General features: G+C 55.8%; 2 protein-coding genes, 2 long non-coding RNA genes, 3 other non-coding genes and 2 pseudogenes across 12 annotated transcripts; 7 read left to right on the top strand and 2 right to left on the bottom strand.

Annotated features, from left to right (window-relative positions):
• Nucleotides 1-2282: 2282 nt before the first annotated feature.
• On the top strand, nt 2283-16216 carry LOC127484503 (uncharacterized). The gene is made up of 4 exons (XM_070060886.1): nt 2283-2389; nt 2856-3596; nt 7297-7445; nt 14237-16216. Exons 1-3 carry the CDS (start codon nt 2283-2285, stop codon nt 7406-7408), a joined length of 960 nt encoding a protein of 319 aa, XP_069916987.1. The 3' UTR covers nt 7409-7445; nt 14237-16216.
• A 25426-nt stretch (nt 16217-41642) lies between these two features.
• Nucleotides 41643-61948, bottom strand: LOC103351503 (uncharacterized). 4 transcript variants are annotated; one of them, XR_011383600.1, is made up of 5 exons: nt 57089-61948; nt 51754-51999; nt 51309-51588; nt 47273-48225; nt 41643-43893 (listed from the first exon to the last, which is right to left on the bottom strand). It is a non-coding gene; the product is annotated as an uncharacterized lncRNA (long non-coding RNA). The 4 variants fall into 4 exon arrangements; XR_011383599.1 differs by having other exon boundaries at nt 51309-51999; XR_011383601.1 differs by having other exon boundaries at nt 47273-47454; nt 51309-51999.
• Nucleotides 61949-65571: 3623 nt separating this feature from the next.
• Nucleotides 65572-181016, top strand: RAB11FIP4 (RAB11 family interacting protein 4). 3 transcript variants are annotated; one of them, XM_008271054.4, is made up of 15 exons: nt 65572-65767; nt 99960-100047; nt 101183-101271; nt 164805-165037; nt 166694-166888; nt 167360-167494; nt 167732-167767; nt 167997-168096; nt 168317-168420; nt 169265-169405; nt 173257-173338; nt 174468-174605; nt 174682-174840; nt 175697-175840; nt 176061-181016. In XM_008271054.4, the coding sequence occupies exons 1-15, from the start codon at nt 65609-65611 to the stop codon at nt 176175-176177; spliced, it is 1920 nt and encodes a 639-aa protein (XP_008269276.2). In that variant the 5' UTR covers nt 65572-65608; the 3' UTR covers nt 176178-181016. The 3 variants fall into 3 exon arrangements, with proteins under 3 accessions (XP_008269276.2, XP_069917197.1, XP_051681406.2); XM_070061096.1 differs by lacking the exon at nt 65572-65767 and adding an exon at nt 89027-89398; XM_051825446.2 differs by lacking the exons at nt 65572-65767; nt 99960-100047; nt 101183-101271 and adding an exon at nt 144385-144569.
• Nucleotides 181017-188656: 7640 nt separating this feature from the next.
• On the top strand, nt 188657-188728 carry TRNAT-CGU (transfer RNA threonine (anticodon CGU)). The gene has a single exon. It is a non-coding gene; the product is annotated as a tRNA-Thr (tRNA).
• A 7340-nt stretch (nt 188729-196068) lies between these two features.
• On the top strand, nt 196069-222321 carry LOC103351504 (collagen alpha-1(I) chain). Its single transcript, XR_011383263.1, has 5 exons — nt 196069-197339; nt 209366-209694; nt 210599-210673; nt 211814-214263; nt 214815-222321. It is a non-coding gene; the product is annotated as a collagen alpha-1(I) chain (long non-coding RNA).
• Nucleotides 197660-197715, top strand: MIR193A (microRNA mir-193a). Its single transcript, NR_162566.1, has one exon. It is a non-coding gene; the product is annotated as a microRNA mir-193a (primary transcript).
• MIR365-2 (microRNA mir-365-2) lies at nt 208597-208657 on the top strand. Its single transcript, NR_162617.1, has one exon. It is a non-coding gene; the product is annotated as a microRNA mir-365-2 (primary transcript).
• Nucleotides 222322-235738: 13417 nt separating the features above from the next.
• On the bottom strand, nt 235739-235814 carry LOC127484582 (U4 spliceosomal RNA; annotated as a pseudogene).
• Nucleotides 235815-240767: 4953 nt separating this feature from the next.
• Nucleotides 240768-241779, top strand: LOC127484504 (interferon-related developmental regulator 2-like; annotated as a pseudogene).
• The last annotated feature ends 2014 nt before the right edge of the window (nt 241780-243793 follow it).

Raw genomic sequence — 243793 nt, 5'->3', positions numbered from 1 at the left:
CCCCGGCACCTCCCGGGGACACCGCTCCAGGACCCCAAACTCCGCGTGTCCAAAACTGAACACGAGCTGCACGGACCCTTGCTCAGACTCAAACCCCGGCAGTCTCTCGGCTCCCTCTTCCTCCCTTGTCCCTGTAGCCAAGCCTGTCGCCGGGAGCCCCCCACCCAGTCAGGTCTGCGTGCTCCTGTATCCCGCGACCCCACTGGGAACAGGGACAAGAACGTGGCCGTCGTCGGGGAGGTGGGGAGCGCGTGTTGGGTCACGCACAGGAAGAACTGAGCTGGTGCCCGCGGCCCAGGAGGTTTCTCTTCTTCGTGTGTTTGCACGCAGCAGGAGGAGCATCTGTCCGGCCCGGTGCCACACACGCAGCAGAGCCGCGCGGGCCTGCATGGGGGCTGGGCATTCCCCTCCGGAGAAGAGGCCGCCGCGATCCCTGCCCGGGCGAGCGCACACGCAGTCATGCACGGCGCTGCCACGGGAGGAATTCGGCCACTGGGTCCTGGGTCCTTCGGCCCGGGAAAGCCCGGAGTGGGGTGGCCGAGCCACGTTCTGCGTCTTCCTGCAAAGGCAGCGGGCAGGTTCTGACGGTTGTCTGGACTTCTCTACCACGGAGAAAGATGCTTTAATTAGTTCTTCACGTTGGGCGGGCGGTGCCGCAAACCGTGCGAACGTTGAGCAGACCGCCCGGGCCGCCTGCGGCGGAGACACACTGCCCCCTGGCGGCCGGCCGGGCCCTCGCAGCGGTGGCCGCGGCTGCTCCAGGCGCTCCCGGCGAGCTCCGTGCGGCCTGCGGGGCGGACGCGCTCACGCGCACGCACCCGGGACATCGCGTCCACTTTTCTCTTGCACCCGGGAGAGGCAGCTCCTCCTGTCCTTTCCCACGTCCAGGCAGCGCAGGCTCCGGGAAGCTTCGCCGTGCGGCCCTGGGCTGCAAACAGGCCGTGCGGCGCGGCTCCTGGGGGTCAGGGGAAGGGTAGCCGGACCGGGCGACGCGCAGAGGGAGGGCGCGAGGAGGCGCTGGTGGAGCCAGCCCGAGGGCCAGGCACGGTGCACGGAAACGCCACAACAGCCCCGAGGCACGGGACTGGGAAAGAGACCGACTGTCCAGTGACTGGCCTGGCTCAGACACAAAACCATCTTTTTTTGCTTTTAATAAATATCGACAGAGCGCTCATCTGCCAGGCCTGCTTGTTGAAGTTACTCATGTGGCCTCTGCATAATCCGGTGAGGGAGGAACTGCACTGAGCCCGTTTCACGGACCGAAAGCCGGGCGTAGAGTGAGTGACGAGCGGCTGGAAGCGCCCTGGATTCTGCTCCGCACGCGCAGACCCCAGACCCGCGCTCTTCTCCCCGCGCCGCCTCTCTTGCCGGGGCTGAAGTGCAGGAAGAGGGGCCAGGGGCTGGCGGCCCCCTGGAGCTCCGTGCCCGGCGCCAAGAGGTGCTCAGCTGGCCGGGCTTCCACGGAAGCTCAAGAGCAGCCGGGAAGGCGGAGGGAGGCGGCCGCGTGAGCCGCTCACCCAGGCAGAAACACGGGGGGGGGGGGGGCTCTCCACGGCCACCCCCGGGAGAGGAGCCTCACTCCAGGGCGGCCTTTGCTTGCGGGGGTGGGGGCGTCCAGGGCACCAGCTGAGCAGCCCCCTCCCCACAAGGTGCGCCCCACTCTCCTGTGAGTTTCGCAGGAGCCCCTCGAAGCGCTCCTAGTCACCTGGGTTCCAAGGAGGAAGCAGACAGGTGGCCTGAGGAACTCAGCCCCAGGCTCCTAAAGAGGCCAAGGCCCCCACACCCTGGCCTCCTGGCTCCCAGCGGATGCCTTCTCGCTGGACACTGCCAGCCAGGCCCCCTGCCCAGGGAAAGCCATGTTCCTCCACCCCCAGCCAGACATGATTTTCAACTCATTTGGGTAAATATCCTCTAATTTTCAAAATTCGTGCTTGCTTTCATTTATTTTCAAGACAGAGACAGATCTCCCGTCTGCTGGGTTACTCCCCAGATAACGCCCTCGGAGGGCTGGGCCGGAGGGCTGGGCTGGGCTGGAGCTAGGAGCTGGGAATCTGGTCCCGGACTCCCACAAGAGTAGCAGGGACCTAACCACTCGGGCCATCACCTGCTGCCTCCCAAGTGTGCAATGCAGAAGCCAGAGCCGGGAATTGAACCCAGGTGCTAGCAGGTGTTCAACCACAAAGCCAACAGCCTGCCCTGTCCTTTGGATGACCTTGAGCTGATGAGACGCGTGCTCACGATGTCTGTATCTACTGCATGACACAGCGTGCCCGCGGGCGAGCATGGGGCCCAGCGGATACACCAATCCGGCTGTCTCAGAGGCCTGGGCCCGTGGGGGCAGCCGCGGGCTGGCGGGACCGGGCCTGGGCACAGAGCGGGTGTTCAGCCCGTACGTGCATGGTAAATACAAGCGCACTTCAGGAAGCCGGAAAACCCGGATTGAGAGATTTTTCACCTTCCTGGAAAAGTTTTAAAGCCCCAAGCACAGCTTTGTCATAATACGCATTTTCCGTGAACTTCTGCAGACACCCCAGGGATGCGTGCATTCCAGTAACCTTTGCACCAAAACAAACGCATCTTTCGGCTCCGTTTTCCACGGAACGTGTCGAAGGACGCTCGGAGCTAGCAACCGGGCAAACGACTTTCGTCCGTTTTTGCCTTGGGCCATCCCAAAACCGCCAGTTTCCCGCATCCCGGGGTTCAAAGCCGCGCCTGCGCCCACCCCCATCGGGGCGGGGCGGCGAGTCCCGGGAAGCCTCCCTCGTGCCGTCAATCACCCGCAGGAGATGGTTCAACTCCGACTCCAGGGCGAACCACCGCCCTCCCCTCTAACGACCCCGCCGCGCCCCGCCCAGGCACGGGGCTCGCAGCCGCGGGTCCCCCCACCCCGATGCGCGGATTCGCCGGCCTTGGGCCCAGTGTTCTGCCCTGCGGCGGTCCGGGCCCGTGGGGCTGGGGGTCAGAGAGCCGGTGGGCGGGGCGCGGGTCTCCCGGGGCTCGGCGAGCCGCGCGGTGGGATGTGTGCGGGTCCAGCCGGCGGTGCCGGGCGCTGGGCGCGGCGGCCCTGATGCTGGGCCTGCCCCGCGGAGGGCGGCCTGCGAGGCTGTGGCGCGCCCTCGCAGGGCCGGGCGGGCGGCGGAGCGCGGTGGGCGGCCCCCGCGACCCTCGGCTCGGCCGTGCGAGGCGGTGGGGGAACGGAGCCGCCCGGACGGACGGCGCCCGCGGTGGCGCTGGGAGGCGGGAAGGAGGCGGCGCGCAGGCGAGCCCGGGTGGACTCGTCCTGGAAGAGAAGATGGAAGTGGAGAGGCGGCCGGCGCCTGGCCCTGTGGACGCTGTGCGCCGTGCAGCTGCCCGTGGCCGTCGCCTTGCGAATCCGCCAGCTGCGCCCAGGGACGTCTCCCGCACGCCGGGCGCGACATCGACTTGTTCGGCCTGCGCACCTGCTGCGAGTGCGCGCGGCACACCCTGCGGGGCGCCTTCTGCGACCGCTGCGGGCTGCGCGCGGACCAGGAGAGCCTCAGGGAGGCCGAGGGCGTGCAGGGAGGCGCTGCTCCCCCGGCGGCCGCGCGGCCGCAGCCCGGGCTCTGCGATCGCAGGTGGGCGGCGCGTGGGCGGCGGGCTTCGCTGCAGCGGCTGTGGGTCCCTGCGCTGCTCACCTGTGACCACTCCTCTGACCCTTCAGGCCGAGAACTTTCGTCCCCAGCGTCCTAGCTAACAGGGCACCTGGCCGGGCGGCGCTGTGGGTTCCTTCTGTTCGCGCGGTTGCTGTCACCAGACAAGCGTACACGGGTCTCAGGGAGGCGACCGTGAGTAAGCCCAGGGTGCCTTCCAGGCTTTTACATACCCGGCGGACAACACGAGTGTGTTCTTAGCTGTCGTCTGAAATAGAAGATGCCGCCGTAGGGGTCTGGACGCCTCGTTGTGATGGGCTGCGTTTGTGACACCTAGGAAGGCCCGTAAACTTGTTCAAGAACTGCATGGAGGCCGGCGCCGCGGCTCACTAGGCTAATCTCCCGGCACCGGCACCCCGGGTTCTAGTCCCAGTTGGGGCGCCAGATTCTGTCCCGGTTGCTCCTCTTCCAGTCCAGCTCTCTGCTGTGGCCCGGGAAGGCAGTGGAGGATGGCCCAAGTGCTTGGGCCCTGCACTCGCATGGGAGACCAGGAGGAAGCACCTGGCTCCTGGCTTCGGATCAGCGCAGTGCCGGCCGTAGCAGCCATTTGGGGGGTGAACCAATGGAAGGAAGACCTTTCTCGCTGTCTCTCTCTAACTCTGGCTGTCAAACAAACAAGCAAGCAAACAAACAAAAAAACCAAAAAACTGCATAGAAAGCTGGCACTAGATGGGGAGCGACCTTTTTTTTTTTTTTTCTAGAAAACTTTTTGTTTAGCATGAGCTCTGTTATGTCCAAATGTTCTTAAATCTTGTTTTTTATTATTTTTAAGATTTGCTCATTTGAAAGACACAGTGACAGGGAAGGAGAGACAGGCAGAATGAGATCTGTTTGCTGGCTCACTCCCCAAGGGCCACAATGGCTAGGGCTGGGCGCCTGGAATTCCACCCTGGTCTCCCACGTGGGTGGCCGGGTCCCCAGCACTAGAGCTATCCTGTGCTGCAGGGAGCTGGTGCGGGGGCAGAGCAGCTGGGACTGGCACTAGCGCTCCCGGATGGGTGCGGGCCTCACGCGCAGCGGGCTTAACCCACTGCACCACAGCACAGCAGCTCCCCTCAAACCTGGTTTTAAATAATTTTACAGATGATCAGATTTAGACTTCAGAATGAAGTTTCAAAATGATATGTTGGACAACGGCAGTGTTGTAGCCATTTTTATTTGATATCTTTAACATTTAGATTGTCTTCCTTCTGTTTTTATTGGTGAGAGCTGCATTGCTAGTGATCTTAATTAAGTTTTGTAATGGATTGACTATTAGATCTCCTTCCGCTCTCTGTGTGTGTGCAGAGTTAGATAAAGATGACTTCACAGATACCCTAAGAGTGACCCTAGCGCCTTGGTCCTCCACCCTCCACCCCAGTGATGTAAAGCCCCTCTGGGCACGCGCCTGCTCTCAGTTGCTCCCTGTGACTTACAGGGCTGGCCGACAGAGGAGACTCCCAAGCCAGCCTCCTGCCGGCTCTCTGGCCTCTGCCCCACCCATGCTTCGTGAATTGGCATCACTAAACCGGCTGTTGTTTTGTGAAAGCGTCCTGCTTCCTCTTACTGCCCCTCCTTTTCTCTGACAGCGCTGTCATGGCGTCGGGTGCCCGTTCCCCCAGGGACCCTGCCCTGCCCTCTGCAGGGTGAGAGCGTATCCTGTGCCTCGGCTTCTCAGAGGAGGGGCCCTAGATCGGCAGCATCAGCACCACTTCAGATCTGTCAGGAAAAGCAATGTAGGGCTGCAGACAGTCAGTGAACAAACATCAAATATCTGTAATACTTGGGATATACATATACCAAAAAAAGGATTTGTTTATGTGAAATTCCGTTATCTGGGCATTCTCTGCTGCTTTTCTGGCCACCTAGACATACTGAATCAGAAGCTTGCACTAGGACCCAACAGTCTTTATTTGAAAGGCAGAGTTACAGAGACAGAGAGAGGTCTTCCATCTGCTGGTTCCCTCCCCAAATGGCTGCGATGGCCAGGCTGAGGCCAGGAGCTTCTTCCGGGTCTCCCATGTCAGTGGCAGGGGCCCAAGTGCGTGGGTCATCTTCCGCTGCTTTTCCAGGTGCGTTAGCAGGGAGCTGGATCAGAAATGGAGCAGCCGGGACTCCCCTCGGGTGCCCATCTTTACCTGCTATGCCACAGCACCAGCCCCCAGCAGCTGTTGTTGTAACACACCCTGCCGGAGAAGCACTGCTGTATTTTTGTGTCTTATAAAAAGAAGGCTTTGCTGCTTGTTTTAGCATTAAGAAAAAACTGTTTTATTTATAAGACCTTTTCATTTAACTCTAGAAACACTCACGCACACTCACTCACAGGTTAAATAAAGCCTCTGCCTCTTAGAAGACACTTGTACCAGCTGCTTTATTTTGTTTCTGTATTTTTGGTGTGTGTTCATTCATTTAATTAATCACCTTAAACAATGAAAGATATCAAATTACCTTCTAAAGGAGACATGCGAACTTATCGTTGAGAGCCAAAAGTAAATATTTTATGTCTTGAGGGCCGCTGGATCTGGTGTAATCTCTCTGCCAGTTACAGTACGAATCCAGCCATAGCCAACACACAAATGAACGGGCTAGCCGTGTTCCAGTGCGTCTTCACTAAATCAGATGGCAGGCCTATTTGTAGTTTGCTACCCTGTTCTAGTGAGTCCCAACTTTACATGTAGTTCAGCAGAGCGCTGTTGTGAGCAGGTCATTGGCTTTAGAGAAAATCATACGCCTGTAAACTGCAAAAGGAAGTGGAGGTCTGTATGTGAGACAAATAAGCTTCAGTAGATTAAGAAGTAAGTTTAAAAGGAAACGGAAGCATATTTACGATGAATGTGACTGAAAGGGTGATATCCTCGGTAAGTAAAAGTACACGCAGTTGTAGGCCAGAAATGAATTCATAATAGAAGGGCGGAAAAATGTAGTTTCACCTACTGGTTAAAGGCCTCCAAATTGAAGCAAGAATGATACCTTTTCCCCAGGTTATCAAGGGAAAAGCTGGAAGTGCAAACCAGCAGGATTAGCAGGCAGCAGGTGTGCTGGTCACCGAGCACATCCGACAGACGTCAAGAACCTTCGGAAAATACACGCTCTTAGGTTCAGTCCTTTTAGAGAAGACGTATTTATTTATTTGAATGTCAGAATTAGAGGGGAGGCAGAGATATCTTCTGTTCACTGTTTCACTCCCCAGGTGGCCCCAACAGCCAGGGCTGGGCCAGGCCACAACCAGGGACGTCAGCTGGGTCTTCTGCATGGGTGCAGGGGCCCAGGGACTTGAACCACTTTCGGCTGCTTTCCTAGCTGCATTGGCAGAGAGCCTGCCCCGGTACGCCACAATGCCTGCCCCCAAAACTTTTTAGCTCTGTGTAAACAGCAGCAATTAGTTGATAAATCTGAACACGCAAAGGAGGAAACCGTCAAATGGATGCCCAAGAGGGCTGACTGCCACAGGAGAGGGTCCTCTTGGTTTTGTAATTCATTTAATTAAAGCCATTCCTCCCTGCTGCCATGCCCTCTTCCAGCCCCGGGATGATTGTCCTTTTTTTTTTTTTTTTTTTTTTTTTTTTTTTTGACAAAAATGGTTGGTTTGTGGATCAGTAAAACTAGTTTAAAATTAGTGAAGGTGTTTGTTCCTTCCTTTTCTCAGGTGCACTTGGTGTCAGAAAACAGTCCGCACTGAACGCATGAAAACCAGCGTAAGGAACGGAACCGGCGTCGTGGAGAGCTTGGAAACCCCATCACCCCACCGCGTTACTTAGCCTGCACTGATGTGCAAAGACGAAAGATTATGAGGCGGTAACTGGGGTTTAGAATCGATTTTTAAAAATTGTTTTAACTTGGCTGGCGCCGCGGCTCACTAGGCTAATCCTCCACCTTGTGGCGCCGGCACACCGGGTTCTAGTCCCGGTCGGGGCGCCGGATTCTGTCCCGGTTGCCCCTCTTCCAGGCCAGCTCTCTGCTGTGGCCCGGGAGTGCAGTGGAGGATGGCCCAGGTGCTTGGGCCCTGCACCCCATGGGAGACCAGGAAAAGCACCTGGCTCCTGGCTCCTGCCATCGGATCAGCGCGGTGCGCCGGCCGCAGCGCACTGGCCGCGGCGGCCATTGGAGGGTGAACCAACGGCAAAGGAAGACCTTTCTCTCGGTCTCTCTCTCTCACTGTCCACTCTGCCTGTCAAAAAAAAAAAAAAAAAAATTGTTTTAACTCTATTAAGGCTGTATAAGAAGAATTAGGCCCAGAGATAAAATAAAATTAAATGAAGATTTTGAGGTGGGGTGTGGGGGAGATAACATGCCATAAATTGTGCAGAGCCGGAAACCCCTGCTGCTGGTTCCCAGTGACTGGGCCCCGACTTGGGCTCCCGAGAGCTTTCCTGTCTGTAGGGAAACGGCAGGTATGGCACTGGCGGTCCTGACGAACCGTGTCTGGGTCCCACAGAGCTTTCTAAAAACAGGTTCATGAGCCTACCTCCATAGCCATGGTTAGGTCCCAGGAATCTGTATTATTTTTAAGGTCTTCAGCTGATTCTGCTGAACAGCCAGTTTTGGGGTTTATAATTATCAGTATAAAAAATTGGATTTCCTTCTTGTTCTAAAACGCGTTTTCCATTTGCGACTTTACATAGGGTCCCTTTAAATATGTTTACATTGAACATTAGATGCTGCCAAAAATAATGTTGGACATCAAAGTGCATTGTGTATGTATGTTATCAAAAATTGGCATAACTATAGTGCACTGTCTTTATGTAGCTCTCAAGGAATGACTATGAAAAAGTACAGATTTAAATCAAGATATTTTAACTTTTAAAATTAAATACCTTTCTTTTTTTTTTTCTTTTTGACAGGCAGAGTGGATAGTGAAAGAGAGAGACAGAGAGAAAGGTCTTCCTTTGCTGTTGGTTCACCCTCCAATGGCCGCCGCGGCCTGAGCGCTGCGGCCGGCACACCACGCTGATCCGATGGCAGGAGCCAGGTACTTATCCTGGTCTTCCATGGGGTGCAGGGCCCAAGCACTTGGGCCATCCTCCACTGCACTCCCTGGCCACAGCAGAGAGCTGGCGTGGAAGAGGGGCAACCAGGACAGAATCTGGCTCCCCGACCGGGACTAGAACCCCGTGTGCCGGCGCCGCAAGGCGGAGGATTAGCCTAGTGAGCCGCAGCGCTGGCTAAAATTAAATACCTTTTTCAGAATGAGATTTTAATCTGTTCGATGTCAAGCATTCATGTCAATGCATACAAGTATTTTTCCACTGTAAAAGTCCTTATTGAATTAAATCTGAAATCACTAAGTACAACTATGGTATAGCTTAGTTAATGGTTTTATCTGTAAGAAGAGGGGAAGAGGGAAGAAAAGATTAGATTGTGACAATCAGGAGCCGATGTTGTGGCACAGCAGATAAAGTTGCCACCTGCAGGACTGGTATCTCATATGGGCGCCAGTTCGAGTCCCAGCTGTACTACTTGTTTTTTTTTTTTTTTTTTTTTTTAAGATTTTATTTATTTATTTGAGAGGTAAAGTTACAGACAGTGAGAGGGAGAGACAGAGAGAAAGGTCTTCCATCCATTGGTTCACTCCCCAATGGCCACAACAGCCAGAGCTGCACCAGGAACCAGGTGCTTCTTCCTGGTCTCCCACGCGGGTGCAGGGGCCCAAGGACTTGGGCCATCTTCTACTGCCTTCCCAGGCCATGGCAGAGAGCTGGATCAGAAGTGGAGCAGCTGGGACTAGAATCAGCGCCCATATGGGATGCCCATTTGGTGCTGCAGGTGAAGGATTAACCTGCGCCAAGGCGCCAGCCCCCCAGCTTCTCCACGTGTGACCCAGTTCCCTGCTAATAGCCTGGGAAGGCAGCAGAGGATGGCCCAAGTGCTTGGGCCCCTGCCACCCATGTGGGAGACCCGGATAAAGCTCCTGGCTCAGACCTGGCCATTGTGGCTACTTGTGAATTAGTGGATGGAAGATCTCTCTCTCCCTCTTTCTTTGTAACTCTTTCAAATAAATTTAAAAAAATTATGATAAGCATTAATTACATTATACTTAAGGCTATTACAAATCAGGATTTTTGAGTCTATTTTTTAAAAATTTGCAAATTAAATATTTCAGAATACATCCAGAAAAGGAAAATCAAGGTAAGAGATCTGAGAAAATTAGTATACAGTCTGAGAAAAGTGCCAAGAACTTGACGAGTATTTCCTAGTGCACAAGACTAGTACAAGGTGAAATACTGGGTATGTGAGCAGAGCAGTTACACGGAAGAACACATCTTCCTAGTTGATTCAGTAAGCAGAATCAGAACAGTGCATGATAGTTAATAAGAGACAAATTTTCAATGCACTTTCAGTCAAAGCTTTCTAATAATCTGATTTAGCAGTGGAATGGGTACCTTCTTAGTGAATTCCTTCTTACCTAGCAGAGTATATGCTGGGCGAATTGACTAGCGTGGTGAACAAGATAATTAGACACTAAGTGGAAGGGCAAATTAACCTCTCAAGTCCCCTGCCATTCGTAGAATTCTTTTTGTTGTGTGGATAGTACCAGCTCCGCTGTTAGCAAGGAATGAAAGGCCGGGCGCTGGCCATGTGGGGTTTTAACCCTTTGCTCTCATTTTTAAGCTAGCTTCTAAGCTCGGAAAGCAGTGGACCCCATTAACGGTCCTAGCCAGCTCGCGCAGTGGAACTAACACGGGGGAAGGAATGTTGGGAGAATTTAGGATCCTGTTAAATCCTGTCCAGGTAAATTGAAGACTTTCCTTGTCCATCTTTTCACTTTTACCTTCTTTGTTTTCCTTAAAAAGGCAGTGGTTAACCCCTAAATCACTGACTACCTGCTCCCAGGAAGGAATAATGATAGACGGACGACTCAAGTGTTGCGATGCGTGCGGGAAGGGGCCCCTGGGGTAGGCAGGAGCAATGGCGCAGCCACTGTGGAGAAGGTGGGCAGCTCCTTAGAGAGTTAAACATAGCTTCACCCTGTCACCCAGCGATCCCTCGTCCAAGACTCTACCCAAAGGAAGTGAGACCACACATCCTGCAGAGACTGGCTAGCTAACATTCAAAGCATTATTCAAAACAGCCAAAGAATAGAACCAGGTCAGCCGTCCATCAGGTGGTGAGCGGATGCTGTTCAGTGATAGAGATGGACTGCCGATACATGCTTCGCACAATGAATGAACTTGAGAAGCATCATGCTACATGAAGAGCCCACACACGAGGGACGGTCGTTACTGTGACCTGGCCAGAAAAGGCAAAACTGTAGACGGTAGATTGCGACCTCCTGAGGCTGGCACAGGGAGTGGGAGTGACGTGGGCACTGAGGGGTCTTAGGGAAGCAGGAAAGGTGGGCATGCAACCCAGTAAGCTTCCAAACAGTGACTTTTTCATTTGAAATGGGTGAATTTTATGATATGTAAATTTTTAAAAGATTTATTTATTTATTTGAAAGTGTTAGAGAGGTCTTCATCTGCTGGTTCACTCCCCAAATGGCTGCAATGGCCGGAGTTAAACCAATCCAAAGCCAGGAGCCAGGAGCTTCTTCCAGGTCTCCCATGTGGGTGCAGGGGCCCAAGGATGTGGGCCATCTTCCACTGCTTTCCCAGGCCACAGCTGAGAGCTGGATCAGAAGTGGAGCAGCCGAGACTCGAACTGGTGCCCATATGGGATGCCAGCACTGTAGGTGGTGGCTTCACTTGCTACGCCACAGCGCCAGCCCCCACCTGCGTTGTTTTTTAATCGTGCTTTTTCACACCTGTCCCTAGCAAGTTCCAGCTTCAAGAGGTTTTGGGTGGAACTAGGGCTGGCATCCCCAAAGCATCCCTCTGGGCCTTTCTCTCCCCAGAATCGAGTCCAGGCTACAGAAGAACAACCCAACCACCAGGTCAGAGAGCTGGGGCCCTTGTGCTGCTTGTCTGCAGGATTTGTTAGATTGTTCTAATAGGATTTTTGCCTGTTTTTCATAGGCTTTTTACTTATTCTAAGGGTCTAAAGATTGTTTAGTGCAAGAATGTAAAGATTTGAATAAAAAAGTTGAGACAAGTTCCTAACACCATCTCTAAAGTTTGAGGCAGTCTCTTATCTAGACAGATTTTTAACAGCAATACTCAATTTTCTATTGGGATATTTGGGTGTCGGGCACATTGCTAAATGCATTATGCACATGATCCTTCTCAGTTCTCACCACAACTTTCCCAGGTGGGTAGTACTGTATTCCATCATTTAGAACACTGTCTGAAATTAAGTTATTTGCCCAAATTCATACATTGTATGCCGAGCCAGGATTTGAACTTGGGTTCCTATAATCCAGAGTCTAATTGCTATGCTGAATTCTCAGATTCAGTGCCTGATACATCATGAATTCTCAGAGGATGTCTAAATGCAAGTTCAATTCAGATTACTTTTGTAAGGTGTGTCTCTCACATGCCATAAAGTATATAAACAGCAAAATAGACTGTAAATGATGCTCGTGCTACAGTACCGCTAACATCATGATATGGTGACGTCTTGTGTATATTCCTTGCTTGCTTCCAGAAAAATCTGCAATGGTTAATAGCAACGTTAGCTCAGGGGCAGGCTTTATGGCGCAGCAGGTTAAGGCTTTGGCCACCTGCATCCCGTGTTGGAGTGTCAGTTTACGTCCCAGCACCTCTGCTTCCAATCCAGCTTCCTGCTGATGCACCCTGGGAGGCAGCAGACGAGGGCTCACGTGCATGGGTTCCTGCCACCCGTGTGGGAGACGTGGGTGGAGTTCTGGGTTCCCGACTTTGGCCTGACCCAGCCCTGGTTGTTGCAGGCATTTGGGAAGAGAACCAGCAGACATAAGCTTGCTCTCTCTGTTGCTCTACCTTCCAAGTAGTTGAAAAGTAACTTTTTTAAAAATACATTCATACATAGAAGTATGTCAGCAAGTCAGAAGAGATGATGAATAGTTTGGGAGGGGGATGAGAAACAATGAGCGAGCAGGGCGCAAGGAGCTGATGGTCCATCAGCCAAGGAAAGCTGCTGCCATCAGTACGACCAAGATTTTCCATTTAAAATGTTTGATGCTACTTTACCAACAGTATCAAAGCCCAGGGAAAAGGAATTAAGAGAGACGTGTAAGACAGCACTTTATTTTACTGTCTGCTATTTAATTCGTACGGACGCTGTTGTGAAGTCGCCCACAGAACGGCAGACACCGTCCTTGGCCCTGGAGGCCGTTCCCAGGTTAGTCTCGGGAGAAGGAAGATGCTTACCTCGCTGCAAGACCACAGGGCAAGTGAGGTGCTCAGGTCTCCCGCGCGTCAGCAGGAGCCAGGCCTGGCTGAGGGCTGCAGGGAAAGGGACAAGCTGGAATCTGAAACTTCCCAGTGGGCTAGGTGGAGGAGGACGGGAGGACTGTGCTAGGCTGAGAACAGCAGCTGCCGAGGGCCCAGAGAGGATGGGGCACGGTCAAGTTCAGGCAGGAGCACACCGCAGGCAGGGGAGTGGCGAGACCGAGGCTGAGGAAGCGGCGGGGGCTAGGTCCCAGCAGGCCCCGTTGGCCCCTTACGACACTTGGATTTCACCGAGAGGGCGCACATTAGTCCAGCCGCTCAGTGAGGGATGCCTGAGAGAGGAGCAAAGCTGGAGGCCGGCAGCCCAGTGAGGAACATCCTGGAGAGAGGTGTGTCCCGAATGATGGGAAAAGAGAAGAGATGGCAGCTGCTTCTAGTGATTCACAGGATGAGGATGGTGGGGGGTGGGGGGGAGGCAGATAACGCCCAGGTTCCAGGGAAGCAGGCAGGGAGGAGCTTCCTCGCTCAGTGGTGTCAGATGGCATCAACAGTACAAGTATTGTGGGCACATGGACCTGGCCACTTTCCTGGGCCAGTGGAATAGGGCCATCAGCGGAGATGGCAGTGAACAGTGTGGAAATGGCTAAGGCTGCCTCTGAGAGTCTGCAGACAAGGAGGAGCTCGGGTCATAGCTGGGAGGAAGCTGTGGACACAAGGCAGGACATGGGGCTGGCCACGTGACTGGAGAAGCCGGGTCCGTGGCTCCGAAGGGGTGGGGGTGGGGAGCTGACAGGTGCCACTGAAACAGAAGTTGGAGAAGGTCTGAAAAAATAATGGACTTCAACAACAAGGAGGTCTTCGATGACCTTGACTAAAACAATTGTGCAAGAGAGTTGGGGGCACCAGGCCTCGGGCACGGGTCAGAAGCCTGCCCCATGGTGTGTGTCTCTCACCTTGTATCCACACGCACAGACAGAAATGGGCAGGAGCTTCGAGGGGTCTTAGCGAAGTGGTGGGCATTGGAGCAACTTCTTACTTGCCTTTCTCTAAAGCTAGAGCTGGATGGTGAGCGAGTCGAGCTGCTGGATTTGGAAGGCACCCTAGTTCTGAGCACTGGCTGCTGTGGCCGTGGCTGGGGGGGGAGGGGCTGAGACCCACCTGCTAGCCAGGTGTGTGCAATGCCACGGCCAGCCGTTCCCTGCATCGCTGAAGCACCTTGTTCGTTGTAGACTTCCACGTTGCTCCTTCAGGTTTCCTTGTTGTATACCTCGTTAGTATCAGTATCAGTGGCACACCTGTATTGCTGCATCAGGGAATCTTACTTCCTTTTCCCAATTTTAGGCATGATGATGCTTTACTGGAAGTGGTTGGAGTATACAGGTCTTTCCACCGTGCCCGGATTCAAGCGAAACTGGTGAACCCTTTCTGAATCAGACAAGCAACACACACAGCAAGTGTGAGTGAAACTCCGCTGTGACAGGCTGTGAGTCCAGTCCACGTGGAGCCCCCGGTCCGTGGAAGCAGGTGTACATGCCGAAGCAGCTGTGGACAGTGGATCACGGCTGCTATTGGTCGCCCTGCAGCAGGATGGGGAAGAAGAGACAGTACACATGACCCTCGGGCCTGCTAAAGAAATCAAATGGTCCCTGAGAAAGAATTCCTTAAACCAGGGGTGGAACACGTCTGGCCCACGAGATCATCCAGTCTGGCCTCACCAAGGCGACCATGCAGAGGACTTGAAGAGGAGTCAGTCTATAGCAGGCTGATTTTTAAGTTGATCGTTGTTACGACCAGTGAATGATGTTATCAATATCCAAATGGCCCTTGGCAGACTCAAGGTTCCCCATCCCTGTTCAACAGCCCATGAATAGAGAGACATTCAGATTACTTTTCTGAAAATGAAATGCAGGAGGGTGAAGAGGCTGTGGGCGGGCGGTACTCAGGAGGAGCACCTTGCTGACGCTTTTCTGTTTGTTCCCTAACGTCAGCTGCAGACCAAAACCACAATGAGGTTTCACTGCACACCTGTTATGGGAATGTAAACTGGTACAACCACTGTAGAAGCCAGTATGGAGATACCTCAGAAATCTGAATATAGGCCTACCATACGACCCAGCCATCCCACTCCTGGGAATCTACCCAAGGGAAATGAAATTAGCAAATGAAAGAGTATCTGCATCTCTGTTTATTGCAGCTCAGTTCACGACAGCTAAGACATGGAATCAATCCGAATGCCCATCAACCGAAGACTGAAGAAACTGTGGGATATGCATACCATGGAAGACTATGCAACAATAAAAAGAAAATTAAATTGGGTCATTTGCAACAAAAATCAGTGAATCTGGAAAACATAGTAAAATAAGCCAGTCCCAAAGAGACAAATACCATATGTTCTCCCTGACCTGTGAAAACTCATAGAGCACCTAAAAGGCAATCTGTAGAAGTGAAATTGATATTTTGAGAAGCAATGACTTGAATAGCCCTTGTCTTGACTGTTCTGAAACAGTTTTTTTTCATATTATTTGTTGAACTCTTAACATAGAGTTAAACGTGTTTATAAACTCAATTGAAAATAGATCTCAGTAAAAAATTAAGAGTAGGAATAAGAGAGGGAGGAGGAAGAGGGGTAGACTGGGTGGGGGTCAGGCATTGTGGGCAGAATCACCATGTTCCTAAGGCTGTGATCATGAAGTGCATGAAGCTTGCAGCTGTAAAGCTGTACAGTGCTGCATGCATTCCTACAACTTACTTCTAAGGGCACAGTTTAAACACTGGCCATAGGACCCCAAGTCCCCTTAAGCTGGGTGGTAAAAATAGCAGCTTAAGTGTCATAGAGAACATATATATAGGATAAGTGGTAAAGTGACCATATAGATAGGATCAAGTATTAAAGTGATCCTAGAAATAGGACTAAGTGTTTGGTAATAATAATAGAATTTAAAAGGCTTGAATGCTTTAACATGAGAAGCAGTCACACAGCAGACTCATAGAATGACAGTTGCTTTAAGTAGCACTCTGACCTCAGAATTAGCCCTTATGGCATTCTGGTCTGGCTGAAAAGCCCAGGGGAGCATTTCAGTCATGGAAGCCAACAAACTGTGCCAAAAAATGTTCTACATAAAGGACCTCTGTTGGCGAAATCCCGGTGGAAAGAAGTAGTCACCAAAGAAGGATGTACTTTTCTCTGAAGGGAGGAGAGAACTTCCACTTTACTTATGGCCTTGCCAAGTTAGTGGATCCAAAAGGCTTCCATAGCCTAGGCAGCTCATGTCAAGAGCCTTGGGTGATCACTGACGTTGTACATAAGAGTGTTAACTGTTAAATAAACAAAAGTCATGGCCAGCGCCGCAGCTCAATAGGCTAATCCTCCGCCTTGCGGCGCCGGCACACCGGGTTCTAGTCCCAGTCGGGGCGCCGGATTCTGTCCCGGTTGCCCCTCTTCCAGGCCAGCTCTCTGCTGTGGCCTGGAAAGGCAGTGGAGGATGGCCCAAGTGCTTGGGCCCTGATCCCATGGGAGACCAGGATAAGCACCTGGCTTCTGCCTTCGGATCAACGTGGTGCGCTGGCTGCAGCGCGCCAGCCATGGCGGCCATTGGAGGGTGAACCAACGGCAAAAGGAAGACCTTTCTCTCTGTCTCTCTCTCTCACTATCCACTCTGCCTGTCCAAAAAAAAAAAAAAAAAAAAAAGAGTCACTGTGCACTAATGTCCCACGCAGGACCTCTGTCCCCAGAGAGTTGTATCATGAGATTTAATCATAAAACTTGTTTTCAAGAATCACTTCTTTTTAGTGTCTTAAGTGGAGGATATTCTTATGTTCATAACTTATAGTCGTGTCCAAGAGCTTGCAAAAGACGCATTATTCTTGGGTTCTTCTTTAAAGATAATTAAGTTTCTAAAGGGAAAGAAGGGGGAGGAAGCAAGGGAAAAGATGAATGGGGAAAAAAAAAAAGCAAAATCACCTTTGAGATGCAATAACTTTGACACCCCTTGTCTGTTGAGGAACAGTTTTTTGTTGTTGCTTTTTTTTTCTTTTTCTCTCTCAAAGCATTGAGCTCTTTACCTAGAATAGAGTTAATCCTCTATATATTAAGTTAAATGAAAATAGATCATGGTGAAAAATAGGACAAGAACAGAAGAGGGAAGAGGAAGAGGGGTGGGAGGGTGGGTATGATGGGAAGAATTACTATGTTCCTAATGTTGTGTTTATGAAATGTATGCAAATATGTATAGAAAGAAACAAAAGATAGAAACAGAAATAAAAAACAAAAGGAAGGAAGGATGGATGGATGTGGGGCATGGCCAAGTGATGGCAGCCCTTCAGGGCCACTCCACCCACTCCAGGTAAACAAAAATGACTCTTAGGGGCCAACGCTGTGGCGCAGCGGGTTAACACCTCGGCCTGAAGCGCCAGCATTCATATGGACACTGGTTCGAGACCCGGCTGCTCCACTTCCAATCCAGCTCTCTGCTATGGCCTGGGAAAGCAGTAGAAGATGGCCCCTGCACCCTCGTGGAAGACCCGGAAGAAGCTCCTGGCTCCTGGCTTCAAATTGGCGCAGCCCCAGCTGTTGCGGCCATCTGGGGAGTGAACCAGCGGAGTGAAGACCTCTCTGCCTCTCCTCTCTCTGTGTAACTCTTTCGAAAAAATAAATAAATAAATCTTTAAAAAAAAATGACTCTAATGTGCCATCTTCTGCTGACCTGGCCACTAGGCAAAACAATGTCCTATCGAAGACAGACCCTCGCCTATCCCCCTCACCCAAGTCTGCCTACTTTCAGTGTAAGTAGATGGGCATTGGGCTGTTGTCTGCTCTCTGTTGAAGGACCCTCAGGCCGGAAGCCATCACCAACACTGGACTTTGTCCAAGACTGAGGAAACCCTCTCCAGGTGGACCCCACGTGAGGTCACATCACTGGACTGGAGCCAGGGGTACAAATGGGTCTAGCAGGACAATGCTATTCCCTTTGCACACTGGGGCCACCTACTCTGTTCTGATTTCGTTTTCTGGACTCTTCTCTCACTTCTGTACGATCTTAGACGTGTCAGGTAAACCTGTCTCTAAACCTTTCCCCCCACCACCCTGCTGTTCCTGGGATGGATAGCTTCACTTGTAGCTTCCTGGTAATGCCGAAATATCCCTACTGGGCAAACACATGCTGTGCAAGCTAGCAACAAAAGTTGTCTTAGGAATCCCTATTGCCCAAGTTTCTCTCAAATTACTTATGTTTGATAGGGATCCAAAGCCTTCCCTAAGTCCTGAAGACTGGGCGCTGCCTTCTGCTCCACAGTATAGGATGAGCTACATTTGCCAGGCTGCCCTTGTTAGTCTCAAGGATCCAACTTGTTTCCCAATTCTAAGCAATATCCCTTAAAGCCCAAGGCCACAATAGGCCTACAACCTCTCATTTCTGAGTTCTTAAAACATGACTCCTTATCCCTACCAGCTCCCCTGGCTACACTGCAATTTTGCCAGTCAGAAGAAAGGGATGGGTCTTCCTGATTGCTTCAAGGTCTGTGAGTAGTCAGACAGTGATAGCTTTACACCAGCCCTTCCATCCTGCAGGGACCATAACCCCACACACGCACTGGTTCAGGACCTCAGAGCTGACGGATGCTTTATTCTGCATCTTCTTTGATCAACAATCTGTTTCCTTTCACTGTCAAATGGGATTCGCAGGACAAATCCACCAGTATCTGAGCTGGACTGTCCTCCCTCAGGGGTTTACACAATCTTCATCTCTCTGTCAAAGCCTTGGCAAATGACCTACAGGACCTACAGTTTGAGGGGAGCGTTATCCTGCAGTATGTGCATGACCTTCTCATTTAGTCCCTTTCTTGGGACAAATCTATTCAACATGTTGTTCAGACCCTAAACTTTCTGGGGGATCAAGGTTATAAGGTGTCTCAGTCCAAAGTTCCATTAGTAAACAAAAGGTGACATACTTGGGAACTGGCCTCATTCCAGAGGCACAAAGTCTTTCCCCGGACAGAATTCAGGGAATCCTCCATCTCCCAGAACTGACCATTTGGAAATAGCTAAAGGCATTCCTGTGACTAACTGGATATTACAGACTATGGATTCCAAATTATGGCCTGATTTCACAGCCTTGTGTGACTGCCTGACAGGGCAAGAGGATTCAATCCCCATTACCTGGAGACCTGCCCGCAGGAAGTCACTGCCCCCTCAAAGGACTACCCACCCAGCCCAGTACTGGGACTACCTAACACCTCTAAGCCATTCCAACTTTACCTCCACACGTTGTTGCCCATAAGGTCCTCCCTCAATGACTCCTTAGCCCATAGGGCACTTTTTTTTTTTTTTTTTTTTTGACAGGCAGAGTGGACAGTGAGAGAGAGAGACAGAGAGAAAGGTCTTCCTTTGCCGTTGGTTCACCCTCCAATGGCCGCCGCGGCTGGTGCACCGCGCTGATCCGATGGCAGGAGTCAGGTACTTATCCTGGTCTCCCATGGGGTGCAGGGCCCAAGCACTTGGGCCATCCTTCACTGCACTCCCTGGCCACAGCAGAGAGCTGGCCTGGAAGAGGGGCAACCGGGACAGAATCCGGTGCCCCGACCAGGACTAGAACCTGGTGTGCTGGCGCCGCAAGGCGGAGGATTAGCCCAGTGAGCCGCGGCGCCAGCCCCAGGGCACATTTTAAAATGGCTGCACCCAATCACAAGGGACTGGCCATCCTGTTGATAGATCCTGGCTGCTCTAACCCTCCTCCTAGACAAGGCCTTTAACTTCACCATGGCGGCTAACCAAGTTTTCACTAACCATCCACTTGCCTCCTCTCCTCCAAGGGAAAGAACAAACTTGGCTGTCTGACAGTCAGCTTCTGAAATATCAGGCCTTACTCACAGGAACCCCTGGTGTTGCTCACTAAAGCTACGCATTACTACAGACGAATCTACACCTTTTCACTCATGCCTGCAGACACTCGTAAGCCCGGGCCTGACCTCACTGATCAACTATTAGAGAACCCTGCTGAGGCCTGCCTCACTCCTGGGAGTAGCCTTGTGCTGGAGGCAAAGTGAAGAGTGGGATATTCAATAGTCCTGCTTCAGGAAGTCATTGAGCCTCTTCTCTCAAGTTCCTTTGCCCACCTGGCAGCACGGATGGCCCTTACTAGGGTCCTGGGACCAAAAGAGGGAAAAAAGGTTACCACTTACACTGGCTCCAAATATGCCTTTCTGGTTTTCCATACTCATGCAGCTATGTGGAAGGAACGAAGGACCCCCCATCTCTAGGGCTATCCCTATAAAGTTACCCTTCACATTCTTCACCTTCTAGAAGCAGTTTAACTGCCCCAACAAGTCAGTCATTTCTTGTAGAGCAAATCAGAGGGAGACTTAGAGACAGCCAGAGGCAGCAGGCTGACTGACGAAGTGACAAGCAGGTGGCTCTACACAGTCCTTCCTTCCAAGGCGCTTTAGTGCCTGTCCCTAGGTTCCTTTCCTCTCCCCCGACCAAGGAGGAGGCATGGACCTCCAAAAGGCGTTTCCAACATGTACCCTCTGCATGGCTACAACAGAAATATGATCTTTACTTTCCCTAAAACCTACAATGGAAGGTCCTAAAAGCTCTCCATGACTCCACCCATCTGGGCCTAGAGGTCCTAAACTCTCTAGTGTCCGGGTTCCTCATGAGGGAAAAAATCCATCCAAAACCATAAACCACATGTGTTCTTCCTGCCCAAGTTGTGCAATTAACAACACTTAGGGGACAGTAAAACCTAATCTGGTTCAACCCATGCAGGAACATGGGAGCTGTCCAGGAGAGGATGGGCCAACTGACTCGACTCAAATGCTCCAATCGCAGGGATTCAAGTACCTCGTGCCTTTTGTCAACACGTTCACCAGGTAGATCAAGGCCTCCTACCAGAGTAGAAGAGGCCATGGAGGTGCAAATAGGCCGTACCAGGTTCAGTCTCCCTCTCTCCCTGCAGGGTGATAATGGTCCTGCTTCACCTCTTCTGTCGACAGCTCAGATAGTCTCAAGCACTGCGGATTGACTGTCACCTCCCATACTCATGGAGACCACCGTCTTCTGGAAAGGTTGAAAGGGCCAATCAGTTCCTCAAGAAAGCTCAGGAAAATCACCCTGGAGACGTCTATAAATTCAGAGAGGACTTACTTATTGCCCTTCTTTGAACCCACATTGCTCCAAAAATAGCTCCAGGGTTTAGCCATTTGAAGCCCTCTATGGGCAACCATTCCTTTACACTGACCTCTTAATGTACGCTGATACAACAGTCTTTAATTCACGTTTCCTCCCTCGACCAGTGCTGGGAGGCTCTGGGGGAGTATGGACTGGCCTATTGCCTTCGGAGGTCTTCAGTTCCCTCTTCCACCCTCCGGGACCCCAGGTCCCCATCTTCTCAACTACAACCTATACAGAAGGGCCCTGTTCTCCTCCCCAGCTGCCGCAGAGGTTCTAGGAGTCTCCAGCGGGACTTGTCATTCTAGGGTCAAACACTGGGAGCCACAACAGATGTTGATTCTGCTCCTGGCACTGATGCCTCACTTTCAACAGGCCCAACTGACTCCACACCTGTGAGGCTCAGGAGAACTTGAGGGGCCTCTTCAAAAGACAGCAATCCAGATATATAACTAAAACATACTCAGAGAGGTCTAAGCCCACACCTCAAAAAGTCCCACTTCCCCCCTTCTACCCTAGCACAAGTGGGCCCACATCTTTGGAATCCTCCTTCTGAATGAGGTGGGAATATTTTGCATTTTATTTTTCCTATGTCCTCATTCAAGGTACTTCAAGATACTACCCTTGACCACACTAAACAAATCTCAAAAATCTTAACCATTCTCCTGTTCTCTCTCCCTGTCTTTCTCATCCACCCCTTACCTCAACACCCACGACACATGCTATTAACAAGCCAGCTTCTGCCATTAACTCAGTGGAATGGTGACTTTCCCCACGTGGACTGTCTTCCGACATAGCTCTACAAGGTCTCCCAATAACTATAAGGGGCTTAGTCAATGTTTCAAGCCTGTACGCCAGCCTCTCATACACTCTATACACAAAGTTCCAATGCAGTGGCATAGCGGGTGGGCCACAACCCACTGACCCCATCTGGAGTAAGGCTGAATCCCTAGGCACAGTGGGCACTGTCAGTTCTCTTATGAGAAAAGCTGCCATTGCTTTAATCACAAAGAAGGTGACAGCCCCTCCTATCTCGGGTAACGCTGCCCTGCCTCCCCCATCCGGGACTCAGGGCCTCTCACTTCTCAGGGCACCGGGCTCCACCAGCTCTGCATCCTGACGAGATGCTGCAGAGACCTGGGGGATGTGGAAGGGGCAGCCCAGCCATTCAAGAAGAGGAAGACTCCTGAGTCCACGTGTGCCTCTCAGACTTCAGCAGACACCAGTTTCCCTCACTCTGCTCTGCCTGTCCCACCCTCATCTTCCTGCTGACCTCCAGCCTTGAGGAAGCCAGAGAACCTCTGCTTCCCCCTGCCCTCCCCGTGGTGCCTCAGTGGTTTATGGAAGAGAGAGCCTTGCTGCAGTGGGTGCCTTTATCTGGGAGACGGACTCGGGGCACCTGGCAGGGAGTTTCCAGGTCAGTGTACACACATGCGCGTGCTGGGAGGGGTGCATCCGGACACTGTGGGAACCCTGTGTGCCTCTCAGCATCTTGCTGCTTATTTGCACACTCACAACAACCCTTCTGATCAACTGGCAAGAGCCAACTGTTGCCGGCGCCGCAGCTCACTAGGCTAATCCTCTGCCTTGCGGCACCGGCACACCGGGTTCTAGTCCCGGTCGGGGCGTCGGATTCTGTCCCGGTTGCCCCTCTTCCAGGCCAGCTCTCTGCTGTGGCCAGGGAGTGCAGTGAAGGATGGCCCAAGTCCTTGGGCCCTGTACCCCATGGGAGACCAGGAGAAGTACCTGGCTCCTGCCATCAGATTAGCGGGATGCGTCGGCAGTAGCGTGCCGGCCGCGGCGGCCATTGGAGAGTGAACCAACGGCAAAGGAAGACCTTTCTCTCTGTCTCTCTCTCTCACTGTCCACTCTGCCTGTCAAAAACAATAAAAAAAAAAAAGTCTACTGTTTAACTGGGTGCTGTGAGCTGTTCTGGCAAATGATTGTACTTAAAGCAGGTGAGGGAAATAGGAACCCGATTTATAGCTCGCTGAGCAGAAGCACGGGGTGAACTGGCTTCTCGATTAGTAGTTGAAGTAGGGTCAGCCTGTGGGACTGCGCCCCTAGCCTGTGGGATTGGACACTTTAACAAACTGAATTATAAGTTCCCTCGTCGGTGCCCACAGAAAATGAGAAGCCTGCTTGGCGTGGGCTCCACCCCCACTCCACACATACAGCACGTGTCAGAAATGAAATACTGCAGAGTGAGAGCAACAGAGAACCTTTTTTTTTTTTTTTTTTTGCCTATGTACAGAAAACCTTAATATATGCTTGCAAATATATTGACCCTTCTTTAAGGGCTGGAGTTGAAATACTCACTATTGAAGGTGGCCTGGGTCTGCGGACTGACTTCTAACTATTCACGCTGTATAGCAGAACCAATGCCCTGTGCTATCCCCTAGGTCCTAACAAGCACCACTAATCTCGCCCCTCAGGCCACTCACCCTAGAGAAGGCCAGCCATGGTGGTGTGAGGACAGCCTGCCAAGTAACATGCGGTCAGGCCCATAGGGGGAGGCACCGAGGCCTCCAACAACCACAACCAGCTCCCACTTGTGAGGGGGACAGCCTCCTGGGAGGGGGAGCTTCCCGATGCCTGCAGCCCGGAGACAGCTTGAGGACCTCGCGAGTGACCTGGAACCAGAACTGCCAAAGCTGCCCGTGAATTCCCGACTTGCAGCCAATCTGAGCAATAAAGGCTTAGTTGTTGTTACTCGTCAGGTAACCAACAACTGTCTGACACAGGGATTGGTGCAGACGGATTTGAGAGCCTGTGAGCTGGTATCAAAATTAACAACGCCCAGGTCAAGGTTGGGGACTTGGCTCTGGGCTCCAAGTCGCCTCACTACCACAATACTTGCCGTGCCTACACACCCACAGATTCTCCTGGGCACCCCATTGCTTGTGCCCTATCACATAGAGCAGACACCAGCACCAGATAGTGAAGAGAGTCTCGGGGACGATGTACAAGCCGAACATAAAAGAGCGCACTCAGTCCCCCAGCTTTCAGAGTAGGAGGATCAGGGGAGACCTAGCCTGACTGTGCCTACCATGTTACAGTCTCTGCAGGAGGGGCCTGGGCTGGGACACACCACCCATCTAAAGGGATCATGAGACAGGGCATGTGTGGGTCACCAATGGACACTCCTGACAGTAGGAATGATGGCACTGGAGAGGGAGAGCCTGGTGTCCATGTGCTCACTGGTGTCTGCTGAGCCAGCACTCTGCCGGGCGACTGGAAGGGAGACCCCGGCCCTGCTGCCTCACCCTGCTGTGTGAGTGTGCACCTGGCCCAGGGAGGACGGCTCATCACACGCTGGCCAGCTCCAGGCTCGGCACAGACTCTGCCCGTGTAGTACAAGCTGGGCAAAGCTGCTCGGGAGTTTAAATTTAGAAATATTATAGGCTTTTTTAAATTATTGAAACATAAGAATTATACAAATTGAAAATTTTGCACAAAAAAAAAAAATCTAAGCCTCACTTTGTGTACCAAATTGGAAACATGGTAAATATGCCAAAATAGGAACCTGGAGCTGACTTGAATCCCTGTCCAGACGCTGGGAAGCCCAGCAAGTACAAGGGTTCCCATTTGTGGTGTCTTCTCCAACACTGTCGACACCCACCCCCCAATTACAGAACGTGACTGGCGTGGGGAGTTTCTTTCTCTGTGACTCAACAGTGTGACCCCTGTGCCCAGTACTGCACCTGGCCCCGGCTGGTGCTCGGTGAGCAGTGGCTGCCACTGCTACTGACTCTTTGATGGCGGCCCTGGTTTGTGCTTCTCTACTTCCCCATGCCCTAGAGCAGGGCGGCGCATGGCTAAGAGGCTTTGGAGTCCAACAGCCCTGGGCTAAACCCTAATTCAAGGTTTTGGTGTATGGCCTTGGGCAGGTCACCCCCATTCCTTGTTTCTTTCTCTCCAGTCATGGCAAGAACTGTGCTTCCATGGATTGCTGGGCTAACTGATATGAGACTAGACAATGTCTGACTCAGGGCTTGGCAAATTGTAAATGGAAGTGGTTGGGGTCAGCGCTGTGGTGCAGTGGGTTAAGTGCCTAATGCATTGCCAGCATCCTATGTAGGTGCCAGTTCGAGTCCCGGCTGCTCCACTTCTGATCCAGCTCCATGCTACTGTGCCTGGGAAAGTAGCAGAAGACGGCCCAAATGCTTGGGCCCTTGCACCCATCTGGGAGACCTGGAAGAAGCTCCTGGATTTGGTCTGGTCCAGCCCCAGCCATTACGACCTTTTGGGGACTGAACCAGCACATGGAAGACCTCTGTCTCTCTGTCTCTGCCTCTAATTCTGCCTTTCAAATAAGTAAATAAATCTTTTAAAAAAAAGATCAGATTCTCAGAGACCAACTCTGTAGGGTAAATGTGGTAAGAGTGTCTGGTCCTGTGCCCAGGCTGCCCCAGGGGAAGGACTGGCTCCCACGGGGGCTTCCAGACGCAGTCCTGCTATTCTTGCTTGTGGCCTTCCCTTGTGTCAAGTATTGAACTATTTACACTCACTGCTTACCCCTCGGCTAGAATTGATTATGGATGTGACATCCATGAATATATGAGTGAGAAATCAAGGATTTTTTGGATCCAAAGCCAAGAAGCCAAGTGATTAGAAAGCGTACCCCACAGGCAGCAGAGGGGAGGGGGGTTGCGCTGCGTGTCCTTTCTCAGGTGCTTCACTCTCCGAGCCTGCAGCAGGCGACCCTCCAGGGCTCATCTTTCAGTCGGGGCCTCTCCGACTCCCTGTGAGGACAGTGCCAAGGCTCGCTCACTCTTGCCCTGCTCACCTGCTCCTCACTTACGGCAAGGAGGTGACGTCACCCAGTGTTTACCCTGCAACCTTCCTGGAAACCTCACCCTTGTCAGACTCCTTGCTGGGGTGTGTCCAGGCCGTGTCTTTCCTGCCTATGGCACGGGAAGGTCTGTGCACATCCCTCAGCCCGAGTGGCCGCTTGTGATGCTACGGGAAGTCCTGGACAATTCATGCACAGTGTTTACTAATTCCAGAGAAACCACCAGAAAGTCTGCCTGTGGTACACTTTGACTTTACTTACAGGAGGGAGCCATGGTGGCCAGTGGGTCAGTAATCCACATGGTCTAGCCAGGGTATCCAGCACCTTATAGAACACGAGTAAACATGCACACTGGCATGGGTCACACAAAGCTACCAACTCAGACCCAAGCTGCAATGGTATTCAGCTGACCTGTTCCCTCCCCACCAGATGTGTACCCTGGAGGGGAGGAAGCCTATGCTAGAGCCCCAGCCCCCAACCCAGGACACAGAACGCTCTTTCTCATGGGGGAAGGGCGGCATGAGCCTTCTGACCTATACTCCACCCCCACAGCGCCCTTCTACCCTCACACTCTTCAGTCTGCTGCATTCCAGTGCCACAGATACAATACACGGTGCATCATCAAGACGCTCCAAAGTGAACTGAGGCCCCGGCCATTGATGGCTACCACAGTGTGCCACCCCAGTCCATCCCAGATGACTAGGCCAAAAAAGGGCTGGTCTTACTCATCCACTCCCCTTCAGGGTGGAACATATATTGTCCAGGGGCCAGCACTGTGGCACAAAGGATTAAGCCACTGCCTGCAGTGCCAGCATCCTTCATGGGCACCAGTTCGTTTCCCAGCTGCTCCGCTTCTGATCCAGCTCCCTGCTAACATGCCTGGGAAGGTAGAGGAATAGGCCCAAGTATCTGTGCCCCTGCCATGAACACAGGAGACCTGAATAAAGCTCCTGGCTCCAGTCTGGCCCAGCTCCAACTATTGCAGGCACCTGTGCAGTGAACCAGCAGACGGAAGATCTGTCTGTCTCTCCCTCTGAGAAACTCTGCTTTTCAAATAAAATAAATAAACCTAAAAAAGAAAGAAAATGGGCTCTCCAGCCTCACGGTATCTAGGCTTCTGCCCTGGGCCATTTGCTTTCGTTCTACTGCCGGAATAGGGTCCAGCTGGAGGCCTTTGCGGTGGCAATCAGTACCAGAGCCGGGTAGAGGCAGAGGACAGAGGGAACCCTTGAGCACACCCAAGACTTATTACTCGCTAAAGCCAGGGTCTTGGCCCATCACAAAAATAAACTGTTGCCCAGCCCATTGTTGTGGCACAGCGGGTCAAGCTGCCACTTGCAATGCTGGCATGCCATGTGAGAGTGCCATGCCAGTTCAGGTCCCATTTATCTCCTTTCCCACACAGCTCTGCTACTGTGCCTGGAAAAGCAGCAGATGATGTTCTGAGTACTCGGCCCCTACCACCCAGGTAAGGGACCTAGATGGGATTCCAGGCTCCAAGCTCGACACGGTCATTGCAACCATTTGGAGAGAACCACCAGATGGAAGATCTACCTGTCACTCTGCCTTTCATATAAATAAATCTTTAAAAACATCGTAGCTAGAATAGGGCTGGGTGATGAGAGATGTTTAATAGGTACTAGTAGAGGCAAATCATGATTATCAGGTAGAATGCATGCAGTAACCCAGTTCTGAGACAGTGTAGTGACACTGGGCGCATCCTGGGCTGATGTGCAAGACTCTTAGGTTACCAAATCTGGACAAGTCTGTTACAGGAAACACTACAGCTAGAGTTGTACACTGCCAGAGGTAATTACAATGGTTCCTCTGGAATCTGTGTGTTACTGGGGTGATGACTATTTATCCCACTCACCTATAATTTGGGCAGTTAACAGGTCATATGGTAGGCCCTCCCCCAAAAATGTCTATGAGCCAAACACCAGGATGGTCCTCCCTGTACCTGCCTTTATTTTTATACATAGTATTCTTACCTGGCCCATTACCTACCAGAGCTGGAAGGAGCAAGTCGTTATCTCTACCCCATGAGGTTGGATGTTGGCTCCTTGGGGTTGAACTTGCAGCCATGTGGGGACTGCTGGCACCCCTCAGCTCCTTTTTGCTAGCGGTCTCCTGCGTTTGTTGTTTCACCCTGTAATCTCTACAGGATATCACGGGAAGGAGGTCTGTCTTCTGCAACTTCCTGCTGTATCAGACCATCCTTGCCTGGCCAGGGAATGAAAATCCCCTGCTAACTGATCTAGAGATTCAGTTTGAGGAGCTAGAGGCCCATGACCCGACACTGGCAATGGACAGAATCTCTCCATGAATATCACTTTTATATAAACCTGTCTGACTCAGAGGTGAGGAAGGGTTTCTCACAAAATGTCTCAAAAAGGCCAAACTATAGGGCAGCCATGAATGCCAACTTCATCCTAAGGAGGGAAGCAGGCAGTAGCTTGCTCTAGAGTAAGGACAGGGAGCCTTTTTTATCTCAAGGGCCATTTGGTTATTTATAACATCATTTGCAGGCCAAACAAAGCTATCAACTTAAAAGTCAGCCTGTTATTGATTTACTAAATTTCAAATCCTGCCTACATTTCAAGTGGTTGCCTTGGCAGTGCCGGACCAAATGATTTGAAGGTCTCACACAGCCTAGGGAGCGGATGTTCCCACCCCCTGCTCTACAGACTGGGATAGAGAGCCATTTCCAGAACTAAGTGCAGCCTTCTTTCTTGCCTATCTGCCAGTGTTGTTTCAGGTTGGCCTGCCACACTGCTTGTAGCTTTTCTCGGCTGTTGTCTATGTCACTGGCACCTCTATTGGGGGTTCCCTTGTTTTACATAAGAGATCCAGTCCTGCAGTGCAATTCTGCCTTGCCTTGCAGGCTCCCTTTTGGAATCTTAGTGGAAGCTGCCACCACCTTCCAGCTGCTGATGCAATACCTCCAAAACCACGACAATGCCAATATCGTCTACCAACAGGGGGCGCCCCTGGAGCTTCTTCATGAAAGCACTGTGCCCTGGAAGGTCTTTTAAAACAAACCTGCGTCTGTACCTCTGCTGCTGCGGTGACCGGAGGTAGGAGGCTTCAGGGTCTCCCTCCCATTGTATTTTTTCTTAAAATATTTATTTGAAAGAATTACAGATAGAGAGGGAGAGACAGAGAGAGATCTTCCATCTGCCGATTCACTCCCCCAAATGGCTACAATGGCCAAGACTGAACCAGGCCAAAGCCAGGAACCAGGAGCTTCATCAGGTGTCCCACAAAAGTGGCAGGAGCCCATGCACTTGGGCCATCTTCTGTTGCTTTTTCCAGGGCATTAGCAGGGAGCTCAATCAAAAGTGGAACTTCTGGGACATGAAGCAGTGCCCATATTGGACACTGGTGTTGCAGGTGATGGGTTTGCCTACTACGTCACAATGCTGATGTCCCACCACCCCACTGCCACTTAAAAAAAAAAAAAGGTTTATTCGAACATCAGAAGTACAGATAGAAGGAAGAGACAGAGGCCATTGTCTTATGCATTGACACTTGGCTACATTTTGCCTTAACTTGTGTCTTTAGCCAGTGGTTTTTTTTTTTTTTTTAAGATTTATTTATTTTATTTGAAAGTCAGTTACACAGAGAGAGGAAAGGCAGAGAGAGAGAGAGGTCTTCCATCCACTGGTTCACTCCCAGTTGGCCACAACGGCAGGAGCTGCGCTGATCTGAAGCCAGGATCTAGGAGCTTTCTCTGGGTCTCTCACGTGGGTGCAGGGGCCCAAGGACTTGGGCCATCTTCTACTGCTTTCCCAAGCCATAGCAAAGAGCTGGATCGGAAGTGGAGCAGCTGAGACTAGAACTGGCGCCCAAATGGGATGCTGGAGCTTCAGGCCAGGGCGTTAACCCACTGCGCCACAGCGCCAGCCCCAGCCAGTGGTTTGTAAATGGCGTTTCCCAGCTTTTCAAGGAGGTAACCTAGTGGTGAGTCCATGGGAATGGACGTAGAGTGACCCATAGCTGAAAAAGACTGTGACTTAGGGAGAGAGCAAATTGGCTTGAACCTGGCCTCCTGGGGTCTCAAACAGGCCCCTCAGCACCCAGGCTCCTTGGATTCCCATGTGGATTGATTTCAATCCTGGCATCACAGATCTCAAATGCGATCCATGAGGTCTGAGAGTGCTCAAGGAGATGTTCAGTGTAGGTGCTGAGATCCCAGGCCTCAGTCCTCATGCCTCTGCAAGGCTGCAGCCTGCCCAAGTGCCCCAGGTCTAGCCAGCAGTTGTCTGATATGACCATTCCTGAAAGTTACCGACTGAAGGGAGGCTTTGAAGACCTGAGCAAATGAGAAGCTAGTAATGGCAACAAAGAGACCCTCCAGGTAAAGAAACTGCTGAAGCAGGTCCATCAAACTGTGGTATTGCCATAAATCAAACCGTACTCAGCACCAGTACCCACTAGCACCAGTATCCACTAGCACCAGGATTCACAGCCTATCTGATGGTCCCCAGTGGATAGTGAGCTCTACACGTGGCTGTCGGTCCACCGAGGCGGCCCACAGGGCCTGTGGAGCCAGGCCTCACCTCTGGTTCTACAGCCAAACCCCGGAGGGAGAGGAGGGAGAGGCTTCTTCCTCCAGGGAGGTGCCATCACGACACCCTTCCCCCCTCCGCCCCTTACTCCCAGGCCTCAGGACATCCTACAACTCCAATGAGGGCTCGGAAGGGGTCAACTGTAACTCGGGCACCTGCTCTGCTTTTTCCTTCTGAGGACTGGTTTGAATCTCTTTACAAGCAGGTATTTCCACAAGCCCATCAGCACCGAGTTGGGCTGGGCTGTCGGGCGCATCAGGGTCAACACCTGCACCTAGTAAAGTTAACCCACACTTGCCTTCTAGATGCCAGCCCCGTCTCCTTTATGGTCTTAATGTTGTTTATCTTTCATGACCCACACCTCCACTTCTGGCTCCACAGGCCTGTTTCTCCTAACACAGCACAACTTGGGGGCAGCCCCCTGTACCATGCTCCTCTCCCCCACCACTGGAGAAAAACAGACAAGCGCCCCATGCCACAGGGTGGCGGTGGGCTACAAATACCCCGTCCTTCACTGCAGCTGTAAAATAGCATGTCGTGTCCTGCAGCGCCATCTGTGAACGTGCACCTCATTCCCAGTTCCGAGTCTGCTCCAATCATTGCAGGGCAAACCATCTTCAGCCTGTGTGGCACAGGCCTCTCACTCCAGCCTCACCTCCTGCCACCTACCTGCTGCACTCAGCCAGGCCATTCCCTGCTCAGTGGCCACCCCCAAACAGTGGCATCCCCTATAGCCCATAGGGTTTCCAACAGAACCCTGGTGTTTGCAGGTGGCCCCATACTCACAGGGTGGCCCCCGACTATCAACTTGAGACCACCTTTCCAGTGGCCCACCCTAGGATTTCCAGAGCTGACAATTGTCCTGATTGTGTCCCAAGAGATTCTGCAATGTGGGAAGTCTTGGGAATATCCTGCCAACTGTGCCAGTTGTCACACTAAGGAAGTCCAAAGTCCAAGGGGGCTCACCCACGACATTCATTAATTCCAAAGAAAACACCCGAAAGTCCGACTAGAGGAGACTTCTACCTTACCTCAGGGAAGGACCCACAGCGGCCCACGGGTCAGTAATCCACACTGCCCAGCTAGCCAAATACACAGCGTCAAATAGTACACAAGTAACAAGCACAATTGGTCTCACAAGGTCACCAACTCAAAGACACGAGCTGCAGCTGTAGTCCTTCGCCCTCCCCACCAGATTCTACTTAAGATGTTCACCCTGGGGAGAGAGGCAGAGAGCCTATGCCACAGCTCACCTCTAGGGCAAAGACTGCTCTTGCACCGAGCCTTGCCTACACAGCCTTAGCCAGAAAAATCCTTCTAGAAGAGAAGAAAGTGTGAATCCCGTGTTCTTCCTGCTTCTTCCAATCACACACACATCCCCCTCAAACTGACCCGAGTCTAATTCTCTGAGCACTTCCCATAAATAGGCTAGAAAAGCCCCCTGGGAGAAACACAGTGCGCTTGGTACCATTTTCTTCAACGTAGCTTTCTGGTCTTACTGGGACAAAAATATGTGCCTTGGTCCCTCAATACAAGGAGCAAAATCACCACAGACCTGGAACTGTGAAACCATTCCGTGTGCTGGCCTTCAGGAGTTCCTGTGTGTTGTCCAAAAGGAACCCCCAGCGTCCCTGGAGAGACGTTTGTCCATTGCTTCGCTTGGAGGACGGGCAGGATTGTCAGCCCCAACTACTCTTGGCCAAGTGTCCTTGTGCAGTAAACAGATGGCACAGCCATACTGGGCAGAAGTTCTTCACTCTCTCCGGAAGCATCTCAACCAGCCGGCCTTGGAGTTGGTCTCACACGCATCATTCACTGCTGGGGGAGGGGGAACAGAAACAGGTGCTCCTGATGTCCTGGCTGCTTCATCCCCTTTAAATTGAACCACACCAAGGAATGCCTGAGTCCAGTAGCAAAGCTGTCTAGCTCACAGATCTTCCCACTGCAGAGTGGCCGTCCCTGAAGGGGGAGTGAGCTGTCAAACCACTTCCAAAGACAGGGCTAGTGTGGGGAGCAAACCGGACTAGACTGTTACTGGAATTAAGACTTATTCTATGCATCTGCTCTCCCACAATATGGCGCTGGGAGAGAAGTAAACAGCTTCCGCACAGCTGCCTCCAGTTCAACCAATTAACTGTAGGACTTGCTCCTGATTGGAGAGCAGCGTACTCGGCGTGTGGGCAGCCGAGTTGGGATTGGCGGAGGAGGACTATAAAGGAGGAGAGAGACGGCATGCACCAGGAACATCTATGGGGGACATCTAAGGGAACCCGTGCAGCCCCCGAGAGAGCCGGCCGGCGGTGTGCCGCTCCCCTGCGGAAGTGGGGAATGCGGCCAGGGGGAACTGCCCTTCCACGGAGGTGGAAGGGATAGTAGCCAACCCGGGAAGAACCAGCAGCAAACCCGGGGAGGGCCGAGCAGACGAAAGAACAGCGCAGGGTCCTGTGTTGCTCCTCCACGAAGAGGGGGAGCGACATAATGGTGCCGTGACTCGGATATGAAGCCTAGGCAGGGCTTAGTGTCGTTCCTCCATGAAGAGGGGGAGCGACATAATGGTGCCGTGACTCGGATATGAAGCCTAGGCAGGGCTTAGTGTCGTTCCTCCATGAAGAGGGGGAGCGACATAATGGTGCCGTGACTCGGATAGGAAACCTAGGACGGATAGAAAACTTAGGAGGGAAGAAACGTGACTCGGATAGGAAACCTAGCTTGGATAGGAAACCTAGGACGGATAGGAAACTTAGGAGGGAAGAAACGGGAAGAAACGGGTAGAATTGGGAAAATATCGGAGAGAGAGACTAGCAAACAGCCTAGGGAAAATACCGGAGAGAGAGACTAGCAAACAGCCTAGGGAAAAGCCGGACGAAAAGGGTGCCGGAAGAAGCTATTGAAAGCCTAGGCATAGACTCGGATACGGACTATGGGGGGAAGCTGGGAGGAATCTCTAAGGTCGAAAGCGAAAGTGAAAGCTAGAACAAACAGACTCGGATGCGGACTGTGGGGAGAGGCCAGGAGAAATGAGGGAGGAATATCGTTGGAGGAAAGCTTGGGGAAACATACCGGGTAGAGAAAAATGTTAGGGAAATTGAAGCCGCGGGGGGCAGGCCAAGGCGGAAACGAAAGCCACTTTGGGGTTCTCAAGTTAGCCCGGGAATAGGGGGCGAAAAGTTGAAGCCAGAAGCTGAAACGTGAGCCTGGTTGGGATCCGTCTGATTAGCCCGGGGAGCAAAGGACGGGAAGCCAAACCGTGGGGCGGAGACGTACGCTGGGTTGAATTCGCCAGGCTAGCCCGGGGAACTTGGATTGAATGCTAGTGGTGGAGACGCAAGCTACGCTGTGTTACTCGCGGAAGCCGCCGCGTGCAGAGAGAGCACGGGGCGTGAATAGATAGGGAACGCTGGCGAGGCCGTGGTTCAGACGCGAAAGGGTTAAGCGTGGAGACCGCGGAGCGCGCGAAGCCGAGCCGCACAAAGCCAGGAAGCTGCGCAGATGAGAGAGGCGCGCGGGCTGAAGCGGCGCAGAGCCGGGAACCCGCCGGCAGGGCGAGGCGCCGGAAAGCCGCAGGGATAAGAGAAACAGAAGTTTTAGAAGTAAAGTGAGAGAAATAGGAATGCTGGAAGATAGAAGTAAAATGGGAGAAATAGGAATGCCCGGAGATAGAGAAATAGAGAAATAAAAAGGCCTCCCTACAACACTGCAATGTGAGAGCTTGGATTCGGTCTGCCTAATCAAGTGAGGCGATGAGCACCTGCGGGCAGCTAGCAGCTTATGCGCCGCAGGTCACCGAAGACAGGCACGAATTAACATCAGTAAAGCTTCCCCACAATGCAACAATGAGAAGGCTTGGATTCGGTTTGCCTGATAGGTTTTGTAAACACCTGCAGGCAGTTCTAGCAGAGCAGAGCATGCGCTGCAGGGCACCGAACACAGGCACGCATCAGCGCCTAAAAACCTCCTCACAATGGCGAAGAGAGGACCCGGATTCGGTTTTCCTGATTGATAGGACTTGTAAGAGCCTGTGGCAACTCTAGCAAGTAGAGCAGAGTGTGTGCCGCGGGACACCGAAGACAGGCGCGTATCAACGCCAAAAAATAAAAAGAAAGGGGGATCTGTGGGGAGCAAACCGGACTAGACTGTTACTGGAATTAAGACTTATTCTATGCATCTGCTCTCCCACAATATGGCGCTGGGAGAGAAGTAAACAGCTTCCGCACAGCTGCCTCCAGTTCAACCAATTAACTGTAGGACTTGCTCCTGATTGGAGAGCAGCGTACTCGGCGTGTGGGCAGCCGAGTTGGGATTGGCGGAGGAGGACTATAAAGGAGGAGAGAGACGGCATGCACCAGGAACATCTATGGGGGACATCTAAGGGAACCCGTGCAGCCCCCGAGAGAGCCGGCCGGCGGTGTGCCGCTCCCCTGCGGAAGTGGGGAATGTGGCCAGGGGGAACTGCCCTTCCACGGAGGTGGAAGGGATAGTAGCCAACCCGGGAAGAACCAGCAGCAAACCCGGGGAGGGCCGAGCAGACGAAAGAACAGCGCAGGGTCCTGTGTTGCTCCTCCACGAAGAGGGGGAGCGACAGGCTAGCACTGCAACACTAGCTACTCTTCGAATGCGAACAGAACGGAGAAAGCGGGCATTGCTTCAGCAACGGCTTAGGCCTGTATAGCACACCTGTACTGACTGGTGGTAAAAATGCAGCTCGGAGCCCAAGTCGGCCTGGTCAGTGGAAGTCCCTGGCTGGGCAGGAGCCACCCTCTTTCTGACACTCACCAGCAGTGCGACTATGGGGGAAGAGATCGCCTCTTTCTCCTCCTTCCTCCTCATCATAAAGAGGGAGAGACTAACGAGTGTTGAAGGTCTCTCCAGTTAAATTTCTTTTCTTTATTCCAGTTAAATTTCTAAGAGGTTTCGGGCCTGCATTGCAGTTAAGCCACTGCTTGAGATGCCAGCATCCCATATGGGTGCCAGTTTAAGTCCTGGTTGCTGTATTTCCAATCTAGCTCCCTGCTAATATGCCTGAGAAAGCAGAAGATGGCCCAAGTACTGGGGCACCTGCATTATGTGGGACCTCTAGATGGAATTCCAAGCTCCTGGCCTTGGCCTGGCCCAGCCCCAGCCGTTGCAGTCATGTGGGGAGTGAACCAGCAGATGGAAGAGCTAGTGCTCTCCCCTCACCCCGCCCCCCTTTCCCTTCTCTCCCCTCTCTCTGTAGCTCTGCTTTTCAAATAAATGAACCTTTAAAATTTTTCTAAGAGGTTTTGATAAAAGGACTATGTGGGGAGCAACTCGGACTAGACTAAGTTACTGGAATTAAGATTTATTCTATGCATCTGCTCTCCCACAATATGGCGCTGAAAGGGAGTAAACAACTTCTACACAGCTGCCTCTTGCCAATTTGACTAATGAGCTACAGGAGCTGATCTTGCTCCTGATTGGAGGAGAGCAGCGTGCTCGGCGTGTGGGTAGCAGAGTTGGGATTGGCGGAGGAGGACTATAAAGGAGGAGAGAGACAACATGCACTAGGAACATCTGGATAACACCTGAGCAGCCCCCGAGAGAGCCGGCCGGCCAGCGGTGTGCCGCTCCCCCGCGGAAGTGGGGAAAGTGGCAGGGGGAACTGCCCCTCCACGGAGGTGGAGGGGTTGCCAGCCAACCCGGGAAGGACCAGCAGCAAACCCGGGAAGGGCCGAGCAGACAAAAGAACAACGCAGGGTCCTGTGTCGTTCCTCCGCGAAGAGGGGGAGAGACAGGACTAAAGAGAGGGGTTCTGCAAACCAGTCAGATGAGAAGGTGAGCGCTCCAGCCAGTTTAGGAAGGACTCCTACACCCTGCTTTCTGGCGGCCTAGGAGGAGACTGGCCCCTCCCCCAGTCCCATGTAGCCTTCCCTAGCCCTCCTCGGAGCCTCCAAGAGGGCCTCTGCACTGGCCAGATGACCACCACCAGCAGGAACAGCACAGCTGAAGCCTCTCCCCTGGCCCCTCCGTCCCGGAAGGAAAAGTGGCAGCAGATGCGCCCACACTAGTGCTGTTTAACTTCACTGTGGCCAGAAATGTGCTCTGCTGAGTCAGGCAAGACATTAGGATACGTGTTCCTCCTGCCTCGGGTAGTTTCTTCACTGTAAAATGAGGGATTGAAAAGATATGAGTTCTAAGTCCTCTAGTTCTAAAATTCCAATTTAAAAAGTTCCAAACTGGGGCCAGCGCTGTGGCGCAGCGGGTTAACACCCTGGCCTGAAGCGCCGGCATCCCATATGGGCCAGTTCGAGTTCAGGCTGTTCCTCTTCCCATCCAGCTCTCTGCTATGGCCTGGGATAGCAGCGGAAGATGGCCCAAGGCCTTGGGCCCCTGCACCTTCGAGGAAGACCTGGAAGGAGCTCCTGGCTCCTGGCTTCAGCTCAGCTCTGGCTGTTGCAGCTATCTGGGGAGTGAACCAGCAGATGGAAGACCTCTCTCTGTCTCTACCTCTCTTTGTAACTCTTTCAAATAAATCTTTAAAAAATTTTTCCAGACTGATACTTGGAGATTTTCTGTATCTTCCCCTATTGCTGTATTTTGAGAACAAATCTGTTTTGAAATAAGACACAATCTTCATTATCTACTGCAATGACCACAATCTCCAAAACATTTACATTCCTTTTGTTTGTTTACATTTAGTCTATCCAGAAGGCAACTTTTTTGAGGACAGGAATTCTATGCTGTGAATAGTTCCTTGAGTCTTTTGCAGTACCTAGCTCAAGGTTTTCCATATAGCTGAGACTTGGTTTAGATAACATTCAGCAGTTAATTCCCAGTAAAACCTCTTAAAAGAGGAAAAGGAAGTATCTTTAACTTGATGAAGATATGGACCAGAAGCCTACAGAATGGTGTTGTTTTAAAGTCAAGAACAAGAGTAGGAAGCCTAGTAGGACTGCTACTATTCATCACTGTTGAGAGGCCCTAAAGAATGCAATAGGAAAAATACTCAGGTATAATAAGTATTGCAGAGGAAGACATCAAACTGTCATCATTTGCATATGAAATGATGGACAACCTAAAAAGCTCAAGAGAATCAACTAAAGTTTTGTTGGAAGTAATAAGTGAGTTCATGAAGGTGTCTAGATACCAAGTCAAGAGACAGGCACACATAGGCCAGCTTACTTTCCGTAAGCCTTGTACATTTTAAAGAAGAACCTATTTGCTAGATGGTACCATTAATTAGCCCAATAAGGATTAATATGTATACATCTCCACACCACTTGGTCATCATTTTATTATACATTTTAAAAAAATATTTAGGCAGAGAGAGAGAGAAAGAGATCTATCCACTGTTTCTCTCCCTAAGTGGCTGCAACAGCCAAGAGTCCAGAACTCCACCCAGGTATCCCATGTGGGTGGCAGTGGCCCAAGCACTTGGGACGTCATCTGTTGCTTTCCCAGGCATATTAGCAGGAGCTGGATTGGAATTGGAGCTTCTGGGACTAGAACCAGTGCTCATATAGAATGCCAGCATCACCGGCAGTAGTTTAACCTGCTAAGCCACACTCCAGCTTCTAATCATTTCAAACATTAATTTTTAGCATGGCTATAACAATTCTTGCATTGAAATCCTTAATATCTACTTGTTCTCCTGGTAACTTGAAATTCTTCACAATATTATTTGTAAAATCCATCTGCTTAACGATTTAATACTTAAAAAGTAATTCAAATTAAGTTATCAAATAATTCTGAATTAATGGCATTCAAATTAATGTTGGTAGTCCATATTTTCTACATATTTCTACATATTTTAGTACAAATCTAAGGTCAACTTTAATTCTCTTCAAATTCTATGGAACCAAGTTTTTTCAAAATTTTGTTAAGATTTTATTTATTTATTTATTTATTTATAGGTAGAGGTAGAGTTACAGACTGAGAGAGGGAGAGACAGAGAGAGGTCTTCCTGGTTCACTCCCCAAATGGCCGCAACAGCCACAGCTGAGTCGATCCCAAGCTAGAAAGCAGGAGCCTCCGCCAGGTCTCCTACGCAGGTAGGCCCTCTTCTTCTGCTTTCCCAGGCCAAGGCAGACAGCTGGATCAGAAGAGAAACAACCATATGGGATTCTGGCACCACAGGCGGAGGCTTAGCCCACTATGCTACTGTGCCGGCCCTTCAAATATTTTTTTGTAAAGGCTAGATGGTAAGTGATTGCAGGTTGGTGGGCCACAATCTCTGTTGCATTTCTTCCTGATTTTTCCTTTTCAGCCCTTTATAGATGTAAAAAGCATTCTTACCTAGGGACTATATGAAAACACATGGGGACTGGTCTTGTGGAACAGGGGGTAAGGCCACCACCTGTGATGCTGGCATCTCATAGGAGTGCTGGTTCAAGACTTAGCTGCTCCACTTCTGATCCAACTCACTGCTTGTCGCTCCCCCTCTTCGTGGAGGAACGACACAGGACCCTGCGCTGTTCTTTCGTCTGCTCGGCCCTCCCCAGGTTTTCTGCTGGTTCTTCCCGGGTTGGCTACTATCCCTTCCACCTCCGTGGAAGGGCAGTTCCCCCTGGCCACATTCCCCACTTCCGCAGGGGAGCGGCACACCGCCGGCCGACTCTTCTCGGGGGCTGCACAGGTGTTCCTTCAGCTAGATGTTCCCCTTAGATGTTCCCCATAGATGTTCCTGGTGCATGCCGTCTCTCTCCTCCTTTATAGTCCTCCTCTGCCAATCCCAACTCGGCTGCCCACACGCCGAGTACGCTGCTCTCCTCCAATCAGGAGCAAGTCCTACAGTTAATTGGTTGAACTGGAGGCAGCTGTGCAGAAGCTGTTTACTTCTCTCCCAGCGCCATATTGTGGGAGAGCAGATGCATAGAATAAGTCTTAATTCCAGTAACTCAGTCCAGTCCGAGCTGCTCCCCACACTGCTAATGTGCTTGGGAAAGAAACTGAAGATGGCCCAAGTGCTTGGGCCCCTGCACCCATGTGGGAGACCCAGATAGAGTTCAGGGACCGGGATTCAACCTGGCCCAGCTCTGGCCATTGTGGTCATCTGGGGAGAGTGAACCAGTGGATGGAAGCTGACTCTCTTGTTCTTGGTTTCTCTTTCTCTCCCTCTCTCTGTAACTCTTCATTTCAAATAAATAAGTAAATATTTAAAAGAGAGAGAGAGACTTGGATTAGATTTAATCTACATGTTATAGTTTTTTTTTTTTTTTTTGACAGGCAGAGTGGACAGTAGGAGAGAGAGAGACAGAGAGAAAGGTCTTCCTTTTGCCGTTGGTTCACCCTCCAATGGCCGCCGCGGCCGGCGCGCTGCGGCCAGCGCACCACGCTGATCCGAAAGCAGGAGCCAGGTACTTATCCCGGTCTCCCATGGGGTGCAGGGCCCAAGCACTTGGGCCATCCTCCACTGCACTCCCTGGCCACAGCAGAGAGCTGGCCTGAAAGAGGGGCAACCGGGACAGAATCCGGCGCCCCAACCGGGACTAGAACCCAGTGTGCTGGCGCCCCAGGTGGAGGATTAGCCTAGTGAGCCACAGCGCCGGCTCTATTTTCATTTATACCTTTTCTTCTGTATTCCTGTCATTCTCTCTCCCTCTACACACCCTTCTCGCCCCTTACCACCAAATTGTATATTTAATTTCAACTCTCCAGATCACAGTGTCCCTGTTAGAACCTAACTCTGGGTGGCACCAAAATAGCAGAACTTCCTGGGTAATTTTGGAGGCTGAATTGTGGTCTCCTGATGGAGTGGAGATAGTTCCATCTAGGGGGGCTCTGGAAGCAGAGACGGGGCCATGTGCTGAACCAGGGAGGGTTGTACCACGGAGGGGGCTCTGCAGGCTCAGCTGGGGCTGCCTGCAGCACTGGAAACGGTCTTATTTCCTCAGGGAGTTCTCCAGGCAGAGATGGAATCATCTGCTGACAAGCAGAATGAACAACTTCCCTGAAAGGTTCTGAATGGGGAGCCACAGCCCCCTGGGGACTGGAGATGGATCTGCATCCTTAGGTGCCTCTGGAGGCTGAGACGGGACTTGTTTCCCTGTTGGAAAAGGACTGGGTTCCATAAGGGCTTTGGAGGGTGGCCTGAGGCTTCCTGCTGAGTAGCAGATGCTTCCTTCTTAGGGGGACATTTATACCATATTTATAACATCATTTGTGGGCCCTACAAAATTATCAACTTAAAAATTGGCCTGCAGATTTACTGAATTTCAAATCCTGCCTGCAGTTGTCTTTTTTTTATTATTATTTGAAAGAGTTACAGAGAGGGAGGGAGGGAGGGAGGGGGAGAAAGAGAGAGAGAAGAGGGGGAGGTCTTCCATCCACTGGTTCATTCCCCAGTTGGCCACAACAGCCAGAGCTGCACCAATCTGAAGCCAGGAATCAGGAGCTTCTTCCAAGTCTCCCACACGGGTACAGGGGCCCGAGGACTTGGGCCTTCTTCTACTGCTTTCTCGGGCCATAGCAGAGAGCTGGATCAGAAGTAGAGCAGCCAGAACTCGAACCAGTGCTCATCTGGGATGCCAGCACTGCAGGCGGCCACTTTACCCACTATGCCACAGCAACAGCCCCGCCTGCAGCTGTCTTGATAGGGCCAGACCACATGACTTATGGGCTTTATATGGCCTGTGAGCTGGGCATTCTCCCACCCTGAGCTAGAGCTTCCTTTTACATTGGAGAAGATCCTCCCTCCCCAGGAGGATCACCTGCGGCCTCTCACTCGCCTGGAAAAGATTCCACCTCTTCTGGAGGTCCTAGAAGCTGAGGAGGAGGATCACGCTGCGCGGAGAAAAGTCGATTTGTTCGATGGGAACTAAGCCGAGCAAGTTCCTCCTGCTTGTGTGGAGGAGTTTCAAGCTCTCGGGTGGGCCCTGGGGTTACAGTAAGCTCCAGATCTGCATGCATCACTGTGGTTTGAGAAAACTTTAATACTGACCTTTGAATTTTGTTTCCAGACCAAGAAGTGAAACCATTATCAAATCCTGCAATGAAAAAAGTCACTGATCTCCACAGAGGATGCTGGAGGCGGAGTTGGGTATTTCTGTAAGAGTGCCAATGGTTGAACACCCACAGGGGGCAGAGGTGAGCCCTCCTACTCACTTGGAGAAGGCTCCTCAAGATGTTTGTCTGGCTGAGTTGGGACTCCTGGTCAACTAAAGATTGCTGACCTGTGACTGCTTGTTGGTCTTTCAGGGCTCAGGCTACACAGGGGACCCTGTGACTGAGCTAGGGGCTCCTGTTGGGTTAAAGTTTTATTGTTGTTGTTGTTTGTTTTTTTAAGATTTACTCATTTATTTGAAAGACAGAATTACAAAGAGAGGGAGAGACAGAGAATCTTCCATCCACTGGTTCATTCCCCAAAAGACAGCAACAGCCGGGGCTGGTCGGAGTTTCGTCCAAGTCTGCCATATGGGTGCAGGAGCCCAAGCACCTGAGCCACCCTCCGTTGCTTTACCAGGTGCATTAACAGTGAGCTGAACCAGAAGTGAAGCCGTCATGATTCAAACCAGCGTCCACATGGGATGCCAGAACTGCAGACAGTGCCTTCACATGCTGTGCCACAGCGCTGGCCTCTGGGTTGAAGTTTCGACCTCATTTGTGAGCTCTGGCACACCAGTGACTGTGTGCTGTCAGATGCTGATACTGCCGTGACACGGAGGGAAGCTGTTGTCTCACGACGCTCCGGAGGTTGAGCTACTTCGTTAGTGATTTCTGAAGGAAGACCTGGGGCTTCCCTCTGGATTGGAGAAAGTCCAACCTCCTCATCTGAGTTCTCAGCCCTGGTCTCCTACTGGATTGAAGAGGGTTATTTATCCTGGAAACCTCTGGAGATTATGCTATAGCCTCTGTTGAGTAGTAACAATCCAAATGTTGCCAGATGAAGAGGAGCTGTGAGACTCACAGGTGCATCCAGGTCGTGGCACACAGGTACCACTGGACACAGGGCCTCGGGCTGGTAGGGCATGAGGTGCACCCTGAGTGGGAGCCGAGGCATTGTGGAAGCCCCTTTGTGGGCCCCTTAGCAACTGTGCACCTGCCCTGCCCCACCCTGTATTTATGACACCATAATTACACATTCTTTAATAGGCTTGGAGCCCATGGCCCCTGTGCCAGGGCCAGCCTATCTCAATTCAGTGGGCTCCAGCCTCAGTAGAGGTGTCTACTGCCTCCTCACCAAACTGTCCGCCCCCTGCCCACACTACAAGGCAGGATTTGGGTCACAGACCCATGTGGCCCTGGGACTTCAGGAGCTCATTGGGGTAGGGGGTAGGCAGAGCTTCCCAAGGAAGTCCCTGGGCTTGGCCTCCTGGGATGTCCACAGGTGCTAGTCTGGTTCTGGCAGCCTGAACTCTTCCCCTCCAAGCTGAAACCCAAGATCCATCCCTCCTCACATGAGGCCAGTGGAACACGTATTATGGTTCTTTATTTCAAAACATGGCTGTTTTCTCTGAACTCTCAGTGTTCCTTGTTCCATGTCTGATCATTAATTCACTCTAGCAGGGAGGGGCCACCACGGCCTCAGCGATGACTCCAGGATTCCTGTGGGAGGGGTGTTGGGTGGTGGGCAGCTCAGCAAGGGGACACGGTGTGACTCTGAATAAAAGCCCTCTGCATGCTTGCAGCCCCATCTCCGGGCTGCTCCCGGCACCGCTGCTTTCTCTATACCTTGCTCACATCAGGTCTCTTGGAACACTGGACTGAGGATCCGATTCTCTCAAGAAAGGTGCTGCCCCATTCCCCTCGAGTTGTGCTTTTCATTTTCCCTCACTCCCCACTGGGCCTGACATCCGTAGCTGTCGTGTCTTGACTGCCTGTTACTCACATACTCTCCATCTTTCAAGGACAAGAAATTTGTCCCTCACAGGTATAATGAGAGCGACTGTGCTGACGCAGCTTCTGTCTGCTCCCAGAAATCCCTTCTCTCACTACCTCAGCCCTGACTTCTTTGAAATACCACAGAGACCTGCCCCGTTTCTTCTCTTTTGATTTCAATTTGCTAAACCATCTTATCCCACCCCTGCACTGAGGGTGCTGTGTTTGTGCCCAGCCAGACTCGAGTTGAATTGTGGGATAACTTTCTCACCCCAGTCTGAAATGTTCCCTCTCCTTCAGATGTTTGATTGGTTCCTTTCTGCTGCTCCAAGGTTTCTTTATGTGCCTGAATGCCGATTTCCCTACTAGGTAGAGCTGTCTTGCCTAAATGAAGGACTATCATGGGAATGAGACAAGCCTCTAGCTCTGACTGGGGGACTGGCTGCCCGTATACTCCCCACCCTGGCTCCTCCTCTGATCCCTGGCCATACTGCCTCCCAGGGGCTCCAGGTGTGAGATATGGAAGTCCCAGAAAAGCTATTGACATGGAGACTTAAGCAGCTCACTGCAAGCGAGGAGATGGTGAGGCGGGAGAGATGAAAGCCTTGGCTCTCTTCGCGGGAGCTCAGGGCATCCCCTGTGTAGAACAGGGCCCCTGTAGAGTCAGCTACGGCAGGTGAGGAGAGTGAAGCACCTGAGGAGGGAAACAGAGTGACTCTCTCACCTGGGTGGACTGCAAGTCATGCTTCCTAACACCAGCTTCTCGGCTTTGCTTAGAAAACACTTTCTCATAGTCACATGCGTAGGATCCATAAGCAATTCCAGCCAGGTGATAAGAAGTCAAAGTTTAAAGAGTTCAGTACTCATACACAGAAAACAAGGAAGGGCCACAGGCAGCAGGACTGTGTCTGGAAGCCCCCGAGGGAGTCAGTCCTTCCCCTGGGGCAGCCTGGGCACAGGGACAGCAGGCACTCTCACCACATTCCCCCTACAGAGTCGTCCCCAAGGCTGAGGATTTTCAAATCAAATACCCGGTGTCCTAGTGTCCTCCGCCCTGGTTCATGGAGAAGCAGTCTTACAACAGAGGAGGACTTGACCTCCTGCCCACAGAGGACACGCCACCCTCTGGCCACTCTGAGGACCTCTGAGGTCCCCAGAATAGTTGGCCCACGAAGCCTCCCTGCACCGTGAGGCTGAGCCCAGTGTTTCCTCCCAAGGCACAGGCCCGTGCACAAATGACTCCTGTCCTGGGAAGGGGCTCTCATCCTGACGACCTGGTGGGAGAGCTCTCTGGTCCGTCAGTCCTGAGTGCCTGACCAGGTTTCCTTCCAGAGTTCCTTACTGAGAATGAAAACACTTCTCTCTATGTGGTGGCTTCAGTGAGCCCACAAATATTCCTGAGTCTAAAATGGTAATGACACTGCATGGAAGCAGTAGCTACTACCAGCTACGATTTGCCAAGCCCTGGGTCAGGCATTGTCCAATCTCTTATCAGTTAGCCCAGCAATCCATGGAAGCACAGTTCTTGCCATGACTTGAGAGAAAGAAACAAGGAATGGGGGTGACCTGTCCAAGGCCACACATCTAAAACCTCGAGTTAGGGTTTAGCCCAGGGCTGTTGGACTCCAAAGCCTCTTAGCCATGTGCCGCCCTGCTCTAGGGCATGGGGAAGTAGAGAAGCACAAACCAGGGCCACCAGCCGGGGCCAGGTGCAGCACTGGGCACGGGGGTCACACTGTTGAGTCACAAGAAACTCCCCATGCCGGTCACATTCTGTAATTGGGGCAAGTGTTGATTTAATTAACAGTGTTGGCTATAAACAGGGAGCAGCAAAGACACCACAAATGGATCCTCTTGTACCGGCTGGGCTTCCCAGAGCCTGAATAGTGATTCCAGGCAGCTCCAGTTTCCTATTCTGGCATATTTACAATATTTCCAATTTGATACACAAATAAGGTTTAGATGATATTTTTTCTGTAATACCATCTCGAATGTGTACAGTTCTTATAAAAACAAGCGGCCAGCATTGTGGCACAGCATATTAAGTCCCTGCTTACAATGCCAGCATTGGTGTGGTGGGTCAAGTCTTGTCTGTTCCAGTTTCAGTTAAGTTCCCCGCTAATGCACCTGGGAAAGCAGCAGATAATGGCTCAAGTCCTCGAGTCCCTGCTACCCACGGGGAAGACCAGGGTGCAGTTGCTAGCTTCTGGCTTTAGCTTTTAGCCATTCGGGAAGTCAGCAGGTGAATGAAAGATACCTCTCCCTGTCATTCTGCCTTTCAAACAAATCTTTAAGAATGAACCTTTTATATTCATAAATTAAAGCTCCCAAGAGGGAGATTCTACTTTGCCCAGCTTGTACTACACGGGCAGAGTCTGTACCGAGCCTGGAGCTGGCCAGCGTGTGATGGGCCGTCCTCCCTGGGCCAGGTGCACACTCACACAGCAGGGTGAGGCAGCAGGGCTGGGGTCTCCCTTCCAGTCGCCCGGCAGAGTGCTGGCTCAGCAGACACCAGTGAGCACACGGACACCAGGCTCTCCCTCTCCAGTGCGATCATTCCTACTGTCAGGAGTGTCCATTGGTGGCCCACACATGCCCTGTCTCATGATCCCTTTAGATGGGTGGCGTGCCCCAGCCCAGGCCCCTCCTGCAGAGACTGTAACATGGTAGGCACAGTCAGGCTAGGTCTCGCCTGATCCTCCTGCTCTGAAAGCTGGGGGACTGAGTGCGCTCTTTTATGTTCGGCTTGTACATCGCCCCCGAGACTCTCTTCACTGTCTGATGCTGGTGTCTGCTCTATGTGATAGGGCACAAGCAATGGGGTGCCCAGGAGAATCTGTGGGTGTGTAGGCACGGCAAGTGTTGTGGTAGTGAGGCGACTTGGAGCCCAGAACCAAGTCCCCAACCTTGACCTGGGCGTTGTTAATTTTGATACCAGCTCACAGGCTCTCAAATCCGTCTGCTCCAATCCCTGTGTCAGACAGTTTTTGGTTATCTGGTGGCATATGAGATCAATAAAATACTGTTTAGATTTTCTGCAAGACAAGAATTTGGGGATAGTTTTGGCAGTTCTTGCTCTGGGTCATTCATGAGGTTCTCAAGCTATCGCAGGGCTGCAGGCATGGGACAGCCTGGATGCAGCTAGTGGATCCACCTCCAAGGAGGCGCGCCCTCTCACCTGGCAGGCAGGGTGGTACTGGTCATGGGAGGGAGGCCTCAGTTCCTCCCCCTGTGGCCTGTCCACCTGTTACTTGGCAGGCTGTCCTGATTGCCACGATGGCTGGCTACCTCTAGAGTGGGTGGTCTGAAGGGAGATTAATGATGCATGTTATGAGCTAGCCTCAGAAACACAGGGCTACACGGCATGAATAGTGAGATCCAGACCATCTACAGGGAGGGAACTTAAACTCCATCTCTTGCAGAAAGAAGGGTCAAAGAATTTGTAAACATCCTGCACATAGGAAAAAACAAATTTTCCCACTGCCGCTGTCACGCTTCAGTTCTGACACCTGCTGCAATTCTGATTCTCTGTGGATACCAACTGAGTATCCCATAATTCAAGTCGACTGTGACACAGTGTCGGATTCCACAGGCTAACTCCCACAAGGCTGACCCTACTCCAGACATCAATCAAAAGTCCGGTTTAACACCTGTGCTGCTCCCCGGCTAGCCATAAGTTGGGGCTCCTGTGATCCTTTTCCCCTGGTAGTCATTTGCCAAAACAGCCCACAGCACCCAGGAAAGCAGTTGCCTGCCCCTAGCACTTGATCAGAGAGGATGTTATGAAAGATGCAAGTGAGCAACCATGAGGAGAGATACACAGGTCCCTGCAGTGTTGGGGTGCCCGCTTAGAAAGCCTACCAGCTGTCCTGAGTCATCTCCCAGACAAAGGCCCCAGATCGACAAAGCTCTCTGTGCTCACAAACTGTGAGGTGTGAGGTGCTACAGGGGCAGGGGGAAGCAGAGGTTCTCTGGTTCTTCAAGGTGGATGGCAGCAGGAGATGAGGGTGGGAGGCAGAGCAGAGTGAGGGGAACTGGTGCCTGCTGAAGTCTGAGCACAAGTGGACTCTTACCTTGGACTCGCATCTCTGGTAACGCTGCCCTGCCTCCCCCATCCGGGACTCAGGGCCTCTCGCTTCTCAGGGCACCGGGCTCCACCAGCTCTGCTTCCTGACATCCTGGCGAGAGGCAGCAGAGACCTGGGGGATGTGGAAGGGGCAGCCCAGCCATTCAAGAAGAGGAAGACTCCTGAGGCCTGAGCAGAAGTGGAAACGGGTTCAAGTTGAAGATCGAGGTGTTAGAGGCTGATGTTGGACAGAGGGTTTGGCGCCACCCTGTGGATGTTTGAGCTTTCAGGGTGGAAGAAAATTAAGACAAACTTGTGATGGATGTGTCAGCCCAGAGCAGCAGAGCAGTAAGATAAAAGGCGCCCTGGGTACCTGACACATGGGCTGCCCACCAGCCCTGGAACACGCAGCCAGACATTACAGGAGAGTCCAACAGGCTGCACACTGAGGTGGGGAGTGGTTTGATTTGGGTTGTGGCCTCATGGTGTGTGTGTAAATGAGCACAGATTATTTACTGTGTTAATTATACCTTCATCTCTGGAACTACTTTGAAACTGTCCGGTGGAAGGAGGGGAGGAAGGGAGATGAACAGTTCAGCCCATGTGAAGAGTATATGTGTGCCCGTTGTTCTATTCTTTAATCTTTCTAATAGGTTTGAAGTTTTTTTAAAGATTTGTTTACTTTTTGAAAGGCAGAACATCTGAGAGGCTAGGGGGAGAGGTGGGAGAGCTGTCGTTCACAGGGCACTTCCCAAGTGGCTGCAGTGGTTGGCACTGGGCCAGGCTGAGGCCTGGAGCCAGGGACTCCATCTTGGTCTTCCATGTGGGTGGCTGGAGCCCAACACTGTCTCCCCACCTGGAGCCTCCCTGCGTGCTGGACCTAGGCTGTAAGCACACGGCATGCCACACTCGTGGCTCCAGTGCACTGTGGGTGACCAGCCCGCATTGCTGCGTGAGTGCCTGTGTGAAGTGAGAGAGAGAGTGTGACGTAAAGAAAGGAAACAGAAGGGAGCACCCCCCCCCCCCCGCCCCCCAGTGTCACAGTCACCACTCTGGTCTCTTGCAGAGCAGAGCTTGGGCAGGCAGTGCTTGGGGTTAGACAGTAGCCATCTTGCTCAGCTGGAAGTCAGTCTAATGGGGAGCTCACCCCTTCAGAGTCCGGGGCGGGGGTGGGGGCAGAGTGATTGACCTTAGGCCCATCTCTGTGGCACCAGGACTTGGTGAGAGCCAAGAACACAGTAAGGGTCAAAGCAGGGCTGGGGAGGAGGGGGGTTCTCACTGGCACGGAGCCTCTGAGGTGGGAGGTGGGCGAGGATTTCTGGAGAGGAACTCTCCCTCCCCCGCTGCTCTCAATGCCCTCCCCACCTGCTACAGGAGTTCCACAGAGGAGAACCTGCCTTCTCACCCCTGCTCAGAGCTAAGTCCTCGGGGAAGCAGCCCGGGAATCTGAGATTCAGAGGGCAGTGGAGCGCAGGCAATGAGGAAGGCCCGAGTGTGACGCTTGCCTCAAGGTTTTTGTTTGTTTGTTTGTTTTTGATAGGCAAAGTGGACAGTGAGAGCCCAAGGACTTGGGCCATCCTCCACAGCAGAGAGCTGGCCTGGAAGAGGGGCAACCGGGACAGAATCCGGCGCCCCGACCGGGACTAGAACCCGGTGTGCCGGCGCCGCAAGGCGGAGGATTAGCCTAGTGAGCCGCGGCGCTGGCTGCCTCAAGTTTTAAAGTTTAAAGCACTCAGCAAATGCTTTAAACTCCCTGACCCTCAGCTTCCTCATCTGTAAAATGGGCATGACCATTCGAACATCGTGAAGGGATTGTGAAGATGAGTGCCCACTAAAAATGAGAGAACAAATGACAGAATTGGAAAAGAAGCATTTTTGCATCTGCTCTGGGCAAGTCCAGATGTTGCTGGGTGACATGGACACCCCAACGTGTGCGGCAGACAAAATACCTTGTGAGCATTTCCCTTAAAGCTGTGGATGGAGGGAGGGGGTCCCAGCAAGGCTGCGGGGCACCTTTGGGGGGGTGACTGGAAGAGGAGGGGCTGGGAACAGAAGGGGAAGAGAGGGAGAGGGCTGCATAGAGAGGAGCCCACAAGCTGAGGGCCCTCCAAGCCTGCCCCTGGGTGTCCATGTTGGCGGCCAGCTGTGGCCTGGGTCCCAGAGAGCCTGCCCTTTAATCTCCAGAACCAGGCTCTGCTGGCCGTGGGTCAGGGTGCAGACTGCGCACTGCCAGATCCGGGGCCTTAGCCCCCACGCTGCCCCCAGGCCCATCGTTCTGCAGTGGGGCCTCTGCTGCCCTATGCCCAGGGCTCAGCCAGGATGGAGGCAGAGCTGGGGTCACAGAGACCCACGGTGGAGGCTGGCAGAGTCCATTCAGCTGGGAAGCAGAAAAACCTAGAAAACCGGGCTTCTATTCCTTTTCCACCAGCTGCTTGGGCCAGCAGGAGTGAGAGGGGTCTCAGGTCAATTCGCCTGCTTAGCTGGGCTCAGCCACCCGCGATCCTTCCAGCTTCCCCTGGCTGCCTGATCTGCAAGGTTTCTGAGTCCTAGGTGATGCTGGGGTTTCTTGTCTAAGCAGAGTCAGCAACTCCAGGTTCAGCGAGAACAGAAGCTAGCAGAGGGCACTGCAGGCCTGGCTAAGCGGCCAAGGGCTTCTTGGAGGAAGTGTCTTTCTCCCAGCTGGTCTCAGGCCCCGCCCTGGGCAAGCACACGGCAAAGTGACCCAGGCACAGCCTTTATCCAGCGCCAGAGACGCGTCTGGGCCAGTCTCTCCCCCACCCCCGCCCCCGCACACGGCCGGGCAGGGCTTGTCCGCAGGACCTGAGGACGCTCAGGAGGTCTCTGCTGTTCCTCAAGTCAGATGGAGCCTGTGTGAGGCCAAGAGAAACAGGGCCACCAAGGAGCAGGGCTCAGCCGGGACGGGACTCCGGTGGGGCAACACCCTCATTAGGCAAGCAGCTCCAAGTGCAGGTCCCTGATTCAGGAGCCCACCACTCTGCAGCACAGACAGCTGGCCAGGGGCTCCCAGCCCAGGCGGACCCCAGAATGATGCAGACTTGCCACAGGCCTGCTGGGCGCCAGGAGCCTCTCACCCTCCCCTTCTGGGCTGGTATGAAAGGTTTCTTTGGCCACCAGGACAAATGGGGAGAGATCGCCACCTCCCTGCACGCCCCGGGGACTGGCGGTCCCACAAGCCTCTCCTCCATGGCCAGTCTTGGTGAGCAGGGCAGGGTGCCCGTGGCTAACTCGGCTCCAAGACAAGAACGAGGCCTCAGTGCAGGCCCATTTGAAAAGCCAAGGACACTGGGTTCCGGGCACGTATCTGACTGGGGTGCACTCAAGTCCAGGAAGTTTTCCTTTCACCACACAAATGGCTCCTTCTCCCTGGCGTTTCTCCCCGTCACAAGCACTGCGAAGCCAAAGGAGTGGGGAAGGCACGGGGCACCCAGAGCTCACTGCAACCTGAGCAGGGCCAGGGGACCCATCTGCCCCATCCCAGCCTGACACCCACCTTTGCTTCCAGCCAGCATTGCCCCCCACCTTGCGTTCTCAGCCCAGAAGTGCACCTCCCAGCGGCTCACCAGCTCAAGGCCATGTGCCCAAGGATAACCCATGTGCCCTTCCCATGGTCTCCTGGATTTCAGCCCCATACCCTCTGTGCCAAGTCCTCAACAAGGTGGGGGACCTCTGGCTTCAGGGATGGAGATTTGCTTCCCTTTGCTGAATGGTGGGGGAGGCAAAAGACTGGTCAAGTGACGGTGGAGGGAGGCCGGTGAGCTGCACGCTTGTGTGCATTGTGTGTGTGTGCACGCTAGGTGTGCCTGCCCATGGGGGCAGTAGCTGTCCTGGCAGGGCCTGGCTGGTTCACTGGGCAGCAGACCTAGGACTCAGGGTGTGCACGAGCTCCTCCTGTGTGCACTGCTGGCACTGGCCCTCCCAAGTAGAACCACTGCTCCTGGCAGTGGCAGGAGAAGGCCACCAGGTGGCTCTGGGTATCAACACAGGCTGCCGCAGCTGGCCTCAGAGAAGCACAAGCCACCCACCTGATGAGTACCTGCTGGGTCTGCAGAGCCCCGTGAGTCTTCCACAAGGACCAGGTCCCCCAGGGCAGGACCGCCAGGCCCTTGGTGGTGCTGCCTGGCTTGGCGGGTGCTCAAAGCTGCAAGTGGCCCAAGGCCTCGGTGGCAGTGGACACCTTGACAGCCAGCTCACAGCACAGCTTCAACGCCTAGCCTGTCTTGCAGAACAGAGCAGGTTGCTTCCAGCAGGTGTGCACAGCGCAGGAGCCCAACATGCCAGAGCACATGCATGTGGTCCTGAGGCCTGGGAGGAGAGGCAGAGTGGACGCATGGTCAGAGGCGTGGTCTGAGGCCCAGGGCCCTGGCCAACCCAGGAGGTGGGAAGGAGGCAAAGATTCAAGTAGGACCCAGGTTAGTCCATGTAGTCCTGGCTGTGGAAGGTCCCTGGGGCATTGGGAAACGTGCTTACCTCGACGCCTCTGTGCTGGTGTGGGCATCTGCCCGTGCCTGGGGGTCCCTGCTTCCTCTCTTGGGTCCTAGAAAGTTGCTCAGGAACTCAGTGCTGGACATCAGATTGTCGCCACACCCACCCCACTGCCAGGCCTGTGGCTCTCCAGCCCTGGAGAGTCATCGCAGGTGCACCCAGCAGGTCCAGGCCGGCACATGCGTGAGGGTGGCCAAGGACATGCGTTCAGGAAAGCCGTCTCCTTGAAAGCTGTGCTGGGCACAGGTGGAGACCAGGAAGTAAGGGAGGAAGGTGAGAGGCTGTCCACCATGCTGGGGGGGGCAGTGGTCACAAAGAGCAGGACAAGGCAGGGATGGACCAAGGACACAGCTCTGGGCAAGCGGCAAGCATCCCTGTTGTCCTCTAGCCTGCCAGTTGTCATGTAAATGGAACTTCCAAACCCACTACAGAGGTTGTACCCAGACTCCCAGAGGGCAGTGGGACATCATGGCCCACTATCTCCTCTTCCTGGAAAGAATATGGAGAAGTCATGAGAAGTGACTCAGTGGGAAAGGGCAAAGCTGGGGCTAAGCAGCCACACTGACCCCAAGTGCACATGGGACGAGTTGGGCCAACCCATCTCTGAGACCCCTCATGCCCTGTGCTTCCTAATGCCACCCCACTGTGCACTCCGCCAGAGACTGGGTGACCTCGGCTGTCCTGCCTGGCTTGCCTCAGATTGACCATCCCACCCTCTGCTGTTCCCACACCGTTGGGATACAGCCCAGACCGGGCCTCTCGTGACCTCACTGTCTCCCACCTGCTCTCCAAGGTACCTGGGGTGCTAGCAATGCATGCACACACACACACACACACACACACACAGGGGAGCTGCTAGTGCAGTCCTGGTCCCTCCCTTGCCATGGCATCAGCTGGCCCAGAAGGGGGCTGACTCCTTGTCACTGTCACTTCACTTCATGAAAGTCCCCATCATCGCCCTTTCTGCGTGGTGAGGGTGTCACCTGGTGGCCTGCTCCTTCCCTTCTGGGCTGTGTGCTTTCTGCAGGCAGTGGGGTCCTGTCTAGCTGTGTCCCTGTGGCATGTAGCACAGTGCCTGGCTCACCGTGAGCCTCCCCAGGTGCTGAGCAGACGGCCGGGCAGGTGGAGGCATCAGGGATGCAGGCGGAAGCGTGAGGGCAGGGTGGGAACGGGAGGGAAGGAGGGAGCGATGCATGCACAGACGGGAGGAACCAGGAGACAAGTGAAGGAGTAAACAGATGAACCGGCTGCCCTGAGGGGTCTGGCTAGGACTCGCCTGCCTCCCTCCTCACTCGGTCTTGCACCTTGTGTCCCAGGCACGTGCGTGGAGGAGGCACAGGGAGAGGACGGGTGACCACCCTTCTTTTCTGCGGGCTCCTCAGGAATGGGCTTGTGTCCCCTCCTTACTTGCATCTTCCTTGCCTCCCAACCAACAAGAATGATGTAAAAACCACACTCGTGCTTCCTAAGAGATGGCTTCCCCTCTCCTCCTGCCTGTTTTTCTTGCTGTCCCCACACACCACACACACACAGTCGTTCTGTGGTTGTTTCTAACAAGGTGAACAAAACAACATGGGTGGGACCAGCACTGTGGTGTAGAGGGTAAACCCGTTGCCTGCAGTGCCGGCATCCCACATGGGTGCTGGTTCAAATCTTGGCTGCTCCACTTCCAATCCAGCTCTCTGCTATGGCCTGGGAAAGCAGTGGAAGATGGCCCAAGTGCTTGGGCCCCAGCACCCACATGGGAGACCTGGAAGAAGCTCCTGGCTCCTGGCTTTGGATCAATGCAGCTCCAGACATTGTGGCCATTTGGGGAGTGAACCAGCGGATGGAAGACTCAATCTCTCAAACAGCCACTAAGTACAGTAAGGAGGAGAGTAATGACCCACGCCTGCAGCTCTCCTAAGGCCTTTATCTTCCGGGGGCACCGCTGGGTCCTGCATGGTGTTGGGGCTTTGATTTTCCTCATGCAGAAGAAAGGGACCAAGTTTTCCCAGCACCACACAGCAGCTTAGCAGCAGAAAGAAGATCCCAGCCCAAGGGGTCTGACCCACACAGCCCATGCCTTTGTGGGGCTGTCACTTGCCCACCCAGGCATGGCCTGCACACAAGCCTCCCAGGACAGTCATGGCCAGAACGCCCAAGCCTTCTGGTTCCCCTGTGTTCTTAGCAGAAGGGCATGTCTAGAATTTGCAGACACTGGTTCATGTGTGTGCATGCATGTGTCCATATGTACGTGTGCCATATATGGATGGACTCTGTAGGCCCATGTATAGTGCATAGTTAAATAAGCTTACAGCATACACATGAGCCTGCTTATATGTGTTTACATGGCTGTATTTCAAATGTGTATGTAATGCGTGTGCGTATATCATCTTTAGGATTCATCTTATATATCCCGACATACAAGTGTTTATATCTGTGTGTAAAAGACAACTCCTGGAATCCATGAGAAGAGAAGAAAGAGGAAAAGGAAAGGAAGCTGGCGCCATGGCTCACTAGGCTAATCCTCTGCCTGTGGTGCCGGCACACCGGGTTCTAGTCCCGGTCGGGGCGCCGGATTCTGTCCCGGTTGCCCCTCTTCCAGGCCAGCTCTCTGCTGTGGCCCGGGAGTGCAGTGGAGGATGGCCCAAGTCCTTGGGCCCTGCACCCCATGGGAGACCAGGGGAAGCACCTGGCTCCTGGCTTCGGATCAGTGCAGTGCGCCGGCCGCAGCGGCCACTGGAGGGTGAACCAACGGCAAAAAGGAAGACCAGAACCAGCACCCGTATGGGATGCCAGCAATGCAGGCAGTGGCTTTACCCGCTACACCACAGCACTGACCCCGAGGGTGAGGACTCTGACTCCTTTTTGTTTCCCCCAGCACAGATCTGCCACTGAATAAACACACAGAAACCAGCCAAGACAAAGTAACACGAGTCTGGGTGAAGATTTTCCTGTGGAGCTGGGAGGACGGAGCCATCTACCGCCCCGTCAGCAGCTTCGGGCCAGGAGCCAGAATCGGCAGCACTGGTAGATAGGTACATGAAGGGCATTGATCAGGGTTATTGATGGGAAAACTCACTCCAGCCTTGCTATGAGCCAAGACACTCGACTTGTCAATGAAAACTGACACTAGGCCAGCGCCGTGGCTCAATAGGCTAATCCTCTGCCTGTGGCGCCGGCACACCGGGTTCTAGCCCTGGTCGGGGCGCCGGATTCTGTCCCGGTTGCCCCTCTTCCAGGCCAGCTCTCTGCTGTGGCCCGGGAGTGCAGTGGAGGATGGCCCAAGTCCTTGGGCCCTGCACCCCATGAGAGACCAGGATAAGTACCTGGCTCCCGCCATCGGATCAGCACAGTGCGCCGGCTGCGGCGGCCATTGGAGGGTGAACCAACGGCAAAGGAAGACCTTTCTCTCTGTCTCTCTCTCTCTCACTGTCCACTCTGCCTGTCAAAAAAAAAACAAAAAACAAAAAACAAAAAAAAAAACCTGACACTGTGGAACTGCTGCTGCATGTCCAAACAGTCCAGATTGGGGGTGAGCACTGTGGCACACTGGGTTAAGCCACAGCCTGTGACGTCGGCATCCCAAATGAGTGCCAGCTGGAGTCCTGGCTGCTCCACTTCTGATCCAGCTCCCTGCCAATGCAGGGAAGGCAGCGGAAGACGGCTCAAGTGTTTGGGGCCCTGCCACTCACACGGGAGACCCGGATGGAGCCTTCTTTTGCCCTCTTGCTTGTTTGCTCTTACAGAGGCTGCCGCATTAGCAACTGCCCTCTGGAACACAGCTCCAACCATCTGCCGGTGAGGAATTGAATCCTGCCAACAGCCTCCTGAGTGACACAGCAAACAGATCCCTCCCCCAGCTGAGCTGGGCTGGGTGAGGCCAAAGCTAGGAGCCAGGAACTCCATCCGGGTTTCCCACTTAGGTGCAGGGGCCTCAAGGACTTAGGCCATCCTCTGCTGTTTTCCCAGGCACATTAGCAGGGAGCTGGATTGGAAGTGGTGCAACCAGAACTCGAACTAGAGCCCATATGGGATGCTGGCACAGCATCTTAATCCACTGTGCCACAACGCCAGCCCCTAGGGTTAATTTCTTACAGCAGCAAAGATCGTGAGTACTAATAACTAAGCTGATATCCTATTAAAGATCTTCTCCTTGGCCGGCGCCGCGGCTCACTAGGCTAATCCTCTGCCTAGCGGCGCCAGCACACCGGGTTCTAGTCCCGGTCGGGGGGCCGGATTCTGTCCCAGTAGCCCCTCTTCCAGGCCAGCTCTCTGCTGTGGCCCGGGAAGGCAGTGGAGGATGGCCCAAGTGCTTGGGCCCTGCACCCCATGGGAGACCAGGGGAAGCACCTGGCTCCTGCCATCGGATCAGCGCGGTGCGCCGGCCGCAGCGTGCTGGCCGTGGCGGCCATTGGAGGGTGAACCAACGGCAAAAGGAAGACCTTTTTCTCTGTCTCTCTCTCTCATTATCCACTCTGCCTGTCAAAAAAAAAAAAAAAAAAAATCTTCTCCTTGCCAGTGATTCCAACAGAAAAGGGATGAAGATGATCCACTCTGTATCTACTACATACTCAAAACAAAACAAAACAAAACAAAACAAAACAAAACAAAAAAAGACTTACTTATTTTATTTGAAAAACAGATTACAGAGAGAGGAGGAGACACACAGAGGGAGATCCTCCATCTGCTGGTTCACTACCTAAATGGCCACAGCAGTCAGGGCTGGGCCAGAATGAAGCCAGGAGCCTTCTGTGTCTCCCACGTGGGTGCAGGGGCCCAAGCGCTTGGGCCCTCCTCCACTGCTTTCCCAGACAAATTAACAGTGAGCTGGATAGGAAGTGGAGCAGCTGGGACTCCAAGCAGCACCCATATGGGATGCCGGCACTGCAGGCTGTGGCTTTACCCGCCACACCACAGCGCCGGCCCCTAGGTACTTTCAACTTGTGAGTCAACTAGAACAACAGGTCACCATCATCCGCTTGCGTGAATGACAATGTTATTATACACTGACAGAGCAAACAATGAAAACCCACTGGGCAAAAGTAGTCACGTGGACAAACCCAACGTGAAGGAGAAAGAAATACACCCTGTCCTTTGGTGGGAGATATGGAAAAGTGACGACAAAGGCTGTGGACAGAGGAACTAAAAACTGCAGGCTGCTCTAAACCTGCAGTTTAGCAAAGAAACAAGCAAGCAAGCACACACTCAATATGTGCATTAAAAAACTAGAGGAAAATGGAGCAACTGTTGGCACTGGTAACGGGAGATTGCACGTAATTCTTCCCCTTCCTTATACTTTCTCTGCCTCTAAACAGTCTACCGTGGGCACGTTTACCTTCGCGGTAAGACACAGGGTTACTATGGATGTGAGGAGGGCTCCTGGAGCATGAACGAAGGAGCAGTTATTTCTGCATGAAGAAGCCAGAGAAGGTACCCGAAGGCAGAAAGCAGGCAGCTGGCGTTGAAGAATGGGACTTCTGCAGCAGGGAGGGAAATGACAAGGCCGTCTGAGATCCAGGAAGCAGAATCAGCCACTAGCCGGGCAGCGGGACTTGCCTCAAAGCCCTCAGGCAGGTGCACTGGTGGAGAAGTGACTGGGAGTGGTGACTCACCTTGTTGGGGGCAGTAGAAACGGGGAAGCAGGGGTGATTCGAGCAGTCAGATGTTAGGGACTTCCGCTGTATGAAATGGCTAACACTCGGTCATGTGGAAAACAGAAACTGCATATTGCTCCATCTGACACAAAGGAAGAAACTGAACCCAAAGAGGGAGAGCGACTTTCACAGTCACAGAGAAACCGAGTGGCAAAGCCAAGGACCCGTCCAGAGCAGCAAAGGCAACAAGGGTCAGCTCTCTGTGAGCACCCAGCTGAGGGCACCATTGGCTAGGGGCATCCCAGAGCTTTGGAAATGTCCACCTTGGAGGTTTTCACAGTGCAAACCATCAGGCTCCCAGAGAAGAAAACTGAACACTCACCACGACCATCACTACAGCAGGTGCACCTGTCTCTGCAACTAGGCACGAGGTCATCCATGTGGTCGGAGACAGCATCCCCTTCTCTGTGATGTCCGCAGCTCACAGCACAATCCCAGGGATGTGGTCATTGCCGCTTCGTGTCCTCCAAAGCCTGTGCTGGCCATGTCTCCACTTCCACGTTCCTAGGCCGTGTGCTTTAGCCTGCTGCCGACCCTCTGTCTCCTACCCTGCTCGGGTCAGAAGGCGGCTCCCTCATCCTGTTCTCTGGGTAGCGCTCAGAGGAACCATGGTAGGGATAGGGGAGCCATGGAGAGGTCGCGACACTCAGGGGTGACTCCACTGAGCCACTTTCTGTACTGCATTTAGGAAACACAGGTTGTTAGAAGACAAACAAACAAGGGGCAAATCCATCCCTGTGCAGGAGGGGATTTGGGAACAAGCATTAGCCTCCTAAGATGGTTCACGAGTTTCTATTTAGTCAGTCTCTCTCTCTCTCTCTCTCTCTCTCTCACACACACACACACACAGACCCCTTTCTTACAGAGCACCAGGTTGAGCAGGTCAGAAAGGAATAGTCGCATTGTTCAAGAAACTTCCCCAGGAAGTGCCTTCGCTTCCCTCCCCCTACCTGAAAACAAGATTCAGATTCACCCCGATTTTGCCCCAGTACCAGTCCGGCTCCAAATGCTCACAGCAGGGCCATTCAACACACACAAATCATTTCTTCCTCTCTTCCCATGAGATCATAATCCCCGGGCTCTGCTCCCAGTGCAGCCTGTGTCAGGCCCCAGCTACTGAGAAACGCCCTGGAAAAAGCAGGTCCTGGAAGGAAAGCCCTCCTTGAGGGGCTGCAGCCTCCAACTCCCACAGCCATCGGCAGGCATGGGAGGGGCAGACGGGGGACATGAAGGGTGTCTTTCCTAAGCCCTCTGCACACTGTAGGAGACCCCGGCCCAAAAGCAGCTGGCTCACGGGTGGACTCTGCTGGAGTCCGGGAAGACACTTCTGCCCCTTGACACCCAGGCCCTCAGTGCACCACCTGCAGTGCGCTCGCTCCTCCTGGAGGGGGGCTTCTCCATTCACCTCCTGGTCTCCCAGGGAGAGGGGACTGCCCCCCTGAGTTGCCTCCCGCCAAGCTGCAGGCTTGGGGCCCCCTTGCCTTTCTGTCTCTTCCCAGCTCTCGTCTCCACCAAGTAGGGCCCCTCCTGGTATGGCCTGTGATCCCAAAGACTCAGCTGGGAGGCTGCTTCTCTGAGTCTTTCCTGCTGTCAGAGAGGCCAGCTAAGAATAACTGCACCCAAGATAGCACTTGGGATGACTGAGGTGGGGCTCAGCCCAGAGGCAGGGGGATGGACTAGCTGACCTTTGCAAGTTCCTCCTACTCCTTAGACATCTCATTCAGATGAAACTCCTGGCTCCTGGCTTCAGACCAGCCCAGCCATTTTGGGTGTGAACCAGCATGGGGAAGATCTTTGTCTCTGTCTCTCTCCATAACTATGCCTTTCAAATCAATCAATCAATCTTAAAAAAAAAAAAAAAGCAAAACAAAACCTTATATCTTGATCACAGCCCCATCCAAATGCATCACCTTCCCTGTCTACCCCCGCCCTCGTCCTGTCCCCATGAGACCTGGGATCCTGCCTTTTCTGTCCCCCAGTTCTTGGGTGATGTCTGTTGGAGGAGTTACCAGGGTCTGTCTTGACTCACAGACAATTCAGCCACAGCTTTACGCTAAGAGGGCAGCACCTGAATCAGTAAGTGACAGATGGGTCAGATTTGCAGCCTGCACTGCAGTTAGAAAACATAATGCAATCAGAGGGGAAGTCAATGAGCTCACTCATTACTGCTCAGTCACTCCCTGCTTCCCGTCATTCCTTACTCCAGGCAAGCATCTCTAAGGCCACAATGTGGGGACCTGGGCTGGCACTGTGGTGTAGTGGGTAAAGACGCCACCTGCAGTGCTGGCATCCCATATGGGCACCACTTCGAGTGCCAGCTGCTCCACTTCTGATCCAGCTCTCTGCTATGGCCTGGGAAAGCAGTAGAAATGGTCCAGGTCCTTGGGCCCCTGCATCCATGTGGGGGACTTGGAGGAAGCTCTTGGTTCCTGGCTTTGGATCGGCCCAGCTCCAGCCGTTGCAGCCATTTGGGGAGTGAACCAGCAGATGGAAGACACTTCATATTTCTCTCTCTCTCTCTCTCTCTCTCTCTCTCTCTCTGCCTCTCTATAACTCTGACTTTCAAATAAATAAATAAATCTTAAAAAAAAAAAAAAGTGGGAACCTTCAGAGGGCCTCTGGCCAGATCTCCTAACATATGTTGGCTTTTAAAGCAAGCAAAATCAATCACATAGGTAATTAATGTGTGGGAAATATGGAAACCAACACTTGGCTCCCAGCTGCCCAGTTCCCGTGGGATTTAAGCATTCAGCCAGCTGGATGAAGCCATCAGGTGTGCCGATGCTACTGGAAACAACCAGAAAAGGGGCCTTCACTGCCAACCCAGACCAGCAGTGTTACCCATCAGACTCACCCGGCACAGCGCCACTGGTGGAGAATGATTTATCTGGACTGGCAAACTGGAATTCTTAAATGTTTGAGGTGGTGCTAGAAGTGACTTAAGATCGATTTGTTTGTTTATGCATTTATTTACTTGAAAGGCAGAGAAACAGGGAGAGAGAAAGATTGTTCATTCACTGGTTTATGCCCCCAAATGGCCACAGCAGCCAAGACCGGGGCCAGGCTGACGCCAAGAGTCAGAAACTCTATCTCGGTATTTCCTATGGGTGCAGGGGCCCAAGCACTTGGGCCATCTTCCTCTGCCTTCCCAGGCGCATTAGCAGGGAACTGGATTGGAAGAGGAGCAGCCGGCCCTCGAACTGGTGCTCAAATACAGCTGTGGGTGACCCAAGCAGCAGCCCTAGCTGCTGGGCCACAACACCGGCCCCTAGAAGTGTTTACAAAGTGCCGCATGCTCTTTTCAAACACACATTTTTAAGGGATTTCATTTGACATTCTAAAATGTTATATTTTTATATTCCTCTCTTTCCCCTAAATGGTCTAATCCACAAATGTTGATCAAATGACCAAAAACAACAGTGATGGCCTTGGGCCCCCAGGATACCCATCTGGGCCTGATTTTCTCCAGGAACGTAGACAAGGTCACTGCCTAGTATCCTTCTGTCTTCAACATCTTGGAAGTAAGCAGCCAATGCCCCTCGCTCAGTAAGGCAGCCATGGGGTTTGGGGGCCCTGCTGAGCTCCGTGCCAACCTCCCCACGCCCACTGCCCCGTATTGCCAACACTAGCTCAGACATTACAGACACGGGCAAGGCTCACTCTCCCACTGAGGGAGCTCGGAGTTGCTGCCTGTCCTTAGAGGTACATGGGGAAGGCCAGAGCAGTAGGTGGCATGGCCAGCCTCATCCTCTGGGCCCCTGAGGCCTTGTTGCCTGCTCCCGTAAACCATCCTGACTCCAGTGGAAATCCAGGAAAGTCCGTCCATGCTGGCTTTGATTTCTAACTCATTAAGTAAGCATCCTCCTCTCTCTCCCAGGCAGCCCACTCTGAAGGCTCCTCAAGCACATTTAAGCACTGTCCTCTCACACCCTCTAGTGGCGAGAGGGTAACATGACATCCTGCAGGAGCCAGGAGGCCCCCATCTTGGAGAGGGTAACTTCAGGACACTCAGCTTGCCCCTAGGGAATGCACAGGTGAGAGGAGGGGCAGGAGGTTAGCAGAGAAAGAGGGCGTGGACTTTTGCCGCACCCCACATCCGATAGCATCCTGCAGTGCCCCCAGTCCTTCCTGCCTAGGAAGCGCCCTGAGAGAGGCGTGGACAGCAATGCCAGATCAGCAGCACAGGAATGGGAGGAAGCCATTTCTATTCTAAGTAATACTTAGCTACTTAGAAAATTCCAGAAAGAGGGCCGGCGCCGTGGCTCAATAGGCTAATCCTCCACCTAGCGGCGCCAGCACACCGGGTTCTAGTCCCGGTCGGGGCACCGGATTCTGTCCCGGTTGCCCCTCTTCCAGGCCAGCTCTCTGCTATGGCCAGGGAGTGCAGTGGAGGATGGCCCAAGTGCTTGGGCCCTGCACCCCATGGAAGACCAGGAGAAGCACCTGGATCCTGGCTCCTGCCATCGGATCAGCGCGGTGCGCCGGCTGCAGCGGCGGCCATTGGAGGGTGAACCAACGGCAAGGGAAGACCTTTCTCTCTCTGTCTCTCTCTCTCACTGTCCACTCTGCCTGTCAAAAAAAATAAAAATAAATAAAAATAAAAAAAATTAAAAAAAAAAAAAAAGAAAATTCCAGAAAGAATCACCACATCACCCAAGCTGTATGTTATTTGGCAAGGTTTTATTCCCTGGCAGTAAGGAATGAACCGGGCAAGCCTCTGACTCTACTGTGAATGTAGCAGATGCAGTCAGTACGGCCGAGGTCTTCGCCTGGGACTCCCTGGGCTCACGGAGGCAGGAAGGAAGCCGCTCCTCCCCGGCTGGCTCTCAGGAGGGCTACCACTGAGACTGAAGCCCCAGTCCAGATCTCCAAAGTCAAGAGGTTGTGGTCAGGGGGGCTCACAAATTGCCCTTGTTTTTTCCTGTTCCCATTTCCAGATCAAACTGATAGGCGTAGGTGATTCGGGATGCTCAGAAAATCCAGCTACCGTAACACCAGTCTCTCCCTGGAGCCCTCAGCCATCACCCACACTCCCTTTTGTCCGTCTTGGAGAAGTAGCTCCCTGCTCTGGTTCCTGTGGCTGCATCACAGACCTGCCCAGACTTTGGGGTACATTTCACCATGCCCGTGGGTTCTCTAAGTCAGAAACTGTAAAAAGGCACGTGACGTGGCAGAGCTGTCGCCGCTGCTTGCCGCCGCACACGCCTCCGGCCTTGGCCGGGAAGATTCACCCTAGAGCTGACTTGAAGGCGAGGAGCTGGGGTCCCTCAAAGCGTGGGACCTCAGCAGGGCATTTACATACTTCTCCGTGCGCTGCTTGGGCTCCCTCACAACATGGTGGCGGCGTCCCAAGAGTGAGCCTTCCAACGGACCAAGCCTGGAAAGTCACATGCCATCACTTCTGCTACGGCCACAACCCACACATTTTCTGCTGGGTCCCCAGACAGCCGCCTTGAAGCCACTGCTAGCATGAAGAGCAAACCACTCTCATTTTCTTCCCCCTTCCAACAGCTCTCGTGCCCAGAGGATTCTGGGACTTGTTCAGGGTAAACCAAGTCAGAAGCCCGAGTATCCCCAGATGCCTCCTGCTTGTCCAGCCGTCACCCTCACAAGCTAGCACATCCCTCCCGCCTCATGGTCAGTGTCACGTCTCAGGGGGACACGGGGACCCTCTGTACCAACAGCCAGGAGGTTAATTACTGGCTCCACAATGTTCAGTCACGTAAGCCTTTCCCCTCAAAACAGAAGAAAACAAAAAGCCCAAACCAAAAACCCCTGGTAGACCCAGCTGGCCAGCCCTGGGTATAAGAGTCAGCTGAAGCTCAGACTTCTACAACAAAGTTAAGTGGGAAGAGAAAATCTCTGAGGACGTGGTCACACAAAACCCTAAAGACGGGGGGGGGGGGGGCAGCGCTGTGGCGTAGCAGGTAAAGCCACCATCTGCAGTGCCCGGCATCCCATATAGGTGCTGTTCAAGTCCTGGCTGCTCCACTTCCGATCCAGCTCTCTGCTATGGCCTGGGAAAGCAATGGAAGATGGCCCCAGGACTTCAGGACCCACATGGGAGACCCAGAGGAAGCTCCAGGCTCCTGGCTTTGGATCAGCCCAGCTCCAGCTATTGCAGCCATTTGGGGCGTGAACCAGCAGATGGAAGACTTCTCTCTCTTTCTCTGTCTCTGTCTTTCAAATAAATAAATAAATCTTTAAAAAAATAAAAAGAAAACCCTAAAGATGGCTTTTGTACATAGCACCCTGGAATCCCAAACTGGAAGGAAGTTGACACCCACAGCGAGCCCTGTTTTGAGACCTGGCTGGCAAGAATCCAAGCTTTAGAGAGAGCGTGGGGAGGAGGTGGGAGGCCGAGAGAGAGAGAGAGAGAGAGAGAGATCTTCCATCCAGCAGTTTACTCCCCAAGTGGCCGCAACAGTGAGGTCTGGACCAGGCTGAAGCCAAGAACCCCACCCTGGCCTCCCACGTGGGTGGCAGGAGCCCAAGCAGTTGGGCCACCCTCCACTGCCTTCCCAGGCATATCAGCAGGGAGCTGGACCAGAGGCACAGCAGCCGAGACAGGAACAGGCAGTCTGATATGGAATGCCAGCCTCAAAGGTAGCGGCTTAACCCATTGCACTACAATGCCCCGAAATGACACATTTTAAAAATGCAGGAATGACTTTCTTCCTATCAAAGATGATGCTTTCATTAAAGGAACTTCCTTCAAAGGTTCCAGTGTTGGTTTACAGATTGGCAGCAAAATGTGAAACCAAGGATGGAGCTCACAGCCAATCAAAGGCGAATCCCAAATCGAGACAAACTCCTGCAGGTGACCATGCAGCACTCTGCAAATGGGATCTGCGTTCCTCCCAGGCACCTGTACGTGAGGACAGACCGGGAGTCCGCTCAGTGGGCTGGGTCTCTGAACACATGTGCAGATGGCATGCTTACCGGCCCTGGAGGAGATGAGGCGCCTGGAGACCACAGTGGCAGGTGGCAGAAGAAAACAGCCGGCCAGGGCGGGGCCGTGTCTGCAGGCCCCGAGAGCCCAGAGGTTTTCTCTCCAGAGAAGAGTTTGAGGGAGATGAGTCTGACAGGAGCACCCGAGGGCAGGAGGAGACAGGACAGCAGCCAGGGCACTGTCACAGCCAGGACACTCAAGGCAGGCCCGAGGCGCCAAGGGTCTGTCTCCAAGAGAAAGCCAATTCTACAAGAAAATGGGATTTACAATGATACGGCCTCGGATTCTCCTGCCAGTCTTCCCATGGCCGGAACAGGGGTTCTGAAGAACCATCTTTTCTTGGGTACATCTTCAATCTCTCTGCGGCATCTAGAGATCCGTGTTTTTAGGATAGAGTGGTTAAATCCAAGACTGCGGCATAACCTAACATTGATAGGGACTGATACATTTTTAAAATAAACCCATGGGTCCTTAAACCTGCAAGACCAGGGCCATGGAGGCCCGGCACCCCCAGAGCCACCCAGCTCCACCCCGACCCGGCTGTGAATCCGGGCCCTGCCTCCCCCAAGCAGAGGAACCCTTCTGGGTCCCAGCTGCCTCAGAAGTGAGCGCCAAACCCCGGTTCCGCCTTGGGAAACGCTAAACGCCATCCAGGGGCGCGGGCAGCAAGCATGGGTTGGCCACAGGGTGGGGGCCCGCGGTACTGGGGGCCCCGGGGTCCCCGCCTCACCACTGAATTCTCCATGGGAGGGGAGTGGGGGGCGTTTTCGGGCTGCTAGGGAGTTCCCGGCACCTGCTGCGCCCGGGGGCGGCGGGGCGGCTACCCTCCCGGTTTTCCAGCTGAGGAAGCGAGCTGGGGAAACTGAGTCCGCGAAGGAGGCGGCCGTTCGCGGCGCGCTCCTTCGCCTGCCCGGCGAGGTCTGCCGCGCTCGGGAGGGCGCGCGGCTCCTTTTGTCTGCAGCGTCCCCGCCGCCGCCACCGCCTCCCCGCGCCCGCGTGCACCGCGGCCCCCACCTCTCCCCTCCCCTCCCCTCCCCTTCCCCCCCCTTCCCCCGCCCGCCGGGAGCGGCGGGGCTGCGGCGCCGCAGCTGACACGGATCGGCTGCTGCTGCCGGGCGGAGGCTGCGCGCCGCACACCCAGGCGCGCGGCGATGGCCACGGCCATGGCGCTGGCGGCGGCGCGGGGCGGGCTGCGGCGGCGGCGGCGGCGCGCGGCGCGGGGCTCGGGCTGACTGCGGGGCCGGCGCGGATGGCGGGCGGCGCGGGCTGGGCGGGCGCCCCCGCGGCTCTGCTGCGCTCCGTGCGCCGCCTGCGCCAGGTGTTCGAGGTGTGCGGCCGCGACCCCGACGGCTTCCTGCGCGTGGAGCGCGTCGCGGCGCTCGGCCTGCGCTTCGGCCAGGGAGAAGAGGTAAGGTGGTGGTGGCGGCGGCGGCCCGGCCGGGCCTCGGCACCCTCCCGTGCCCCCTCCCGCGGCCGCTCCCCGGGCCCCAGGCCGTGGCTTTCTTCGCGGGACAAATCCCTCCCGTGCCGACCCTTCCCTCCGCGGCAGCTGAACACCTGGAGCCCGCGGTGCCCCTGCGTAGTCGGACCCCGGCTTCCACCCTTAGCCCCGTGACGGGAGCGCCACGCGTCACGCCCAGGTGGCTGCCTGCCCGCCTCTCCTCCCCGGCAGTGCGGGTGCGCGCGAGTGGACTGCAGACCCACTTGGTGTTTGGGGGGAAAGCAGCTGTCAGAAGCTGGCTTCAGGTCGCCACCCCATGCTGCGGAGACCACACGCCGGGTCTGTGCGCCCCCGCTGGGCCTGGCCCAGGTGGAGAGGGGCCCAGCGGGGGCGCGCCGCAGCCTTGGCCCCTTGGATGCACCCACCCTGCTTAGAACATCCTGCTTGCGGCCAGGCTGGACTCTGAGCCCAGTGCCCGGTCACCTCCCTTTGGAGCTCTGATGGGCAGGCCTGGCTGGCAGCTGGCTGTGGTGGCTGCCGAAGGCCTGCCAGAGCCAAACTTAGCGATGGTAGTGAGCGGAGTGGTTTTTTGTGCTGAGGCCCATCTGGGGGAAGGCGGCACCGGTGCCTCTTGTTAGCAGGGCTGGACTCAGAAAGCCGGTACTACGGGTGGGTGGACAAAAGCCCAATAACCGCGTGCCCTCTTCCTGCCATCAGCGCTGGGACTGGTGACTGTGCCTTAGGGAAGGACAGGGAGGGCACTGCGCGTTCTGATATGGGCGCAGTTCTCTTCTGGGGACACAAGTCCTGAGCAGCTTCCATGGCTGCCTAAGACCTAGAGCCCTGCACAGAAAGCTTTGGGCCTTAGACCTCAGGTGGGCGCTGGCCGAGATCTTGTTCCCAGGACAGATGGGTCAGGACTGTGTGTGTGTGTGTGTGTGTGTGTGTGTGTATGTATATATGTGTGTGTGTATATATATATACACATACAGATATATATATAAAGTTTGTTTATTTTCATCTACGCCAAAGGCAGAGCAACAGAGAGAGACAGAGAGAGATCTTCCATCTACTGGTTTGTTCCCCAAATGCTTGCAACAGCCAGGACCCGGCCAGGACAAAGCCAGGATCCCAGATCTCCACATGGGTGTCCAGGGTCCAGGCACTTGGGCTGTCACCTGCCACCTCTCAGGTGCATCAGCAAGGAGCTGGAAGCTGAGAGGCTGGGGCCCAGAAGAGCACTCCAGGCTGGGCTGCAGGTGTCCCGAGTGGCGGCTTAGCCCCCTGTGCCACAGTGTCCGCAGCAGGCCTGGCATCTTAGAACAGGAGAAAAGCCAGGTGATGGCCTGGTCGGCCCGTGCCTCTCTGTCACCTGGCAGGTGGGAGGTGGGAGATCACCATCTGTCCATGAGTGCCTAGGAGGCCCTGGGAGCAGTAAGTCAGAGTGGGGCAGGTGTCACTCAAGAAGCCTCAGCTTCCCCTTAGGGTCCGCCCTCCCCTCTGCGGGGCCTTGCTAGGGGCTTTTGCTCTCCCACCGAGATCCTTGAGCTCCCTCAAGGATCAGCCAAGCCCCTCTGCTTGGCTAGTGCCTAGCATCTGGGGCCGGTGAGCAGCCCCTTCCTCTGGGGGCATCAGCTGCAGGCAGGGGGCAGAAGCTGCCCAGCTCAGGCTGAATCCTGCCATCCCAGAACCCCAGAGCCTCAGCCAGTGCCCCCTCAAGCCTCACCTTCTTATCCCAGGCCAGACCCTCGCACACTACCTGCACGTCACATCATCACCGCTCTTCTGTGCAGGGACTCACGTGGGTCTCCGCGCTACGTGGCAGCCTTTAAATACTTAAAGCAGTGCTCCTGCCCCTTCACGCCTCCCCACCCACTCACGCCTGTTTTCCTTTCTGCAGGCTATTTCTGTGCCGCCCTGGAGCTGCCCTCAGCTATTTGCCTGGCCCCATTTCAGTGCCAGCGACATGAAGGCGTTGAGCCAGGAGACCCCCGCCCCGCCCCCCGACCTTTCCAGCCTCGGCATGTGACGCATGCGCACAGGTGGCTCCGAGCGGGGCCGCCTGTGCAGTAGTGCACCGTGCTGTGCACTCACAGGAGGGTTCTGGCCCCTGAGACCCCCAGGGCCTGCTTCAGAGGCCTCTGGCAAGGCAGGGAGGCTGCGCAGGGGGACGGCCAGGGATTTCTTGCCTTTTAAGTCTAATCGTCCATTTTTACGGAAGCAGTTGATACGTACTACGGGGAACTAGAGATGTGGACAAGAAAAATCACAGTAGTACACTCCCCTCTCCCAAGCAGCCCTGTGGTGACACTTCGGGCGGATCCTTCCGGGGCTGTTTCTAAGCTTAGATGTAGATTTCCTGCATAAAATGAGATCATGCTGTGCATACTGTTTTGTAACCTAATTTCTGTTCCAGGAAATGATCATTATTTTTCTGCTTCAGTAAATTTTCATCTCATTTCATATGCAGACCTTTTTCAGATTTCCCCGTCTGACCTCAAAATGTCCACTTGTGCTGTCATGTTCAAGCCATGCTCCTCTCTGGGAAAGTGCCGTGCGTCCGGTTGTTTGGCCCCTCGGCCTCGCTCACGCTAATGCAATTTGGGTTTTTGTTTGTTTGTTTTTAGTTTTTTATATCTTGACTGTTGAGATCAGGCTGTGTTTGTGTCAATAGTTTCTTGACTCTGAGCCTGGCATTCCCTGACTCATTCCTATTAAATTCCACCTTGTTCATTTCATTTTACTGTATCAGCCCAGAGAGTGAATTTAGCAGCCTGCCTCTGTCACTGTCAGATACAGAGCTGCGGTAGCTGGAGAGGCAGTATTAGATGCCACAGACTCCCCAAGGCTGGTTGAGAAGGCAGGGCAGGACCACGGACAGGGCCCTGGGGCGCTCCTTGGGGCAGGTCTGCTGGGACATATTTGACATCTCTACCCACTGCACACCAGATTCATGGATGCGTCACACAACAGGGGTGTCGCTTCCCCCACGGCGGGGCTCTCTTCCAGAATGCTCCGTACTCTGTCCGTTCCTGTTGCATTTGCTTAAAAAGCAGGGCATGAGTTCCTCAACCCACCAGTGCTTCAGGGTGGGCCATTATCATTTATTAGACATGGGCTTGGTGTCCACATTTTAGCAGCTATTGCCAGAACACCAGGGACACTAGGATCGCGTGCTCTGCAAATCCAGCGTATGCTAGGTTGTAGAGCAAGCAGTAAATACCTGTAAGGCCGTGGTTGTAGATATATGCCTGACTGAATCAATTAATAATTAAAGGATGAGGAAGTAATAGGAAAATCTCCCATAGAGGAGAAATCCAACTAATTTGAGTAGACAGTTTTCCCAGCAAGGAGAGGAAGGTTCACGCCCCAGCCCCACAGCATAAGATGTGCAAAGACACGGGACGGACAGGGGTGGAAGAGCGACTTGACAGTGGGGAAAGGCGGTGTGGCCTGGGGAGGAGGTCACGGGCAGCGTCGGCAGCGATGACTCACGCTGAGAGTGTGTGCCCTTGACAGGGCGTGGACATGAACCTCACCCGGGCTCTCCCCCCAAACCCATAATCCTGGTCTGGTCTTAAGAGAAATGTCCAGACAGAGCCCAGCTGAGGGCATCCTACAAAATGCTTGACCAGTCCCCCGCAGGGTTGTCGAGCCCATCCCAAAGGAGAGAAGCCTGAGGACCCCTCACGGCCCAGGGGAGCCCAAGGAGATTGACAGCTCACCGTCCTGTGGTGTCCCGGGTAGGATCCGGAATGAGGAGTGATGCCAGGGAGGAACCAGGAAGACCTGAGTGGGCAGTGTTACATATGCTGGGGCTTCAAGAAGGTTCGTGGAAAACTGGAATTAAAAGACACATTTCTTTTGTTGCAGAAAACCTTGAACTCAGTGCCATTTTTCCGTAATATACATTTTTTTTTCATGAACTTTGTGAAGACCCCTCATGTGCGTGGGTTTCAAACAGCAGAATAAATCTACCATGTGATTCCACTTTCTTAACTTTGTGAATGTGCCCTCATGTATCTTAGGTTGGCCTCTGAGATTCCCCTAATTTATTGAGTCAGAGAGAGAGAGAGAGAGAGAGAGAATGGAATTTGATGGGGATATTTATTTTAAGGAATGCAGAGATGGGGGACCCCATTGTCTCACCCTGAAAAGTCTGGAAACAGAACTGTGACAGGAACATAATGTCACAGCTCAATATCCTTTGTGGTTTTTTTCTTGCTATCCTCTCTAGGCCTTTGTTTACTCTTCCATAAAATGGGGGTGATAGTAGTCCCCACCCCCAGGGTTGCTGGGGGCTGTTTTTGTGCCCGTCTGCACACAAAGTACAAGGTCAGAACTGCTGCGGCTGCCCTCTATTTTCTAAGCACTTGCTTAGAAATTGCTGAAATGTGGGCACCAACCCCCATGTCTAATAAGTGCTAATGACCCACTTGTATTTGAGAGGCTGTCTGGGCTGGGGATTTACTGGAAATCCAAGACAAGACGTGGGGCCGTTCTCTGCTGCTGTCAGCCCGCTGGCCTTGTCCAGCCCCTCCTGCGCCTGTACAGAGAATGGGAGACCTTTGCTGCCCGCCAGGGGGGCCTTGGACCCCGCCTCCCTGCCTGGTGTTCCTCTCCCTTTTCCAGCCTGGAGACCATCCTTCTTGCCAGAAGAACGGGAACAAAAGTGGTTGAGTGGGTGCCTGCCACCCGCTGACACAGCACCCTCTCCCGTGGGCCCGAGCTTCCTGCTCCGAGTGGCGCTCAGCTCCCACTGCCCAAGGGGGTCGCTGAATGTTTGGGGGGGATGACTCAGCCCCAGCCAACTGGAGAGCAGTCTGCCATTTCTCCCTTCTTTGCAGCTGCTCCTGGATATGGCTGGAAGCCCCTGGGCCTATGGGCCTCCTGTTCATGTGGAGAGAGAGGCGATGATGATCCCAACTGGGCCCCTCAGGCCCCATGGCCTCTCTGGGCTAATGAGTGACAGGAGGGAAATGCCAGAGCCACTTGGCTTAAGCCTAGGTGTTTGAAATGACAAAGGGGTGGCTGCCGCGGTGGCCTGAGACTGGCCAGGAGCCAGCCCTGGGGCTGGGGTCAGTTCCTTAGAACTAGAGCTGGGTTCCACTCAGTGGAAAGGGGTGTGGATGCTGGGGGAGAAACACCTGTGTCCCCCACGTCTGTGGCCAGAGAAGTGGCTGGCAGGAACGGCAGGGTCCAGACCGATCATTCCCTGAGGGCAGTGGGAGACCTAGGCCGCCCTGAGCAAATGTGTGTTTGAGAGTGCGGCCTGGGTGGGGTGTGGGGACCTCGGGAGACTGTGATGATACAGGCATGGCTTGGACAGTGGCACGGGGTACAGAACTTACAGGGACCCGGAAGGCCTGCACAGCCCCCACGAGCCACCCCCAAATGGTAGCGTTTATGCTGCTCTCGTGAGAACAGCCCCCCATGTGCCCCACCCTCATGGGGCCCCAGTGTCAAAGCTGACGGAACAGAAGGAAGGGCCTGGTCCCGGCAGGAAAGGGGCAGTGGGATGACGGGGTGGGCCCAGAGAGATCTGCACTGCCTGGGGGCGGGGGTGGGCGTGAGGCACCTGCGGCAGATCAGGAGAGCCCGCTGGGATGAGCCTGCCTTCTCAGGCTCTGCTGGCAAAACCTCACTGAGTGCCAGTTGCTCCCGACACTGGGGTTCCTGTGAAGAAGGCAGGCCGTGGTTGGGAGCACTTGGCAGGGGCCCACCCAGTCCCTACCTCCCTGGGGGAGGTCTGAACAGAGGTTGTGGGGGAAAAACAATGCCCTCCCCCAACAGAAAGCTGTGCCTTGGGGGTCTTGGTGGGCTCTTGGGGTGTTTGTCCTGTGGAGTAGGACCCCCCCCCAGGCAGGTGCTAAGGGCCCCGGTCACCAGCTCCAGCCACTGCACTGGTAGAGTGACTTTCAGACTTGGTCTGGGCTCGGAGACTCAGGAACCTTCCCCAGTGCTGGAAAGAGAATCAAAGAGCCCACCAGGACAGAGGCAGGAGAGAGGCTGGGCCAGGTGACTCCGTGCCTCCCAGGGTATGGGCAGGGAGGGGGCAACTCAGGGACCTGGGGGTCCAGGCCATGGAGGCCAGGCTGCAGCCCCTGAGCAGGTCAATACTGGGCAACCCTGCCTTGGAGAGAAGTGCAGATTTGGGGCTAGACTCTGGAACACGGCTCTCCCATGAGGCAGCCCGCTGTGTGTCACTTGATGCAGGCAGGAGCACTGACCCCGGCTCTGTACGTGGAGTCGTAGCAGGAGGGAGTTCTGCCTCAGGCCTGCCTGCGATGTGTGCTGGGGTCATCCTCACCTTAACCAGGGCAGGTGCAGGAGGGAGCCCCACAGGTGACTGTGACTTCACGGCCGCGCTGAGCAGGTCCGGCGGGAGGGAGGGGAGCAGTGCGGGTCCCGTCCTCCCCGTCCCAGGTCACTGAACGATGCCCTGAAATCTTTACATTTGGGCCATCCTCTACTGCTTTCCCAGGCCAGGTAGAGAGCTGGATCAGAAGAGGAGCAGCCAGCACTGGAACAGGTGCCCATGTGGGATGCCGGCACTGCAGGCAACGGCTTTACCCACTATGCCACAGTGTCGGTGCCTAAATAAATCTTTTTTTTTTTTTTTTTTTTTTTTAATTTTAAGGGGCCGGCACTGGCACAGCAAGTTAACGCCCTGGCCCGAAGTGCTGACATCGCATATGGGCACCAGTTCAGGACCTGGCTGCTCCACTTCCGATCAGGCTCTCTGCTATGGCCTGGGGAAGCAGAAGATGGCCCAAGTCCTTGGGCCCCTGCACCCATGTGGGAGACCCGGAGGAAGCTCCTGGCTCCTGGCTTCGGATAGGCTCAGCTCCGGCCATTGTGGTCAATTGGGGAGTGAACCTGCGGAGGGAAGACCTCTCTTTCTCTCTCTGCCTCTCCTCTCTCTGTGTAACTCTGACTTTCAAATAAATAAATAAATGTTTTTTAAAAATTATTTTAAGTATTTAAAAGGCAGAGAGACAGACAAGAAGAGAGCTGCCATCTGTTGGTTCACTCCCAAATGCCTGCAGCAGCTAGGGCTAGTCCAGGCTGAAGCCACAAGCCAGGCGCCATGAAGAACCACGCATGGGTTTGGGGTCCGCATCCCTGCTGGGCTCGTATGGAGCGTCTTCTGGGATGCAGCCCTGTCTCACCCTTCTTTTCCTGGGGTGCCGCTGCCCGTCTGCAGCCTCTCGGTCGGAGAGCCGACCCTCGCCTCCTCCCTGTGCAGATGACCGGCTGGCACCAGTACGAATTCCTGGGATGTGCATCTGACCTGACTGCTGGCCCACTCCAGCAGTGCTTGGAGCCACCACCCTCCCCTGTTAAACCTGGGGCTCTTCCTCCCCTGCTTGCTGCCTCCCCAGCCCCAGCCCACGCAGAGTTTCTCTTAACACGTTTTTTCCCATGCACGCTCTGAAGAGCCCTTGTGTGTGTGTGTCCTAGCACACTGCCCGTGAGCATCCTTTCTGCAGGCCACCTGCTGTGTGACCCATGCAGCTGTGCTGGCTGCCCTGAGCCCAGGAGTGCACCGCTGCCTCCTTTCCCTCTTCCTGGTGCTTTCTGGGCACAGGACTCCCTTGCGCAATGGCCAGGGTTTCTCCTGGAGCCACGGGTGAGTTGCCATGGACAGCAAGAACGGGGAAAGCCAAGGATGCCTGGCATGGAGCTTGCTGCCTGCCTTTGACTCCATCCTCCAGCAGGCAGGGGATGTCGAGGGGAAGTGATGCTCTCCAGGGTCCCACAGTACGAGGAGGAGCTGGGATTCGAACCCTGGTCTGTCTGGCTCTAGAGCTGCCTGCACTTGCTGATTCCAGGGACGGGGCAAGAAGAGCTCATCTGAGTTTCCGATATCCCACGTCAGGAAAACCGCACGTCAGAGGCTTCATCTGGCTCTCTGGGCCTGAGTGGTCTGGGCTGGGGGACACGGGCTGGTGCAGAAGTCAGTCTGTGATCTGCAGCACGGGCAGGCCCTGTCCAGAGGCCCTTGATGGTGCTGCAGGCTGGGCCTTCCCCACACCGTGCCCCGGAAGAAGGCGGCTAAGGAAGGCAGCAGGTGGCAGCAGGTGCTGTGGCGGTAGGGCAGGGCCAGGTGCCAGGGGACTGTACCTGACTCCTAAGGCTGCACGGCTTCCCGGCAAACAGTGACGAGACGGCCCCCGGGCGCGTGTTACCTGCAGGTGCCTGTGTCACAGGCCCGGGAAGGGGCTGGCGTTGGGTGGACTGATTCTTCTGTGTCAGAACAGCTGCTCGGCCAGAACCTGGGTCACCTCTCCCCCTCCCCCCTTCCCGGGCCGGTACCACAGGTTTTTCCGGCCCCAGCTGGCCTCATCCCTCTCTTGTCCCGGGGCCCCTGCCCCACGTTCTGCCAGGTCTCACGTTCTCGCCCCAGGCCAGCGGCTGGGAGCCAGGGCCCTGGTATCAGGCCTGCCTGGTTTGAGACCTGTCTCTGAGGTTTACTCGCAGTGTGACGAGGAGCTGCCAGACTTGTGTCTGTAAGATGGGGATAATATTAGCAGCATGCGTTAAACCCGTCACCCCATGCTGATGCGTCATAAGCATTGGTGGGTGTCAGCGGTCACCATGGACTCTAGAGCTCTGAGTGGGCCGTCCGGTGCCACCCTTGTAGAGAATCTTCCGAGCACCTGCTCAGTGGCATGTCTGGGGCTGGGGGACATGCAGAGGAAGAGGACAGGGTTCTTGCCCCGAGGGAGCCCCCTGCCCGGGGAGAGGCCGACTGAGACAAAGCTCATCTCTGAACATTTCCTTTCTACTGACAGGTAATTATTGTGTGTACTTACCGGGTGCAGTGGGAGGCTTCAGTTCCTGCACCTGTTGTGGAGGAAGCAACTGGGCTCATTTCCATAGCTGTCACCTCTCCTGTAGCTTGTCATTTGTTTTTGGTGAGAACATGCAGAATGCACCCTTCTATACCTTTTGAGTGAGACTCTCCTGGCTGTGGGCTGGGTCTCAGAGCGTAGCCCTCCTGTCTGGCTCTCCTGGACTGCCTGGTGGCCGCTGGGAGCCACTGCTCCACCCTTGGAGAGAACACTTGGTAGCGGGCGCCTGTCGTCTGGGTGTGGGTGGGCCTGGAGCTGGGAGACCCGGGCCTGGGGGCAGGAAAACCTTTCCACAGGGAGTGCTGGAGCTGAGTGTGGGGAGTGGGCTGGCTGGGGCCCGGCTGGCAGGTGGAGGCCAGGTGAGCGAGTGGAGGGCTGACCAGCAGGGGGAGGCCAGGTAGGGAGTGCTGGAGCTGAGTGTGGGGCAGTGGGCTGACTGGGGCCCGGCTGGCAGGAGGGAGGCCAGGTGGGTGAGTGGAGGGCTGACCAGCAGGGGGAGGGCAGGGCTGAGGCCAAATGCGGAAGCAGCAGGGCAGGGGGAGGGGGTTTGGGGGCTCTGTGTGTTTTCAGGCATCTGGGACAGGCAAGAGGTGGGATGCCCTGCTGAGGCCCGGGGCAAAGAAAGAGGACCCTGGGGGTAGAAAGATGGAGGAACTTTGAGTCTCCCTGGGAGGGGCCTGAGCCCAAGGCGAGGGTGGCAGCGGGCAGGAGGGCAGGCCCTGCTCTCAGGAGCCCTTGGGGGTGGGGAAGGAACTGCTCTTTATTTTAAAAACAAAGACATTTCCTTGATATGTGTTGGAGATTTAGAAACTACAGCAACTTTGTAGGAAAAGAGATAACGGGCACCAACCTGGACGTCCAACCTCAAAATCCATGCCCTGGGTGTGTGGACGTGCTCGGTGGCCGTGAGCCGTGTGGGCCGCTCTCCCACCTCATAGCCTCACCCACGTTCCAGGCGCAGGAGGAGTCCTCCTACCAGCCGCTCCTCGTGTGTGAGCAGTGTTTTGTTCTGCCGGGCACGGCTCCCTGAAACCGGCCCACCTGCCACTCCCTGTCACCCAGAAGCTTTCTCTGCAGGCCCAGTGGGCAGGTGGGTTCCAGGACGGCGGTCGTCCCCAGTTGATGCCCTGCAGAGGAAGCAGGGCTGGGGGTGTCTGGAGCCCAGGTTACCACTGAGGGCTGAGGGAGGACTCCTGCAGACCCTCCCCCAGCACCCCTGACTCCCTGCGCCCTGCTCCCAGCCAGAGTACTGGCTCCAGGTGTGGGTGTCTCACAACCACCTGCAGCCACACCTGGACACCGTGGGTGGGAATCCAGGGCCTGTGTGCTCACAGGCCTGGCCAGAGGACCGGGCCGCCTTTTCTGAGGGTCTCTGCAGGCTTATGCCCACCTCCGCCCGGGCTGTGTCTTCTGCTTCCCTCACCTGCCTCGCGGTACAGCCCGCCCAAGATGGGAGGCTGCCTGTTGCCCCGCCTCCCTGTGAGCACAGTGCTGTTGGCATTTGCTTCTGCTGGGGAAACACGTGTGTCATGGTATGCCAGATTTGTTTACATTTTCATTTTTAATTGCCAGTGAGAATTTTCTTCCATTTAATTTTGGTATTTCTGTAAAAATGTAGCTGTATCTTTTGAGCGCGTATCAAGGGGAATTTCTGTGCTGATCTTTCTATTTTTAAATTGGTTTCATTCAAAATCAGGACTGTTGTGATTTTGACTTGCTCTGTTGCTTTCCTTTCCTGAGTATTTCTCTTGATTGTATCATAGCTTTCTTGTTTCTAATTGTAGTTATTTCTACAGTAGGAAGATGCTTACTTCCCACCTCTAGCAAGGATGGGATTTTTTTTTTTTTTTTGCCATCTCCAACTTTAAACAATCTTGGCTTTTTAAAAAATTTTTAGGATTTTATTTTTATTTATTTAAAATGCAAAGTATGTATATGTGTGTGTGTGAGAGAGAGATTTACATCAGCTGGTTCACTCCCAAAAATGGCTGCAACAGTGAGGGTTGAACTAGGCTGAAGCCAGGAGCCCAGAATTCCATCCGGGTCTCCCACGAGGGCAGCAGGGCCCCAAGCACTTGGGCCTTGTTCTGTTTCCTCCTAGGCCCATTAGCTGGATTGGAAGTGGAGGAGAAAGGGCTCGACTGGCACTCTGATATGGGACGCTGGCGTTGCAAGCAGCAGCTAAACCCACCGCACCACTGCACTGGCCCCAAAACATTTAACTTCCAGCCATTAGGATTTATTATGAGGTTCATTCGGCATTCAGTTCTGTTAACATTTTGAATCTATTTCCAGACAAGAACCAAATGTCATTAATTGGGTGGGTTTTTCCCCCTAACTATTTAGAAAAGGTTCAAGGAGAAAAGTTGAGAGAAGAGTGGGGTGCACAGACTCCCTTCATCTACGTTTACCCGCTGCCAGCGTCGTACACGGTTGCTCTTTCACTCTGTCTTGTCTGTCTGTCTCGGTGTCTATTTTTTGCTGTCTTGTTTTGCTGAGCCATTTAAGGAAGTGGGAGAGCACTGTGATGTCTCTCCCTCAGATGTGTTAGAGCACAGGTAGCCCTCCACATCCATGCCCCTGCCTCCGCGAACTCAGCTGGCCACAGAGCAAACATATTCAGAAAAATAATTGGCATCCGAACTGAACATGAGCAGACTTTTCTTGTTCCCTACACAACACAGCATAGCAAATGTTTAGGCAGCATTTACGCCACATTAGGGACTATAAATGCTCTAGAGGTGGCATGAAGTACATGAGCTGTGTGTGGGTCAGCTGCGAATTCTACACCATTTTATATAAGGGACTGGAGCGTCCTTGGGGGTCCTGGAACCAACCCCCGCAGGTACTGAACCATCTAAGGACAATGACAGTCTTGGTCTAAACACAGCACCGTTACCAAACTCCCGGTGTCGCTCCCCACCTGTCCTTGCGGTAACTACTTAAAAAAAAAAAGTTATTTCATTTTATTTGAAAGGCAGAGAGAGAGAGAGAGAAAGAGAGAGAGAGATATTCCATCTGTTAATTCCTTCCCCCGATGCCCACAGCAGCCAGGGCTGGGCCAGTTCTAAGCAAAGCCAGGAGCCTGGAACACCCTCTGGGGCTCCCACATGGGTGGCTCGGACTCAAGTACTTGGGCCATCATCTGCTGCCTCCCAGGGTGCCCCTTAGCAGGAAGCTGGAATTAGAAGAGGAAGCAGAACTTGAACCCAGACGCTCTGATGTGGGATGCAGGCCTCTCAGGCAGCATCTTAACCGCTGTTGCAAATGCCTGCCCCTTCACCCCTTCGCTGAGTATCGCTATGATTCACAGTCCCTTATTCCCATGTGTTATAACCATTACTTTCCGTATTCATTTTGATGCTCAGAGGTTTTGTTAATTTTTAATGCTTTTTGTCTGTTTTAATGCATATAAAACATTATAACATTTTGATCATTATTGCTTGATGTAATATATTTTAAAATTGAGACAAGGCAACCATAATTACCTTTTTAGAAAGCTTGGAGGAAGGGGGATTGTGCAGTAGCTTAAACCATCTGCAAGCTGGCATCCCATATAAGTGCCAGTTCAAATCCCAGCTGTTCTACTTCTGATCCAGCACCCTGCTAATGTACCTGGGAAAGCAGCCAAAGATGGCCCAAATGCTTGGGCCTCTGCCACCCATATGGGAGACCCAGATGGAGTTCCAGACTCCTAGCTGAGTGTGGGGAGCAAACCGGACTAGACTGTTACTGGAATTAAGACTTATTCTATGCATCTGCTCTCCCACAATATGGCGCTGGGAGAGAAGTAAACAGCTTCCGCACAGCTGCCTCCAGTTCAACCAATTAACTGTAGGACTTGCTCCTGATTGGAGAGCAGCGTACTCGGCGTGTGGGCAGCCGAGTTGGGATTGGCAGAGAAGGACTATAAAGGAGGAGAGAGACGGCATGCACCAGGAACATCTATGGGGAACATCTGAGGGAATCCGTGCAGCCCCCGAGAGAACCGGCCGGCGGTGTGCCGCTCCCCTGCGGAAGTGGGGAATGCGGCCAGGGGGAACTGCCCTTCCACGGAGGTGGAAGGGATAGTAACCAACCCGGGAAGAACCAGCAGCAAACCCGGGGAGGGCCGAGCAGACGAAAGAACAGCGCAGGGTCCTGTGTTGCTCCTCCACGAAGACGGGGAGCGACATAATGGTGCCGTGACTCGGATAGGAAACTTAGGACGGATATGAAACTTAGGAGGGAAGAAACGGGAAGAAGCAGGAAAATACTGGAGAGAGAGACTAGCAAAGAGCCTAGGTGCCGGAAGAAGCTATTGAAAGCCTAGGCATAGACTCGGATATGGATTGTGGGAAAGAAGTTAGGATTTGAAAGCGAAAGTGAAAGCTTTCGTAGACTCGGATGCGGACTATGGCGGGGAAGCTAGGAGACTGAAAGCGAAAGTGAAACCTAGAGGAGGCTTGGACTCGGATACGGACTGTGGGAAAGAAGTTAGGATTTAAAGTGAAAGCAAGAAGAAACTTAGACTCAGATACGGACTGCAGGTTGAAAGTGAAAGTGAAACCTATAAGAAACTTAGACTTGGATACGGACTGTGGGGAGAGGCCAGGAGAAATGAGGGAGGAATATTGTTGGAAGAAAACTTAGGGAAACACACCGGGTAGAGAAAAATGTTAGGGAGGATGAAGCCGCGAGTGCAGGCCAAGCCATCTTGGAATTCTTCAAGTCACCCTGGGGAGCAAGAGGCGAAGATCTGGAACCAGAGGCAGAGACGTGGGCCGCCAGAATTCGCCAGGTTAGTCCGGGGAACTTGGACTGAATGCCGGTGGTGGCGGAAACATTCGCGGAAGCCGCCGCGTGCAGAGAGAGCACGGGGCGTTGGCGCGAGGCCGTGGTGCGGGCGCGAAGTGCGTGGAGACCGCGGAGCGTGCGCGCAGAGCCGGGAACCCGCCGGCGGGGCGAGGCGCCGGGAAGCCGCGCAAAGCCGGGAAGCTGCGCAGATGAGAGAGGCGCGGGCTGAAGCGGCTCAGCCGGGAAGCCGCCGAAAAGCAGCCTCGGGGCGGGCGCAGCCGGGAAGCCGCGGGGATAAGAATGAGAGCGGGAAGCCGCAGGGATAAGAGAAACAGAAGTTTAGAAGTAAAGTGAGAAAAATAGGAATGCTGGAAGATAGAAGTAAAATGGGAGAAATAGGAATGCCCGGAGATAGAGAAATAGAGAAATAAAAAGGCCTCCCTACAACACTGCAATGTGAGAGCTTGGATTCGGTCTGCCTAATCAAGTGAGGCGATGAGCACCTGCGGGCAGCTAGCAGCTTATGCGCCGCAGGTCACCGAAGACAGGCACGAATTAACATCAGTAAGGCTTCCCCACAATACAACAATATTAAGCTTGGATTCGGTCTGCCTGATTTAAGGCGGTAAGCGCCAGCAAAGCTCGACCAGAGTATGAGCTGCAGGTCACCGAAGATAGGCACGAACCAACACTAATAAGTCTCCCCCACAATAAGGCAATGAGAAGGCTTGGATTCGGTTTGCCTGATAGGTTTTGTAAGTCCCCTGCAGGCAGAGCAGAGCATGCGCTGCAGGGCACCGAACACAGGCATGCATCAGCGCCTAAAAACCTCCTCACAATGGCGAAGAGAGGACCCGGATTCGGTTTTCCTGATTGATAGGACTTGTAAGAGCCTGTGGCAACTCTAGCAAGTAGAGTAGAGTGTGTGCCGCGGGACACCGAAGACAGGCGCGTATCAACGCCAAAAATAAAAAGAAAGGGGGATCTGTGGGGAGCAAACCGGACTAGACTGTTACTGGAATTAAGACTTATTCTATGCATCTGCTCTCCCACAATATGGCGCTGGGAGAGAAGTAAACAGCTTCCGCACAGCTGCCTCCAGTTCAACCAATTAACTGTAGGACTTGCTCCTGATTGGAGAGCAGCGTACTCGGCGTGTGGGCAGCCGAGTTGGGATTGGCAGAGAAGGACTATAAAGGAGGAGAGAGACGGCATGCACCAGGAACATCTATGGGGAACATCTGAGGGAATCCGTGCAGCCCCCGAGAGAACCGGCCGGCGGTGTGCCGCTCCCCTGCGGAAGTGGGGAATGCGGCCAGGGGGAACTGCCCTTCCACGGAGGTGGAAGGGATAGTAACCAACCCGGGAAGAACCAGCAGCAAACCCGGGGAGGGCCGAGCAGACGAAAGAACAGCGCAGGGTCCTGTGTTGCTCCTCCACGAAGACGGGGAGCGACACTGAGGCCTGGCCCACCCCCCCAGCTATTGTTTGGAGAGTAAACCAGTGGATGGAAGATCTCTATCTCTCCTTCTGTCTGTAATTCTTCTTTTCAAATAAATAAAACAAATCTTTATAGAAAAAAGTCCATAGAAATGCCCTGTGGTATTCTTCTTATGGATTTTTTTTAAAGATTTATTTATTTGAAAATCAGAGTTACACAGAGAGAGAAGAAGAGGAAGAGGCAGAGACAGAGAGGAGTGGGGGTCTCCCATCTGCTGGTTCATTCCCCAGGTGGCAGAAACAGCTGGAGCTGTGCCGATCCGAAGCCAGGAGCTTCTTCCAGGTCTCCCACACAGGTGCAGGGGTCCAGGGACTTGGGCCATCTTCTGCTGCTTTCCAGACCATAGCAGAGAGCTGGATCAGAAGCGGAGAAGCCGGGTCTTGAACCAGCGCCCATATGGGATGCTGGCGCTTCAGGCCAGGGCTTTACCCACTACACCACAGCGCCAGCCCCATGTGGATTTTAAAGTATGTAACACATTTTCAGGATTTTTGATTGCTATTGTATTAAATTTGTTAAACTGGAGAGTGTTGCCATCTCTACTCCCAATAGGAACAAAATATTTGCATTAAAAATAAATGCATTACAATTGGGCTAAATTAACATTTAATGTGTTTTGTTACTACTGAGGACAAATACTTCCCATTGATTTCTTTTCGAGCTTCATGTCACTAACATAGGGCAGTGCTATTGATTTCTGTAAATTTATCTCCTATGTCACCACTGGTATGAAGTCGTTTATTACTTCTAGTGATTTTCTGGCTGACGTCTTTGGCTTTTCTAGGTAAGCCAGCACATCCTCTTCAAAAGTAATCATTTTGTGGCGTCCTCTTTTCTTGTATTTATGACTCCGATTACTTTTCCTTCTGCGATGGGAATCACCGGCATTTCCAGGACTCAGCGGTGCTGGGCGTGGCAGACCGCTGCTCTGTGCAGGACGGTGCGGCCTGGGGCGCTCTGGGATGTGGCCGGGTGACCCAGCAGGGGCCAGGATGACAGGCTGTCTTCCAGTGTTCCAGGGGAAGGGGCGAATCCTGGCCAAGGCAAGGCTGGTGCCATAGGGTCAAGGAGAGGGGGCTGGCGGGAAGCAGCCCGCCGGCTTGGCAGTGGTCAGGGAGGACTCCAGCCTCGTGGCACAGGAACGTCAAGCCAGAAGCGACGAAGCAGGGGGAGAGTGGATGGGCTTATGCTTGCTGGGCACAGAGCTGGCCTTGGGCAGCCGGGAGCAGCTGGTAGAGTTGATGGCTGCCCTCCCGTGCTGTGGTCCTGGACTGCTTGGTGGAGGCAGGACCCACTCACCCTTTTCTTACCGTTTTTGGGAAGGGAGGGACCATAGCTCACTGCCATCCAGGATCTTGCTGGTCCGTGGCCGTCAGCTTAGGCTCCTCAGCGTGTTCATACAGAGCTCCCCATCCCACCCCATCCTCCTGTTCCCAGCGTTTTGTTCAAGACCAGGCCGTCGAAAGCACCAGATGTCTTCCCAACATCTTTGACGCGACGTGCCTTAAAGACGCTTGTCAGTCTTCCCAGTTGGAGCAAAGGGTCGCACTTGGAAGGGTGGCTCTCTGATGGGCTAGGCCTGGACAGAGGCCTCACCCCTCCCAGACCTGACTGTGGACCCCCTCCCCAAGATACATGGGATGGGGGAGGGGCTGTCTGCAAAGGGCCTCTCACCCACCACAAAGGGGACAGCCTGGTGGCACACTCAGGGAGACTGCAGGTGTGCAGGGAGGAGCGCGAGGGCAGGGCCTGGGACTGTCGGCCCCGCCTCGGACTCCCTGCCCAGGTGTGAACCTGTGCGGAGTCAGTGTTACCTGAAGCACAGAGCGAGTGAATGAGTGAAGTGCCTGGGACCCAGGAGCCCCAGCTCCTCCTGAGCCTGAGCCTGAAATTGTGTCACTGTGAGCACGTTCCTCTCGGCCTCTCAAGGCCACCAGAGGGAGGACTGGGAGGCAGCGGGGCCTTGTGGTCAAGCACTCAGGTTCTGGGACTGCCACTCCAAGCCTTGCAGCTCCCTGCCTCTGCGACGGCGGAGAGGCCTTTACTTCTCTGAGCCTCGTCTGTGAAATGGGGGTGCAGCAGCATCCCCTCGTCGGGTGATTGAGAGTGGTGGGGACAGAATGAGGGAAAGCCGTTAGCACAGTGCCTGGTGCCTCTGGAGCATGTTTTCAGGGGAGTCGCTGCTGTGGACGCCAGAGCCTTAGGGACATTTAGAAGAGGAAGCCCCACTGATTACAGACTGCCTGGAACGCGGCAGGGTGTGGGGTAGGCATCCACGCCCGGGGCCACTGGGGTTATGTTCTTACTGCTGCTGCATCTGCTGTGTGGCCACGGGTGGCAGATGAGGAAGAGCGGGGGCAGGATTTTGGGGAAACGCAGGAGCACCTGCTGTTGCAGATAAAGAGTAAACTCGGTGTCGCATAGCAGCAAAGAACACAAGCACTGGCTAACTCTGGCTGTGTCGCTTCTTAGCAAGTATTTAGCTTCTCTAGCCTCGGTTCCCGCATCTGTGAAAGGGGTCTAGCAATGAAAATGATAGACTTATGAGATGCAGCTGAGTTAGTCCACGTAAAGCTCACAGACAGCCCCTGGCTCAGAGTGACTGCTCACAAGTGCTACCAGTGGTCCTTGTTGTCATCACCCTCATCACTGGGACTCCAGGGCGCTCTCAGTCCTGTGAGGGGGTTGCTGGGGGTGCTTCTCACCTCTGGAGGGCTGAGTCATCTGGGAGGGGGTGATGGCGCAGCCCCTCTGTTTTCACTGTCGCCTCTGTCCGTTCCCACTCCCGTCCCCTGACTGTCCTCACGCCAGCCCCAGAGGGCATATGCTGGGCAAGGACTGGGGCCCTGGGTGAGGACAGCTCCTGCCGCTCTGCCTAGCTGGGGTCTGCCAGGCACTCGATCCAGATGCCCCTCCCCAGGCTCTCATCATCAGGACCTCCGGGTTGGAGGCTTTGGAAATGCATCGCCAGCACCAGACGCAGTGGATCTGTGCTGGGATGGCGGGGATGGGACTCTGCCCCAGAGGGCGCACAGGCCCTGGGCGTGGTGCTGCACTCGCTCGCCTGTCTCCTGGCCAGACGGTCCCCACCACGTCCTTGCCTCTGCCATGCCTTGGTTCTCTGGTTCATGAAACGAGGCCAGCGTGCAGACGGAGGAGGGGAGCGGCATGCTGGCACCGCGCCTCTGCCCCTGCTGGGGCCCTCCTGCACCAGCTCTCCTCTCTCCGCCCAGGCCCCCACCCCACTTGCTTTTGGGGGAAGAGGTCTAAATTATAAATAAGGGCCTCAATCATGTATGAGGCCTCTTGCCTCTGCTTCTTCCGGCCATGCTGCCAGGAAAGAATTTCACCTCCCCAGAGAGGCCCCCACTGCGGCAATGAGTGGACCCCAGTGCCGATGGCTGGGCCCAAAGGAATTTCGCCCAAGGACTCGCTGCTTTGCTTGGGGCCACCCCCCCGCAGCTGCAGCAGAGAGCAAGAGGGGGTGGGGCGAGAACGCTCACTCAGATTCCTCTCACCCAGATTCTGACTGTGCTGTGGGCATGGCCCACGTCTCGGGCAAAGGAAACCAACCCTAAGGGTGCCGGCGCCCAAGCAGGGGTCCAGCCTGTGGCTGAGGAATTGCAGTGCTGCGAGAGAGGGGAGCGAGGGCACCGGGGCCAGGCAGGCCCTGGGTGCCCACCAGCTCCTCCCCGTGGGTCTGGCAAAGGCTCCCATTAGAAGCTCTGGCTTGGGCCCCGCCTGCCCCAGTTTTCCTGGTCTCACAATCCTCTTTTCCTGTGACGCCTTGACACCCTATGGACAATGGCTTCCTGTGACCTCGGGCAAGGGTCCAGCCTCCCTGTCTGCTCGCTTTCTGGTGAGCCTGGGACCAGTCTCCACTGCCCCCACTGGATCAAGGGAGCCTGTTAGTCTCTGAAGTCCCCGGGTGGGCACAGACACCAGTGACTGCCGGGGAATGGCCCCCCAAGGCTGTGCCACTCCTGAGATCCTCATGGGGTCTTGGAGGAGAGACCTACTGTGGGCAAGACTGCATGTTTCCCTGTAGTAGCACAGGTATCTGCCTGACCCCTGCCAGGCCCCAGGGAAGGAGCCTGGCCCACGCAGGACACTTGCAGCTGACCAGGGTTTTTAAGAAGCCGCTTGTGGCTGGCACCGTGGCTCACTAGGCTAATCCTCCACTTGCGGCACAGGCACCCTGGTTTCTAGTCCCGGTTGGGGCACCAGATTCTGTCCTGGTTGCTCCTCTTCCAGTCCAGCTCTCTGCTGTGGCCCGGGAGTGCAGTGGAGGATGGCCCAAGTGCTTGGGCCCTGCACCCCATGGGAGACCAGGAGGAAGCACCTGGTTCCTGGCTTTGGATCAGCGCAGTGCCGGCCATAGCGGCCTTGGGGTAAACCAACGGAAGGAAGACCTTTGTCTCTGTCCCTCTCTCTCTCTGTGTCTAACTCTACCTGTGGCGGGGGGCGGGGGGGGGCGGGCAAGAAGCCCCTTGTGAACCTGGGTGTTGTGCCCAGGGTCCACGCTCTCCCATCTGTGACCTCCTTGAGGCCCCTCGGGAACATAGGAGGTAGGAACCACCACCTGCCCCATTTCGCAGGCAAATGGACCAAGGCTCCCAGATGGGGTCTGCCAGGTTTGTGGCAAAGCTGCTTTTCCCCTCCCCCTAATTTAGGAATTTCCATAATGAGGTTTCCGGGTTCCATGGCCTTTCTCATGTGCCACCTCTTACTACGTCGACAGCAGCAACATGGCAGCCTGGGACTGGAGCCAGCACGTTCTGCCTTGTTTGAGTGGTGGAACCTCGGGTCCCAAGCACTCTGGGGAGCCGAAGCAGAGTGGCTGGGAAGGCGTTTCGCACTGTTTCATGGAAGTGTCGGTGCCTAGTGTAGGGGGCAGACTGGGACTGATTAGAAGTGGGAATGGGGCGGGTTCGAGAGGGAGCAGGATAGACAGACTGGTGGGGCGGGGTCCAGGGAGCAGAGCATTCCAGCTCCTGCAGGCCAGTGGCCTGCTCTGATGGGCAAATGCTGACTAGTAGGTCCCTAGCCTATGGGCACCCCGGGGTGAGCAGCACCCTTCCAACTTCTCTGGGAATCAGAACCAACAACCTATCGCTGAGGTCAGAGCCAAGATGCACCCAGGGGACTGCCCTCCTGTGGTGCCTTGAACTCTGCACCTCCTAGAAAAAGCAGTGCCCATAGTCAGGTGCCCCTCCGCTTACAGAGTGAGCTCCCTGCCCCCATGGCCAGGAAACCTTCGCCAGAGTGGGGGTAGCCACCACCTATATTAGGTTAGCTTCTGTGCCCCCGGCTCGCCCCAATCCTTCTTTGTTTTATCTATCTATCTATCTATCTATCTATCTATCTATCTATCTATCTATTTATTTGAAAGTCAGAGTTACACAGAGAGAGAGAGAGGTCTTCCATCTGCTGGTTCACTCCCCAATTGGCCGCAACAGCTAGAGCTGCGCCGATCCGAAGCCAGGAGCCAGGAGCTTCCTCCGGGTCTCCCACATGAGTGCAGGAGCCCAAGGACTTGGGCCATCCTCCACTTCTTTCCCAGGTCACAGCAGAGAGATGGGTCGGAAGAGGAGCAACCAGGACTAGAACCAGCACCCATATGAGATGCCAGCACTTCAGGCCAGGGCACTAACCCGCTGCACCACAGCGCCAGCCCCTATTTATTTATTTTTGAAAGAGAAAAATGGAAAGACAGAGATCTTCCATCTGCTGGTTCACTCTCTCAATGGTTGCAATGGCCATCCTTAGGTCAGGCCAAAGTCAGGATCCAGGAGCCTCATCTGGGTCTCCCACGTGGTTAGCAGGAACCCAAACACTTGGGCCATCTTCTGCTGCTTTCCCAGGTATAGCAGGGAACTAGATTAGGAGTGGAGCTGGGGCTGGCACTATGGCACAGCCAGTTAAAGCCCTGGCCTGAAGCGCCAGCATACCATATGGGTACCAGTTGGAGTCCCAGCTGCTCTTCTTCCGATCCAGCTCTCTGCTATGGCCTGGGAACACAGTGGAAGATGGCCCAAGTCCTTGGGGCCCTGCACCCACGTGGGAGACCTGGAAGAAGCTCCTGGCTCCTGGCTTCGGATCAGCACAGCTCTGGCCATTGCAGCCATCTGGGGAATGAACCAGCAGATGGAAGACCTCTCTCTGTGTCTCTACCTCTCTCTCTAACTCTTTCTTTGAAATAAATAAAATAAATCTTTAAAAAAAAAAAAAAAGAAGTGGAGCAGCTGGGGCTCGAACTGGTGCCCATATGGGATGCCAGCTTTACAAGCAGCAGCTCTACCCACTACATACAACGCCTGCCCTGCCCCCGATGTTCTTCCTGCCCTGGTACCCCGGAGTTCCAAGTGGGTTACACAGATTGGGCTCCCTCTTAGACCCTTGCTCCAGAATTCTGCTCAGGTCCTCAGAGGTCAACCATAGCCTTATTAGAGGACCTGGGGTGGTTAGAAATGCAGGTGCAAGGGCCCCATCCTAGGCCTGCTGCAGCAGAGTCCGCACTGATCCAAGAGCCTGGACCAGGGGCCACAGTGGCATCTTCCCCGCCCCACAGAAGGAACAGGGCCCCCCTGCTAGCTCCTTTGCTCCCTACCCGCCCTGTGCTCTAGGACCCAGCTGCCCACTCCCCTATGGGGGCCCTAAGGGTCTGTCCAGACTCACGGCCTTCTCTGAGGTTCGGTCACTGCAACCCCAAATCCAGAACCTTCTCCCGCATGTTCAGCCGGGGGCTGCTCTATCCCCCTGTCCCAGATGAGTTCCTTGTGTCTGCCACCATGAGGAGGGGTCAGAGCCGGCACGGCCACACTCGGAGAAAGTCAGTGGAGGTCTCTGGCCTGGGGGACTTGGAGTCATGGTCAGGAAAAGACTATGAAGTGGCACCCCCAGCTGTCCCTCAGGCTCGTCTGTCTCTTCCTGGTGTCCATCGGGGACTGTCCCCTTCGTTCACTCAGACCCCTCAGATAGACCTGGGAGGCAGCTCTGTCTTTGACCTGGAGCTTCTTCCTCTGCTGCCCTCCAGCCACTGGAGCCTCTGCTGGTTTCTCCAACCCTTGGGCACCCCCAGGGCCGGCCTTGGCTGTTCTTCCTCCTGGCTGCCTCTCATGCTAAAGGCCCCTTCCTGAGTCACTGTTGCCCACAACTGCCATGCCCAGGTCCATGGTCCCTCTGGTCCCACATAAGCACTGCCTCCTCCAAGCACCCTGTGGTGTCTCCCTGGCCTCTGGGCTCTCTGCCTCCTCTGCACCCCTGTGGTGAGGTTTTCAGTTGGCTTCTTCTAGGGGTTACCTTATGATGGATTTTGTCTTCCCTTCCCTTCAGTGCTATAAACAATTTTTTTATCACAAAGGCTTTATTGGACTTTTATTCCTGAGTTTAAAATTGCTGCAATTCATTCTTAAAGTTAGTGTCAAGATGGCCGAGCAGTCTAAGGTGCCAGGCTCATTCTTGAAGTTGTCAATTAAAAACTGCTGGAAGAGGCATGGGTGTTTGCAGCAGTGGTAAAGTCCCCACTTAAGACAGGTGCAAGGCGTTAGAGAGCCGGGTTCAAGACCCAGCTCCTCTGCTTCTGATCCAGGGTCCTGGGAGGCAGCAGATGATGGGTCAAGGACTTGAGTCCCTGCCATCCATGTGGGAGACCCAGATAGAGTTCTAGACCCCTGGCTTCAGCTCGTGCCAACCCTGGCTGTCATGGGCATCTGAGGAGTGAACCCATGGATGAGGGAGTCTCTCTTGCTGTTTCTATCACTCTCCCTGTCACTTTGCTTTGCAAATAAGTACATTTTTAAAAATAGTAGCTAAAAAACTGTCAGAAGAAGAGGTGGAAGGACTGGCTGTCCTGTGTGAAAACCTTTGTTAACGGCTTCACAACAGCTTCCAGAAAATGCTCCGTTAGTCAGAGCCGTAGTGGTGGGAGTCCAGCCCGGCGCTGTCTCCTGAGCCTGCGAGGGACGTGATACTGTCCCTGTGCTGGTGGCAGGATTAACAGCCATCTACACTCTGTGACGCTACTCCCTAAGCTATTTTTGTCTCACTCAAGAAATAGCAAGACATCTGTCCCTCCCCGGGGGCCAGAGTCTGGCTGAGGGAGCCCGGGAGGAGACGCTGGCTGAAGGAATGGACAGATGGGCGCGCGCAAGCCGCCGAGGCCACCCAGGCTCCGGGCTCTTTGCTTCTTGTTCTGGCACCAAAGGTTCGCGGGCGGACTGCGGAGTCGGGCAGCAGCCGGCTCAGACTGTGCGGAAGCCATTTGGGGACTAAAAGAGAGCCACAGCCTGGGTGAGGCAGCACTTCCCGGGGGCGGTGCTGGGTGCTGGGTGCTGGGTGCGGGAGACCTCCGCACAGCCCCTCCCCACTGCGAGGACCCCCAGCTTTGAGACCCAGGAACACACACAAGACTGCTGCAACGCAGAGGAAAGTGTGCCCTTTTGAACAAGACAAGCGCCGGAGGTAGGGCAGCTGCAGGGCCTCGGCCAGAACCCTGCCCCCTTGCCCTGGGCTTCCTCCTGTGTGGGCCAAGATGGCGTCCTCCCGCCCGGAGGGTTCGCAGGGGCACTTCCTGTGCGCGGACGGCGCCTCAGGGCCGGAGCTGACTAAGGTGCCTTTGCCTACGCCGCCAGTCACTGGCGTGGGGCGTGGGTGCTCATGCCTTGGGACTGAGGCGCCCTGAAGCGCCCGGGCTAACCGGAAGCGCCCGGGGTTAACCGGAAGCGCCCGGGGTTAACCGGAAGTGGGCTCCTCAGCCTCCACAGGGCAGTTCTTGTCGTTATGACTTTGTTAGGGAGAAGTAAACAGGCTCAGAGACGTTGAGGAACTCCTCAGGGCCGCTGTGCTGTCCCCACATGGGTCCCTGGTGAAGCTGCACGGGACATGGTGTTTGCCTCTCTGCTAGGGTTTTCCTCTCTCCTTCCCACAACCCCATGCCTGTCCCAAGCATCCCTGGGAAACCATTACTGGCGTGCAGACTTCAGAGCTGACAGACAGGGTCCATGTCGCTGTCACTCAGTGCCCTCCTTTTGCAAATGGAGAAATCGAGCCCAGGAAAAGGAAGAGGCTCCCCACGACGTTGGTGGTGAGGCAGAAATGGGACTCCACGCCAAGGAAGCACTGTATCCCTGATACTCGCAGGGCCGCAGAGGCACCGACGCTGCCCGCTCAACCCCACTGCCTGCGCCTTCCCTCTTGTGCACCTCTCCCACCTGGTGCTCCCCGGTCTACCATGGCCTTTCCTGGCTGTCCAGGACAGTGGACGCTTCGGCCTGGGCCCGGTGGGTGGGGCCTGGCAGGCCCCACTGTGGAAGCCCTCCCTCATCCCTTGTCTCCCACTGGTCTCGCCGAAGCTCTCGCCTGGCTCCCTGCCCTGCCCTGGAGAATCTGTGGAGGGGGCCGGTGCCCTTTGTCCCTTGGGTGTGGGGGCGGGGGCTCCAGAATACAGAGCTTCATTGTATGCCTGACATCAGGCAGCTGGACCGCCTGGGAAAGTGGGTAAACATGCAGCTGGAGTGTTTGGTGCTGAGGCCCCCCAGGGAGGCCAGGGTCCCCTGGGGAGGCTGGCAGAGGGACTCACAGGAGAAATCTGGGTGAAGGGGCCGCAGCCCAGACAGAGCTGGGCTGTAGCCTCCCCTGCTCTGCGAGGAGGCTGGGTGCTGGCCTCAGCCCTCCTGCCAGGAGAGGGTACCAGCCGGCGACATCACTGGGCTCCTGGGAGGATTCGAAGGAGTGAGACGAGGGAGGTGCTGCCCATGACGCCTGGCCCTCGTGAATGCTGTGCAGCCAGCAGACCCTGTGCCCCCTCTGGCCTCATCCTTGATGACCCCCACGCCCACCCCCAGTCTTGCCTCCAGCCACCTCAGACCACCTACCTTGGTTTTAATCACTTCTCTGCCCACTCCCCCGTCCCCACACCTGGCCAGCTCCCAGTAGAGACTTGTCCAGAAGGTCTGGATGTGTGATGCCCACAAGTATGTCTTTTTATAAAATATTTATTATTAGTTACTTGAAATGCAGAGAGAGAAAGCAATCAATCTTCCATCTGCTGGTTCACTCCTCAAATGCCCTCAACAGCCACGGCTGAGCCAGGCCAATGCCAGGAAACAGGAACTCCATCTGGGTCTCCCACATGGGTGGTAGGGACCCAAGTACTTGAGCCATCACCTCCTGCCTCCCATGATGCAGCAGCAGGAAGTGGATCAGAGCAGAGCCAGGACTTGAACCAAGCACTCTGCTCTGGGATGCAGGAAGCGGCGACCTGAGCCTCTGCATCAAATGCTTGCCCCAGTCTGTTTTGCTTGCACTGCTTTTGTCTGGCTTTGCTATCCGGGCAATGCTGCTCTCGTAAAATCCCTTGGGAAGTGTTCTGCTTTCTGGAAGAGATTTGGGTAGTACTTATATCTTTTCCTTACATATTTAGTGAAACAGTCTGGTTCTCAGGTTTTTCTTTTTGGAAGGATATGAACTATGAAATCAATTTCTGGGGCAGTCTTATGGCATAGCAGGTTAAGCAGCTATGAGACAACCAGTATGAGTCCTGGTTGGAGTCCTGGCTGCCCTGCTTCCTATCCAGCTCTCTGCTGACGTGCCTGGGAGAGTGCTAGGAGATGGCCCAGGTGCTTGGAGAGTTGGATGCAGTTCAGGGCCCCTGGCTCCTGGCCTAGCCCTGGCCTTTGTGACATTTGGGGAGTAAACTAGTGGAGGGAAGATGTCTCTCTCTTTCTCTCTCTATGACTCTGCCTTTCAGATAAATCTTTTTTAAAAATCTTGAATACCTAAAGTACTATTCAGATTATCTGTTCTTACATGAGCTTCCGTTGTTTGTATCTTTCAAAGAATTGGTCCATTATTTCATCTAAATTGTAGAAATCACATGTATAGTGGTGTTCATAGTGTTTCCTTATTACCCTTTTAAAAAAAAATCTGTAAAACCGTAGTGGTATCTCGACTTCCATTTCTGATGTTGATAACCTGTCCTCCCACTCTGTCTCTGAAGAGTGGTTAGCGTTGCACCTACCTGTTTTATGGATCTTTTCAGTGACTCAGATTTTGGTTTCATTGATTTTCCTGTATCATTTTTCTGTTTTTTTATTGATTTCTGCTCATTTCTTTTAAAAAAAAAAAAGATTTATTTATTTGAAAAAGTTACAGAGAGAGGGAGAGAGAGAGAGACAGACAGACAGACAGACAGACAGACATTAATCTTCCATCTGCTGGTTCATTCCCCAAATGGCTACAACAGTCTGCGCTGAGCCAGACCAAAGCCAGGAGCTTCTTCTGGGTCTCCCATGTGGGTGCAGGAGCCCAAAGACTTGCGCCATCTTCTGCTGCTTTCCCCGGGCACAATAGCAGGGAGCTGGATCGGCAATGGAGCAGCTGGGACTCAAACCAGCACCCCATGGCGTGACAGCATCACAGCGGGTAGCTTTACTTCCTATGCCACAACGCCCACCCTGTGTTATTTCTTTCCTCCCTCTTGCTTCAAGAATTTTATGTTGATGTGTTGTTATTGTCATTTAATTTAGCTTATTTTTAATTTCCCTTGGGACTTCCTCTTTGCCTCATGAGTTATTTAGACACATGATGCTTAATGTCCAAGTATGTGGAAATTTTCAGTTATCTTTCTGTTATTGATTTTTAGTGTAATTCCATTTTGGTTGGGGCATATAATTGTGTGATTTCAATGTCTTTAACTTTATTAAGGCTTATTTAATGGCTCAGGAATTGATCTACCTTGATAAATGTGCACATGAGAACATGGCATATTCTGCTCGGATTGGGTGGAGAGTTCTCCCAGTGTTGACTTGGTTATGCCAGTCAGTGGTATTCCTCAGACCTTTTACATCCTGGTTGATTTTCCATCTAACTGGCTCTGCTGATTGCTGGAGAAGAGCGTTGAAGTCTCCAAATGTATGTTGTCTGTGTTTCCTCTTTCAGTTCTTTTACTTTTGCTTAATGTTTTTTGAAGCTCTGTTGTTGGGTTCATGCACATTTAGTGTTGTTCTGTCTTCTGAGTTTTTTCGCTAATGTTCCTCTGACTCCCTGATGATTTGTCTTGTTCAGATTAGTTAGTTTTTATTCTACCACCATACTGATCCCATCCAGTGAATTTTTAAAATTTAAGTTACTTTAAGTTTTAGATTTTCGATTCTACATTTTTTCCTTTGGCTTTTATAGATTGTATTTTTCTGCAGACAATTTCTCCATTTCTGTTTATCTCAGGAGTGTTTGCCTTTGCTTCATGGAGGATGGTTATGATAACTTCAGTCTATCTCATCATCACTGCATCTGGGTTCTCGGGTTTGCCATCTGCCCACTGGGAGTGCTCTTCTCAGCTTTTCCTGCTTCGCTCTGTGTCAGGTGGTTTTGGATTGTGTCCTGGCCATTTTGAGTGTTATGAGAGTCTAGTTCCAGTTGAAGAATGGCAGAGGTGTTTTGTTGTTGTTGTTGTTTGCTTGTTTTTTTAATCAGGAAATCAGCCCGGTTAGGTTAAAGCCTCAGATCCCAGCCGGCGCCCAGTGAGCTGTGGTTCCAGTGTGAGTTCAGTGCAGCGCCGTTCTGATCCACCCAAGTTCTGGTCCATACTGCAGGGCCGAGCCGCCCAGTGCACACGTGGTCACTTGGCCGAGCCCTCGGTGTGTGACTTCAGGTCGGTTGCGTGGATGTGCGGCCCAGGACTTCAAACCCAGCTTGTGGGATCTCATTGTCCAGCTCCCTCCTGCGGTGATCCTGCCCACTCCCCTTTTCCTTCTTTCTCTTTCCAGGCAGGAAGATTTTTCCCCTTTCAGAGTTTTGGGTTTTCCTCGTAGGTGCGACTGCTGCCGCCTCCCAGCTTTGGGACCAGGGCTTGCCTTGGGGGAGGGGACTTAGAGAGGGAAAAGACCTCTTCCTTTTCCTTCCACTAGATTCATCTAGAAAGGGCCCCTTTCCCCAGCTTCTCATCAGGAAGAGGATTTTTTTTTTTTTTAAGATTCACCCATTTATTTAGAAAGTCGATGTTACAGAGAGGGAGAGACACAGAAAGAGATCTTCCATCGGCTGGTTCACTCCCCAGATGGCTGCAATGGCCAGGGCAGGGCCAGGCTGGAGCCAGGAGCAAGAGCTTTCTCTGGGCCTCTCACATGGGTGACAGGGGCCCAAACACTTGGGCTACCCTTTGCTGCTTTTCCCAGGTGCACTAGCAGGGAGCTGGTTGGAAGTGGAGCAGCTGGGACATGAACCGACGCCCACGTGGGATGCTGGCACTGCAGGCGGCAGCAGCTTACCTGCTACACACAGCACCTGGCCCTCAGAAAGAGGCCTTCTGATGGGGTCTTTCTCTTTGCACCTGCAGCACCGTTCTAGGATTTGGGCTGCCTGAGTCTAGGTTGAAAAATATGTGAAGGAAAAAAGAAATCTGAAAACTTACACTGTCGTTGTCTTCATGTTTCTGCTCTCCTCCTCAATTCACTGTTTTCAGAATCCTCCCCCAGTTTTATGTCCCCTGCCCAGACTTTCTGCCGTAATCGGTGGAAGAGATAGGGTGTAGTGTGCTTGTGGCGTCTCAGCCAGACCAGGAAGCTTCCCTGGTTCTTGGTACTGGCATCTAATTGACACGCGTCCCGTCTGTCTGCAAACCACGTCGGGTGCTGGGCCCAGACCTCTGCTTTAGCAACACGACATGTGGGCATTCTTTCTTTCATGTTCCCGTTCTCCAGCAAGGCTCCCCGTCCCGGGGAAAGGGAGCAGAATACAGACTTATTCTGGTTATGGCAAGTCCCCACACTTGTGAAAATAGTAGTAGTAGTGATTGTAGTTACTGCAGTAAAAGAAGAAGAGTCGCTGGCTACAGGGTCAGCGCCGGACTGGGCGCCTGTGTTCTCTGTCTCCTCTCAGCTGTGTGGCCTCCACTGGAAGAGACCTCCGCAGCATCTCAGCTTCCCCACCGTAAACGGGGAGAACAGCAGTGCCTGCTGCCCAGGCCACCACGAGGACTAGATGGTGCACATGTAGAGAGTGATCAGACCCACCAGGACTTCAAAAAGTTTATGGCAAATGGAATTCTAAGTTTATTTACTGATATCCAGGAGCTGGCATTGTGGTGGAGCAGGTTAAGCTGCTGCCTACAACCCCTGCATACCATGTCAGTGCGGGTTCTAGTCCCGGCTGCTCCACTTCTGGTCTGGCTCCCTGCGAATGCAGCTGGGAAAAGCAGCAGAAGATGGACCAAGTGCTTGGGCCTCTGCACCCACGTGGGAGACCCAGATGAAGCTCCTGGCCCAGCCCTGGCCATTGTGGCCCTCTGCGGGGTAAACCCGCAGATGGAAGATATCCTTCTCTCTCTCTCTGTCCCACTCGCTCTCTGTAGCTCTACCTTTCAAATAAATAAAAATAAGTCTTTAAAAAAATAAAAATTGATAGTTTTCCAAAATATATATTTTCCTTGAATGTGTTGAAGATCTCTGATGTATACAATTTCAAAGTTTTTTATTCTGGAATGAACTTCTCTTAATTCCATTTTTAAGTGAATTATGCACACATACACACACACACACATATGTGTGTATTTTAAGATTTATTTGAGAGATACAGATAGAACTCTCACTGGCTGGTTCACCCCTGAATGCCCTCAACAGCCAGGGCTGGACCAGGTTGAAGCTAGGAGCTGGAAACAGTCCAGGTCTCCCTGTGGACAGCAGGGGCCCAAGTACTTGAGCCATCACTGCTGCCTTCGAGTGCACGTTCGCCGGAAGCTGGAGTCGAGAACCAGGGTCAGCACTGAACCCAGGTACTTCAGGGTGAGACACGGGGGCCTTAACCACGAGGCTCCATGTCATTGCTGCAGCGAGTACTCTGAATGCGCTCCTATTTACTGATTGATGACAGCAGTGGCTAGCATTTATCAGGCCCCTCACCGTGTGCTCTGAGCCTCCTAACGGCGACGTGAGCATAAGCCTGCTTATCGCCCTTGCTCAGGCGTGCCCGCCGAGACCTCAGAAAGGCCCGGCTTGCAGACCTGGCCGTCAGCGAGGAGCAGGCGGCCCAGCCCAGGCTCAGGGAGGATCCAGCTGGTTGGCGGCGGGCAGGGAAGCTGCTCTGAGAGCTGTGACCCTGGGGAATGAGTGGGAGGGAGCAGACATCAGCCTGAAGAAAAAGGCAACAGAAATAGACGGGGAAAGCCTGGTAATTGAGTGGCCCAGAAAAGGCAAGATGAGGATTTTACTGCCAGGGAACTGGTTGTTTCCCTGGCAGCAAGTTCGGCGGCCAGCTGCGTGTGCTTCAGCGACAGCAGCTGCTCCTGCAGGTCCTGCCAGGCCCGGCCGGCCGTCCTCCCCTGGCCTGGGAGGCAGAGCAGGAGCCCCAGGGCTACCCAGCTGCGCTGGCCCCCAGCGCCCTGCGGCTGCCTCGTCCGCTGCACTGCCTGCGTGACCTTGAGCAGGCCCCTTCCCTCCCTGCTGGTCAGTACAAGGTCATCCCAGCGGGGAGTGGGGGGAGTGAGACAGCCTGGTGAGAGCCTCTGCCCCAGGGGAGGCCACCCTGCTGGCAGGGATGCAGGGAGGCAGGAGAGAGTGGCAGAGCCCGAGGTTCTGGAATTCCCACTGCAGCCACTTTGTCTCCATGCCCTAACCTCTCTGAGCCTTGGTTTGCTCATCTGTAAGATGGGTGGCTGTGACGGTGGCCAGTGTTAGGATTGTCCTGAGAATAAAACAGGGCTGCGGTCGGGAGCTTAGCCCACGCCGTGGCCCCAGCAAGGCTTCCCACAGCCTGCTGCATGTGTGATGGGGGGATGCTTGCGCCTGGGGCTCTGGCGTGTGTCACTGACAGCCCAGCCTGAGTTGTTGGAATGATTTTACAGTGGCCTATTTCCTAAAGGGGGCACGGGGTGTGACATGCACTTAAAGCCCTGCAGAGAAGGGAGGTCCCAGTAGGCGGGGCCCTCAGGACCTCCACTGTCTGCTTCGCATCTCCCAATGCTCACCCTACCTCTGCATTCCTGGCCATTGCCAGCCCTGCTGCCTCATGGGCGGATTTGAGGTTGGGGCTCCTTGTCAGTCATTCCACTCTGGGGCAGACTGCGCCCCTTGACTTAGAGATAATGAAGGCCGAGAACCTGACCTTGGAGAGGACTGCGGGGGCAGCACAAGAGGCTGCAGGTGCCTGCGTTCTGGGACTCCCTGCCACGCCAGCCATGAGAGGGCAGGAGGAGAGAGACGGGCCTCCTGCTGTGTGGTGTGCGGGCTCTCGGGCCGCCTGCAGGTGGCACCTGGACACTGCTGTCCTCAGGAACCACGTCAGTGCCTGGCAGTGTCAGAGGCTGCCACGGATTGGGGGTGGGGGGTGGGAAGGTGCCAGTGATGATACCGAGGAGGCTCTGAGCGTGAGCTAGCAAAAAGCCACCTTCCTCCTTTGCAGGAATTCTGCAGGCCTTTTGCGAAGCCCACCTGGGCAGGCTTTGGAGGTCACTGAGAGGACAGTGGACCCCTCTGCCCGTCCCTCACCCCAGCCCCATGCTGGAGTGGGAAAGCAGGGCCGGCTGGAAGAAAGGGACAAGCCAGAGCCCACGGAATCAGGGAGGGTGGAGGCGGCTGTGGGGGGAGCTCTTTGTCCCCTCTTCGCCTGCCCAGGCCCAGTGACCCCGCCCCAGCAGGCCAGGCCACTAGCAGTGACCAGGGCTGCAGACCCCTGTGGCAGTTGCCACCCTCAAAGAGTGTGCTTGGACACACGGGCAGCACATGGCCCCTGTGAACATACAAAGCCCGCAGCAAGGTCAGGCCTGGGCATGCGACAGGCGTGTGGGGGCAGGGCAAGTCTCCCCTGACAGCAGCAAGGATCCCAGCAGGTGCAGCACTGCCTTTCCCACGCGCTGGGCCCTGAGGTTCCCACCGTGTGCGGTGCAGCCAGAGAGGGCTCGGGAACCAGCCTGTCCTGGCCCAGCTGTGCTGTAGACACTGGCGAGGTTACCAGGGGAGGCACTAGGGGCCTGAGGGCGGGGGCTCCTGTGTGCGTCCATGTGACCAGCAGCTACCGCCACGGTCCCCAGCCGTGGGCCCGGCGTGAGCCGTCCTTCATGATTGCTCATAGGTAGAGTGAATGAATGCTTGCGTGTGTGCTGAGTTCCAGGCTGACTTAGAAGCAGGCTCTAGGAGAAAGATCAAGATGCTGAAATTCAGGGGATAGAAATTCTAGGGGTGGGGGTGGGGGTGGGATGGTGGAGGATGGCTCCAGTGCGTTAGAAAAGCTGGTTATGAAGTTAGCGATTGCCAAGAACCAGGAAAAAAACCGGGCTGGCGAGCTCAAAGTGAGTTGCTCTGATGGAGACATATTTACACGGAGAACTTGGCAACTTTTATCGAGAACCTTAAAAACAGGTGCTCGGTGGAACCACGCGTGTCCTTTACTCAGCAAATATTTGTGAAGCTGCTGCTGTGTACCAGGCGTGGTGGGGCCACCAGGTATACAGTGGCGATCACGACAGGCCCAGCCCTTGCCCTTAGGGAGCTTACTGTGTAGAGGGAAGACACAAATGGATCAAACTACCACCCAGGCACGTCCGTACAAATTGCGACAAATAATCTGAAGGGAAAGTGTAGGGTGCCACGAGACTGGGCAGCAGTGGAGTGGACCCTAATTACGTGGGCACGGTCAGGACAGGTCACTCTCGGGGAAGAACATTTAACAGAGGTACAAAGGGGGACCTGAAGAACAAATATGCTTTACTAGACGACGATCAACTAGGGAGGACAAGTATGCAGGATAGAGAAAACAGCATGTGCAAAGGGCCTGAGGCAGCAAAGAGCTTGCAATGCTTGAGGAGTTGATTGAGGACCAGTAAGCTGGAGTGCAATGGGTGATGGAGAAGGTGGGAGGACATGGGGCTGAAGGGACCAGCTGTGGAGTGTGGGCTTCATCATCAATGTGATGGAGAGTCACTAAAACACTTCCCTAGAGGAGTGGGTGACATGATCTCATTGAAGGGGAGGGAATTAGGGCTGAGAGCGAAGGAGATGAGACAGGAGACTTGCATGGCCAAGGACGGCAACGACGATGGCTGTGGGCAGGTGGGGACCGAGGGCTGGTGTGGGAAGAAGGTAGCTGTGGGAAACAGTGGGGTGAGAGGGAGCAGCTCAGGGATGCTGAAACACCAGGCCATGACAGGAAGGGACGGACGGGGCCAGCCCAGGCCATGGCAGGAAGGGACAGACGGGGCCGGTGAGCAGGACGTTCCCAAGACTGGTGTGGAGCAGTGGTGGCCAGGCTGCCCGAGAGAGTGGGCGGTTGAGGTGGGATGCGGGAGAAAGGGGACCGGCAGGCTGGGGAGGCCAGGGTGCCGCGGGTCATCCACCAGCTGTGGAAGCCCCCAGGGCTGAGTTGTAAGAGCAGAAAGCTGGGAGTGGGCATTTGGTCACACTCGGGATGCACACAGCCTGGATTGGAGGCTCCGGGTTCAAGTCTTGGCTCTGCTTCCGTTCCAGCTTCCTGCTAACATGCACCCTGGGAGGCAACAGGTGACGGCTCAGGCACTTGGGTCCCTGCCACCCACGGGGGAGACCCACATTGAGTTCTGGGACACGCTGGTTTTTTTGTTCCCCCTATAGACAGAGGGTGATTTGATCAAGGGCCTCAGAACAATCAAACACCAAACAAGTATTTTTGTGTGGTTAAGATGTGATCTTGGGAGAAGAGTGGGCAGCGGGGCTCTCGGGTTGTGGCTGTGAGTTTGTGTGAAAGAACCTTCGCCGCTACAGCACAAGCCTAGCCACGGCCTAGCCACGGCCCCATGGCGGCTGCCCAGGGGAAGGCCGCTGTGCCCTGCCCTCAGAGAGGGGCCAGTGGGCCTGCTGTCCCCACGCCTCCTCTGGCTCTGAGGGAACGCACGGGCCTCCCAGCCGGCGGGGCCTTGGGGCTGACCCTGGCTGGAGGGGAGAGGGGCAGGAGAGGGGCAGCCTCAGCCCAGCCCCACGCCTTCGGGGTAACAACGCACGCGCGCACACACACACACACACACACACCTGCCTCACACCTGGCCTCCTTCCTTCCCCAGGTAGAGAAGCTCGTCAAGTATTTGGATCCCAACGACCTGGGGAGGATCAACTTCAAGGACTTTTGCCGTGGGGTGTTCGCCATGAAAGGTAAGGGGGAGGGGGATCCCAGGGCCCTGTCCTGTGTGGTTGGGGGGCTGGCGTGGCAGCCCCCAGCGACCCACAGGAGATGAGGGGGTGGGTCCTGGGCTCCCAGAGCTGCCCAGCCCTGGACAGTGTGGGGGACTGTGGCTCCCCCGTACCAGAGTCGGGGCGCCTGGCCCCATAGCGGTCCTATCTGCCCTTCGTCCATCCTTCCTCTCCCCTGCCTTGTCCTCTGGGTGACACGCCCCCCAGGACGATGCCAGGACGGGGAGCAGAGCAGGCCCCTCCTCTTAGCCCCTCCTGCCTCCCTCCTCCCCTGCCTCCCTCCTCCCCTGCCTCCCTGGTTGTGTAGCACCCCATAAAATCCCTCTTCCTCTTTCCCAAATTCATAAAGGCTGGTTATGAGAAGCAGAACTCCTAAGCTGTCTGTCAGGAGAACGGGGCTCAGGTGCAGCCCCCTGCTGTAGAGAGAGCGTGGGTGCTTCCAGGAGCCTCAAGGCTCCCATTCCCCATGCGGGGAGCCAGGTTTCCCCGCCTGTAGGGCCCCCTTCTCGGCAGGGTGCCTCAGCCTTCCAGGCCGGTGGGTGGTCAGGCGGACGAGCAGGCAGAAGGGGACCGGAGTCACATTAGAGGGAATGAGCCGAGGGCAGGGGACGGCACGCAGAGGCCCCGTCACGCCTTCCCCAGTGGGTTTGCTTGGTGTCTGGGGCCAGCACAGGCTGCACCTGCCTTGTCCAGTGTGGCTTTGGGATGTTTGCTCAGGAACCCAGAGGGAGACCACCTGTGTGACAGAGTGAGCGGGAGGTGGAGCCCTCTGAGGGTGGCCCTAGCCTGGGCATCCTGGAGTTAGCAGGGCCTGGGGGAGTGCTCAGCCTCAGGGCATTAGGTGTGGATTCCATGTGAGCCAGACCAGCACCAACTTACATCCCTTCCTCCTCCAGGAAGCCCTCCTTGATTCCTTTAGCCCAGAGCCTGCCTTCTGCACTGGGGAGTCTTTCTTAGTCCCAGTAGAACACTGAGAACACAGGCCTGTCTGAGCTCCCTCTGCTGGGTGCTGCACCCCTGCCTCTCTCAGCCCTTTCTCCCTCAGGGCCTGGCCAAGGCACTGACCCACCCTATCTGTCTGCCTGCCTGCCCACAGGGTGCGAGGAGCTGTTGAAGGATGTGCTGTCCGTGGAGAGCGCAGGGACGCTGCCGTGCGCACCCGAGATCCCTGACTGTGTGGAGCAGGTAGGACCCCCTCACATGGCGCACTGCCTGCCTTTGCCAGGTCTGCGAGGACCCAGGGCCTGGCCACAAAGTGAAGATACAGCCTCTGGAACCGGAGCGATGAGGCCCCTCGGGAAGCCTCAGCAGACCAGAGCTGGCTTGGTGTAGGGGTGGGGTAGCCCTTGCAGAGTCTCTGGGACTAAGGGGAAACTGAGTCCCAGGAAGGAAAGCCGAGGGCGGGGCTGGAGGCCAGGCAGGCGCGGCTGGTACCATTGCCATCCGAGCCAGTGGCGCGTGGGGTGGGTTTTCCAAATAACAAAGTCCATAGTCCCCTGATGCTAGCTGGGTACCCAGCAGCTCAGTTCAGTCTGACATAAGCTCCCACGAGTCAAGAGCAGTCCTACCAGCCTGTCCCCACTCCAGACTCCAGCGCAGACCCGGGCCCCCACCCCCTCCCTGTGCGTGGGTTCAGTAATTCGCTAGAATGAAGGAGAACATTGCCCTTGGGGCATCAGTGTATTGCAGAGGGTATGACGCGGGAAGACACAGGACAAGGCATGGGTCAGGGTGCGCACGGAGCTTCTGCGCCTTCCTGGCACCAGCTTCCACACGCCTGTGGGTCCGCCCACCCCGGAGAGCTCTGTGTCTGGTAGATCAGTCCTCACCCATGCTCTAGTGTCTCCTCCTGTCAGTAAATGCTAGGTGCACCTGGCTCTGCCCTTGTGTGACCTTGCAGGTGTGGCTGGAACAGGGCCCTCTGTGTCAGGGCGTCACAGGACACGGTTACAACGTCTTCACGGGTTCCGTCTCAGCCCTGGGATTGGGCAGCACTTCATAAAATAGAGGGAGTGTTCCAAGACTCTGAGCAAGGAAGTCAGTTTTATAGACAGCAAAAGGCCGAAGGCAGCAGAAACTAACAGCCAGAAGAGGATTGGACCTCTCCAAGGACCTCCCCTGGGAGGCGGGGACAGGAGGCAGTGCACCAGGGAGGTAACCGGTTAGTTGACATCAAGTTATTTCCAGTGATTTCTGTATAAGGATTAAAGCAGAGGGAACCTTAGTCCCTGCCACCTGCCACTGTCCTGATCGGGATTTCTTGGGAGGTCAGATGGACAGCTTAGTTTCAGCCTGATGATATGAACCTTGAACGTGATTGAGTCTTTTAAAATTTTTATGAGTTTATTTGAGAGACAGAGAGAGCTCCTATCTAGTGGTTTGCTCCCCAGATGGCAGCAGTGGCCCTGGGGCCAAAGCTGGGAGCTGGAAACTCAGTCCAGGGCTCTCCCTGAAGCCTGAAGCTGGTTCAGACAGCAGCTCAGAGGCCCGCATCCCGTGTCTGAGTGCCTGGGTCCAGTACCCGGCTCTGGCTCCTCTCTCCAGCTCCCTGCTAGTGCAGACCCTGAGAGGCGATGTGGTGGCTCACGTGGGAGACCTGGATTGCAGTCCTGTCTCCTGGCTTCAGCCCAGGCCATTGTGCACATTTGTGAATGAATCTGTGCACGGAAGGGTGCTCACTGTCTCCCTCCTTCTCATTTCTTCTCAGATAAAAATGTCAAAGTAAACACCAGAGAGCATGGGCTAGTGAACGTGTCAGGCAGGAGCACATTGTCTGTCAGGTCCTACGTGCTGGGCATAGCCAAGCGTGCAGTGCAGTAGCTGTGTGTGCACCAGCGTCACCGCAGCCCCGTGGGGAATGCCTGGTGCCACAGCGGGACGATGGCTGAGACCGCACTCGGCCGTGGCGATCTTTCAGCTGCCTCATTCTCTCAGGGGACCACCGTCCGTAGGTGGCCCAGCGTCGGCCAAACTTTCTTACACCCTGTGTGACCGCCCCGCTCTACCTCAGTCCCTGCCTGCGTGTTTCCTACAGGACGTTGGGCTCTCCTCCGGAACACGTGGGGACAGCCTCCGAGGCCCCTCCGTTGGCGCCATTACTTCAGGTCCTCACTCTGGCTGGCTCCGAAACCTCGTCCCCAGCTCAGGGTGGTGCCAAACACATGGATGCTCTTCAGAGCTGAAGGAGGCTCAAGGCCTTTGGGATCTAGCTGTGCAGTGGGGTCGGGCTTGGGTGTGGGCAGGCAGGAGAGGGAGAGGGCCCAGGCTGAGGGCAGCTGAGCCCCTCACGTGGGAGGAGGCCCAGGCCCTGTGGAAAGACAAGATTGTAGCAGCATCCGGTACAGGCTTTTTATCGGCAGTTGCTGAATCCAACCTTCAGGATACAATAGCATGAGCGTTCCCACTGGGCAGCCGCAGAGCAGGGGTTCTGAAACCGAAGGTAGGAAAGAGCCGAGTGGTTAACTTCAGGCGGCTTCTGCTTCCTGCTGAGGAGGAGGGAACGCTGGCCTGCTGGGGGAGCTGCCTGTAATCTCTCTCACTTCCCAGAAGGTGGATAAACAGCTGTCCTCAGCCTGCTGGGTGGGACCTGAGCGTGAGCCACTGCATTTGGGTTGGTGTGTGGGGCCGGGGGCAGGAGCCGAGCCCAAAGCAAGGGCTCCAAGTTGGCAGACACCAAAGCTGGCAGCAGGTGTGGGGCAAGCTCCCCCCACCCCAGTAGGGGGCAGGTGGCTGGATCTCCGGAGCTGTGCTCGATATGAGAGCCTGTGGGGAGGAGAGAGGCCCACCGGCCTCCAGGCCTGCCTCGATGGCGCAGGTGTCAGGGGCCACCTCAGGGGAGCAGTACCTCTCCCCAGGGTGGGAGGAACGCCAAGTGCAGCGGACCCTTGGTGGATTGCTGAGCAGGAAGCAGATGGAGGAGGTGTTGTGTGGGGTCGTCCAGAGCTGAGTGCATCCTCCAGTTTGGCCACAGAGCAGCCGAGCAACCCTGGGCAAGCTCCTCGCACGCCAGAGCCTCTCCCCAGCTGCGAGATGGGGCCGTTCCTGTCCCGGGGGTCTGCTGTAGAGATCCAGTGGGGAGACGCAGGTCCTGGAGAGCACCCTCAGAAAGGGGTGCTCAAGTTACAGCTCGCCCTGTTCCCTTCCCCCTTGCAGCCTGCTGTTTCAAAATCATGTCAACAGGAAGCCCTGTCCCTGCAGAGCCAGAGGGCAGAGCCGAGCCCGGCAGCGAGGCTGCGCTCCCCTTGTCTTTGGCTGCTTTTGCAGCCCCCACGCTATGCCAGCCTCACTTTGGTAAAACGTGGCACATGACAAAAACGGGAGAAGTGGGGGAACAGGAGTTGGCACCAAGGACGCACTCCTCTTCATACAGCCACTCTTTCTCCTCCAGAGTGCAGCAGGCAAGGGGCCCGAGGACAGCGTCAGTCTCTCTGGGCACCCCCAGCCCTTCCCTTGGCTTCTCCTGGGGCTTGGCTTTCGCGTTGGTTTCTGCAGGTCTGGGTTTGTAGCTGTTCCCAGGTAGCTCCTTTCTGGCCCTGACAGGTGGCTGGCTGGCCAGAGTCCAGGGGGACGGCTATGGCTGGGTGGACACCGTGGGTGGCCTTGCTGTTCTGCCTGTTCTGCTCAGTCAGCTTGGCCGACATGGGCTCTGCTGCTCCCGTGGGCTCCTGACTGCCGGCGGGGGTGAAGCGGAACAAGTCAAAGGCCAACGTGCTGGGCAGTCTCCCTTCCAGCTCAGGCTCCTGGGAGGGCAGGAGCGAGACCACAGGTGGGGCTGGCTGGGGAATTCTAGTCCTGCAGGCCAAGCCCTCAGTGTCCTGCTGTGTCCCAGCTGTCCCCTAGGGGTCAGCCTGAGACCGGGAGCCTGGATCCTTCCGTGGGCTTCCTGGGTGTCCCCAGGGAATGATCTGAGGAGTGACTTGGAGAATGTGGGGATTTCGCACCAGTAGGACAGTGGGAGCACAGCCCCTGGCGCCCCAGGGGTGGAAGGGGACAAGCCCCCTGGTCCCCACCCCCGCCATGTGGATGAGCCCTCTGACGTCACACTTGATGCGGGTCATGTGAGAACTAGAGTCGGCTGAGCCAGCAGCTTGCTTCCTAGCCCCTTTCCTGGGACACAGGAACCCCTTGACGCAGGCGTTGTGCAGGACACTGGGGCCACCGTCCGTCTGCTGCACCTGTTCCTGACCTTACAGGCGGTCACCCCGCCTGTGTCCTCTGGGCCTGCAGCACCCTGGCGTGGCAAGAGCACCCTGAGGGCAGCCCCAACTGTCAGCCATGTGTTCAGCAGGAACCCCGACCCAAGGGGGCTGGAGTCCCGGGCTGGCCGGCATGTCTGGAAGGACTCCCGGATTCCATGGGTGGTGTCCCTGGGCTGAGGTCTCAGAAAGTACCCTGGGCGTCTCCATGAGATTGACCTGCTCCCAGGGAGCAGTCCCCCATTATTGGGGAGGGGTCTCTGTGGGCAGGGGGATGGGAAGGTGGAGAGAGCCCACCCTCAAGTGTCAAAGGTTAGAGGTCCGTGGTGACCCTTGGCAACTGGTCAAATGAAACCTGACCCCACAGCCCTGTAAGATCTGGCCCTTGGTCATTCTCCTATGTGGACTGGTTAGCAAGGAACCCCAATAAACAATGAGGGTGTCAGGCCGCCTGCTCCACCTGTGAGGCCACTGCATCTGCGATTGGTGCCCCCATCCATCCAACCCCAGACAGGAAAGTGGTGCTCGGCACTCCACGTGCACCTGCTTCCCCCCCCCCCCCACCACAGCCGCTACCAGTGCCCTGGCCATCCCCCCACCTTCTCTCTCCAGACCCCATCCCATCGTCTCCTGGGGTCTTCCCAAGGAGTGGCTTGATTGAGTCCCCGACTCTGTGACCCCTTCACAGGGGCACTGAGCCCGTCACCCTGGGCTCCTCCCTGCTTCTCCAGCCTCGTCGCCCTGTAGCAGCCCTGAAACGCATCACCCATGGCTCCTCGTTCCCTGTCGCCTCTGAGTCTGCACAGGCTTCGTTCGCCTCCGGGACATCCTCCCACCCGTTGTCACCGTCATGGGCTGACTCCTACTCATCTACTCATCTTGTAAGGCTTCCTGAGGCCCGCCTCCTTCAGGAAGCCACCAGCCTGGGGGAGGACCTGTGCTGAGCTTCCTGGGGCCCTGTGCCTGACCCCCACCCTCCAGGAAGCTCCGTGAGTCATCTTGTGCCTTCTCTGCCTCCAGGCTGTAAGCAGGCGCTCCTGTAAATACTTTCCAAATGCTGCTAGCAGAAAAACGTGCGTTCTCAGTTCCTTATCCACCTAGAGTTGATTCTTGTTCTTGGTAGGTGTAGCAGTTGGGCCCTTGAGTTTCCAGAATGTTCCAGCTGTCCCGGTTCCTTTGCTGAATGGCCCTCTCTCCATTCATGGGGGAACTTCACCATCATCCCGTGCCTAATCTCCTTATAAACATGGGCCCCATCCAGGACTCGGGCCTCTTGTGTGGATTTGTCTACCAATTTCTAAGTCAAAACCACAGTTCTGGCTGCTCTTGTGGGGTATCCAATAGAGCCTCCTTTGTCATTCTTTGTTAAAAAAAAGACTTTCATTGCTCTTTTTGCATATTTTCTCTTCCAGGATAGTCTTTCTGTTAAGATCTAGTACAGATCCCGTGAGAGGTTGTGTTTGAAGCTGAATTTGCGCATCACGTGAAGATTGGCGTCCTCGCAGGGTTGAGTTCCGTCATCCAGGCGCTCAGTTTCTCTCTTTGCTGGTTCTGACCTTTTATGCCCTCCTGAGATCTGTGTGATTTTCTCAAGCGGGTTCTGCACGTTTCTTCTTCGGGAGGCTGCATTTTAGGTCCTCTAATGCTGGTACGTGTAGGATCTTCTCGCTGGGACATGTGATTGGTTATGGCTGGTGGTAATCTTTTCGCTGGGACATGTGATTGGTTATGGCTGGGGGTAATCTTCTTGCTGGGACATGTGATTGGTTATGGCTGGGGGTAATCTTCTTGCTGGGACATGTGATTGGTTATGGCTGGGGGTAATCTTCTCGCTGGGACATGTGATTGGTTATGGCTGGTGGTAATCTTCTTGCTGGGACATGTGATTAGTTATGGCTGGTGGTAATCTTCTCGCTGGGACATGTGATTGGCTATGGCTGGCGGTGGGAAAACTCTTGCTTCTGAGTGTGACCTGTCACGATGACCTTCCTAGACTCCCTCATCAGTATCAGCAGTATATTTATGTACTGTTTTCTGGCCTGCTTGAAGTCTGTGTAACAACATAGCCGTATTATGTTTCTTCATAATTTCCCCTTTTATTGTGTTTTAAAAATTCCTTTCATGTATTTGAAAGGCAGAGTTACAGAGAGAGAGGGAGAGAGAGATCTTCTATCTACTGGTTCACTCCCCAGATGGCCGCAACAGTCAGGGCCAGGCCAGGCTGAACCCAGGAGCCCTGAACTTCATTCAGGTTTCCCACGTGGATGCACTGGGGCCATCACCCACAGCTTTTCCCCAGGCACATTAGCAGGGACCTAGATTGGAAGTGGAGCAGCCAGGACTCAAACCAGCACTCATATGGGATGCCAGCGCTGCAGGTGGAAGCTTAACCTGCTGCACTACAATGCCAGCCCCTCTTCATAATTTTAAATGGCTAGATGAAAACAACCAAATTTATATGCCAGTGTCTTGTTGTTGGGTCCATTTTAATCTAATTTTGAGAATTGACAATAACAGTGTTAATACTCAGAGCTGTCTTTCCCCATAGCAACGATGGTAGCTTTAGAGTAAGTCAGAGATTGGCAAATTACAGTCACTATGAGCCAAATTTAGCAGCTTGCTTTCAAAAAATGAAGTTTTGTTGGAACGCAGCCATGCCCATTTGTTTATGTTTGGTCTGTGGCTGTTTTCATTGAGAAGGCAGAGCTGAGTGCAGTCTGCCCTTGATGTCTCTGAGAGATGTGGTCCAGGACCCCCAAGTTATGGAAATCTGAGGATGCTCAAGTCCCGTAAACACAGAGGCATCGTGTCTGGCCATCCCTAGGCAGTCCTCCCAGGTACTTCACATCCTCTCTAAGTGACTTCCGCTACCTAATAAAATGTGAATGCTACATACGTAGCTGTTACACTGCACTGTTTAGGGAATAACGGCAAGGAAAGAGTAGTCTGTCCATGTTCAGTACAGATGTGATTTTGTTCTCAAGATTTAGTTATTTATTGACAGGCAGAGTTACAAAGAGAGAGGAAGAGACACAGAGATTTTCTGTCTGCTGGTTCACTCCAAAAATGGCCCCAACGCCCAGAGCTGAACCAATCTGAAGCCAGGATCCAGGAGCTTCATCTGGGTCTCCCATGTGGGTGTAGGGGCCCAAGGACTTAGGCCATCCCAAGGACTTAGGCCATCCTATGCTACTTTCCCAGTTGCATTAGCAGGGAGCTGGATTGGAAGTGGAGCAGCCAGAACTTGAATCGGTGCCCTTGTGGGATTCCAGTGTCATAGGCAGCAGCTTGACCTGCTGTGCCACAGTGCCAGCCCCATGTTTTCCAAATACTTTACCCAAAGATGGGTCAGAAATGTGGATATAGAACCCGTGGATCCAGTGGCCACTGTCACCGCCAGCAAGGCTGCACGCAGCCTGTGCCCTTTGCAGGAAAAACGTGTCCCTCTCTGGGGCGAGTTCTGTTTTACCAAAGGGATGCAAAATATTCAACCTTCAAATGTGTCCACCAGCCCCTTCCCAGGAATCCCATCAGGGGCTGTGAGACATCTGCCACCTTGTCAGTACTGATATTGCCGATGTCTCAAAGCTTTCCATTCTGAGGGGCCAAGATCAGAACCCTTCTTTGTTTTTGTTTTTGACAGGCAGAGTGGACAGTGAGAGAGAGAGGCAGAGAGAAAGGTCTTCCTTTTGCCGTTGGTTCACCCTCCAATGGCCGCCATGGCTGGTGCGCTGATCCGATGGCAGGAGCCAGGTACTTATCCTGGTCTCCCATGGGGTGCAGGGCCCAAGCACTTGGGCCATCCTCCACTGCACTCCCGGGCCACAGCAGAGAGCTGGCCTGGAAGAGGGGCAACCGGGACAGAATCCAGCACCCCGACCGGGACTAGAACCCGGTGTGCCAGCCCCGCAAGGCGGAGGATTAGCCTAGTGAGCCGCGGCGCCGGCCGCTTCTTTGGTGTTATAATATGGTTGACCTTCTTCTTCTCCGCTTATTTATTTATTTATTTGGAAAACAGAGGGTCAGAGGAAGAGGGAGAGACAGAGAAAGAGATCTTCCACTTGCAGGTTTACTCTCCCAAATGGCTGCAACAGCCGGATCTGGGTAGGTCAAAGCCAGGAGCCAGAAACTCCATCTGGGCATCTCACGTGGGTGGCAGGGACTCAAATGCTTGAGCTGTCATCTGCTGCTTCCCCAGCACGTTAGCAGGAAGCTGAGTCAGAAGTAGAGTGATTGCGACTCAGACCACCACTCCAAAATGAGGTGCCACTGTCGCGTTGGTGGCTTCACCGACACCTGCACCCTGTCATTTATTGTTATGTTGTTCGTAATGACAGCAAACTTTTAAACGTTTTATAGCCAATTCATCAGTCTTTTCCCTTGTGGCTTCAGGCTTTGCTTTCCCACCCGATATTGAAACCATTTATTTTATTTTATTTTATTTTATTTAAAGCTTTAACCCATGGAGTTAATTTTGATGTCTAGAGTGAACCAGGAATCCAGTTTGATCTCTCTCCTCCCTCTCGCCCACCTCCCTCACCTGGTAGCCTGTGTGAGGCTATGTGTGAACAGTCCCCTAGGGGGCGCAATATGCAGGGCTCCGGGGAACCAGGCTGCAAGCTAGACTTGGGCTCATGTTCACAGGACTTCTGCCAAACCTGGTCTTTCCTGAACACTTTGGAAAACCCAGCCAAATGGCTGGCTTCGTGGCATAGGGGGTTAAGCTGACACCTGCGATGCCAGCATCCCATATGGGTACCAGTTCGAGTCCCAGCTGCTCCACTTCTGATCGAGCTACCTGATGGTGTGCCTGGGAAAGCAGTGGAAGATGGCCTAAGTCCTTGTGCCCCTGTACAAGGAGACACAAATGGCGTTCAAGGCCCATGTCCTCAGCCTGGCCCAGCCCAGGAGCAGATGGAAGATCTCTCTCTCCCTGTGTGTGTGTGTGTCTGTGTGTGTGTGTATGTGTGTCCATCTCTCTTCCCTTCAAACAAATAAGTAAATCCTTAAAAACAAACAAACAAACTTGCAGAGTACCTCTCCCTGAGACAGGCCCTGGCGAGCTTACAGCCTAAACATCCGGGCCCCCTGGCTTCCTGTCACCCATCGTGAAGTGAGCATCCCTCTACCCCTCCTGGCACCAGCACTTTTAAGCTCCAAAAATACTTTTCCTGACAGACAGCAGACAGTGCTGTGATTCAGCAGTGCCGGCGCCCTGCTTGCCCTGGCGTGGCGGCCAAGGGAGTCTCACGGCTCAGGGAGGGGCCTGGGTGAGGCATCCCACACACACGTGGCCCGGTGTTTTTCCTATGTCCCAGCACTCTCTCCCTCCAAAAACACAAGTCACTTATTATCCCAAGCATTGGAACTTCCCTAAGAGTAAAAAGATCCTTGATTCATACCTTAGGGAAAGAACTCGGTAAGTCGAAGTGGGCAAGGACAGACAAGGCACAATGCTGAAGCTCCTCTGGTTCTCTCCTCACCCCGGCCTGCCCTGGACTGCCTGGCCCCCACCTCCTCCCCAGGACACCTCCTGCCCAGCCCAACCCGATGCCCACGTGTGCAGATGTCCTGAGAACTTGCCTCGCTCGCGAGAGCCTGGTGAAGCATCGGAGCGCTCCTTACATCCGTGTGATGTCAGCTGAGCAGGAGGGAACAGTCCAGGTTTCATCACCGTGTGCCACGCGCTAGTCCCCACCTCTCTGTGCCATCTTCTGTCAGCAGGCTTCCTTTCACTGATTATACATACATTCTTCTCTCTCATTTGCCTTTGACCCTGGAATCTCAACCTGCTTGTCCCCCTCATTCATGAGTTAGGTCTTGACACAAGGTTAACTATGGGAAAGTGCAAACACATACGCAGTTGCACAAGGACAGCTGTCAGTTCTCAGAAACAACCCAATGGACCAGCGGTTCTCACCCCTGGCTGCACAATGGAATCATGAAAGTTCAAAAAAAAAAAATACTGGTACCTGGGGCCAGCACTGTGGCATGGCAGATTAAGCTACCATTTGCAAAATCATCATCCCATGTAGGAGTCCAGCTGCTCCACTTCCAATCCAGCTCCCTGCTAATGGCCTAGGAAAGCAGTGAAAGATGGTTCAAGTGCTTGGTCCCCTGCCATCCTTGTGGGAGACCCAGAAGAAGCTCCTGGCTCCTGGCTTTGGCCTGGCCCTGCCCTGGCTGTTGCAGCCATTTGGGGAGTGAACCTGTGGGTAGAAGACCTCTCTGTCTCCTTCTGTCTGCCTCTCTCTCTCTCTGTAACTCTGCCTTTCAAATAAATAAATCTATAAAGGAAAGAAAGCATTTGTGCCCCCCAACTCCCACCCTGTGTCCCTTCTGGCATTTAGGAGAGGTAGATTACATGCTTCATTCCCAAAAGCCAGGGAGCAGGGGGACGTAGATGCTGGTGAATTAGTTCCCTGCCCTGTCTGACAGCCAGTCCTTCCCCCCGTCCCATGGACCCCTTGTCCCCCGAGACCTGGGACACCCCATGCCTCTACAGGGTGACCCCTGCCGGGGTGTACAGAACCAGGGGGGCACCGAGGGCCAGGGCTCATCCGTGCAGGGCAGAGAGCATCCATGGCTCCGCATCTCTGCTTGGAACTGGAAAAAGGCAGCGGGGCTCTGCTGCCAGTCCCAGGGAGCCTACCCTGGGCTGCGAACGTGCCGGTGCCTGTGGAGCTGGCCCTGGCACCGGAGTGCAGCACTCCAATGTGTGGGTCCTTGCTCCATGGCCAGGGCCACATCCCCAGCCTCTCTGGGCTGAGATGAGAACCGTGGAGCAGGTGTCTCTCTCGTGAGAGTGTGGCTCTCAGGGGAAACCTGTGAAATAGGACCTGTGACAGTGTGGGGAAGAGGCGTAAGGCCCTGTGGCAAGTGCTCTCTGGGCCTGAGGAGACCCCAGCCATGAGCCAGGGCCCAGAGCCTCTTCCTGGAGCACCAGATTCAGGGGAAGCCTCGGGGACCAGCAGACGTGGGGGTGCTTAGCCTAGCAGTCACAGCACCCGCATGCCACGTCGGAGCACCTGAGCCGGACGCCCGGCTCCGCTCCCTACTCCAGCTTCCTGGGAACGTGCCCCTGGGAAGCAGAGGTGATGACTCAAGTGGTTGGGTCCCTGCCCCCAACGTGGGAGACCTGGATGGAGTTGCTGGCTCCTGGCTTTGTTGTGAGCATTTGGGGAGTGAATCAGCCTACCGGAGCTCTCTGTCTCTCTGCCTCTCAAATAAATAAATCAATAAATCCTCTTTTAACAAACACACATCTCCGAGACGAGGAGGGAGACCTGCGGGGATTTCCCTTCAGAGGCTGCCCTTCCGAGTCCTCCTCCTGCCTCGGACGCACGTCCACCTTCTGCCATGGGGCCACTTCACTGTGTCACTGTGGGGCCGTTGCCCTGGAATATAGTGCAGCCACGTCCGTGTTAATAACAAAGTGGTCTTGGCTCAGAAGGGAGTGAAGGAAACTCAAGAGAATCAGACCCTTGGGGGCCAGGGCCAGGGCCACCTGCCCTGCTCTGCATTTCCAACACACACCTAGCCCCACCCAGTCCCTGCCCCACTGCACCCCACTGCACCCCACAGCCCCAGGCAGCCCCCACCCAGAGGCTCCCTCCTCCTACATCCCAATGGGCTGCATCCTCACTTTCTGTGGCCCATCCTCCATGTAACAGCCAGAATGTTCCTTTAAACTCTTAAGCCTAACCCAAGCCCTCGCTGCCCCCCACAGCAGCCTGGGCTCACATTTGCCTGAGTCTCTGACATGGGCCCACTGTGCTCAGCCTCCTGTCGTCTTTGCCTTCCTGTCCCCTCTGCTTAGAACCCTTGTCTCAGCACAAGCCACCACCTCAAAGAAGCCTGCCCTGACCACCCCTCGCAAAGACCCCTCTCCTTGCCCTGGCCCATTGCTGCCCCAGCCCCCTGCCCGCTTCCTTTAGAGTTTGCCACAGCCCTGACCGCCCACGTGTGTCTGTCTGTCTGCCTCACTAGCCTGTAGCTGCGCCGGCCGGGACTTTGCCCAGCCCAGTGCCTTGCGAGGAGATCAGTCAGAGCACGGCACCTGTCCTGGTGGATGGATGGATCTCAGAGGTGTAGGCAGTGCCAGGCCAGGGAGCTGTGGGCCCCACCTGGGGAACCCCAACTCTGGGGCTGTGAGGACAGCACTGCCCAGGGGCCTAGGGAGCTGCCGTTGGGGGTGTGAGGCTCCGTCCGCAGGTGCTCAGACTGTCACCTGCGTGGACTCGCTGGGGGTCCAGGTCTCAGTCACTCTGGGGCAGCCTGAGACCCATATTTCTAATGCACTGCCTGCTGCCGCTCAGAGACCAACTGTGTCACTGCAGGCCCTTTCTCTCGTCTGTCTTCAGTGCTATGGGGACAGCCCAGGGCGCCCCTTCCTCGTCCCCTCCCCCTCCTCCCCATCCGTCACCCCCACATGTGGCGAGGCCTGCCAGGTCTCCGTCTGTACCTTCCTGCCACTGTGGCGGACATGACGCATGCCTTGCCAGGCGCTGCTTGGCCGCCTGCTTCTGCCACCGCTCTGTTTTCCCTCACCGCTCTCGTGCAGGCAGAGCCCTGGGGGCCACTGCACCTGCTGGAAGGCAGACCCGGCGCATGGCTGCCCACAGCACGGGAGGGACAGTGGCCAGGCTGGGATGTGGGAGGCACTGCCACCCAAACCCAGAGGCCCTGCTGGGTGGCAGCCACGGGCCTTCCCGACCTGTAGGTAGGCAGGCAGGCGGGCAAAGTGTCCATTTAAACATGGGGTCAGCATGGGCTTAGAGTCGGAGGTTCCTGGGTTGGAAGCCGGATGCTGTCTTGCATTGGTTGGGCCGCCCTGAGCGGGGACTTCACACTCTGTGCACTTGCTGCATGAAGATTGTAGCTGATATCTGCCTCACAGGCTATAAAAATGAAAAATGAGAATGTACGAAAGCACCCAGCATAGAGCCGAGAGGGTGCCGAAGTCCTGAATCCATAGTGCATACATTGGAAGGCCTGTTGTGGTTGCAGAACCTCCCCGATGCACTGCCCCAGGGGTACCTATAACAAGGCCTGTGTCCCAGGCCTGCTCTCCCGCAATGCCCCAGCCCCAGCAGTGACCGGCTGCTCCTACAAACTAGGAAACAGCCCCTGGGCATCCCCAAGAATGGGCCCCTCCCTTTGTTACACCATGAAAACCACAGCGGCTGAGCCAGAGGAGAAATACTCCAGCGTTGTCTCAGAGAGAGAAACCGCCCTTCGCATCCTGCTCCTTGCGCTTGGCCCCCTGACCAGGGCAGTGAAAGTGGCTGAGAAGCAGATAAGCACAGCATGAGGTCAGAGTCTTCGGATGGAAACTCTGTGGGCTTTGTGAACACAGTGGAGGGCTCAGGCCTGTTGATCCCCCCACCCCCTGCCACAAAACCGCTTTGGTTAGTGCCTCAGTGCAAAGGGGCAGGAGGAGGACTGGTCTCCCAGGCTCGTGTCTTCTAACTGATCAAGTCTGCAAGGGAAGAAAAACTTTTCCCATACCCTCTTAAGTTCTGTACCTAGGATTTGTGAATTACACTGATAAAAACCAGAGTAACAGAAAAAAAAGGCAAACAAGTTTTGGTATTTTTAAGTCTATACGCATGAGAGATTTGAAGAAAAGAAATGAGAACCCAAAGAGATTCTTAGACCAGGGGCTTATGGTGGCATTTTGACAAAGGCTGTGGAGGGGCTCTAGACAAGGAAACGCAGGTTTGGGCTCCTGGGGGCAGTGTGTCGGCAAGGTAACAGGAAGGGAAGGTGCGCTGGGTCTGTTCCTTCTCCTCCTGGTACGACAGTGGGGCACCATCACGCCTGGAGATCGATGCCCTGGTTCCCAGCAAATAGGGGGAGGGCAGAGGGCTGCTCCTATGCCTGCCGTTTCTCGGTTGCCTTCAGCTCAAAACAGTCTGTGTGGCAGCTTCCGATCCCCTGCAAGTCCCCCCAGTCCTGTGTTTCACACACACAGATGCCTGGCTGGGACCACTCAAACTGAGTCTCCCTTGAGCCAGGGCGGGCAGCAGAGCACCCTCTGAGCTCTGCGAATGGGAGCTTGCAAGCAGAGCCCGTTTCACAGCGGCTGCCCTCCTTGCTGGTGCTGGGACCTGCAGCGGCCCTGCCCGCACGCTCCTCCAGGACATTTTGTTGTTGTAAAGATTTATTTATTTATTTGAAAGGCAGAGTTACAGAGAGGCAGAAGCAGAGAGAGACAGAGAGAGAGAGAGAGAGAGAGGTAGGTCTTCCATCTGCTGGTTCTCTCCCCCAATTGGCTGCAATGGCCGGAGCTGTGCCGATCCGAAACCAGGAGCCAGGAGCTTCCTCTGGGTCTCCCACACAAGGGCAGGGGCCCAAGCACTTGGGCCGTCTTCTACTGCTTTCCCAGGCCACAGCAGAGAGCTGGATTGAAAGTGGAGCAGCCGGGACTAGAACCGGTGCCCATCTGGGATGCCGGCACTTCAGGGGGCAGCTTTACCCAGTATGCCACAGTGCCAGCCCCTCCTCCAGGGCATTTTTAAGCTAAGCCGGGAGGACCCTGAGGTCCAGAAGCCATCCTGCCAATGTGAGCGGCGGCATTGCCACCCTCTGGGCTGCTGCCAGACTGATTGCACAGGCAGAATCTCAGCGGCCGCAGATGACACGGGAGGCGCTGGCCAGGCCGAGCACGCCTGAGCGTGTCCCTGTAGATTTTCCGTTCTCCATCCCGATACCCAGCTCCGTATCAGAAGGCTGCGATTATCTGCACCCCTTGCTGTCAAGCATTTTGTGTTTGTTCCCGCGGCTTGGCGAAGGCAGCCCTGGACAGCTTGTGTCTTGAGCGTCCCTGAAACTGCCCTGGGAACCCAGGCATGGCCTGTCATCTCCTGCCCTCTCCGATTGCCTCGTTCTCTGTAGGATTTTGCACTAGGAAGCAGAGTCCCTACTGCTGAAATGAGATTGTCCTCTCTCAGATGGCGACGAGTGCAAGCAGCGCCTCGCTCTCCTGGCCGGGCAGTAAGGAAGCCCTGAGCCGGTGCCGTAGGTCAGCCCCAAGCTCTCTCTGGAGGTGAATACTCACCCCCTTTCCCATGTGCTTTATTTCTGTCCACACGTCGGGCTGTGAATGCACCTTTCACTGTAAGAACCTCCACAGAAGCCAGAAGATCAACCACAGCAAGTCTGACTCCATACAGAGAGACCTTTCTTTGAGAGGGCTCCTACATGCGGCGGGGCCAGGGAAGGTGGCCCCCATAGCCGCCTATGAGTCCCAGTGCCTGCACCGGCCCAGACAGCTGGTCAACTGCCATGGAGACCCATGCCTGAGACTACCAGTGAGATCTGTAGGCAGCTCCAGGGTGAGGCAAAAGGGATTGTTCTACAAGAAGCAAACCAAGCTGGAAAGCACTGGGCACAGGCAGCCCAGCCGGAGGAGGGCTCGCCCAAGGCGGCCTGTGCTCTGGGGGCTGTCACCCAGGCAGGGAGCCACCCAAACAGTGCTGGCTCATGGCACTCAGTGCAGGCAACTGGGTCTCCCCCCAGCCTTGGTGACTCAGCTCTGCCTGGCTTTGGGCCTGACCCCATTGCTCTATGTGTGTGTGTATATATATATGTACATGTATGTGTATGCATGTATGTGCACGTGTACCTAAATGTGCATCTACATGTATGTATGTGTATATGTGTACACGTGTGCCTATGTGTGTGTGTGCGTGTGTATATGTATGCATATATGTGTTCGTGTGTATCTATGTGTGTGTATGTACATTTATGTGTTTGTAAGACATACTCCAAAAATACAACAAACATACTGATTAAGAAATAAAGCAAAGAATCTAACAGACATTTCACCAAAGAAGATCTACAGATGGCGAATAAACATATGACAGCATCCCTCATGTCACATGTCATCAGGGAAATTCAAACTGAAACAATGAGATACCGCCACACCCCTGGGAGAGTGATAGAAATCACAGCATTAACACCACTAAATGCAGGTGAAGGTGGAACTTCCCAGAAACTCCTGTCCATTGCTCTTGAAAATACAAGATAACATAGCCACTTTGGAAAACACTCTGGTCACATGATACTAAACATACTCTTATCACAGCTCCAGCATCCACGCCCCTTAGTACTTCCCTAAGTCAGTAACTACGTCCCCATAAAACCCTGCACACAGACTTCATTGCAGCTTCATTCGTAAATGCCGAAACTTGGTTGTAATCAAGATGACCTTCGTGGCGTAGCGGGTAATTTGGTGCACCTGCCGCCGACATCCCATGTGGGTGCCCGTTAGTGTCCCGGCTGTTCCACTTCCGATGCCGCTCCCTGTGAATGGCCTGAGAAAAGCAGAGGAAGATGACCCAAGTTTGGGCCCCTGCACCCACATGAGAGACCCAGATGAGGCTCCTGGCTCCTGGCTCCTGGCTTTGGCCTGGCCCAGTCCCAGCCAATGCAGCCATCTGGGGAGTGAACCAGCAGATGGAAGACATCTCTCTGTCTGTCTCTCTCTTTCTCCCCCGCCATTCTTTCAAATAGATAAATATTTAAAACAAAAGGATGACCTTTGTCAGGTGAATAGATAAATGAATTGTGATGAATCCAGTGATATTCTCCACTGAAGACAATGCGCTACCAAGCCGTGAGATGATGGGAGGAATGGTGAAGATGTGTTCCACTGAGTGAGAGGAGTGGACCCGGAAAGGCTGCACACCACATGGTTCCAACCATGTGGCATCTGGAAGGGGAAAACCATGGTAGCAGGAGAAAGATCAGTGATTCCCAGAGGTTAGGAGTGAGGATGAGAACAAAGAGGAGTTTGTTTTCTTGTACTCTCTTTCTATGTTAACTTCCACAAATAAGAAAAAGCCATGTGATATTTGTCTTTCTGGGTTTGGCTTATTTTACTTAGCATAATGATCTCCAGTTCCATCTATTTTGTTGCAGATGTCAGAGTTTCATTCTTTTATAGGGCTGAGTAATATTCCATTGTGTGTGTATATATATATATATATATATATATATATATATACATAACATTTTCTTTATCCAGTTATCAGTTGACGGACATCTAGGTTGATTCCTTGCCTTGGCTGTTATTAATTGATCTGCTATTAATGTGGGAGTGCAGGTAACTCTTGAATATGCTGATTTCATTTCCTTTGAGTAAACTCCCAGGAATGGGATGCCTGGGTCATGCGGTAGATACATTTTTAGTTTTCTTTTTTTTTTTTTTTTTTTTTTTTTTTTTTTTTTTTGACAGGCAGAGTGGACAGTGAGAGAGAGAGACAGAGAGAAAGGTCTTCCTTTGCCGTTGGTTCACCCTCCAATGGCCGCCGCTGCAGCCGGCGCACCGCGCTGATCCTGGCAGGAGCCAGGAGCCAGGTGCTTTTCCTGGTCTCCCATGGGGTGCAGGGCCCAAGCACCTGGGCCATCCTCCACTGCACTCCCTGGCCATAGCAGAGAGCTGGCCTGGAAGAGGGGCAACCGGGACAGAATCCGGCGCCCCAACCGGGACTAGAACCCGGTGTGCCGGCGCCGCAAGGTGGAGGATTAGCCTATTGAGCCACGGCGCCGGCTTACATTTTTAGTTTTCTGAGGACTCTCCATACTGTTTTCCTTATTGTTTGTACCAATTTGCCTTCCCACTCACAGTGGATGAGAGTGCTTTTCCCCCACATGCCAACATTCCTTACTTTTTGGTTTTTGGGTGATGCCATTCTAAGTGGGGTGAGGTGAAACCTCATTGTGATTTTTATTTGCTTTTCCCTGATGGCTAGTGATCCTTAGCATTTTTCCATGTGCCTCTTGGCCATTTGAATTTCATCCTTTGGAAAATGCCTGTTCACATCCTTTGCCCGTTTCTTAACTGAATGGTTTGTTTTGTTGCTCGGTTTCTTGAGGTCCTCACATATTCTGGATACTGATCCTTTATGGGATGCATATTTGCAAACATTTTCTCCCATTCTTCACCATGTTGAGTGTTTGCCGTGCAGAAGCTTCTTAGCTTGACTGAACCCCATTTGCCTGTTTTTGCTTTTATTGCCTATGCTTCTGGGGTTTTTTCCAAAAAGTCTTTTCCTAGACTGATGTTTTACAGCATTTCCCCCCTTTTTTGCTGGTTTGGGGTCTTAACTTTAGATCCTTGACCCACTATGAGTTGATTTTTGTGTAGGAGGTTTGTGTTTGTTGACTGACAAAATGAAGACCCTTCTGGAGTCAGAAGCTGGCCCCTCCTGGAGGTCCAGGAACATGCCCACTCCCGCCCTTCCTTGAGAGGTCTCCAGTGGTGGGTGACGCCTGTCCTGTGCCCTACTCCTCTGGCCTGCTGGAAGCTGCATTTTCCTCCCCCTCCAGCCAGTGCTGACTCTGAGTGGCATCGCAGGTTCCCTGGAATGAGCTGCCCTGGCCTGCTGCCTCCGCTCAACCAGGGTGGGGCAGGGTGCGGGAGGAGAGGGCGGGAAGGCCGAGAGGGGTGACCTGAGAGACCAAGGGAGTGTGAGGGCTACATCCCTGAGGCTGGGAGCCGGGCATGGCCTTTCTGCCACTTTGCCTGTCTGCCCACCTGGAGGTGCCCACACCCCAGAGCTGCAGGGCCTGGCACCCTCACCCTGTCTCTCTGTCTCTGGGCCTCTTTCTCTGCCTGCATGTGTGTCACTGTCTCCGCCTCTGGCCCTGACTCTGCTTCCTTCCTCCTTCCCCGCTTCCCCCCTCTGCCTGCCTCCTGTCTCTGCCCTCTCTTGTGTGGAGTTCAGTCCTCCAGCGGAATCCTGTCCTCAGCAAGTGCAGACCAAACGCTGAGTGGGGAGCACAGATGGAGGGGCCCTGGCTGCACAGGTGCTTGGAGGTCCCCTTGAACTCCTGCCCGCTGTCTCCTTACTCCAACCCTGCCATGCAGCTGCTGGTAAACCCACTTAACTGACAGCAATGCTGAGACTCAAACAGCTCTCCAGGATTTCCGTCTGTGCCTGTCTGGCCCCGACACCCCTGCTTGGCCTGAGGTCTCTCCTCACTGCTCTACCTCAGCTAGGAGAGGACCAGAGAGCTCCTCTGCCCTGAGGGGTGTGCACAGCTCAGCAGCGGCAGGCACAGTGCTGGGGAGGCGGAGGCTGTGGCTCAGAGGAGAGTGGGGGGGGGGGGCAGAATTCCCCAGCCCCCGCCTGGGAGATTTTAGAGCCTCGCAGGTGGGCTCTGGCCTGAGCAAAGAGGGCCCTGACACGCAGCTCCCTGATGGCGTGCAGAAGGCAGCTGGCACCGCGCCTCCGTGTGGGGCTGTGCGGGGCTGTGCAGGGGGGATCCTGAGGGCCGGTGCTGAGGCACAGCAGGTTAAACCACGGCTTGGGACACCTGCATCATACCAGAGCACCAGTTCAAGTCTCAGCTGCTCCACTTCCCATCCAGCTCCCTGCTAATGTGCCGGGGTGGGGGTGGGGGCAGCAGAGGATGCATCCACGTGGGAGACCCAGATGAAGCTCCTGGCTCCTGGCTCCTGGCTTCAGCCTGGCCCAGCCCTAGCTGTTGTGGCCATTTGGAGTGTGAACCAGCAGATGGAAGACCTCTCTTGATCTGTCTCTATCGCTCTCTGCCTTCCAAGTAGATGAAAATAAATAAACCTTCTTTCAAGGGGATGGGGTACTGAGGCAGGACCTGCTCAGCAAGGGAGGCTGGCTTGTGCCCAGGGGAAGGCACGGCCTCAGGCTGTGGGACTTGGGGGGGCTCTTTAAGATGCTCCTGAGTACCTGGCACCTCCCAGCCGGAGGCAGAGACAGTTGGCTGCCTGTGTGGGCTCCTTGGACTCTAGAAATGCAGAACGGGCGGGCCCTGCAGGCAGCCCAGGGCGTGATATGAAATACATCTGGGGTGTGGTTGTCACTTCCTCCCCAGGAGGAAACAACATGTGAGCAGTGATAACAGTGTGGGGTTTGGTTGGCTGCTATTACCCAGAGACCCAGAAGCTGCGGCCAAACACCCAGTCACGTGTGTGCGTCGGGTCCCTCTGTTTGTTAGCCGAGATCACGGTGCTACACTCCAAGGGGTGATAGATAGCCTTACTGTAGTCTGTGGGAACAGCACTCCCGGAAGTTGTACAGTGCACAGTTGGGGTAACTGACCATGGCAGTCCTAGTCCCAGCCCTTGTTCGTCCTGGGTGGCGGAGGATTGCAACCGTCTCTGTGCTGACTTCCCGTCTCTAATCTGCCCCTGTAGCCCCTCCTCTGGGTCATTTCCCCGGCCCCACCCTCTTCCATGCCCCTTCTCCCCCAGCCAGTTACCAGAGCAGTTTACAGTGCCCTCAGCTGTGCAGGGGCCCTGGGATGGAATCCTGCCTCTGAGACGGATGGGCTGTGTGACCCTGGGCGGTTGGCTTAGCCTCTCAGGGGTCAGCATCGTCGTTTGTAAGGTGGGGGTAAAGTGGCCTGCAGGTGGGGGGTTCTCATCGCTGGGCTGAGCTCCAGGAGCCGGAGCTCTCTCTCGGGCATTTCTGGACCTCCTGCGAGGGTTTGCTGAGCAAGCGAGCGACTGCGGGAAGCTCTGGCCTTCTGCAGCTCCCCTGCGTCCTGGCGGATGCACCGGGGCCTCCCAGGCCCTGCTGCCCTTCCTGCGCCTGGGCCTCGCCTGGGCCCTTCCTTCTCCCAGAGTTCCCTTCCGCCTACCCCCAGCAGCACTCACCCTCCATGGGGCAGCCCACCCCGTCGCCACAGCCCAGGCTCTCCCAGCGCCCCCACCCCAGCAGCAGCTTCCCCCTGCACCACAGCCCTGCCTTTCCAGGGGCTGTGTCCCTGAGGGGCCCTCGGTTGTTCCAGGCTGAGGGGCAGCTGGTATTACTGTGCCCTCCTGGGGGTGCACAGAGCTCGTGTGAGCGCACGGAAGGACACAGAGCGACTGCAAAGTGGCGGCCGCCTCAGGGCTCCTTTCTTATTCCGTCACCGCCAGCCCTCCCCTGTGCACCTCCACAGAGGAAAAAAACCCTCTGGGACTGGTGCCAGCCAGGGCAGAGGGCAGCCCTGCCCCCTCCCCAGGCACGGCCCGTGCTGGGCCAGGTCAGGCAAGTTCCTGAGGCCTGGCTCGTGTGCATGTGGCTGAGGGGGGTGGTCACTTCAGGTTCCGGTCTGTGGGCCATTAAAGGTTAGTCTTTGAGCCTGGTAGAGAAGTTACACCTGGGAGACCTGTCTCTCTAATGCGGAAAAACCAACAAGCAAACAAATGTATTTAAAATGGAAACGAAGAACTGGAGGCTCAACACCCCACCCCTGAGTCCGACACTGCAGAAGGTTAGAGGTCACGGGTCTGTGCCTTGGCCACGTACGGGGATCACGTGGGGAGCTTTAAAAAAATTCGGTGTTCGGGCCTTGATTTCTTTGGCCTGCAGTTTGGCCCAGTCGATGGGGTTCTACAAAACTCCCAGGTAGTTTTTTGTTCTTGTTTGTAAAAGATGCATTTATTTATTTGTAGGGCAGAGGTACAGAGAGATCGTCTATGTACTGGGTCATTCCCCCAGTGTCTTTACCAGCTATGCCACAGTGCCGGCCCCTCCCAGGTGGCTTGGATGTGTGGCAGCCTCATGGATGGGTTCACGTCAGACAGTCAGCTTGGAGCATCAGCTTGGAAATTTTCAAGGAAGAAGGAATTCTTGCAACAGCCCCGGTGAGGCAAAGGGAGAACAAGAGGCACCGTCCCAGCCCCAGAGCCAGCTCGCTGCAAAGCTGGGTTAGTTTCCATCTCCTTCAAAACTCGCTCCCAATCGGACTCAGCTCTGGTCCCTCTCCAGACACAAACCCCGACTGGGTTCTCAGCCCGAGGCCACCTGTGCACACATGTTGCAGGCTGCCAGCTCAGGTCTCTGCAGCCCCTGAACCCCGTAAAGCTTAAGCCATGAGTGGGGAGGCAGCAGCATGGAGAGTCCCTTTGTGTAGGAACACCCTCTGGGAGGCAGCTCCGTGTCACGGCCCCCTTAGTCTCTCTGAGGCTCAGTTGCCCTGTATGGAAGTTGGGCTCATCAGCACCCTCCTCCTGCAAGTTGGCAGGCAGACCCCATAAGATAAAGAAGGTGGCAGAGCCCCGGACGGTGCCTGGCACGTGGTGGGCGCTAGAGCAGTTATTTGGAGCTCTCTTTAAGATCTCTCACTTTTGACACAGATGCAAGAGGCCCCAGGGATCTCAGCCCGCCCCAGCATCTCAGGGCCTCAAGGAGCAAGAGCGCTGGCCACGCCCACGCCCCAGGCCCTCAGCTGCCAGCAGGCACCTTTCTCTGCTTCTTCTTTGTGTCTCCACCTCTGCAAGGCCCACAATGACTGTCTCTGCACGCGTGTGTGTGTGAGGCAAGGAGACCTGTGCTGTCAAGGTGGCCAGCGCTCAGGGAGCCCAGAGTCAAAGGGAAGAAGCATCTGCACCGCCGCCCCTTGCAGCAGAGCCCACGAGGCGGGTGCTGGATGTCCCAGCCAGGGCCTGAGGGCAGAGTTGGGGAGACGGTGTGGGGTGACACTTTTCATCGCACAGATGGGGAACTGAGGCTGCAGAGGGTCTGGGACTTCCCTAAGGCTATGCTGGACTTGGACCAGAGCCTGATTCTCCTGGCTGCAGGCCGGAGGCTGTCCCTCACCTCCTTTACTGCAGCCAGGAAGGACTCGAGAGGCCTCTGCTCTCGGCCAGTGGGTACGTCTGTATGATGTGCAGATTCCCAGGCCCCACTGACTTGCTCAGAGTCTGGGGTGGACTGGGTTCTGCATCCTAAACCTGTTAGTTTGCCTTACCAAAGATACAGAATCACAGCTGTGGCCTCTCCTCCTTGGCCTGCAAATCCCCAGACCTGTGCTCTGGGCCTCTCATCTCTAGTCCTGCATCAGAATTCAGCACTCACGAATCCCAGCCCTGACTGATCTACTTGCATAGCCAGCATCCCCCCGGCCCGGTGCACCTGCCAACAGTGGGCACCAGGGGGACGGGGCAGGTGCATGGCTAAGCACGTGGACCCTGGACCCTGCTGGTCCTGGACCAAGTTCCACTTCTAGATCTGAGGCCTTTCTTCACCTGTCGCCTTCGCTTTTTCACCTGTGGGAAAGGCAACGTATGTCCTATATGTGACTGCTCTAATTTGCTCTTTTGCTCAATGTCCTATTTTTGAGTTTCACCTACCTTGACATACATACCACTGATTCATTCATTTCACCACTCTCAAATGGTCCCCTTATGAATATGCCTCAACTTATTAATCCATCTGTGGTCAGACACTGGGTTGTATTAGAGTGTTAATATGTGTCTCCCTCAGTAAATATAAGTCAAATTTCATTTCTTCCTTAAAATTCTCCAGTGGCTTCCTACTTCCACTGGATCAAGTCCAGCCTTCTTCCAGGCCGCATCGGCAGGAGCTCCTCCCTGCCCCCCGCTCAGCTTTGTCCAGTGCCACTGCCCTCCTGTCCATTCCTGTCCCTGGCCATCGCTGACATGCCGGGGGCCTACGAAGGCTTCACAGGACTCGCAGTGCCTTCAGTTTGGGTGCAGTTCTGTAAAATTAGGTGCAGGGGTTTGGGAGCAGTACCAGGGAGGTGCCGCGATACTCCTGCTTCATTGGTCTTCACGGAAACCCAAGGTCTTTGAAATTCTGTTCTCTCTGCTGGTCGTGCGTCGGCCGAGCTGCTCTTGCCCAGCTGCGTTTCCGGCCTGTCCAGCCTCGGACATCACCTGTATTCCTGCGGGTCAGGGTGAGGGCGGTGATGCCTCCCTCTTAAGGTGTTACTAGGATGTAATGAGTTAGCATAGCCGAGGTGCTGAGGTTAGCGTCTAGTGCAGAGTAGGTATGGCAGCAATGTCAGCAGTGTTGCCCATTTTGCAGACTGAGAATGTTGAGAGACTTGTGCAGGGCCACATGCCCATGGAGAAGCTCAGTTGCTGGGGCTTTAAGTTCGTCCCCCACATCCCTCACTGGGTAGGCCACCTGAAGGGGGATCACAGCTTGGCAAGAAAAGCCCCTCCCTGTGTCCACCCTGCACCCCCATGTACTCCCCGACATACACTCTACGCTTGGGACAAAGTCCCTAATCCACCAGCCAGGAAGGCCAAGTCTGTGGAAACCAAGTGGCCACATAGAGTTTGGCCCCAGAAGTCCCAAAGGGGGACCACAGGCCTCTGGGGGTGCTGCCACCCTCCAACCCAAAGCCCAACTTTTTTTATTTATAGACAGAGTTACAGAGAGAGGAGGAGAGGCAGAGAAATCTTCCATCCACAGGTTTACTCCCCAAATGGCTGCAATGGCTGGGGCAGGGTCAAGCCAAAGCCAGGAGCCTGGCCTATGTCTCCAATGTGGGTACAGGGTCCCAAGCAATTGGGCCATCTTCCACTGGTTTCCCAGGCACATTAGCAGAGAGCTGGATCAGAAGAGGAGCAGCTGGGATTCGAGTTGGTGTCTATGTGAGGAATGCTGGTGTTGCAGGTGACGACTTAACCCGCTGCACACAGCACCAGCCCTAGGACAACTATTTCTTTCTGCCAACGCCTGTTTACACTAAAATCTTCTTGCCCTTTCTGGAAGCATTTACACTTAGACTCCTTGCATTTTGGTCTAGGGAGATGTTTTCAAACAGCTATGCTCCTGGGTCATGGCATCAAAAAACCACTTCCTTGTCTGGGGAAGAAAACAGTGTTCAGGCTGGTGTCCTTAAACTTCATCTCTGCCTCCAGTGTTCCAGCGTGTTCCAGAAAGCTGCCGCTCCTCCGCTCTCCCAGCCCCGCCCCCGATCTTTCTCTCTCTCCTAGATTCTCTCCTCGGAGCAGTTCCGATGCAGAGTTTGGTCCAGGGCCACAGTGGCGGGCCTGTGCCCCCACTGACAGTGCTGCCCCTGGAATGGGCTCTGTGGCATCACTCAGGATGCCCTGAGGATTAAGGAACTGTGGGGGGCCCTGCGCCCCCTCCTCCCCCGCACCCTCCCACCTCGGTGGCCTGGAGCAGCTCTGTGGCTACTTTCCCTCTCTGCTTTCATCCCTGCTGTGATAGGATCTGCCCCGAGCGGGCAGTGCCCGGCCAGCTCGCGGGGCCCATTCTAATGAAGGTAACTGAATGCCCAGGCAGCTGAAACCGGCCGTTTGCAGAACCACATGGGGGGTGGGGGCGGCGCTGCCCCGAGAGTGAGCGTGCCAGCTCTTGTTTGCCCTCGCCTGGCGTGAGAGCTGGTCCGAGCCATGCAGTCCCAAAGGAGGGGCCCAGGAAGGGAAGGGGACAGAGAGCAGGTTTATTTGGGGTGAGCTGGGCGGCCTGTTGCAGTTTGTACTTGATTCTTTCAGGAGCTAGAAAAGGCAGACGATAGATTTGGGTCATGAGAGGCGGTGGGGTGGGGGAGGGGGCAGACTTAGCAGGATTCTGATGCCGAGTGGCTGGTGATTGTGGCACCAGACTCTGGACGTGGGACCCTCCTGACCACGGCTTCTCTTTCCTTCCTCTCTCCCTGACTGCTCGGAGCCCGCACAGCTGCAGAGCTGCTGGGGCCAGCCACATGCCACCACTGCCCTAGGCTTCTTTCCCACGATTTGGGAGGGCTAAGCAGATGGAGGGGGCATTGGAGAGAGGCACGCCTGCACCTAAATCCTGGCTCTGAGTGTGCTTGGGCAGTGTTGCCCAGTGAGCACCAAACACGGAGCTGGCAGGTGCCGCACACTTGATACATTCATTCATTAGCTCCCCTAATGCTCAGTGGATGCGATGGGCCAGGTGCCGTTCCGAGCTAAAGCTCTCAGTCTGGGAGCGAGGTGCAGACAACCAGGATGGGACAAGTAGGCCATCCCCGGTGGAACAATGACCAGCGCTGTGAGACAGCGAGGCGGTGTCCAGGCAAGAAAAACAAGATCAGTGTGATTTGGGGTGTAAGGAAAGGCCTCTCTGAGACAGTAAGAAAGAGCATGAAAGACTTTTTCGTATTCTAATCTCTGTTCTTGCAGTTGCTGTGTGCCTATCAGTGAGGCAGTTTGGCACAGTTATATTAATAGCAATAAATACTTTTTTAAAAAGTATGTATGTATTTATTTAATTGAGAGCCAGACTGACGGAGAAAGGGAGAGAGAGAGAGAGAGAGAGAGAGAGAGAGGGAGAGAGGGAGGGAAGAAGAGAGAGGGAGAGAGGGAGGGAGGGAGAGAGAGGGAGAGAGGGAGGGAGAGAGAGAGGGAGGGAGCTGCTTCAATCTCCAAACGCCTGTAACAGCCAGGCTGGACCAAGCCAAAGCCAGGAGCCAGGAACTCCATCCAGGTCTACCGCATGGGTGGCAGGGACCCAGGACCATTCTCTGCTGCCTTCTCAGGTGTGTTAGCAGGAAATTGGATCAGAAGCGGACGACTGGACTCAGTCGGCACCCTGATGAAGGACACTGGTGTCACTAGTGGCAGCCTACCCTGCTGTGCCACAATGCCAGCCTTAGCTTTAGTTTTTTAAACCCAGACATTTCTCATGTTTCTATTAGCCCTTGTTAACATGGAAGCAAACGCTTTAAAGTCCTGTGTAATGAAAGTACATCTGGGAAATAGGAGCTTAAAAAAGCATCCAGGGTTCTAGTGTTGGCTCAGGTGGCTCAGCGCTGAGCTGGTGGTACCAGGAGACATAGACCGAGGTCACAGGAGACACTAGCCCACTTAGGACCCCCAGAACCTGGGGAGAGAGTGCTATTATTATTCCCACTTCACAGATCACAGACCTGTTCAACAGGTTGCCCAAGTTCACCCCACTAGTGAGTGGCAGGGCTCAGCTTCCAAGCTGGGTGTGTTGGAGGAGAAGGTGCCATGTGCTCAGTGCTCCTCGAGCAGGCCTCAGCAGGAGCTGGCGAGCCGGGCTGGAGGCGCTCGGTGACAGCTGGTGCTGACAGACACAAGCTCCAGCGCCAGGCGTGGACAAACTCCCCAGCTCCACTGCTCAAGCTGATGGCGAGCCCCAGACTGGGCTGGGACTGGTGTGGGAAAGCAGGGGGCACTGTCAGGGCGTCATGGGAGTAGACGGTAGAAAGGTGAGGACCAAGGACAGGTTCTTGTGAGCATCAGCCAATGAACTGGACGAAGCTCACACAAATGATCAGTAGAACAGCAAGAGTTTATTACACGGCCGGCACCGCGGCTCACTAGGCTAATCCTCCGCCTTGCGGCGCCGGCACACCGGGTTCTAGTCCCGGTTGGGGCACCGGATTCTGTCCCGGTTGCCCCTCTTCCAGGCCAGCTCTCTGCTGTGGCCCAGGAGTGCAGTGGAGGATGGCCCAGGTGCTTGGGCCCTGCACCCCATGGGAGACCAGGGTAAGCACCTGGCTCCTGCCATCAGATCAGCATGGTGACAGCGTGCCGGCTGCAGCGGCCATTGGAGAGTGAACCAATGGCAAAAGGAAGACCTTTCTCTCTGCCTCTCTCTCTCATTGTCCACTCTGCCTGTCAAAAAAAAAAAAAAAAAAAAGCTTATTACAGGAGAAGGTACTTTTTTAGGAGGGCAGCTGCAGGCCAAGAATCCGAGCTCAGATTGAGCTGAGACTCAAGGCCCCAAATGTGAAAAACCCTGTATTTTTCTACAGGCGAGGGGCCCTTGGAGTGGCTGTGAGGACCCCCAGGGTATAGGTCCTCTGGCTGTCATATTTACACACAGCCTCTAAGCGAAGGTATTTCAAGCGTGCAATTCCTTTTGCTCATCTTCATCAGCCCTTTTTGTCTCCTGCCTCAAGGTCTTGGATCAGGGAGGCAGAGACCGAGAGAAAGAGACAAACTATGACAGAGTTCTGGAATTTGCTTTTCTCAGCTTCCCCAGTTAACCCTTAGCTGGCTCCAGCCTCAAGGGGGTGAGGTAGCTTGGCTTCAGCCCCCAAACACTGAGTCAGGAGGCAGGAAAGGTCGACTCCCCCAGGCTCAGCTGAGCACCCCTGGGGGCAGGCCAGAGCCTGCACCGCCCGGTGGTGTGCATTCTTGGGGCACCTGATGAGGGAGCAGCAGGCACCCTGGGCGTTGAAAGCTCGGTCATGGTCGTCATTTGTTCAGAAAGGAAGCGATTGCGTGACCTCACGTGGATGTGGAACCTAAAGTCAGGCCTGGTGTAGAGAGAATAAAGCAGCGGCTACCAGGGCCACAGTCAGGCTGCGGGGAGGGGACAGGGGCGGATGGGGTGAGGTGTACTGAAGGATGCAAAGTTGTAAATGGGGTGAACAAGTAGAAGGAGACAGTGCACACCACAGGGACTGTGGTTAGTAACACTGCCCTGTACTCGGGACTTGTGCTAAATGAGTTGCTACAGCTGCTCTTGGCCACAGTGGGGAGAAAACCAGCTAAGTGTGTGAGAAGGTGGACAGGTTCACCTGTTCCACCATAGTAGCCCTTTGTAGGGCGTCTCCATCTTACAAGGTTGTGTTGTGTACCTTAAATACATACGATTCAGTTTACTAAATCCAAAAGCTCATTCACAGACACCTCCTGGGTGGCTTTCCTCGTGCTGCCTCTGCCTAACACTTGTGTCCAGCACTTGTCATCTCGGGTCCTTATGAGCAGCCGGGCCAGGTGCCAGGCCCTCACTGTCCAAGCACAGGTTGGGCAGCAGGGACCCACCTGCCAAGGGAAAGACAAGGTCCCTTCCTTCAAAGAACTGGTGTCCTGGAGAGGAGGGCAAGACCGTGACGAGGAAAGCAAGTCAGCACTGTGCGTGCAGAGAGAGACGAAGAGACAAAGCACAGTGCAGGGCAGACCGCGATGGAGTTGGCTCCTCCACAGGAGGAGGTGACCCGAGCCTGGCAGGAAGTAAGGGTCGGAGGTGGGGAGGAGCGTGGCTGGTTTGAGAATTGGCAGGAAGGACGCTGTGGCTGAGGGAGGGGACGGGAGGCACAGAAGCAGGGGCGGGGCAGAGATGCCTGCGGGCACAGGTGAGAAGCTGCAGTGTGTTCCAGGTGTCCAGGAAGCCAGGTGAGGCTTTGTGCCAGGAAGAGACAAGACCTGCTTCGTGTTCTAAAATGATCCCTGTCACGTGTCCCGGGAGACAGGGCCAGGATCGGCGGGCCTGGCTCAAAGGCTGCAGGTGTCCTGGTAAAAGGAAGTAGCTTGGTCTAGGATGGAGGCAGGGGTGAGAGGCTGTCGGCTGGGCTGGAGTGGGTGCAACCCGCACACATGGGGTGCAGGAGACAGTCCGAAGGGGCTGCTCCCAGGCGCTCAGTGTTGGTGCTGTTTGCTGGGGGGTGTAGGGGGAGGAACAGCAGGCCTTAGAGGCACATTTGGTGTTGATTCAAGGTGCCTATGAGCATTCATCTGGAGCCGTCCCCAGGCTGCGGTGTTTAGGGCCCAGGCCCTTCTTCTCCTGCTTGTAGTACTTTGAAGTATTTTATTTTCTTTCTTTTTTTTAAGATGTATTTGTTCATATGAGAGGCACAGTTATAGACAGAGAGAGGGAGAGACAGAGAGAGAGGTCTTCCATCCCTTGTTCACTCCCCACATGGCTGCAATGGTCAGAGCTGAGCTGATCCAAAGCCAGGAGCAGGAGCTTCTTCCAGGTCTCCTACATGGGTGCAGGGGCCCAAGGACTTGGGTCATCCGCCACTACTTACCCAGGCCATTAGCAGGAAGCTGGAACTTGAACCAGCAGCCCATATGGGATGCCGGCACCACAGACGGAGGCTTAACCTGTTATGCCACAGCGCCGGCCCCTTACTGGAAGTATTGCTGTAGCACAGCCTTCGCCGGAGCCAAGGGAACACCTCGCCCAGGATTGCAGGCCCTTCCTGGGGCAGTCTGCATCTCAGGGCTGGTCCACGAGGGAACAGAGGGTTTTGCCCCCTGGCCTCCTTCGGGGACACCTTTGAAAGATGCAGCCTTGGAGCCTCAGTGGAATCAGCACTTCTCCCACCTCTGCCCCATCCCACCCCCGTCACGTACTGCATTTCGTCCCTCAGATTCTCCACAGCCCGCTTCCTCCTGGGCAGCTACGTACAGTGGTCTGGCGCTCAGGGAGGAGGCCAGCTGGACAAGAGCATGGGGAGGCATCAGCAAGTGATGGAACTGAGAGTGAGAGCCACGGGCTGGGAGACCCAGGGAGGAGAAGAGGGGATGCTTGAAGCACAGGGCAGGCCAACTTCCCGAGCTGGGGCGTGCGGGGAGGCAGGTGCAGCGGCACTAAGGAAGTGCTAATAGGAGAGCCCCGCTGCATGCTGCCCTGGCTGCCTCTCGGGTAAGATAACGTTCTGTGCCACTCGAGTTAATTCATCTCAGCTGCTGGGGTGTTTAGGGAGGGAGATGTTTTTATACTGTCAGCTCATTTACAAGGTAGAGAGACAGAGAAAGATTGCTTTCTGTCCCTGGTTCACTCTCCAAATGTTCACAGTAGCCAGGACCGGAGCCAGGAACTTAGTTCAAGTCTTCCACATGGGTGGCAGGAACTCCATTTCTTGAACCATCACTACTGCCCCCCAGGGTGTGCATTAGCAGGAAGCTGGAATTGGGAGCAAAGCCAGAACTCACACCCAGGCACTCCAATGTGGGGTGCAGGTGTCTTAATCCATATACTCTAAATGCCCACCCTAAGGGAGGGATTTTTTTTTTTAAGCCAGACACTCCAAGGAGAGGGAACAGCAAAGGTGTAGAGACATGATAATAGCAACATGAAAATATGTGTTGAGCTGCTGCCATGCTGGGTGAGCTTCATGCACTGTCACTTTAACAACTCCCCCCACTCCCCCCAACCCATCCCTCCATAACCCCGTGACAGACACGGGCCATCCTCATTATTTTCACATTCTGTATCATCTGCCTACTTGCTGTGTCTGTATCTGATGCCAAAATCAAGACTCCCAGCCCTGTCAACATCATCTGTGGCCTTGCTGGCTTGCTTTTTTTTTTTTTTTTTTTTTTTTTTTTTTTTTTTTAGATTCATTCATTTGAAAGGCAGAGTTACTGAGAGAGGGCAAGACAGAGAGAAATATCTTCCATCCACTGGTTCATTCCCCAAATGGCCTCAGTGGATAAGGCTGGGCCAGACCAAAGACAGAAGCCTGGCACTCCATCCAGATCTCCCACATGGGTGGCAGGGACCCAAGCACTTGGGCCATCTTTTTTTTGCTGCTTTCCCAGGCACATTAGCTGGAAGCTGGATCAGAAGGGGAGTAGCCAGGACTGGAACTGGCATACACAAGGGATGCTAGTGTCACAGACGATAGCTTAACCTGCTGTGCCACAACGTGCCAGCCGCTGTCTTATTTCAGCTCTCATACTGCGAACAGGTGTCCCCTTGGTGTTTGATTTGGTGTCACATGTTCTGCATTTTTGGGCTTTTCCTTGGTGCAAAACAGCTATGATGGTGCCTTGTGGCAAGATGATGGTGTTAGATAAACTTCACTCAGGCATGAGTGAGTTACAGTGCAATTGATCGCAAGTTCAGTGTTAGCAAATCAATCACAGATGTCGGATGTGCTATCTTTAAACAGAGGCACACATCAAACCAGGCTGTGTAGTGATCAGTTGACAAGAATGCGGTGATAGGCTGTGGGACTCGGACCCTGTATTCCTCCAGGAGCGGTGGTTCAGTGTTCACTGGTACAGTGTCTGTGGCCGATGTACAGACCTCAGCCCCTGCAGACCGTGAGAGAGGACTATTGTTACTGCTCTTGTTAACCCTGCTGTTCACATGAGAAACTGAGGCCTGGGGGACCAGGCAAAGCTGCAGCTGGGAAGTAGCAAGCAGGGGCTGGAGCCGGGGCTGGCTGGGCGCCAGAGGACTTTGCCCTATGCGCGTGGCCTTGTGGTCTGGTGAGGCTGCCAGGGGACTTGGCCTGGAAGAAAGGTTTCTTTCTGAGGGCACCCGTGAGCAGCCTGTCTCTCCCCCTGCACTGGCCTCCTCTGGCTCCAGCCTCTCCAGTTTCTACCTGAACACAGTGGCTCTTTCAGGCCACCCCAGAGCTGTTGCCAGGCTGTGGTTTGCTTCTAAGCTGGAGGAGCACTGGCTCAGGGTCCCAGGGCTGGCGCCTTTGGTTTTCCTTTGCTGAGCCCAGGGGCAGCCGCTGTGTGTGCCAGTCTCCCGCAGAGCCCATCCCATCTGCCCTGGCAGCCTCCTGTTTACCCAGGGAATAAACTTGGGCAGGCCCCAGTGAGCTTGTGGCCTGGGAGCCGCCCCAGGCCTGACTGCGCAGCCAGCGTCCCTGCCCCCGCCTTCCCTACAGTGCAGTGCCTGTGGCCTCACCAGTGTTGTTTTGGGGGTGACTTGTTCGTTGTGGATTGGGTGGCTTTTTTGTTTCATTCCAGCACCACTAAGATAACTTGGGAGACAGTTGTGGGAGATCACATTTGCATTCGAGGTGGGATTATGAGCCCTTCTGTTCGAGTCCTCCTGATATCCACACTCCTTCTGCTGTGAAGTCCCCGGTGCTCGCCATTCTCTTTGCCAAGAGCCGTTCTCCTCTGCGCAGTGGCTGAAGCCCCGGGAGTAGTGATCACCTCCCTCAAGTGCAGCCCCGGAGGGCCCTCCTGGGAGCTGAGAACAGAGGCAGGAAAAGGCCCGGGGCAAGGGGTGCCAGAGGGAAGGAGGGTTGCTAAGGAGGGCTTGGGGCTGTCCCGGCCAGAACACAGCCTCAGTGCCCAGCCGTGGGGCTGAGGAAGGAGCCTGGGCTTGGAGTGAGAAGAGTGGGGTACAGGACACCCCCCACCCTGGCCCATTGTACATAGAAGGAGACCGTGGCTGGGCGCACACAAAGCTGGTGGGAACAGCTGAGGCAGCGGCTGGTGAGCTCACATCCCAGCCACTACACATGTACACGTGCCCCACGACGGGAAGTGCACCTGCTGACAGCACAGCCCTAGGGTTCTGGGGATACTGCACGGAGAAAGACAGGGCTCTGGGGCCCTAGAGGCCTGGACAGGGGCTGCAGGTCCACTGAGGCCAGTTCTCGTTCTCTGTCTCCAGGGGCTAGCCCAGTGCCTGATACGCAGGTTCTGCCCAGGGAAGGTTGTTTGAGTAAGTGAATGAATGAATGAATGAGTGAATGAATGAATGAATGGTCTCAGCTCCCCTGTCGGTACTTTGGGGGAGTTATTCTACAACTGTGAGCCCCCTCCTCTCTTTTGTCAAGTATAATGGTAAAGTGCACAGTCTTTGGAGTCGGGCTGCCTGGGTTCAAATGCTGGCTTTCTACTTACTGCCTGTGTGTCCTTGAGTGACCTCTGTCAGTCTCAGTTTCCCCGTCTGTGCAGTGGGAGTACAGGCTGCTGCTGTCAGAGTTGGAATGAGCTCATATCCTGGGGAGTGTTTAGAGCCGCACAGGTGCGTTTGCAGTCCTGCCTCTGCAGTGAGGATGCCAGCTGCCTGCGTGTGACAGCGGCCTGGGAGTGTGTGCCTCAGGACACTGAGCCCTTGTGTCGTGGACTGTCACCCAAGGAGGGTCCCATTCAAAGCCGTGTGCCTGACGAAACCTGGGAGAAGCAAAGTGAGGCAGGCCTCTCCCCTCAGAGGTGTCCCATGACATCCCCGGGGCCATGGAGAATTTCCTCTGAGGTTTCACAGGGGCCTGGGGTGTCCCTCAGCACAGTTTTGGGATCAACCAACACTGCTTCCCTGGACCCCTGGCCTCACCCAGTGGCACCCTGGGAAAGACAGGATGCATCACCATGGGCTTGGAACTGGGGCAAAAGGCAGCAGCCAAGTCGATAGCTGGGGTGCCCAGCAGGCCAGTCTCACCCCGTCACCTGGGCAGGATGCGCCCCAGGTGATGTCGCGGAGGGGCGTGTGGGTGGATCACAGAGCCCTGGTGTGGGCTGCGGCTGATTGAGACAACGCCGAGCTAGACAGTGGGCACCTGTGCCCCAAGGACGATGAGGAAGCGCTTGAGGCCCTTAATAGCTCCCAGTGTTTGTCATCCTTATTAATGAGTTTCGGCAGCTTCTCAGACAGTCCTGGTTGGTGTTATTAAGCTGACTGTGCAGAGAGGCAGCAGGGAGTCCTGGGTGCAGACCGTGCCCTCCTGGACTATGCCTGTAGTAACATCTACCCCACCAAGACTGTTGGATTAAAATAAACGAGAAGAGGGCCTGTGCCGCGGCTCAACAGGCTAATCCTCCGCCTTGCGGCGCCGGCACACCGGGTTCTAGTCCCGGTCGGGGCGCCGGATTCTGTCCCGGTTGCCCCTCTTCCAGGCCAGCTCTCTGCTGTGGCCTGGAAGTGCAGTGGAGGATGGCCCAAGTGCTTGGGCCCTGCACCCCATGGGAGACCAGGATAAGTACCTGGCTCCTCCATCAGATCAGCGCAGTGCGCCGGCCGCAGCATGCCGGCCATGGCAGCCATTGGAGGGTGAACCAACGGCAAAACGAAGACCTTTCTCTCTGTCTCTCTCTCTCTCACTGTCCACTCTGTCAAAATAAATAAATAAATAAATGAATAAATAAATAAATAAACAAACCAGAAGAGATGAAGTGACAGGTACACAGGTGTTCAGCAGTTGGCTGCTGCTGTTAATAACAAGTACGGGAAGGTGATCTGTCTCGGCTTTGGGGGCCCCCGTCCAGGGCTCCTGTTAGGCAGAGGGGAGTCTGTTCTGCGCTGAGAGCTGGTGCCATCGGGGGAGGGGCGGCTGGCTCTCCTAGGAGGCCTTTCTCCCACCCTGGTTGCTCTCCTCTGCCATGCGCGTCTCAGGAGAGAGGGCCCCTGCTAATTCACAGGCTGTGATCAGGCTGTGAGTGGTGCTCGGCCACAGCCAGGGCCCCAGACACGCCCAAGTGGGACTGCGAGTCAGACTCGCTGCGACCGTGGTGGGGCACCTGGCAGGGGCCCATCCTGACAGCACCAGTGTTCCTCTCGGTGCATGGAGCATGAAACCACAGGATAGTCTGTGATCACCAGAGGAGACGAGGAGGTTGCACCAGAGTGGGGTTTTGAAAGATGAATAGGAGTCTGCCCAGTGGCAAAACAGTTGGTGCTCAAATAGCCTTCCCTGGCCACTCACAGCCGCCTCCCCCTCCTGGGTCACGTGGCTCCTTCTGCACTTAGCTTTGTGACTGTGGGTGGTCGTTTCTGTCCTCTGCCGGTTCCTACGATAGGATCCCTCCCAGCTTTAGTGCCTGTCGCTCCCCGTCTTTGTGGAGGAACGACACAGGACCCTGCGCTGTTCTTTTGTCTGCTCGGCCCTCCCCGGGTTTGCTGCTGGTTCTTCCCGGGTTGGCTACTGTCCCTTCCACCTCCGTGGAAGGGCGGTTCCCCCTGGCCACTTTCCCCACTTCCGCAGGGGAGCGGCACACCGCCGGCCGGCTCTCTCGGGGGCTGCACAAGTGTTCCTCTTAGATGTTCCCCTTAGATGTTCCTGGTGCATATCGTCTCTCTCCTCCTTTATAGTCCTTCTCCGCCAATCCTAACTCGGCTGCCCACACGCCGAGTACGCTGCTCTCCTCCAATCAGGAGCAAGTCCTACAGTTTATTGGCTGAACTGGAGGCAGCTGTGTAGAAGCTGTTTTCTTCTCTCCCAGTGCCATATTGTGGGAGAGCAGATGCATAGAATAAGTCTTAATTCCAGTAACTCAGTCTAGTCCGGGTTGCTCCCCACAGATCCCCCTTTCTTTTTATTTTTTGGCATTGATACGCGCCTGTCTTCGGTGTCCCGCGGCACACACTCTGCTCTACTTGCTAGAGTTGCCACAGGTTCTTACAAGTCCTATCAATCAGGCAAACCGAATCCGGGTCCTCTCTTCGCCATGTTGTGAGGAGATTTTTAGGCGCTGATGCGTGCCTGTGTTCGGTGCCCTGCAGCGCATGCTCTGCTCTGCCTGCAGGTGCTTACAAGCCCTATCAGGCAAACCGAATCCAAGCCTTCTCATTGCCATATTGTGGGGAGGCTTATTGGTGTTGATTCGTGCCTATCTTCGGTGACCTGCGGCTCATACTCTGGTCGAGCCGCCTGCTGGTGCTTACTGCCTTACTAATCAGGCAGACCGAATCCAAGCCTTCTCATTGCGGTATTGTGGGGAGACTATTGATGTTAATAACGTGCCCGTCTTCGGTGACCTGCGGTGCATAAGCTGCTAGCCGCCCGCAGGTGCTCATCGCCTCACTAATCAGGCAGACCGAATCCAAGCTCTCTCATTGCCGTGTTGAGGGGAGGCTTTATTTTTCTCTATATCTCCGGGCATTCCTATCTCTCCCATTTTACGTCTGTCTACCAACATTCCTATTTCTTTTATTTTACTTTTAAACTTCTGTTTCTCTTATCCCTGCGGCTTCCCGGCGCCCGCCCCGAGGCTGCTTCTCGGCACCCGCCCCGCGGCGGCTTCCCGGCTCTGAGCCGCTTCAGCCCGCGCCTCTCTCATCTGCGCGGCTTCCCGGCTTCGCGCCTGCACTACGGCCTCGCACCAGCCCAGCGTTCCCTATCTACTTGTGCCCCGCACGCTCTCTCTGCGCGCGGCAGCCTCCGCGAGTCACACAGCGTAGCTTACGTCTCCGCCACTAGCATTCAATCTAAGTTCCCCGGGCTAACCTGGCGAATTCAACCCAGCTCACGTTTCCGCCCCACGATTTGGCTTCCCGTCCTTTGCTCCCCGGGCTAATCAGACGGATTCCAACCTGGCTTACGTTTCCGCTTCTGGTTTTAACTTTTCGCCCCTTATTCCCGGGCTAACTTGAGAATCCCAAAGTAGCTTTCGTCTCCGCCTCGGCCTGCCCCCGTGGCTTCAATTTCCCTAACATTTTTCTCTACCCGGTATGTTTCCCTAAGTTTTCTTCCAACAATATTCCTCCCTCATTTCTCCTGGCTTCTCCCCACAGTCCGTATCCAAGTCTGTTTGTTCTAGCTTTCACTTTCGCTTTCGACCTTAGAGATTTCTCCCAGCTTCCCCCTGTAGTCCGTATCTGAGTCTATGCCTAGGCTTTCAATAGCTTCTTCCGGCACCTTTTTCGTCCGGCTTTTCCTAGGCTGTTTGCTAGTCTCTCTCTCTCCGGTATTTTCCCATTTCTTCCCGTTTCTTCCCTCCTAAGTTTTCTATCCGTCCTAGGTTTCCTTTCCGAGTCACGGCACCATTATGTCGCTCCCCCTCTTCGTGGAGGAACGACACAGGACCCTGCGCTGTTCTTTTGTCTGCTCGGCCCTCCCCGGGTTTGCTGCTGGTTCTTCCCGGGTTGGCTACTGTCCCTTCCACCTCCATGGAAGGGCGGTTCCCCCTGGCCACTTTCCCCACTTCCGCGGGGGAGCGGCACACCGCCGGCCGGCTCTCTCGGGGGCTGCACAAGTGTTCCCCTTAGATGTTCCCGGTGCATATCGTCTCTCTCCTCCTTTATAGTCCTTCTCCGCCAATCCTAACTCGGCTGCCCACACGCCGAGTACGCTGCTCTCCTCCAATCAGGAGCAAGTCCTACAGTTTATTGGCTGAACTGGAGGCAGCTGTGTAGAAGCTGTTTTCTTCTCTCCCAGTGCCATATTGTGGGAGAGCAGATGCATAGAATAAGTCTTAATTCCAGTAACTCAGTCTAGTCCGGGTTGCTCCCCACAGTGCCCTTCAGTGTCGTGTCTGTACAGGCCGAGATCCTCATTTCTAACAAAACGCTTTCCAGATGCCCATGATGTCTCCTCTTCTGATGCATAGCCCCACCTGCAGTGTTGGCCGTACCCTGTCCACTGGACCAACGGGGAAACTGAGGCACAATGCACTGAGGCAGGTGGGGGGGGTGGGGCGAGGGTTTGAGGGAAAGGAGCGTTATTGATGCTGTCAGGCTGCAGTCCCCCAATGTGGCCAAGAGGAAAGAGAAAGGACGTTTGTCTTCCTGCCCTCACCCGGTCCAAGTCAAAGGAGACCCTGCTCGACTTCCTCCTGCCCGCCGCTGCCCCTCGTGGGTGACGGGATGAGTCAGAGGAGACGCTTGTTAGGGAGGAGATGGGGTTTCTCACCATCTTCCCCCTCTCCGTGGGTCTCAGTGAGTAAGAAAACCCATTGCTCACGTGTGCACAGGTTACAAAAATAGAGCTGGCACCACAGAGGACTCAGCCTGGGCTCCAGAGTTAGCAAGACCTGGCCCCGCCCTGTCTTCATAGCAACCAGCCAGCCTGGGTTGCCAGGGAACCCGGCCCTGGAGGCAGACTGCTCGGAGGGCATCCTCACCCGGGGACAGTCACCTGGGCCCAAGGAACAGAGACCTACAGCGAGCTGTCCAACCCACAGCTCCTCCAGGAAAGCAGTCTGGGGCCCAGGGAGCTGGGAGAGCCCCAAACCCAGGCTGCCCATGCCTTTCCGGGGGCGGAGGTGCAGTGCAGGCCCAGGACAGGCCCCATGGACATGTCCCAGCTGGAGAGGGAGTGCTCTGGAACCCGAGGGTCTCTCCTGGTGTTTGAAGTGGGAGGTCAGGATCACTTTCTCCCAGAGGGTCCAGAGGCCTTTGCCGTGCAGGGTCCTGCCCCCTGGCTTAGTGACTGTTCCCCTTTCTTCCACTCCTGCTTAAGTGGTCACACATCCGATTTGTTGTCAACTCCTACTTAAGTGGTCACACATCCAATTTGTTGCCTGGGGCTGCAAGCTGAGATTGAAGAGTTAGCTGGCACCTTGTGTGAGTGGAGTCACAGGACCATAGAGAGAGAGGACAGGTGTCAAGGCCAAATCCAGGCCAGCCCCACAGAGGGTTTCTCCACATGGATGTGGGGTTGGGCAGGGATACTGCCCAGTGCGTGTGTTGACCGCGTTTGCCTGGTGTTGACAGCCAAGGTTAATAACTGATGTCCACTTTGGAGAGCACTCCAGAGTCACGAGACATGGCTCCCCCAGTCACTAACTGTGCCCTGTGAGGAAAGCAGCCAAGTCCCGCATCTGGGGCTCCTTTCCCTGTTGGGGTGACAATCGATTGCTCTGGCCTAGTGAATTCGTGCATTTTTAAAACCATAGAAGCCTTTGTGGCATGAGTCCCCTGTGGCAGACTGCACGTAAAGTAGGCAGAAGTGGGGCGACTTTCCCGGTGGCCTGGAGGCAGGGGCCCCACAGAATGCTGAGCACACAGGGTATTCATTTCGAGAGCCCCTGAACCTGATTCTTCTTTGGTTAGCTCTGATGTCCTCTGTGCTGTTCTCTGTTCCCTTGGCTGCTGCCAATGCTGGGTAACGTTCAGAAGAGCTCTTTTCCCACTGTGACGCTGAAGATGTCACACGTGTTCAGCCAGCCCTTCCACGTAGCCCTGAGCGTGCACAAACACCGCCTCTGTACCATGTGAAGCTGAGCTGACTCCTGCAGGGTCACGGAGAGGGGAAGTAGACCGCGGAGCAGGGTGGCACCCGCAGAGCTCGCCGTCCCCTCCCCTCAGCCGGGTCACCGCGAGGTGTGTTTTCTGCCTCCCGCCAGTTTCTGGCGGCTGTGACACCTGCCCATTCACATCCCCCCTGCTTCTGTCTGACAGGCGTCTGACACCATGGGAGTGCAGTATTCTCATATCAGTGGGCGGGTCAGCTCCTGACATAACAAGAATTCATTGGAGTGGCACAGTCTGAAATTTTCTTGGACACAGTCTGTCCAGGGGACTTTGCACTTTCTTATTATTTGAGGGACAGAGCTCTGTTTCCTCTGGTTCACTCCCCAGATAGCTGCAAGGGCCTGGGTGGAAGGCCTCCCACGTGGGTGGTAGGAACATGACTCCTTGAGCTGTTATGTGTCACCTCCCGGCCAAATGCCTGCCCCAGGTTTTGGGGCGGTTACTTATTTACTTATTTTTTAATGAGATTGTCCTTCCTGTTCTTTCTCCTGAAAGGCCGAGTCAGACCCCTCAGGAGTCTCAAGGCCCTGGACAAGGAGGGTGGGAAGGTCAGCTCCCTGCCACTGCCGTCCCCTGCCTTTCTCTGCCCGTCGTCCATCGTCCTAACCACAGCAGGAAGGAGAGGACCCCGCGCTGGCAGACAGGAGCCTGGGTTTCGGTGCTTGCGCAGCAGACGTCTCGCTGTGTGGCGCTGGGCTAGTTGCCAACCCTCCCTGAGTCTCGGAGTCCCATCTGTGGGTGGGGAGGAGAGGAGCACACGAGATGCGACCTCCTGGGTTTCATTCCAGGACTTCTAAAGCACAGCTCAGCGAAGAGGCCGGGGTGGCTCGCTCCAGCCTTAGAGAGGGCCGTGTTCAGGAGGCTGCACTCTGCCTCACTCTGGGCCCCCACTCGGACCACGCGCACTGAGTCCTAGCCTGAGCTGGTGCCTCCGGTGCCCACAGCCTGTGCAGTGCTAATCCTGGCGACAGTTCTCTCCACCGCCCATTCCCAGCCCCGCAACTGTCACTACTCTGCTGACCCCCACTGGAAGATGTCAGGTCCTCCCCAAGGCTAGCACCCTGTTTCTCCGCCAGACCCCTCTAGCTTCTGCCCCTCGCCTCTGTGGCTCCCAGCCTCTCGCCTTGGTGATCAGTGGCTGCTGTCCCCTGAGCAGCACCCTGCCTGGCTCTGCGTGTTCCCTGGGCCCTGATACCTCACTCCTTGCAGCAATCCTACGGTGCACACTACTATCCTCTGCAGTTTGAGATGAGGACACTGGGACTCTGGGAATTAAACTTGCCCATGGCCATGGAGCGACAAGGTGGAGACCCAGGAAGTGGTGCCCCCCACGCACATAACCACTGAGTCTGCCGGTGGCTTGTCGATCTTTCGGAAGGAGCCAGGAGCTGCTGTGTGTGGAGCCCATGCCTGGGCATTGTACTGGACCCTCATTTGATCATTTCATTTAAGCCACATAACTAAAAGAGGAAATGTTTTGTGTCTATTTTATAGTTATTAGCAATGCTCCAAAACATTAAATGACTTCCTTACGGTGAGCAGGCCAGGACGGGCTCCCAATCCGGGCATGTGCAGTGCATCGTGACCTCCCTCTGCTTTTAGGACAAAACCTGGAGATGCTCCCAACTCCTCTGCTTGTGGGAAAAATAAAGAGGGGCCCGCTAGCACCACGTCCTCCTTTGTTAATATAAGACTTATTTATTGGAAAAGTCGGGGGGTAGATCTTCCAGCCACTGGTTCACTCCCCACGTGGCCACAAGGGCTGAGGCTAGGTCAGGCTGAACTCCATCCAGGTCTCCCCTGTGGGTGACAGGAGCCCAAGGACTGGGGCCATCATCTGCTTTCCCCAGGCACCTTAGCAGGGAGCTGGATGGCAGCAGAGCAGCCGGGACTCTGGGTCTCTGACAGAGCTCCTGAAATGTTGACCCGGCTGCCCTGGCTAGGGGCAGGGAGGGGCTTAGCAGGTCTGACTTTCTGCTGACCTTGGCTGAGAGAAGCCAGGACCCACAGTACACATCACCGCAGGTTCCTGTTTCTTTGCCCCAGTTCTAGGCTATCCTGCCGTGTGCCCTGCATTCTGGAGCCCAGTAGTCTTTGGGGACAACATGGGACTTTGAAAAGAAGGGAAACCAAGATAGAACCCCTGGACTCAGCCACACCCTAAAACCTCAGGGAGGCAGCGGAGCTCTGGTCTCAGGGTGGGGCTGGGAAGGCCACGGAGCAGGCTGAGGGTGCGTGGGCTTCCTCACGTACCACACGAGGTGTTCTCACTGTGCTAGCTACACAAGAGCCCAGGAGGCACGGGCCGATCCATGTCACAGGTGAAGACATCGGGTCTCAGAGAGGTGATGCCACTTGTCCCGGACGGGCAGCTGGCAGATAGGATTCAGACCCAGGTCTGTCTGGTTGCAAGGCCAGTGCTCCTGTGCCGGGACTGTGGAGTGGACACAAACCAGGGTGCGAATCAGTCTGCAGCCTCTGCACACAGATCTCTGAACTCGGAGCTTCCACTGCATACAGCCGCTGTCCTTCCAGGCAATGCTGTCCCTTCTGAAGAGTTCCCGGCCAGTCTGAGAGCCCCAGTGGCTGCTTTGCCTAGGAAATGGGCCCTGGGAACCAGAGGGGCTGCTGGGGAGGAGGTAGGGAGCAGACCAGAGAGTGGGTGTGCGTGCATGCGCGTGTGCATGTGCGCGTGTGTGAGTGGGTATGTGTGCGCATGTGTGCGTGTGTGTGTGTGTGTGCGTGTGTGTGGTGGTGCTAGTCCTGCCCATCCTGATGGTGCCACCTTGTTGACTGGTGGGCACTCAGGGGAGGCAAGGGTGGCTTCCAGGGGGACAGTTAGGAAGGCGTCTGCACCCCTCAGGTCAAAGGGAAGCCACATTCACAGCATTTGCTCTTTCGCACTCATCACATCATTTTTGCCTCTTTAAAAAAAAAAAAGACTTTTTATTTGAGAAGCAGAGTTACACATAGAGAGGCAGAGGCAGAGAGAGACAGAGAGAGAGGTCTTCCATCCACTGGTTCACTCCCCAAATGGCAGCAATGGCCAGGGCTGGGCTGAACTGAAGCCAGAAACCAGGAGTGCCTTCCGAGTCTCCCATGCTGCTTTAGGGGCCCAAACACTTGGGCCATCTTCTGCTTTCCCAGGCCATTAGCAGGAGCTGGATCGGAAGTGGAGCAGCCGGGACACGAACCGGCAGGAGGCAGAGGCTTAACCTACTTCCACAGCGCCGACCCCTTGCCTATTTTTAAAACAGTCCACGATGAAGACTTATGAGAGGAGCACATAATTGTTTCTTACTATAATTCAGCAGAAGGGATCCTCGTCCTTGTTTTTATTATTTCGTATCTGTTGCCACTCGGTTCTCTGTGTAGCTGGTCTGGTTACAGGGCTCTGATTTTACATCGAAAAGGTTGGAAGGGTTGTGGGTAGCTCACAGGATAAAACTCAGTTCAGGAGCCACCAGAGGATGGACACGCAGGTGTGTGTTGCAAGGGGACGTGGAGGGTGGCAGGTCTGGGATCGGGCCTGCGAATGCCAGCCAGGGAATGCCAGCTGGTATACCGCAACGAGTGCGGTGGATGCAAAACAGCGAGGGTCGCGTGGACTTGGCGCCGGTGCGCGCTTCCAATAAACGGTCCCCTTGGGTCCCAGAGCCAGACCCGGCAGCAGCAACTCTGAGCGCGGGCCCGCCCAAGCGGGCTCCGCCCCCCCGAGCACCCGCGCTGCCATTGGTCGGCGCGGCCCGGCCACCTGCCCCTACCTTGGAGGGGCGGGGTTACCTGCGCCCCGCCCCCGCGGCTCGGATTCCACGGCCGCGCTTCCTCCCCGACCCCGCCCCCGGACGAGGCCCCGCCCCCGAGTCCCTGAGCCCAGGCGCCTCGTGATGTCACCGCAGCTTTGATACAAAGAGCCCTTCGGCCCACGCGGGTCTCCCGGCAACGGGCGCGGGCGGGGGCGGGGCCGGCGCCGGCGCCTTCAACTGGTGCCGAACGGTGCGCGCGGCGGCGGCGCGGCCGGGGGATTGTTCTGCGCGCGCTGGGCGGCCGGAGTCCGGGTCCCGCCCGCCCCTCTGCAGCGCGGCCACCCGCAGCTGGGCAGGAGATGCGCACTCCGCCGGCTCCTGGGAGCCAGGTAAGCGGCAACCGAGGGCCAGACTCGCGGGGCGCACCTGGCCCCGGCGCGCGGCCCCGGGACAAGGAAGTTGGTGGAGCGCGGAACTGTGCCCGCTCCGGCCCCGGAGTGTCCACCCTGGGGCCTGGCCTGGGAGGTCGGGTTACCTGCGCTGGCTCGCTTGGCCGGGCAGGAGAAGCCGCTGTCCCCATGCCCTCTACGGCCCCCTGGCCAAGTGCGAGGTGGGCAGCAGCAGCTCAGGGCGCCGGCAGGGGTGGGTGGCCGCTGTGTCCTCCGCTCAGTTCCACAAAGTATTTTGGGGGGACCTAGTCGACTGGGAAGTTGGCTTACCCGGACACTTCCCCTGGGGCCGGCCCTGTGCCCCACCTCCTCCCCTAGCCATGTCGCCTAGAGGGCTGAGCGCGGCGAAGTTTTTCCGTAGCTCTTGGCGGCCGGTCCGAGCCGGCTCCCCGGCTTCCCTCGTGCCTCTGCGGGTCTATGCGCGGCCAGCAGAGAGGGCCAGCCCAGTGCGGGCTTTGGGGACAGAGCCTGTCCCGTTCGCGATGTTGCTGTGGGAGGAGCTGTGTGGGTGCCCCCAGCCTCTCGCCCTCGGCTCTGGCCGGGAGGGGGGGGTAGTTGTTTTTGGCTCTGCGGTTCTCTGCCAGGGACCAGTGGTGCCGGTGGCTCGGCCTCTGCACAGCCGTCCGCACTGTGGGGAGCCTGGTCCCTCTTCTCACCCTTCCCTATTTCCCCTTCTCCCTGGACCTGCTGTCCCCAGAGGCCTGGCACGCACACCAGGGCCTGCATGTGGGTTTCCTCCACTGACTCACTGATAGGCCTCCTTCTCAGGGGAGTGTGGGGGCCTGGGTTCCTGTCTCCACTCAGCCTGCAGGTCTCAGAGTGGCAAAGCCCTGGCTGGGCTGGCTTCTTCCTGGTGATCTGGGAACCTCTGCCCTTCCAGGAGGCAGGTGGCTTGGCAAGCACAGCCCCTGGGGCAGCCCCAGGTCCCTCTCAGGTGAAAGACGGTTACAGGGTTTGCCTGGAGAGGGAGAGAGCAATCTAGGGGGAGGGAGCATTACCACGGGTGTGCAACCACCCCTGCCTAGGAGATCCCCCCCACACACACCGCATGTGTGTAGTGTGTGTGCATCCATGTCCCAACAGCCATCTAACGCATCTTCCTGGACAGCCTGAGTCACGCTGTTGGCCGAGGTCCGGCTGCCCACCGCCAGCTTCCCCAGATTCCGGCCCTGTGCTACTGGCCAGTCCGGCTGCCCTGCTTAGCTGCCATTGAGGAACTGTGGGTTCCGTGCCCGGGGAATACCAGACCTGGGACGTTTGCTTGTCCCCAGGTATCTGCAGGCTCCAGGGAGGCTTTGAATACCTGGTCTCATCTGGCCTTGCCCGACTCCTCTGAACACTTGGGCAAGTTGATCTCGGCCATCTCGCGCCCTGGCCCGAGGGGAGGGGGTGCAGCGGAGAGCTTGGCTTTGAGGAGGTCCGCGCAGCTGCACAGCTGGGCAAATGCTTTGGAATTTGGGGAAGGTGGGCTTTGCTGAAGGGGGTGGAGTAAATAGTTAAGGCCAGCGGGAGAGATAAGACCCTGCCGGCCGCCGGGGGAGGGGCTGGTTGACTGCCAGGTCAGGTGAGCCTGCTGGGAGGCATGACCTTTGCCCCCAGGGAGATCTCTAAGAGAGACTGCCTGGAGCCTGTCCTTGGGAGGGACTTTCAGGCCAGGGAGGGAAGAAAGTCGGAGTTGGAGGTGCTCCTCTCAAGGGTCCAAGCCATCTCCTCGCCACACAGACACATAGCCTGTGCTTCCGGGAGGGGGTGGGGGCTCCTCCCTGGAGCTTTCTGGGGCCTGCTGGCTTCCCAGCCCCTTCCCTTCCTGGTGGACAGCTGCACCACACCCTGGGCTTCTTCGTGGGTGGTGAGCTGTTCACCTAGGGCCCTCACAACTCACCCTTTTCCATTCCCACCCCCAACCCTGGCTGACCTGTTGGGCCGCGGGACTTTGACCCCCACCCCCATCCTCCTGCTTTGAGGGCCTTTACAGTTTATTTCACTTCCTGTCTCTTGGGTAAGGCTAAGGAGGAGGTGAGGGGGGCAGGGACAGGCTCCCAGTGAAATAGCAGGTGCGCAGTTCTGGGACGGCAGGTGGCTCGGGGACAGGGAGGGGCAGCCTGGACAGAGGCCTTCCATGCCCCTGTCTGTCTCTGTGGGGCTCCCCGACACGGGGCTGATTGTGGATGAAAAGGAAGCGTCTTTATGTGACCCTGGTGTTGGCAGAGGGGTGCAGTGCCCTGGCCTTGGCAGGTGTGGGACCCCTCAGGTTGGGCTCCGTTTTCCTCTGGGTCAGCTCTGCTAGCTCTGGACTTGGTAGCCCGGTGTTTATGGCACTGGATCACCGGCCTGGCAAACGAGGAGGACCACTGAGGTCGCGTGTGGTTGAGTGGGTAGTCCTGTCTATGCCAGGCAGGCACACTGGCTTGGCAGGCCCACACGGTGTCTGACCGGACACTGTGTGATCTTTCCTGGACGCTGTGACAGATGGCACCTCAGGGCACTGGCCCTTCACCTTTCTGTCTGCCCAGCCCCTAGTGTGTGGCTGGTATGTGGTGGGAAAGGGACGTGGAGACAAGCTCTGAGAGACAGGGCCGGGGTGGGAGGACACTTTGCTGTCAGACAGCGGCCAAGAACCCCAAGAAGCTGACAGTAGCGCTGACGCTGGAAACCACGGACACACAGTGCTCGTTGCGCCACTGTCCCCAGACCCTGGCCTCAGGCATTCATTTCTGGGAGCACAGGTGTCCGTGGCCACAGCTGCTGTGGACGTCCCTGCTCTCGGCTTGGGTCAGGTCTGACTCGCCTGCCCGTGTGAACGCGCAGACAGCTCTGGGCAGACTGTGCTTCCCAGCACACAAACGCCAGTTGGTGAAGCCAACGCCGTGCTGTGCAGCTGCACCTCTGAGCAGACAGCACGCTGGGCCTGTAGGTCAGCTCCTGCCCTAGGGTGACGGCAGTCTGCACTCCCACACACACCTAGGGCCTTGCTTCTTCCTCCTTCCTGACTTTCATGGGCTCCCTGGCCTCCTGTGGCCCCAGTGTGCCCAGGCCTCCACTGCCTTCCCTCTGCACGGGCAGTGCATGGCTCTGTGCTCTGGTCTCCTGCGGGCCGCCCAGGGGCACTCAGTGCCTGGGAGGCAGCCTCGGGTTTCCTCAGTGCAGCTTGGGCCCCAGCTTATCTGCATGTGCTGGTGCACAGGAGCTGTGCAGCCGGGGTGCGAGCTGAGAGTCAAGGGTGGATGGGGAGTCACTGGGGTGAGTCTGGCCACCTCTCCTAGCCAACACATGTCCCTTGAGGGGACTTAGCTTTGAGCCTGGCCACAGTTCCAAGCAGGGTGATCTGGAGCCCACACTGGTGGCTGGCAGTCCGGTGTCCCCAAAGCCAGGCAAGACCTGTGTCATGTGTTTCATTCGGAGCTGTCATTTTCCCATGCCAGGTGTCCGACTACACTGGACTGGTGTCCTTGCCCAAGTGTTTGGGGCTCACCCCATTAACTAAATGGAATTTGGCACTGGCCAGTTCACACAGGCCCCGTTCAAGGCTAGATGGGCTCTGGCAGTGCCTGGCTGACCTTGCTCCGAGGCCTCCTGGCTGGATCAGCTCTTAGAGGAGTTGAGCCCTTCACAAAGGCATTTGTGACCCAAAGCTCGGATTCTGGGAACCTTCCTGAGCCCCCAGAGGTTTTGCTATTCATTTCCTCCTTTTCCCAGTGGCCTGGGAGGGAGGAGAGATTGGGCAACCAGGATTATGTGCCTTCCGGAAAGTGGGATGAAGGTGGGGGTGGGTGGCCTTGGAGGTCCAGGGCTGTGGGGTCTGGGTCTGCTCCAGCCCCACATCCTGTGGCAGGCAGGTCCCAATAATGCCCGCATTTCTAACCCCGCCTCTTGACTTCCTTTAAGAAATGGCGGTTTTCCAGCTAATGTGCCTATTTTAATTGATTCCACCTGTTTCAGCGTCCAGACACGTGAGTCCTCTTCACAAGGTAAACCTCATTCAGGTGCAGAACTTCTCATTCGTGTCTGTGGCTCTGCTCATGGGGAGCCTCTCTCTCTTCTCAGGGACCAAAGAGGAAGGCCTAAGCAGAAGTAGAACGTGGGAGAGGGGTGGGAGCACCCTCTCTGGAGTCCTCTGTTGCTAGTCCCATCCTCTGCACTCTCCCTGAGAGCCTGAGACCATAAGAAGCCACACTTCAAGTAGCCGGTGCCGTCTGCATGAACTTGGGATATGAGAGCTGAGGGGCGTCTGCTCCCTGCACCAGACCGCACTCCCCCAAGGCCCGATTTCTTAAGGGAGAAAAAAAAAAGTTTTGGAACCTTCTAGAAAAACATCTGGATCTAGATCCCAGCTCTGCTGCTTGCTACCTGTGGAATTTCGGACAAGCGACCGCCCCTTTCTGAGCCTCAGGTTCCCCCCCTGCAGAATGGGTTCAATAATGGTCTCTGCCTCATAGGGTCATCACCATGATTTAAAGTACCTGGAGTAGCTTCTTTTTTTTAATTTATTTTATTTTATTTTTTTCTTTGTTTTCTTTGTGGAGTAGCTTCTGACTCTTAATCGGCTGCCACTCGTGGGGAGAGACTAGAGGGGCAGGGAGTGTAGTGCCCCAGCGCCGGGACTCCAGCATCCGGCTGTCTGGGGTCAGATCCTATCTCTGCCACTTGCTGTTTGTGGGATGTTAGGCCTTCATTTCCTCATCTGTAAGACAGGGTGGTTATGTGGGCCAATGAATAACTGTGGAAAGCAGTGAAAACAGTGCCTGTCTGACTGTGTCTGTCAGTTCCTGTGTCTACAGCTCGGGTTCTCCTGATAACCTCAGCACCTAGCAGAACTCGGCACAGGAGGCGTCGGTGCTGAAGCTGAAGCTTCCTGGGCTTTGTGGTTTCATTTAAATAAACCCCGTGGCCTCTGCAGATGCACACTGTGTGGGACCAGGTGAGGGCACTGGCGCCTGCGTGGCAAGCCGAGAATGAGATACAGAGCGCATCTCGGGGTGACAGCCTTCTCCCCAGCCGGGGGTGATGCTGCACCTGCTGTGACCTCCCATAGGCTGCCTGCTCTGTCGGGCTGGGGTCGTCTGCCTACCTGCCCTCCATCTCCACCTGCCCGTCCCCCTGTGCCCAGCTGGAAGAGCTGGCTTGGAGCAGCGTAGCCCGTCCACCCCTGCTATTGGGCAGTATCTGCCTTATTAAAACCTGCGGCTCTGGCTAGCTGTGGGCCGCAGGAGATCTGGAGGAGGGCCAGACAGAAGGTGCAGGCTGTGCAGCCACCCAGCCATGTCAGTGACCGCCCTTGGCAGTTTTCCAAGGAGCAAACCTACCTGCTCTTTCAGCTTGGCTGTGCAGAGGTCTGCAGTCCACTGAGGTGAGCCAGCCGGCCTGGCCTGACCTGGCTGGCTGGGAAGGCGGTGGTCGGGGATGGTCTTGGTGTTAAGTAACCTAGACGATGGCCTCCTGGCGAAATGAGGATTCTTGGTGGCAAGGCAGCTCTGGCCAGCACGTGTCTGTGTGCTTGTCCACCTGCTTGCCCAGAAGGATCTTGCAGCAGCAGGTGCATGGACACGTGCAGGTGCAAGCGTGGAGTTGACTGTGCTTCCTGGGGCACTCACGCAGCCCAAAGAGCGACGTGGCTGCATCCCACTCCCCACTTGCCTCACGCCGTGCCGTGCCGTGCTGCACTGTGCCGTGCAGCCTTGGGCCCCTCTCCTTCTCCTTCACATCACGCTGGGACGTGTTATATGCTTGCTGCTATGACTGTACCTTCCCTTTCTTGGTCTCCTTGAAACAATGGTGCATCTTCAAATCAGAGGCGTCTTGGACTGAAAGAAACACAGGTAGAGGGTAACCTCTTGAGCATTTCAGAACTAGCCCAGTTGCTTCATGGAAGGCAATCGGGCCACCTTGTAGTGGTGGCAGCGTTCTAGGAGGGGACACTGTGGTGTGGTTCCAGGGGACAGGCGTGGACACCGGGCCCACAGGGCCCAGAGTCCCACTTTATGGCTCACCAGCAGTGTGGCCTCGGGAAAGCAGAGTGGCCCCTGTGGACCTCGGGTGGTTTCCCCATCGCCCGTGGCTGTGGCTGGTGTGCAGCGCACCTTTCCCTGTTTCCGTCTCGCTGGGTGTTGTCCAAGGTCACATGGGCTCCACCTGGCTTAGGGCAGAGGAGGGCAGGCAGAGGTCGTTGGCCTTCCCGAGGGGAACGGGTGTCGCCAGAGCCTCTAGACTCCGGTTTTAATCCTCGGACATCGCTCTTCCTTCTCTCATCCTCCGATTTTGCCTGTTTTCGTTTTCACATGTGTTTCCCTTTACCAGTTTTCTTCCCAGTCTCTCTCCTTTCCCTTTCTGTAAAACCTTCCCACGTGTAGCCTCTTTGAAGCTCCCTGTTGCGGTGGGAAAGAGGAGGAGGGTTACATCCCAGGGCTCGTCTGGCACAGAACTCAGAAGCCCAGTGTGCAGGGTCCCCGCACCCTTCCGCTCCCTGGGAGTTCTGGTGCCGCCGCATACCTGCAGGGCTCAGCCAGCCCGAGGCTGCCCCGTGCAGTGCTGGCCCTCCAGGAAGTGCTGGACGTCGCGTGGAGCTCGGTGTTCTCTGCACTCTGCCTGGGGCATTAAAGTCACACCTGGTCCAGCCCCAGCCCTGCTAGCTCTGTGCCCCTTGCAGATGGACCTCTGCGAGTCTGAGTTTTCTCATTGAAACACTGGCTGCTGCATCTGGTGCATCTGGTGCGTGATAGGAGCTGAATCCGTGTGCTTTTTCTCAGTCCTCCTCAGTGGTTGAGGCCGAGGGCCCGTGGCTCTCAGGGCGTGGCTGCCAGTGGTGATGCTCCAGGAGGATGCCCTGAGACAGGTGGAGGAGCTCTGGGCAGGGAGCAACAGTGTGAGCAGGAGGTGCCCGGGCACCGTCACTCAGGGTGGCTGGGCTGCAGGGCAGAGGGGCAGGACAGAGAGCAGAGAGGAGAATGGTGGCGAGGGTGACCCATGGGCACCGACGGAGCAAGGGTGGCGTGGTTGCCTTGCTTCTGGCTTCAACAGTGCAGAGATTTGGGCGAGGGCTGCCCACGGAGGCAGGAGCAGGACTGCACCCTGGGAGACAGCCCCATGGGGTTGTCCAGCTGGTCCTAGGCCACACCAAGTAGGGCCTCGGCCTGAGCTGCTGGCTAGAGGGAGACTTCAGCAGGTGGCGGCATCACACCTTGTCCCTGCCCCCTCCCTCGAGTGTCTGATGAAAGCTGGGCTTCCCCAGTTTTCTCCACGCGGCCCTCCCTTTAATAAGGAGCAGTGTGTGCTGTGGAGAGGGCAAGGGTGCACAACATCCTGGGCTGTGGGGGAGGGGCAGCATGTCCTGAGACCCAGGCCTGCGGGAAAGGGCTTCCCGAGGATCTGAGCGCCAGGAGCTGGCCTGCAGGCAAGCGGGGTGCTCACAGGCTCTCTGAGGGCCTTCCTGATGGGGTTCCCTGGGACTTCTACCTTCTGAGCCTGGAGCCATGGCTTGTGGTCAGACCCAGTGCCCTCTCGCCTATCCCCCGTGGGAGAGCTGGGAAGGCCCCTGGCCTGCCCTCATGACCCCAGCGCAAGATGGCAGCTCCTGGTTATGCAGCCTGGGTGGCTGGGCCTGGCGAAGGCACTGGGCGGAAAGGGACACTTGCACCGAGCCTGCCCGGAGGCTACGGGGGCTCTAGGAGGTGGTGGGGTCATCAACACAGAGGCTCTGGCATGAGACTGTGGGAAGAGGAGGGTCAGTGACCCAGCCTGGTGCTGACTGTCCACTCCAAGGGACAGTTCAGATGGAGCCTTGGTCCCGGGTTGTAGGGAGGTAGCCTTCTGGGCCCTGAGGGCGTCTGCAACCAAGGGGGAGGGGGTGGGCCTAGCCCGGGTGCAGATCATGCTCACTCCAGCCAGGTGTGCACCTGGAAACTGCAGCCCCTCCCTGGGAAGCTCCAGGGGCCCCTGTGGGGACACCCCGAGGGGATGCTGCCCAGCCCACCTGGTAGGACCCTCGGTGGGCAAGGAGCTGGCCTGAGCCTCTGCCTCCCCACCCCCACGCCTTCACCTCAAGTCCTTAAGCTCCTCTTTATCAGGACGATAAAATCTGGAGCCCCCAAAGCAAGCACTGTAAGCCTTTGGCTGTGTGAATAATTAAGCCCTGGCTTCAAACAGTCACATTTAAAAGCTATAATTTGTAGCCCAAAATAGCTGCCTGCTCCAGGAGCTGGGGAGAGCCCTTGATGTGCACCCCCTTCCACCCGTAGCCTGTGGGTCCTCGCCTGACATCTGGCCCAGGCTTCCTCTGGGGAAACGGCTGCCTGGGCACTGGCACCCGCTGCTGGTACCTGGGCATCTGGATGGGGTCATTGAAGTTAGGGGCTGCTGATTCAAGGTCGTGTGGCTTCAACTTTTTGTGACTACAAAGGAAAGGAAAGAAAAATCTCAGTGTAGCTGCAGGAAGCCACCACTTGCTCACCTCTAAGGAGGGGACAGTATTTGCTCACGGGGATTTTGGGGAAGAAAACGAGACCCCTCTGTAAGCAGGCCCAGAGCAGACCCTGGCCACGGCAGGGCCACCGGCGTGTTCACTCCCTTTCCTCTCCCCCAGCACTTGCTGTGACGAGTGTTGTGTGAGGGTTCAGGAAGGTGGATGGGGGACTGGGAGCCCACAGGAAGCGCCGCCCTGGACCAGCAGAGCTGGCTGGCATGCCAGGAATTCTTGGGGCTGGCTGCTGGATTTGGTTCCAGATGTGGAAGCAATTTCAGTCCTGTTTTCACAGTCCCCAACAGTGTGCCTCCGAAGTCCGCGCTCCCATTTAAAAGCAAGGCCATCGGCTCTCTTTAGGGGGGTAGGGGCAGACCACATGGCTTCTTTGAGTCTTTTTGGTTCAGGAGTGAGTTTGCTGGGGCACTACGATCTGGGTTGTGGGGCTTTGAAGAGATGGTCACAGCCCACCCCTGGCCTGGTCGGAAGGTGGGTTCACCCTGGGCGCGCCACCCCTGTGGGTTTTCTTTGGAGCTGAGTCATTCAGCCAAATCCACTGCGCCTTCCGTCACTGTCACGGACTGGGACAGCCGTGGAGTGAGGGCGGGCACTCAGATTCTGTCCGAAGAGGGCTGGGTCACAGTGGGACAGGGGGCTCCTCCTTCCCACTCTGACCACAACAGAGGACAGAAATCTGCTCTGGGTTTCAAGTAGCCAGAAATACCGTCTGGCACGGAGGACCTGGTAATATCTTGTTCAATTACTGGGCCCTCCTGGCCACAGGGGCGGCCTGACCCAGGATTGGAGGGTCTGCGTGCAGGGCCTGCGGCTCCAAGGCTGGCCGCCCATCCCTTCTCTTGCAAGCCAGTCGCTATTTAGGTAGAATAGCTTTTACATCTGCCTTAGAACTACTCTAAGTACAGTTCTGGGCAGCAGGAATTGTCCTTGCAATTCTGTTGCGGCTGAGCTGCACATGTGTTGCTTTAAAATTAAAATACAGTAGCGGCACTGTTGAGAGAACTCAGGAAAATGGAGCTAACTTTGTTAGCTCCTTATACAGAAAGTGTTCACAGAACGTCTTCCTGGCCGTCAGAGAAGCAGTGGGCTTTGGGTTCCCCCGCACCGCGGGCTGCTCAGCAGCTGGGCGGGAGAGAGTTTCGTGGTTCTTTTGAGGAACTACCAATGATAAATAAGCAGATACGTGGGGGGTTCTCTTAGGAGGCTGAGCTGACTGGCCGTGAAGGAGTTTGCTTCTAAGTCAGCCAGCTGGGCTGAAATGGCAGCCCAGGCTTCGGTGGGGGTGTCCGTGTAGGCTTCCTAAGGGGGACACGGAAGTGACACTGGCTTGCTGGGGCTGCCATGGCAAAGTGCCATGCCATGGGGGCTTTGTACCACCGAGAGGCTTCCCGGCAGAGCGCCGGAAGCTGCAGCCTGCCGTCCAGGGGCGGGCAGAGCTGGCGGCTCCTGAGGCCTCTCGGGGTCTCGGGGTCCCGGCTTCCCGGTGCGTGCTCTCCCTGTCTTTTCACTTGGTCCTCCCCCGGGGTGAGCCTGGGTCCCGACTCCTCTGACGAGGGCGCCGGTCGTCTTCGGTTGGAGCCCACCCTGATGACCTCATCTTAACGTAATTGCTTCTATAAAGATCCTATCTCTAAGAACAGCCAGCTCTGAGGTGCTGGGGGTTTTGACTTCAACGTGGAAATTTGGGAGGGACAAAGCTCAGCCCGGAACAGAAAAGGGTCTCGGGAAGCTTCTTCCAGGGGGCAGGAGAGGGTGAGCAGAGCCTGTGTCCCGGCAGGGCCTGGGTGGGAGGAAGGCAGCTCCACGCCGGGATCAGAGCCCGCTGCTGGTGAGGGCCCCTGGGTGGGGCTCATGGCCAGGTGGTTTACCTGGAGGTTTTCTAGCAGGGCTTGGCGTGCGAGTCCTTTTGTAGAAACCAGAAGCTTACAGCCTTGGCCGCCATTGCTTGTGACCTCATGGTTCGGCACCTGGGCCACCTGGAGCTGAATTCTTGTCCCGTGCTCCCCTGGGCTCTCTGGGACCCTGCTTCTTTAAGCCTGGCTTTTCTTTTAAATGAAGCCGCACTTCTCAGGGGTTTTGTGCTTCTTTTTTAATTTCCTTTTTCAGCAAGTTTGGTGCAAGCTTCTCTTCCTGTTGTCATACAATGTTTACTTCTAATGGGGAAAGTGAGACCTGTGCAGATTGCCTGTGGCTGTGGAAGGTGCTGTCTGCCCTGGACAGTTGGTGAGGGTAGGCCCTGGCCGTCATTCTCTGGGTAGCTCCCCAAGGCTTTGCAAAAAGCACAGCTCTGTGTGGGCTCACAGGCCCCCTCCCCAGCCCCCAGCTCCCATGCCCACCCTAGGCTTCTCCAGTAGCCATGGCTCCATCAGCCATACCAGCTACAAAGACCCCAGTGTTTTACCACGAACCCAAGCCAGGCCCTGGCAGCCTGGTGCTGGCAGAGGGGCTGCTGGCCTGGTTAGGAGCATGTCCCCATGCTCTCTCACCCCGCAGCCACATTTGCATGGTCTGTCTAGGAAATGGAAATTTTTTTTCTGAGTCATTTGGAAGGAAATCAGACAAAATAGAATCAAAACTAAAGATTGTCTCTTTCTTAACTCTACGCCATTTTAGAAATTTGTTTAAGGATTTATTTATTTACTTGAGAGGTAGAGTTACACATAGAGAGAGGGAGAGACAGAAGAAGAAGTCTTCCATCCACTGGTTCACTCTCCGAATTGCTGCAGCAGCCAGAGCTGAGTCAATCCGAAGCCAGGAGCCAGGAGCTTCTTCCGGGTCTCCCACACAGTTGCAGGGGCCCAAGCACTTGAGCCGTCTTCTACTGCCTTCCCAGGCCATCAGCAGGGAGCTGGATTGGAAGTGGAGCAGCTGGGACTCAAACCAGCACTGCAGGCGGATGCTTAACCTACTACAGCACAGCACCAACCCCTATAATTTATTTTTTTATTTTAGAACTAATTTTTATTTGAAGGGCAGAAAGAGACAGAGACAGAGCTCTTTCATCCAGTAGTTCACTCCCCAGATGCCTACAAACAACCAGAGCAAGATCAAGGTGAAGCCAGGATCCTTGAACTCCATCCTGGTCTCCCCATGGGTGATTGGGACCCAATTACTTAGTCATCACCTGCAGCCTCCCAGGATGCACATTTGCAGGAAGCTGGAATCAGCAGTGGAGCCAGGACTTGAACCTGGGCAATCCAGTGTGGGATATGGGTATCTCAAATGACATCTGAACCACTGCCAAGTGCCCACCCCTAATTTTGATTTACTTACAGAGAGAGAAGTATTCCCATTTGCTGCTTCATTTCTCAAATCCAAGCTCCCCATGTTGGTGGCGAGAACCCAATCCCTTGACCCATCACCAGTGCCTCCCAGGGGCCACATTAGCGAGGAACTGGAGTCAGGAGCAGAGCCCGGAACTGAATCCAGGCACTCTGATACAGGACATGGGCGGCCTATTGGGTAGCTTAACTCGGTCGAGTGCCTGCTACAACATCCTTTTTTAAATAGAAAAAGTCAGGTCTGTTTACATCTTCGGGTAGAACATCACACATACTTTTCTTTGCCTGATATTTTTTTTTTTTTTTTTTTTTTTTTTTTTTTTTTTTTTTGCCCCGCGATGCTGTGGAACTTGTTCCTGTATGCCCCTGAAGCTTGGATAGCATCGCATTACATTTTTGTTAGGACTGCAAGATAGGTGTTGCCGTGTACCTTGAACTGTGTCATCCGGAGGCCAGTGGCTGGTTCCATCAGTTAGTGAGGCCGAGTGTGATCTCTGCACTGAAGGGCCAATAGCCCATTTCCTCCGGGGCAGAGGCAGGCGGGGTTTTATGGTGTGTGCAGGCATCCAGCTGCCGTCACCCCGGGAGCTCGCGGTTTCCATGTGCAGTTGCAGATGTAGTGTTGTGTGTGTCAGGACAAGTCCATGTCCCTCCTGTCTTCTGTAGTTCCTTTAAGTCTCCCGTTTGCTTGTTCCATCAGTTCCTGAGTGAGACAAGTTACTGCTCCAACTCTGCATTCTGTGAAGTTTTCCTTTATGTATTTTGAGACTGTTGTTAGGTGCGTACATGTGTAGGAGTGTTACATCTTGTTAAATTGAGCCTTTATCATTTTTAAATGTCCCTCTATCCCTTGCCTTAAAGTCTGCTTCATCCAATGTAAATGCAGCCCTACCAACTCTTTCTGGTTCAATTCTTTCGCTTTCAACTTACCCATGTTCTTATGTTTAAATTGTGCCTATTGGAAATGGCATGTAGTTACTTTTTAAAATATTTGCCTTTGAATAGAATTGTTTATTGCATCTTCACTTAATGCATAGTTGATATGACTCTATTGTCACTTGTTAATTTAAAATTATTTGACCCATCTGATTGTTGATCCTCTTTTCCTCTATCTTTTTGCATGAGTCCCACGTTTTTAAAATTATATTTTTAGCAATACTTTTTTTAAGATCTATTTTATTTATTTGAAAGGCAGAGTTAGAGAGGAAGAGACAGAGAGATTGTCCATCCATGGTTCACTCCCCAAATGGCCACGTTGTCTAGGGCTGGGCTAGGCTAAAGCCAGGAGCCAGGAGCTTCATCCGGGTCTCCCACGTGGGTGCAGGGGCCTAAGGACTTGAGCCATCCTCTACTGCTTTCCCAGGTGCATTAGCAGGGAGCTGGATTGGAAGTGGAGCAGCCGGGACTCGAACTGGTGCCCACATGGGATGCCAGCATCCACAGGCTTTACCTGCTTCGCCACAACACTGGCCCCAAGCAATACATTTTTTTTCCTTTAGCTGCTAACTTCTGACATTCTCCTGTGTTATTGGGGCAGAAGTGGCACCGTAGGAATGGAGGGTCAGAGCTCCACACCCCCAGAACTTGGGTCTGCTCACGGCCACACATTGTCCCTAGGTGGACACGCAGAGCCGAAGTGCCGGTTGCTTCCTGTTCAGTGAGAAATGAGCCCTGGTTTCCAGCTGGGGCTGCTCTGCCCCCCCACCCAGGGGGTTGTGAACTTAGCCGTGGGCTCACATTGCAAGTTGGGAGAGTTGTTAAGTGGTCTCCAGCCCCAGTTCCTCGGGCTGGGCCAGAGGTCCCGGGAGCTGTGCAGTACATCTCTGGCCACTGCGTGGGTGGGTACTGCCCAGGACTGCCTGAGCCCCTCCCTCTTGGCGTACCCAGGAGACCACCCAGCCCAGCCCCCACCAGGACCTGCTCCTTCAATCCCTTGACACTCCCAGCCCCCGCCCTCAGCTGTGTGTTGGGAAGCTTGCCCATCTGTGGTTTTAGTTTAGCTCCCTGGGGCTCTCTTGACATCCCTTGTGTAAAGTTTATCTGGAAGATAGTCTGTCACGCCCACCCCCTGACACAGCCTTCTCCGTGTTGGGGGTGGGGTTGGAGAGAGGCAGCTCTAGAGCAGCCATGGAAGCAGGCGTGCGGGGTTCCTGTTGGGGGTGTTCTTGAGCCATGGTGATACCCTCACTGTGGGGGGTTCGGGAGGTAGACCTCAGGGTGCCTGACTGGGAGGGGAGAACCTGAAAGCTTGTTTGGCTGCCATCCCCAGGAGGGAGCCCAGCTAGAGGGACGGGCTCCTGGCCCCTCTCTCCCAAGCACTCTGGACCTCTGACCTCTGCTCTGGCCCTGGGGTAACTGGGGACACCGGTGCTGAGCCGTGACCTGCTGCCTCCCAGGGTGCACATTGGCAGGAAGCTGGAATCGGAGACCTTGCTGGGAGTTGAACCCAGGTGCTCCAGTACAGCATGTGGGGATGTGGGCATCTCAAGTGGCATCTTACCCACCGCACCCATGCCCACACTTCCTTTGCAGTGAGAAGAGAAGGCGTGGCCGTCTGTCCTGCCTGCCCATCCTAGGCCTCTGCAGCCAGAGGTCAGTGTCACATGTCCAGGTTTGAGGCCGCCCCCGGCACTGGCTGAGATGTGGGACAGACCCTCCTGGCTTGGTGACCGGTGCTCTCGTGCTCACAAACCCAAGCTGAGGTTATCTGCCCTCCAAGGGCAAGGCTGAGGTAGCCGCCTCCTGTGGGGAGGAGCCGCCTCCTTTGTCCCACCCTGGTGCCTTGACTGGCACCCGTGTCGCTGATGGGCGGTGGATGGTCCGCCTGACTGCAGGGCCGAGTGGCAGCCACTGTGTTAGCCGTTACAGTCTGCATGGCTTCTGGCCTCTGCCGCCACCAGCCTGGTATGGCGAGGACAGCCAGGCCAAGCGACCCCTCCGCCTTTCCGCGGACCCGTCCCTGCTCCCCGGCTGCAGTGGAGGACTTGGCCACCGGCCCCGCCAGGCCGCAGATGAGCTTCTTCCCCACACGAGGCTCTGTTCGTGTTCACTCCCCCACCCCTGCCCTGCAGTGTGATCCACGTGTGCCGTGCTGCGAGGGAAGCTGGGACGTGCCCACCCAGGCTATTTTTACCCAGCCGTGGCCCACAGCGCTGTTCCCTGGCTCCGAGTCACTGCCTGGGGAGCAGAGCTGCTGCCAGGACTGGGGGTGGAGGAGCCGGAGCACAGAGCCTGCTGGACTCCCATCCCAGCACTCATTAAAGGGTGTAATTAATGAGCAAGACCTTCCGCGGCTGTGGGCAGGAGAGGCACCTGGCATGTGAGGGGCAGCTGGGGAACTTGCACATGTCTGGCTTCCTGGGGCTGAGCCCAATGCACCTCCAGCCCTGCGTATCACCCGGGGGCTGGGGAGAAGCCAGGAGGCCCCCCTGGGTGTCTTCAACACAACGACGACATTAATAGCTCAGATGTGTTGAGCCCTTGCCGCGTGCATTGATTGCTAAAGTGCTTAGAGCGTGTGCTAACTCCTTCAGTTCTAATCATAGTTAACACTGCTTTATAGACGGGGAAACGGAGGCCCCGGGAGGTCCGAGGCTGCAGAGCTCAGTAGTTGGGGAGCAGGGCTTGTCCCTGGGGCCATCAGCCCCTCTGCCAAGCCTTCAGCACCCTCCAGGTGTAGGACGTGCAGGACACTATCCCAGATTCTCCATGGCCATCCTGCCAGGTGGGTGTTTGTATTCCTGTTTCTAGGTGAGGCTCAGAAACCAAACGGTGCTTCAGGCAGGGGCCACTGCAGGACTGGCCCGACTTCCACGGGCGGGCTCCTCCCAGCTCACCTGCCACCTGTGCTGTGTGTGCCTCCCAGGTGCTCCTGCGATGCTCACCACTGGGCTCTGACACAGGAATCCCCGTGGCTACCTCTGTCGGGATGTAGAGACGCGGTCAATGGCTTCCATGTTCCCTGTGCAGCAGCTGCCCAGGGAATGCTCTGTGCCTGCCTGCAGGGTTTCCAGGCAGCTCCCAGTGGGGTGGGAGGGAGGAGACCAAATGAAGCCATTGAAGTGTGGCACCAGTGCACCTGGTTCTTAACACCTTTCAATATAGAAATAGGGAAAGAATCTGAGATGTGAAATGAGTATCAGGCGAGTGAGAGAACAAAGGAAAGCAGGACAATGGAATGGCAGAGCCGTCCAGCCGGAGACGGACAGGGGACCCCAGAGCAGGTGTCCAGCTTGGTAACCTGGTGTGGCCACAGGGACATGGCGTATGGGGTCCATCCTTGAGCCGGGAGGGAGTTGGGGGTGGAGGGGTCTAGCTGTCCTCCAGTGCACAGAAGCGGGCTCGATTGGCCGGGTCCTGGCAGGTGTGTGAAATGAGCGAGAAGGGGGACATTTGCCGTCTCCCCAGAGCCCACCTGTCCCGCCTGCGTCCCCCGTCCCTAGAAGACCTCGCATCCTCTTGTCCCTCAAGGAGGCAGGGAGCTCTGTGAACCTCCCAGCAAACATGCCCTTGAGCCATCGTCACCCGCTGCCTCCCAGGGTGCACATTAGCACAAAGCTGCATCTCAACCAGGAACTCGGATAGAGGCTGCTGTGTCAGGCGCCTGCCCCAGGAACAAATGATTTTAGGACAAATTGTTGGAGAGGAAGGGGACAGGGTGGGGGCTGGCGAGGAGGGGACGTGGGGCCTTGGACCTGGCGTGTCTGGGCCTGGCTGTCAGTGTCCGCCAGGCCCTCCAACCTGGGAGTTCCAGGGCGGCCACCCTCCCGCCAGCATCAGAGGAGACACTGTCGCTCCCCCATTTGCGGAGGAACGACACTAGACCCTGCGCTGTTCTTTTGTCTGCTCGGCCCTTCCCGGGTTAGCTGCCGGTCCCCCACCCATGGAGGAACGACGCTGTCCTGGGTTAGCTGCCGGCCCCTCCACGGAGGGGGCGGCACCCCCCGCCACTTTCCCCGCTTCCGCGGGGGAGCGGCACACCGCCGACCGGCTCTCTCGGGGGCTGCTCAGGTGTTCCTTCAGGTGTTCCTGGTGCATGTTGTCTCTCTCCTCCTTTATAGTCCTCTTCCACCAATCCCAACTCTGCTACCCACACGCTGAGCACGCTGCTCTCCTCCAATCAGGAGCAGGATCAGCTCCTGCAGCTTATCAAACTGATGAGGCAGCTGCGTAGAGGCTGTTTGGTCTCTCTCCCAGCGCCATATTGTGGGAGAGCAGATGCATAGAATAAGTCTTAATTCCAGTAACTTAGTCTAGTCTCAGTTGCTCCCCACAGACACGAATGCTGCATCCCACCTTGTACACCCCCCTGGCTCTCACAGGGCTGCTGTGAGGTTGGAGGGATCGAGTTAGACGGGACGTCTGGGCAAAGACATCAGGCAGGCTGGTATGGACTCTGCTCGGTCAGGGGCTGACAGTCTGCCACGGAGGGGGAGGTCTACTGCTGCTGCCGCCAGCTGACACCCACCACTCAGGGCCCCTCCTCCCGCCCTGCACAAGGTCAGGGGCCTTGTGCACTGCCGTGGCCATCGGGCAAGGACACTGGTGGCCCCCACCTGGCTGCCTCAGTTGCTTGACCTGAACTCTGTGTCTCGATGTCCAGGGAACCAAAGGCGGGCTGGCCAGAGCGCAGGCCAGTCACTGGAGGAGCCCGGATGCTGGTTATTCACCAGGCACTCAGTGGGCCTTCTGGGTCGCTACAACCTCCAAGGACCCGCTGCAGGGAGAGGCTAGGCATTGGTCACAGCCAGGTCCCAGTCCCTGTCCCAGCACCAGCTTGTGCACGGCCCAGGTGAGGCCCTCCACCTACAGAACAGGGACTGGAAACCAGGTGAGAGGGAGAAGCGCGCTTGCCCCATGGCCGGGCTGTCAGTGAGCTGGCCAGGGAGGTGGAGCGGGCGTGGTTCTTCCCGGCAGATGAGGGTGTGGACCGCACCACTGCCCCTCCACGAGGATGGCTCCCTCCTTCCTTCTTCCCCCAGTGGACCCAGAGCCTGCGGTGGGCTTGGGCGGTGGTGCATGTGGGCATCATGATTCGTCTTTTGTCCCTGTGTGCTGTCCTCTCATCACCGAGGTCTGAAAATCTACGCAGTGTGGGGGCATCAGCCGCAGTGGAGCCAAGTGTGTGGCAGCTGGAAGCAGGGGGCCCCCTCCTGTGGCTGGAGGCTGCCCCTGAGCCCCGTGGCTGCATTAGCAGAATGGGGGTACCGATGGTGTCGGGAAACTGGAGCTTGGTGCTGCCTGAGTCCTGCCGCGTTCCTCCTGTCCGTGTGGGGTACAGCTTGAGGTGTGTGGATGAAGAGCTTGCTTGGGGTGCACAATCTGACGGGCTGGGAGCCAGTGGGCTTGGATTAGTGACGTGTGGGGAGGGGCCCCGGGGCTGATTTTCATCCCAGAGCCTCTTGGTCACGGGCCTGGCTGTTCGGAACTCACTTTCTTGGTCCAACTTGTGCTCATTGATGGCCTGGGCGTCTCCTGGAGGACCAGCCCCCCAGGCGGGCTGCTGCTCACCCATGGCTGCCCACAGCAGCATGGGTCCTGGTGCCCAGCGACTTCCTCGGCTGTCCCAGAGCCTGTTCTCGTCTGAGACCTCCGGGGGCTTTCCTCTGCCCTTGTCCGCACTCCCCTTCTTGTAGCCTGGCCGAGGGGAGAGCGCATGCCGCAGGGTGCTCTGCCAGCCCCAGAAGCTTGGGGTAGGCTGGCCTCTGGGAGGGAGGCGGGCGGAAGCACCTGCATCTCACATCACGGTGCCTGGGTTCAACCTCTGGCTCCAGCTCCTGCCTGCAGCTTCGCACTTGGTGCCAATGTGGATGGACCCTGGGAGACAGCAGCAATGGCTGAAGTACCTGGGTCCCTGGCCCAGTCCCAGCTGTTGGGGACATTTGGGGAGCTGTTGGAGGATGGGAGCTGTCTCTGTCTCTCTATCTCCCCCCCGCCAATAAATACTTTTTTTCTTTAGGATTTTATTTATTTATTTATTTGAAAGGCAGAGTTACAGAGAGGGAGAGACAGAGAGAACGATCCTCCATCTACTGGTTCACTCCCCAATGGCTAGAACTGGGCCAATCCAAATCCAGGAGCCAGGAGCTTCTTCTGGGTCTCCCACATGGGTGCAGGGATCCAAGCACTTGGGCCATCTTCTGCTGCTTTCTCAGGGCATAACAGGAAGCTGGATCAAAAGTGGAGCAGCCAGGCCGGCGCCGCGGCTCACTAGGCTAATCCTCCGCCTAGCGGCGCCGGCACACCGGGTTCTAGTCCCGGTCGGGGTGCCGGATTCTGTCCCGGTTGCCCCTCTTCCAGGCCAGCCCTCTGCTGTGGCCAGGGAGTGCAGTGGAGGATGGCCCAGGTGCTTGGGCCCTGCACCCCATGGGAGACCAGGAAAAGCACCTGGCTCCTGGCTCCTGCCATCAGATCAGCGCGGTGCGCCGGCCGCAACGCGCCGGCCGCGGCGGCCATTGGAGGGTGAACCAACGGCAAAGGAAGACCTTTCTCTCTGTCTCTCTCTCTCACTGTCCACTCTGCCTGTCAAAAAAAAAAAAAAAAAAAAAAAAAAGTGGAGCAGCCAGGACCCCAAACGGCGTCCATATGGGATGCCGGTGCCACAGCGCTGTCCCCTCAAATAAATACTTTTTTAAAAAGAGAAACATTTTGCAGAGAGCTGCCCCTCAGTGGAGGGTAACTCTGAACAAAGCCAGAGCTTGTTCCAAGATGATTTTAGCAAGAGGTGCAAGCAGATGTTCACTGCACACCAACCTTGTGCCAGGCAGCGTGCTGGGCCCTGGCTCCGGGTGGGCAGGCCTGGCCCAGGGCCAGCAGTGGGCTTGCTGCCTGCAGGACTGTGGCTGGACCAAGCCAGGGCAGTTTGCTCCCAGGCTGGCATCTCACCCTGTGGCCGGGAGTTACTGTGGAACTGGTCCTACTGTGTGCCGGCCGCCAACGTGAATTGGCTCATTCCGACCACACGGCGCTCCCGTGAGTTTCTGTTGCCACCCCTGATTCACAAAGGAGAGGGCTGAGGCCGGGAGAGGGTCTGCGATGCACCTGGGGTGCACACCGTGCAGACTTCCTGTTCTGCGCTCCATAAACCCCTCTGGGGCAGGGCCAGCGTTGTGGGAGGCCACGCAGTGTGGATGCGGCCTTCGTGCGAATCACCAAGAAGCCTCCTGCACTTCCTGTGCAGGCTCCGCTGGCTAGCAGGTGCCCCCCGTGACGTGACCAGCCTTGGGAGGTCCAGGGACCCTCATGAGTGAACCCCTGGGCCTGATCCCCGGCTTGGTGTTCTCAGACTCGGGGTCTCGGGGTCTGGGCCTCCCCACACCACGGTCCCTGTGGTCCTGGCCCTGCCACCGGATGCATCTGTGTGTGGTGCGAGTGTTAGCACCAGCGGGCAGCCTTGCTTATCCTGTCCCCCTGTGTCTCCCGCAGGGCAGCGAGGTCCCAGGCCCCACCTTTGCTGATGGCGAGCTCATCCCCACGGAGCCCGGCTTCTTTCCCGAGGACGAGGAGGAGGCGATGACGCTGGCCCCTCCCGAGGGCCCTCACGAGTCGGACATGGACAGCCCCATGGAGAGCACCCAGGGCCTGGAGGGCCCCGTCGGGAGTGCCGGCATGGAGGAGCGGGGCCCGGGGCTCGGGGGCCTGTTTCTGCCAGACCACAAGTGAGTTAACCCCGCGGGAAGCTCAGTTGCTACGTTGTGAATTCTGGACCCAGAAATGGCTGGGCTCCTCGGAGGGCATGGCCAGGAAGTGGGCGTCAGGCGCCCTCGAGGTGTGCCCCGCAGGCCTTGCTTTCCGGAGCTTTCTGAATGGCCAGAAATCCCAAGCAGCCAGAATGCCAGCAGCAGGGATGGTTCACATTAGGAATTTTAGGCAGCTGTGCAAAGTCAAGTTTTAATTGGCTAATTACTGATCTGGGATATTTTATCTTGGTCGGTTTTAAACAGCAGGCTACAAGGATGTCAATGAGGCATGATGTTAGCTTTGTTTTAAAAAAAAAAACACATACCTGTGTATTAGGACATGCCTGGGAGAAGTGATGCGAAACAAGTAAGCAGCTATTTCTGAAAGGAGGGCTTGGTATCGATCACTGTAACTCCCTCGCGTGCACCCCGTTGATCCTGAGCCCCCGCAATGCTGCTTGCAAGTCGTGGTGAGACGCGAGCGACTTCCCAAGGGAAAAACGCCATCTGCTTCTGGTGTGGAAGGGATCCCTTCCAGGTTCAGCCCTCGCCGACTCTGGGATGCTGTGCCCTGGGGTCACGGCTGGGGGTGACGCCCCACAGGTCAGAGAAGGTGACAGCTGCACTGACCCGGGGCTTTGGAGAGGGGAGAGAGTGGCCTCCCAGTATCGGCTGAGCCATGGGACACTGCCAACTTTTCCTCATTTTCAACCTCAATGAAAGGTTTCGTGTGGGTTCTGCCAGATGCGTTTTCTCAGTCTAGGGCTTGTGGTTCTGGGAGCCGTGGTGCTCCTGGGGCCCCTTGGCGTTCTCTCCCTCGGGAGAGTTCCATGTTGCCTCCAGGGCAGCGGGGTTGCGGACGGCAGCCCTGCTCACCTCGTGGCCACTCCCCTGCCACCACTCCCTTTGTTTTCGGGAGCTGATCACCAGGAGGCAAGCCAGCAGTGGGTGTCAAGGGTTTTAGTAAAGTTGTTAAGAGGAAGAGTTGAGGCGTACGATTGATTCACCCTGAAGTGTTAGGGAGCCGGAGGGCAGACAAGTAAGAGCATAAGATCCGGCTGGGGTGCTGGCAGCGTGGCCCCCGGCACCCTGTCCTCCACTCTGGGCTTCCTCCCAGCACAGCCCCAGCCTTGCCGCTGCCTCACCCCATCCCACCCGTGTCTTGCTGGTTCAGGTTTCCCAGGTCAGAAGGGGAGTACCAGCCCCAGCCTTGGGGAGCAGGTGCTCCTGACCCAGCGGCTCACTGTCACTGATTTGCAGGCTTGCTTCCATTGTAAAAGGCGTGCGTGCTAATAAGACAAGAACGAAGGGGGAAAAGAGAGAGCCCCACACCACACCCTTTAGTGTTCTTGGGATTCCTGCTTCTCCATCTCCTGTGCACACCTGTCCCCTACTTCTTACTTATGTCCTCTTTCCCATGTTAGTGGCCAAGATTTTTACAAACCTCTCAGCAGCGATTTGATTTCCACAACGTGGCAGTCCCCAGGTTAATCCAGTCACCGTCATTCCCTGTAGCCAGAGCCAGGCTTTGCTGCCGCTCCGGGGCTGTAGGGGCCTGTGATGAGGCGCATCCTTCAGGGCGGGGTCCCCAGGGCGTCCTGAGCTCCCAGTGCCTGCAGTGCCCCCTGCCCCCAGGTCTCTGATGCACGCCCCATCGGTGACGACATCCGACCTGTCCACGCACTCCACTGCCTCGCTCATCAGCAACGAGGAGCAGTTTGAAGACTATGGAGAGGGTGACGACGTGGACTGTGCCCCCAGCAGCCCCTGCCCCGACGACGAGACCAGGACCAATGTCTACTCAGACCTGGGGTCCTCCGTGTCTTCCAGGTGGGGGAGGTGGCCATCCTCCCTGCTCCCCACCCTGTCCTCAGCTGCCTGGGTCCTGAGAGCGCTGCCCTCACACCCCTTGACTGGGGGCCTGGAGTTCCTCCCCACCCCTTCCATTTTGGGGAAGAAACAGAATTAACTGAGCTAGGAGGCTGCACCAGGGGTGGGGGTGGGGTCTGTGTCATCTCGTTCCCCGGAGCCTCAGGGTTAAAGGGTCATTCCAAGTGACCTTCTGTGATTCCTTCTCACCCACCTGAGTCAGTACTTATGACCTTTGGTCTCAGTTTGCCTTGTCTGCTAAATGGGCACAACTCGCTGCTGCTTCTCAGAGCAGCAGAGAAGGGAGGCCCTGTGGCTGTACTTCCCCACTGCCCCCACCCTGGTGCCCCAGTACCCGGGAGTCAGCAGGGTCAGGGAGGAGGCGGGCTGGGCTGCGGCTCAGGAGGTGACCTCTCTCCCTGCACGAGCCAGTGCGGGGCAGACCCCCAGGAAGATGCGGCACGCCTACAACAGCGAGCTGCTGGACGTGTACTGCTCTCAGTGCTGCAAGAAAATCAACCTGCTCAACGACCTGGAGGCCCGGCTGAAAAACCTCAAGGCCAACAGGTGAGGCCCCGGGGCCAGCAGGGCCTGGAGGGAGAAGCTGAAGGCAAGGTGGCCGCTCAGGGCCGGGCCGGGCTGGGGCTTCCGTGGCAGGGAGAAGTGGGTGGTTCTTCTCAGGACCAGGCACTGCCGCAGAGTGCCTTCAGGGGAGGCCACGCCCCGTCCCTCACTTGGGGTCCGGCAGCCGGGCAGAGGCTAGCCGCTCTGATCAATGACTGCTTCCTCTCTCCCCCTCTCTAGCCCCAACCGCAAGATCTCGAGCACGGCCTTCGGACGGTAAGGGCCCCAGTGGGGAGGACGGGCGGAGCGCCATCCCCTGCACCTGCTCCTGCTCCCCGGAGGGGCCGGGGCTCTGTGCCAGCAGCCCCACCCCGCAGTGCCCTGTGTGTGACTGAGAGAACAGAGGGGCACGGGGAGGGCTACCTCCTTATAGGGGGTTCCTAGAGGCCCCCTGGGGTCTTGGATGCTGGAGGGGCTCTGCAACCAGGTGCCCCCCCTCCCGCAGGCAGCTCATGCACCACAGCAACTTCAGCAGCAGCAACGGCAGCACCGAGGACCTGTTCCGGGACAGCATCGACTCCTGTGACAATGACATCACAGAGAAGGTGCACCCTGCGTGGGTGGGGAAGGGGCTCCCAGGGGTTGTGGGCAGTGAGAGACCCCATACCCGCCCAGGGGTTGGGGCCTCAGTCCCCACCACCCCGTCCCCACCCTCCCCAACATGACTGCTGTCCGGCACGTTTGGGGGTGCTAAGCCTCGCAGTTGCTAGGCTCTCAGGCCTGTGGCCTCAAAGGTCGTCTGCTACTCCTGCCCCCGGGCTGCAGGTGAGCTTCCTGGAGAAAAAGGTGACGGAGCTGGAGAACGACAGCCTGACCAACGGGGACCTGAAGAGCAAGCTGAAGCAGGAGAACACGCAGCTGGTGCACAGGTCAGCCGCGCGCCTGATGCCGGCGGGGCAGGGCTGAGGCAGCGGGTGTCGCCTTGTCCTTCCTGCTCCGAGGAGCAGGACCTTGACTCCAGGCATCCCCGGGCCGCAGCCCTAGGGCAGGCCCAAGGAGGGAGTTGGGACCCACTGCCTCTCCCCGCCATCCAAGGACAAGAGGGAGAGGCCAGCGGGAGTGGTGCGGTGGGCGGGGCCCAGGCAGCACTGTCACGGAGCACTTCCTGCTGCTGCCCGCGAGGGGTGGGGCACAGAGAGGTCCGTCGTCCTCGCCAGGCAGCAGGAAGCTGGCAGATGACCCCGATCTGGGACCTGCTCCTGAGCCTTCTGACGCGGAGGGTCTTACCCTGCCTGGTGTACTGACCAGGCCAGCTGCGGTGGGGCCGGAGTACCGGCGAGGGGCTGGCCCTCTCCCAGGCCTGGCACACCTGGGGCCACCAAGCCAGGGTGTGCCTGTTTTTGAAGGCCAAGTGCCCAGTAAGCCGAGTTCTTGATCAGAGGGTGCCGGCCAGGAAAGGAATACAGCGAGAAGAGGTGGGCATGAGGCCGTGTGTCCAGGCGTGGCCAGGCCCACCGTACACCCATACTGTCCCAAGTGTCCCACCCACTCAGCACCCACTCCCCGCCCTGGACCTCTGCCAGGCCCACACCTCTGACAGGTCACTGACGTGTGTCTTTTCTGATGTCCTGGTATCTCATGCACCTGCTGGCTCACCAGCCTGGCAGACACGCTGACGCCTCCCTCGGTAGGACGTCACTGACTCGGGGCCCAGCGTGAGCTGACGCGGGCCACGGCGGCTTTCCCTGGACTGAGGTTGCTCCCCCTCCTCAGGGTGCACGAGCTGGAGGAGATGGTGAAAGATCAGGAGACCACGGCCGCACAGGCGCTGGAGGAGGAGGCCCGGCGACACCGCGAGGCCTGCAGCAAGCTGGAGAGGGAGAAGAGCACGGAGCTGGAGCTGCTGCATAGCAGGTGCGCCCTGTGGACGCGCCCGGGCCTGCCGGCCGGACACATCACACCCACAATGTGGATGGGCAGACTGAGCCAGAGAGGGGCTCAGGGCCTCGGGTCTACTTTTTTTTTTTTTTTTTTAAGATGTACTTTATTTATTTGAAAGGCACAGTTCCAGAGAGAGAAAGTAAGAACTGGGGAGAAGGATCTTCCATCCGCTGGTTTACTTCCCAGCAGCTGCAATGGCAAGGCCTGGGCCAGACCAAAGCCAGGAGCCGGGAGCTTCTTCTGAGTCTTCCACGTGGGTGCAGGGGCCCAAGCACTTGGGCCATCTCTGCTGCTTTCCCAGGAACATTAGCAGGGAGCTGGATCGGAAGTGGAGCATCTGGGACTCGAACCAGCGCACATTTGGGATTCTGGCATCACAGGCGGTGGCTTGATCCACTGTGTCACCATGCTGGCCCCAGATAGTTCTACATTTTAGATCTTAGAACACACAGGCAGGTTCTCTAGGAAGGATGTAGAAGAATGTTCACAGTAGCATGGTTCATACGAGGGAACTTCAAAAAGTTCATGGAATCTGCAGTAAGAGAAAGTTTAGGGGCAGGCGTTGGGCCTGGCAGTTGAGATACCGGTTAGGTTGAGTTGCCTGCATCCCACAGCGTGCCTGGGGTTGGTGCCTGGCTCTGCTGCTGGCTCCAGCTTCCTACTCGTGGGGACCCTAGGAGGAAGCTAGCGCTAATGGCTCAGTAACTGGAGTCCTGCCACTCATGTTGGGGACCTGGATTGAGTTCCTGGCTCCCAGCTTCAGCTTGGCCCAGTCCCAGTGACTAGAGGAATTTGGGGAGTGGGCCAGAGGGTGGGAGGTCCTTCTGTCATTCTCTCTCTGTCTTTTCTTTTCTCTGTCTCCATCTTTCCTTCTCTCTCTGCCTCTCAAATTGAAAAGCAGAAAAGCACCAGTTTGAGTCCCAGCTGCTCCACTTCCTGTGCAGCTCCCTGCTAATGCTCCTGGGAAAATGCATAAAATGGCCCACATGCTTGGGCCCCCGCACCCACGTGGAGAGACCCGTTGGCCTAGTGCCAGCCATTATAACCATGTGGGGAGTGAACCAGTGATGGAAGATCTCTGTCTCTCAGTCTCTCCCTCTCCGTAGCTGCCTTTCAAATAAATCATCTTTTTAAAGTGTATTTTAGTATTAAAAAAAAAACACCTGAAATCCACCTGTAGTTTTCATAGTACACATTTTCCTGAAGTTACAGGAGACGCAGCGCGTAGATTTCTGGGCTGGGTCTGATGATGTCCAGGCTTGGAGCTCCCCCTGCTGCCTGATCCTGCCATGACGCGTTACACCTTGGTAGGCTGAGCTGGGCCCCAGGGGCCAAGCGGAGGGAAAACCAGGGCCCGGCGCTGCGGGCTGCCGAGCCTCAGGTCCACCTGTGGCTTCAGGTTGGAACCCAAGGCAGGCGTCATCTGGAGAGGCCGAGTTGCTCACTCATCAGCGTGACCGCATCCACCCATACCCATCTCTCCCCCAGCTCCTGTCTGTCCCACAGAGGCGCTGCAGGTTAGGGAGCCGACGCTCGTCAGGGTGCTGTACCTGGGGAGGCCAGGCCTGGGAGCCGATGCTGCCTTCCCTGCCGGCCAGGGCTGCCTACACACGGGACAGCTGTCTGGGCCTCCTTGGGCCCCCTGTACTGAGTCTCCCTGGAGGTGGCTGAGCCCATCCTGGGTGCTGCAGCTGCTGAGCAAGTGGCCGGAAGCTGGACGCCCTACCCTACACGGTGAGGCTCTCGGGCAGGCACCTCGTGGCCTGCCAAGGTCAGGACACCTGGGGAAGGGTTGACCAGGCGCCTGTGCACTTGGCAAGAACTCCCGGCTCCCCTGATTAGTTAACTTTGTCACTTTGGGGTCATTTGAAATGTTAACTTGCGGGGCCGGTGCTGTGGCAGGTAAAGCCATGCCTGCGATGCCAGCATCCTATATGGGTGCTGGTTCAAGACCTGGCTGCTCCACTTCCGATCCAGCTCTCTGCTGATGCACCTGGGAAAGCAGCAGAGGATGGCCCAAGTCCTTGGGCCCCTGCGTGCACCTGGGAGACACGGGCAGGTCTCCTGACTTCAACGTGGCCCCAGCCCTGGCCATTGCGGCCATCTGGGGAGTGAATCAATGGAGGGAAGATCTTTTTCTCTTTCTCTCCTCCCTCTCTAACTCTGCCTTTCAAATAAATTTTTAAAAATCTTTTTTAAAAAGTTGAGTCGTATTCTAGAAGCTTCTGGTTTGCTTCAGTTTCTGGAGCTGGTGCCCTGACTCCGGCGGCCTCTGACAGCTGGGTAGCGGGAGGGGACAGTGTGTGGCCCGGGGCACACAGCACAGAAAGCTGGCCCCCAGGAGCTGTCTTCTGTGCTCCCGGCACCACTCCAGGGGGCGCTGCTCACACAGGCTGTGCAGAAGGAGTTCCCAGGGTCATAGTGGACTCTTCGTCCTCACCACCTCCCCCAGCTTCTCGCAGGTCTGGATTCTTTGCTGGCACTGGTCTGGGGGCCTGTCCTACTCCAAGCACTGAGGCCCTCCCAAGACCTGGGGGGCTGTGTCCAGGGCGCTGGCCCACGAGGTGCCTGATCAGATCTCCAGGGCCCAGTGTGAGCTCTGCAGGGACCCGTTCCAGAAATGACGCTGCCCATTTCGGTGCCCCGGGCGGCCCATTCACCTGCGCCTCTTCTCAGCCCATTTAAAACCACCCCGAGTAGCCAGGCCCTGCGTTCTCATGGGGTCACTTGAGGGCAGCCCTTCGTGAAGGCTAACAGAGGTTTATGACCATGTGAGGTCAGAGGCTGCGGCCAGGAATTCACAGGGTGGTGCAGATGGAAAAGCCAGTGAGGCCACTGTCCTCAAACTGCTAGGTTTTTGTTTTTGTTTTGTAATATTTCTTTATTTTCATTTATTTTAGAGGAACAGAGACAGAGACAGGCAGAGAAAGATCTTTCATCTGCTGGTTCACTCCCCAAATGCTCACAACTGCCAGGGCTGTGCCGGGCCAAAGCCAGGAGCCCTGAACTCCATCTGGGTCTCCCCCATGGGTGGTAGGGACCCAAGTACTGAAGTCATCCCCTGCTGTTGCCCAGGTGAACATTAGCAGGAAGCTGGATCAGGAGAGGTTGGGGGCTGGCACTGAGGCATAGCAGGTAAAGCCATCACCTGCAGTGCCAGCATCCCATACGGGCGCTGGTTCGAGTCCCAGCTGCTCCACTTCCAGTCCAGCTCCCTGCTGATGTGCCTGGGAAAGCAGTGGAAGGTGGCCCGAGTGCTTGGCCCTTGCACCCTCCTGAAGAAGCTCCAGGCCCCTGGTTTCAGATCAGCTCAGCTCTGGCTGTTGCGGCCATCTGGGGAGTGAACCAGCAGATGGAAGACCTCTCTCTATCTCTTTGCCTCTGCATCTGCCTCTCTGTAACTCTGCCTTTCAAATAAATAAAAATAAATCTCTCAAAACAAAAGCACAGGTGGGGCTGGGACCCACATGGTGCAGCTCCAGTGGCGTCCTCACCCGTGGGTCCGCACGGGAGGGCCGCAGTCACCGCCGGCTCGGGAAGACCGTCTCCACCAGGCAGAGCGCCCCGCCCCGTGTGGTCCCAGGGTCCAAAGACTCTTGCTTCTTACTCTCAAGTGAACGTTTCCCTTCACTGAAAAAAACAACGACAATTCAGCGACTTGACTTTTTCTTGGCTGGCGGGAGCTCAAGCCTGTCTTACCGTTTGGGACGGTTGTCCCCGTTCTGTCTCTCCCGGGGGTTTCTGGAGTGGCTGCGGCTGGTCAGCCTGCGTGAGAGCGCCTGCAGTCCGGGGCTCTGAGGTTTCTGTCCTTGTCCTCTCCCCAGGGTGCAGCAGCTGGAGGAGGAAAACACTGAGCTCCGGACGACGGTGACGCGGCTCAAGTCGCAGACGGAGAAGCTGGATGAGGTGAGCGGCAGGCCGGAGGATGCAGCCGAATCAACCGAAGCCACGCAAGTGCTGTTGGCCCTGGGGGCCTCTGGCTCAGAGTTTCTGAGACTAAAAAGCCGCCCTCCCCTCCATGGGAAATGCAAGGAAAGAAAACACGCGAATGGGGACTTGTGTGCCTGTGGTCGCAGTTTTCCAAGTGTTCTGCAGCGAATGTATTTTCCTGTATGGCGGGGGAAGCGATAGCCTTAAAGAGCCAAAGAAGTTTGCTTCTGTGCGGCTGACACCTCTGTCCCGCCCCAGCTGGCGTCACCGAAGGGCGCAGGCCTGAGACACTGGGTGTTTCCTGAATCACAGAGGATCTGGCCTTGCCTTTTCTTTTTTTTCTTCTTTTTTTAAGATTTTATTTTTTAAGAAAGATTTATTTATTTATTTGAAAATCATAATTACACACAGAAAGAGGAGAGGCAGAGAGAGAGAGAGAGAGAGAGAGAGAGAGGGCTTCCATCCACTGGTTCACTCCCCAGTTGGCCCCAATGGCTGGAGCTGCACGGATCCGAAGCCTGGAGCCAGGAGCTTCCTCCAGGTCTCCCACATGCATGCAGGGGCCGAAGGACTTGGGCCACCTTCTGCTGCTTTCTCAGGCCATAGCAGAGAGCTGGATTGGAAGAAGAACAGCTGGGACCAGAACTGGTGCCCATATGGGATGCCAGCACTTCAAGCAAGGGTGTTAACCCACTGTGCTACTGCGCCGGCCCCTAAGATTTTAATTTTTTTATTTGAAAGGTAAAGTTACAGAGAGAGAGAGAGAGACTGAGATCTTCCATCTGCTGGTTCACTCCCCAGATGGCCGTAGTGGCTGGGGCTGGGTCAGGCCAAAGCCAGAAACCTAGAGCTCCAATCAGGATTCCCGCATGGGTGCAGGGATCCAAGCACTTGGGCCCTCCTCCGCTGCTTTCCCTGGAGCATGAGCAGGGAGCTGGTTTGGAAGTGGAGCAGCTGGGGCAGGGACCACTGGCTACTTCTGTGAGCCGTGTCCTGGAGTGCTCTGTCCCTCTGCCACATGGAGGCGGCATCCCCAGGGAAGTCCTGGGCTGTGACATGCCCCTCTCTGGGCACTGTGCCCCAACCCACATCTCCCCGGTTGCAGGAGCGGCAGCGCATGTCCGACCGGCTGGAGGACACCAGCCTGCGGCTCAAGGATGAGATGGACCTGTACAAACGCATGATGGACAAGCTGCGCCAGAACCGCCTCGAGTTCCAGAAGGAGCGGGAGGCCACCCAGGAGGTGAGTCCCAGCCCAGAGGGCCGCAGGGCTGCCGCCGGCGTCCCCGTCCCCGCCAACCGGCCTCTCCCCCTCGCAGCTCATCGAGGACTTGCGGAAGGAGCTGGAGCACCTGCAGATGTACAAGCTGGACTGCGAGCGGCCTGGCCGGGGACGCAGCTCGTCGTCCAGCCTGGGCGAGTTCAACGCCAGGGCCCGCGAGGTGGAGCTGGAGCACGAGGTCAAGCGGCTGAAGCAGGTGGGACCCGGGGTCCCCACCCAGCGAGCCAAGGGGGTCACGTCAGCCAGGTGGGCTGGCTGGACAGGGCGCAGGCTCGGGGGGCCGGGAGAGGTGGGAGCACCTGTCCTGCCTGCTCCTCGCCGCAGCCCTCCTGTCGGGCCTGGCCTCCCATTTCCCAGCTCAGGACCAGCGATTCCTCCCAGCCTTCTCTGGTGGAAATCCAGGCGTCTTCCCCGTGTGTCCATCAAAAGAGGCAGCACTGCCCCCGGGCTTGGTGCTTGGGGTGGAGGAGGAGGCTGGGCCCAGCTGCACACCAGGGCCTGGCTCTGCGGCTGTCCCCAGAGACCCTGGGCCCAAGGTTCCCTTCCATGTGCACTCCCCCCAGGAGACCAGTCAGGCTGGGAGCAGTAGCAGGAAGGGGCAGTGACCCAAAGGGAAGTGGTCCCCCTGGCCAGAGACTCCTCATCTGTGCCTCCTGCCACCGCCAAGGGGCTTCCAGGCCCCGGGCTGAGTGTCAGGAACCTCGAGGCAAGAGCGGGTACGTGGGCTGTGAGCAAGATCTGGGTGGTCACCACAGGTCAGCTGTCCTGGGGAGCAGGGGCCCAGGCTGGAGGCGACCTGCCCACAGGCAGTGTCCCCTCACAGGGCCCTGAGAGGCAGGGACAACCAGGGGCCACGCTGCTATCTGGAAGCACAGTTTCCCAGGGTGAGGCCGTAACCCTGAACCGCCCCCTTCTGCACCGTCCACCCCCGACGCCTCCCGCACACGCCCCTTTGGGGAGGGGCCTCCGGCCGTCGGAAGAGGGCAGGTGCGGAGAGGTGGGTTCCTGGGTGCTCCCAGGAGTTGACGTTGCCTGCGCCCGGCTTCCCGTAGGAGAATCACAAGCTTCGGGATCAGAACGACGACCTGAACGGCCAGATCCTGAGCCTCAGCCTCTACGAAGCAAAGAACCTGTTTGCCACGCAGACCAAAGCCCAGTCCCTGGCTGCCGAAATCGACACGGCCTCACGCGACGAGGTAGGCGGGGCCCCCTGCTGGCTCCCCTGGCGGGGCTGAGCTGCTGCTTTTGCTCTTGTCCTGGCGTCCACGTGCTGAGGTGGGGCCCGGGGTCCCACTGCCCAGGGTTTCCTGAGCCCCTCTGTCAAGGGGCACTGGCCCGCCCCAAGCTGGGGATCTGGGCCCCGCCCATGCGCTGCCCCAGCCCCGGCCTCTCACCTGTCCGTCCCCTTCCCTTCAGCTCATGGAAGCCCTGAAGGAGCAGGAGGAGATCAACTTCCGGCTGCGGCAGTACATGGACAAGATCATCCTCGCCATCCTGGACCACAACCCCTCCATCCTGGAGATCAAACACTGAGTTCAGGGGGCTGGCTGCAGAGCAGCCTCAGGACCCCGGGGCCACGGGGCGGGCCCTGCCCGAGGCCGCGGGCCCACGCTGTAAATGTATCTGCGGCCACCACGCGTCCCGTGTGCTGGTTTGTACATGGGGAGGCTGTGCACGCGCCAGGCGTGAGCGTGGGGCCGTGGCTGGGGCTGACGTGTGTGCGGGTCCTGCCCATGCACTTTAACCCCTCGGCAAGGGGCAGAGGGGACTGGAGGAGGGAGGGGCCAGGTCCACTCGCAGGAGTTGCTGTAATAACAAGGACTGGATAAATGACTCTACCTCTGGGGATAAGGATTAAAGAGTAATCTAGTGAGATGGTGTGTGCACCCCACCCCACCCCCACGCGTGGGGACATCATGGTTCCTTCCTGGAGTCGGCCCTCGCCAGCCTCTCTGGCACCTTTCAGCCCAGGTGCTGGACCCCAGAGAGGAGGAAGGGGGCCTTTGTGGCTGGGCCCTCGCTTGCGCCCTGCCCCGGCCAGCACCCTCGGCAAGGCAGGTGCCCAGCGTCCAAGGGTCTTGGGGGTGCCGAGGAGCAGCAGAGTTGTTGGCGTTTTTCAGGTTCTTCCCGCAAGCCCCATCCCTGCCTGCCCATCCCCCCCTTTCTGTTCTTGACTTTGAGATGATGAAAAAAGCAGCAGCATTTACTTGGGTGTGAAATGGAAGGAGAAATGGGGGGCCGGGAGGAGGTAGAGCAGGTGTCGGCGTTGGGCAGCACTCACCGGGTCAGCATCCTGCCCGGGTGCGGGAGTGGACATCCCGCCTCACCGGCCGTCCCATGCTCTGGGCAGCGTGCTGAGGGCCGCCCTTGGCTTTGGGCTTCAGAAGCTGAGCTCTGGGCTGCTCTCGGGTGGTAGCCAGGTGCCCTCGCTGCAGGTTTTAGAAACAGCGTCCCCGGTGCTCAGCCAGTGGGCGGCCACAGTGCTGGCTGACACAGGGCCGGCAGGGTCGCAGGGAAGCCGTCTGCCACACTCCTGAGCTGGGGTGGGATTCACACCGCGGGTCTCTGACACCGTCCCGCGCTCCCGGCGGCCGAGAGTGGGTGCAGCATTGGCTTCAGGGTTCCTTGTGTATCCCCCTTAGTAGGACGCGTGGCACGTTTCCTTCCTCCACATGCATGTGGGCTGGTTCGCGTCACCTCTCGTGTGAAGAGAAGGTCAGGGCATGTGGGGAGGGGAGGTCAGTGGGACAGGGTGTGTGCCCCGGCCGGCAGAGGCAGGGCCGCGGCCAGTGCCTGTCTTCAGACCACTGTGGCCGACTTGTGCTTCTACTGGGTGCTGCGCTCCCCCTAGCCGTGTATGTGGCGTTGGTTCACGTTGTGTTGATCAGACTCAGGGCTCTGGGGCCACACACCGCTGCCCGGGAGCCTGGGCCAGGGGCTGGGTCCCCAGCAGACTTGGAACACCGGGCTCCTTGGGTACCCCAGGACCTGAGAACACGCAGACAGATGGCATGAGGAGTGGGTCTGTGGCAATGACCTAAGACAACCCAGGGTGAGGGGGCTCTGGGCTGGCTTCCACGCAGGCAGAGGTCCTGCAGGGAGGCCAGAGGGTCCTCGTCCGTCCCCCTGCCCCAGGAGGAGTGTTTGCTGTGCACATGCTCTGAGCTGCGGAGTCACTGCTGTGGGAAGCAGTTCTGCGGCAAGGACGGGAAAGGCGCGTCTGCCTGCAGCGTTCTGCCAGCTCCTCCCTGTAGGGGGCGCCGTGGAACAGACCTCCTATGAAGCAGAGGGGCCTGTTAACTGAGGGGCTAGGTTCCATGGGACATGCACCCCACGTCCAGCCTTCTGGCCTTCACCTGCCATCTGTCTCTTAGAAAACCTCATCTTGTCAACTTGGCGTTTCAAGGTCATCTATGTTTTTTATAAACCTGTCTGAGCTTGTGAGCTGGGCGGACAGGGGCAGAGGCCCCGGACTCCACGAGCTGGTTCCAGACCATTAGGTGGCGGGGGAGAGCCTGCTCGCCCCATGCCCTGCCTCCTCGCTCCTCTGTCAGCAGTGGGGCTGCTGCAGAGCACACAGATCCCCATGAAGCCTACAGCAGACACGTCTTAGGATAAGTACGTTCCCGGCAACACTTGGGAGATACTTTAAATGGGGAGATGTTAAAAATGCCCGGACCCAGACGTCCGGTTTCATGGGTGTGGGTGCTGGCGTCCCGTGATGAGCCTAATCTAACCGGTGAGCTCCATGTGTTGGGGGCTGCTAAACCCAGCAGAGCTCAGCAGTAGCTGCCCTGAGGCGCTGGGGTGCGCTCCCACAAACACAGCCACGGGGGTACATGGTCAGCTGAGCCTCAGGGAAGGTACGTTCAGTATCTGGTAGAAAGCTAGTGCCCGCGTCCAGCGAGGCTGCTCCATGGGTGGGCACGAGGAAACTCTCGTAAAAATCAAGAATATGTACGCATATACACAGACACACGCACGCTTCAAATCGGCCAGAGTTAGAGCTCGGTCTTTGTGTGTTAAATCAGTAGATTTCTTTGAGTATTAACAAGAGGGAAGTTCCTTTTCCTTGATTTTATTTCCGACCTATTAAAAAACTCAAAGCTCAACAACCTCCCAAAGTGGCCTCTAAAATGCGGGTTCTCAATCTTGGCTCAGAACACCCAGGAGACTTAAAAAGCATCAGGTTTAGTTTTTGTGGGGGCATCTAGGTGTGTAAAGACCGCCCCAGCTGACAGCCTGTGCAGCCAGAGGCAGGGCCCCGACCCACGAGGCTGTGGGCCGGAGGTGGAGGAAGCCGGCGGCAGTGACCGCTGGGCCTATTGAGCCTGCCGCTGAGTGACCCGAGTCCTCGGGCTGGGAGGCCGGACAGCTTCCGACGCTGATGGATCCAGCTGTTCGTGGCGGCGCTCTGTCCAGGAGGCGGGCACGTTGGGATATACTCACGTGGGCCACAGGCCCATCCCTGAGTGGGGAAAGAGGGAGTCAGCTGGGAACTGACAAGTGGGGCTGGCCCTGGAAACCAGCAGGAGCCGGAACCAGGCTCGTGGGGTTCCCCTCTGATTTGTTTCCTGCCTGGGTAGGTGAGGGACGCCCCAGCTCCTCCGCCGTTAGCAGCCCAAACAGTGTCCCTGCTTGCGCCTGGAGCTGCAGGAGAGGCCGCTGCAGGTCTGCTTCCTGGCCCAGGAGGACATCTGGAGGGCTCTGTGGTCCAGCGAGGGGCTTCGTGGCTGGACAGAGTCTGTGGGGGACAGCAGGACCCAGTGCAGCAGGCCCCTTTTTGTGGCCTGTGTCTATCTCGGTGTGACTGGGACAGGCGACGGTTTCAGAGGTCACCCCGTGGAGCTCAGTGGCCCCTAGAGGCTTGAGGTGGAGTCTGGATTGAGGAGAGGGTCGGGGAGGACTGCAGGGCTGCTGCCCACCAGCCTTTCCTCCGAGCCCTGACTCTCCCTTGGGGACCCAGGGTCTCCCCTCTGGGGCGACACTTCAGGCTGGTAAGACTGAGCTGTGCCCCCACGAGGGTCCTCACGTTGGCGGGGCCATGTCCTTGGGGGCCTTTGGGCACTGTGCCCCCAGGTCCTGACTCCCTGCTGAGTGCCTGCCAGCAGGACACCCCTGAGGGTCTTGTGCCGCACTCTCTGCTGCCCACTCTGGGGAAAAATCTGTCCTCCAGAGAGGTTTGTGTGCAGTAAGGTGTGATGCCAACATGCTCACTGGGAGCTCGCCCTCCCATAGGACCTCCGTGTCTGGCCTCGTAGGCGCCTTCCCTTTCCATTGTGACCGTAACGTAGCGATGTCTGCTCCAGAGCCGCCAGTCCGGGGTAGCATCCCGGGGCCCCTGCCTCCCACTGGGCCCCGGCTGCTTTGCTGTGCTGCACAGGCTGTGTTTCGTCTGCATGGTTTGGGGTCTTTGTCCTTGTGCCTTCTCTTCCCTGTCCCCACTGTACAGGATTCCCCGCGTCACCCACTGCCGCCTTTTGTACGTGTCTCGTCTGCCCCGTTTCCCGAGCCCTCCAGCGAGCGAGGCCTCCCCGCCCACTCAGCCGCGTAGACATGGTGACTTTGTACAGAATCTTCCACTGTTGTCTTAAGCGTGGGGGCTAGGACCCCCCAAGTCCCTCAGCCAGCCTGCAGCTAGTTTAGAAGCCTTGCGTCCCAGAGAAGGGGAACTGTATGGAGCAGCTTCTCCCACAAGCCCCTTCCCCTGCCCCTGCAGGGGCGGCTCCGGTGTGCAATGGCCACGCCCCTCGCCCTACCCCCGGAGGAAGGCCTTGCAGTGGCTCCCAGGGCTTGGCAATGGCCTAGGTTTAGGGTCATGGCATCTGGTGTCTGGGACAGCCGCGGGCCCCAGCTGGGCTGAGGAAGAGGCTTTTTGCTGCTGTCTCTGCCTGCTGTTAACACCTGCCCAGCCCTTCCTCATCTGCCGATGGTGCTCAGACCAGAGTGCCATTAAACACCCAGCCCACGTCAGGGTCTCCATCGGATGGTGCGACGCGGTGGTCCCTTGGCCCGCTGGCTCCTGTCCTTCCAGCTCTCGCCAGCCCGTCATCCGGGTCTCCTGGGGCCTGGTGGACTAACGCCCAAGGGTTGGTAGATGGCTTCTGAGTCTCCGTGGGATTCAGCTGGAGGGTTTTGCCCCAGGAGCCTGCGTCTGGGAACAGGCTTAGCTTTAGGGCCAGGGTGGGGCGTCTGCTTGCAGCTTGCAGGAAGGAAAGTGTGGGGTGAGCCCCCGGGCTGCGTCCCAGGGTCCCCGTGCTCCAGTCTGCAGCCTGCTTCCAGCCAGAGGGCATGGGCTGCGGCCTGGCAGGCTCCTTCCAGGGAACTGTAATGTACAGACCAAGGTGTAAATAAACTGTTTTTCCTGCCTGACTTAACTGTGAGTTTCTGTAGCTGCAAGAGGAAGAGGGAAGGAAGTCCAGCCCGGGTCTTGTTTGCAGGGCTGAGTGTGACAGTCTCCCTTGGAAGAGCCGGCCCTGCAGTGTGCAGTGTAGCAAGGATCACTGTGCCTGGGGGAGGAGATGTGGATCCCAGGAGCCCCAGGTATACCACATCCCAGCCAGAGCCCTGCTTCCCCTGTGGCAACCACCAAGACCCCCAGGCCGGAGTCTTCCACTCAGGGCTGGTGTCTGCCACACCCAGGGGTAGGGAGGCAGCCCCAGAGGGAGACCCCCAGGCCCCCACACTTCTGCCCTCTCCTGGTCTGTCCCTTTTATTACGGAATTCCAGGTATCAAAAGGACTTCACAGCACAGCCAGGCCCAGCGTCGGCCTTGGCCCCTGTGCCAGGGCCCTCGGTGTGGGAGACAGCTCCCCGCTCGCTGCATTTACGCGGCCCCCGGGGCCTGCGGGCTTCTGTGTTCTCCGGGACCTTTATTCCCTCCTCCTTCCTGATGGCACCTTCCTTCCACTGAGGTTTGCCAGGCTCAGCAAATACAAACCCAGAACACCCAGTGCGTGTGACGTTCAGAGAAATAACCAGGTGAGCCCCGTCTTGACCCTGTCTGCGAAGACTGCTTCCAAATAGGGTCCCAGTCACAGGTGCAGGGTCTCAGAGCTCAACATAGCCTGGGCAAGGGGCACGTCTCAACACACAGCACCTGTTAGAGGAGGCCAACAGAGTTGCCTGTTGCCATTCAGGAGGAAGGTGGGGCAAGCGCCACTGCTATACAGGGTGTCTCCTCTGCCCAGGTGTGGTCCCCACGCACCAGTCAGGAACGCATCCTGACAGCCCTCGCCATTGCAGACAACGCCATCCCTACACCCTTGAGACGTCACAGCATCGCAAAGCTGTTTTGCTGTTGGATCCCGACTCAAATTCAAGAGCCTTTAAAAAAAAAAAAAGCCGATTTGAGTCCCAGCTGCTCTACTTCCAATCCAGCTCTCTGCTATGGCTCGGGAATGCAGTGGAGGATGGCCCAAGTCCCACCAGTGTGGGAGACCCTGAGAAAGCTCCTGGCTCCGGATCGGTGCAGCTCCAGCCATTGTGGTCATCTGGGGAGTGAACCAGCAGATGGAAGACTCTCTCTCTCTGCCTCTCCTTTTCTGTCTGTATAACTCTGACTTTAAATAAATAAATCTTAAAAAAAAAAAAAGCCTTTTAGTGTCACCTGCTGGGCTCAGGCCAAAGCCTCCTGAATGGGCCAAAAAGTTGGTGCAGAAATCACTCAAGCAACCAGCGGAACCTTCTGGGAAGCATGTGCGCGCCCTAGGGACGGGGAGAAGCAAGGCCTCTGTCCCTGCAGGAGGGGAGAGAGCAGTGAGCATGCCCAAGGGAAGGCCTGGAGGGGTCTGGGGAGCTGGGGGTGCAGGGGCTTCCCCCAAGGAAAAGGCTTTTTAGCACAGCCCTGAAGGACTGTGGGGTTTAGGGAGTGCACCTGTGTCAACTCCCAGGGTCCTGTGCTGGGAGGCGGGCCAGCGGGTAGAGCTGCAGGGCCAAGGTGGTTCTAACAGATACATTAAGCAGATGTCTCGGCTGGCGCCGCAGCTCAGTAGGCTAATCCTCCGCCTAGCGGCGCCGGCACACCAAGTTCTAGTCCTGGTCGGGGCACTGGATTCTGTCCCTGTTGCCCCTCTTCCAGGCCAGCTCTCTGCTGTGGCCAGGGAGTGCAGTGGAGGATGGCCCAAGTGCATGGGCCCTGCACCCCATGGGAGACCAGGATAAGCACCTGGTTCCTGCCAACGGATAGGCGCGGTGTGCCGGCCTGCAGCGCGCTGGCCGCGGCGGCCATTGGAGGGTGAACCAACGGCAAAGGAAGACCTTTCTCTCTCTCTCACTGTCCACTCTGCCTGTCCAAAAAAAAAAAAGACAGAGATACATTAAGCAGATGTCTCATCAGTGCCTAATGGAGGCCCTCCTAATGGAGGCCCTCCTAATGGAGGCCCGGTGTAGGGGTGAGGGCTGGGCTTAGCATGGTGAGCAAAGCACACACTCCCCACCTGCACCGCACAGGGAGTGAGCCTCCAGAGAGGTTCTGACAGCCAGAGTGCCCTGGGGCGTTCCATCCACTCACCCCATCCTGAGCCAGTTACTCAGGGGTGGGGCTCGGCCCCTGGGGCTATCCGAGCACTTCCCAGGCGATGCGGATGTGCGGCCATGTGTGGCCAGGTGAGGTTGCTGAGGCTGGTGGCCAGGGCACTGGACATCACCTCAGAAGCATCAGCAGAGACCTGGAGGAGGAGGAGGTGGTGGTGGCCAGGTAAGGGGGCTGGGGGTGGGACAGGGGGAGCGCCGAGTTGAAGAGGCAAAGCCAGAGAGGGCACAGCGGAGCAAAGGCGGTGGAGCGGGAGGCAGGCAGCAGGGCCCCGGGCCAGCTCTGGCGGATTTGAAGCTGGGACTGGCCTGGCTGGGTCGGGAGTGGGTGAGCAAAGTACGCCGTGCGGTGCAGGGGGAGACACTGGGGGCGTGTGGGAAAGCCCCGACAGACTTGAAAGGCAAATACTTTCTGGGCCAAAGGGATCCCTGGTGTTTCACTTCTTAGAAGGACCACAGCCTTTTGGACTAGGGCGCTACGTGTATGACTTCATGGAGCCGTAATTACCGCTCCCCCACCCCCCACAAGCCTTTAGCTTCAAATATAGTCGCGGAGCTTCCACTTAGGGATTTGGGCTGGGGTGGGGCAGGGCACAATTCAGTCTGTAATAGGCAAAACTTCCTTTTCTTTCCTTTTTACTTACTTATTTTTTTCCTTTGATATGAATGAGGAGCTGGAATCCCCAGGCTTTGGTGCTAGGGAGCCAGGCTTCTCCGTCTTACTGGGTGGAAGGCTCTTGCTCAACAAACCTGTTTATCCAGAAAAATGACTAAACCCAAGGGTGGAAAAAGCCATTTCTGCAACCCCCGACTTCCCAAGCCAGGCTTCGGGGGCCCAGGCTGTCTGGAGCAGCAGGTGGCAGCACCGCCAGCCAGAGGGCCGGTCTCTGGCTGGGGCAGCCATGAGGGCCTCTTCCCTTTGGGTCATGTCCAGCTGGGTGCCTGCTCTTTGGACCCCTGGGGATGCTGGAGTAGGATCAGTCTTCGCTGTATGCCCTCCCCCTGGGCTTAACACACTGCTTGTTCCACAAGAGGCCCCCCCCGGGGGGGGGGTGGTTAATAATAACTCACATTTACCTGGGGCCTGCTGTCTGTCAGGCCGTGTCCTCCAACACCCAGCAATCCAGCCCGGGCAGCTGGTAGGGAGACGCACAGGACAGAACCCGACAGACTCCCCGAGCGGAGCGGTGGGTTGTGCAGACTGGAAAGGGGCCATGGAAGGTGGTGGTGGGGTACTTCAGGGAGAAGGCAGGACACCTGCTGGGCCCTCGGGCAGGATCAGCTCTCGTAAGAGGGCGTGGGAGACAGGGCAGGGTCCGGTGCTCGGGGCACTGGCAAGCTGGCACACACTGGGCAGGAGCAGAAGGGGCCAGGGAAGGAAGGCAGTGTCACTGCCCAGGGTGGCCCTCCCATGGGCTGAGCACGTCACCTAGCACGCCAAGTCCACGGCGGTGAGTCTGTGGCCTTCAGAGCCCAGGAGCCATCAGCCAGCCAGTCCTTCCTGGAACCCACCAGGTGGCTGGCACGGGGGCTGCAGCGAGTCACCTCACACTCCTGCCACCCCTGCCTAGGCCCTGGCTCTCACTCCAAACCCAAGCTCCCATCCTGATGCTGGCATCTACCTTGGCCTTGAACTCCACAGCGCTGGTGTGGCCTCGGCGGAGAAGGGCTGGAGTTTCTGAAAGGCTCAAACCCAGAGTGTGCAGGCTCTAAGGCCCCAGCCTCTTCCTACAGCCTGGCTAGTGGCACCCCGCCCGGCGGAGCAGTGCGCCTCCTCTCCTGCCTCTCCAGTCCAGCGGGGCCCTCTGCCGAGAACGCAGCTCCTCGGGCTCTATGGTGAACTCAGACTTGGCCTTCCACGCTTAGCCAGGCCACCAAGCTACTCCCGACCGGAAGCTGGGTCTGTTCTGTGAACCTGGGCTCAGGAGGGCAGAAGGGCTGAAAGGAGCCTGGGCAAGAATCTCATCCACTTCCCTCCAGGGAAGGCAGCAATGGGAGGCGGTGCTCTGTGGTGGGGGGTGGAGACAAAGGAGGCCACGCCTTCCGTCTGCATCCCTGGCTGCACTCAGCAGAAGGCCCCACCCCCCACGGGGCTCTCGGCTAGTGCACATGCCCACAGTCTGAGCTAGAAACAACAAGGCATTTATTTTGGGTTGACCAAACCGGGAGCAAGATTGTGTTATGACCCAAAAACCAGGCGTTTCAAGCATGCAGTTAGAAGTTGCATACAGTTTGCTCTGAGGAGGGTCATACATATTCATTAAGCTTCCGGAAAGTTCTGAAAAGGGCTGTGGATCTTTCAAAGGGGCCAGGTAGTGCAGGCATTAGGCCTGGCAGCTGCCATGCTGTGTCGCAGTGCCTGGTTTTCAGTTCCAGCTTCGGCTCCTCATTCAAGCTTCCTGCGAACGCACTCTGGGAAGCTCAAGGGCTGGGGTCCCTGCCACCCACATGGGAGACGGGTGTGGAGCTCCTGGCTCTGTCGGTTTCAGCCTGGCCTGGTCCTGGCCATCGCAGGCATCTAAGGAGTGACCCAGCGAGCGGGGGAGGCCTCTCCCCATGTCTGTGCACGCCTTCCATGTTCAGTTGGAGATTTGACATTGCAATGAGGCGTTTGGGGGATTTCTATGTCAGAAAGGGAAGGCACCAGTGGGACCGCAGCCACAGCTGGATGGGGATCACAGCTGTGCCGAGAAGTGTGCGCCCCTGAGCTGCAGCTTCATGCCATGGCTTCTGTTTGCAAGGTCACTTGGTTACCTTCCACTCGGTCTGAGTGGACGCTAGGTTATTTTCTTTGGGGTGGGGGGTTTAGGTAGGAGCCAAGCCCAGGGCTGAAACCAAGCAAAGCACAGAGTCGGAAAATAACAGGTGTGATGAAGTCTCCAAAGATCGCTACCCGTGGTTTCTCCCCTCCCTGCGGGCACACCCCTGCCCCGCCGTGCAGGTGCGGTTCGTTTCTCCTCGCCTTGAATCTGGGCTGGTCTGGTGACTGCTTAGTGAACAGACGCAGGCAGGCATCATTGTGGTGGAGGCATTGTGGTGGAGGGATATTCCAGGACTTCGGAGGCCTGGCCTTGAGACAGTCAGCAAGGTTGAAACGCACCTTTGGGGCTGCAGACTGTGAGCAGTCTCAGGCAGCCACAGGGAGAACCGAGCTGTGCTCCCCACCAGCACCCCAACCCCAGAGTGCCTCCCAACCAGAGCTAGTGCACTTCAGTGAGGCCAGGGCAGGCCTTCCTGCCCCAAGACTCCAGCCAACACCAGACGACACACAACCACATAGCAACCAACAGAGGAGTGAAAAAATTAGCTTTTAAGCTGAGTGTTGGGATAGTTGGTGACACAGCCACAGATGCCTGAAAGAGCAGGGCCCCAACTCCCTGCCGACATCCAACAACCACCTTTTCCGGAAGGAATCCACCCAAGCAGCAGACCAAATGGAGGAATAACAGGTCCCCTAGTCCCCTGGCCTCGGCCAAGCGGTCTCTTCCGATCTCAGACTCTGGCGCAGAGACCCCGCCTCCACCACGGCAGGATCACGCCCAGGGGATGATGCTGGCTGAGACGCTGCTGCCTTTGGGGGGGGCTCCTGATTCTAGCCCATGATGCACCTGCCCTGCTCTTTGAGCATCTCGTTAATGGGGAATTCGCTACCAACAAGTCAAAGTCAGAAAAAGGCCGCTGAACCAAATACCGCACAGGGGGTGAAGGACAGGAGGAAAAGCAACCACAGACCCTAAGAGCAACAAGCAGCTGCCTTAAATGAATGCCTAGGGCCGCATTCTCACACCCGCAAAAGGGTTGCTGTTGCACTCACCCCTCCCCTGCCACTGGCGGTTTACAGCAGCCTTAATTTAGCTTTCAGGGTGGCTGTGACCTTGATGGAAGGGGAAAGTGTCAGGTTGCTACTGCAAGGACAAAGGGCCATGCCGGTCTTTGACTTCCCTGCTGACTTCGGCAGTAAAGAGTGAAGCTGTAACAGACTCAGGGCTGTGGCTGTGGGAGGAAGCAGATTCCGTGCTGGCCAAGGTGACACTGGGAATGCCCCGCCCCCCACTGACCCAGCATCACTACCGTTGTTAGCTACCCCATGGAAATAGTCACCAGCCCACAAACCCTCGGTGCGTGAGCTGCGTGCAGGCGCTTCAGAAAGCTCATGGGAAGATGGAATTAAGACGACGACTGTGGAGGTGGGCTCTGTGGCACGGCAGGTTAAGCCCCTGCTTGGGACAACTGCCTCCCACACCAGAGTGCCTGGGATACAGTCCTGCCTCTGCTTCCAACCCAAGCCCCTGCTAATGCACCTGGGAGGCAGGAGCTGATGGCCCAAGCACTTGACTTCCTGCTGCCCACATGGAGACCCGGATGGAGCTCCTGGCTTCTACCTGCTTAGCCCTGCCTGTTGTAGGCATTTGAGGAGTGAACCAGCAGGTAGAAGATTGCTTTTTGTCTCTGCCTTTCAAGTAGATGCAAATAAAAAAAAAAAAAAAGGTTTTGAGGGATGCAGCACATCCCATGTTTGAGTGCCAGCTCTTCACCTCCTCCCCAACTTCCTGCTAATGCACACCCCGGAAGGCAGATGGTGGGTCCAGTACCAGATCTGGGCTCCTGGCCTGGGCCTGGCCCAGCCCTGGCTGTTCCTGGCATTTGGGAAGTCAATTGGCAGGTGGAAAATCTCTTTTCCTTTCAAATAAATACATATTTTTTGGTGCAAACCTTCCCTCCCCCGCCAAAATCCATGCATATGGAGGGGATCTTTTAAACGTTCATGAAAAATGTGCGCTATAAAACTACAGGTTTCAAAAAATTTTTGCACAATAAACTCTTAATTCAACTTTCCACGGACTTTCTGAAGGGACCCCCCTACAGTAACACAAGTAATTACTGCATTAAGTATTGTAAGTAGTCTAGCGATCGATCGCAAACACAGGGGAAGATGTAAGTTATATGCAAACAATACCCGTCTTAAGGGCCCCAGGTGTGGAGGTTCGTGGGGGCTTTTAGCATGTCGGGGCGCGGCCCTGCAGGGTGGCTGTGGCCGCCGCCAATCCCCGGAGCTCTCGGCCGCTCTTCCCGAGCGCCAGCCCCGGCCCGGCCTGCGTGGTCCTCTGGCCCTCTCCACCGGGCCGAGCTCTGGGCGCGGCGCAAACCTCGCCCATCCAGAAGGCAACGTCCCCGCCGAGGTCACACGGCCAAAGTCACGCCGCCGGGCCGCTCCTTGGCTGACTCGTGTCTCCACCTTTCGGCACCCCGCGCGCCGTGCCCTCGGGAAGCGGCCGGGTCCGGGTCCCGCAGGCCGCAGGGCGCGGGCGCGGGCGCGGGCGCCAGGCTTTCGCCCCGAGCGGGGCCCGAACCGCGTAGGGAGAGCGAGGCCGAACGGCTGGAGGCGGGGCTGGGGGCGGGGCCGGGCGGAACGGGACCGCCCCTCCGCGCCTGCGCCACCTCCCCTCCACTGACAGCTTCCACCGCTCGCTCAGCTGTCAGGCGCGGTGGCCAAGTGGTAAGGCGTCGGTCTCGTAAACCGAAGATCGCGGGTTCGAACCCCGTCCGTGCCTGCGGCTTTGAGGTTGGGGCTCGGCTGTGTGAGGCAGGGTATTCCTGCATGCGCCGCCCCTCCTCTCTTCTACGCGGCATTTTTTCCTTTTCGGATTCTCTTCAGGTGTCGTCCTCCCCTCCCCCCTCCCCCCACTCCGAGACTCCGGGGCTTGTCCTCCCACCGCGGGCCCTCCTCGATCTGCTTCGCTGCCGGCCCGGCGTCTCCTCTCCCGCACCGCCCTTCAAGGACGAGAGTCGTCGCCCGCGGGGCAGGGTGTCGGCAGCGGAGGTTGGGGTCGCGCTGCTTTGGCGTGGGTTGCGGCTCGGGAAGTTGCCAGCAGGGGCGCGTGAGTTTGTCGTTTGCTGGGCAGGCGGGTGCGGCGGGCCGTGCTCTGCACCTGCCTTCCTGTCTGGGAAGCCGGAGGCCGGCCAGAGCCCTCCCAGGCCTTTTCTAGGGTGCAGAGCCCAGGTGGCGTGCTCTCTCCCCGGCCTGACCCCGCTGCCCCCCAGAGCTCCTGCAGCCTTCCCCCACGCCCCACCCCAGGACACCACCTCCCCTGAGGCCTGTCGGGCGGCAAGGATCTCCCGGGGAGCGGGAGCGGCGGCGCTCTGGGCTCCGGTGTTAGAACCGGCACCAACTTTCCACCCAGCGCCCCCAGTGCCTTAGCCTGGACAGGGATGCGGGGCGAGAGCCTGGCGCCTTGACCCCCTGCCTCGCACTTTGGGTTCCTAACGAGGGAGGGTCTTCTGCAGCCCCTGGAGCAGGGGCGGCACCCACAGTGCAGGGGGTGGGGGGGACTGGGGGCCAGCAGACCCCACCTCGGTAAAAGGAGCCGCGAGGTCGACGTGCGAGGCGCTGGGTGGGGGAGGGGGCGCCGCGTCGGGGTCCTGCGTGGACCCCAGGTGGAGGCTGAGGAAGACACGTTAGCCAGGGAAGAGACACCTGCGAATACCCGCGCTCCGGTGAACGCGGGGCAGAAAGAGACACCTGAGTTGAGTTTGTTGCGTGACCTCCATTAAATCACTTTCATTCCCTAGATGCTGCGGCCTTCCACTGCAGAATTCGGAAGCTGAAAAACGCGGTTCCGCAATGCCTGTGGCTTTCAGTTCTAAGCTGGGACCTCTGAGCCTGGAACTCGGAGGAGCCTGGGGACCTCAAGCCGTCCCGCGGGAGCTCCTTGCACAGAGGCGCCTGGCCGCTGCGACCTCGTGGTGGGGGCACAGCGACCCTAGCTCCCCCATCTCCGATGGGTGGGCTACAGCCACCAGGGCCGTGCTCCTCGCCGATTGCCCCTTGCTTATTTTTCCTTTGGCTCCCACCAGGGTCTGGAGTAGAAAGCAGGGCCTCTGGTAGTGCAGGCTGAGGACCAGGCGGGCAGCTAAAATCTCCAGGATATGGTTAAAACATCTTTCTGTCAGCCCCATGGCACACAGCTATGCATCCTGCTGTGAGCTATAGTCCAAACCTCCAGCCTGGAGAGATGCAGTTCAAATCTTTTATTGCACACTAAAACACAGATTCACAAGCAGCCACGTCGGATGAGTATCTTGATGAATTGTGAGAACACTACCCAGGTCAGAGAACAGTGCCGGGTACCCCAGCAACCTCTTTGAAGTGCCTGCCCTGCATCACAGTCCCCCAGTGCCGTGAGACCCATACCCTCTGCTTGTACAGGAATCACTTCCTTGCGTTTTTGTTTCTACCTATTGAGCATCTTTGCGTTTAATTTCCTATAGTGTAACTTCGCTCATTAAAAACAGAAGTTGGCCTAGCCTTTAGGCTTTTTCTTTCCCCCCAGGCCCCACAGGGTTCTCTCCCTCCCCTCATTTCAGACCCTGGACTATTGGACCTGCAGAGTTTCCCGTCGTTAATTCGCTGACTGCATCCCTGTAAACTCCTCTGTCCTAGGCATTTCCTATGGATTAGCAGCTGCACCCAGGGCCTGCATCAGAGCCAGGGTCTGTGCCTCTGACAAGACTCTGTCTCCTCCCCTGAGGAGGCTCCGATGCCCCAGGGCAGGCGTCACTCTATTTCTTGTCTGGGACCCCTCTGTGGGCGGGGATGTTGTCCTTAAAAAAAAGGACAGCTGTTTAACCTTTATTTCCTTTTATCTGAAAGGCAGACAGTTAAGCAGAGATCTTTCCTGCATTGGTGCACTCCCCAAATGTCCACAGCACCTGCCGCAGGGCCAGGTGAAGCCACAGGATCCCAGAACTCCATCTGGGTCTCCTAGGTGGGTGGCAGGGACCCAAGCACTTTGAGCTTCCTCCCAGGCTGCACAGAAGCAGGAAGCTAGACTCGGAAGCAGAGCTGGGACTGGAACCCAGGCACCCTGGCATGGGATGTGGGCCTTCCGAGCAGCGACTTACCTGCTGCACCAGACACCTGCCCCGTCTCAGTCATTCAGGTGTTCCTAGCACCTGGAAAACAGGCAGAGCCCTGACACACGCGGCCCCTACCTGAGGGATTAGGGCAGTTTTCACAGAGGCAGAGATGGCTGGGCTGAGCTCTGCAGGATGGACAGGAGTTCAACAGAGCACCCCAAGATCTTGGATATGTGTGCCCTCATTCAGTCAGTCATTCAACACTCAAATATCCTGGCCTAGGCTGCATCTCAGCAGGGAGGGGTGCATTCCACCCCCCCACCACCACCACCAGGCTCCTCTAATCTTCAGGTGAAAGTTGATTTTTTGACTTAAGAAACAGAGACAACACTCATTCCCTGCAGGGGGTTTATTAGCACATGGTAAAGGTCCAGGTTTTATTAGTACATGGTAAACGTCCAGTCTCGGGCTTAGGTTCAGAAGGCATCAGCTTGGAGTCCTGCATTGCTAGGAGAAAGCCACCGGTCCACCCACTGCCTTCACTGCCCCAGGAACAGGCGGAGCACGGAGGAGGTGCCTTCCAGGTCACACCGCAAGCTCTGCCTGTGTCATAGCTCAGGCCCTGGCAGAGGCCGAGTGTGGATCTGCTGTGAAACGTGGCCGTGGTTAGTACCTTCGCACGCACCCAGGAAGTGGCCCAGCTCGGTGCCAGCCGGACGGCCAGGCGGGCACTTCCCCTGCCTCACGTTCACCCCTGTTCAATAGGAAAACGGCAGTGCCCCAAATCTTCAGGCTCAACCCCTGTATTTGTGCTTGGGGGAAGAAAGGCTCACAGACAGCCTGCTCGGGTTCAGTGCCCCAGAGGCGGAGCTGTAGAGGGAAGTCAGCGTGGACAATGCTTGTTCTGTCCCGGCAGGGCTGGGAAGCAGGCGTGAGCAGAGGGCAGGCCCCTTCCCAGCACTCCTCAGGTGGGCTTAGGCAGGCGGCTTTGACAGCAGCTTGTCCCAGCCTTGAAGGGGCTGGGCAGGGAGTCAGGACCATCGACACTTTCCATGTCTTTCTCCCTGATGACAGGAAGCTGAAAGAGCCCAGTCCCATCCTGACCGCACACGCACTATCTGATGGGCTGGAGAGTCCAGAAGAGGAAGCTAGGTGCAGAGGACAAAGGAGAGCGCGGGCCTTGGGCCAGTCATTTCTTTGTCCAAGTACAGGTTCTGCGTCTGTAAACCCAAGGTGCTGGCTCACGCCTGCCTTCCTCTCCCTGCAGTGCTAGGGAACTGTCACGTGCTCAGGACGGGCAGAGAGCGATGCTGTCTATAACATGGGGTTAATATTAAATGCTGGGCCAAGTTCCTGCACCAGACTGACCATGGTAAATGTCAAATGCCAGCCCTGCCCTTGGGGGAGGAAACCCGTGCAATTCACACATCAGGGCGGGGCTCGTGTGCACAGCTGCAACGCATCCAGCTATTTACTGGGTGTGCACGCTGCGCCAGGCCCTGGGATCTGGCAGAGCACCCAAGAGAAGTCCCTGCTCCGCAAAGCTTAAGAGTCCAGGGGTCAGAGGGAGAAATCGGCAGCACAGAGACACACTATACCCAAATGAGTGAAATTCAACAGCACTCCAAAAAGTTGCTAAGAAATAGAATTAAACAATGTTTATTTTGGTGCAGAAATAATGAAATCTGTGCATAGTTATTTTTTTTAAAGATTTATTTATTTATTTATTTATTTGAAAGGCAGAGTTAGAAGGTGAGCCTCCATCTTTGCTCCATCTGCTGGTTCACTCCCCAAATGGCTGCAACAGCCAGGGCTGGGCCAGGCCAAAGCCAGGAGCCTGGAACTCCATCTGGGTCTCCCACGAGGGTGGCAGGGGCTCAAGTACTTGAGAGTCATCTTCCAGTGCCTTCTCAGGCTCATTAGCAGGGGCTGGGCTGGAAGCAGAGCATCAGGACATGAACCATCTGGGATGCCCGCATTGCAGGCGGTGGCTTTACTGGCCACGTCACAATGCCAGCCCCATAGCTTCCTCATAATACACATTTCCGTGAACTTACAGACCCCACGTAGTCACGGTTTTGTAATTTTTCTTGCACCAAAATAAACATCTTTTCATTCAATTTTCCATCAACTTTTTGAAGTTCCTTCATATGACACATTAGTGGGGATGAGGGCTGTAGGAGCTGGCTTGGCAGATAAGTGACAGGGCAGGGAGCTGAAATTTAAAATACAGATGGGCCATTGTCTGGTTCAGTGGTTAACATGCCCACGTGCTGTACTGGAAGGAGTGCCTGGTTTTGAATTCCTGCTGAACTCTCGCTCCCAATTTCAGCCTTCCTGCTCACATGCATTCCGGGAGGCAACAGGTGATGGTTCAGATGTGTGGGTCCCTGCCACCCACATGGGAGACCTGCCTGGGGTTCCAGGCTCCTGGCTTTCACCTGGCCCAGCCTTGGCTGTTGCAGGTATTTGGGGAGTAGTGAATGGAATATTTTTCTCTCTCTCTTCCTCCGCTTCTCTCCTCCTGCCTCTCTTCCTCCCTCCCTGACCTTCCCTGTCTTTTAAATTAAAAAAAAAAAAAAAATTTGTAACAATAATAGGATGAGTAGGGGAGGTCTAGGGAGGAACCCAAAATGAGAGGAATCAGAGAAAAGGGGCAGTGTCTTCAGCCCCAAGGGCTTGACCCTCCCTACGCGTGCAAATGTACGAGGTCAGCAGGTGGCAGGGACATGAAGACTCTCCCAGTCACACCACACCTGTCACCCCTACCTCAGGGGCAGTGAGGATGGCTTGCCCAGGAGCCCGACTCCTGGGAGTCACTTGTGGAGGTAGAAAGGGCAGAAACCGTGGAGCAGACTCAAAGGGAGACTGCATTGTGGGAAGGATTAGGAGGCCCGGCTGCCCCTGGGTTGGGGCTCAGCCGTGGTAGAGGTCAGGTGGGCTGCCACGGCGGAGTGTACCAGGCCAGGGGCTTGTGTGGAAAGGACTGGCCTCAGGTCTGAGATTCTTCACCAAGGGACCCTTGACCCTACCAGTGATTCCATTGGTGCAGTGTCCTTACTACAAATACCTATGTCCTCAGGGCTTTGTGGAGTTGTCAGAACCTCTGAGTGCAGTCTCCACACCTAATGATTTATTCTTCTTGTTAAATTTATTTACTTTCATCTACTTAAAGAACTGAGCAAGAGAGAGAGATGATTTCTTCCATCTGCTGATCTACTCCCCAAATGCCCATGACTGGTACCTGGAACTCCATCCAGGTCTCCCACGTGGCTGGCAGGGCCCCCAAGCACTTGGGCCATCACGTGCTATCTCCCAGCAACTGGAACATAAATGGGGGTGCCAGGATTGGAACTGGCCCTCAGACACTGGACACAGGGGTCCCACACGGTGGCCCATGCTTGCCCCACGAGGTGATTTTTCCCTGAGAGCTGTCATTATTACCCCCAGCATCCAGCCATGTTGTATACGAAGCGGTATTTCTCCAGCTTTAGAAAGGACCACAGTTAAAATCAGTTCCACAGTTCGCAAATAGCACTTTTAAAAACGGAACAGCATAGAATAACACTAAGTATATATTTGAAGGCGTAAGAATTATTTCATAGGCTATTTTACATGTGTGTGTACCCACATATGGGCGTGTACATATATACACACACATACATGCACATATATACAAAAACACGGATCTGCAGTCATGGGGCATAACTGAGTTTGAGAGCCACTGTTGGAGGCACTGTTTTAGAGAAAGACAGTTGTAAGGAGTGTTTTCCTGACTTTAGTAATCTCGTTACTGTTACCACTTTGGTCCCATCAATCAGAATACCATTTGTGGACGAGGGTTCGGGACCCAGCCGTTCCACTTCCCATCCAGCTCCTTGCTAATGAGCCTGGGAAAACAGCGGAATGGGCTGGGCCAGATCAAAGCCAGGAGCTTCTTCCAGGTCTCCCACATGGGTGCAGGGCCCAAGGACTTGGGCCATCTTCTACTGCTTTCCCAGACGCATTAGCAGAGCTGGATCAGAAGTGGAGCAGCCAGGGCACACAGGGGATACCTGCATCGCAGGCGGTGGCTTTACTGGCTACACCACAATGATGCCGCTTCAAAATACTCATCTTTGAGTTGGCTCCCTCAAACCATGTTAGCCTCGTTAGAAAAGCAATGTTCATAAAGTTTACATTTAAAGCTACACATGGCCTTTTTTTTTTTCTTTCTAAAACCATCCCCTAGGGGAATGGCAGATGCTGTTATGCCAAAGTACAGCTTCCTGACTCTGTCATCCCGGCACGCCTAGGGGTCCCTGTCCCCCTGGGGGCAGGCCCAGGCTGCTGCCTGGCTCTAGTGGTTGAGTGACCACCTTAAGAAGCAGAGGCCAGGCCCTGTGTGCTTTCGGGCTGGCTGGGAGGACCTGTCTTGGGAGATAAATTCCAGGGTCTGCCTATCTGCTTCTCTCCTGTGAGCTGCACGTCAGTCTTGCGGCTGCCCCAAGTTTGCAGAATTTCTTTTCTTGTCCAGCTTTGATTCCATTGATAGGATTAGGCGCCTCCCACCGCCACATCCTTTGATGTGGTCAGGGGGGAGCAGGGGGATTTCAGGCCCAGGGAGCAAATCTTAATCTTCTGCTGGCTTCTCTGGGATCAGTGGCAGGGTAAACCCATTACATCCCTGCCCTTTCATCACCCCAGGACACCAGCGCCTCCAGGCTCCCGAGTCCCCCGGAGCCCACGGGTTTGTCAGATTTGGAGAGAGCAATAAAAGAGGAAGAGAAAGCAGAGCGGGAACTGGAGACCCCCTCGGGCCGGGCAGCACCGCCAGCAATGTCAGCGAGTCTTCCTCTTTCTTCCCTTCTAATCCCGGGCTCCCACAAAAATGGGGATTACAGGGCCCCTTCCGGGCACCCGCCGCCTGGGCCTGGCCACCTGCCCTCTGTCCCTTCCAGAGCTGTGTTCCCCTGGAGCACCTGCTCCTGCCCATGTGCCCACCCAGCCCCAGGACCCCGACGGGCTTCCACCGCGGTGAGGTTTTCTCTCGGGCATGACTTGCATTAGTGAGGCCAGGGGAAGAGAAGATGGGAACGTGGTCAAGGTCTGTGGACGACGCTCCGTATTTCCTTTGAGTGACTCCAAGGCCCTGCCCGCGGTTAGGCGGGGACCCAGTAGCCGAGGTCACTGTGCCTTCCCCATCACCGTCTCCTGTCCCAGCTGGAGTCTGCAACCTCGGCCAGCCTGTCTCAGGTGCGACACGCAGTCTGTCCCCAACGACCTGGTGTCCCCGGAGAGTGGGGTAGCAGCCTGCCCCCACCCACACACAAGGGATCCCGCAGGCCTCCCACGCCTCTCCAACGTTGGGGAAGACCCCGTTGTCCCCTTAAGGGAGCTCGGTGTTTCAAAGCACAGCCGGGAAGTTATCTGCCGGCGACTGGACCCGGGATTTGAAAACGAAAACTTCACACCTCAAACACGCCGAGCAGGACGCTGGGCGCCCGGCTGGCTCCAGGGTCCAGGTGGGGAGGTGGCGCGCCGCACTAGGCGGGGCGAGGCCCTGGCGCCGAGCGGCCGGCAGGGGGCTCCCCGCGCCGGGCTTCGCGGGAGGAAGCGGCGGCAGCGGCTCGGACGGGTCGAAAGAGGAAAAGGGAAAATTACTGGGGCTGGGGGGTGGGAAGGGCTGCGTGGCCAGGAGGAAGGCACCGGAGGCTGTCGGGCCGGGCCGCCAAGGTGCGGACCCGTCCCCGCAGCGGCGCGGGCAGCCCGGGAGAGGGGCGCCCGGGTCGCCCCCAGCCCCGCCCGCCGCCTTCCCGCCGGTGCCGCAGGCAGGAGCGGGGCGTCGCGGCCCGGGGGCGGCGCCGCCGAGGGGCGGGCGGAGGGCGGGCCGGGGCGGGGCGCTGTCCGCTCGGCTCGGGGAGGCGGTGCAGTCGGGCGCTGGCCGCGTCCGCCCGCCGAGAGCCACGGGGCGCGCAGTCTTCCTGATGTGTCACCAGCACGTGGAGCCAGGTCGGGCCGCGCCAGCCGGCAGAACCCCCCCGACTTTCGAGGGGTCTCGCCGCCGTGCGCCTCTCGCCTTGCATTGGGCGCGCCCCGCCCGCGGAGGGGCCCCCCAGGTCTCGAGCAGGGCGAGCGAGGCCACGGTCCCGAGCCCCTGGCCAGGCGCACACGGGGCGTCCAGGACGTCGGGGCCCGGTGTGCGGTGACACCCTCGGTGCCCCAGCGGCGACACGGGTTTGTCCATGCGCGAGGGCGCGGCCTGCGGCGAGAGGCGCCCGCGGCTCGACCGGGCCCCGGCCCCGCGCCCCGCCGAGCTGAACGCAGGTAACGGCGGCGGCGCGGCGCTGGGCCTCGCGGGCGCGGCGTGGGAGCGCGGCCAGATTTCGCGCGTGTGTCTTGCGCTCGGGTGCAAGGCGCGGTCTCCGCGCAGCCTCCCCTCCCCCCGACCGCAGCACCTTCCCTCGGGGTGGCCGGCGTCGTGTAACCCTTCGAGGGCTGGTTTTGGAGCCCGAGGTCTGGCGGAGTGGCATGCTTCCCCGGGGGGACGCCATTTGGGGCAAACACCGAGCACCGGCCCCAAGCCCTAGGAAGCCCGTCGGGGGCGCGCCGCACCTCGCACTCCGAGACGGACGGGAGCTGAGGGCTGGGTCTTTGCGGGCGAGATGAGGGTGTCGGTTCAACTGGCCTACAAAGTCCCAGTCCTCGGCTAGCCGGGACCGGCGTCTTCCCCGCGCTCCGCCCCGGGCCGGCTTCCTCCCGGGGCCCTGGTGCACACCACGCAAACGGGGCCCACGCTGGAGAAGGTGGCCAAGTGCGGTTGCCGCGGGTCCTGCGCGGGGGGGTTGGGAATCCGCGCGCTGCTGCGAACGAGAAGCAGCCACGCACCTGCAAGTTCACGTGAGTCGGGCAGTTGTGTGCGGTCGGTGCCCGCCGTGGGCAGCGCGTCCCCGCCTCGGCGCCCTCTCCTCGAGCGGCCGGCGCAGTCACTTACTGCGCCCGGCTTTGCTGTGCTTTCCCGGGCGGCAGCCAAGCGCCTGGAGGCGGGAACTTCCAGACGGCACCTGGGTAGGTGGGACTGGTGGGAGGTGGGGGGTCAGCCCCTGCCTTCCCCTCGCCACTCCCCTCCCCCACGGTTTCTTTAGAGGTGCATCTCTGGCCGAGCTCTTTAGGAGTCTTTTATTGGCTGATATATGCAACACAATGCTGAGCGTCGCTGAAATTCCCTTCTTAAATGCCCTACCTGGTGCTCCGAGTTGCCTTCTGCCTGCCGGCAGAGAAACCCCAGCGACCCCTGGAGCCGCTTGGGGGCTGGAACTTGTTATTTTGTTTGTGTTGTGTTTGCCCTGACTTGGCGGTGGAGGGATCTTGGGAAAAAGGTTTGGGGACGTGCAGTGAGGTGACCTGAACTGTATCCAGGGCCAATTGACAAATTCAGATGCCTCTGGCTGCTGCTTCTTGGCTTTGGAAGGCAGGAAAGGTTTCTAGAAGCAGGGAGGAGGGAGCGGGAGAAACCAGCCTGGCCAGATTGGCCCATCTCGGGAAGTTGTGCAAAGCCGGTTCAAGGGGACTTTCACTGCACGCTCTTGCACCTCTGTGGGCCCTGGGTAGTCTAGTCCTGGCACCGCCCTCCCAGCCCATGGCCTGTGGGGGCCGGAGCAGAGGGGAGCCTGGAGCTGTGGGGTCACTGGGGGTGGGGCTGGGCATGGGGGCTGAGGAAGGGGCCCGGCCCTGCCCTGCAGCGGCCTGAATCTTGGCCACACAGGCTTAGTCTTGCAGGCTGTGGTCGGTGGAATGTGCGAATGCTGGAGTTGCCGGAGAGAGAAGAGTGACTGATCGTGGGGTAGATTTCCAAGCATCTTGACACATTCTCCGGGTTTTGAGACACAGCCACCTAGGAGTGGAGCTAGAGGGAGCGGTCATTGAGAAAAATGCTCAAAGTTCTCCCTCCCAACCGGCGTCGCTCTGGGTCCTGGGGATCTGAGTATAACACGAGTGAGGTGGAAGTCTCCAGAATGCAGTGTGGCCATAAACCACCCACAGAAGCAGGCTGCACTGGCTGCGTTGCACCCACCCTGGAGGGGACGGGTGCGGAGAGTGGCACGGAGAGCCCGCTGCACCCTGGGCCTGGGTGCAGCCCAAGGAGGGGGGCCCGCACTGCTCCCTAGGTGGTGCCCTGGTCTCTTGGGCTGGCCAGGGTTTTAGGGATTTTTAGGAAATGACTTGGTGCTTCATTTCTTTCGGGGGGAAGTGAGTGATTAGGTTTTTCCTTTGCAGCACTGGCTCAGTAGCCTGGCTTCCCGCAGGCTGCATTTAGGAATTGTGTTTTCCTTGAGAACTTTTTGAAGCTGCTGTCCCTTTTGAATTCTCGGGGTTCCCTGGAGCGCGAGAGCCTTCTTCCTGTCCCCCTGCCCACCCCCATCCGTCCTTCGGAGATGGGCTGCCTGCCTCCAGGTTTTGAGGGACAGTGCTTGCCCTGGAGCCGCCTTCTGCAAGCAGGGAAAGGCAAGGTGTCGGCTGCGGCGGGTGGGGGGGCGGTATTTTAGCCGGTCCCCGCCCCGGGGAGCTCCAGCTGGGCGGGAGGCTGTGCCTCCTGGGAAGAAACTTGCGTTCCCTCAGCTCTTCAGTGTATTGCAACCTGGTGAATAATTAACCTCACCCTTTGAGTTTAGTTTTTTTGTTTTTAAGAAAAATAAAATCCCAACCCGTGAAAAATTGGAGATGAATTTTTGTCCAGCAGGCTTGGAATGACAAAGGAGATAATGGGAGAAGCCAGCCCGCTCAGCTCCAGGCGCTAGGCATTCCGGAAGTTCTGATCCTTGGAGAGCCCTCCGGGGTTTACTGGACACAAACCGTGCCAGGCCTCTGCCCTGCTCCCCCAGGCCAAGGGTACCTGTCCCCTCCATGGAGCTCCTGGTGGCTAGCGCCTCCCCCTCCCCCACCTTGCTGTCTGGCAACAGCTTGGCCCTCCCTACCGCACTGAGTTGAGTCCACTGTTGGGCCAGTAAATATTTGGCCAGCCTCAGTTCTTGGACACAGAAGCACAGCCCTGCTGACCTGTGATAAGTCCCTGGAAGAGTTGTCTCTGAAGCCAGGAGTCCTTTTGGTGTCCGTGTGTTTTTATCTCGCAGCAGCCCAGGGTGAGGGCCGTGCAGGTGCAGTGCAGGTCCACGTGTACCAGGGCTCAAGTCCGGATGGCGTTTGCCAAGTGACTTCGGTGCCCCAGTGTCTTCCTATGTGAAACGAGGGTTCTGATCCCCACTTTGTCTGGGTGTGGTAAGGCTTACGTGGAAACAGGTGTGCAGTCCCTGGCACAAAGCAGCAGGCCCGAGCGTCTGGGTGCTTCCACGGTGAATCAGCAAGGGCACACGTGTTTGTGATTGACACCCAGGCTGTGGGTCTGGCGGGTGTCTGCGGCTGCTAGCGTGTGGCCCTGGGGGCGAGTTCCTTCCCTTGTCCTGCCTTTGCTGACCCCTAACTGTGTGCCAGGGTGTGTGTGTATGGTGAGATGGGCACGGCCTCTCGCTGCCCACTCGGATTTGTACCCCAGCTCTGACAGCACAGGAGGGGTGTTGCAAGACCTCCCTGGGTAGGGGAGACAGACTCAGAGGGGGTGGGGACTCTCCCAGGATTCCACAGCTGGGGCAGCCTGGCTGGCTGGGAGCCAGCAAGACTGAGCTGGAGCACAGGAGTCTGTCGGATGGGTGTAGATGAGCCAGCTCGAAGCCTTCCGGGAACCCTGGGTTGTCGCTGTGCAGTGCAACCAGCCTGAAAAGCCCCAAGACTCCACTGGGCTGACGCTGAGCACGTTTCGAGGAAGGTCGCAGGAAGGGCACTGGTGTGGCCGCAGCTGCCGGGGCCTGCTCTGGCCCTGACCCAGTGGGTGAGCCACGCTTACTGTACTGGGCCCCGTGGAGCAGGGAACAGAATTGAAGGCGGGGCATGAGCTGATATTCCAGAAGGTGCTGCAGCTTGGGAATCACCATTTCATGGGACTGCTTTTTTTTTTTTTTTTTTAATGTCTCAGTGATGTTTTTATTTAGAGTTTCAAACGGGAAGCGGGATAGTCCCTAATGTCTCTGCTTTAAGAGCCTCCAGCTGGGCTCACTGGCCCCGGGGCAGGGCTTACAGAAGGGACTGCGGGAGCAGGTGACTTCTCACCCACTGCGGCTGCTCCTGCCCTCCTCCCCTTGGCACGGTCTGGGGAATTTCAAAATCGCCCTGTGGCCCGAGCCCGTGTGTGCAGTGCAGGGGAGCTGGCAAGGAGGGAGCCTGTGGGTCCAGCTGTGAGCTTGGCCCCAGGGCCGAGAGCCCCCTTCCTTCCTGCGGCCGGCTGCTGCTCTGACTGCAATGTGGCCCTCCCAGGCTTCTGAGAGTCCCAGCCAGGAGGTGCAGGGGCGGGCGCCGGTGGGGGCCTGGGGCTCTGGTTGCAGGGGGGTGGGGGCGGGGAGGCATTCAGAGACTAAAGCTGGGGAAAGTTGGCTCCAGCTGGGAGGGCTGGGAGGACTTGGTGGTTCGTGCTCCTGGACGTATTCCTCTCCCTGGGCTGCCGCCCCAGGGATGTGGGGTTGGAGGGAGCACACTGCTTTTCCTTGGTCACTGGGGCCTGGATGCTGGGCCCCGCAGCAAACCTTGAATAGATAAATCCCATCCCTGTCTCTCCGTGTCCATGGTGAGGCGGCCCAAGCCCACCCTGCTGGAGAGCGCAAACACTGTGTTTCCCTGCTCGCTAGGACGGGCACGCGGGAAAGGGTGCCATGGCCTTGGTTGGGAGCCCTCCCCTGGCCCAGGCACACGCCCTCACTTCCCCCATGGCCATCTTTGCTCAGGTCTGGGTGCACACTAAACCTCGGCCGAATTGCTGAGTGTTCAAACGTCTGGCAAGATGCGGCGTTTGGACCACGGGCCTTTTCTGTAGCGATGAGGGGTGAGGTGGGGCGGGCTGGTCGGCCCTGGCCAGCCAGGGAGGGGGCGGGGCATGTGAGGGCAGCGGGCTGCTGCCACCCTACCTGGGCACCCGCCCCCTGGTCCTTTGGGTGGGTTGTGTCATATTGAGTCGTGTCGAGTATCCCCTTGCTCGCTGGGCTGGAGGACTGTTGAGGGCCTCTGCCTGGAAACCCAGTCTCCATCACTTGGGAGCCATAATTAGGCAAGAGAACAGTTCCCGGGCCCTTGATTCAATAAAGACCCTTTTATGATGTTGGTTTTTCCCAGAAAAATAATACCGCTTTGCTGCGTTTATTGCATTTGGATGTGTAATCGTATTAGAGTGCAGCGGCCCCGGGGACCCGAATTACGTCGTTGGGGTTTTCACCAAAGGCTCTCACTGGGGCTTCAGAGAGAAGCGGCGGCCTCAGGAAAAAAGGAAAAGGACAGGGGACATTTTTCAGGGTTTTCTCTTTGGGCTTTTAAAGGACGTTTTCTCCCTCCAGGGTGAGAAGTGACCCGGGAAGAAACCCAGAAAGTGAAACTAACATGCATGACCCTGGCCTGGGTGTTCTTGGAGCTCTTGCAGCCCTGTGTCCAGGCGCCGCGTGCTCCGTGCGCCCGCCCCGTCGTGGGAGCACGTGTCCTGCAGAGCGAGGGCCGAAGCAGATGCCGAGGGGAGGTCTGGTGCCCCATCAGGCGTGCGCCGGGATGGCAGGGCTGGGGGCCACACTGGGGTTTGCAGGTAGCCTATCTCCACCTCCTGGGACCTCCCCCGGGAGGGGCAGCCAGCCCGGAGGAGCTCACTCAGGGCAGCTCTCCATTCCCCGGGAGGTTGTGCCAGGCTCCTGCCAGCACGCTTCTCCCCGGCATCTGGTGTCGGGAGGGGTGCCCTGCCTGCCCGGGCCGCTCTCCCAGGCAGAGTCCCTTCCCACGGGGCCGGCCTCTCTTGCCTACTGACCCCCCAAGACCTGCTGTCAAGCCGGCTCCAGTGTTTCCCATCGTAGGGTAAAATCCCTCAGAGAAATGCGCCCGGTGCCGGGCGAGGCGGTGATCACCGTGGGGTGGAGAACCTCTTTCCCGGTGCGGGGTCGGGAAGTCTCAGGCAGTGAGGACACTTCCGGTGGTCACTGGTCAGCGTTCTATGGAGTTTGAAGGCGTGACAGTTGAGAATGCTGGTGCATTCAGAAGCCGGGAAGAGCCACTTGGCTCCAGCAGTCTGGTGGGCGTCGCTGGGGCAGTGTCTCTTCAGAGACCCCTTCATGCAGAGGAGCTGTGCCTTTTACCCCGGATCTCTCAGCTGTTGACAGATACTTTGTATCAAACATCCTGGCAGTGTTACTGCCACCTTAAGACGATGTGTTTGAATCTCAGGCTTTAGGTTTTCTGGGTATTTTGCACAATTTAGACTAAGTGCTGTTATTTTGCATATGGACGTATTGCCTTTTTTCCCCTTCAAAGGAGTATAATTAGAACTTTGAAACCAGATTATCCAATTAGTACATTTTTCTAATTAGCTGCTCGGAGTCGTGATGAGGTAAATTATTTTAGATTTCCAGCTAGAACTTTGGCCATAGGGAGGCTCTGAGGAAGTGCACAAGGGAGTCAAATACGGCTTTTTAAAGTTTTGGCTCCTACCATGTACCTGCTCCCCACACCCCACCAGATCATAACAGAACAGGTTTGCCAGCCCAGCAGGCGGCTGCAGTGACCACAGACGAGATTCCTTCACGGCGGCGCCCCTCTGCTCCCGGTAACGAAGCCGCAGACGTAGGCTGGCTCTGCTCTGCCGTGACGTTCATGGCTCTTCCACCAAGGAAAAATCCTGGTGCTATGAGTTTGCCCCGTGCATGTTTACCGTGTCCCCTGCACGCGCTTTGCTTGGCGGTGAGCAGTCGGGGGCGGGGGGTGGGGGCGGGGGAGGGCCCTCAGTTCCTGCCCATTTTCATCGCTGCTGGTGCAGGCTCACCACACTATAAGCTGTGTTTGCAGCAGGCTTAGTGGGAGGACGTGACCCAAGCGGACTTGGGGCTCCTGGGGTCTCTGTTGACCTGGGGGGTGTGTGGATAGCCCTTGCTTTCAGTGCCCACACATACACACACACCAGTGTGCTGGGTTACGGGTGCTGCAGTCTGTGGTCCCAGCACCACGTTCTCTCTCTGCGGCCTGGAAGCAGCATCTGCTTCCACAAGTTGTGAGCTCGGAGACAGGACGGAGCCCAGCCTCACTCGTCTCTCCCTTAGCCACGGTGGAGGGGCCAGCTGTTCCTGGGGCAGGTGACCTGCAGGTGACCTGGCTCCTCCACGACCCGCTGCCCCTCCCTCCCCGGCCCTACAGCTTCTGCAGGGTTTGCACAGCAGGCGCCAACCTGATATTGTTTGGGAGCAGGGGTCAGCAGGCGTGAGGAGCACAGGGTGGGTCCTTGTTGTGACTCTAGGCGGCCCCTGACTTACAATCTCTCAGGCTGCTGTAGCCCTGAGATACCATACTGTGCATTTTGAATGTGGCTCTTTGCTTGGGCCAGGGACGGGCAGTGTGATGGCCAGTGAGCGCAGCTCCCAGTCAGCCCCATCCTCCACCGATGTTACAGGCTGTGTGGGAGGCGAAGTGTCTTCAATGCGTTTCTGACTTCTGATGTTTCACCTCAGGGTTTTATCGAAATTTAACTCTTTTGTAAGCTGGGGGACATCTGTGCTGTTTGAGGGTAGTGTGAGAGCAGGTGTAGAAAATACACGAACAAATGAGCACCCCCTGTTCTAACACAGCTGTGTGAAGACAGATACGTGGGTGGTGGGCTGGGTGCAGCCCGGTGGCCACAGCGTGCATACTCCTTGTCATCAGGATAAATGCACCTTTTTTTTTAAAATAAAGATTTATTTGAAAGAGTTACACAGAAGGAGAGGCGGGGGGAGGGGGTGGGTCTTCCATTCATTGGTTCACTCCCCAGATGGCCGCAATGGCTGGAGCTGCACCAATCTGAAGCCAGGAGCTTCCTCCGGGTCTCCTACGTGGGTGCAGGGGCCCAAGGACTTGGGCCATCTTCTACTGCTTTCCCAGGACATGGCAGAGAGCTGGATCAGAAGTGGAGCAGCCAGGACTCAAATCAGCACCCATATGGGATGCCGGCCCCTAAATGCACCTTTACACAGACACTCTTTTCTTCCCTGCACTGGAGCCCTGCTGTGTGCTGGTCTGGATTCCTTGCCCCTAGTGGTGTGGCCTTTAAAGAAATAAATGTTGTAGCTCCAGTGCCAGCACCCACCCCTGGCCTTGGCTCCTCTGGATGGTCTGGAACCGTGGATAAAAGGCAGGTGCTGCTCTCCCTTGCCCGACCTCAACAGCAGGAGCGAGGCTTTCCATGGACACATGCATTCAGGCCAGGGTACAGCCTTGCCAAGGGGGCACTGGGGCTCTCCACCTTCCCAGGAATCATGGGGCTAAGCCAAGGCCCAAGGCATGCTGGCCGCCAGTGTGGGGCCAGGCAGGGCCGCTGAGGGGGGAGCCCAGGCCCTGGAGTGTTTGCATCAGGGAGCTGAGGGGCCGGGAGTGAGTGTTCTTAGCAGCAGAATTTCTGGCAGAGAGAGATTAACTATCGTAAACCCAGCAACTCTGATGGAAGAGGTTCAGGTCTTCTGGCTTGTGCATCCCAGCCTGGCCAAGAAAGCAAGCTGTTCCTCACTGCAGATGAGGCCCAAGCCAGCTGCCCCCCCAGGCAGGCCTGGACCCTCTCAGCCAGTCCCTGCTGCAGGGATCTGCATGCCAGGAAGAGGGCAGCGGTGAGGGTGGGGGTGAGTCTGTTGTCCTGTGCCTGTATCAGGAAGGGGCTGATGACTGGTTGACTGTTTTTTAAAATTTTTTTAAGATTTATTTATTTGAAAGGCAGAGTTACAGAGAGGCTGAGGCAGAGAGAGACCATCCACTGGTTCACTCCCCAAATGGTCACAATGGCCAGAGCTGGGCCAATCCGGAGCCAGGAGCTTCTTCCAGATTTCCCACATGGGTGCAGGGGCCCAAGGACTTGGGCCATCTTCTGCTTTCCCAGGTCATAGCAGAGAGCTGGATCGGAAGTGGAGCAGCCGAGACTCAAACTGGCGCCCACATGGGGTGCCGGCACTGCAGGCAGCGGCTTTACCCACTACACCCCTGAACTAGCATTGTTAATAAGTACATGTGATCGGGGCCGGCGCTGTGGCAGAGTGGGTTAAGCTGCAGCCTGCAGTGCCGATATCCCATATGGGCACCGGTTCAAGTCCCAGCTGCTCCACTTCCGATCCAGCTTTCTGCTATGGCCCTGCACCCACATGGGAGACCTAGAGGAAGCTCCTGGCTCCTGGCTTTGGATTGGCACAGCTCCGGCCATTGCGGCCAACTGGGGAGTTAACCAGTGGATGGAAGACTTCTCTCTCTCTCTCTGCTTCTCCTTCTTTCTGTGTAACTCTTTCAAATAAATAAATAAATCTTTAAAAAAAAGTGTACATGATTGTAGCACATGTGGTCCCAAGCTCCTGCTCTTGTGGGGTGGACAAAGAGGGGTCTCTAACTCAGAGTGGGGCTGGGGTCAAAGAGGGTCCTGCAGAGGCTTGAAGCACACACAGGGAATGGTAGTGATAACTGGTCTTCTTGATTTTGTTTTTTAATCTATTTGAGAGACATATCTGTCTGCTAGTTCACTCCCCAAATGCCTGTAACAGCTGGGGCTGGGCCGGGTCAAAGCCAGGAGTCCGGAACTCCATCCAGATCCCCCACACCCTAGGACTCAAGTCAGCCCCTGTGGCCTCCCAGGGTGCACAGTAGCGGGAAGCTGGAACCGAGGGCGGGGCCCCGGCCTCTGATGGGGGAGGTGGGTATGCATTCCAAGCTGTGTCCTGGCTGCTGGGCCACATGCGCACCTGACGCTCGGAGCTGCGCAGATGTGTTCACCCGAGCACCCCCACGACCCCATCCCACAAAGGAGCAGACAGAACCCCAGGGGTTAAGTAGCTTGTCCAGGCGGGCGTGGCCCGTGAGGGTTGAGCTGGCCCTTCCCTGTGCCACACGGCACTGTGTGGGGAGAAGCACGCCGAGCAGCCACCCCTGCCCGTGCTAGGTACACTGAGGGGCTTCTTTGCAGGCACGCGTCATGGTGCACGGGACTTGGATCCTACACTGGGTGGCGACCACGTGGGTTCTGTCATGCTGGTGGAGTGACCTTGGTTGCAGCAGGGAGCCCAGGTGAAGGGCCAGGCGGTGGAAGGGCATCGCCACCTGTGAGTCTGCACCAGGAAGGAGCGCGAAGCCTGGGGTGGGGAGTGGGTGCTCAGCTTGCAGTGCCGCCCGCCTTTGGGGGCTAAGGAGGATGCGCTCCTGTTAAGTCTGCCAAGCCCTCCAGTCTCACTCCCCGCGTCCGTCGGCTGACAGTGCCTGTCCACACATGTGAGAGCACGCAGCGGTGAGCAGAGGGACCCCAGGGCCGTCTGTTGGGCGGGGGGGCGCCCATGTCCTGAGAGGCCCAGCTCCCTGCACAAGCAGCGGGACCAGTGGCCAGGCTGGGCAGAGCAGACGCCCGCGCTGCGGAGGCTCTGGGAAGAGTGGTTTCACCTCCTGGAAGACCTCCCTGTCGATGGGTGAGGCTCAGAGGAGTGCGGTCCCCGGGGTCTATGGGGAATGGCCCGTTAGGGGCCCTCCTGGTCTGGGCCCTCTGCTGCCCGGGCGGTTCACCTGCACCTGCAGGCGGAAGGCATCATCCCATCAAGGTGCATGCCCAAGGCTGGTTCAGGAAGCTCACCAGTGCCGTCCTTCTTGTTGGCCACTTTGTTGCTCTCCCCGTAGAGCCTGTCAGCTCACTGGTTTGAAGCTGAAAGCTGTGTGGAACATTCCAGTAGTCTTTGCACTTGTCTCCATTGGCCACTGTAGGCTGTTTCATTGTTGGTTTGGATGGGGTGGAATCGCTGACGTACTTGGGTCTGTGTGAAGCCACTGCCTGCCTGTGCGACGTGGTCTGGGACATGGCAGAGGCCAGGAGGGCCGGGCTGGGACCACCAGGGCACAGAGGGGCTGCGCGCGTCAGCTTGTTGAGAGCAGACCCTTTGGGGTCCAGGGCAGAGCTAACATTCTCTCATTTCCTCTTCTGCTTTTCCTCGGAAACAGGAGAGAGGTTAGTGAAGCTTGGCTCCTTCTAGGCCCGTTTTACACAGTGGCAAGGCCAGGACTGCTGGAGAGATGGGAAACCAAGTTCAGGTGCCGTTGCTCTCAGCGGCTCCCCCAGGTGGGGCGAAGGCTGGAGTCCCCTCTTCTGCTCACACCTGTTAGGCCTCCTGGGGCTGCGTTCCTCCCAGATGGGCCCATCCCCCGCCTGTGGTAACAAGAGCCGGGTGCCCCTTGTCCCAGTCTGCACCCATTGCCTCGCTCTGGGGGTTCCATGAGGACACTGGTGTGTGGCTCCCTGAAGGCACGAAGCACGTGGCTCTGTGTCGGCTCCAAGGGAGCAGGGGCTGCTCCTTCCTGTGTGGGGCACGAGGGCGGCCGCTGGCCAGGCCGAGCGTCAGAGAGGATGAGGCTCCGTGGGGCCCCTGCAGCCATCCCGCCCGCCCCAGAGTTGCCTGTGAGCCAGGGTCAGGTGCAGGGACACCGTCTCCACCTCGGCTCACCTGGAGGGAACACGAGGACAGCAAGAAAAATGAGGGACTTTCAGGGGCAGCTGTGTTTCCTGACTCAGTCATAATGCCCCTAAAAATCCTTATTGTTCTTGCAGTGTGCATCAGGCGGCACCAGCCACCAACCCACCCTGTGCCCCCACCCCCCGGCCACTCTGGAGCACCAGGGGCCCCCCCGGGCTCGGACTGGAATGCACAGCCCACGTGAGAGGGAGCGGGGTATGCTGGTTGCGGCCCGGGCCTTGGTTAGCGAGTATTTTGCGTACATTTGTGCAACTTCTCTTTTGGTGGAAGTCTAGGGTTGGTGAGGGCGCGGAGGGCTGGCGCCCACGCACTTCCTGCACGGGTCACGGCCCGGGCCCAGGCAGCGCCTCCCCGGCTTGGCTGCAGTGCAGCTTCAGAAGAGCCGGCGGCACGTGTGGTGCCCGAGCAAGGCTGCCGGGGGGGGGGGGGGGGGGACAGCACCTGGGAGGAACTCGCGCTGTGTTTTAAAAATAAGGAGCGCCTCGGAGTTGGCTAGAGTCCCAGTGACCCGCAGCACTAGAGATGGCGCTGTAGACCTGGGGCCTCTCGCCTCCCCGTGTCCCTGCAGCTCACCTGTCCAGGACTGGGCACTCTGCAGCCCAGCCTCATTCCGTGCCTCTCCTCCATCCTCAGCTCCCATCAGAGCCCTGCACATTTTGACCCAGCCAAGCCTTATCCAGGGTGTGGCTGTGGGAGGGGGGAGATCGTCAGGAAGCAGAAATACCTTTGGACATGGGCACTGGTTTGTCACATGCCTCCCTTACCCAACAGTGCACAGGAATGTCACCAAGTCCTAAAGCCACCAAATGCTGCCCTCCCACTGAGGCCGGGCAGTGGCCCCCGCACAGACGGACAGACAGGGAGCAAGCAGGACCCAGCCCAGGTGCACCCATGTCTCACTGACCTCGTGGGCCAGCAGAGGAGATGCTTGGGCTACTGCTGAGGTTCCCAGGTGCCCGCTCAAGATGACTGCGTGTCCTCGACCCTGACTGCGATCATCTTCCTGCTTCGGCTCCGCCTCCACGCCAGCTCCGCCGGACACAGGGAAGGGGACGGCTCACAGCTCAAGCTCTACCGTGGATGCCATTTGCCACTTCTTGGTAAGTGGAGGGCGGGGCTCTCCTGAAATGAGATTCCCCCCACCTCCCAGATAGGGGTGGTCTGACGTGGTCCCTGAATGGCCATGCTAGCCTCTGCTTGTTTCAAATTGCCCATGTACCCCAGTAACCTCTGCCCTGCCCTTCTGTCCCCCAAAACTTTGTTCTTGCAGGCATTCCTCATGTGTTACTCTAAGCATTTGCAAAAAACAAAACTACATCAAAAACAACACCGATTATTGCTTTTTTGTTTTCCCAACTGCAAACAAATGGCCTTCTAAGGCTGTAGCATGTTGGTGACAAGACAGGGCTGATGAATGCCCATGACCAGGGATGCTGTGTGCTAATGAAACCGATCCTTACTGCTTCTGCAGCACCCGTGTGCCCCGCCCAGTGCCCAGAATCGGGCCTTTTCTAAGAGGCAGGCCCGAAGCCCCTTCCAGCAACGTCCCGTGCCTGCTGGAGTCAGAGCGCCTTTGCTCTCCTTTTGCTGAGTGGGACGCACTGTGGGTCCCCAGCCAGGAAGCACTGAGATTTGTCCAGCCCTGGGGTTCTCTGTAAACCAGGGTTGATGAGGCTGGCAGAGGATGCTGGCCGTGTGGGCCAGGGGCCGCCACAGCACTGCTGGTCCCGTGGCCCTAGACTCACCTGGGGAGCCGGTGCCTGAGCCTTGCCCAGTTGGATCTGCATTGCTGGGGGTACCCAGAGCTTGGAATCTTTGTTGCTTCTTGCCTGTTCCTCCAGTGAGTCTGCCAGGCAGCTGGGGACCCTCAGGCCATGTGCTCCTGGGTTAGAGGGGGATGAGCCGTCCCTGTTCTGAAGGCAGAGTCGCATCAAGGGACGTGGCCATTTGTACTGGCCTCACTTTCTCTGCTACTTCAATCAACTTCTGATTCTCCTTCTGTAGACAGAAAAGTGAGGCTTAAGGAGCTGGGGCCTTCAGCCGAGGACACGGACCCGCCAGGATCTGATGGCCCCCAAGGTCAGTGCTGTTTCAGGATGCCACTCACACTCTAACGAGCGCACACAAGAAGCGTGTCCTAACTCTTAATAATTAAGTGCTCAGTCATCACAGTATTCCCAGGTGCGGGGTAGGGGCTGCCATCTCTGGGAGGAAGTGCCCTCCTGAGCCTCTGAGCCTGCCATGTTGCCACCAGTGCCAGCTCGGCGCCAGGTAGTGCAGATGAGGGCCAGGCTCAGAGCATGGGAGACGTCCACCTGCTGCTTCCTGCTACTCTCTGCTCGGCCAGAGGCATTCCGGAAGGAGCCATCTCGGCCGCTGTCCCGGCCTCTCCTTTCTACGGAGCTCAGTTCCAGGATCCTGGCCTACTGGACAGGGAGCAAGTCCTCGCGAGTGCTGTCAGCTCCAGGCAGTGGGGCCGCGGGGCCAGCCTGCCTCGGCCATGGCGAGGAGTGCCCCCGGGGGGATGGGGGGGAGGAAGCCTGACTAGGCCTTGGTGAGCAGAGCCAGAGTCGAGCACACCACTTTCCCGGAGCCCCGTGGCTCGGGGCCAGGCCTTTGGGCTTCCTCTGGCAAGGAGGCCCCGAGCGCTCGGCCACTCCTGCACTCGCCCTCCTGCCCACCCCGCCCTGTGTGGCAGTGGAATGCACGCTCTTGGCAATGACTTCCATTAAGCCTGCTTTCCAGAGAGCAGTGTGGCTGCGCCTTAGTGGGAAATGGGGCCGCGGCATCAGCTCCGGTTTCTCCCGCCTAGGGACCCTGGAGACCGGGCTGGGAAGTGGCCCCCTGCTACCCTGCCTTACCTGGGTGGGATGCAAGCCTGAGACAGGAGCTTGCAGCTCCAGGGGTTAGGGCAGGCAGCAGCCTCCTCGGGCCCTGCTGGGGGGCCCTGCTGGGATGCCTGTCTGTGTTGAATGCGCTGCAGCTCCGGGCCACGGGGGAAGGGGAGGGAGTCTTCCCCTCTTCTGGGGGTGGGGGGAAGTTGTCCTGCAGGTCCTGGCATTGCTGCTGGGCCTGGGCCAGAGTGGCTGAACTCCTGCCCCTGCCCGCATCCTCGGGGTGTAGACGGCTGGCCCAGCACAGGCAGGAAGGGCTTTGTTTGGCTTGAGCGGTGGGGAAGCAGTTTGTGCTCGCTTTCTGTTTTGTCTCGTATCTAACCAGGCAGAGCTGGTGACGTCACAGAAAAACCATGGGCTTGAGGTAGCGAGGTTGGGCTCCACTCCAGTGGCCTGGCCGTGGTGAGAAGGCGTGGTACCACCACACCCTGCTGAGAAGTGCCGGCCCTCGGATGGCTTTCTTGGCTCGCTCTGCAGACAATACCATGTCTCCCGCGGGGAGCCACGTCTCCCATAGCCCGCACGCCTGGGGTTCAGGTGGGGCCGACCCCACCCTGTGGCTTTAGACTCAGGATGTGACCCAGTCACGAACACAGACTTGGAGACTCTGTAGCAGCTGTGGGTGAAGAAGACACTCTTCCCGCGGGAGCTGCCAAGATGACAGGATGCGGCTTGGAACTGCAGGTAGCCATCTTTCTCCGCCTGGGAACGAAGCCAACAAGGAGGAAAGAGAACTAAGAGATGGAGAGAATGGGCCGTCAGGCATCAGTAAGCCCCTGGGTCCAGCCACACCTGAAGCCGACTGCACCCCTGGCCTAACCTGGTTGTATGAGCCAATGCCTTTCTCTGGTTGGGTTTATGTTACAAAGGGTTCTAATACAGGGCAGTATTTTTCTTTGCTCTGAATTGTACTTTCTATGCAATGAAATCCACCGATGTTAAGTGTACAATTCAGAAGTCTAGTCAGACATGTACACCCTTGCAGAGACCACCGTAATGAAGGTACGTAACGTTTCTCATCACCCCCCGGATGGATGTTCTGTCGCTCCCACGCCAGCCAGCCCCTCCTGCCTCGGCCACTGACAGGCCTTTGCTCCAGTGGTTGCCTTTGCCTTTCCTATCGCCTGGTGTGCGTGTGTGTGGTCACTTACCCGTGGCAGGTTTGGAGAGCCATCCGTTTGCATCAGCAGGGCATCGCGTGTGTGCACACGGTTTGTCCATGGATCGGATGCTGGCTGTTTAGAATACAGTCATGGAGAACACCCACACGGCCGTCTGTGCACGTGTCTGTGTCGGTACCTGGACGTCCATCTCGTTTTACAGTGGCGGAGGCCAAGGCTCAGAGTGGTGGGTCAACTTGTCCAGGGTCGCGGGGCTGGTGCAGGGGCTACAGCTGCGGTACCGGGGTGCCCTCCATGCGGGCAGCTTGAGGCCACTCGGGGAGGAGCTCACAGAACCCTGGAAGCAAGAGCGCGGCTGCGAGGAGGACGCTCAAGACGAGGCACAGCCTTGACCCTCACCTGTCACGCCTCCCTGTGGATCCCAGGGCTTCAGAGGCGATTTCCACCAAACAGATCACAGGCAGAACGCCAGGCGCCGCCGCCTCCCGGGGGATCCAGAAGCACCTGTGCGCTGACCGTCGGGTCCCTGAGTGGGCCAGCAGAGGGCGGGACCTGCAGTGGAAATCATTCCAGCCAGAGAGAGCACCATGGCGGCCCCTGCAAGTCTGGAGGGCAAGCCGGTGACCCGAATCCAGTCCATTTCACGGCTCTCTGCCCGGGTCAGACCGAGCACTCCCGCCGTGCCCACGCGGGCCATCACCCCGGGGTCCCACTGTGCTAAAGCCTCAGGCACCTCAGGACCTTCCAGTTTAGCGAGCCAAGATGTCCTTGTCATTTGAGCCAGCCTGTGACCACCCTCGTCCTGGCTAATGCGGCTTGGCCATGACACCCCCCTTCAGGACCCCAGGTGCCCCCGGGCACAACCGATGACCAGGGCTCCCCAGGAGCGGACACGGGTCCACATTTTGCCTGCATTATCCCAGATCCTCTCCACCCTCGAGGGAGGTACTGAGAAGTCAAGTCACAGAGCTGGAGCGAGGGTCTGTCGCATCCGTATGTCTCCCCCCATCTCCCCTGCCCCATGCACTGGACCCCGCGCCACTTGCCCTGCCTCAGGGAGCAAAGTCCCGGCAGCTCCACAGCGGAAGCCGACGACAGCCCGGGTTCCCAAAGGGCTGGCAAAGGGGCCGGAAGTGCCAGGCCGGTAGTGTGGGCGGGGCTTGTTCTGGGAGGATGGGAGGCTGCGTCCCTCGCGCTTGTTCCTGCACTGCTGTGCGGCTCGGTGTGCGCCGTGCATGGCTGCCCAGCTGTCTCCCCGCCACTCACTCTGCTCCCTCCGCCTTGCTGCTCTGGGATTCTGCCTCCACCTCCAAGCGGAGCGCTTCGTTCCTCGCCAACAGCTGCTTCCCAGGGAACCCGGCACGCCGGCTCCAGGGTCGGTCCAGCAACTGTGTGGCTGCAGCAAGTGTCGGACTCGAGGGCAGAGGCGTGGCGGCGGGAGTGACTGTGCACTGCTGTGCTCTCGGCACAGGGCTGGTAGAGCAGGTGGGGACAAGGATGCTGCCACACTTCTCAGTGCCCTGATCCCTTCCCACCCACGCACGAGGTCCCATCGGCCGAGTCGTCTCTGTCCCCGCCAGGATTACACAGGCTGTGGCCTGCCTGCTGCCTCTTCTGCCTGTTACGGGTGCATCGGCGCTCCCAGATCCTCTAGGTACGAAACGCTGGCGAGTGCTTGGCTTCTCTGAGCCACTTGCTCCGTCTGTTGAATGGGACTGCTGGGAGTCTGACTCCAGTCTTGAGCCTGGTGCGGGGGTTTAGGGGGCCTTGTCAAAGCTGCTTGTCCATCATCATATCTTGCAGGGACAGCCCCGCTCCTGGAGGCCACCCCTCCTCCATTCCCAGTGAAAGCTGCTGAGCCTTGCCCCACCCTGTTCCGCAAGGACCGGGCAGGGGACCCGAGTCTGTCCGGTCCCTGTAGCAGTGCCCCAGAGCTTCACTAAAACCATTAGCTTGGAGCTGAGGACGTTGTTACTGTTTGGCCATCGGAGAATGAAGTCTGGAGACTGGGGAGCCAAGAGATGGAGTCGGACACATAGGTCTGCTGATGCCTCTGTGGCCCCGTGGATCCAGCCGTGCCAGGAGCTGGTTACCCTCTCGTAGGTTTAGGAACGAACCGTCAGCCAAGTTTGTCTTCGCTTAAGCCAGTTGGAGTTGAGTTGATCACTTAACACAGGACGTAACTCTTCCCATCTCATTCTACAGGGCCAACTTTACCTCGAATCCAGAACCAGACATGGAGACAACAAAAGGAGAAAACTGTAGGACAATTTCTTTGATGAAGACGGATGCAGAAGTTCCCAGTGAAATACCAGCAAATCGAACCCAAAACACATCAGAAAGAGCCCTCACGCTCACCAAGTGAGATGGATCCCAGCAGTGCAAGGAGGGTTCAGCACACACGCATTGGGGACATCAACCTTGTCAACAGAATGAAGAGTGAAAATCGTGATTCCTCAAGAGATGAAGGAAAGTATTGAATAAAATTCAACATCCATTCCTGATTTTAAACGAACCTTGAACACATTAAACATAGAAGAAAACACCTCAGCATAACACAGGCTGTATCGGAGAAACCAAGCCAATATTCACGGCGGATGCCTGAAGGCGTTTCCTTTAAGATCTGGAACTGGGCCGGCGCAGCGGCTCACTAGGCTAATCCTCTGCCTTGCGGCGCCGGCACACCGGGTTCTAGTCCCGGTTGGGGAGCCGGATTCTGTCCCGGTTGCCCCTCTTCCAGGCCAGCTCTCTGCTGTGGCCAGGGAGTGCAGTGGAGGATGGCCCAAGTGCTTGGGCCCTGCACCCCATGGGAGACCAGGAAAAGCACCTGGCTCCTGGCTCCTGCCATCGGATCAGCATGGTGCACTGGCCGCGGTGGCCATTGGAGGGTGAACCAACAGCAAAGGAAGACCTTTCTCTCTGTCTCTCTCTCTCACTGTCCACTCTGCCTGTCAAAAAAAAAAAAAATTAAAAAAAAAAGATCTGGAACTGGACAAAGGTGTCCACTCTTACCGCTCTTATTCAGTATAGTATTGGAAGCTTTAAAACAATTAGGGAAGGAAATAAAAGGCATGCAAATAAGGAAAATAAGAAGCCAAAGTATCTCTGTTTGCAGATGACACGATTCTATATAAAGAAACCCAAAGATTCCACCAGGAGGCTAAAAACTCACAACAAATTCAATAAAATTGCAGGATACACAACATGCAAAAATCAGCATTTTTATACACCAATGGCAAACGTGCTGAGAAAGAAATTAAAAGAGCAGTCTCATTTACAATAGCTATCACTATCAAGACTGGTCACCACCTGCTTGGGATAAATCTAACCAGGGATGTAAAACCCGAGGCAGTTACGAAACGCTAATGAAGGAAACTATACAAGATGGAGAAGTGGCAGGACTTCTCGAGTTCATGGAATGAAAGAATTGGCATCGGAATGTCCATTCTACCCAAAGTGACTTACAGACTCAACACATTCTCCACCAAAATACCAGTGATCTTCGCAGGTCAGAACACGCCACCCTAAAATGCACATGGAAGTAAGAAAGACTCCATAGCCAAAGCAGCCTTAGGCAGAATGACCACCACTAGATTTCAAAACTTACTACAGAGCTATTGTAACCCAAACAGCATGGTACTGACATGAAAACAGGCACCAGGACCAAATACGTGCCAGAAATGAATCCACAAACCCACACCAACTTATCTTTGACAAAGGTTCCTAAAACATTCACTGGAAAAAAAGACAATGGCTCTCAACAATGGTGCTGGGAAAACGCTATCCATATGCAGAAGACTGCATCTCCCTGCACCTGTCACTCTTTACAGAAATCAAAATGGATCAGAGATGAAAATGTAACATCTAGGGTCAGGTGTTGCAGAGCATTGGTTAAGCTGCCACTCCGTGTCCCATACTGGAGTGCCTGGGACTGCGTCCCGCCTCCTCTTCCCATCCAGCTTCCTGCTAACAATTACCCTGGGAGGCAGTAGATGGTGGCTAAGGTACTTGGTTCCCTGCCAAGCACAAGGGAGACCCGGACTGAATTCCTGGCTGCGGCCTGGCCCATGCCTGGCTATTGCAGGCATTTACGGAGTGAACCAGTGGGTGGAAGATCTAACCTCTGTCTCCACCTTTCAAATAAATAAAAATAAATAAACTTAAAAAATAAAGATAAGATATGGAATTACTAAAACAGGGGAAGCATTTATATGCATAGGAAACTAATTTTTTTTGGGTGAGATCCCAAAAGCACTGTCAACAAAAGCAAAACTAGACAGATGGGATTGTATCAAACTGAGAAACTTCCTCACGGTTAAGGAAATAATAACAGGGTGAAAGACAACTGAGAGAATGGGGAAAAATATGTGCAAACACTGCATCTGGCGAAGGAGGAATAACAGAATACACAAGAAACTCAAAAGACTCCGTCATGAGGGCAATGGCTCAAGTACTTGGGTTCCTCCCATCCACGCGGGGGACCTGGATTGGGTTCCTGGCTCCTGGCCCTGGCCCTGGCCCTGCTGTTGCAGGCATTTAGGGAGTGAAGCAGCAAATGGAAGTTCTGTATCTTGGTCAGATAGATGTTAGGCAAGCAGAGAGAGAGGAACATGGTAGCAAGTAACATAAGAGGCTTTACAAAGGAAATGGCCAGACCCTTGCCCGGTCCTTCCCTCTTCATCCTGGCTTGGCTCCACAGGCAAGGTATTCTACGTGTTTCCTTCTGGGCGCCACTTAGCTCCTCAACTCTAGGTAACACGCTTGCACATCTGTCCCGAGGTTTGTAACTTTATTTTTTTTAATTTATTTTTTTTTTATTTTTTGACAGAGTGGACAGTGAGAGAGAGAGACAGAGAGAAAGGTCTTCCTTTTTGCCGTTGATTCACCCTCCAATGGCCGCCACAGCTGGCGCACTGCAGCCGGCGCACCGCGCTGATCTGATGGCAGGAGCCAGGTGCTTCTCCTGGTCTCCCATGGGGTGCAGGGCCCAAGGACCTGGGCCATCCTCCACTGCACTCCTGGGCCACAGCAGAGAGCTGGCCTGGAAGAGGAGCAACCGGGACTGAATCCGGTGCCCCGACCGGGACTAGAACCCGGTGTGCCAGCGCCGCTAGGTGGAGGATTAGCCTATTGAGCTGCAGCGCCGGCCGGTTTGTAACTTTAGAACCGTATCCACTGCCTTTCCTGAGAGGTTAGCTTACATGTCTAACCTCCTGCCTCCCGACTTGGAAATTTGCAGTGATTTAGCGTGCACTGCTGATTCGTTGGTTCGAGTTTTGGCAGGCTTTCTTGTCTCCCCTGTGCTTTTTGGGATAGGATGAATGCGGATGTGCCCCCCAGCTGTCCCTCCTTCACACCCACCCCTGTCAGCCCTTTTCCACTGCCCGGTTGACATTCACATTCTCTGGCTACAGCTCAGTCGACAGCTTGACTCCAGAGATGAGAAGAAACCCATTACCGTGACTGACTGTTTACCAGAACTGGGCCTTGAGCCCTCACCCTGGGCTGGGGCAGAGCTCACCAGAGCAGCCTCGTGGCCCTGCGACCTGCACAGTCACACAGAGCCCTGCCCGCTCAGTGAGGGCCCCGTGCTTGCTTAGACGCACGCTGCCACCATCTGGAAATGCTTGACGATTTGTTACACAGTTGTCGCCTTGCTGGCCGAAGACTGGGCTTTCTGAGCAACGCTCCCCCTGCAGAGGCACCTGGGAGGAGAGGCAAGGTCTTCAGCCAGGCCCAGGGGCAGAGGTGGGGCGTTCAAGGAGAGGCCCTGGGCTTGAGCCTCACATGTGCAGTCGGACAGGGCTTCAGCGAGTCCCTTCTCCCTGAGACGCAGCGGGCCTCAGGGAGCGTCGGGCTGCGAGCCGAGTGGGGTTTGTGTGCTACCGAGGAGTCCGGGGCTGAACGGTCTGCCCTAGTGCTGCTTGTCAATGGCAGGTCCCCGATTCAAGTTCAGGCCTCTGGTTCTCAGACCTGCACCCCTCCTGCTCCAGCCCGCTGCATCCTGTGCCTGTGGCAGACGTGGGGTTGGGTTCTCGCCCTGATCTCCTTTCGCTGTGTGTCCCTTAGTGAGGGACTTGCCCTCTCTGGGCTACTCACCCCAGGGTTCCAACTGAGGGAGCTGATGAGCTTTAAAAGTCCCTTTGAAACAGATTTGTTATGAAACCAGGGGAAGTCGCATTTATGGTCGATTCCTGCTCATCAGTGTAGAAGAATGAGATGGAACACCATTCTGCAGCCCGCATGAAGTCACTGCAGTGAGCATAAGTGGCGTCCAGCATCAGTGAGAGACTGACGCCCTGTGCTTCCTGATAGAGTTCAGTGCCACCTGCTGCCACCATCTTGCAAGCAAGCCTCCTAGGTGAATCTGACAGGTCACGTCTGGGTCTTACCACCGACCTGTGGGAGAGACAGAACAGCAAGTGGTGCCGAACCACATCCAGCCTGAAAGAGACTCAAAAGACCGCAGGCCAGGTGTGGGCCTCTGCCTCTAAATTGACACAAACTGTCAGAAAGCCATAGTGAGCCTTGCGGCGCCAGCACACTGGGTTCTAGTCCCGTTCGGGGCGCTGGATTCTGTCCCGGTTGCCCCTCTTCCAGGCCAGCTCTCTGCTGTGGCCAGGGCGTGCAGTGGAGGATGGCCCAAGTGCTTGGGCCCTGCACCCCATGGGAGACCAGGAGGAAGCCCTGGCTCCTGCCTTTGGATCAGCGCAGTGCGCTGGCCGCGGCGGCCATTGGAGGGTGAACCAACGGCAAAAGGAAGACCTTTCTCTCTGTCTCTCACTGTCCACTCTGCCTGTCAAAAAAAAAAAAAAAAAAAAAGTGAGTTGGGGGCCGGCGCCATGGCTCACTAGACTAATCCTCCGCCTTGTGGCACCGGCACACCGGGTTCTAGTCCCGGTCGGGGCACTGGATTCTGTCCCAGTTGCTCCTCTTCCAGGCCAGCTCTGCTGTGGCCCGGGAGGGCAGTGGAGGATGGCCCAAGTGCTTGGGCCCTGCACCCCATGGGAGACCAGGATAAGCACCTGGCTCCTGCCATCGGATCAACGTGGTGCGCCGGCAGCAGTGGCCATTGAAGGGTGACCCAATGGTAAAGGAAGACCTTTCTCTCTGTCTCTCTCACTGTCCACTCTGCCTGTCAAAAAAAAAAAAAAAAAAAAAAGCCATAGTGAGACCGGTGGAATGCGACCACTGCCTGGCTCTCTGATCTAAAAAACGATTGGGAATCATTACTTTCAGGGGCAACAATGGTGTTATGATTGTGGTGTGGTTCTTCTGGCAAGGAAGTGTCCTTGTGGAGATGGTGAAATGACGTGGGCACGCACACGAGCTGGGATGTGGATGGGCGGGGCGGCCTGGGAGCGACGTGGGCTGACCCCGGCCATGCGCGAGCTGCTTGCTGTGCTCCTCTGAGTGCACTTCCGTGATTTTCACAAAGTCCCTTCTTGCCCGTGGGAGAGGCCAAGGGTGAGCGCTCCAGGGATGGCCAGGTCAGGGACTGCTGTGGGGGACCAGTCTCGTCCCTTCCTCTCCCCCTCCCACGTCCAGGGTGGTCACTGTCACCGAGGCTCAGACCCAAAGCCTGGCTTTGTATTGGGATGAGCTCCTGGAGCTGGGCGCTGTGACTGCGCATGCTGGCCCCAGCTGGCCCCTTCCCAGGCACAGCCTCGGCCATGTCAGGCCGTCTGGTCACCTGCACAGGTGGGAGAAGGGGCAGCAGCTGGTGGGAGGTGCAGGGCGTTTGCACACGTCATTCCCACAACATCGCTGATGCTGGTGGTGGCCTGGGCAGGCGGAGGCACGCTCTCGGGCTCACCGCGTGGGGGTGCCCCCCCGGGGTGGGGGGCAAACCAGCTTACTGCATGACATTGAGAAGCCCAAGGCTTTCTAAGGGTCACCATTGAGCACGTGAAAAGAGCTCAAAAACCTCAACAGAAAAACCACCCATAAGGAAACGGTGGAGGAGCTGAACAGACATTGCAAGAGAAGAAATATTAACGGCCAACAGATACATGAAGAAACACTCAGTATCACCAGCCACCAGCAAAATTCAGATCAAAACCACAATGAGAAATCATCTCACTCCAGTAAGAATGGCTGCTGTCAAAAAGACAAAAAAAAAAAAAAAAAAAAAAGACAGTTTTTGGGCCAGGCATTTGCTGCAGTGGTTAAGGTGTTGCTTGGGACGCTCTCAGCCTATATTCAAGTGCCTGGGTTCAAGTCCTGCCTTGGCTCCCGGCTCCCAGCTCCTGGCTCCAGTTTCCTGCTGATGTGCACCTGGGAGGCAGCCGGTGATGGCTCAAGTACGTGGGTCCCTGCCACCCACATGGGAGACGTGGATTAAGTTCCAGGCTCCTGGCTTCACACTGACCTAGCCCTAACCTTGGTGGGCATTTGGGAGGCTGAACCAGCATATGGAAGACCTCTGCCTGCCTCTTTCAAATAAGTGAAAAATAATAAATAAATGACTACAAAGGCTGACCAGGATGTGGAGAAAAGGGATCCTTGGAATACTGTTGGTGGGAATCCAGTCAGTCCCACAATGCTGGGGAACAGTGTGACAGACCTCACAAAGCTGCAAACAGCCTGCACAGGACACAGCCATCCCAATTCTGGGCGCCCCCCCGCAGGAACCGAAGCAGCCTCTCAACCAGATCCCTACGAGTCACTGTGATCTGGAACCAAGCTTGCTGTCCACTGATGGACGGACAGATGGACAAAGATGATGTGGTATGTACACACGAGGGATATCAATCAGCCCTAGAAGAGAATGAAATCCTGACAGTTGCAGCAGAATGGATGGAGCTGGAGATCATTATATCACTTTATATATATATTAAATATATATATTTATAAAATATATATGAATATATATTTATATATTCTGCATAATACAGAAAGACAAACACTACATGTTTTCTCTCATATGTGGAAGTTTACAAAAAAAAGTTGATCTGCACTTAGAATAGTGCTTAGAAGAGTCAGGAAAGGGTGAGGGGGGTGGGATAGAGGGAGGTTGAATAATGGGTGCTGAAACACGTAGACAGGAATAATAGGTTTTTGTGCTCCAGAGTACACAGGGAGACTAGATCCCAGCAGAAAATCACGCACTGTATCAAGAGCTAGGAGACTCCAAGCAGAAAGAAAAGGAAAGGGGTGGGCATTTGGTGAGGTGGCTGGGGTCCCTGCACTCCGTATGAGAGGGCCCGAGTTTGACTTCTGGCTCCACTCCTGTTTCTGTCCACCTGGTAATGCTCACCCTGGGAGGCAGCAGATGGTGGCTTAGGACTTGGGTCCCTGCCTCCCATGTGGGAGACTATGCTGGCCATTTGGGGAGGACGGGAGCCATCCGGTCACTGTCTTTCAAATAAATTTTTTAAAGATTTATTTGAAAGAGTTACAGGCAGAGGTAGAGACAGACAGAGAGAGGTCTTCTATCCACTGGTTCACTCCCCAAATGGCCACAACGGCTGGAGCTGAGCCAAGCCGAAGCCAGGAGCTTCTTCTAGATCTCCCACATGGGTGCAGGGGCCCAAAGACTTGGGCCATCCTCTGCTGCTTTCCCAGGCTCATTAGCAGGGAGCTGGATCAGAAGTGGAACAGCCGGGATTCAAACAGGTGCCCATATGGGATGCCAGCGCTGCAGGCCAGGGCTTTAACCTGCTATGCCACAACACCGGCCCCTTAAGTAAATATCTTGAAAAAACAGAAATTGAAAGGATAAGGAATAGAAGTGCTAATTGATTAGTTTAATTGTATACATGTATTGAAATATTGCAGGGTACCACATAAAATGTACACATATCATATGCTAATCGACAATTTTTTAGAAGAAAAATCCCTTTGGGTCCTAATGATCTGGCTAACAAATGGTTAAACTGTCAAAACTCTTCATTGGCTCAGTTTTATTTTCTACTTAGAGTTACAGCATCTAAAACATGGAGAAGATGTTTGAGGGCAATTTGTCCCTATTAGAGTTTTTGGTTTTTTAAAAGATTTATTATTTATTTGAAAGGCTGAGTGAGTGACAGGGACAGAGGGAGGGAAAGAAGGAGAGGGAGGGAAGGAGAGAGAGAGGGAGGGAGAGAAAGGGAGGAAGAGAGAGAGAGAGCTTCCATCCTCTGGTTCATTCCCTAAATGGCTCAAATGGCCAGGCCTGAGCCAGGCCAAAGCCAGAAGCCTAGAACTCCATCCAGTGTGATAGGGCCCCAAGTACTCAGGCCATCTTCTGCTGCTTTCCCTCCCTGCACGTTAGCAGGGAGCTGAATTGCAAAGTGGAGCTCTGATGTGGGATGCCAGTGTCTCAGGTGGTGTCTTAAGCTAGAAACCCGCCCTTATGTATATAGTCAGAAAAATGCATCTAAAATGTATACAGAGGAAAATTCAGTGCAGCCCTACTTAGAACAGCAAACACCTACATGATCGATGCGCAGCACTCAGGTGTACCCGGGCTGGTGTTGTGGTACAGCCGGTTTGGGCCGCTGCTTGTGATGCCAGCACCCCATAAGGGAGTACCAGCTGCCCCACTTCCGATTCAGCTCCCTGCTAATACACCTGGGAAGGCAGTAGCAGAGAGCCCAAGTTGTAGGCTCCTGGCTTCAGCTGGCCCAGCCCCAGCTGTTGCAGCCATGTGGGGAGTGAACCAGTGGATGGAAGATTGATCTATCTCTGCCTTTCAAATAAACTAATTTTTTTTTAAAAATTAATTGAGGTACACCTGTGAGCTGCCCTGCAATAGTTACAGAAAATGAGGTGGGACTCTGGGTACTGAAAAAGAAACATCTCTAAGATGAAAGCGAGCTGAAGCATAGGAAGGGACTGGTGTGTTCCTTGTAGGTTTTTTTTTTTTTTTTTTTTTTTTTCCCTAGTTGACAACAAGGCAAACTACTAGGAATTCTTGCGGGAAGGAACTGGAGCTGCTGGGGATCAGGCCGGAGCTCAGCTGTTCGCTCCTCCCTCTGTGTACTGTGTGACTTGTTCCCCATGCACGCTTCTTACTTTTGTTCCTAACTCTCTCTCGGGGGCAGGAATATTATGGGGTACTCTGTAGCTATTTCCTGCTTTATACTATTTTCTATATTAAAATGTGAATACCTATATATCAGAAATATTCACCGGATGTTGGCATCTGAGAAATAAAAACATAATTGGCAAAAGTCAGAGAGCTACACATGTGGGCTTTGGGTTCCCTGCCGGACAGGAGGCAGCTCCCTGTGTCACACCAGCAGGCCGATGGCTTTCTGGGAGAGACAGTTCTTCTGGCATTCCTAGTCCCTGTCTCCATGGCAACCAAAACTGCCCTCCATATTCCCAACCACCCTGGCTGGCAAACTGGTGGTCGTTTAGGTCCCTGCCAAGCCTGTAGCTCCATATGTCTGTGCATGGCATTCAGGACAATGAAGGCAGGGCCAGAGCTGCTAGTGTGGCTCACAGTCGGTCCTGTATAAAGACCAGATCTGGATGGGGCTGGCGGAGTCCTGAGGGGTCTGCACGGTGGGCCAGGGCTGGGCACTGGGCAGGCACATTCTAGGCGGAAGCGTCAGCTGTGCACAGGAGTGGCGGCTGGAACAGCTGCCGGTGTTCAGAGGAGTGCGGGAATCCCCCGTGGCCCCAAGGCTGAGAGACCATGCGGTGGAGAGGGGCTTCCCCTGTGCACCACCGACGACCAGCGAAGCCTCCGGAGCGGCACACCCGGGCTTCCCGCCTGGGGCAGGCTTTTCCACCCTGCCCCTCTGGGCTGAGATGTCACTGGGATCTCTCTCTCACTCCTCCTGGGTCAGAACTGCAAAGAGTGCAAGTGCACAGGGTTGACCACAGAGGATCAAGTCGCCTCCCATGATCAGAGCGCCAGTTCAAGGCCCCTCTGCCCCACTGGTGATCCAGCTGCATGCTGATGTGCCTGGGGAAACAGTGGAGCATGGCTCCAGTCCTTGGACCCCTGCACCCATCGGGGAGAGTAGGATGGACTTCCAGGCTCCTGGCTTTAGCCTGGCCCAAACGCAGCCATTGCGGCCATATGGGGAGTGAACCAGCAGATGGAAGTCTTCTCTTTCTCTCTCTCTCTGTAACTCTGCCTTTCAAATAAATACATAAATCTTTAACAAATAATGCAACTACACAGTGGGGATTTCTTTCTCTGGTGGTGCTCAGGTGGGAGAATGATTTGGAGGTGACAGTGTGCTACCCAAACGTGTTAATGAGTCTACTTACATGTGCATGGCCACCTATACACAGGCTGTTCATCCATTCATTCATTCAACAAGTACGTGCCGGAGGCACAGCGGCAAACACAAACCCGTCCCCTCCCTGTGGAGCGTGTCATCCAGGAGACTAGTAGAGCAGAAAGGACTAAGCCAGGAAACACCCAAACGCACTGTCAAAGTTAGAGGACTAGGCAGCTAGGGTGGGGGCTGGAGCAGACGGAGGGCCAGAGGACGGGGAGTGGGCAGTGCTGGGCCTGGGCCACCCAAGCTGCTTCCCTGCCTACCAGGCCTTTGATTGCTTCTGCGGGGGATGACTCTCCTCCCCTGAGCAGTCTGTCTCCGGGGCTCACCGTGCCCACGCCCATCCCCAGTAGACACTGCCCGGCCCAGCCAGTAAGACTTCACATCCCTCCAGCTCTCGTGCCCTGTGACAGAGACGGGTGGGGTCCCTCCAGCTGCCTCCTGCCCCAGATCCCTGCCTGCCCTTGTCCCTCCCGGGCCGTCTTGGCTCCTGCCCAGGCCTGCGCCTGTATTTCCAGCCTTCCCATTGATTCTCTGAGCTGTGTTGTGGCCATCTCGGTGTGGATTTGGTGTTGGAGCCAGAACGAGGGTGCTCTGAGAACAGAAGTGGCCGGCAGGCATCCTCCCTCCCTCTGCCCGCGTGGCTGCTTCTGCACGGGGTGCACACACCAGACCCTCCCCAGCCAGCCCGCAGGCCGCGCCCTGGCAGGCCTCACCCAGAGGAAATACCAGCCGCATTGCTCTCAGCCTCCCCCATCCTCCCTGGGGAGCCACAGGCCGCTGAACGCTTCCTCTGAGGCCGAGCAGTGGCGCGGGCCTGCTGGGCCCCGGGCGGGCCTCCGGCAGGGACCTGTGACTCAGGGCTCAGTCAGGCAGAGGCAGGATGTCAGCGCCATTCACTGGGCCACGAGGAATCTCGCTCTTCTATTTATAGGCGGCGCAACTGCTGGCCTAGCCTGGTGGGAGGAAGCGGCCGCGGCCGGCACAGTCAGGAGAACCGGGACGCAGGGAGGCAGCAGGCTGCCCCCTCGGCCTTCCTGGTGGCGGGGGCGGGACCCTCCAGGGCAGGGCAGCTGGGCCTGTCATGGGCCAGCAGGGCAAGAAGCAGCGGCTCCCTAAGCCCCGGATTCCTGGGATCCTGCAGTCAGAATGCAGGGGCTTCCCATCCCGGGCACAGAGCCGCCCTGGGCCCCATGCTGGGGGCGCCTGGCTTCTTCCTCCCATGAGGCTTTGAGGCCTTCCCTAAGCATCCCCACAGCTGAGGCTGCCTATCGGGCCATGGGGTGAGCCAAAGCGAGGGGACAGCAGGACTGGACTGTGGTGACCGGGCGGGTTTGAGACCCCAGAAGCACAGTGTGGAGGGTGTTGAGTGCAGTCAAACATGAGCTGGACCCATCCGGGCCTCCTAGAAGTGACCCTGGAGGTCACAGGCAAACTAAGGCCCAGAGAAGTGGAACTGGGAGAGCGCCAGGAGGCGAACCCGGGGGCTCTGACGTCAGTGGTCCTTTCTCACCAATAACAGAGACACGGGCTGCTTCGAGAAGAGAAAGGGGAAAAACAGTGGGCACAGATCATCCATCTCTTCCCTTCCACTCACCCCGCAGACTTGCATACACATGGGCTGTCCAGAAGGTCAAGGGCACGGACAGAGATTGCTCTTAGCTGGGTGAGTCCCTCACCCCCAGCACCCACCTCCTCCAGACAGAGGTGAGAGGAAGAGCCTTCCGGGGCAGCGGAGGGACCGGGTGCAGCCGAGCCTGGGGAGCCTGCTCGGAGCCCCTGGCTCCCGTCCACCCTCCCCCACGGGGAGGCCCCATCCACAGAAGCAGCTTTCAAAGAGCCCAGAGGCTCAGCAAGGCCCCAGGGCTGCTCACACTCGGGGCTTCCACTTGCAAAGCAAACCCTGGAAGAGAATCTGATGGATTCTGTTCTCTACTTTAAACCACCACCATGGCACCCAGGACGTCACCTCTCTACGGTGCGTTCAGGAGAGGCAGCGGCACAGGCCTGTTTCCCCATTTGTTTTCAACCCTAAGCGTCCCTAAACATCACCACTTCACAGCCATGCCCAAAGCCTGTTCCCTGCGAGCCCCCATGGCCACTCCCAGGATTCTGAGAGCCTGGGGGAGGCACCCTGCCTGCCCACCTGGGTTACGTGCTCGGCTGAGTGACAGCCCCAGAAGACATCCATGAATCTGTGAAAACACCTTACGTGACAAGAGACTCAGCAGGTGTGCTGACACTGAGGGTCTTGGGGTGGGGGTTGTGGTGCAGCAGGTGAAGTCTTGGCTTGGGACGCCAGTGTCCCACATCGGAGGGCCTGGGATCAAGTCCCACCTGCTTCTGATCCAGCTTCCTGCTGATGTCCCTGGGAGGCAGCAGATGGTGGCCCAAGTTCTTGGGTTCCCACAACCTACATGGGAGATCCAGACAGAGTTCCTGGCTCCTGGCTGTGGCCTGGCCCAGCCCTGGCCATTTGGGAAATGAACTAGCAGATGGAAAAGTACTTTCTCTCCCTCCCTCCCTCCCTGTCACTCTACCTTTCAAATAAATGAATGAATATTTAAAAAACATGATGGTCCTGAGATGGGGTGCTTTACCTGGATTCTGGAAGTGGCTCAACATAAACACAGGGTCTGCATGAGGGGGAGGGGTTTGGACACAGGGGAGGTGACCTGATGACAGAAGCAGAGGGAGAGGAGGAGGCACCAGAGTAATGCATGAAAGGGGCCAGGAGCCAAGGCACACAGGAAGCTTCTAGAAGCTGGAAAAGGAAATGGATCCTCCCCAGCCTCCAGAGGAATACAGACTTTGACTGGATACCTGTGACCTCCCGGGCTGAGGCAGTAAAGCTACATGAGAGAAGCCGCTAGTTCTGCAGCCTTCGTCCCAGCAGCCATGGGGCGCACGCCGCTGGGCCCGATGGCCATGCACACGCTCCTCCAGGCCGCCCTTCCTGGCCTCTTTGGCCCCTGCCACCTTCCTGGTGACCAGGACACAGGCGCCTCTGCTGGCCTCAGTCTCCACCTGGCTTCCTAAGAGGCCATGAAGTCTGGGGATCTCCGGCTTCACCCTAGCAGTGAACACTGGCCGTCTTCAAGGAACACATTCGGCCAGCACCAGCTGCCACATGATACAGAGAACCCTGCTCCCTGACAGCGCCTGGCCTGATTTCTGAGGGGTTCCCCAACCAGATGCCCCTCTTCTCATTGTACACTCATCCTGGAAGCACCACACTTTACCCAGCCCACCCTCTGCCTGGACCCCATACCGGACCCCCAGCCCTGGCTCCCCCTGGGTTTATTCTCTGCCCCTCCTTCAGCACTGGCATTAGCAGGCCCCTTCCCCGTGGCCAGCACAGTCTGCAGTAGTTTCTTTCTGGAGAAACCACTCTCAAGAGTCAGCTTGTGGTGTAGTGGGTTAAACCTGTCTTTGACACTGGCATCCCATGTCAGCGCAGGTTCCAGCCCCAGCTGCTCCACTCCTGCCAATGTAACTGGGAAGGCAGCAGCAGATGAGCCAAGTGCTTGGCCCCTGCCACCCAGATGGGAGACCTGGATGAAGCCCTGGGCTCCTGGCTTCATACTGGGAGTAAACCAATGGATGGAAAATCCCCCCCACCAACTCTGTTGTTCTACCTTTCAAATATATAAAATAAATATTTTTTTAGAAAAGTCAGTTTGTAGGCTCTTGGCAGCATTTTTTCTCTGAAAGTCTTTTTCAGCTTCTATTTAATTATGCAAGTGACACATATTCTCTGAAGAAAATAAATTGGAAAAAAATAGAAATGACCTCTAACTCCTCCTATCTAAAGATAACAACCCCATAAGCCACTGCTGAGGTTGTGGCTTACCTGATACAGGGCTGAAAACCTGATACCTGCACCTCTCGCCATGGAATACTGCCTGTTTTTCACACAACCACAACCACGACGTCACACATGTTTTCTGTTGGCAATGTGTGATACACGGCTTCTGTGTCAATGGGCACACGTCCACCATGCCGTGTTTCGTGGGTAGCCTACATGAACGCGCCACATTTCCGTCCACCGTGGAGCGAGTGTGTTGTTTCCAGCTTTTCCAACCTGTCAGCAACATTGCCCTGTGCATGCTTCTTGCCCACTTATACAGCTATTTCGGGAGCATACATTCCCAGGGGTAAAATGGCTGGGCCCCAGGGTGTGGCCATTTTTAAGGAATCTGGTGCATATTCGTGGCTCATGATGAAATCCAGACCACGCTTAAACCCAGAATTTGTCGCCTGCTTCAGCGTCAGCTCTCGGACGAGTAGATGGAGGAGGAAGAGCTGCTATCTGCAACCCGCTGGACGACTTCTCTCGGTTACCACGTGTAAGTGGAAGACTCTTGTTTTCATCTCCAAAATGCCAAACACATTCACACTCCAGGGTTCTGCCCAGCCTGGCGCTTCCCAGATTTTAGAATTGGATTAAACGCCGTTTTCCTCCAAGCCCAAGAAGTTCCTGGATGACACCAGAAACAATGCAGTTTCTCTGAGTCTCAGCTTACTCATCCGTGAGATGGAGACATCGTCTGTCCATAGCAGGATTTTCATGTGGGCGAAATGAACCCAGCCCAACGTCTGGGCGTGGCGCCGTCTCTCGGCCCAGTGCTGGCCCTGGATGACTGGTTCCTCCCAGACCCTGCTTCTGGCTGTCGCTGCTCACGTTTCTAGGGCTGCTCACCTTCCCCAAGGACGACGCCTGGCTTTGCTCCACCTCAGAAGGTGCTGGAGCTTTCAGAAAGACAGCCCCACAGGAGAACAGAACACTCGAGAGGACTGCCTTTTTTTTTTTTTTTTTTTTTTTTTGACAGGCAGAGTGGTCAGTGAAAGAGAGAGACAGAGAGAAAGGTCTTCCTTCCGTTGGTTCACCCCCCAATGGCCGCTGCGGCCGGTGCACTGCGCTGATCCGAAGCCAGGAGCCAGGTGCTTCCTCCGGGTCTCCCATGCGGGTGCAGGGCCCAAGCACCTGGGCCACAGCAGAGAGCTAGACTGGAAGAGGAGCAACCAGGACAGAATCCAGCGCCCTGACCCGGACTAGAACCCAGTGTGCTGGCACCGCAGGCGGAGGATTAGCCTAGTGAGCCACAGCACCGGCCAAGAGAAGACTGCTTTCTACAACAGACAAGTAGTTTTCATTGCCTCTCTCCTTGTGCATGCCACTTTATCTGACCCCTGCTGTCTCTTTCTCTACAGCAACCAGGCATGAGGGTGATATTATTCTTTTAAATTCTTGAGACAGATTACGTAATAATGTAGACTGTGGACCGGGAACGAAAAGGCAGCTCCTTGGTACATGGACAGAGACTTTGTAACTATTTAAAGAGAGAAGAGGTCACATCATCCCTCACCTCCCCACCACCCATTCCTGAGTTCTCCAGAGAGTCCTGCTTAAGCCTATTTAAAACTGTGTGACGGTACCTCCAAAAGTTCATGAAAAGACAGAATGAAAGGACAAGGTTATTTGGGAACAGGTATTTGGTCTAGGGGCTGGAATGTCAGTTAAGGGACTGGTGTTGTGGCACAGTGGGTAAAACTGCCTCTTGGGATGCCCAAATCCCACACTGGGGTGCCAGTGCAAGTCACAGCAACTCTGCTTCCAAGCCAGCTTCCTGCTAAGGCACCTGTGGAAGCAGCAGATAATACTGGAACACGTTTCTGGCACAGGTGCTGCTCAAGTCACTGGGCTCCAGCCACTCATGTGGGTTCTTGTCTCCTGGCTTTGGCTCCCACTGGTCCCGGGGCCACTGTGGCATTTGGGGGAGTAAACCAGTGAGTGGTTGCTCTCATATTTTTTTTAAACTTATTTTGGTGCAAAAACTTTTGCAATCTTTGCATAGTTTTTTTTTTTTTTTAAGATTTACTTATTTATTTGAAAGGTAGAATTAGAAAGAGAAGGAGAGAGAGAAAGAGAGAAAGAGAGCGAGAGAGAGATCTTGCACCCACTGATTCACTCCCCAAAGGGTTGGGTCTGGGCTAGACAAAAGCCAGGAGCCTGGAACTCCATCCTGGTCTCCCACATGGGTGACAGGGGGTCAAGCACTTGGGTCGTCTTCTGCTGCTTTTCCAGGAGCATCAGTGGGAAGCTGGATCAGAAGTGGAGCAGCCGGGACTGAAAGCAGCTCTCGTACTGGATGCTGGCATGGTAGGCAGTTGCTTAACCTACTGTGCCACAACCTCCCTCTTTTTCTCAATCGAGATGTATTTATTAAACATTACTACGTTCCAGGAACTCTGCTAAGTGTTGCAGACACAATAATGAGAAAAACCCAGATTAAGATCGGGGATGGGGTGGGGGGATGATCTGCGTTCCTGTCACGTAACCTATTCTATTAGTCAGTTACATCACAACAGCTAAGTCAGCTGAGAGAAGCCGCTTAGGAAGGAAAGAAAGCTCATTTCCTCTCATAGTTTTCAAAGTCTGAAGTCTGAAAGCAGGCAATCCCATTGGTCTGATGAAACAAGCGGGCGATCCCATTGGTCTGATGAAACAAGCGGGCGATCCCATTGGTCTGATGAAACAAGCAGGCGATCCCATTGGTCTGATGAGCCCAGTGGATGGCGAAACAAGCAGGAAAGCAACATCCCATGGTGAGCCTGGAAGCAGACGTGGGAGCAGCTTGTTCCCCGAGTCCATGCGGTCTCTGTGTAAAGCCACCATGAGACAATCATGAGCTCCACCCCCAAAACCGAGTGCCAGCCAATCGCTCCCCAGGGCCCAGTCTCTAGATGCCATAATTGGACCAAGGGTCCACCCTCAATCAACGAACCTAGGACTTGGGGGTTTAAACACCTCCATGAGTTGGGGAGCCAAATAGCGCTCACATGAAAGCACCTGATGGCTCTGCAGAAAAGAGACCTGGTACTGTGACAGCAACGTCGCTCAGGCGTTGAGGAAGTCCTCCTGAGGAAGGGTGTTTGAATTCACGTCTGATACACGAACGAGAGCTATGTGACACAGCATTGCAGGAACAAGAAACTGCAAGGGCCGAGAAGCATCTGGAACCCAGGTTTTTTTCTTAATATGTGTTTTCCAGGAACTCTTTGAAGACCCTTGGTGTTGGATCAGAATCTCCTGGGACGCTTAGGAACAAGCCGGCTGTGGTCTCCTGTGTAAGCCTTTTCTCAGTATGGTTTTTCCGGGGAGAAGTCTAGAAATGGACATTTAATTTTTTTTTTTTTATTTTTGACAGGCAGAGTGGACAGTGAGAGAGAGAGACAGAGAGAAAGGTCTTCCTTTTTGCCATTGGTTCACCCTCCAATGGCCGCCGCGGCCGGTGCGCTGTGGCCGGCACACTGCGCTGATCCGATGGCAGGAACCAGGTACTTATCCTGGTCTCCCATGGGGTGCAGGGCCCAAGCACTTGGGCCATCCTCCACTGCACTTCCAGGCCACAGCAGAGAGCTGGCCTGGAAGAGGGGCAACCGGGACAGAATCCGGTGCCCCGACCGGGACTAGAACCCGGTGTGCTGGCGCCGCAAGACGGAGGATTAGCCTAGTGAGCCACAGCGCCGGCCTCTAGAAATGGACATTTAACAAGCAGCCCCGGAGAATTCTTAACAACAGGAAAATGTGGTCCGGGCTGTTAAGAGATGGAGAAAACCCAGGAGTTCTCAACCGTGGTTGCACACTAGATTTCCCCAGGCGCCTTTAGCAGCCCCAGCACCCAGTTTAGCAGAAGTCCCGTCATCTTGAACCACGTCCAAAGTCAATGGGAAGAACTCCAACAGTGCATGGACCAAGCCTCCAGGTTCCAGCCAGATGGCATCTCTGTTTCCACACACACAGAAAGACGCCAGGGAAATGCCTCTCGTCCTGCACGCCAAGCTGATGGACCGGCTGTGGCCACCTGGCTTACAGCACTGGGAAGGATTCTGAGACTGGGTTGGGCCCAAACAGGAGAGGGCTTTAACGGGTTAGTGAGGCCTGCCCAGGGTGCAGGTGATAGGGTGTTGGTGCAGGCATTAGCGGGCATGGGCCAGACCAGATCAGCTTTAAGGCCCCCTCCAGGCCTCGGCGAAGTAACTGCGATAATGAGGGGAGCCCCAGATTCCTTGTGCTGCATGACTGAGTCAATGGATGGGAACAACGCTTTCAACCTGTCAAGTGCTGTGCAGGGGTTGGTTATCGTAATTGTTATTATTTTAGCTCTAGGATGCTACTTTGTCAATCCTTTTAAAAGTAGTGGCGTGAACAGCAAGAGGCCTGTCTGGGCCAGGGAGGGGATGTCTGGGTCATGACGCATTCTTTTTTTTTTTTTTTTTTTTTTGACAGATAGAGTGGACAGTGAGAGAGAGAGACAGAGAGAAAGGTCTTCCTTTTTGCCGTTGGTTCACCCTCCAATGGCCGCCGCGGCTGGCGCACCGCGCTGATCCGATGGCAGGAGCCAGGTACCTATCCTGGTCTCCCATGGGGTGCAGGGCCCAAGCACTTGGGCCATCCTCCACTGCACTCCCTGGCCACAGCAGAGAGCTGGCCTGGAAGAGGGGCAACCGGGACAGAATCCGGCGCCCCGACCGGGACTAGAACCCAGTGTGCCGGCGCCCCAAGGCGGAGGATTAGCCTAGTGAGCCGCAGCGCCATGATGCATTCTTGAATTGGCAACCCCATGGGGTTGTGGGAATGGAGAGCTGAAATAATCAGGGTTTCAAAGCTAGAAGCCTGAGGAGTGAAATGACAGCAGGAAGGCAGGGAAAGTTCTGGTCTCAGGGCCGATCTTGGCCTCAACCGGCCCTGTTGGCCTTGGAGTCCTCCTCTCAGGCAAGATTCTGTTTCATGCCACCATCATGCATCTGTCCATGCAGCCATGCAACACCAGCCATCTCTCTCTATCCATGCGTCCATCCATCCAACCAGGCAGCCATCTCTTCTCCATCCATCTATCCAGCCACCCACCCACCCACCACCTATTCACTCATCTCTCCACCCTCCCTACTCAACCACCCACTTATCTGTATGCGTGTGTTGAGTATTTACCATGCACCAGACCTATCTCAGGGTTGGGACACAGATGGAGTTGCTATGTTTCACAACTCCGGGGGGAAGTGTTCACATCATGGTCTTTGCACAGATCCACTGGACAGAGCATGAACAAGACAGACAAGGTGTTTGCCTGAAGAGATCTTTCATTCTAAAGGGGGGACCAGATAATAACAAAGCAAACAGAGCATATCAGCAGAATTGTTTCACGTAGTGATAAGCCCTAAGAAGAAACTGCAACAGGGTGCGGGACACCCCCCGGGGATAAGGCTGCTGGATGGTGATGCACAGGCGACAGAGAGGAGGGGGCTGCTTGGAACCCAGGGTCACCCCAATGAGATGACAGGTCCCAGGTCCCCGGAGGTGCAGCCCTTAAGGTGGACAGCACACAGAGGTCTCCCCAGACTGGAAAGAAATTGCTGAGGACAGAGGCGGTCTCAGGGAGCTACGAGGCTGCCTGTGGGGGGTCCTGGGCTCCCTGAGTCCTCTCCCACCAGCATGGAGAGCGAGGTCCTCCCACTGCCACGGATCTTCTCATTGCCCAAGAGAGATCGTCTCTCGGCCAGGTCCAAGCCATCTCTGCTAACGACCAGCGTGTTTAAGTCCCCTGTTTAAACGACCAGAGTGTCTAAGCCCCCTGCCCTGCTGTGCTTACACCTGTAACACACAGCATCGGGAGACTAATGTTCGCCCAGGTGTGCTCATGTGTATCAGTTCTGTAAGTACCCACCCTCTAACCCAAGAGCCCCACTTCTAGGATTCTCCCAAGTCCACAGCGGCAACAACAGAGCACGCACATCCGTAACGCTCTCTGTTGCAGCACAGTTTGTGGTAGAAAAAGGCTGAAAGCAGCCCCAGCGTCCAACAACTGGGGACTGGTGGAACAAGCCAGGGGCCAGCCATACCAGGGAGGACGACGCGGCTGCGCCAAGCAAGTGAGGGTAACTGCCCAGCACCGCGTCCTGCAAGGAGAGTAACAAAGACAGGAGCGGCGTCCATGCTGCCATTCATCGGCGAAGGAGGGAGGGAGCGCAGGGGTGGGGATATTTTCAGGTGGTTGCCTGCCCAGGGGGTAGCGGATACAGCCGAGGGCAGGGAGAGAGTGGATGCTTCTCTGAAAGTCATTGTTAGGACCATCCCCTCTATGCTTTTGCACAGACAAAATCATTCATAGCACAGTTAAGGAAACACCGCAGTGAGGCTGGTTCTCTTCACCTCATGCTGAGCCACTGCCAACCTAAAGCCTTGCCCTGGACTTGCCTGGGAGGAATACCAAGACTCTTCGATCCGGGCCAGACCAAAGCCAGGAGCCAGCAGCTTCCTCCAGGTCTCCCATGTGGGTGCAGGGGCCTAAGCAGTTGGGCCTTCTTCTGCCGCTTTTCCACGCCATCAGTAGGAAGCCAGATTGGAAGCACAGACGCTGGGATTTGAACCGACACTGTGATATGAGAATCCAGTGTTGCAGTTGGTGGCTTGACCAGCTGTGCCACGAGGCCAGCCCCCTTTCTTACCATTGTAGTTGAGGCTAGGAAGGGCAGCCCTGCCCTAACACAGCACATGAGAAAGAGCTTCCACCTACATGGGCGGAGTGGGGCAGGGGACACAAAGGAAAGAGAGAGGCACTTAAAGATTCCCATGGTCGGGCCTAGGCTGTGGCATAGTGAGTCCTGCATCACATGTGTTTGCAGGTTCGAGTCCTGGCTGCTCCGCTTCCAATCCAGCTCCTGGCTAATGTGCCTGGGAAAGTAGCAGAGGACAGTCCAAGTCCTTGGGCCCCTGCACCACACGGGAGACCCAGGAGAGGCCCAGCCCCAGCTGTCGTGGCTATTTGGGCAGTGAACCAACAGATGGGAGACCTCTCTCTGCCTCTGCCTCTCCCGCTCTGTAACTCTGCTTTTCAAGTAAAACAAATAAATCTTTAATTAGCAATAATCGTGCCTCAGATAAACCTCATTGGCTATGATACTGTCACTGCACAAAGCTAAAATAAATAAATCTTTAAAAAATAAAAATAGAAAACAATCCAGAGGTCATCTCGGGAACTTCTCAAGGGACTCAGGTACCTCCAGGATGCAGGCCAAAGCTGGGAGGGCAGCACCTGGGAAAGGATTGGGGGGGGGGGGGGGCTGTGCTTCCCAGTGTTCTCTGAGCTCTTTCTGCTCCTTGACCTCCCACAGCACACAGCAAACACAACAAATAGTCAATATATTTACATCTGTTATTTAAATATTTAAAATTGTGAGTAGTTTTAAACTAAATGCTTTTTTAAAAATTTATTTGTTTAAAAGTCAGAGTTACAGAGAGGAAGAGAGAGAGAGATCCATCTTCCACCCACTGGTTCATTCCCCGCAGATTACTGCAATGGCCAGGCCGGAGCCAGGAGCCAGGAGCATCATCCAGGTCTCCCACGTGGGTGCAGGGACGCAAGGACCTGCGCCTTCTTCCACTGCTCTTCCTCCGACCATTAGCAGGGAGCTGGATCATAGGTGGAGCAGCCAGGACACAAACCAGCTCCCATATGTCGCAGTTTTTTTATTCCAGAAACTTTTAATTCTCTAACTATATCTCTTCCATAGTTCCTTTTCTCTTTTCTGTTAATTTTCTATGTAATTATTCCATTAGTTCAACAAGAGTCACTTGTTTGACTAAGAAAAAAGGTGAGGATCACAGAAACTGAAGATCGGTTACCAAAACCAGTACAATGAAAATAGGAGTCTCAACCATGAATTCCACAGATATTGAAATAAGAAGAAAAATATTATGAACAACTTCATGTTAAAATATTGGAAAAATTAGATGCAATAGACAAATGCTTTGAGGAAAACATTAAATTACTAAAAGTTATACAAGAAGAAATAGAAAACCTGAATAGTCATATAATTATAAAATACACTTAATCCATAATTTTTAAAAAAGATTTATTTATTTATTTCAAAGTCAGAGCCACATAGAGAGAGAGAGATCTTCCATCCTCGGGTTCACTTTTCAAGTAGCCACACAGCTAGGGCTGAGCCAGGCCAAAGCCAGGAGCCAGGAGCTTCATCCAGGTCTTCCCATGGGTACAGTGGTTCAAGCAACTGAACCATCTTCCAGTGCTTTCCCAGGCCACTAGCAGGGAGATGGATTGGAAGTGGAACAGCTAGGGCCAAACTGGTGCCCACATGGGATGCCAGACATGGGCGTCACAAACAGCGGCTACCCCACAATGTCGGCCCCTAATCCATAATTTAAAACCTCTGCCAGGAGCTGACATCGTGGTGTAGCCAGCATCCCAGATGAGCACTAGTTTGAGTCCTGGCAGTTCCACTTCTGACCTAGCTCCCTGCTAATGCACCTGGGACAGCAGCAGAAAATGGTCCAAGTGCTTGGACCTCTGCTACCCTTTTGAGAGATCTGGTTGGAGTTCTAGGTTCTTGGTCATTGCAGCCATCTGGCAAATAAACCAGTGGATGGAAATCTCTCTGTGTCCCTCCCTCTTCTGTCACTCTACCTTCCAAATAAATAAAACAAATCTTTAACAATAAAATGTTCTGACAAAGAAAAGAGCAAGTGTAGGCACCTTACTGGCAAATTTGCTGAACACCTAAGGAATACATCATGCCAACCTGTGTGTGCTCTATTGGAGAATACACTAAGAAATACTGCTCCCCCATTTATTTTGTGAAGCCAGCAAGAGTTTCACAATAAAAAGCTGGCCAGAATATTTGGAGAAAGGAAAATTATAGCCCAATATTTTTCATGAATACAGTGGTAAAAATTCTAAACACATTTTTTCCAAGACAATATATTCATGATCAAGTTGTGCTTACTCTAGAGATGCAAAGTGGTGTTAACATTTGGAACTTAACTGGGGCAAGTTATCACATTGACAGCATAAAGGATAAAATGATATGATTATGGGGCCAGCGTTGTGGGGCAGAGGGCTAAGCCATGGCCTGCAAAGTCAGCATTCCATTTGAGCACCAGTTTGAGTCCTGGCTATGCTACTTCTGATCCAGCTCTTTGCTGAGGCACCCTGGAAAGCAGCAGAAGCTGGCCCAAGTGCATGGGTCCCTGCATCCACATGGGAGACCTGGACAGAGTTCCAGGCTCCTGGCTTCGGCCTAGCCAGGCCTGGCTGTTGTAGTCATTTGGGGAGTGAACTAGCAGATGGAAGATCTCTGTCTGTCTCTGTAACTTTCTGCCTTTCAAATTCATACATCAATCTTAACCCTCCAAAAAATCATGTTTGTATCTCAATGTCTATAGGGGGGAAGTTTTTGATAAATTCAATGTCCATCCACAAATTTTAGCAAAGTAGGAATAGAGAGCAATTTCCTTAATTTGAGAAGGGTGTTTGAAAAACTAATAGTAATCTCATAACAGTAACAGTAAAGTGTTCTTAAATCTCCCTTTGAGATCAGGGACAAAGTGAGGGTGCTGGTTGTCACCAACTTCATTCAGCATTGTTATTAGCCTAGTGTGGTAGGATGAGAAAGCATTGACAAGGAAGAAGTAAAACTGATATCATTTGCCTATAATATGATACATAATGTGTAGAACACACTCACAAAAAAAGTAAAACTTAAGAAGAAAAGATAAGCTTTAAGAATAAATAAGTTTAGTAACACAACACGTTAACCAGCATTTTAACTGTTGTGCTAAAGACCTGGCCTTGAAAAACCTTTTTACATCAGTTATAATAGGTACCAGCCACAATTTTTTTTTCTCTTGCTAAATTCAATTGCATTAAAATTAAGAACTTCTGGGGCCGGCGCTGTGGCATAGTGGGTAAAGTTGCTGCCTGTGGTGCCAGCATCTCATATGGGCGCCAGTTCAGGTCCCGGCTACTCTACTTCTGATCCAGCTCTCTGCTATGGCCTGGGAAAGCAGTGGAGGATGGCCCAAGTCCTTGGGCCCCTGCACCTGTGTGAAGACCCGGAGGAGACTCCTGGCACCTGGCTTCAGATCTGCACAGCTCCGGCTGTTTTAGCCAACTGGGTTGTGAACCAGCAGATGGAGGACCTCTCTTCTGTGCCTCTCCTCTCTCTCTCTGTGTAACTCTGACTTTCAAGTAAATAAATAAGTCTTTAGGCCGGCGCCGCAGCTCACTAGGCTAATCCTCCGCCTGCAGCGCTGGCACACCGGGTTCTAGTCCCAGTCGGGGTGCCGGATTCTGTCCCGGTTGCCCCTCTTCCAGGCCAGCTCTCTGCTGTGGCCCGGGAGTGCAGTGGAGGATGGCCCAAGTGCTTGGGCCCTGCACCTGCATGGCAGACCAGGAGGAAGCACTTGGCTCCTGCCATCGAATCAGCACAGCACGCAGGCCGCAACACACCGGCCGTAATGCGCCGACCGTAGCGATCACTTTGGGGGTGAACCAACGGAAAAAGGAAGATCTTTCTCTCTGTCTCTCTCTCTCACTGTCTAACTCTGCCTGTCAAAAATTATAAAAAAAAAAAAAACTTTGGAAAAAATATTAAGAACATCTTGGAGCCAGGACTGTGGCTCAGTGGGTTAAGCTGCTGCCTACAATGCCAGTATCTCACACTGGAGTGCCGGTTCAAACCCTGGCTGGTCCACTTCTGATTCAGCTTCCTGCTAAAGTTCCTGGGAGGCAGCAATGATGGTCTAAGTACCAGGCCCCTGTCACCCATGTGGGAGATTTGAATGGCGTTCCTGGCTCCTGGCTTCAGCCTGGCCCAGCCCTGGCCATTATGGCCATTTGGGGAGCGAACCAGCAGATGGAAGATCTCCCCTACTCCACCCCCATCACTCTGCCTTTCAAATAAATAAAATAAATCTTAAAAAATTATATTGAGAGTTTCTAGAAGGGGAGTTTACACTAGCAGCTCAGACGCCCACACGTCACATTGGACTGCGTGGGTTCCACTGCCAGCACCACACCCTGACTCCAGCTTCTCCCCAGGCCTTGGGAAGTGATGGTAATGAACTTGGGCCCCTGCCACGCACATGAGAGACCTGGGCTGAGTTCCTGCTTCCTGGCTCTGGCCCCAGACTAGACCAAGCCCAGCCACCATGGCATCTGAGGGGTGAACCAGTGGATGGGAGCCCTCTCTCCATCTCTTTGCCTCTCGAATACATGTTTTACAAAATTGGAGAACTTCTCATCACCAAAAGCTACCAAGAGACTGCAAGAACAAGCCACAGTGAGGGAAGATATTTGCAACACATTCAACCACACAAGGCTCACATGTATAATGTATTTCAGAAACTCTTTCAAATCAATAAAAGGCAAATTAGAAGAAAACTAGGGCAACCACTGGAAAACAAATTTTACAAAAGATACATCTAGGGCAGGTGCCGTGGCTCACTTGGTTAATCCTCCGCCTGCAGCACCGGCATCCAATATGGGTGCCAGTTCTAGTCCCGGTTGCTCTTCTTCCAGTCCAGCTCTCTGCTGTGGCCCGGGAAGGCAGTGCAGGATGGTCCAAGTGCTTGGGCGCCTGCACCCGCATGGGAAACCAGGAGGAAGCACCTGGCTCCTGGCTTTGGATCAGCGTAGCTCCGGCCATAGCAGCCATTTAGGGGGAGTGAATCAACGGAAGGAAGACCTTTCTCTCTGTCTCTCTCTCTGTCTATAACACTACCTGTCAAATAAATTTTTAAAAAAAGTTTATAAAAAAAAAAGACACCTAGATGGCCAAGACACAGAGCAAGAGGGAGGGCGCCTGGCGAAGGCATTGTCCCGCGGCTGTGACTCTAGCCATCTGCCTAAGTCTCAGCACAGCAGCACGTGAGTCCTGACCCCCAGCCCCAGTGCCCTCCATGTCCAGTTCCCAGCATGCCCCATGCCCCTAAGGGTGACAGGACCCACGAGGAGGCAGTGGTCAGCTCAGGCTGACTTGGGGTCCAGTGAGGAAGCAGCAGCCAGGGAGGCCTGCAGGGCCAGCAGCGGTGCCCGGATGAGCAGGGCAGCAGGAGAAGCTGCAGGAGCACATGAACAGCTGCACAAACACAAGGGCCAGGATCGAAAGGAGCGCTGCAGAGCCTGCCCCTGCACCCGTGGCCTCCCGGCCCCTGCCTTCTGGCCAGAATGCCCTAGAGAAGGGCTTCAAGAAAGGGAGGGGCGAGGAGGGGCCCTGGTTGGGCCACACTGGGCCTGCTCTGCCTGAGGCTGGGCCCTGGCCACAAGGGCCAGGAGTGGTCCCCAGCCGGCAGCCCCCGCTGTGCGCGCTCAGTGCCCATGCAGCCAGCCCTGCCGCCTGCTCCACTGAGCTTCGGCCCTTGGCTTGGGGGTGCTGCATGGCTGCTGCTGCTGTCTAGAATCTGGTCTCTGGCCTTGCTTGCCTACGAAGGGTTTTTAGACAGCCATGTGGCTTGGGTAGCTCCACTGCTCACTTGGCCCCCACCAGCCTGCTTGGTGTGCTTCCTGCTGCCCCACGGGCCTGGGCCTTACAGCTCACTACCTGCCCCTGTGCCGGCATCAGCCGCATCTCTAATAGGCAGCTGCCCCAGCTGTCCCCACTCTTGTCCAGCGAGAGTGCAAATCTGCGCACGCTGCGGTGAAATCATCGCTCTGCTCTTCGCGCTCTCCCAGAACCTCGAGGAGGACTTTGTGTGTGAGGATGCGGAGGCCCGCCACCGTGCCCTGCACACTGCGGCCAATGACGGCACAAGTACCATGCCAAGGCCGCTGCCGGCACAGCGCCCCATCCTCCGTGCCACCCTGCACAGCTTCGGCCTCGAGGTGCTGTACGCGGACAGCCGGCCCCAGCACCGGACCTCCACCTCCTTCAAGGCAGAACGCTCGGGCAGGCAATGCCACCTGCAGAATGACAAGCTGCTTCGTGACATCTTTGGCCTGGGCCCTGTGCTGGTGTTGGACGCTGCTGCCCTGAAAGCCTGCCAAACTGCATGCTTTGAGAAGCACCTGGACAATGCTGCTGCCCTCAAAACCCAGACCGAGGCTCGCGGCTGCGTGGGGGACAAGCAGGCAGGCAGCCTGTGACACGGGATCAGCCGAGAAGACTGTGCACACGCTCGTCCATGGTTTTTAACGGAAGACAGCGCAACAGCTGGCCTCTGCCAGTAATTGTCACTTTATTTTTTAAATAACAGAACCAAAAATAGACACGGCGTGGGCAGCTGAGGACCAGGACACTTGGTACTCTCGCCCTTTGTCCCCGCAGCCTTGCCCCCTCCTCCTGTGCTGTCTCAGGAGGGCTCGGGGGAAGGCAGTGAGGCGCCGTCCCTTTCCTTTCTCAAGTCTCGCTCCCCAAGGAGACCCACTTCCTTAGGGGGATGGCGGCGGGGCGGGGGTGGGGAGGCAGATACCTGGATTGGAGCTGTGCCCTGGTTTTTAAAGATGATTAGAGACAATTAAAAGAATGCTCAGCTTCCGTGCTCTTTGGGAAAAAGGGAAGAAAAAGCAGTTGAAAGGCTGCTCAACCTGATCATGAATCATCAAAATACAAAATAAATCACAATGTGATACCATCACACCCCCTGCACACACACGCCGGAATAGCTGGAATTAAACAGTGACGGCAACAAGTATTTGTAAGGATACTGGCCACTCTTGTATCCTGCTGATGTGTAAACTCAACAACCACTTGGGAAAACAGGTGTTAGCCGCTAAACGCTCCCACCCAAGTTCATTCCTCGTCATACATCCAACAGAAACGTGTGCACATGGCCACCAAGAAACACACCCCGTGGTGGCCGCTCACCTGTGGGGGATGAATCCCAAGGCCCCCAGCCATGCCTGGAACTACAGATAGTTCCGAATCAAGATATGCCATGATTTTTCCTATACATATATACATACCTATGATAAAGCTTAATTTATAAATCAGGCACAGTAAGAGATTAACAATTGCAAGTCACTGTAGATCTTAGCAACCTAAGATACATTGTTCTTTCCTTACTGAGACAAGGATGTCCATCTTTTCACTTCAAGGAGGCACTCTATTGCTTCTCTTTAGCTTATCTGAACTGCCATCATGACTGCTTTTGCCCTTTGGGGTCATTATTAAGTAAGAAAAGGGCTACAGGCACATGAGCAATAGCCCATCTGGTAATAGCGGTGGCTACTCAGGGACTCATGGGAGGGCAGCATATACAGTGTGGATACAGTGGACAGAGGGATGATTTGTGTCCCAGTTGGATAACGTGAGTTGGCACAATATTTTAATCACTCTACTCAGAATGGTACATAATTTAAAACTTACACAGCTGTCTGTTTCTGGAATTTTCCATTTAATATTTTTGTACCGCAGTTGACCACAGGCAATTGAAACCATTTGAAAGGAAAACCATGGACAAGAGGAACTATTGTTATGTTCATAAGAGCCTCATTTATAAAAGCCAAAGTCAACTCAAATGGTCATTGAAAGGAACCATACTTGCATTTTCATATGTTTAGATGACGGGTCAGCTACAGCCACGTGCAGTGACGTGGATGAAACTCACACAGGTGACATGGGATGCAGTGTGCACTCAAAGGAGTGCATACTTATAACTCCCTTTCCAGAAGTTCAAAAGCCAGGAAAACTGGAGCACAGTTTAGGTGCACGTGCATAGTAGATAAAGCAACACAGAAAAGCGAGAAGGCGTGAGCATCAAGATGGAGGTTACTGACATGGATACTGAGGGCAGTGACAGGGTGGCTCTGAGGGAGGCCTCTGGGGACTGGGGGGATCTTTGCTCGACCTCAGGGGGTGGGTGCAGTTGTACACCAGTGCTTGCTTCACTGGCATGTAGGCTCTCCTTTTTCTACTTTTTTAAAGATTTATTTGAAAGGCAGAATTATATAGAGAGGCAGAGAGAGACAGACAGACAGACAGACAGACATATCTTCCATCAGTGATTCACTCCACAAATGGCTATGCCAGGCGGAGGCCAGAAGGCTGGAACTCTATCTGGGTCTCCCATGTTGTTGGCAGGGCCCCAAATACCTGGGCAGTCTTCCACTGCTTTCCCAGATACATCAGCAGGGAGCTGGGTTGGAAGTGGAACAGCTG

Source organism: Oryctolagus cuniculus, chromosome 17 (assembly GCF_964237555.1).
Source record: "Oryctolagus cuniculus chromosome 17, mOryCun1.1, whole genome shotgun sequence".
NCBI lineage: Eukaryota > Metazoa > Chordata > Mammalia > Lagomorpha > Leporidae > Oryctolagus > Oryctolagus cuniculus.
Note: the sequence above shows the minus strand (reverse complement) of the source record. Positions and strands in the feature narration are given on the sequence as shown.

Bases quoted from the DNA above. Each gene is read 5' to 3' on its own strand.
- RAB11FIP4 (XM_008271054.4), top strand. From the start codon at position 65,609: ATGGCGGGCGGCGCGGGCTGGGCGGGCGCCCCCGCGGCTCTGCTGCGC. The intron at 167,495-167,731 runs GTGAGGCCCCGG...CCCCCTCTCTAG, and splicing joins AAAAACCTCAAGGCCAACAG to CCCCAACCGCAAGATCTCGA. The intron at 168,097-168,316 runs GTGCACCCTGCG...CCCGGGCTGCAG, and splicing joins ACAATGACATCACAGAGAAG to GTGAGCTTCCTGGAGAAAAA.
- LOC127484503 (XM_070060886.1), top strand. From the start codon at position 2,283: ATGGGGCCCAGCGGATACACCAATCCGGCTGTCTCAGAGGCCTGGGCC. The intron at 2,390-2,855 runs GTACGTGCATGG...CGCCCCGCCCAG, and splicing joins ACAGAGCGGGTGTTCAGCCC to GCACGGGGCTCGCAGCCGCG. The intron at 3,597-7,296 runs GTGGGCGGCGCG...TCCTTTTCTCAG, and splicing joins CCCGGGCTCTGCGATCGCAG to GTGCACTTGGTGTCAGAAAA.